This window comes from Peromyscus eremicus, chromosome 8b (assembly GCF_949786415.1).
Source record: "Peromyscus eremicus chromosome 8b, PerEre_H2_v1, whole genome shotgun sequence".
Lineage (NCBI taxonomy): Eukaryota > Metazoa > Chordata > Mammalia > Rodentia > Cricetidae > Peromyscus > Peromyscus eremicus.
In genome coordinates this window covers 6340992-6629349 of record NC_081424.1, presented here as the reverse complement: position 1 = coordinate 6629349, position 288358 = coordinate 6340992, and the positions used below count along the sequence as shown (strand labels likewise).

Sequence of the window (288358 nt, the reverse complement as noted above, 5' to 3'; positions counted from 1 at the left end):
GTGTGTGTGAGACAGACTGACAGACAGACTCGGGACTGGGTCATTCTGATACAATATCCAAACTTGACGTCATGACTGAGAACGTTCTTCTTACGTGAAAACTTCTGAGTTTGACCTTTTCTCTTCCTCCCTTTTGCTGTTTTTCCCACAATCTGAGCAGAAATAGACCCAGGACGGTGAGTCCTTACCATACTCTGCCTTCTTTCTTACTCACGGTGTTGAAGTTCTGTGAGTGAGAGGAGAATGCCAGATGTTAGCTAAGGTCACTCTGAACATCACACTGCCGAAAAGGATAATGACGTGGTCCTGCCCAAATCAGCTGACTACTGAAGTTTCCTCACAGCACACTCACTGCGTGTCGTAAAACCCCTGGACATGTGCTTGGTGAGCACGCTAATGGCCACGGTAAGAGTCTCTGTACCCCAAACTCCTTTCCAGCCAGGTTGTGGCATCCGTGGTAAAGTGTATTTATTCTACAGCAGAGCTTAAAGGAAGCACCAGTAAAGCCAAATGCGCAGTAAAGACCCACATGTTGTACAAACAAATGCCACTAATGCCAGGAATTTGTTTATTATAACCAAAAGGGCCCTTCGGGGTGACTTTCTAGTAACAGGGCTTGGCTTGGGTTGTCACCTCTCAGGTCACTCCCCAGAGAAGCGGTCCATACATGCTGCCTCCCTGCTGCCCTCAGTTCACAGACCTTTCCAGGGCTCTGAAGCGCTCTCAAAGCTCACCAGCAGGTGCTCTGCTGAGTCCAGTGTCCTTTCTTAGCTTATGCTCTGGGCTTTCTTCTTTGCTGGTATGGCACTCCAACCTCCACGTTCCACACACTTCCCTGGTCTTCCCAGTGTGCTTTTCTGATTCTTCTTCATTTACAAAACCCCGAGTCTGATCTTCAAAGTTATGCTTACATAAGCCATGTTTGTCAAAACATACAAAGCTGTAAGCTTTAGAAAGGATGAATATAGCTGTGTGGTTTATGTTTCTGTCAGCCTGAATAGGAAAAACAGGCTCACAGTACCCATATGCTGGGGCCTGGGGGGTGCCAGGTGAACATTTCTATCATCTGCTCAAGGACAGCACCCTCTTTTCCTTCCTGTCCTCTCTGTACTTTGTAAGCTCTGATCCTCTCCTAGCCCTTCAATCATTGACTCCATACCCTGCTCCAAATTTTGTATTTCTAGAGCTCCAATTCCACATCTGCGATTCCAACTGTTGACACCTCACTCATACACCTTTCTGTGCTCAGGTCACTCTTACACACCTCACTCACACTGAGACTGTGCTCAGCTCACTCATATACACCTCACCCACACACATCCCTGTGCTAAGGTCATTCTTACACACCTCATTCACACACCTCCCTGTGCCCAGGCTACTCTTACATACCTCACTCACACACATCCACATGCTCAGCTCACTCTTAACACACCTCATCCATTCACACTCATTCTATCCTCAGCCACTTTCTTACACACCACACTCACACACATCCCTGTGCTCCACTAACTCTTACACACTTCATGCATACACCTTCCTGTGCTCAGGTCACTCTTACACACCTCACTCACACACATCCTTGTGCTCAGGTCACTCTTACACACCACACTCACACACATCCTTGTGCTCTAGTAACTCTTACACACCTCACTCACACACCTCCCTGTGCTCTGGCAACTCTTAAACAATTCACTCACACACCTCCCAGTGCTCAGTCATTTTTTCACACACATCACTCACACAACTCCTTGTACTCAGGTCACTTTGGGAGTCATAATTTTTAGCTCCCTTCTCAACACCCACATCTCATCATTGCTAAATCCTGTTGATTCTACTGTTTAATAATCTCTCAAGCAACTCTAGGTCTTCATTTGCATTTCCCATGCCATTTCCCCAAACCACACTACTGCATCCCTTCTCTACACCATAGGGATAAATGCCTCTCCAGTCAAGTCCTTAGTTCTAAAATCCGTACCTCACTAACATGACACAGCACCAAACTACAGGTCTCCTTGACTCAGTCACTCACATTTTCTCATATAATAGGTGATCTTGATTTGTTGGGCTCTAAGGAATTGAGTTGAAATGTCTTCTTTCATTCTATTCCCTATAACATCTTTCTATACATACCAGACTCGGAAAACATTCTCAGTATCTTTGAAAGACCCGTACCCATCACGTGCATTCCTTCTCCCAGCTTGTGCTAACCCTCTCCCTAGAACAGTTTAAACAGACTTGGGCACTGTAGCTACTGTACAGGCCAATGCCTTCCAAGTAACTACTAAGATGGTATAGCATGACCCCTATTTCGTGTACCATCTGAGACTGCCTGCCCCCTTTCAGTAGCAAAAGGGTTCCTCATTTTACATCAGATTTAAGCCTATAATTCCTTTGTGAAAATAAAATGCATTTGCCTGAGATGTAATACTAAGGATTTGTCTATCTGCTGCCAATGCTATCGATATGTTTTTTAAATGTTAAGTGGAAAATAAAACTAATCTCAAAACTAACAAGGAATTTGATCAATCAGCAGAAATCTACTGAGCTCTGAGCTTTCTCTCCAAGGGTTAGCTTAGCAGTAATGAGGATGGTACAGATGGAATAAAGGACATTGATGTGCTCTTCCTTCCCGAGGCATGCAGAGCCCAAAGCTGAGCAAAAGGGCGAAACTATGTGTGAGGTTGACTGGAGAATGCCGTGGTCCTGGTAAGGAATTCCTGGAGCTGCTGGAGCAGCCTCACCCAGAGAGGGAGAGGCCACAGGTCAATGTCCTAGAAACTGTTCTAGAGGGTGCTCTACGTGGTTTTGGTCTTTGTTTCTTTCTTTCTTTTTTTAGAAAAGGGGTTCACTGAGGCAAAGTGGGATACAGTTCCCGTATTGCCATCGAAAAGTGGGCAGCTTACAGCAACAGACACTTAATCTCCACCAGGTCTAGAGACAAGGGGCATGTGACATGGAGCATCTGAATGGCTCTGACCCCACAGAGGCTGTAAAGGAAATCCTGTGAGTATTCTCTAGCTGCTGGTGGCCCTGGGGCATTACTTAGCTTGAGGCCACCTCATTCCAGTCTTGGTCTCCAAGGTCACATCGTCTCTTCCTCTTCTCTGTCTTCTCCTTTGCCTGTCTGACTCATAAAGATAAGTATGATTACAATTAGGGCTTATCTCAATAATCCGTGTAGGTGTCTTTGGGATCCCTGACTTAATCAGTCTTTGCCATGTAAGGTAATAATTATAAATTCTAAGGGTTAGCACACAGATATCTTGTGAGGCACCATTCCACCTTCTGTAGCCAAAAAGCAAACAAAAAAAAAAAAATGCTGGGCTCTGTATTCAAAAGCTAGAAAGTGATTAAAAAATAAAAAATAAAAGCATCTTTATTCCTTCTTTCCCGGTCCCTCTCAGATTTCCACGGTTGGGGGTGGGGTGCAGCCGTTTGGTTGGTCCTTTTGTCCGTTTGTCTGGGATTTGTTTGTTATTTTACACCATTTACATTTGTTTGGGATTAGTTTGTTATTTTACATCATTCTAAGAAAGGAAAACTTAGACTAGTCTTATGAGCTTTGTGTAAATTTTGCCAAGTATATTTATGTTGTCCAATATCAGTTTTATTTATTTGTTTGTATGATTTTGGCTTTTTGAGACTGGTTTTCTCTATGTAGCCTGGGCTGTCCTAGCACTGGCTCTGGAGACCAGGTTGGTCTCAAACTGGGTGATCCATCTGTCTCTGCCTCCCAAGTGCTGGGATTATAGGCGTGTGCCACCACACCCAGCTTCAATATCAGTTTTAAATGCAACCATAACTTGTAACTCATTTAGTGATACAGAATCACTAAGATTCTGCAATTTATGTCCCACAGTGATGCGTGTGTGTTGTTCATTCTCACAGAGCAATGACATTGCTGCCCCAAATCAAGCCACACATATTTTTATCCCATCTCCACGAGTATTCACGCTCTCTTTCTTCTTTCTTTTTCCTCCAGGGTCAAGTTCAGTGTAAGCGGTTGGCTAATCCAAGGAAGTGGGACAAGAGAGAAAGGACGTGACAAGGGCTCTGAGGGATGTCATTTCCTCGGGATGCCATTGCCTTCTTTCTTATTGGAAGTCTTGGCTCTGCTGCAAAGCATACCCTCTCCAGGCTGTCAGTGTTGTCTCTCAGAAAAACAGCAGGCTTTACCTTATACTTCGACTCCTACCGCATCCCCACACATTGAGACCTGCTAATAGGACGTCAGGAACATTATACGTGACTGGGAAGCAAAAGGTATCAATCAGTAAGGCCAATTGCATGCATGTCCACACTCATCTACACACCCCATTGTCCCATTCCTCTTCACTTCCACAGTGCAGCTGAAAGAGTAACATTATTAAGAATTACTAGATGATAGCTGGACATCATGGTATGTATCTGTAATTCCAGTATTTCAGGAGTTTGAGGCAGGAAGATTGGAAATTCCAAGTCAGCCTGGCTACAATAGCAAAAGCTCTACTCAAAAAAAAAAAAAATCTTAAAATGATATCAGGACATTCACCAAGTGTGATGCAGGATGCCTCAGTGACTCCGCAAAATGTGAAAGGCAGCCCTCCAACACACAACCGTGTGCCTGGGAGTCCGTTTGTGAGCTGTGATCCACTGCATGGGTGCTGTTAAATCAGTTTAAATGCGAAGTTTCACCAGTGTATCACATACACATACAATTCTAAAATAGCATTGTTTGGAAATAATGATAAGTATTATTTTGCAAACCTGTAATTCATATGTAAATATTGTGTATCAATGCCTTATGGGTCTTTATGATTCTCTTCCAAAGGCAAGCCTATGGGCCTGAGTCAAAAAAATGGCCCTTTTAATTCTCTTTCCATCTATTACTCTCACCACATTAAATGGTGTCACTTAAACTGTGTGTATGAGGTTCAAACTGGCCAATGAAAGAGCCACATAAACATGGGCTGTTAGGATAACCTGAATTGGGGATTGTGCAATGATTTTATCTAGATGGCTGAAAAAGTCACACCTGAACGAAAATTCTCAATCATGTCAGAAAAAATGGAATGAATGTGTGTTTAAGTTTTATTATTTGTCCTTCAGCATTTGACTGGTTGGTTGACTGATTAATTGATTGGAGACTGGGTCTCACCTTGGGGTCCCAGCTAGCCTGGAACTCCAATGTTCTCCCTGCTTCTGCTTCCTGAGTGCTGGGATCACAGGGCTGTTGCCACAATGTCCAACTTAACTTTCCTGTTAACAGTGTTGTTATTCTGTGGCTTCCTTAAGCACATCAAGTGGTAAAACTTTTTCTTTTGAAATAAATATGGTTGTACCAGGATTAGGAGTTTCTCCTCTAACCTCCCAAAGACAGGTTGTAGCTTAACATTCACATATGAAAACAAGCAGCTCCCACAAATTTCTGTGTCTCTCCACTATTCACAGTATGTAGAAAGGATGTGAAGTAGTATTCACAGTGTGTAGGATATGAAGTAGTAACACTGCTTTCTTCTCTTTCTAAGAACATATGCCTGCAAGAAAGTCCTCTAAAATGTCTAGAACAATATTTTGTAATTTACAGAGTCAAAAAGCTAGTCAAAGTGAAGTTGAGGGACCCATTTACTATCAATAAAATGGTACCGAGTCATTTTCTGGGTATGTTATTGTTTTGACTTACTGTGTTTTAATGGAAGGCGACTTTTGAGTATGAAAGAAATACTGTGCTGATTTGATTTTGTCAACTTGACATGAACTGGAGTCACCTGGGAAGTGAGAACCTCACCTGAGGAAATGTCTCCTTCAGATTGGCCTATGGGGCACTTTCTTGATTAATGATTGATACGTGGGGGCCCAGCCCACGGTGGACAGTGCCACTCGTGGGCAGGTGGTCCTGGGTTGTATAATAAAGCAGATTGGGTGATCATTGAGAAGTAAGCCAGTAAACAGTGTTCCTGCCCGGCCTCTGCTTCAGCTCCTGCCTCCAGGTTCCTGCTCTGGCTTCCCTCAAGGACGGATTGTGACCTGTGCGCCAATCAAGCCCTCTTCTTCTCAGGTTGGTTTTGCTCAGTGTTTTATCACGAAAGCAAACTAAGACAGACAGATACTAAACTGCAAGTGAGATCCAACAGCCTGGAATTGAAATAGAAAATTATTTCTGCAAATATTTGTAGCTTTCTTTGGAAAACTTTAGTCACTGCGACTGTGGTCTTCCATGTGATTTGAGAACAATATAATCAGGATATGGCTTTTTGAGAAATCGTCTCTGTCTGGAGGGGGAAGGTTGCTGATGGTGGTGTCATCTTATTTATTTCAGGAACACACAGTATTTTAGTTCATAAAAGGACATATTTTGAAGATGTATGTTTCAACATTGCCATATCCTTCTTTAAAAGGTAGATTTAAAAGGATGTTTTAATATAATAAAGCATCTGGGTTTGATACTAACTACGCTGTAATAAATTCAAAGCATTTTTTCAAACTTGAAAACTCTTGCTCTAAAAACTCTATGAGCTTTCCTTTGTATATTAGCTTGCTTTGTGTACTTCTCACAAAAGAGCAAAGATCTACCTCATTCATCAGACAAAGAGGACAAAGGCATGATTTCACTGATCACCAGAGGGCTTGTGGTTTCGACTGCAGACCATTTGGCAAAAAGAAAGTCTGGTCTCTGGGTGGGATGAGAACTGTGTGAGTGGGTCTAAAGGAAGAGTTGCCCTCCCATCCCCCAAAATGTGCACTCAGGAAACAGATCTCTACCATCCCTGTACCAGGTTGCAGATTTTATGAGCGAAGAGAAAGTGGGATTCCTAAGATCACAGAGGAAGTCAGACACGTCTTTGGATGCCAGAACACACTTCAGACGAAAAGGTGAAGCGCTTCACGAAAGCAGGCAGTGGGCTTCCCTGAGAACCAGATGTTGTCGTGCGAAGGCATCTTGTGCAGATTGTGTTCCAGACATCAAGGCATGCACTGAAACTTTGGGGAGGTGAGAGAAAAATAGGAATTAACAATTTCCAGATCCCAGGCTTCAGGGCACACCCTGGTCCACTGGCGATTACTCAGGCTTTGTTTCCTCCGCCTGTTCTGTGCTCATGTGAGATTATATTTGTAAGATTTGTTTAAAGCCCCTGCTTGTCCCTGTTGTTCTTTAGAGACCAGCTCCTTGCCTGCGGTGCTAAACGGAGCAATCTCCTCTGAAGTTGGACTGATTTGGGAGATAGCAATCGGAGGAGTGTTGTGTTGATTTTAGAGTCAACACTATAGAAATACTATGCTTAATGGTTCCAGTAAATACACACACAGGACAAAAATTTGCTCCCATCAGCCCTCACATGATTAAGTCATAATAAATAAGTAAAAAGAGGAAGATAATTACATTAGGATTTAATTAATTAATTAAGAATTCAATATGGCTCCCCTGGGTCAGTCTGACAGTGAAAATTGATTTTCAGTCATTAAGTCTTTTACTTTAGTTAACAGAACTCTTATCAGAAAATAGTCTCTCTCTCTTTTTTTTTTTTAACTTTTGAAACATGGTATCTCTGTGTAACAGTCCTAGCTGTACCAGAACTCGCTTTGTAGACCAGGCTGCCCTCAAACTCATAGAGATCCGCCTGCCTCTGCCTCCCAAGTGCTGGGATTAAAGGTGTACGCAACCACCACCTGGCTCAGATAATACTTTTACATCTTTATTTTTAGCGTTGTTGTGAGTAGGCTGCAGACCTTGTATATTTGAGTTTGTGTTTCAAATGACAGAAGATCTATAATTACTTATTATTGTTGTCCAACATGTTAAGAAAGGAAACTAAAATACCTAGCAAAAATACTCACAGACATATGTTAAGTGGCTAGTGTTATGGTCTTCAATCAGCTGAATGTTTTTAGACACAGCACATATTCCCCAATTTGTCAAAGGCCAACTATTACTTTCTTATTTCATGTTTTATGTTACCCTTCTTGCCAGTAAATGCATCTGAGTTTACCCCCCCCTACCCAAGCCATTAGGAGACTTAATAATAAGAATATGATTTTTATTACTATAAATGTGTGGGGATCCTGGTGGGACGCTCAATTAAAGGCTATTGGACAAAAAGCAGAGCTCATGCAAAGTGAGACAGATGAATGGGAGGTTTTATAACGAGAGAATCGGCACAAGATCCTTCACAAGGGCAACAAAACACCTTCATAGAAATGAAAACCCCATGTTCCACCTCTGCTCTGTCTACCCTCCTCCGGTGTGAGAGCCGAGGTGGTGGGGAACTACAAGGAGACAGTGTCTTCCGGACACAGCAGGACAGCTGCACATGTGGACTCACAGTAGTTGGGACATTATGCATAAGACCTGTGCAAACTCAAGCCAACCCAAATGCAACATGGAGGAGACACGTGGGCACAAAATCCCACCCCTCACTGAGGATCTCTTGGCAATTGATAGCAGCTAGTGTAATTAGCCAGCAAAAAAAGAAAAAAAAAAGAAAGAAAGAAAGAAAGAAAGAAAGAAAGAAAGAAAGAAAGAGAAAAAGAAAATATTCTAAAGAGACATTCTTATCTCTAAATCTCACTATAAAGCTGCTGAAGCAATGGACCACAAAGAAATAGGAATTTCCCCAGGAATCTCATGCTGTCATCCAGAGGAAGAATTGGTCTCCCAGAAAGAGATTTCACAGTTCTAACAACTTGACAGACCACCTATCTGGATAAGACTGAAGCCCAGACAATGGTGGGTCAGTGGTTGGTAGGACCACAGCTAAACAGGGACAGCTTAGATGTGCATATCCTTGGCACTCCGTCTGAACTTGAACTGAACTTCAGGACCCCAAAGACAGACTTCAGTTTGCTGCGTCTCTAGTCCTTTTTCCAATGTGGCCACACTGAACAAGTCTGGTTTTGTTTGTTTGCTTGTTGGTTGGTTTGGTTTTGTGTTTTCCCTTTTTAATTTTTATCTTTTAATTGGCATATTGATGGCTAGCAAGACTTGACTTGGGGCACTGGTTGTGACCACCCCTGAATTAGATAACACCAAGAAAGAGAGAATCAGTTTTCTTTAAGAGTACAGCCCCTTAGAGTCAGCCACACTCCAGTAGAAGACCAAGAATATACCGGTAGCACAAATTAGACTTGGTGGGTGTTGAACAACAACAACAAAAACCAAGACATGAAATTGGGTGGGCAGAGAAGGAGAAATGGACCTGGGGTGTATGGGGTGAATAGAATCAAAATTTATTGCACAAAATTCTAAGAACTAATAATCATTTTTTAAAATAATATTATTCTAGAAGTCTATGATCTGGGACTGAAGTAAATATGAATTAAGGTGACACACTAGAGATGCATAGGAATATCTTTTATAGTCATTCTTGGTCAGAATGTGCCTAATTAGACACTAGTACATAGTCAATGACATTTGCTTATTAGAAACATTTCTAAATATATTTTTAAATTTTATCTCAGTCATGTAATTTCATCCTGCTTTTCTGTATGTCTAGCACTCTTGTTAGTACCATTAAAGTGAAACCTCTTGAAGGTTTCAGTAAAATGCTGTTCACTCCTTCATAACCCAGATATGACTCTTCAGTTTTGATTACTATCTTTAATTCAAGTATAAATTATTTTATTTTTCAAATAGAAAAATTCAGACATTTAATTCTCAAGTGCATTTGGATGACCAGAACTATTGGAAATATGCAAACTGAGCACATAGTGATCACCTCTTCCACTAGAATAACAGTAGAGCAGTCCAATCCTTCTTGTGGAGGGGGCCCTCAGAGATAAGGAGGGGCTTTTACAAACTCTGAAAACTTAATTTTCAAGCTTTTTTGAAATATTTCACTCTCAAGTGTTTGTGTTCTCAAAGGAAATTTAAGAAGATATAATTTAGAAGAAATTCAAAATTGTATAAATAAGACAGATTTTTGTTTAGATTAATTTTTATTTGCTTGAAAAACTAGTAGAGAAAATAAAAAAGCTGAGCTAAATGCATTTTCAGAGCTGAAGAAAAGCAGTACTAAAATATTTTATATTCTGTTCTCAATTTAGATTTGAAAATTTTTTCAGTTACTATGTATTTGATTTCCAGAATGAAAACTAGCAAAAATACATACTAAATAGGGAGCAATCTGAAAGAGATAAAATAAACACTGAGAAAGGTAGCTGGTGGAATCTCTCTGGTGGCTTCAAGGGTTTCTAACTGCAGAAGGAAGAGAAGTAGTCTACACCTTCATGTTAAGAGGCCTCCACTAACAGAAACACCCAAGACGAAGCCAGCCTGCAGTTATGGAAGAACAAATGTATCCACTGTCTTCCAACTATCCCTGCTGGTTCCGCTGTTTGTTGTGTCCACGGCTATGATGAGAAGAAGACACAGCAGAACTGCTCTGAGAAAATTTTCTTCTTAAGCAGAATTTTTTTTTCAGTTTTTTAAAAACCATGATACATTTTTTTTCATATAAAACATTTGATTAGGGTTTCTCTTCCCCCAACTCTTCCCAAACTCTCCCCCACTTCCCCACCTACCCAAATCCATACTCTTTCTTCTTCTCTCTCTCTCATTAGAATACAGTCATCTAAAATAATAAAGATAATAATAAGATAAAATAAAACAAACAGAAAAAAAGAGCCAAAGAAACTGCACAAGAAACACATACAGACACACAGAAAATTCATAAAAACAAGATCAGAAACTGTAATAAGGCTTTTAAAAAAAAAAGTCCTAGACAAAGCATTGTGAAACAAAAAACCCTCCAAAAATACCACTGAGTTCATTTTGTATTGGTCATCTACTGCTGAGCATGGGACCTGTCTGAAGTGTGGTTTGTATATCCAGCAAGACTCTGTTGAAGAAAACTGATTTTTCTTCTGTGGGGATAGCTAATTGGAGAAAGCTTCTGAGTAGAGGACGGGGGCTCCCAGTGCTGGAACCTCATCTGGCTTAGACCTGTGCAGGCCTTGTGCATGCTGCCACAGTCTCTGTGAGTTCATGTGTACATCAGTGCTGTTGAGTCTGGAAGACACTGTTTCTTTGGTGCCCTCCATCTCCTCTGGCTCTCACAGTCTTTCTGCCTCCTTTTCTACAGAGTTCCTGGAGCCCTAAGAGAAGGGATTTGATGGGGACATCACATTTAGGACTGAGTGTTCCACGTTCTTTCACTCTGCAGACTGTCCCGTCGTGAGTCTCTGTATTTGTTCCTATCTACTGCAGAAGGAAGTATCTTTGATGATGGCTGAGCAAGACACTGATCTACAAGTCTAGCAGAATGTCGTTAGGAGTTATGTTATTGCTCTGTTCCTTTAGCAGAACAGTGCTATTTGATTTTCCCACAGGACCATGGCCTATCAAGTCTCAGGTTCACGGCCACCTAGGAAGTGTTGGACATGTGGTCTGTCTCACAGAGTGGGCCTTAATCCCAATCAGACAGTGATTGGTGACTGCAAACGTTTGTGCCATTGTTGCATCTCTATAGTTTCCTACAAGCAGGTCACCATTGTAGATCTCAGGGTCTGTAGCTGGGCTGGTGTTTATCTTTCTCCTCTGGTAGTACGTCAAGTTCTTTCCAGTACCATGAACATTAGTCGGTAGGGGTGAGGGCTCTAGGTCGGCACCAGCTTAACTTCTCCGTGTTTAGTAAGTTATGTATGTGTTGTATTCAGCCATAGGGCCTTACCGTTAGTTTCTCAAGAGCAACCAATAGCCTTGGCAATAGCCTGGGTTGTTTTGGAGTTTCCACGGAGCCTCTTTGGCTAATGACTTCGTTAGATATAACCTGTTCTCAATACTGGGAGTTTCACTTGGTGGTGAGAGATGTCTAGTTTGGGGCTCTGTCTCCCTGTTATTTGATGATTCCAATTTAGATTTTCCTTATATATGTCTATATTTTAATAAGCTCCTACTGCAGTAGATTTCAATATAACCCCTCAAATAGCCCTTAGTATTAGCTGTCCCTCCCCATACTCCCTCTGTTGCCACCCAACCTTTTAAAACTTAGTCAATTTCCCTGACCCTGCTTTCCTAACAGTCAAAACAGATTCAGTGTTTATATCCCCGACCCATGAATTCATTTGACATTTGCTGAACCTCCAACACCAGGTGCCTTGAGAACACTTCAATAAGTAAGATATCCTGTAATCTCCGAAGAGATGCAACTTTGAACAGAGGTGAGCATATAGAGATACATTGTCACAATGTCAAAACACTGTTAAAATGTACAAACTAACTTATTGTTAGGGAAGCTTATATCAAAGATATGGGCATTTCAGTGTAGTACAAAAGCATGTGGATCAGGATTGGACAAGAACTAATGAAGAAGTTTTATGCACTGTGCAGACACTTGGGTAGCTCAGCCTTTGCTGGTCCCCGTGACTACTGCCAGCAGAAGCCTCCTGGTTATGGTTTGTCTGAGGTGCCACCGTGCTCTGACCGCATATGAGAACCACAGAATACTATTTCTTTTCTTCTTTGTGCAAAGGAGATAGATGAGTTATCTTGAGTTACCAGCCTGCCATCTCTGATACTTTTCACTCATTCTTCATCAGAATCAGTTCCCCAAGTCTTTCCAAAACATGATACATAACTATGCCCCAGCTGCTGCGGAATAATGCTTTTGTACACTGGTTTAATTGATTGGCCAGTAGCCAAGCAGGAAGTATAGGTGGGATAAGCAGACAAGGAGAATTCTGGGAAGAGGAAGGCTGAGTCAGGAGACGCCAGCCCGCTGTCTAGGGAGCAGCATGTAATGGCACACAGGTAAAGCCACAGAACATGTGGTGACGTATAGATTAAGAGAAATGGTCTGAGTTTAAGTGTAAGAGCTAGTCAGTAGTAAACCTGAGCCAATGGCTGAGCAGTTATAATTAATATAAACCTCTGTGTGTTTACTTGGGGGACTAGAGTGGGAGAGGTTTGTCCTGACTGGCCGGGACACAAGAAAACTTCCAGCTATGCCCAGCCCTGTCTTGCTAGAATCCAGCGGGGCTGAAGTATGCATGGTGGTTTGAAGATTGCCACCTGTATCATACTGCCTTCAAATCTGGTTTCCCAGCAACTGGAGACTTTTTGTGTTGGAAGAGTATCCCTGAGTATCTCTGAGAATTTGGGGAGGAGAGAAAAGGGAGGAGCCAGACACTCACTCATGCTACCCAGATGTGCAGGAACTGGAACGTGGCAGTGACGTTGAAGAGCAGGGATAGCTGCAGGGACTGCGATGCCAGAGGTGACACCTAATAACATGGCTGCTGCGGTGTGAGCCAGAACTACTGCTGCGGTTTGACTTGCGTTCCGTCAAAAGACCTCTAACTTCCCTCAGTACCTGTAAATGTGACCTTATTTGGAAACGGGCTCTTTGGAGTTCACCAGATTAATATGAGGTCATTAGAGTAGGTCCCAACGCAATTATGACAGTATCCTTTCTTTTTAAAAAGCAGGGGTTGGGAATTGGACAAAGAACCAGATGTCTGTACAGGAAGAATGCCATGTGAACAAGAAGGCAGAGATTGGAGTAATGCATTCTCAAACCAAGGAGTGCCAAAGATTGTCTGAAAACCACCAGAAGCTAGGGAGAGGCCTGGAACAGATCCACCCACACAGTGCTCGGAGGACTAACCCTGCCAACACCTTGATCTCAGACTTTTCGTCTCCAGAACTGGGAGACAATGATTTCTGTTATTTAACCCCGGTTGTAGTGCTCTGGTGTGTCTGTCTTAGTAAGCTACCGCAGGCATTTTTACCCAAATTGCTTTTGTTGTTTATTTGTTTGGGGGCTGTTCGCTTGTTTTGTGTTGGAATATTTTGCTGTGCTATGCTGTGTCCCAGTAAGTTATTTTCCTTGACTAGAGTCAGCTCTTTGCCCCTGAGGACACTGATCAACACTTTCTTCAGTATTTATTATTCTCCCTTTCAGCCACTCCAACCATTGCAATTTCCATTTTAAGAGTCACATGGTTCTGGGGAAATGGCTTCTACACCCAAGACCCAAGGGAGTAGGACCCAGGGGAGAATCTGTAACATCAGCTTGGAGAATCAACACAGTGCTGTCCCAGAGTGAGAAAGTCTGTGACATCAAGTGCCAGCATGTGTCGTGGGAGACGAAGTATGAACATGTCACGGCATGTGCGTGGAGGCCAGATGGTAACTTTCAGGAGTGAATTCTCTCTGTCCACTGTGGGTCCCAGGGATCAAACTCAAGTCTTTCAGGCTTGCATGTTAAGTGCTTTTATCCTCTGAGGTCTCTCACAAGCCCCAAGTTCCTAACTTTTTGTAAGAATGATGAGGGAGTTTGTGGAGGCACAGAATTAGACATGCCTGTAGCCTAGAGATTCTGGCAAGCTTCCCTCTGAAAGAAGCTGACCACAGAAGACAAGAAATCTAAAGAGAAACCCAGTGTTTAGTGATACCTTTGTGCCTCTTTGTACCTGAAGTTGGATCCCCCTATCCAGATCTCATCTCTTGAGCCACTTAGGTCCCCTTGGTGTCAATGCTGATTGGAGACAGGCTTTCTGCTGTCTCCATCTGAAAGTATGTGCCCTAGAACACCCCGTTTACACTTTAAACATCACTCCTAGAAACTTGTTAAATATTTAAGATACCTGCCATTTAAAGGGGTATCCAGTTTTAGAGTATAGGCCTTTTAAAAGCAGTATCAATCTACCATGAGCAATTGGACAACATTTTAAGAACAGATGGAGAAGATACTATTGACCTTGAGGGAAAGAAGGATGCCAATGGTCGCTCTCACAGACCAGCTGTCCACTGCGTAGATATTTAAAGGAGAACTTCTGTAAAACAGAGCATTGGATCTGAGTTTTGAACAGTCATCAGAAGGTACCAGGCATTTAATGCATAAAAGCCTAGGCCACACTTCCTTCTTCCTCCATGGTGTTTTTACCTGCGTGCTTCTGAGTCATATGACAGAGGTTCACTTGGTCCTGTAACCATGGCCCTGCCCATTAACTGGAACAAAAGATATGAAATTTGGAACTCCATCTACCCTGAGGCAAAATTACCCTTTTCCCAGCAGGGTTTGCCATGCTCTGGCTACTCACTCTTACACTGAATCATAATTCTCTCGTCTTCTAGCACTTGTCTGGAGATGGGACTTGTATTCTGCGTATCAATTTGGACTCCTGTTTTTCAGTTGTGACTGAAACTCTTTGAACCTTTGGCCAATTGTCCCCTCAGCACAGAAAAAATTCCTGGAATTGAATGTGACTCTCACATGGCAGCAAAGAGTACAGCTCCCACCAGACACTCCTAGAGTCTTCCCTTTCCCACTCCCAACTTTAACATCTGGCTATGGAGCCTAGCCAACTCCATGCCACAGCATTGACGTCTGCTGGTCCCTCTTCCTGTGAGATAACCACGCTGTTGTCAGGTTGCTCTTCCAAGTCTTTGCTCCTTCAGTGTGTTTATCTTGTCCTCGTGGGACCACCATCAAATCACAGCCCAAGCCATATTAATTGGGACACTTCTTTCAACAACGGTATCTGGCAATTTTCTCTTATCCTGGGATCTGGATTTTATTTTCTTGAGTCTCCTCCATTTTTCTTAGAGTCACCTGCAATGCTACCACTAACCTGTACCTCCTGTTTCACAATCACCCCACAGTCATTTTTGCCCCACCTACCATGTAAGGGCCACAGTTCTTTTGTCCTAAGTTCACGGCAATCCAAATATTTATCACAGGATTAAGTGCTAAAGTCCTTGGGGAGCTGGAGCCAGACAACAGACCAGATGAAGGTGTGGGTGAAGCATGTAAAGGACATTCCCAAGAAAGTGACAGGAGAGGAACCAGAAATAACAAGACTCCTGATGTTGAGGGGTCAGATCCTAGAGTCATGTGAGAATCATTACCCATAAAATAACCTAGTTTATGTATGTGGATAAGCATCGGAAAGTTCAGACGCTAGAGATGTCATCCATATGTGTCAGAGAAGACTTGGCCCCTGGGATTATATAGAATTTAGACAACAGACTTGAAAACTGTGACAGAGTCCCACAGTGGCAGAGCAGGTTCCCTGCTTTTTGTGCTACTCTGGTTTACCCTCGCCTTTTTTTGTCTCTCTCTGTCTGCCTGCCACTAATCCATTCGGAAATAAAAAGACGTGTTCAAAAACATTCTCATCACCAGAGCTTATGAGCTCTGAGAAAACTAATAGTTATCACATTTGGCCAACTTTCAGTGTGTTCTTTTCTTGTTGTAAACATACAGAATAAAATAAATGTTTATCATTGACAGAGACCCATTTTCCTGGATTCACTTTTATAAACAACCATCTAACTTTTTTTTTATTTTGCATTTGAAAAATTGGAAAGTCCTTGTCTTTCTTCATTTCTATGTCAGTGGGGAAGTCATTCAGCTTATTACAAAACAGAGTGACATTTCCCAGAAAGACAGAAGACATTTTAGGCATTCCGAGTATTTCCACCTTAGGAAGATAACCTCATTCTGATTTTGCAATACCTGTGTCTGGACCAGGACTCAAATTCTAAGACCCCACACAGAAGAACACAGAAGACTTGCAGAATCTGGCTTTCCTTGTTCTGAATCAAGAAACAAAAATGTCACTTTTTGTGTAACGTGGCGTTTATCCTGTTCTCTTCTAACCAGACACACACACTTTGGAAAGACTCTTCTTTTCTAACAGCCGTGACTGAGAAGACAATGACTTGCTTAAATGTTATTAAGTGGAGAATATTGAGTCTATTGTGGGCATCCCTTGATGTGGTCCGACTTCCTGAGCAATGATCACTAACAAAAAAAGGTAGTTTATAATCCTGGGAAAGTTTATTGTTGAATACTTATTTAGGTTAATGGGAGCTTCCTCAGAAGCCAGTGTTCATATCATTATAGGTGGAGGAATTCTTGAAAACTTTGTCTTTGCTTCCTGACTTAGAAACAGAATCCCACTCTGTCAAGCCTTGTTTCCCATAGACACATGTGCCAACAATAATGGACACTAAACTCATCCCAGATTCACTCAGTACAATGCCTATGGCTGACCAAAAGATAATTTCAAAATTCAGAACTTTCAACAAGCTGTGTGTAAAAGCCAAGTTTAGACATATGAAATTATTTCATGATAACAATTTGGCCCTGTGTAATTCTATGACATTCTTTCTCAGTTTTGGCAAATAATTTCATCTTTAATATGTATAAAAAGAAGACTTCCTTCAGACTGAACAAGAATAGAAACAAAACATCCCAACATCCATAAAGCAAATATCCATTAAGAGTCCATTCTGGGGAAGGCTTAATGATAGAAATGTAGAGGTGTGGATCATGAGTTTCCTGTCCTGTGGAGCTCACACTGTGAGGAGGAGATAATCAACTAAATGAGCAGAAACAATGTAATGAATTAATTTCTGTTCATTTCATAAACAACACTACTTGGAACAACACTAATAATCAAGGCTGAAGAAAATCCTCATGTGATTTTTTTATGTGAAATGTTATGATTTGTCTTTCTTATTTTGATAAAAAGAAGTTAAGTTACAACTTTTTGTGCTGACTAGTAAAGGAAAATTTCAAAACAAGTTGTAACTAGGAACTACAACCTTCTAAAGGAGTTTGTGGATGGCTGTTGAAGGACAACATTTAAGTTTGTCTATTAGGGAGCAGACTGGGAAATAAGCTAAAATAAATTTTAATTTAATTTCTTTCTGTCAGAAGAAAAGTTAAAATTATATCATTTAATAATGTAAGGGTAGAAGAGAAAACAATGTATGCTTAAATCATGTGACAGTTTTGAAATCTCTTCTACAAGCAACTTATAATTTAAATTCAACTATTCAGTTTGCACGTTGAGCTTTGCTTTAATCATCACTGTAGTGAAGGGTCAGGCCTGTTCTCTACCAGCTCACTGTGGTACAGAAAACAAGAAGGTGGCGTTCTTAATACATCACACCAAGCTATGGGTCAAGGAGACTCACTACGGAGAACATTCATGAACAGTAGGAGAGGTGAGCATGGTCGGTTCTTCAGTTATTGCTGTTTTAAGACAGAGTCTCCACTGTATCGCAGGTGTGAAGAGCAGAGTCATACGATATCTGCCTTGCAAGATGCACCGTTCATTCAGGAACACAGTCCATACAATAACTATGCTATTTTGTAGATTATGGTAATCTCATGCCTTACAATACCATGCTATTATAAAAATTATGGTAGTCTCATGTACACAGACATCTCAAGTGGGGACTGGTGGGCAGGGGATGTTGCAAGCACTGGTGAATCCTGTCCAGTGATGGCACTTGGAAAGCACGTGTCCACCAGCAGGTCCTTCAGCTGTGGCAGGCCAGGGGGATGGCAGTGTCAGAAGTTCCAGAAGGTCCGTAAGAGCATCAGGCAGCAGCTAGCTAGCACTGACAAGCAGTTATGTGTGAACTCAGCAAGGGTGCCTAAGCCAAAGTCCCATGGTGGCTAGTCTCAGAATGCTCCTGCTTATGGGAATCAGTGCAGAGGCTTGAGATGCCACGTCTCAGGAGCACAGCAGTGTGATCACAGGGCAGCCTCCAAAGGCGCAGCTTTGTATAGTTCATCAGCTTTCTGCTATCAGGGCTCGCAGTTTAGGATTGGTTCAGGAACATATCAAAGCCTGCTTAGGCTTGGTTCAAGTTGAGCTGCCTTGTGGCTGACTCCTTAACACGTCTTGGAAGCATTACAAGTCACATAAAATGATCTCACTTACGTTTTCAGCAGGCTAGCCTGAAATTTACTATGTAGACCAGGCTATCCTGGAACTACGTCCTCCTGCCTCAGTTTCCCAAGGACTGGAACTATGGGTATACACCATCATATCAGCTACATTTGGGCAACTGTGATTTAAAACACAGTTTGGCAGAGTACATAGTGGGCATTGGAAGATAGAATAAATCAAAATCCAGGGTTTATATTTCAAGATGAGCTCAGTGGAGCCTTTTATAACTTGATTATGGGAGTAGTGACATTATTATATAATTTATTTTTATAAACATCATCTGGCAGCATGGTGAGAGCTAATAATAGAAATAAAAGTCTGGAATCACAAACGCAGCAAGCCTTCACAGTGACTCCAACAGAAGTGAGCACTAGGCTCAGAGTACAGCAGAGCCTGGTGATAAAAACATGATCCCAGATTGATGTGGATAATGGACAGACTGCATGGTGGAATAATTCCTGGAGACGCAAATTTCAGGAAGAGAAGTCAGGTTTTGGTGAAAGACCAAGAGTTGAATTTTGAACACCAGCCTTGAGATGCCGGTGGGAGGTGAACTGCAGAGGACAGCTGCAGACAGTGGCCTAGAGCATCTCAGAAGAGATCTAGACTTGAGATTACAAAGAACAAACAAGACAAAGACATGCCTGATGGAATTACCCCGTGTGCGCGAAAGGGAAAAAAGACAGCCTGCCAAAGGACATGGGTCTGGTAAATACACGCAGGTAAGGGCCGACACAGGATTCTAAAAGATGACCAGGAAGAAAGGGAATTGCAGAACAGGGAAGATTCCAATCACAGATTTTAGGGCAGAGAATTTTGAGAAGGGAATCTTCGGGAGGGGAACCAGGGTGACATCTATGGGGAATGAGCGGGATGTGTCCATCAGACAAGCCTTGGCAAGAGGAGTCTCAGCACTGGGGTAGAATCAGAAGTCGGTTTGCTAGACCCGCGAGGAGTAACTGGGGGGGGGGGGGGGGGGGGGACAAAGCAGAAGCAGGAAGTGAGACTAGCAAAGGAGACTTCCGAACCCCAAGGAATCCTGACGTTTGTTTCATGGTCCTAGTTTAAGAGCGGAAGAGTGGTGGGGACAATGTAAAATTCTAACAATATGCCTACACGTTCTTTTTTGTTGTTGTTGTTGGTTTTTCAAGACAGAGTTTCTCTGTGTAGTTTTGGTGCCTGTCCTGGATCTCACTCTGTAGACCAGGCCTCGAACTCAGAGATCCGCCTGGCTCTGCCTCCCAAGTGCTGGGATTAAAGGTGTGTGCCACAGCCCAGCCAACCTTCACTTTCAATATTTACTTCCTGGTTTCTCAGCCTGTCTTTTTCATCCTCCTTCCCTCCTTCCTTCCTTTTAATACCCCCCCAAAAGATAAATTGTCTCCAGTGAGAAAAAACAACAATAACAGAATAACATAAAATATTTAGGTATGCCAAGACAAACTGCATGTCTTCAGTGTAACGATCTTAATTGGCTTTGTTATGGATCCTAGAATCAAACACTCATTAGGCAAAGCAAGCACTCTAGCAGGCAGAGCAGGAGTCACTGAAATGGGGAGGCGGGGGTTGTGGAGAGATTGCACAAAACAAGAAGGAAAATCATAGCGGAAATTCCTTGCAAGGCCAGGGCTGGGAGACTGAATAACAGAAAAGTGACACCAGGCAATTCAAGTTACCTTTGTGCCAAGGATTAGGCCAAAGGAAACTTGGGTATTGCTGCAGTTGGAAGGAGTCTTTGGGGGGTGATTTGACTGGTCTAATCCTGATCACTGGGGGAGAATGGGGAGACCAGTGTCAGTGGAGTTTTCTAGAACTGTAATATGACTCCATTTTGACTTTTTTACCTGCTCCATGGGAGACAAATGAAGTTACTTAATCCAAAATAATGGCCCTAGGGAAAATTTTTCCTGACAGGCATAAGTACAAAGGTAGTTTTAGAGGCTAAGAACTCATCTCAAATCCATCTAGAGAACTACATTTAGAATTCCTATCTTTTATATGGGTACTTTTTACCAAAGCAGTAGAAATTTTTTATAGTTCTCTTCTGAAGGAAAGGTATGGAATTTGGAGTGACTAAGAATAATGAGAGAAAAAACACTCATTTCATAAGACCAAAAGTAAAAAAATTATCTTGAAAAATTATAATTTATGTTGATTTCCCAGCAAAGGAAGGAACTCTAGAATCCATTACCCTTTCACAAACTATGGCTCAAAGAGGCCAACTTGCCATTTCTCAAGTGCTCTCAGAGAAGCTGCTGTTTTTAGTAGATAGCAATTAGCACAGAGATCTACAGCTGTCATGGTGCACAGAATAAGAATGCAGAATGATGGGTCCCAAATGGGACATACACTATCATGTCCCCTCCTCCCAGGGCTCAGGGACCATGTGGAAGAGGGAGTGGGAAGAGTGTGAGAGCCAGAGGTGGTAGATTACTACAGGGAAACAGAGTCTTCCGGTCACAGCTGGACAGGTGCACATACACACTCACAGTAGTTGTGACAGCCTGCACAAGACCTGTGCAAACTAAACCAGCCCAATTCTCAACATGGAGAAAGCAGCTGGGCATGAGGAGCCACCCTTAGCTGTGGAGCTATTGGCTAATTATTATGGTGACGAGGAGAAGGAGAGTCGGTGGATGTTTGTTTGTTTGTTTGTTTGTTGTTTGTTGTTTTTTAAGAGTGTAGTCCCTGATGAGTAGACCATACTCCAGTGGACAGCCACACATGCAAGAATACATGGGCAGCACAGCTGGGACTGGATGGATATAAAAAGGGCGGGGGACAAAGAGAGAAGCGTGGGTGGATCTGGAAGGAATTGAGAGTAAAGGACGAAAGTACATTGTACATAATTCTCAAGAACTGGGAGAGAGAGAGAGAGAGAGAGAGAGAGAGAGAGAGAGAGAGAGAGAGAGAGAGAGAGAGAGAGAGAAAAGAAGAAGAAGAAGAAGAAGAAGAAGAAGAAGAAGAAGAAGAAGAAGAAGAAGGAGAAGAAGAAGAAGAAGAAGAAGAAGAAGAAGAAGAAGAAGAAGAAGAAGAAGAAGAAGAAGAAGAAGAAGAAGAAGAAGAAGAAAAGAGGACCAAGATAAAAACCTTTATTTCTTAACATCTATCCACTTACCTAATGTTTCTCTAAAAATTTCCTAAGGTAACACAGGTTGCTGTTGGTTATAAAAAGTAATGTAATAATTCTGCCCCTTTCCAGAGTTTTCTTACCGATAATGAAGAGGGCATTTGAAGCATATGGAACCATGGGAAAATAAACTATGCACTGGAGGACTTTCTTTCTTTTTTTTTTTTTTCCAGTTTTTCGAGACAGGGTTTCTCTGTGTAGCTTTGCACCTTTCCTGGAACTCACTTGGTAGCCCAGGCTGGCCTCGAACTCACAGAGATCCGCCTGGCTCTACCTCCCAAGTGCTGGGATTAAAGGCGTGCGACATCACCACCCGGCTACTGGAGGACTCTCTAAGTATTAACTCCATACCTTTGTGTTTATGTCTTCCTAGTTCCTTGGGTGCCATACATCTCTTTTCTAGCTTCCAATAGATACAGTCTTTAATTACACACACACACACACACACACACACACATACACACACACACACCATCACTTCTTTTTCTTCTAGACATGACCCTCTTTTCATAAAGTTGTTCTCATTCCTGCTGGCTGAATGTGTCCTACCTGGGCAGTGTCCATGTGGCCTTGTGTACCAACACCCAGATGGTCTGAGCATCTCTTAGAGGCAATCCCTGTCCCCAGGCCTTGTTCCCACAATTCAAACAAAGGCCATCCTCAAAGGACCACCATTTAAAGGTCTTCTGTAAGATTAAAAACAGGAGGTCTGCCACGTGTTTTCTGTACTGGTTGCGTTTCTGAGAGTCCCTTACACATGACATTAGAATTGGAGATGCTTAAGAGGGGGGAAAAAAGAGAAAGAGAAAAAGAACTCCCTTGAAGCTAATCCTGCTGTTGACAGAAAGCAGAATTAGACTTTGGAAACTGTCCATTCTCTAATATCACATATTGCTTTCATTTGTTATAAAATGATGCCTCTCACATCGTGCTTTGTCCAGCCACGCACTTAATCCCCTCAGAAAAAAAAAACAAAAAAACAAAAAAAAACAGACATGAATCAGTGCGGTGAAACTCTCGCCTCCCAAACGACTTCTTTCTCAAATTAGAAATGAGTAATTATTACAGGGGTAAACAGCAGTGGGTTTCTCAGAACAGATAAGTTTCCTAAGCCATAAGACACTCTCAGGATTCCCCCACCCTGAATCCTGGAAATGCTGGGCTGACACCCCCATTCTTGCGTTCAGGAACTGAGACATTTAAATGGGCCTGATTGGAAAAATCCACATTTGCTCACAGGATATGAATACAGCTTCCTTGCTTCAAGTGGCATCTTAATGGGAATTGTGCTTCACACTCTGATTCAAGAGGCCAGCCCTGGAGAAAGCCTCTAACTTTCAATAGCTCTGTAAAAATAGAGTCAGAGCGCAAGCAGTGTGCTTTCCCAGGCTGTCCTCCAAGGGCATCTCACCGCCAGAGAACGAGAAATGTCGCTCTTGTATCGCTTTGGTGGTTTCTGTCTTAAAAGCTGGTATTTTCTGTTGAGTCAAAAGAGTGTTGTAACAACAACCGCAGTGACAACGTTGATACTCACTGTCATTAAGCTAATCAATGGCAAATGGCAATTTAAAATATATACATATATTATAAAGCAGTTTGTGCCTTCTAGAAAAATAATTACTGTGTCTCTTATTCTTGTGAGATTCTGTTACATCTCTTCCAAACTTCAAGTGTCTCTGGTGGTTAGTCAATGCTTTGGAAATTAGGGGAAAAAATCAGTAAGCAGGCTAACATAAATAACGAGGTTCCTCAAGCTACGGTTACAATCCGCAATCCGTGACTGCATCTGTCTGCCTGCACTGTTCTCCTTGGTCCAGTCTTGATGAGTAAGAGGTTTGGCTGAGAAGCGCAGTCTCCAGGAACTTGAGTAACTGTGTCTAAACCAGCGTGTACACAGGGACAGTAAAGAGGGCCTCAGGGAACCCAGGATGTAGCAAAATCATGGGACTGGCCTCTCGTTAGCTTTCTAGTCCTATGTGGCACCCAAACTCACTTAGAAATGAACTGCAAACTCTCCGAATTAATTACCTTAAAATTTAAAGTTTGAAAAAGTCAGTGCTGCGCTGAACAATGCTTTGTGAGTACTGCTTCTCCAGTGTCACAGTGAGCTCAACTGACTCTAGAACCTATAAGCATGGGATGGCTCGGAGGCCCACTGTGGGTCTGTCACCACGGTGGGTACGAATTCGTCACCATCGGGGAAGTGATCTGCATCTCAGACTAACAGAACAAGCACTGTGCTCCTCCCCGCATGGAATCATTTGGCCTGGTTTAAGCTGTTTTGTCTCCAATGTTATGAGTCACTTTCTTCTATTTCTTCACTTTCTTCTCCTATTACGTCAGATTTTCATAAACAAATCTTTCTCCCCTGGCCCCTACACACATTTCAGGCAATTTTACAATTTTACATTCCTCTTCTGAACCTCTGCCTTTTAGGACCAAGGGTAATCTTCATTTCATTCATTTTGGTCATTTCACTACAACTATCTAAGAAACTTACCAATATCAGAATCTGAGAAGTAAAGCATGGATCCTCTCTGCCCGCTTTCGCTTAGATTGCGGCGGTTCTCAACCTGGGGCTCATGACCATGGGAAAACACATTTTTCTGATGGTCTTAGGAGCTGAGACATCACTCGGTAGCAAAACTACAGTTATGAAAGTAGCAAAACTACAGTTATGAAGTAGCAATGAAAATAATTTTATGGTTGAGGGTCAACACAACATGAGGAACTGTATTAAAGGGTCGCAGCATTAGGAAGGTTGAGAACCACTGGCTTTAGAGAATCTTTGTGGTGAACAGCGTGATTCTCTGGAAAGCAATGAAGCACACTGTTCTCGAGTATGAATTTCAGGATTGTGCTGTGCTTGAATCAATCACTCAAGGCAGAGTCAGCAGTTTATTTTTGAACCTTCTCAAATTATCAGTCCCCTTCCATTGTGCCTGGTTATTGCCACAGGTGAGCAGAATAGTCATTGAGGGATTGGGTTGTGGCAGGACATGTACTCTTCACATACATCATCTTCTTTTATCCTCAGCACACGTCTGAGGAATAGACATGATTGATGTATCTCCACTTATTAGCAATCTACTGTGGCTTACAGAAGGAATCAGAACCACCCAGCATCACTCAGCTGGGGTTAGGACTGGGATCCACACCTAAGACTGCCTGAGAGCCCAGCTGAGAAGCTGAACTCACTTTCTAGCCTACCCTCCACGGTTCCTTGTCCCGTTGGGATGAGCGTTGTCTTTTAAGATGTGAGTAGGTCATCTGTCTTCACAGTTCTTGGACCCTGGATGTGCCTTTCATTCATGGTAGTTTAAAAACACCTTTGCACAGAGGTGTGTACCCACGACATCTGTGTCCACAGCCTGCTTCACAGCTCCACTTGGAATTGGGATTATCACATACTCACTACCATTAATCCCATTTGAGTTCTTGTGAATAGCAGAACTGTTATTAATTAAAAATGTGGGATGCAACCGGCTTCCAATTTAGACAGTTGGAATTGTATGTGTGGCTATTTTTCACTTGTAAATTCAATCTTTTATCCCATGAAGTGTCTGAAATGAGAAAAATAAAAATACTGTTGCTAAATGTTTGGGAGGATTGCTTCATAAGCCAGTGAAAACAGGCTCTTACATTTGTTTTGCCAGTGGTGGGGAGGTTTTCTTTTTTCTTTTCCTGTGTATGTCCCCTGGTAATAAGTGTACATAACAAAAAATAATATTCCTTTATTTAAAAAAAAAACACTATTGGTTCCACATGATGACATCCATCTTCCTTTTCAGAAATGCCCTGAGAACTCCCCTGACAAACTTAATACAACTCAAAACCATAAGACACACTTGTTTTAACTTCTGTGCTAAAATCAAAGCAATACAGCTCTTAAAATAATACACATGGACAAAGTTGAAACTTCTTTTCTCCAAATCATAATATTTTAAAAACAGAACAAATCTCTCCAACACTTGGGCCTTCGATTGTGAAGGTGTGGCCTGTTGGGGCTCATGGGCCAAAGGGTGCTCCTCTCAGGGTTGTGGCAGCAAACTGTTAGGAAGAGAACTTGGGACTAGAGCGCAATTTTGAACTATTAAACATTTATTAGAACATCAATGCTCTTCGATAAACACAGGATAATTTCAGCACAAAAGCACATGATTCGTCATGCCTGACTTCTTGTAGTAAGTTTAGGAACTTACTCCACGTGCACGCTCCTTTTTTCTACATATCACATGCTGTCACATTCGAGACCTATCAGTCTATGATGGAGCTCTCTCATAGAGTGCCACACAGTGCTAATATTCTCTAGAACACACTTTTGAAAATTACTGATCATTAGGAGAAATGATGTAAGATCTAAGGAGGACATCTCATTTCTCTTTTTAAATTTTTATTTGAGATATGTATATTAGTTGTGTGTGTGAGCACAATGTATGCGTGACATAACATGCTTTTGGAGGTCAAGGGACAACCTGGGGGCTTGGTTCTTTCTCTCTGCCCCATGGATTCTAGGATCAAGGTAGAAAACACCCTTACCATCTGAACCATCTTGTCTGTTCGCCTTTTTCTTATAACTACCTCACAAAGTGTTAGGCTTCCATATGGGCTTTCATGTCACCTTTGTTTAGGTTAACTCTCTCTCCTCCAAGCCCTTGTCTACTCCACCCTCTCTCACTCCCAGTTTCTGCCTTGTGTCACTTGTATTCTTGTACTTCCCCTTCTGTGATGCATCCCCCACCCCAAATGGCCCCTTCCTATTTCTCTGGCTTCTACAATGTGCTCTGAGTTAAACACAAAAATCTAAAGATTCAAACTAGGATTTAAAAAAAAATGAGAAAAGAGATAGAAGGGGTGGTGCTCGCATAGCTAGACAGTGTTGTTCTAAAAGCCAAGGGTTACTCTACAAAAATCCAAGCTCCAGGTCTAAGGCCCTCCTTTGTGAGCTCTTGACCAGGGAAACTCCAGAGATCTCCTGAACAACGCAGGTTTCCAGCATTCCTCTTGGTTGTCCACCAGAACTGGTTAGTAAGACCCTCTTGCTGAAAACACCACACACCTCTGCTACAACCAATGAAGCTGGGACGGAGCTAGAATTTCTGCCTTCCTGGCTAGCTTTCATGGTCCTGGAAGGTGCGATAGGTGTGGCTTTCCTTGAGTTACCCATATTTCCTGAAAGCAAATGAATAGTAAATAAACAATAAAAACGGCTTGGCATAGCTCCCTTTTCTGGACACCCGCCATCACCAATTTCCAGCCTCAGATTGTTTGACTTTGAAAAGTCTTTTCAGTGTTTATACAGTGTTTTTAAATGATTTATGCTTCTGACATGCTGATCTGGTACCTTATTGACTTCAAGTTTTTAACAGTTTATAATCAGATGTGAGTGATTATTAACTGTGCATCATACACTGAAATCTAGAAGAAAAGATTTAAGGTATGTGCCTGAATTATCAAGTAATTAACAAGACAAATGAGCCAAAGTAAAATATTAATAAAAGTATTTGTTAAAGACATCCTGTATGTTAGCTACTACATGTGCTTTTAATTTTCACCCTTCAGAGGTAATTTTTTTCAACAATTTGCAGATAAATACTTAAAAAACTAGAAACTTAAGCATTTTATCAGTTTAAACCACTAGAAGATCTGGGATTTGAACCCAGAATTGATGCCACTAAGATTGAGTAATACCAAGTCTCCAGACTGCCGGTGACAGAAGTCTGACAATGTCAGACTTTTATGTTTTAAGGTTATCTTTTTCAAGGTTTCATTGTAAGAAAATAAATCAGCAGTTTTTCAGTATTTAGATTCAAGCCTAACCCAATAGGTAAAGTAGTTAAACTGCACAAACATCATCCAATCAAGCAATTTTTTGCATGACAAAATCCTTCTAGTTTATGAACTAATGTAACTGTCCAAAGCACACTTCCTTTTGGGTGTTTATAGCAAATCCCTCTTTTTCGAAGGATGTAAGTTCACCGTGTGTGTGTGTGTGTGTGTGTGTGTGTGTGTGTGTGTGTGTGTGTTATACATTCATACATACACATGTATGTATGCATGTGTATGTCTGATATATATATATATGTGTGTATATATATATATATATATATATATATATATATCAATCACATTATGTGCTCTTGAGAGATAGCTCAGCAATTAAGAGTATTTGTTGCTCCTCCAGAGGACTGGGTCTGGTCTCTAGCACCCATCTCAAGCAGCTCACAACTGCCTGTGACTCCAGCTCCAGGGGATCCAACAACTTTTCCTGGACTCCATGGGCACTCACATGCATGTAGCATTCACACACACACACACACACACACACACACACACACACACACACACATAAATTTTTAATTTAAATTTTAAAAATACGTTAAAACATATATGGGTAAGTTTTTGCCTTCTATGTTCATTTTCCAAGCTTTATAAAAATAAGATCACATGGTTTTTGTTACTCTTACCATTTCTGTATTCCATATTATTTTAAAGTTGCTAATTTTTAAAAATAGCCTTTTTATAAATGTTAACAACTATCCTTATGGCCCCCAGAACTAAACAGCCACATGTTGAGGTTCTCCTATGAATTGGGCTTGCTCTTGGGGAAGGCTTACAGCCTAAAGCAAAGCAAGCAGGTAGATGTAGCCACTGTGCAGACCGGATGGAATGCTGTGGTAGGGTGATAGGAAGGTGTGTGCACCAAGCTGGGGTACTGGGAAAGACTCACCCAAGTGTCCAGTGTCTAAGATGAGTCCTGAAAGAAGGATATCTGTAGGTTAGGTGTGTAGACAAATAAGACGCACAGGATAGATGGGAAAGTTCTGCTGACTAAAATATAATTCTGTCAGGTGAGACTGCTCAGTTGCAGATTTGAGGTTCAAACTTCAGTATTCAACTAGCCTCCATCAGTCTTTATGGCCTTTCCTAGGATAATAAGAATATGGTGGGTTTCATGGATCCAAGGAGTGTACCAAGATAGCTAAGCAGGTGATGTGATAGAATATTCCCTGGAACCAAATTCCTAAAGTGAGATTTACCGTATCAGCATGTACATGGTTTCAACAGTCTCACTGGTGTGTTCTGTATGACAGCTGTGGGGAGCTGCAGATTCTGAACCTTATTACATTCTTCTCACTCATGTTTGCGTACTATTTAATTTACCCATCCATTTTTCTACTGAAATCATACCCTTTCATCACTTGATTTTGAGGGAAAACATATGTTTTTGGCAATACTGCCATTTCAATAAGTTACAACAACAATGTCCAAATGTGATGGTTTAAGACTTCAGAATTGTGCTGGGGATACAGCTCAGTGGTAAAGTGCTTGCCTGGTATGTGTGAGGCTCAGGGTTCAATTCCCAGTGCGGAACAAATGTTCAAAGTCTTCAACAAGTATAACAGCACAATACTCTCTCTGCTCATTAACTCCTCCAATCTGCTCAAATTAGCTCAGACATCAAAACATCAACGATGTAGTACATAGTGCTGCTTCTTCTATGTAACATGACCAAAGGCAGAGCTGGTTGATTTTGCTCCAATGATCTAAGAGAAAATGTAATATGATGGAAAAGTGTTGATGGCTGTGTTTATTCCAAAAGTACGTTGCTGCTTAAAAAAAAAAAAAAAAGGTAGTGAAGAAAAAAGCCTGGGTGTGAAGCTCTTCAGAAGAACAAACAGTTCAGGTAATCCGCTTAAAGTCAGCTGTCTGGGAGCCAAACATTCTTACCTGGAAACCCTCTGACGGACATGTGTGCAAGTTGTGACCTGGTTTACTTCCTTTCACTTTAACTGGGACTAACTTTCCCAGGAAGAACGAATGGGCTTGCAATTCAACTGCCATGCCAAGAGCAGACTGGCTCATTCCAGTTCTTCAGAAGAGCCTTTGGGGTGGAATCTTTTTGAGAATTGGAATGATCACATCCTTGCTTTACTGCAGGCTAACCACGGACGTCACTATGGAGACAACACATTGCCGTCCACGCTACCTTGAAAGGTTATCTGCAAAGCATTTGGATGAGAGTCTGCTCCACTGGGTGTCTACACACGGGAACTCCCACCATTCCCACTTGGTGCTTTGGCCACCGTGGCCAGTGTGCAAAGTGGGCACAAGAAACTAAGCTCTAATGAAATGACTCAGCTTGTAATGTTAGTGCACAGCACAAAAGAAGAAAAACAGTTTTAGAGACTCAGAAACACAATGTTTCCACTTAAAGAACTGGGACATTTTTGTAGGCTAGGGATATGGCTCAGTGGTAGAGCAGTGGCCTAGTAGAGGCAAAGCCCTGGGTTTGATCAAGGCATCAAAAATAATTGTGGGATTAAATAATTTTGTGTTATTAATTCCAGTGTAAATGAATTAGTTATTCAAGATTTTGAATAACCAACTGTCAAAAGGGGGAAATGAGACATTGTTTTAGTTATAGTTCTTGTAGATATATTGTGGAGGATTCTTAGTTCAAAGAAACACTGGGTGGTGTTACCACAAGAGCCAAGTGGATGTCTATGATCCATGTTGCCACCAGGGCCATGAAGGTGTCTGCAGTCCATGCTGTAGCCAAGGGCTGTGCTGATGTCTGTGGGCCACCGTGTTACCACTGAAGACCGTGGGGATGTCCGTGGTCTGTGCTGCCACCTGAATCCATGTCCATGTTTGTGGTCCATGCTGCCAACCAGAGGCCTTGTGGACATCTGTAGTTTGTGCTCCTGCTGGAGGCCATGTTGATGTCTGTGGCCCATGCTGACATCAGAAACTGTGTGCAAGTTCGTGATCCGTGCTGCTGCTGACTGTGAAGGACATGGAAGCTTCTCCTGCTGTGGTGTCCATGACTTCAGACTCACAGTTGAGAAAGAGGCGTAGACAGCTTCCATGACGACCCGCAACCTCACCCTCCAAAAAGAAACAGTCTAGACAGGAAGTCATTGAAGAGAAGTCTTAAAAATTGAGACAGGGAAGCTGAAGTGTAAGGCTCCACAGCTGAGGGCTTCTGGTGGGGATGGGGTGGGGAAGGACTCGGTTTTCTTCAAGGGGCTGGCCACCAGGAGTTTGACCTGCTCCAGTGAGTATATGGGCAACACAAATTGGGCTAGCTTATTTTTTTCTTTTTTTCTTCTTTCTTCTTCTTTTGTTTTGGGGATGGTCTCAAGGGTTAGTGGTGGACCAGGAAGGACTGGGAAATGAGTGTGATCTGACTGCATTAGGTGAAATTTCCAAATAATCAATAAAAACATGTTAATAAGAAGAAAATAAAGATAGAAAAAAATTCTATGTGTGTGAATATGTGTGTGTTCTATATATTGTGTTGTATGCCCTGCATGTTATTGTTAGTGTGGGTGTTGGCATGTATGCACACAGGTACATGTGTGTGGAGGCCAGAGTTCAGGTCAGGTGTCTCTCCTCACTTGCTCTCTGCCTTTCCTTTCCTGCCTGTAACTCAGCCAGGCTGGTGCTTCAGAGGCCTGCCTGGCCCCATACACTCCCAGTTCTCACGTTATAGGTGTGTGCCCCACACCCAGCTTCTTGTGTGTGCTCTGGGGATCTGAACTCAGGTCTTCATACTCGCTCAGCAGACATTTTCCAGACTCAGCCAACTCCACGGGACAGGAGAGAGCTTTTGAGCTGGGTGCGGTAGTGCGCATATGTCCTCCCAGCGCTCAGGAGGGGGGGGGGAGGGAGAGAGGAGGGAAGGAGGGAGGGAGGGAGAGAGGGAGGAGGGAAGGTGAGACAAAGTGGTGAAAGAAGCAAGGAGGAAGGAGAGGAGGAGAGAAGAGAAGGAAAGGGGGTAGTGGGGGAGGGGAGAGAGGAAGAAGGGCGGGCGGGGAGAAGGAAGAGAAAGGAAGAAAGAGAGGATCTTTGTCATGATTAAACGCAAACAGAGAAAGTGAGCTAGTACCTGTCTACCTGAGCTACCCAAGAATAACGTCCACGAGCACCTGTGACACTTCAGCTCACTGTTGATGAAGCTGAGGAACTGAGCATTGAAATTGCCAGTTAAAGCTGGCAATTGATGCCAATGAGCCAAGGAACACTATTTTAACAGGCAGATTTTGATTCGCTCTACCTTAAAAAGCATTTGCTGGAAGTTGGTTTTCAAATATGAAAACATGATGAAAAAATTTACGATGATAACTGTAAATGCTATTTTATTGTTACACCTAATTGTATTCTCTAACAAATTCCATGTGATTTTATGAAAACATATATTCTATACCCATACCTTTATCTCTTTCTATACATGATATTAGAACAATGTGATCACAGAACAGTTGAGTGAATACAAACAATATTTACTCTTTAATTTTTATTTTTATCTAGTTCTGTTCATCCTCCTGGCCTAACACAGAAAAACTCACTAAGCTAGGTCAGGTACTTCAGAGGAAAAGCTGAGCCTGCCCTGGTGGTACTGTCTGAAATCCTCATTCTCAGGCGGCTGAGATGGAAGGATCACAAGCTAGCTGTCAGACAAGGCTCCAGAGTGAAAGCCTAACTCAAAAAAGTGAGCAAGTTGAAATGCCATAAGAACTTTAAAAATGCATATGAATATTTAAAATTAACATTATTGCAATAGAAAAGCTAAATATTGTTAAATGAAATATTGTTCAGATGACATTTGCAAAGTTTCTCTAACAACTGGAGGAAAGGCACGAGCTTCAGGAATAACCAATCATCTTAATGGAGAACAGTCCCCATGACAATACTTTTATCTAAACTGTCTTGGCTCTGCTAAGGAAGGGACAAAGAAAACTGCTGTGCTGTGCAATTAGAGACTTGACAAATACTAAAATTTAAATACTTTGTACTGGGCTGGAAATATGTCACCCAATATATTTCTGCAACATGATAATCCAGATGACCTCTTTTAGTGAACACTATGGGAATCATGGGATGGTCAACACGGTAAGAGGAAATTATAGGTAGTCATCACGTTGAGATAGAAATAGCTGCCTCACTATTTGTGTAAGACAAAGCCTATCCTAGTCAGAACCAATGATTCATAATAAAATGTGAAATTACCACATGCTTCCTGAAACTCCCTCCTTTCATGAAATATTCTACACTGATTAATTAAGAGACCGTTTCCCAAGCTAAACGAGCATTGTCATTTCCTTTAAATTCACTTTTCCTCTTAGCCTCTGTACTATGACATACTTTACGTGCAGTTACACAATCTAAGACCTGCTAACTACACAGAGACAGAAGGACAATCCCAGTGGGGCTGGTGGCCTCTTAGGCTGTGACTTTGTAAGAAAAAGAGAAAGAAAGAAAGAAAGAAAGAAAGAAAGAAAGAAAGAAAGAAAGAAAGAAAGAAAGAAAGAAAGAAAGAAAGAAGAGAGAGAAAGAGAGAGAGAAGGGAGGAGGGGGAGGAAGGAAGGAAGGAAGGAAGGAAGGAAGGAAGGAAGGAAGGAAGGGAAGGGAAGGGAAGGGAAGGGAAGGAAAGGAAAGGAAAGGAAAGGAAAGGAAAGGAAAGGAAAGGAAAGGAAAGGAAAGGAAGAAACCCTATTGCCTGCCTCTTCCTTTTGGCTTAGCCTTGTTTCACTCAGGGAGCACTCACATTCCAGAATGGTGCTGATGGTGGTGTGAGCATGACAATAATGTCTATGTAAAAGGATGTTGACGTTATTGCACATACCTGAAATCTGCTTTTGCTTGAAATCCTTAAATCCCAGGGAGGGTATGTCTTTAGATAAGGTTATGAACAGCTCTCTGTGACTCCTGAGGACTCCTACTTCCAAGACATCATATAACAGAATCATTTTCTTAATTCTATGAATCTGCTGTATAACTTTGGGCAAGCTATTTAACTATGGTGAAGTCTGAGTCCTTGATAAATCTTAAGAAGCTTAGAAAATCGACATAAGCCCAAGGAGCATCAATCAACTGGCAGAGAAATAAAACAATGTTTATAACATTTTTAATAAGGGTCCACGTGTGGTTAACCCTCAACAAATGGCATCTAGTGCTGTAAGAAATCTGTATTAAACTGTTACATGAGACTGTCTTCCACAAAATCTTCAAATAGTGACTAAATGTCTCCTTCAAGATTACATACCAATTATACATTACTCACTTCTGAATCTGTATTGCTAGCTCAAACTGCTTTTTATATGAAAACGCATGTCCACCTTCTGAGGAGACATCTCTGTTTGGATTTTCCATCCCATGCATGGAATGGATCTCAACATTTCCCTCTGCCTTTTTCACATCTCCTCTTTCCACTAAATTCCACCGTCTTCCCATCAGAAGCCTTAGAGTCCTTCCACTCATACATCTCATTCCCTTAATACAGTATCTAATACATCACAGAGCTCTGGTCATTCTGACTCCTGCAGACTCCTGAATCAATTCACATATCTATACAGTGCGTTTCTTCACGAATTCACAAGAAGTCTCCAGCATTGTATCTGACACTCAGTTTCAGTCCTTTTTTATTTTTTATTCTGGATTGCTTCTCAAGAAAAGCAGCTAAGATGCCCATCTGAGCATTTCACTCCCAGACTTCAGGATGGAGAGTCTGTTCCTGGCTGTGGGGCACCATCCTGGATTCGCTTTTCCACTTCCTGTCTTTCCTGTAAGCTTCAGGTGTCCAGAACCTCCCCAGGATTGTGTGCTCTCACACCTACAATTCTTTATGTGTGTTTTTTCTTCTTCACCTGCACACATGCCTTTCAAAGTTGCATGTACACAATCTTTTCAGGAGGTCTGTTTTACAAGCCATTAACCATCAAAACTGTGCTCTCCCCAGGACAAGCAGGCGCTTCCCAAGTGCTCACCTAATAACTCAACCAATACAGTAACAGCCTTTCTTTCTCTGGTTCTTCTCAAAGGAAATGGTTTGTTTCTTCTAAAGGGGTACCCAAGATGTTGGCAAGGCTATTATCTGTGCTTTGTCAATGGTTATTGTGACTTATGATTCATATGCAATTCTTTCCAACCATAAGGAGGTGGCACACACTCTTAGGAAGCAGAGGCAGGTGGATCTCCAGGTTTGAGGCCAGTCTGGTCTAAATCGTGAGTTCCAGGATAGCCAGGGCTACACAGAGAAACCCTGTCTCAAAAAACCAAAAAATTCCAATTATTTTATAAAAGAATCATTGTCTGTGCAAGCTTTGGGTTCCTAATTATCTTTATCCTGGAGAAAAGAATAGAAATGTTAGAACATGGCACCTGCATTGAAGGTCTAACCCTGCTATCTACTAGTGGGAAACTTGGAATGAATTACTTCAAACTTGCTTCATCATTGTGAAGACTAGATATAACCACAGACATAACCCTGGAAACAGGAAAGGACTAAAAATACCATGAACTATTGTTATTAGTAAAACACAGAGATGAAGTATAATGAAGTTTGAGACAAACCACGTCATAAAAAAACCATATTTTAATAATTGAGCCATGTACTTTGTGTCTCTGGATTAACATGTAACACAAATGTCTGTGCACAAACCTACACTCTGTTACTAGTTCTTATTGACTATGTGTGTTGCTGAAAGCATTGGACCTTAGTTTGCTCATTTGTGCAATAAAAATGGAATAAAACTCCTTGTAGGATTATTATGAAGATTAATATGTAAAGCAGAATCCCTGAACATTGTAAATTCTAAGAATGTTGTACCTTTACCATTAAAAGCCTTTATATCTCCTACAAACCCAGTGATGACTACTCTATTTATTTTTGTAAATTACATATTTATTTTATTGCTTGTTTTCTCCTGCTAAAATGTACTTTTCTTTTTTAAAAATGTATTTGTATTCTATCTTAATAATTAAAACATTATTATAATGAACTTATAACTTTAAAAAGTTATTGTTTTATTAGCCAGACTCAAAGTCTATACATTTCAATGAACTTTAAGACTTTCAAACACTGTATTTTGATCAGTCATTCTTCACTTCCTCATTCCTCCCATATCCACCCACACTTCCCTACCCACCAACCTTATGTGTTCTCTCTCTCTCTCTCTCTCTCTCTCTCTCTCTTTCTCTTTCTCTCTCTCTGACTCTCTCGTGTAGAGAGCCGTGCATGGCCGCGCCTCAAAGATGGCGCAGGTGTCCGGCTTCCGCCTTCCCGATGGCGGGTGTTCTCTGGGAAAAACAACTCCTTATTTGGCTTGGGCGTGGAATCTGGCTTGCTTGCGTATGTCTGACCCTATCGGCATTGTCCACGTGGCACTACGGGGTTGGTTGCCCAGTGGCTATAAAGGGCGTGGGCTGGCTTTCCCTGGAGTCAGAAGATGGCTTTCCCCGGGGTCAGAAGATTGTCTCAAGGTTCCTGAATAAACGGCAGAAAGAAGAGCTCGGTGTTGTGTCTTCCTTGCTGGTCGAGGTGGTCGCGACACTCTCGCTTGCTCTTGCTCTCTCTCCACATCAGGTCCAATTTGTTTGCTCATCCAGTCAGTACCTATATGATTTCTTCATGTTCCGTGGCTCAAGTATGTGGTATCTTCAGAAATGAGGTCCTACCATCAAGAGCAGGGGAGTAACCAAGAGCAGTGGCACTAACAGGATTGACCTGCCCAGAAGCAGCAAAGGAATGAAAAACAGACAGACACATGGACACACATACACACAGAAAACCTGGGATCAGGTGCACTGGGCTCTCTGACAAAGAAGCTCAATGTATCTATTATATTGAGTTGAACAGGGTGTGGGGTTATTGCACACAGTTGAGCAGGGAGGTGGGATTACTACATACAGACAAACAAGGAAGTAGGGTTATTATACACATCTGAACCAGGAGGCAGGTTTAGCTTATCTTAAGGAGCCAGCCATAATTATCCAGGTGTAGAAAGCTATGGAGGAGATTTTCTGCACACACTATCACCATCTGCACACAAAAGAGAGGAAAACTTTGTTGTCTCGCTGTCCCTGTGAGCTTCACATAGGGAAGACTTTGCCATTTCCCGTGGGGCTGAAGCTGTCATCCTTGACATGGCCAGTTCATGTCAACAACACACATTCATTCAGGACTTCACACACTGAGGGCTTCCTCTGCTCACCACAAATAGCCTGTAATGTCTGGTGATCCATGAGATCTCAATAACCAAAAGCTCAAAAATAAGTAACTCATCAATTATGTATTAGGGACTAATCTTTCTCATGTCTTTATTAATAATCCTATATTGAAGCTCATTTCAGTTAGTCCTTTTTAAATATGCAGTCTGTTTCCTTACTGGAAAATTCATGGATCCGCCAATACCTCACATTTTGATGGAAAGTATTAGGCATAAGAATCGTTCAATAAATATTGATCAACTTATTTATTAGGAAAGGAATATACATATGTATGTGTTGCCATAATAAACTTACAAATATGAATCTATATAGATGATTATCCTTCTTCTAAATTTGTCTTGTACGTCATTATGAACTCTGCCCAGAAGCCTTAATATCTGCTAAGTATTAAGTCATTCTAAATAAGTAACGTAGAGGAAATACTTTGAAATTTCCCACTTGACATTTTCTAAAAATTTCCTGAAAATTGCTTTCTTTTCCTTACAGATAACATAATGATATAGAGTGCTTGATGTACAGGCAATGTAGATTTCTAGATGGAGGCTCGTCTTTCACAGGACAAGGCAGGCAGCATTTGACCATGGGTCTGCTAGGTCAGTTGGGTTTTGTATTATGAACAAGGTAAGGATAATCATGACTCTGCTACAGTCTGATCATTAAGACCTGACAGGCCGATTAACAGAGCTTCCTGGTATCCTGAATGTTTGTGACGATGCTGCAACTCAGACACTAAAGGTAAGGACCACAATTCTAAAATTTGCCATTGAAAGTAAATGTATATAAGGAGAGTAAACTTCTCCTCTGTGGGCACCAGGAACGAAAGTGGTACAGACACACAAACATGCAAAATAAACACATGAAGCAAAAACTTTTATTTGTTTATTTATTTTAGACAGGATCTCTCTATATAGTTCTGGCTGTTCTAGAACTCTCTGTGTAGACCAGGCTGGCCTCAAACTCACAGAGATCCTCTGGATTCTGCCTTCTCCATGCTGTGACTAAAAGCATGCACCACCACACCTGACTAAAATAATTTTTAAAAGATCCAGTAAGCCATTGATACATTTAACAAGGCTCTGTTAAGTCTTTAGTATATGATCATCAAGGTAAATGTCACTGAGTGATCTTGAAGGAGGTTTTATTTCACTACAGTTGCTGGGTGTGTCTCTTCCTACTATTCTAAGATATTTGCCACTTGCCAACCCCATTAATGCATTGCCCAATCAATGTAGCCCTCTCTAAGATAGTATTAGAGAAAATGAGCATTCTCCTTTGCCCTTTCTTTTCACCAAACTGTGGATGATATTATTATTCTGTTTATATTTGTTGTTATGTGTTCCTTCCTTCTTTCCTTTCAAAATAATTTCTTAATGTACTATCTTTCCTAAGTTTGCAAAGTTGGCTGCAATGACTTGGAAAGGAAAGCATCTTCATGATTAACACACCCGCAAATCACGTTCAAAGGCTGGCCCATCCAGGAAGATTTCTTGCAGTGAGATAACTCTACTTGCAGAATGGCCAATGCTTAAAGATCTAAGTCCAAGAATGAACCTTCCATCTTCTGAATAATTCTAACTTAACTCATGGTGGAGAAAATGCAATCCACTTTATCTAGGGACCTGCACCATTCCTGCACTAGTCCAGTTGGGCTAGTATAAAATTCAGGCATTCCTAACCATAGCAGTGAGTCCCTCCTCTTAGCTTTCAGCATCATTATTTGCTACATCAGTCACAAACTCCATGTTTCACCCATTTTTTTTCTCCACTTGGAGTATGCATTCCTTCTTTTCAACCATCTCCTATTTGCTAATGCCTCCCAGTGTAAATTCTTTCCAACCTCTTTCCTTAAATTCATCTGCTTCCTGCCATCTTTACCCAGGTGACCCTTAATAATACTATGCCAAAATGAGATTAACTCTCCAAAGTATTCTTAATCTTCTTTTCCCTACTCTGGTTGGTGGCAATGCCAGGCATCCAAATGTCTAAAAACAAAACAAACAAACAAACAAAACCTCATTTGGTTCTCTCCTTTGAACTCCAGCAACCACATGGTGGTTCACATCAATCTATAACGAGACATAATGCCCTCTTCTGGCATGCAAGCACACATGCACACAAAATATACATAATAAATAAATAAATTTAAAAAAAATGGTGAATCAAGAACAAACCAAATCCAAAGCCAGGTAACATTGAGAAATAGTAAGAATCACAGCAGAAATCAACAAAAGAGAAACAAAGGAAACAATGAAAAGAATCAGCATCTAAGAGACAGTTCTCTGATAAGATAAACAAGATTGACAGATCCTCGGCTCAACTAACCAAATGAAAGAAGGCAAGGACCCAAATTAACAGAATCAGAAATGGACAGAGAAACATTACAACAGACACCAAAGAATTTCAGAATCTTAGAAGGGACTGTTTTTTAAAACCTGTACTCCATTAAGAAATTCGGAATCTTAGAAGGGATACTATACTATACTCCATTAAGCTGGAAAACCTAAAAGAAATGGTTGTATTTCTAGATTCAGCAAAATCACCAAAATTAAACCTAAGAGAAATCAAGAACCTAAATAGACCCATAACAAATAAAGAAATTGGCAGAATTAATATTGTGAAAATGATCATTTTACCAAAAACTACTGATTCAATGTGTTCCCAGTGAAAATCTCCACCTCATTTTTCAGAGAAATAGAAAAGAAAATAAACAAACAAAAACTATCTTAACATTCACGGGGAATCACAAAAGACCCCAGATAGACCAGACAAGCATGAACAAAAGGAACAGTGCTGTAGGGACTACCATTCCAGATCCTAAAATATATTACAAAGCTATCATAGTAATAAAAACAGTATGGTACTGGCACAAAAACAGACATGTAGACCAATGGAACAAAATCAAAGACACAAACATAAGTATATGTGACTTCAGCCACTTAATAGTTGACAAAGATGCCCAAAACATAAGCTAAAGAAAAGAAATCACCTTCAACAAATGGTGCTGGGGAAAGTGGACATCCATACATGGAAGAATGAAATTAGACTCATATCTATCACCTTGCACAGAAACTAACTCCAATTGGATCAAAGACCTAAACCTGAAACACTGAAACCACTAGAAGAAAGCATAGACAGTACCCTACATGACAGAGGCATAGGACTGTATTTGCCCAAGAATTAAGATCAAGAATTGATAAGTGGGACTTCATGAAACTAAAAAGTTTCTGAGCCACTAAAGAAAAAAATCGATTGAGTGAAGAGGAAACCCATAGAATGGGAGAGAATCTTTGCAAGCTATACATTTGGCAAAGGATTAATATCCAGTTACATAAATAATTCACAAAACAAAGAATGAAAAATTAGCCCATTCAAAAAATGAGCCTGGGACCTGACAGAGTTCTCAAAAGACAAAAAAAAAAAAAAAAAAAAAAAAAAAAAAAAAAAAAAAAAAAAAAACTTTTAAAAATGTCCACCGTCACTAGCAATTAGGGAAATGCAAATCAAAATCACTTTGAGATTTCATCTTACCCTATTTAGAATGGCAAAGATCAACAGAACAACTGATAGCAAGTGCAGAAGACACTGTGGGGGACTCATTCACTGTTGAGGGGATAGCCAACTGGTACAGTCACTATGAAAATCAATGCGGGGAATTCTCAAAAAGCTAAAGATAAATCTACCCTATGAACCAGGTATACCACTTCTTGGCATATGCCCAGAGGAATCTACATCCTACTCCATGAATTCTTGCACATCCATTGTCATTGCTGCTCTATTCACAGTAGCTAGTCAGTGGAAACAACCTAAATATCCTAAAAGCAACGAATGCGTAGTGAAAATGTGGTGTGTTTATGCTATGGGATATTGTTCAGCTATAAAGAAAAATGAAACAATGAGCCTTGAAGGTAAATGGGTAGAATTAGAAAAGATCATATTGAGTAAGGTGAACCAGGTTGAGAAAGACAAACATCACATGTTCGTTTATCAGAGGCTCTAGTTCCAAATCTTCACATGTGAGTAAATATCCTGGAGTAACTGCAGAAACTAGGAAAGTAAAAAGGGACCACTGCTATTGTATGGGGGCAAGGGAGAATTAGAGAGGGGAAGAGGAGGATGCTAGTGATCTGATTATGGAAACAGGAAAGGGGGTGGCTTTAATTAGGGAATGGGAATAGATAAATACAGAAGGAGGAGAGAAGTGGGTAAAATAACAATAAACGTCATATCTGAAAACGTCATAACTATTTACCTTAAAAACCATAGTACGTGTGAGTCTATGTATAAACATACATATGTAGTTTAAATATATTTTTTTTTCATCTGGGTTGACAATACTTCCTCTACGAGCCAAAGCCCACATAACAAAAACCTCAACGCTCAACATGAAAAGCCCACTTCTGGGTTGTTTGTCAGCATTGTTGAAGAGACTCCAAATATACAGGCTATTGTTCATGCCCTTGGTTGCCCCAACCCACCAAGAGGTGGAAGGTAAATCCTATTGCTAAAGATACCATGCACTTCAGAAACAGGGCCCAGAGACTTTTGATCTGGAGCTGACCTGAATGCCCCCTCCTCGAGGACTAGCTTTTATGGTACCAGAAGGCACCAAGCAACCTTCCAAAGGAGGGGAGCAACCAACAGTCCTACACAGCTATGATATCTATGAACTACAACAAAGACCAGCAGGGCAGGATAACTCTACAGATACAACAGTAGCAGCATACCTTGGTGGTAACTAACAGCTCTCTAATTGGATTTGTGACCTACTCAACAAGAGGGAAATCATGTCAATTACACAGTGCTAGTAAAGTCATGCATCTTGGCGGAGAGTTTATAGTCACCAATTTACTAAACCAGCATAATCCCAAACTACATTCTGAATGTTTGTCCTTATACCCACAGATAAGTGTGGTCCTGCCCCATCACCAAGGAATCTTCTCTTTTCAGCAGATAGAGATCATTAAAGAAGACCACAGCAATCAAAACGCAGAGTTGTGAAGCCCAGGACTAATTGAAACATCTGTAAAACAAGTCCTGCACCTAAGGCTCAGAGAACTGTGGGAAAGGGGGCCAAAAGAGTGTAAGAACCAAAACAATAGGGAGTTTTCTATGAGACTGTGTCTTCCATTGTTGAAATTATTAAGGCCACTCCACGTAGTTAAAAGGGAAATTTTTTTAGTGGCGTAACTTACAAATGAAGGGATAGGTAGGTTGCGGGTTCTGGGAAAGACTCAGCGCAGTCCAGTGGTGTTCTTGGAGAACTCTCCTTGGTCTACCTCTAGCGTCCAGGGTCCAGGAAACAAGAGAAGTGGCACAATCAGATCTCAGGTCCTCAGGATCATCTTTTGGCCCTGCCTTGTAGGCGTGACAGTTACCGAAGCCTCAATGGGAGTTGGAACTTGCAGATCAAAGCTGGAATGGCTATCCACTACATCTCCCCCTTTTGTCTAAATAAGAAGGTTCTAACCTAATACAATACTATATACAAAGAAATGGTTATCAAATATTGTCCAGGAGTAATGAAGGATAATGACTTAGATAAGATGGAACTACAACCAATGCAAACAATATCAAGCAAGAAACGCATACTAAAATCCAGAGAAGTCTAGAGCATAGGTAAATGGCATGTTACAAAGATCATTCCAAAAGGTGTCCTATCCTAAAGAACCTGAATCTAATACTTAATATGTTCTATCTAAGATATTAGAGCATGGGACTCTTAATCCCAGGGTCGTGGGATCACGCCCCACATTGGGCGCCAGATATTGGTGAAATTATTAAGGCCACTCCACGTAGTTAAAAGGGAGATTTATTTAGTGGCATAACTTACAAATGAAGGTATAGATAGGTTGCCTGTTCTGGGAAAGATGCAGTGCAGTCCGGCGGTGTTCTCTGGAGAACTCTCCTCGGTCTACCTCTAGCGTCCAGGGTCCAGGAAACAAGAGAAGCGGCACAACCAGCTCTCGGGTCTTCAGGGTCCTCTCTTGGCCCCGCCTTGTAGGTGCCCCCCATCCACTCCTCCTCCACAGTTTCTCCTCACATATGTCCAGGCCTCCCATGAGTATCAGCCAGCCATGGTATATCAAGTTGCAGTGAAGCCAGGCACCTCCTCTTCTATTAAGACTGGATGAGGCAATCGGATAGGAGGAAGAGGTCCCAAAAGCAGGCAACAGAGTCAGAGACACCCCTTGCTCTCACTGTTAAGAGCTTCACAGGAAGAGCAAGTGATGCAGTTGAAACTGAGGTGGCTGCCCCTCTTATTACAGGACTGACCCTAACAGTTCTTTTTCTTGTTGCTGTTTTCCTGGTGCCAGTTTGCTAAGGCCTCTGCCTCATATTACCCCACCAGCCTATGTTGACTCATGCCTGGCTTCAATCAGACCCTCAGGAAGTACGTCCAGTCTGGTGGCCAATCAGGGTCCTAATCAGCCACAAGCAGAAATTGTTCTTGCTATTTTCAGTCAAACAGACCCCTGACACTGCAGCCACAGTTGCTGACCAGATGTCATGAGCCAGTCATAAAATGACTCCTGTACAAGTAAGGGTCTATACCTAATCACTTCAAATTATACTTAACCACAGCTGGAATTCCCCTAGTTGTGCTTAAAAGGAGGCTGCAAGCTTCTCTTGGGGTCACCATCTTGCCATATGGCTGACCTCTGCATGCTGAAATTTTTACTCTTGATCAATAAATGTTCTTGTTGATTGTATACATGAATGGTGTCTTTTGTGAGATGACTCATGGACCCTAACAGTAATATATATGCAAAGGGCCTAGGTGGGTCCTATGCAGGCTCTCTGGTTGTTCGTTCAGTCTTTGTGAGGCTCTATGAACCCAGATTAGTTGATTCTGTAGGTTTTCTTATGGCGTCTTTGGCCCCTCTGACTTCCACAATCCTTCCTCCCCCTGTTCTGGAGGATTCTGTGAGCTCTGCCCAATACTTGGCTGCAGGTCTCTGCATCTGATTCCATAAGTTGCTGGGAGAAACCTTTCTAATGACAGTTGTGCTAGGCACCAATCTATGCATATAGCAAAGTATCAATAGAATCACTTCAGGGACTTTTTTTTTTTTTGCCAGTCATGTATGATTCTATCTTAGGTCTAGGGAGCATCCTGCCTCTTGGTCCTGGCCCTCAGGGGTGAGTTCCTACTCACAGCATGGGTCTACAGTGGGACCAGTCATTAGTTGGTCACTCCCATAATTTCTGTGCCATCTTTACCCCAACACATCCTGTAGGCAGGACAAATTTTGGATCAAAGTGTTTGTTGCTGGGTTGGTGCCCCACCTCTTCACTAGAAGTCTTGCCTGGCTACAGGAAATGGCCAGTTCAGACTCCATATTCCTCATTACTAGAAGTCTTAGCTAAGGTCACCTTCATATATTCCAGGGAGTGTCCCTTGCTCTAAGTTTCTAGTTCATCCCAGAGATGCCCCCAGATCCTAGTTGTCCCTCCTAGTACTCTCTCCCTCCATCCTTTCCCCACCTGATCCCTCCTGTTCCTATCCCCCATCCTCACCCACCATCCCCTCATACCCACCTCCCACCACTATTCACTGGAAATGTCCATTCTCCACCGTCTCCATTCCCTTGAGCCCTCCTTGTTACCTCACTTCTCTGGGTCTGTAGATTGTAACATGGTTCTCCTTTACTTGACCATTAATATTCACTTAGGAGTGAGTATATACCATGTTTGTCTTTGTGATGATCTTTTCTAGTTCCATCCATTTGCCTGTAGATTTCATGATATCATTGTTTTAACAGCCGAGTAATACTCCATTGTGTAAATAAACATTTAAGATATGAAAGTTTTTAAAGGCCTTTTCTATATTAATTCCTTGAGCCTGGGATTGAATTTCCAATCTCTAGAGTAGATTTGTGTTTACTTCTGCCAGTTACCTGGAAGTGCTTCCATTTGTAAATTATTTAAATTAATTTCTCAGTCTGAATGTGTTGATTCTAACCATGAATCGTTATAGGACAGCAATGTAACTGTGAGTTCTTAGTGAAGGTATTTTCCTCCTTTCCAGAATTAAAGGTTACCCAGCAAGTTACACTGTACATCTCCTTCTTAGGACTTGTCCTCTGGCAGAGGATGATGTCACTGAGATCCTTCTGACTTTATGCAAAGATTCCAACCCAGCCTTGGCAAAGCTCTGGAGTTTTCTTTCATTCCCAACATCCCAAGCAGTAGCTAGGGCAGAGTTCCAAGTCCCCAGGTTGTGGTAAAGCCTCCTAAGACATTTACTATCTCCTGATTTCTCCTGTATGTGTGTGGTAAATGCCTGGATTTTGTGTCAGCTCACTGAAGCATTTTTATTATGTCTCAAGATTTGTTTTAGTCAAGACTGTCTCTAGGGTATCTACTCCAGCATATTGAGGGAAATGCAACCTTTCTCTACCATAAATAAGAATAAACATTTACATAGCTGAGGTCTGGAATCCTGGGGACTTAGAACCAGACAAATCTGGGTTACTATCCCAGATCTGCAACCTACTCCAGCCTCAGAGAACTTTGCCTTTTTTGTTTGTTGTGTTTAGCTGTGTCCAGAGCTGACTTTCAGTAGGTCACAGTGAGAGGGCTCTCATGTGAGGTAGGAACACCCAACCCAGAGGCGAATAGATTGTCTCCAAGTGATTTAGTATGAAGTTTCCCACAATGTGTATCATGTGCCTCATGAAAGACATGCTGTTCCTGTCTGTGCATGAATTTACTAACCTCCACTTTCTTCATTTGTTCAATAACACCCTTAGTTCTAAGACTAATGACATCTAAAGATCAGGGAGACCATACTTAGAAAGTATTTAGAAGATTCTCTGCTATCATTCTTTGAGTAATGGTGACTTTGATTACTAGCCTTATTGCATGAATTTTCTCCATGCTCTTAAAATTTCAAAGGCATATGTTGTAATTGATCAACTAAGCATATATTTTCAAATGACCACTATGTTCAAGGTTTTAAATGTAAAATAATAAATAAGACTGAGTCACAAGAGCCCCAACACACTTTGATATTTATATTCCAATAAGAATGATAGTTAACAAACCAGTAGTGTGTGTGTGTGTGTGTATGTGAGTGTGAGTGTGTGTGTGCCTGTTAATAATTAATGCCACCTCAAAGCAAATAAATCGGATTAGGAGATACATATATATGTATATGTGTGTATATATTGATTGGTTGATTGGATACGGTACAGTGTTTAATATTTGAAATAATATGGCCAGATGAATCCTCCCTGAAGAGTGGAGCTGAGGAGCATCAGGTGAGGATAGTGGGAACAGAGTAGAAAGGAACATGAGGTTGCAGAGCTTGGGAGGGGTCAATGAGCCTCGTTTGCCACAGAAGAGAGTTTATTTTATTCTGGGTATGATGGAACGCCTTTGGATCATTTTGTATAGGAAAAGTCAGCATCCGGTTCATATTTTACTAAGAGTGCTCTGAGTAGCTATGTGAATAACAAGCAATGGGAAGCCATTAAGAAGCTCCTTGCCATCTCAATAAGAGATGATGAAGGTTTTGGCCATAGTATCCATTAGAGAGGTGCTAGAAAGGGGTATGTTTTAAGAATGATGTTCATAGACTTCAGCACTACATTTGGATGTGAAACAGTGCGAAGGAGCCCAACACACACACACACACACACACACACACACACACACACACACACACACTAAAATTTAGGTTGGGCAACAAGACATAACTGAGGTGAGGACAAGTGTGAGACGAGTGACCAGGTAAACCCTCCCTGATGTTCCCCAGCTGGCACTCTTCAGGGAGGGTTGATCTGACCATGTTATTTAATATGAACTCACCTGAACTACTTAAGTGAGGAAATTAGTTTTGGTTTTATGCACATTAAATTTGCATGTCAATTACTGAAAATGGTAGAGACCCTGTGTCTGGAGACTACAGAAGCTACAGGTAAAATCTAGGCCAGCTGTGAGCCGATGACGAGAACTATCATGGCAGGATGCAGCTACCTGCTGTAATAATTAGGCACACAGGCAGTGAGGTAAAGCATAAGTTCTGAATACTTTGACATTTAGATGTTTAGGAACTGAAGGTGAGTGTCTAGTCAGAGTAGAGAAAGACTGGAAATTGAGATATTTGAGAAACTAAACGGAGAGAAGAATTATAAAAGAATTTGCTAACAATTGTTTCAAACACTTGTAAGGATTCATTAAAATGAATGTCAACGCCAGACACGGGGGGGGGGGGGGGGTGGTTCACACTTGTAATCTCAGCACTCAGCTGATGGAGGAGGATCTTGAGTTTGAGACAGCCTGGACTACACATTGGAGACTCTGTCTCAAAAGGAAATACTTAACAAAATAGCCACAAACAAAGATAAAGGTTTAAAACTAACAATATTTAGGGACTGTGGAGATTTCTCAGTGGTTAAAAAACTTGCTGCTGATGCAGAGGGTCCTCGTTTGATTCCCAGCACCCACGTGGTGGTTCATAACTATGTGTAACTCTAGTCTCAAGGGATGTAACGCCCTCTTCTGGCATGTGTGGTATGCACACACATGGTGCACACACATTCATTCAGGCAAGACATTAATACACATAAAAATGAATAAATATTTCAGAAAAACCTCAAAGAGTAGAGTTTTTACTGGAATGGGTGAATTTAAAATAGTTGATCTTGACAACCCAGTGGGGAGTTTTATTATAAAGGAATGAAGTGGTAACTCAATGAGGTATGGAGTTGCGGAATTTTTTTTGCAAGATGGCATATATTATACTTTTGTATGTTGATGGTTAGGAGCCAATAAGGAAGGAGATACTGATAGATTGTGTAAAGGAGAATTAGGTGAAGACAATAGTTCTTGAGTCGGATAAGAAGGGGTTATCTATAACAAGAGATAAAGAGCTAGACTTACAAAGAAGTCCAAATAGTTCACCACCCCTCACTTTATTCAGATCTCTTCTCAGACCTAGTAAGAGATAGCCTGTAGCTAGAGTTTTCCTGCCTGGCCCACAGTCAGGACAAATCTCTGTCACCTGCCAGTCCCACAACCTCTCAGACCCAACCAAGTAAAAAGAGAGACTTACATTGGTTACAAACTGTATGATTGTGCCAGGCTTCTAGCTATCTAGATCTTACATCTTAAATTAATCCATTTCCATAAATCTATACCTTGCCATGTGGTTCGTGGCTTACCGGCATCTTTACATGCTGCTTATCCCGGCAGTGGCTGGCAGTGTCTCTCTGACTCAGCCTTCCACTTCCCAGAATTCTTCTCCTCCTTGTCCCGCCTATACTTCCTCCTGCCTGACTACTGGCCAATCAGTGTTTTATTTACTAACCAATCTGAGCAAAACATTTACCATACAGAACATCCCACAGCAATAGCCTCATGGAATATTCTCCCTAAAATTTTACTTCCTAATTGTAGACTATACTCACAACTTCCTTTTATCATTCATAATACATAGTTCATATACATACTATATAGTTCATATACATACATAATATATCATTCATATACATATATAGTGATACCATATTACACTAAACATGCACTTATTTATTTACTAGTTGTTTGTTTCTTACCCAAGGACATAATCACCAAAAGGGGAAGGGCTTTACTGATGTGCTGAAATGTATTCCATAGTCATTCAATAAACACTTGCTGTGAACTAAATGAGTGGGATGGGAAGGAAAAAACACATGCACAAATGCAAATGATTTTGTAGATTTGGTGGAAGAAAGGACAATTGAGTTTTTTCTCCTCTCAGTGCATCTGTTTTTCTCACTATGATGAAATGAAGAGTTACTAGGTAGAAGACTGAGAAAAGTATGACCCATTTGCACCATAAGATAGATGATGATTACACTATAAAATGTTGTGGAGTTGCCAGGAAACGCCAAGACAACATAACAAGGCTAAATTGTGAAGTAAGACCAGTTAGTGTACTTGTAAGTTTTCTTTCACCTAAAATCTGTCTTTGGGGGAAAGATGGGGGTGGTAATTTAATCAGTGTTGCAGCTTGAACGACATTGGAGCGATGCTGTTTGAAGTCTGCTGTACTCAATTAGTACAAAACAGGCAGTTGAAATAACAGAATTTTGTTCTCTCACAGTTCAGGAGACCAGAAACCTGAAACCAAGATTGGAAATATATCTTTTGCCCATGGAAGCTCTGGAGGACAAATATATCGTGCCTCTCTTCCAGCATGGTGTAGATTGTATCAACATAGCTCCATTCTCAGTCTCCATTTTCATATGACCTTGCTTATGTGCCCAGGTCTCTAAATGCTTTCTTTTTTCTCTTCTTTTAAGGGTACCAGTTATTGGATATAGCATTCACCCTAGTCTGTCACATCCCGCACAACATGTCAGAAAACCTGACTGGTATGTTGAGGGAATGAAAAAAGCATCAACACATGTACAGAAAAGCTGGAGTCAGGTAGTCTATGAACACTCTGATAGAGTGATACCAATGCACAGCAACCCGGAATGCCAACATTTTCTCATGTACAGCACTGTGGGAGGAATTACCCAGTCTTGGTAGGAGGTCTCTGTACATGAGCAGTCTCAGGCTCTGAGAAAAGGAAGCTGCAGTTGCTAGTTTTTGTACTCCTTGGTCGATCATTTGCAAACACTTGTACTTGGGCTAGAGGAAGCCGTTACCATTTCAAGATTAACCCAGGTAAAATACTCTGCCAATTTCCCATGAGTTTAAGGAACTGGCTCTTGACAAGGCTGTGCCCATGCTGACAATTCAAATTCACTTACAGGCTTTATCTGCTCTTGACACATTAACTCAAGGCTTCTTTGGCTTCCCACACTGACATGTTTGATTTCATTTTAATGGATTGTATATGCAAGACTCCATATTCAAATAAGGTCACATTCTGAGGTTCTGAATGGACATGAATTTTAGGGAAACATGATTCAAGCCATTATAAAAATGAAGAGCGTATGCAAGGAAGTAGCAGTAAGCTATAGAGTCCAGGAGGAAGAGAGATACAGACATGTAATAGAGTGGATGATGGAGCTGAAAAATGGTAGGTAGCCAACTCTGTGTGGTCAAAGACAAGGAGAAAGGGTACAATGGTGAGTGACTCATAAAAGCGGGAGATGATGGACAGAAAGTAGGAAGCTTGACAGCAAAACAATAGGAGAATAATGATTAATCATGTCAAACCCTGAAGTATGATCACCACACAAGGGGCTGGAGTCTCATAAAGGAAGAGAACCTGGGGAGTGAGAACAGAAACTTTGAGGCTATCGCATTAACTGAACCAACTGGAGTGGTGTTGAAGATCCAAGAAAGATGTCAACAAGGGTAGTAGATGAAAAGGCAATGAGCACCTGACAAAATCCTTCCTCTGTGAAGAAGAAATACCAGTTTGCCAGTAAATTATCTCAGTAAGGATAAATGTCAGATGGTCCTTCATGGCGTGTGAGCATCTAAAGAATGGAGTGGGGCTGGGGAGATGGCTCAGAGGTTAAGAGCCCTTGTTCTTCTTGCAAAGGATCTGAGTTTGGGTCCCAGCACCCACATGGTAGCTACAACCATCTTTAATTGCACTTCCTGGGATTCAGAAGCCCTCTTCTGACCTCAAAAGCACCAGACGCATGTGTGGGCAAAATATTCCAACACATACAATGAAAATAAGTAAATCTTATTTTAAAGGACTGGATAGTGTTGAAAGAAGAACAAGGTAGCTCTCATTCTCCTTCAGGTGCAGTGGGAGCTGGACTGGAGCTCACAGGAGACTTAGTGGGCTGAATGGTTCCTGGGCAGTATTCAGGCTTCAGCTACATCATCATTTAGACCATAAACTGACACCATAGAGATGTCTTCCTTTGGGCAACAGCGAGAGGGTTTGGGAAATGGGCCAAACTGGTCTAGACTACCTGACATGAGGCTGAGAGGTGGGGAAGATGGCTATCAGGGCAAACGCCGGTGGCAGCAGAAGGAAACAGGGAACCAACGCCTTCCATTTTGAAGACAGATTATAATTTAGTTAATTCTTTCCCCATTTTGAGGTATGCAATATTCCCTATATTGTTAGTAATTTGAATACACACACACACACACACATCACTCTAGAATTTGGTACTCTCCCCTATGAATTATGGCAACTGTATCTTCTCACTCAAGTGAGAGCCTGAGAGTGTTAAGTTTTGGATTCATGAATTGTCTGACTTCTTTATTCATAGCACTTTGCATGAGTTTCAGAGTGGTGACGTTAAATGTAATTATTTGAAATGTTAAAAACACAACAGTTTTCATTTCCATTCTCCCATGCTCCCTTTTGTCTTTCGGGGTGTGAGTAGGTGGAGTACGTTATGTGAAAAGATTATTCTACCCTTACAATAGTCTTTTAGCCTGTTTACTTGCTCAGGGCACATGTCACCATGTGACAGGACATTGTGCTCCAAAATGACAAAGTGCATGGACTCTAGCCAGCAAGGTCAAGAAAATACTTCATAAACAAAGCTGTAAATAACATCTGGCTGTTCAAATGCAAGAGGACCTGGTGGCTTTTCCTTTGGGTTGTTATTTTGTTTGGTCATGGCAATCTCCCTGTAGATCCAAATAAGACAGAGTCATAGTTACAGCTTAAAATTACTTCAGGCTAATTTGTGTTGCCTAGACTACATGGCAAGCTGTCAATGGGAAAATCAGACCCTGTGGAGTGAAAGGACAGGAAGCCAGTGCATCACAAGCATTGAAGAAAACCAAAATATCTGATTAATCAAGATAAAGGCTTTGAACCATGAGGGGGAAACAGTGCTGACAAACACTTCTTTTCCTCAGAGAACAAAACAGAATGAGATTAATGATCATTTAATTTGAAAGTAAAGTCTGCATCTAAGCACCTCAAGCCACAAGTTTCCATGTATTAGTCAATCTAGCTGCCAAGTACTCAATTAATTTTCTTTCTCCTGAAATCAACTCATGGACTATTATTTTTAAAGTCCTTTAGTACAAATGATGTCAAATAAAAGAGAAACACAACTTTTGTACCTTGAAGGAAGGTACCTTATAAGTTCATACTACAGAAAATTCTTTTCTCGGCTACAGGTGCATACTTCGTAACAACCTTTATTCTGCACACGAGTGTGACTTTTACAGCTATAATAAGCTGTTCAGAAGCAGTATTGTGAGGGCTCAACATATGGTTCAATGGGAAGAGGCAAGAGTGAGAACCTGAGTTGGAATCCCCAGAACCTCTATGTCACGGGGGTATCTGTAACCCCTGTGCTCCTGTGGAGATATGGGGCGTGAGAAAAGAGGGGCTCCTGTGCTCACAGACCAGATAGCATGCTGTGGGCAGGACCAAATCAAACAGCAAGGAGACCTTGTCTTAAATAAAGGAAGGAAGCAAGGACAACACCCACAGTTCTTTTCCGACGTATACATGTGTGCCTGCATTCATACACATGGATGTATGCTTGTATACACAAATTGTATACACACACACACACACACACACACACACACACACACACACACACAACAGGAATACAAGATCCTCTCAGGCAACTATTACAAATTTAAAGCAGCTTTGGGAGAGACTCAGTAGGACCTCCCATAGTGGCTTTGTCCTTTTCCTGTCTCATAGAATCTTTTGATAATGTCACACTGGACCACCACTCAGCAATTGATAGAATCACAGGATTGAGATGTAAAAAATATGGTGATGGCAGTCCTAGGTGGAGCTCTCGCCACCCGAGCTTTAGAAGCACCATTTTGTTTCTGATTCACTTCTGCCCAGCATATACTGAGTGATGAGCATGTTGATTGTAAGAGAACATGGAAATGACACCGACCTTATTCCGGCGATGTGAATTCAAAGCCAGATTCCATCACTTACTACCATTAACCTGGGCAAATGACTGATCTTATTTCAGCCTCTACACTTCTGAAATGGGTAACAGTGAAAAAGAGTTGGCTACCTCAAGTGGTAGACATGATGCTCACCCCTGGGAGGATTTTTACATGTACCCGGAAGTGACATGACCCCAGTCATGACATCATTGTTTTCAATCCAGATCTCAGTGGTACAAGAAAGAGTTTCCATGTTCAAAACCCTTTCATATGATCACTATGGAATACAATGCTAGCTTCATTCTGTCTCCACTCCATAAATGGTGCAATTTCGTGCACACCTGAGACATAAGCCCTCACAGACATCTCTAACTTTAGGGTTTGTGGGAAATAGGGAGGGAAATGAAAGGAACCTTTCCCCACAGCCTTCTCTTCCATTATATGATTTCAATCTCTCAAAAGCTCATGGAACACATTTTATGTTCTGCTTTCTTGCTCCTAATCACATCCTACTTTGGACTAGAAACTGTGTATAATTTTATCCTCTTTGTGGTTCACCGTGTATCTTTCAGAACTCTCAGTGCATAACGAGAACAAAAAACATTGGGATAATTGATTAATGTTCATCTTTTCTAACCCTAATAACTGCTGAGATCCAAAAAGCAAGGGATATTGGGTTGGAATGGCAAATGTACTGTGTCCTAAGATGTCCTAATCAAGAGCAAATAATTTTTAATTCATGATGCATCATTTCTGAAAAAAACAAACAAACAAACAAACAAACAAAAATGAACACTAAGACCTTGAAATGCCTGGCTCTCCACTACCAAAATTGTGAACACACCATATGAGACGCTATGGGTTGATGCACCAAAATATATGTAAAGAAAGAAAAGTAAGCAACAAAATGGGTTGTCCTCAAGTGACACTTGGGACCCTAAAACTCAGAGCAGCTGGGGTCTTGAGACCTTCAGCAGATAGTTGGGTGTGCCTGTCTCTCTCTTGCAATTCTGCCTGGTTAGGAACTTCAATAGTGGGCTGGAGAGATGTCTCAGTGGCTAAGAGCACTGACTGTTCTTCCAAAGGATCTGGGTTTAATTCCCAGCACCCATGTGGTGGCTCACAACCATCTGTAACTCCAGTCCCAGGGCATCTGGCACTCTCTTCTGGCCTCTATGGGCACCACACACAATATACTTTGAGGCAAAACACCCATTCACATAAAGTAATGATTTTTTTCAGTCTCATCCCCAGCTTTGTATCAGGAAATCCACTGTGGTCTCCCTTTCCTCTCTCACTCCATCCTCAATGGACAAAGATCTTTCCCCCTAAGCTTCCTTCCCCCAACTCATCCCATTATCCTAGCCTCCAACACCAGCAGGCATTCACTAAGCACGCAACAATAAGCGAAACAGGAAAAAACTAACCGAAGACCCTCGCCACTCCCTCCTCCCCTAGAAATCCAATTTCCCCGATCTGCAGCCAAGCACCAGCTGCAGCCTTCTCCACCCCCTGCTCCCACCTCCCGTGGATCCCACGGATGTCTCCCTTCTAACCTTCTTGCTCCCATAATTGCTTTGTCCCAGACTCCAACTCCAGCAGGCAGCCTCTGCTAACACTAGGGTCGTTCCTCCCAGGGTAACAAGTAGGCTGAAGGTGAACCCACACTTCTCCTACTGCTCCTGAGATCCACTCCCCCAGCTTCATCCCCAGCTCTGCAACAGGAAACCTGCTACAATCTTCCTTTCCTCTTTGACCACCTCCCCAACTGATCACAAAGACCTTCTCCCCCAAAGCTTCTTCCCCTAGCTCATGCCAGTATCCCAGCCTCCAGCAGCTGCAGGAATTCCCTGTGAACACACCAGCTGAGCAGGCCAGGAAAGCAGGCAACATATAGCCATCACACTCTCCAAAAATCCATAGAGGAAAACAAAAACGAAGGAAGAAAACACCCACTCAGCAAAGACAAATCCAGGAATCAGCACCAAGATTATAATCATCCCAAAACCAGATGCCTGAACACCAGCATGAAAAAAACAATCAGTAAGAGCCAGAGCAATATGTCTCCACCAGCTTTCCTACCACAGCAGGCCCTGAATATTCAAACATAGCTGAAATACAAGAAAAAGAACTTTAAACCAACTATATGAAGATGATAGAGGTCCGTAAAGAGGAAATGAAAAGACCCCTTACAGAAACCAAGGAAAACACAAACAGTAGGAGGAAATGAATAAAACTATTCAAGACCTGGAAATGGAAATAGAAACAATAAAGAAAATACAAACTGTGGGAATTCTGGAAATGAAAAGTCTAATAATTCGAACAGGAATACAAGAGAAGGAAAAGAGAATCCCAGGCATTAAAGATACAATAGAAGACATGGATACATCAGTCAAAGAAAATGTTAAACCAAAAAAAAAATTACACAAAATATCTAGGAAATCTGGGAAACTATGAAAAGACCAAGCCTAAAAATAATAAAAATAGAGGAAAGAGGAGAATTCCAGCTCAAAGACTCAAAAACCATTTTCAACAAAATCATAGAAGAAAAATCTAAAGAAGAAGATGCCTATAAAGTTACAGAAGTTTATAGAAGACTAAATAGATTGGACAAAAAAAAATCCCCTGGACACATAATGATCAAAACACTAAACATACAGAACAAAGAAAGAATATTAAAAGCTGTAAGGGAAAAAGACCAAGTAACATATAAATTAGAATTTCACCCAACTTCTCAAGGAGACTCTAAGCCAGTAGGGCCTGGATAGATGTGCTACAGACTTTAAAAGACCACAATTGCCACCCAGACTACTATACCCAGCAGAACCTTTGATCACCATAGATGGAGAAAATAAAGATATTCCATGATAAAGTCAAATTTAAACATTATCTACAAATCCAGCCCTACAGAAGGTGCTAGAATGAAAACTCCAACCTAAGGAGGTTAACTACACTCATGAAAACACAGAAAATAAATAATCTCACACTAGTAAAATAAAAAAAAGGACAAGAAACACATGCACACACTACAACCACCACCATTACCAGCAACAATAACAAAATAACAGAAATCAACAATCATTGATCATTGATATCTCTCAATATCAGTGGTCTCAATTCCCCAATAAAAAGACACAGAGTAACAGAATGAAAACAGGTTCTATCCTTCTTCATACAAAAAACACCTCAACATCAAGGATAGACATTACCTCAGAGTAAAGGGTTAGAAAAAGATATTTCAAACAAATGGACCTAAGAAGCAAGATGATGTAGCCATTTTAATATTCAAAAAATAGACTTTAAGCCAAAACTAATCAAAAGAGATAGGGAAGGACACCACATACTCATCAAAGAAAAGTCCGCCAAGATGACATTTCAATTCTTAACATCTTTGCCCCAAACACAAGGGCACCCAAGTTTGTAAAAGAAACACTACTACAATTCAGATCACATATTGATCCCCATATATTAATACTGGGAGACTTCAATATCCCACTCTTACCAATGGACAGTTCATACAGACAAAAACTAAACAGAGAAATACTGGAGCTAACAGATATTATAAAGCAAATGAACCTAACAGATATTTACAGAACGTTTTACCCAAACACAAAAGAATATACCTTCTTCTCAGCACCTCATAGAACCTTTTCCAAAACTGACCACATACTTGGACACAAAGCAAGTCCTAAAAGTTACAAGAAAATTAAATAACTCCCCAAATCTTATCAGACCACAGTGAATTAAAGCTAGATATCAACAACAATAGAAATAAGAGAAAGCTTACAAACTCATGGACACTGAAAAACTCTCTACTGAATGTAAAATGAGTCAAGACAAAAAGAAAGAAAGAAAGAAAGAAAGAAAGAAAGAAAGAAAGAAAGAAAGAAAGAAAGAAAGAAAGAAAGAAAGAGGGAGAAAGAAACTAAGACTTCCTAGAATTCAATGAAAATGAGTACACACATACCCTACCCAAACTTATGGGACACAAATGAAAGCAGTGCTAAGAGGAAAGTTCATAGCACTAAGTGCCTACATAAAAAATTTCAAGAGATCTCATACTAGCAACTTAACAGCACACCTCAAAGCTCTAGCAAGCTCACCCAAGAGGAGTTGATGGCAGGAAATAATCAAACTGAAGGCTGAAAGCAATAAAACAGAAACAAAGAGAAGAGTACAAAGAATCAATGAAACAAAGAGTTGGTTGTTTGAGAAAATCAACAAGATAGACAAACCTTCATCCAAACTAACCAAAAGTTGGAAGAGAGAATATCCAAATTAACAGATTCAGAAATGAAAAATTGAACATAATGAAAGATACCCCTACATCTGATAAACATGTAGGGCAAAGTAGCTGGATACAAGATTAACTTTAAAAAAAAAAAAGTAGCTTTCCTATATACAAATGACAAATGGACTGAGAAAGAAATCATGGAAACAACACATTTCACAATAGACCCAAATAATATAATATTTTTCTGGTGGTAACGCTAACCAAGCACATGAAAGACTTACATAACAAAAACTTCAAGTCTTTGAAGAAAGAAACTGAAGAAGATATCAGAAAATGGAAATATATCCCATGTTCATGGGTCGGTAGGATTAACATAGTAAAAATGGTCATCCTACAAAAAGCAATCTACAGATTCAATGCAATCCCCATCAAAATTCCAACACAATTCTTTACAGACCTTCACAGAATACCTCTCAACTTCATATGGAAAAGTAAAAAACCCAGGATAAATAAAACAGTCCTGAACAATAAGAAACTGCTGGAGGTCTTTCCATTCCCAATTTCAAGTTGTACTACAGAGCTATAGAAATAAAAATTGCATGGTATTGAGATCATTATAGACATATTGATCACTGGAATCAAATTAAAGTCCCAGACATAATAAATATATATAAATAAGTATATACATATACATAATTCTGCATACATATGGACACCTGATTTTTGATAAAGAAGCCAGAAATACACACTGGAAAAAAGACAGCATCTTCAACAAATGGTGTTGATCAAACTAGATGTCTGCATGTAGAAGAATATAAATAGATCCATACTTATGACCCTTCACAAAATTCAAGTTCAGGTGGATCAAAGACCTCAACACAAAACCTGATACATTGAACCTGATACCAGAGAAAGTGAGGATAGTCTTGAATGCATTGGCATAGGAGACTACTTCCTGAATAAAACACTGGTAGTTCAGGCACTAAGATCAACAATTAGTGAATAGTACCTCATGAAACTGAAAAGCTTCTGTAAGGCAACGGACACTGTCAATCAGACAAAGAGGTAGACTAGAGAATGGGAAAAGATTTTTACCAACTCCACATCTGATAGAGGACTAATATCCAAAATGTATAAAGATCTCAAGAAACTAGACATCAAGAAAACAATCCAATTTTTAAAATGGGGTACAAATCTAAACAGAATTTTCAATAGAGGAAACTCAAATGACTGAGAAACATTTAAAGTAATGTTCAACAACCTTGGCCATCAGGGAAATGCAAACCAAAACTACTTTGAGATTCCATCTTACACCTGTCAGAAAGGCTAAGATCAGTAACACAAGTGACAGGGTAAGCTGTTGAGGATGTAGATCAAGGGAAACCCTTCTCCATTGCTGGTAAGAGTGCAAACTTGTATAGCCATTATGGAAACCAATATGGTGGTTCTTTAAAAAGTTGGGAATTACCTACCTCAAGACCCAGCTATACCACTCTTGGGCATATGCCCAAAGGATCCTCCATCCTACCAGAAGGACACTTGCTCAACCATGTTCATTACAGCTTTATTCATAATAGCCAGAAACTGGAAACAATCTAGATGTCCCTCAACAGAAGAATAGTAAAGAAAATGTGGAACACTTACACAATGAGGTATTACTCAGTTGTTTTAAAAAGAGAATCATGAAATTTGCAGGCAAATGGATGGAACTAGAAAAAAATCATCCTGAATGAGGTAACCTGCTGCAAGCCACAATAATATGAAGTAGGATTTCAGCTGATTATGACAAGCTAATACCTGGAAGAAGAAGTCAAGTGCCTTCCAGAGGTCAACCTGAGGCTCAAGGAGTCTTGTTGATATTGGTTTTTGATTATTAGCCATTTCCTGCTATGAATTTCTTGTGTGCTATTGTAGCTTTTCCATAGTTCATTGGGCACCATTTCCCCTCCACTCAAGGAATATTTAGATAACCTTCTGTGTAGTAACGCAGCCAGGATCCCTAATTTCAGGCCTTTCTGTAATTATCATCATTAGCAGCATCCGGCCAGGACCACCCCCGGACAGATGAAAGTGTCTTATCAGAGATACCTCTGTACTTTCTAAGAACAGACTTAAGCATCCAGACTATCTGAGCAGGCCTGGCAGATGTGCTAATTAAACTTAACTTTCTCCTTTCCAAAGTCTTATCTCTAGTTTTAGATCCACCCTTAACAATTAACTCAGAACTAAAGGGTTCCTACTTACAGGTATATTATCTGTGACAGAAGTTGCTTAGCCAAGTTGCCTAGTGACTGAGCACACTTCCCCCACCCTGCCAGAAACAGCAGGAGCAGAGATAGCTTGGACAGATAAGGACCAAAGGGATAAAAAGCAGTTTTATTTTCAGAGCAAGGGCAGAGAAGGAAAAGAGAATGGAAGAACTAAATGAGTAAGAACTGGAGGGGAATGAACTGAGATGGGGAAGAACTAGATTGAAGGAGAACTAGATTGGAGGACTAGAGGAGAGACCTAGAAGGGTGAGATGGAAGATGAGGAAGAGCCAGATGGGGAAGAACAAGATGAGAAATAAGGAGATAGAAGAGGAGCTAAGATGGGGAAGAACTAGAAGGATGAGAACCTAGATGGGGCAGAATTAGATGAAGGAATTAAGATAGTGCATAGGGGGAACAGCATATAAATGTAGAGAGAAATCAGGCAAGAAAGAAGATAAGTAAGAGAGCAAAACAGAAGCCATGTAGAGAGAGAACTTACTCAGAAGAATGAAGTGTATGGACTAAAGAGTATCGTGTATGTAGATTTACTGGAGTATCCCTCAGATTTATTTGTTGCCAATAGCATCTCTTCTGGAACTCTGGGGAAAGCTATTGAGGGGCTGGACTCCAATAGTTTTCAGTAGTAACCCAGACCTAGAAAGACAAATATGGTATGTATTCACTTAAAAGTGGATATTAGTCATTAAGTAAATGATAATCAAGCTGCAATCTATAGACCCAGAGAGGCTGTGTAAAGAACAGGGGTCCAGGGGGAAAATGCATGGATCTCCCTGGGAAGGGAAAACATAGAATAGGTTTTATGGGTAGACTGTGGGCAAGAGGGATCAGGTTAGGGGGAGATGGGATGGAGGGAGAGAGTGCAGGGAGAGATGATTGGAAGTGGGGGGGGGGGCATTGAGGGATGATGTGGAAACATAGTGCAGTGGAAACTTCCTAGAATCTATGAATGTGATCCTATGAGGACTCCTAGTAGTGGGGGATATGGAGTTCTAACAGGCCGTCTCTTGTATCCAGGTGAGGCTTCCAGTAGCAGGACTGGATTGCATTCAATTGAGTTGTTGGCCAAGGGGATCCCCTGGAAATCCCCCAAACAACCCAGGCTGATGCTAAGACAAAGGGTTGCTCTCTGCAAACTGACAGTGGGGTCCCCATTGCCAAGGACAACATCCACATAACTCATTAAACATGGAAAATTTAGCTGGTACCTACATGGAGCTTTCACTCCTAGTTTCTAGTCTTTGGTACAAGAAGGTACTCTGTAGGCTACAGGAGGAGAAATGTGGACATCATCTCAGCCACAAAACTTTTGACCTACAGTCTGTCCTGTCTTCAAAATATGATAGGACAGGGTTAGAAAGATGGATCAGTGGTTAAGAGCACTGACTGCTCTTCCAGAGGACCCAGGTTCAATTCCCAGCACCTACATGGCAGCTCACAACTGTCTGTAACTCCAGTTTCAGGGAACCCAACACCCATGGCAAAATACCAATGTACATAAAGAAAAAATAAAAGATACAGTACAAAATATGCTAGGGTAATGATGGTACAGAACTTGTGGGGGTAGCCAACCGATGTCTGATTTGACACAGGCCCACTCCATGAGAGGGAATCCATGCCCAACGTGGTTACTCAACACTGCTTGAGTAACCAAGAACCAGAGACTAGAATGCTCAGAGATTTAGGGTAAAACCAAACATTACTGTCTAAAAAAAAGAAAAACAAAAACGAACAAACAAACAAAAAAGGTATCAATAAAATGACTCCTAATGATATTCTGCTATAGTCATATATCAGTGCCTTATCCAGTGATGACCAAAGAGGCTTCCTCCAGCAGCAGATGGGAACAGATGCAGAGACCCACAGCCAGACACTACACAGAGAGAGAGAGAGAGTCTAATGCGAGGTCTCCATCAAATCTCTCCCCTCAGAGCTCAGGAAACCTGGGCAGAAGAGGAGGCAGAAAGATTATAAAAGCCAGAGGACATGGAGAACACTAGAATGCAAGTCCCTCTGAATCAACTAAGAAAGGCACATACGAGCTCACAGAGACTAGAGCAGCAAGCACCAGGTCCTCTGTGTATCTATTATAGCTACTAGCTTGGTAATTTTATGGTATTCCTGACTGTGAGGACAAGTGGGTCTCTGACTCTTGTGCCTGCGCTTGGGACTCTTTTCCTCCTGTAGACTTGCTATGTCCAACTTCAGTATGATAGTTTTTGCTTCATCTTATTATATTTTATTTTGCCATGTTTGGTTGTCATCTCTTAGAAGTCTGCTCTTTTCTAATGAAAGACAGAGAGTGGATCCAGAGGGAAGGGGATGTAGGGAGGAACTGGGAAGCGTAGAGGGAGGAGAAGCGATAATCAAAATATATTGTATGAGGAGAGAATCTATTTTCAATAAAAGGAAAAAAAGAAAACTAAATTTTAAAAAAGAAATCATCTTTAATGTAAAGAACTCTAATAGACTGAAAAGCTGAGCTCATAAGGGACACATTTTTAAAACTAAGGAACTAATGAAATAAAACACTAATATGGAAGAATTGACAAACCAAGGGCTTGTTTCTCAAGCAGCATTTGAACACTTTCCACTGGTTGAGTTGCTTGTTTGGAGTGTTGGAGCCTTGTCAAAGACAGATACTGAAGTATAACCCGTAAACCCGTTGGTAGGACATCAGTTCCCTCCAGGCAATTGGTCAGATGGGTCAGTATCCCTTGGCAGAACATTTTCTTTGAGAAGCCAGGATGGAAGTGGGGTTTTGTGTGGTGAATATGAGGAGGTTAAGCTGTTAGATGTGAAGACCTTGAGCAACTCTACCCAGAACTTCAGATTTTAAGGTAGTAACCTCAATAGGAACAGGTAGCTGTCACTTAACTGGAGTGCTCACTGCATCTGCAGAATTACCTCCGAATTGAGTTAAGTGTAAGTGATCCCTCAGACCGGTCAGCATCACCTATGCAAACATGTATAGATTTACCTCATCCACTCTGAAGAGTCTGATTCAGAAGAACTGTGGTAAAACTCAAGAATTCTTTTAAATCCACATAAGTTCAAGGCCAGCCATGTCTGGACACCCCTGGAGTCTGTAACTTATGCTGTCCAAGTGTGGAGTGCCCTGCCACAGCTCTGCAGTGAGTTACCAACCAGGAAGGGTGTTCCCCTTCTTCAGTACATTCCAAACATTGAGAAATGCTCAGGTAGTGAGTTACGTTTTCTGGAAGTATGTGTGTGCTTTATGCAGCACATGTGCGCACACACGTGCTACAGAGAAAATCTAGATTTGAATCACCCAGTTACCAGCCGAATTCTTTCCATCCACTGAACTTCCTCAGAGTTCTTTGAAGTCAACAATTACTTTGTTCTCAGAGGACTCATTCTGTGGCAAAGAAAATGTGGAAAGTGTAGCAATGTATTAGGACTTTCCAAATCTGGATCATTTCAAAATATTTATCTTTGTGTTGTTTATCCTTTTTTGGTATTTAGATTTCTTTCTTCCTAATAACCAGAGGACACTCTATGGATATTAGTCACTTAAAGACAGTAAACTGCCAAAGCACTAGCAAAAGGCAGTCACCAAAAAAACGATTGCCTTCTTGTTCACTTTCCTTTTTCAGAAGCACAGAGCTCATGTTCATTACCTTCCTTCAGAAATTCATTACCAACCCCAGCTCTCCATCATTAGTGTTCTGATGCAGTATTTTATGCACACTCCATTCCTAACCTGCAGAATTGGTGCTCTCTGAGTTCCTATTTCATTCCGCATATGTTCTGACATTTATAGAGTGGGTAGCATCTCAATTGATAGTTGACATACTTGCCCCCCCCATCTCCCTCTCATGCTTACATTTTCTTTTACTTTCCCTGTCTACAGGAAGCCATAGTCCCTAATATCAGTTTCCTGCGTTGCTATAGAATCTCTCAACATGAAGCTTTTACTTTATAGTCCATCCTTTCCTTGCAGAAGTATGTCCTTGGCCCCCCACACTCTGTTCCCACATGTATATTGATTCCTGTCTCCAGATTCAGGTGCCCCTATACTTTACACTTTGAACTCCAGGCGGCATGCTCTCAGTCACAGCCTCTAACTACAAGGGGTATTGAACCTTGAATTACACCCAATCAGGTCCTATTCAGCATCACCCGATTTTTCACAATAATGGATTAAGTGTTGATATTTATAGTGGTTTGATCATTGATAACCCTCATGATAAGAGAGCTTTGGTGTCTTCCAAACCATTTATGTCCCTTCAGTGAATGCTTCCAATGGATTCCTCATCCCAGCACTTCATCAGTCATACTGTGCTCGTCACAGTGAAATTCACAAAGCCAGAGCATGTGCCGGTTTGAGACTAGAATAAACGGGCAAGTGACCAAGAAGCAACATTATAAATGTGTTTTGATTTTACTGTCCTTCCATCTCTATGCCCCCCAAACACACACAGACACAGACAGACAGACAGACAGACAGACACACACACACACACACACACACACACACACACACACACACAGCTTCTGTTTTTCCAAAAGCTTTTGAAATTTTGCTTTGCTTATACCCCTGAGGCCAGTGGACAGGAAATGGGAATTGGATAGGAAAGAAGCTGAAAACATCTCTTGCAAATTTTTGTTCTGTGGGGTATGACAATTTTCCATTTAAAATGTTGCAAAAATAGATTGGCTGGGAAATACTACTTTATATAGAAAGATTGTTGTCCTTTAGTGTGTGCCTGTAGCTAGTAAGACCACTAGTTAAGTCTAACCCCATCGTCAATATTCTTCTTGAATAATGACTTTTGATTGACTGCCTGAAAAAGCTTAGAACATACTTTTTAAATATTGTGTAAGTGTAAGTGCAAGCATGATATTCTAAAGGAAGTGTGCCCTTATGAAGGAACATGCTCCCTAGAATTACAGAATTCTCTCTTGTCTGTGTGTGGCTGTCTCTCCCTGTCTCTCTCTCCGTCCCTCCCTCCCTGCCTGCCTGCCTGCCCTTCTCTTTCTGTAGTAGAGTTTTAATGCACACTCACACATGCCATGCAGTGACCTCTTTCTGTAGTAGAGTTTTAATGCACACTCACACATGCCATGTAGTGACTGAGCTACACTCTCAGCCAAAACGTTTTAAGCCCTGAATCATTCATTCTTTTGCTTTACTTTAATTTTAAATAATTTTATCTAAAAACTCAAAGAAACTTCTTTAAGATTCTAACATTTCCTAGTTTTCTGTCTTCCTCATGATTTGTTTCATGATCTATACTAAAATGTAAAAATAAAGATAATATGGAGAAATTTCCTAAGAATCTTCTTAGTTTGAAAATATTCTCTATATACTACTTTGTTATTCAAATTTCTTCCATTCGTAAGATATAGACACAAGAAAGATTTTTGCTTATCAACCTCATTTGACAAAATAAAAGATTGACACCTTGACATTGTCCATCAGATTTTCTTTTGAAATCTTCCTTGTTAATGAAATACAGAAGTCCTGACCCCTTCCCTCCACTCTAGAATTCTGGAAAGAGAGAACACCAGTTGCCACAGAGCATAGTGGGACGCCTGGGAGACTTTGCTGCTCTGTAAGAAACAGATCAGGTGGCTGTCGCTGGTGTCCCTGAGGTCATAATCCTTCTGCAGATATTTCAAAAGGATGAGGTAATTAAGTTAATAATCCCTGTTGTTACAAACACTAGATGTGGTGTTGTTCATTTATTGCCTTCTACCATCCATGCTATCGATTTACACAAGAACAAGGAGGGAAGTTCTGGAACTGTAGACTCTGGGAAGGGAGCTAGGATCAAAGGCTCCGAGATTAAAGGGTTGATTTAGGATAGATGTTAAAAGACATCATGAGAACAGCACACTTATTACAAACAAGAAATCCCGGTCCTACCTACAGTTCCGTCTGCTGACAGGGATTCCAGTTCCTGTGAAAACAACAAAAATGGAAGTATAATTGAATGAAGTTAAATTGCTACTGGTGTAACTAAAATAAACATGCTTATATTTAGATACCTTTAATTTACATTTAAAATGCAGCTTCATAGATAATGTAGGCAGGGCCACACAGGAAGAAAAATTTGACCTCTAAATGTGTGCATGTGTAAATAATGTATACAATTACTGTGTATATGTTTTACAATCCTAACAAGTTCACTTATCTAGGTGTCTATTTCGAGATATAATACTTAGAGTCTCCATCTGGCCTCTTTTGAGAAACTCAGAAAGTATCATTTAAATTGCTAGATGGTTCCACTTCATCAGCCACAGACATCCAAATTATAATAGTTTCACAGACTCAACAATAGAGATAAATTAATATGTGGTTAAAGAGAAATTTTAACGAAACATGAAAATTCAATCTATAGCAACTGTGCAATGTGTTTTCAGAGGACTAGTTCTCAGTATCATCTTATGTGACAACTACTTTGGCAAAGGGCTGGTGGAAACTTGGAAAACTTAAACACTCGTGCAGAGTGGTAGAGGTTTTCATTTATCAACAGGGCTGACACAGGACTATAGCAGAACACTTGCTTTAACTCAGTTTCAATTTCTCCACTTAACACCCTTCTCTGGGCAACTCTCCAGGCTCACAACCACTTTCTAGAGGTCATGGGTGAATGTTTACATTCAGCAGCTGCTGTGGGAGTGGGATCTGTTGGCGTACCTCCGTGAACGTCCACTCTGCCCTCCAACGACGTGTGTGCTGTTTTTTTCCACATTTAACTTTTATCTTTGATTAATTAGCACATAACATTTTGTCTATAATAGAGGCTACAGACTGCAACCCACAGGCCAAATCCAATGAATCACTTGTTTTTGTAAATAAAGTTTTATTGGCCCACATGCATGGTCATTTATTTAGATACTGTCCTTCAGTGCTACAGCAACTGAAGCATTGTTGCAGAGATTGTATAGGCTGCTACCCTTAAAGTGTGTGTGTGTGTGTGTGTGTGTGTGTGTGTGTGTGTGTGTGTGTATGTGTGTGTGGGGGGGTGTAATTTCTGTCCTTCTCCAGAAAATGTTTGCTGACCTCTGATCTCCATAGAATAAAATAAATATGGGAGAAAGTCAGCCATCTACATAGACTTGGGTATTAACTTCTTCATAGAAATAACTCAAAAGAATTTTTTTATTTAACAAAATTGCCTTTTGGGGAAAATGCTCTGTGCAAAAGCAGATGTCTGGTCATATATTTTACTACCTGACGTTTCAAAGCTTGATTGTTGTATATTCATGTCTGTGAGGGAAGGGCTAGTGTATGGGACAAGTACGATCAGTGCTGAAACAAACCAGCCAGTGACTGCCCTGGAAGAAGCCGAACCTGCCCGCACTGTCTTCACAGCACCCCCTTGCTCCTGCTTCACTTCTGCCTGTCTTTTGTCCTTCCTGTCTGGTAGGTTGGGCCCAGTTCCCTCTTTCTTCCTGGTTAGCGCTCTGTCAATCACCGCTGAAGTTGGAGTGCATCCGATACTCGCTGTCACTCTTCCTGTGGTACTTCTATTTTAAAGGTGAATTTCTGAAGCTAAGGAACCATTACAAAATACAGCTTGCCAAACAGGGGGCTGGGAATATAGATTACCTTCATACCAAGATTTGGGTCTCTAGTAGGCAGCCAATTTTCTGTTGGTCAACAGCCACCTCCAAAGGCAAGAAACAGTTCCTTTTTCTTTCCTTTCCTCTTTTAAATAACAGCTTTTGAACCAGGCATGAAACATCGGAATTCTTTCTATGTAATGCATTCACCTCCAGAAATAAATTATTTTATGCTTGATTTACCTTGCAGATAATAAGACATGGGAAATCAACATTAACGACGACGACCACTTTATATTTCCTAGGAAGTTAGGCGATTGCTTCTAAGTCACTAGTTCCTAGATAAAGCTCCATGAAGGCTGGTGTTGTCATTTGAATGTCCCCTCTAAAGCACAGGTTGCAATCATGTGGCCATGGAGGGTGGACCTCTGCTCTTGTAAGTGGTTGAGCTATTATAGGAGTATAGAGTCAGCTCCAAATGACTTCATCACGAAAGCTTCTCCAGAGATGATCTCTTACCATAAGATGCTGCGCACCGTGTGATACACTGGAAGACAGCCTTAACACCGGACTTCCAGGATACAGAATTGTGAAACATAGATCTCTTCTTGGGCTGGGGATGCAGACTACTGGTAGAACCCTATGATGCCTGTCATATCCTTGCTTAATTCTCAGCACTACAAAAACAAAATTCATTTCTTTCTAAAATACCCAGTGTATGGCATTCTGTTATAGCAGAAGAATACAGAGAAAGGTAAGTAACTGTTGGTCACTTAAAGTCCTCAGTGAAGAACAAAATTGGATTTTGCTGATTAACTGATTACAATGTGTACACTTCCTCTAAGAATGCCAGGCAGACCTCCCTTTTCTTCCTTTGTTTCTGCGCAATCTCCCCCAGGCCTGGTTCCTCAGAAGGAGCTCAGTGATCTTTGTGCTGTCCCAGACTGCCGGACCTGCATAGTCATTCTTGTATGCTCACTGGCTACCAATGGGCATGCGCACTGGCTACCAATGGGCATGCGCACTGGCTGCCAATTTCAGAATCCCTTCTCCAGCCCAGTCTCCTGAAACAAAAGGTTTTAGAAAGTGTTGCTTGTTTATCAATTTGGGGATTTTACGTTTTTTTTCTTTCTTTCTTTTTGGTTTTGTTTTAATTCTTTTGTTTTCTTGAAAGAAGTTCTCATTATGTAGCCTACACTGGCTTCAAAGTCATGATCCTCCTGGCTCAATACCATGCCTGGCTCAAAAGCTGTTCTTAAAAAAAAAAAAAAAAAAAAATCCACGGGCAATTCAAATACACTACAGTTTGAGGAATGGCAGGTAGAAGGGAGACTAGAACTTCAGTAAAATCTGCCTGTGTCAGCTGCCACATGGAAAACATGAAACTCAGAATACATATTTCAAGAAAGATGAAAAATGAAGTGAGTATAATATACAATAGTGCTGTGGCTGAAAGTAAAAATTCGTAAGAGGAGAGCTCACTGCCTTCCAATCAGTGAGAATGTGGCTGGTCTTGTATACAACAAAGCAGACGACGGTCCTCATCTCCTTAAAATGCTGCAGAGGGATGAAACGCATGTCTACTGTGGTTTAGAATCCATTTCCCTGTGAGAAAATACTCATGTGGGGGACTCTAGGCTTAGAGCAAGAAACTCAGCAGGACACAAAAGGTTTCATGGGCTCTGTAGATATCCAAACTGGAGCCACTCCCAGAATAGAGCAAGCACCTAGAATTCTTGGGGTACATGATCATGGATTCCACGGGAAGGATGACTCTCGTGGTGGCCTTTAGATGCTTTCTGTCAGACTGCTCTGAAGAAATAATTTAAACAGTCACTGTCAAGCACAAATGGATGTGAAGTTGCCTGATAGTTTGGAGAACAGAGCCACATTAGCATGTCTGCAGACTAAGAGGTGTAATTCATCTTTTACTATACTTAAAAAGAAATATTTCTGGAGTCAGGCACCAGAGATAAACACTATATCGAGGAAACCTATATTCTGCTCTGTACTTTACATGAGTAAACCACTCATGTCTTTTAGACAACACAAGGAATATGCAAAGCCAATTATTTTGCCTCTGTGAAAAAATCCTGAGACATTCTCCTTTTAGAGGTGGGCCCTCAAGAGCAAAGGCAAAATCCAGATAAATGGAAAGAGCCAAGGTTGCCTGAGGCTGTAAGCACCCTGTAAAGAATAGACAGGACTGCAGTCATGTATGTGGACATTGCTAGAGTGGGTACTTGCACCCAAGTGAGTCCATGAAGTAAGAACTGGGTGGGTCTGGTTACAAAGGAGAGTAAAAGAGAAAAGTTGAGAGAAGATACCTCTGGAATCCATAGTCTACAAGCTCAAGCCAACATGCTACTGTAGTGGTCCTCAGTCAACCTTTTGACAGGGTACCAAAGGCACTTTGTGGCCTGCTCTTAGCCTCCCTGCCTAGCCTCAACATATTTCATATTCTTTGCCAGTTCAAGTCTTCACACCTACAGTGCTTCCCCGCCACTCAGGTTTTATACTGTTTCCTTACTATATGGTCTTTTGGTCTCTTCTTTATAACCTAGACACACCAGCATTGTACCCAAAGGGAAACCATGTCTTCCTTGTTCACGTCTTAGCTCTTAGCAATAAACTAAGACCATAGTAAGCAATTAGTATTTCTCAAATTTGAATGAAACCATCATTTCATTAGTAAATACTATTTAATCTCTCAGCCTGACTTTTTTTTAAATGGGGCGATACATCTATTATACAATCATTTTGGAAAATTCATTTTGAAAAGTATGAGATGCATTAATGACCCAAAGTCCTTCATCTTCCTTTGGTGGTTTGCTGACCATCCTGATATGTAAGACTCTCTACCTTTTCTACAGGGAAGTTAATGCCTAATAGAAACACCAAGGCTTAGAATCTATTACTGATAATTGATTGTTCCATATCTATAAATCTCTACTCCCCAGGTAGATTCCAGGTTTAGTCAATTCAAACAAATCTGAATCATATAACTGAACAATTAGTCCTTGCCTTAATATTACCTGTTTTAATTCCATCAACAAATATTTATTTACTTATACATTTAGTCACTGTGTTAAGAGAGATTACATTTCCTTTTAGGCCTCAATGTGTTAAGAAAACCACTACTGTTAAGCAAAAAGGCACAGGCAAATTGGCCAGACTGCAGTGAACGATGCTGGAGATGCTTGATGTTTCAGGCTCACTGTAAATTCATCTGCAGCAAGTTCACAGGAGAACGCCAGGTGTAGAAGCTCATGTCTGTAATCCAGCACCTAGGAGACTGAGGCAAGAGAATCACCATGAGCTCAAGGCCAGCCTGGAACAGACACTGAATTCAAAACTACCCTCAGCCATGTAGTGAGACTCTGTAATCAAATATAAATAGAAAAACAAACAAACAAAAAGCCACACTTCACATGAGATGTAGGCAAATTAAAGCATAAGGAGGCCCCATGCAGTGTCCATGTGCAGTCCATAGCATAGTCCACAGGCAGCAACAGGACCAGGACCCTTGCAACAAAACTCTGGTCTGAAGGAACACTGTGACCCAGTACTAGAATGGCTAGAAATCAATGAGAACTAGAACTTAGGAACTTTGACCAATTCACCAAACTCTCGTAATCCCTTTGAGCTACTCTTGATGACATAGAGGAGCAATAACTCATCTGTAGAATCCTGGAGTTCTTCCCTCCCAGGCTTCAAAGGAAGCCCAGAGCTCCAGAGTTAGAAACTGAGCTTCCGAGATCCAGGTCTGTGAAAGCAGAACTCAATTCTAAGTTGTCCCCAGAAGCTATTGACCCACTACCTTTCTGTCTGCCTTGGTTTGGGGTGGTAGTGTGACGTCCCCGGAAGGACTGAAGCTAACTGGGAAAAAGAAAGTGGGCACGACATGGGTAGTAGCCATAAAGACAAAGGGATCAGAAGGGGGAGTTTGGCCAGTAGATACTAGTGTTATTAGACTTATTACATTGTCAAAATTGTCTTTTTTACTTGTCCATTTATTCCAGTAGGCATTAAGCCAATCCTCCAAGGAAGGCAGAACCTGGGTTTTATTTTGTTTCCATTTTATTCTCAGAACAAAGCACAGTGCCTCTCAAGACATGTTACCTAATAAATGAAAGAGTAATTAATGCCAGGCACAGGGTCAAACAGAGTTAGTCCTGTAAAGAAAATTCAAAGTGCTTAAGCTGGGGATGTCCTGTGAATGAGACAAGCAAGAGTTCAAGTCTAGAGGGCAGATCGAAGCAACACAGTTCTCCCTGAGCTTTGGGGAAATCCCAGGCTTTACGTCCTGATTCTGACGGTGTTCACTTCTCTTTTGTGAGACTGGGAAAGTTGCTCAGTTGTTCCAGATCTCTAAAATAGTGGTTTATAATACCAGCCTCCCTAGCAGCTTCATGCATTTAAAAGGTCACCTCTGGCTGCCGGTACAACTCAGCAACAGGACGCATGCCTAAAATGCATAAAGCTCAATCCCCAGCACAGAAGGGTCAAATTGTTCTAGCTCCCACATTTAGCAAGTGACTGCTGTTGGAGAAAGGCAGGAAGAAGCAGATCCTATAATTCCAATAGCTAATAAGCATCATCCAAAGTTGGGGAGGTCCGAGCACAGAGATAAGAATCTAGTCTCCTCAACTAGCAAATAAATGATGATGGACTTGGGTGTAGACTAAAACACAAGAGGAAGGATTGAGGAGCCAAGGAGCAAGATCCAGGCAGAGGATCTGTTATGCCAGTCATGGAAGGATAAGAGGGAAGAGTATGGATTGAACCTGTTCCAACAGCTTTCAAAGGCTGGGGAGCCTTCTGCGCCTTAGAGCAGAGCTGCTCACACTGAGTGGGCAGGCATGAGCTCACATAACGCTAATAGGTAGACCTGGCAAGAGCGGGCTGAGTAGGGATGTGAAGTCAGACAGTTCATGACAGCCACAAATAAGCTGGTCAGTCAGTAGCTGCTGATAATTTACTTTCATCGTTAGAACCATTGTTCCAAGGCGGCGGCGGTGGGAGTGGGGGGAGCAGGAAGCCTTCATTTGACTAGGAAGCTCTTGCTAGGTAAGAGTTAGGCAAAATTAATCACTTTATTTGTTCAGTCTCATTCAGAAATCTTGGAGTAAAGGATGTTTCCTAAATGGTCCACCTTGTTTCATTTGGGGAATCTGGTTTCTCTCCTGGACTATGTCACTCAGCTACCTCCAGTCACATAGGAAGCAGCGTCTTTGACAGCCTGGCAGCAATATTCAGTGTCTGAAATGTGAGTCAGATTGAATGTTGCTGGTGTGAGTCTGGAGGCCTTCTCTCTCGGGCCACCCCCTCTTGCTAAGTTAGTATACTACTCACAGGGCGAGTGGTGATTCTGAAATTCTCCAGCTCCCACCAAGCCTTGTTCAAGCATGCAGCCCTTGCAAGCCAGTTGGGGCTGTTTTGTTTTGAGTTTCTTCCTTTTTTATTTTCTGAGTAACGAATCTGTTTCTGGGCAGAAGCAGAGCGAGCCTCATGCAGAATACGAAGTTTTCTTGTAAAAATGTCAGTTGCAATAAAGGGAATCTGGAGCCAGCCTGGCAGCCTGGGGGCTGTTACAGCGATGAAGTCAGAGCCTCAACTTGTGTCTACATGACACCAAACATCCAGTTAAAAAGTGAAAAACTCAAGCAGCCATCCAGATGTTTTGTCTGCTGGATGCCAAGCATCCTGATGTTTTCAACTATCCAGATGTTTGGCATCAGGCAGACCAATAATCAAAATCTGGAAACATGTAGGTGTTTGGTATCTTGTAGACACAGCCTTGAAGAGTAAAGCCAAGGCTAGGCTCTAGGACCTCATTTCTTCCCCTAACTGTTAATAGGAGCTAAGAATCTCTGAAGACCTCCTGAGACTGAATGAAGCTATTCTGTTTAAAAAGTGAATAGAGTTTGGAGTCGAGCACATAGGTAAGCAAGGCTGTTCTAGAGGAATAGACACAAAGAAAGGAAAAAGAAACAAAACCTACTTTAGTTCAAATGGCTTTGAAATCTCTCACTTGGCCAACATAAGGATGCCCATTCTCTAAATACTTAGGGCAGCGGGTGCCAGGGAGTCCTGATGTTAATTAAATCTGATTTGACTTCCAGAGAGTGAACCTGAGCTTTCAGAAGAACTGCAGACTTTCTCTCATGTTTTCAGGGCTGGTTGGGTCATGAGAAACTTTCTTAACTTTCAGGATATTTCTGGATAAGCCCTCTTAGTGTGAATGTCAGCGGGGACTGAATTGGCCTGTAATGTGCCAGAATAATCCATGACAAGTTTAATTCTCAGTTTTAGGTGGCATTCCTTACTTCACCCTTCTTTTCTGGAAAAATAACAAATGAGTGGGAGGGAGAGGGGGGACAGCATGTGCAGGGGAGTTTGAAAAACACCACAACATGAAAGGAACACTAAGAGCAGCATAATAAAGGATGAGGCAGAGTCATGCGACAGAGGAGAATCTGAACATCTGCACTTTTTCTTCTTTATAACTTCGTCAAGAAAACAGGAAAAACAGTGTGTAAAAACCACAAGTGGAAATTTTTTTCTGTTCCAATTTTGCTAGTAGATTCCAGTAGGAAGAAAGTGACCATTTTATTGTCTTCTATAGGCTTGCGATATACAATTCATCATTGTCTCATGCATCCTATGATTGTGAGCTAGTCGTTATTACTCATTGTGATGTGGGGGAATTCCTCTCCTACCACATCTGCAGTTTTGCCTTTGCGGCAGAGGCTGGGAATGGTGTCTCTCTGGCCCTGTACCACTTCTGGACTCCACAGACCCTCTTCTCTTTCAGGATGGCTCCTTCCTTATGGTTTTATTGTTGTCTTGTTACCAGTTGATTGAGTCAGACATTTTGAATTTTTATCATGACATAATGTCAGTGGTGGCAATCAGCTCAATGACTCTGTCAATAGCGTCTTTGCTGAATCAGTCTGGAGATTAGCAATGGCCAATGTACACATGATTTCTTCTCCTCGAAGGACACAGACATCTGCTTTCTGTGGCAGCAGCCTGCTTCCAGGCCCTTACTTGATACCATGTGCGTGCCTAACCCCTGTGCACAACAATGGCTTTTATCCTTGAGGCTTGGTTGTATAGTTAATTGATTCCTTTATCTTTTCATGAGAGATGCCAGCTCACATCAAAAAAAAAAAAAAAAAAAAAGGAAAAGGAAAAAAAAACCAAAAACACACTACAAACACTTGGCTTTATACTTCTGGAAATGGAGAAGCTCAAAGCTGGAGTCAGCATTAGAGAAAAATAAAGATTGCTTTCATCCACATTGCTGAGAACTATGCTTGGATCCTCTAATTTTTCCTGCCATTGTTGAGAATTAAATGACTATTTGAGCCTTAGTGTGCCTTTGAAAAATACAAGTGTCAGAACAGAGAAGGGCAAGATGTGTGTTTCCTGGAAAAGGAGGAAGAGTGGCCCAGACACTGTGGAAGAGACCATTTTCCAGTGTGTCAGGAGAGCCTGGAAACCATGCTCTGTCCAGAAACTGCAGGAAGTATACATTTCATACACTTGGAAATATGAGATCATATTTGTTTGCTTCTTTTGCCATTGTTATTCTGCAAATGAGGATACCTGCACACAGAACAAAGAATGACCATGAGGTTCACATCTTGCAGAAAATAAATTTTTCACTAAGCCATTGCAGAAGAAGTGTACAGGTATACAATGAAAATTACTGCCCTAAAATTGTGATGATTCATTATCCCCTCAAAAAGTATTTATTGGAAAAATAATATGGTAATGACAGGAAATTTTCCAGACTGGAAGCTGGATGATCAGGAGTCTGGTTCAGTTGAGTTGGGTAGATAAGTATGGGAAAGTATGAACGAAAGTAAAGGACAATACACAATTAAGTTCCTACACGGGCCCTGGCAAGATAAAATCTGTCTAAAGGGGAAAGAAAGCTTTACACTTCCAGGATGTGGGAAGAAATGTTTCTCAAACATGCCATCTTAATCATTTTCATATTACTCATTAACATTATCGTTACTGCTGCTTGCAGTGAAACCCCAAATCCGGATCTTTTTCCTACAAGAAGAAAACCAGTGGCAAGAATTTGTGGGCCTTTGTTTGGTTTTGTGTTTGGATATCCACTTCACTAGCAGCTTAAGCTGCGTTTCCTTTCCAATGCAACTGGTCTCTGGTGTATTTTATTTGTTTGACCTGCTTTTCTTATTATGACAAGCATATAAAAAAGACAAAATAGTGATAAGCTTTGACCTACATACGCTATGCCATCAAATTTTACTACCTTGGTTTATTTATTTCAGATCTTTTTGAAGGAAAATGAAAAACCAGACATCTATCTTCAGTTAAATCCCCTCACTCCTAATTCCATCTCCCTTCCCACATCCCTCCTCCTAGACTTAACCACTATGTTGAATGTGGTGGTATAGTCTTAACTTTATTATGTGTTGGTGTCTATATACTGCATGCTTTTCACTTTATTTAAAAGTATAATGTATTTTGGTCATGCAGTTTATAATTTCTGTGGACATTTTTGTTTTCAAGAACTACAGAGTACAAATTGGTAAAATTGGCTTTATTAGTCAATAAAATAGATAGTTCTCTCTCCTGCATCGACAGATACTCTTGAATAAACTTCTTTGTGCCCATGTGCTCGAGTTTCTCCAAGGTAGCATTGCTGGATCGGAAAACACACCCATCACCTGTCCTCCTTACTTTGTGTTCTCCAAGGCTGGGCCTGGGGGGTACAGCCTCTGTTTCTCCACTTTCTTGACGATGCTTGCCAGGGCAGGTGTGTGCATCTGAAAATTGTTTACTATGTTAGCTCAAAATGAAATAACAAAAATATTGTTCCACATAAAGATATAATTGATTCATTATTGAAAACAGCATACTGTACATTCTCATAGTTACCATAGAAGATCCTCCAGGTCCTTCAAGTGTTCTCAGTGGGGGGAAAGTAAACAATAGACAAAGACTCTTGGGCCCCCTAAGATCTTTCAGGATGTTCTTCCAAGTCATGATTATTTTTTTATAGCAGCAAGCATTTCAGAAATCAGTGTCCCCAAAAGCATCATCTATCTGCACATGGCAAACTGGAGTTCCACAATCATGAACATGGGTGTAGAGTTTTCCATTGATTTGGGAAAGCCTGTGTATCTTCATGGGTTTCCTCCATCATTGAAATCATGACCCTTTATTTAAAAACAAAAAACAAAAAGCTTCATGTGTATCAATGCATTGATGTTTTGCTTGCATATATGTCTGTACATCCACATGTATGTTTGGTTCCAATGGAGGCTAGAAGACTTGTTGCTTGTTTTGCAACCCCCTGTTCCATTATACAAATGGGAATCTCCGTTTTATGTGGCCAGCCCTTGGCACATAGAAGGACTTCAATTGACACTTACAAATTGTTGAATGAATGGATTGTGTTTCTGTTTTCAAAAAGATTCATAGACTATTAAAGCCTATAGAATCTTCTGAGACCTTGGAGTCTCAGACATAGTGGTGAATTTTTAGGGTCAGGAATGTGTTAAGAGTACACTCAGGAAACAAAAACACGGCACAATTCAGGTGCCAAGACTAAGAACTGTTGTGAGGTCTTAGACCTGAAGCAGAAACCCCAAAGAATTTGACCAAATTATTACAGATGCACTTTGCCGCTCAATCACTGGGCTTGTTCAATCCTTCCGGTTCTGATCAGCAGAGGATCTGATGGAAGCTTGGGACAGGGCATATGTATCCTATGTTCTGACCATTTGACAGAAGCAGAGCGCTCACCTATGGCTAAAAGCTCAACTATTGGGATACCAAGGAGTGGGGTGTGGGGGCATCCAAGCAGAAGGAACAGCAAGAGCAGCAAGAACCCCACAGAGCTGGGGATAGATAACTTTGCACTGAAAAAGTCAAAAGGACCCTACGGAGCACAAGGTGGGACATACAGCAATGAAGAGCGCTAGAAATGAGGACATTAAGCCAAACTGTGCAGGATCTTGATTTCAAAAAAAAATTAAAATTAATTTACTAGGAAATAGAAACTCATTGAATGTTCCCTTCTTGCTCTGATTTGCTCTAAGTAGGAAGTCATGTAGTCATTTGTAACACTTGGGACTTCCTTAGGTCAGAATTTGTGCCTGAGTCTTCAAAAACATGTCTCCAACTCAGAGTACTTTCTGGAACAAAATTACATTAATAATAATAATGATAATAATAATATTGTCAAAGGTGTTGAATCCCACCTTTAACCTAATATCTCTATTCAGGGCAGAACGCCTAAAAGTAGGAAGTCTTATTGGAAATTTAACCCAAAATCTGGCTTTGGAGAATTGGTTCATTGCTATAAATTGCTATTTGAAGTTGAGCAAAGAGACTTGATTGTTTGGTTGGGCCTAGAAATAGAGGTAAAGGACAATCCAGGAAAGATAGACGTGTAAGTTTATCCTGAGCTTTACAGTCTCGGTGACTGAATTACACATTATAGTTAGGGGGGGTCAGAGGGAAGAGCTGGTTGGGCGGGTCTGGAAGGCTTAATGTTGATATGTGGGGTGTGTGAAGACCTGAAATCAGCAGTAACACTTTACAAAGAAGACAAAAGCAAGACCTGGAAGAGAAACAGATATCAGCTTGCAAGCCACTGCCATTGCCTTTCAGAAACGGCCAACTGGGAATAGAAGCAATAGAGCTGAGACTGTAGAATCGGCTCGGAGGCTAAAGGCCAAACCTGGCGACATGAGCTTCCTCTCCAGAAGCCATATGGTGGAAGAAGAGAACCCAACTTCCTCAAGTTGTCCCGGGCTGACTGCCACACACATGTTGCAATGTGTGTGTGTGTGTGTGTGTGTGTGTGTGTACATGTACATGTGCACACACACACACACACATGAGCAAATTAAAAAAATATTTAGGAATAAATAACTTAAATGGATGCACTCACCTGGCTTGCCCATTACCAAAAAGCAGAATGAAAGGAATATTGATCTTTAAACCTAGAACAAACGAGGCTTCTTTGGACCCCAGATCAGTTCCCACTAGGTCTCCAACACCGGATATCCTTGAGTCTGTACAAGTCCTTATCTGAGGAGACAGTATTGCCAAGGGATTATCTGTATGGCACCAGATGAGGCTGCCAGAGTTGAAAGCCTGTGTCTGCCACTCACTAGGCTGAGCTTAGGCAGGAGGCTGAACCTCTGTATCTTTATCTGTGCAAGCACATCATCTTCTGAAGATCATCTACTCCTCAGAATATCACTGTGAAGACCAAATGCATGAAGTCCGTGTAGCACAGGGCCTGGTGTGTAGAAGACACTTAGGGGCTGTCCCCAAAACTTTGTACCGAGGGCTTGTTTTCATGTATGAACGGGGCTCACTTCCCCTGACTGTCCCTTAGTCCTTCGGCAATGCTCTGTACATTTTCAACAAAACTGAAAGGAATCCCTGTGGATGGATGCTGGACCTCCCCGAGTCTAATGTGAAAAGCCCTCGCAGGCATGCTGCCACTGCTGGAAGTCTAGCCTCTCAGGTGCACTGAATTCTCACCATTGAAAAAGTCCTGGGAGAATTTCAATGCATTGTTTTGGAGACTTCCTTTCACCGTGCTTTGAATTTGTACTGGTTCCAACTTTAAACAATAAATTAGAAGCCCTTAAAAGAGAGTCCCATTCACTATTGAGAAAAGGGAAAAGGATCCTGGAGCTGGCTGTCAGTTATCAGTCACTGACTTGGACAAAGTCTGAACTCTTCAACTTCATAAATTCCAAGCAACACCGCGTTGTTGGAAATTGTCTGTCTGTCTGTCCGAGCTTGTGTTTGTTTGTTTTGCTTGTTTGATTTATGGAGCTTTTTAACCAGAGGGTTTGTTCAGAAGGAGTCCACCCTTCTGTTTTGTCCGTATTGCCAGACCATCGTAGGCGAAGAAGCAGCGGGGGAGGCGGCTACCTGACCTGCTGCCCTTCTTACATCGTTGTCGTGGTGGTCGAGTGCTGGTGAAGCACAGCAGGAGCTTTGACAACCTCCCGGCAAACACCAGCCGGCCGGTAAATGTGTAACTGAAAACTGAACGTGTAGCAGGAAACCCTAATACCGGAACGTGTGGGATTGGAGAGCTGACTAGGCATGAAGCAGAAAGTAGGTGAGAGCCACCTAGAAGTGCAGTCTTGGCGGCTACCAGTCTTTAAGGATTTTCTTAATGAGAGAGCAGGCCTTTAATGTACTTTTGAATTACTTAAGCCATTCCTATCACTCTGAAGAGCACGTCCACACAGGAGTCTCCCCTAGTTGTAGAGAGTTTAGATTATCATATCTTACTGTTCTGTGCTACTAAATCACACTCAGGAGAAATAGCAAGATTGCCTGAGGCAGGTAAGTGTGGTAGGAGTGAACTTTTTCCCAGCCAAGGTCCTTTGCTCTCCACAGATGGGCAGAGGAACCCAGAGCCGGGTGTTGTGTGGTTAAGAAAGTAACGGAGAAAGTTCTGACGTTGGCTCGAAACTACCGACCGAGGTCCCCATGGAAACTCAGGGACACCATCTTCTTCTGTCAGAGAATCACAAAGTGGCCTTGAGTGTTCACGTGCCTCCTCTGTGTTAGGTTTCCCTCCTCGGAAATGGAGCGTTTCCATTCAATGGTCCCTAGTGGGACGTGGGCATTTGTCCGGAAGGCCACATCCTGGTGCTGGTCACACTGCCACCTTTCTCCCACACGGCGTGTTCTCCCAGACGTTGCTTCAGGCTACACTGAGACTCTCCCTACAAAATAGAGTGGGGGAATGCAGGCTGGACAAAGTCTGTAGCCTATAGAAATCTGCTACTCAAGCAGCTGCCTCTGCCCCCACTTGAGGCCGGCTGCAGCCAGAGTGTAGAGACAAAAGACAGAAACCATGGCTGCAGTCAGCAGCTCCCCCTGATCCTCCTTGAGCATCTCAAAGGCAGAGGGCACACTTAACAAAAACTTCCTAAGGATCGAACCAGTTGACCAACCAGGGAACACTCCTAAGCACTAGTGGGCGCTATCCAGGAATCTCAGCTCAAGGTACTCTTTGTAACAGCCGGTAGCTATCCAGAGATTGCTGTTGGAATCTGCTTGCTTCTACCCACATACAAATTTGAAATTTTAAAAGTGTAGCAATTATTTAAAAAAAAAAAATCTTTGTAAAATAGGAAACTGATGTATGTTTACATTTTGTTCACTGAAAAACAGCTTTGTGGCTATGAATTAAGAGGCCAATGAGACAGAAACGGGGCCTATAGAATGAAGCGTCTCAGCTCTGCCCACTCAGAGTGCCTTTCGCATGCGAGGGCAAATCTCTGAGGAGCAGCGATGCAGGTGAAGCTGTCTGTCAGAACACAGACCCACGTCTGGTGCTAGCACGCAGACCTGCTCAGATCTCCAGCGAAGCCAGGCCCTCACCAACTAAGCGGCCTCCTCAGCCGATGTAATTAGCTGTATTTTCGTTCTAGACTCAAACAACACTTCACTCCATAAAAGAGAAAAGAAAAAATGCTCCAAGAAAGGAGTTTTGTTTTATAGACAGAACAAAGCAGAAACACACTTTTCTTGTTTGGGTTTGTTTGTTTGTTTGTTTGTTTGTTTGTTTAAAGCCTGTGTGGTGGTCGTTTCAACGCTGCTTTCTTTAAGGCAAGAACAGAGAGAGACAGGACAGGAGAGGGACAGCTGGTTAATCTCAGCTGACTTAAGGCTTCTTTTTCTGTGAAGGATTAAGGCAGAGGAAACTTCATTTTGTCCTAAAACTGGCCTGTTCAGGAAATGTGTGTGTACTCATTTTAATTTTGATTTCAGTTTTGGTTTGATAACCTTAGCCCTGGTGACTCCATTTTGAATTTGACCTGGTCTGTTGAAGCAGACAGAAAGAGCTCAGTCCAAAACAGTGACTTTGAGGGAAATAAGCAGTTTTTACTTAATACTGTCCAAAATATGGTTCGATTTCACAAGCACTTGAGAGACATTGAACTTCGGCAAGAACCTATGTCAACGCATAAATTCAATCTTTAGAGACTCGTTCCTTCATGTTAAGTTTTTTTTTTCTCTTTTGTTATAATACTAACAGCCTTCAAACAATGCTGACATTTACAGCAACATCCAAGACACGGGAAATACCTGACTCTTTTGCCCAGAGCTAGGTGAGATTCCCGGGAGAGCAGGACCGAAGAAGAGCTACCTGCCCTAAGGAACCTCGGCAGAATGACTTGCTCCAAGACTGGCTAGAGCCAGGATGGCAGACGCCTTTCAAAAACAAAGATGATGTAAGCAGGGAAGTCAGAGTCCTTTAGCCTTAGAAACAAGAGTGAAGGAAAACAGGCCTGGGAGAGCACCCTGTCAATGAACCCCTCTCTTGCTGTGTTTCTCTGTTCTGTCCTTGTTTGTGGGCCCCAGGGATATCCCATTGCCTTGTAGCCATTCACTTGGGCCACTGACCACACCTGCGTTTTTCTTAAGACACCAAAACATTTACAGACAAGTGAGTTTCAGAGTAAAATCTCCAGATGAGTTTGTGACGACTCTAGATGATGAAGATGGTGAAAGTGAACATGAAAAGGACAAAACAGAGGCCCCAACCCCTGCCCCGGGAGCCCGGCCACCACAGAGGACGCCCGAGGCTTCATCTGGTTGAAGGTCTCCACCTGAGTGGCAGTTCTCATCAGCAGGGCGCAGACCGAGAGTTGACCTCAGGCTTCCTTGCAGAGCCGAAGGACCACGGCAAGGTCACCCAGTGTATTGCACATGGCTGTCTGTTGACCTTCTCCAGGCACCTGTGAGAGGCTCACAGTGGATTTTAAAGATGGGCAAACCAGGCTGTGTCCAGGAAAAGCCAGCCCCGGCGGGCTTATTGTTGTCGTTGTGGCCATTATTCTTCCGCCCACATCTTTCGTTGCCTCTCAGTGTTTCTGTGAGACAAAGAAGCCAGCTGAGACTTCCACAAAGAAGAATGCAGGGAAAGGGGGGTGAATACCTTGAGCAAGAATAGCTTGGAAGGAGCCAAAAGTGGAAAAGGAAGTCTAATTCTGGCCTGCTCCGGTGGGGAGAAAAAAGTTTTTTGAGAAATGTAAACAAATCAGGAAATCCTGGCTCTCACTGCAGTTCCGATCTGGGGAGACGGCTCAGGTCCTTTCCCGAGGAGTGAGCTGCTGTTTGTGAATGAAATCCAGATCAAATTATTCACTGAGCTCTGCCAGCCCCGAAGTTTCCAGCTTTCCTTTAGCCTATGGCATAGCTTAAACCTTAAAATAATAATAATAAAAAAACCATATGCATGTTATTAACGCTCCATATTCAAATGGAAATTTAAGGCTATCGTAAATCTCTTTTCTGATGTAAATTCCTCTCTGCGAGTGCTCGCTGCAGGAAAGCCATTGTATCTGAGTAATCTAAACTTGAAAGAGAATTTTTGTTAAACCAGTTATGATAGGGGAAACATGTTTTTCACTGAGTCGAAAGATTAAAGTTGGTTGTAAAAAGGGGTGGGGGACCGAGGGAGAATTATTGGTTGCCCAACTAATGATTAGATACAGAACTTCAAGGAGAAATTAAGAGACACAAAAGAAAGAGTCACGCAGATAAGTGAAAACAGCTCCAATGATATTAAATACAAGACGCAAGGTTTATCTTAGGTTGTAATCTCTCTTCCCATAGTCAGGTCGTGTAAGCCACCCTCTACCGCATCGTGCTTCCCCAAGCACAGTCTAGACCCTGCTGCACCACACAGCTGCAGGTTGGAATATCTAGTTTCTTTCTCTGTGTCTCTGTCTGTCTGTCTGTATGTATGTATGTCTCCACCCCCATCCTTCCTCTCCCCCACCCCCTCTTTCTCTCTTTCCTACCTCTTAGTATCACTCTACAGAGTTCTTGCCAAGAAGAATGTGGACCTGGGAGGAAAAAGAGGGATCGAACCCCTAAAAATAATACGTTATGACTCTGGTTTATTTTAAAGCACTTCTTTCTCAGTACCACATACCCTCATCTCAAGCTAACTCCACGAGTTTCTTTTGCTTCGTCCCCCGTCTGCCATCCTGCCCCCCTTTCTTTCTTTTCAGGCCTACACACATGTCAAAGTCATTCATTTCAATGATTATTCTCAGCAGGCAGCAACAAGGACATATTCCCCAGCTAAAGGTGTAGGTCTGTGGTATAGGATGTGCTTAATCGTGCACAAGGCTTTGGATTCCATTTCTACCACCATATAGACAGAAAAGAATATATCCATGCATCAAGAGCTATGGGAAACAGATTTAAAGTGTTTCCTCAAGCAGTGCTATCAGTAGAGGCTCGGATGGGAGACAAGTTTCCCTTGGGTGGGTGGATTAGAGATCTTGATTAGAGGTCTCTGTAGTTCAGAATTTGGCTCTCCAGGCATCTGACCTCAGCTCTGGCTGGCACTGCTGTGCTTGCATAGGAACATCAGAGAGGAGTTAGCTGGACAGGACTTTAGGTCTCAAGACAAAAGCTTTCTCAATTAAGTTTGAAGAACATGGTTAATAAATGCAGAGAAAAATCTCCCTCTGCATCAGTGTGAAGAATGAACTCTGCTCTAAAAGCATTTATTATGAAGAAGAAAAAATATTTAAATTGAAAATAAAAGATTCAGAGCAGGACAAGGACTGACTCTTACAGCCATATCACAAAGACTTTGAATACTTGCACATATCCCTGAAGTTAATGTGTTATTAGTATTTAGAACTGGACTATGCTTTAGAATAATTTTAGTACAAGAATACCAAACCACCTCCTCCAGCTGTGAGTCCAGTCTAGTCACGGCCCCACACACCAACATCACTCCGATCTCTTATTTAACATTCAACATTCAAGGTGGACAATTTAATGCTCTTTGTGGGTTGCTCAAAGATTTATGGTGCCTGTAGAGATGTTCATAAAACCTGAGCTATGCAAGGCTTTCGGTATCTCTCTCATTGTTATCAGAACCATAAAAATCATCACCCTCTTGTCCCTGGCCAGTCTTTTCTTTCTAGATAATATAACCCAGAAAAAAATAAAGTTAGATCTGGTGTCTGCTTTAAGTAGACTCTGTTGCAGAGGGCCGTGTGTGTGTGTGTGTGTGTGTGTGTGTGTGTGTGTGTGTGTACAAAATAGTGATGTTATGTCTGGAAAGGGAGAGAAAGAACATTGAATTGAACTATGTATGTGTGAGGATTTAAAGAGGCTCCCTATGAAACTGTTGCTAGTACAAGTCATTTGATGTGCCAGAGGATGCCGCCGCAGTGTGGGCATCGTTAGTTTTAACCTCTCACTGGCCTCTCCGATGCAGGAGCGATGAAGTGTACACAGAGAGGGGAAGCAGGTGCTACAACTCCCCAGCATCTGGTTTAAATGACCACAATACCAAGAGCACCTGCAGCCGGCACTTCAGCCAAGTCTGGCCTCCCATTGTACTCAACTGGTCTTTCTGCCTTAGGCAAGAAAAAGGCATTGTTTATCAGATTTGCCAAAGGATCTCTGGGGAGGTGGAGAAAGACAAGACAAACAAACCCAAAACAGAACGCAAGTGGAAGCGAAGCCTGGAGAGCCTGGATTGTTTGTAACTGTCCGCAGGGATCTTTCATCCTGGCCAAACGAAGACAGAGACAGAAGCAAACGTTAGCGTAAACCAAGACAGTTTCCTAACAGCAGTGTTCCCAGAAAACTGCTATCAGGAATCTTGTCCAAATGCTGTTCCTTACCCTGATGCGGAAATCCTCACGTCTGGGAGAAAGGAAAAAAAAAACCTCTCAAATCGAACATTTATTAAACATCTATCATGTGCAGTGTTTCGTGCTGCTAAGAGAGGGGTAGAGAAAATCTTCCTGAGGAGACGGACTTGCCTCAGTGTGCTAACTCTTCCCCCTGTGCGCTTTACAGTTTCATAGCTCGGAGTAACTATGCAGAGTTAAGTTGACTACCTGTAATCTGTGCCAAAAGGTAAGAAGAGCACATAAAACAGGCCCACCAATATAATAAAACCTGTGGTCGATGTGTTGGAACCAAAATAAACTTAGCAATCGCATTTTCAGGAACACAGAAAATAGTTTAAAGTCTTCTTGCATAGTGTGTTTGGTAGTAAATGATTCCACCCGGAGCCCCTTCGTTTTCTTTTCTTTGTGTAGAGCCCCAACTAGTGGGAGATTGGGAAACTGCACATAAAGAAATGCCATTTAAGCAGGAGATGACCGTTGAGCTTCCTTCTCCAGGCCTCCAGCCTAGGAGAGCTCATAGACAAGGCTGGTTTTCAGGTGTGAGACTGAGGACAAGCGCTGAACCGAGAGGGTTATGAAACTGGCTTATTCTTAACTTTCTGTGTGCTAAAGGGAGATCTGGGACTGATGACAGCACACGCACCCGCTTGCATGTGAAATGAGTCAGTGCCCAGCTAATTCGAGAAAGGAAAATAAATTCTGAGTTCAGAACTTATTCCTCTCAAAGATCTTTTTAAAAGAAAGGGGCAACATCCTGTGACCAAAACTGCACAGGCTGGAGGAAAAAGACCCAGTTTCACACGTTAAATGAGAATTCAGTGAGAAATATTTTCACCCCAGTGGTAGTCGCAGCTGAGAACAGATAAGAATGTGCTGCTGCGTTGGGGCAAGCAGGAGGGTAGAAGGCAGGCTGGAGGCCACAGGGCACCGTAGGCCAGAACTTCAGCGAAGAACAAAATAGAAAAGCCTGGAAAAGTGGGCTGTGCTGACCCTTTGCTAACGGGACTGAATCTCAGGAGTTGTTGGGATTTTTAAGTTTGTTTCTTCTTTCTTCCTTTTATGAAATCTCATTCAGCTGGATTTTTTTTTTAAGTTCCCCTTGCCAAAAAGTAGCAATAAAATGTAGACAGCCTGGAAAGGCTATTTTTTTAAAAAAAAAAATCCAAGATGGGTTCACCAATCAAAATATAGTCTGTATGTTGGACAGGAGTGGGGGTGTACAGGATTCAGGGTTTTGTGGGACTCTCTAACAAGCTGTAAAACTTGTGTGTGTGTGTGTCTGTCTGTCTGTCTGTCACTGAATTCTCTATCTTTAATCAGCTTCTCAAAGGGTCCTATAACAAAATCCAACTATACAAGAATCCGCACAGAGACGAAAACCATTCCCATTGTAACGGATGCCCCTCAGAGGGGCCTGACTTCACAGACTGTGCTTAGAAGAGCCCTGCAGAGCTCTCAAGCTGCCTGTCAGACCTCACAAAGCAGATGTTAGCCTTCAGGATTACAGAACTTATTTTCTATGCATTTTGTACTAGAATAAAGGTGTGGGAGTTCCCTGCTTATACTTTGAGGGAATGTGGGTACATGAGGTCACATCAGCTCTGGGGATAAAGAACTTCTTCCCAGCAGTTTTCCTCTAGTTTACAAACGATCACTTATGCTCAAAGGTTGGAGATAGTAGTAATCTTTTTTTTTTCTGACAGAGTACTGGTAAAAGTCAGAAATTAACAACAAAGATACCTTTAACTCCTAGGAGTCAAAAGCTTATGCATTGCATGCAGTTGTTATCAAAATATCAATTCATGGGAGTTTTCTGAGCCACTTAAACTTTGTGGTGATTATCAAATAAACTCCACAGACCTTTGTTTCATTTGAAAAGGGATTTGTTTAAATACTACTTATTTGAAGATCATTAAGTCTCTGGAGTTCAAGGATCCCGAGAGTAGTAACTGCCTCCCAATGCTATCTCACCTCTTTTATGATGTCAACTTTCCCAGGGATTGTGTTTAACAAATGACTTTGTTGTGAAGAAAAGCTGTCGTATTAATCTATCTGTCCTAGCCTTCACCTCCCAGCCATGCTGTAATCACATAAGAGAAATATGAGGGATAACTAGAGAACACACACCACGTATGAGCAATCTCTTGGTAGGGGCCGTGTGGTCCAATGTCACCACACTTTGCTCCTCAGCTGTGGACTCCCTGCTCTTTCCATCTCGGACAGACATGACCATGGCTGAAGTTCACAAAAGGCAAGATGTGGAGAAGGTCCGGGACAGCGGGCAAAGCTCACCTCTTCCCCTCTGTTTTCTGTTCGACATTCTCTCTTTCAGTCTGTAAGAAGCTTCCACAGCTGAGAAAGTACATCTTTGTGTCACTAGGACAAGGTGAAGGTCTTTAGGAAAGAAGATACTTGAAAATTAGTTTGACGGGTTAAAAAAAAAAAGTGTATTTCCCTTACTAAGACAGTTTTTAAAACCTCGCTCAAATATTACAACCACGAACTGTTCGTGCAGAAGAAAATGAAAGGAGACCACTTAGAGGGCTTTGGCTAAACTGAAGCAAATGTCTTGAGTTATTATTCTAAGCGTTGGGATTAACAGGCTGCTAAACGGTTGCTTTGAAATTAGGAAGGAGGCATTTTAAATATTACATCTGAAGGCATGGGCTTCCTCGAAGGGATGTGCAGAATGTGAGTTGCCGGTGTTTCTCTGCCTCTCCCCACCCTCTTAGGACCACACTGCCCTGCCTGAGCAGACTTGGCTCTGGACCAACACCTTTCAACGCCGCTTCATTAGGAGCCCCTGGCTGCGCAGTTTCAGTGTGAATTCTCCATCTCTTCTTCACAGACAGATAGGCAAGGGTAAGCAGTGGGGGTGTGTTTGACACCTCCATTTCAAAAAAGGAAGAGGAGGAGGAAAGCCTTCAAAACTATGTCTGTCAAAGTGAAAGTTGGTGAAAACGAGGCCAGTCACCTGACTTAGGGTTGCCAAAGAGTTAGTTCACGTACCTTTCAAGAAGTCCCAGATAAAAGTTAATTGGCTATTTGATTTTAACAGGACAGCCAGCCCCCAAATAAAGATTCCCAAGCTTTATGAGGAAAACAGGCGTACTGGAAATAAAAGACACTCACAAGTAACCCCCATAGTTTAATGGTTTAGGATTCTCTTTGGTGTCCTGGGACCCAGTTAGCCCAGAGAGGACTCGAGTGCATATGGTGATGTGGGGGGAGGGTGTTACAAACTGTTTTTCCATTAGTTGATGGCCACATTTTAAGCCCACTATAGGTTGAGACATGTAGGGAGAAATAATGTCAGCTCCTGAGCATGTTTTGGAGGCAAGCCATACCACCACCGAAGTAAGCCCTAAGCTGCACTTGATGGAGCAAGTCCACACCTTGTTAAGTAATATCAGCTCCTTGCCATCGTAGTCAATGATGTCAGTCAAAGACCAGAAGGGGCGGGATAATTTTGGACCTTTCCCTTGTTTCACGGAAGTACAAAAACAAGTGTGTGCTGGGCACAGCTGGGCACATGTGCACAGGCGGTTCTCAATTAGCTGCTATTATGTTCCCACCTCACACTGATAACCCACCGCTAATTTCTAATTGATTTTGGAAACATTTCAAATTACTCTGCCTTTTGGTATGCATTGTGCTTAATCTCTTTTCGCTATCTCTGTACACTGTTGGAACTGGAGGGCTACGTGATAATGAATGATAATAACAGCAGAGGAATCTGACCGGTTAAGGTAACAATGAAAATTTACAAAACAGAAGATCCAGACGAAGATAATAAGACTATGCAAGCATGATCTTTTTACCCTCTCCACTCTTAATTAATTCCTTCCTTCTGACAGTTAACCTCAGAGGCGTTTCCAAATAACTTTCCACCATGGTTTTTCACAATGATTTCCACCACGATAAAGAGAACTGAACACAATATTAAAGTAAGGAGAGTTATAACGTTTTATAATTGAAAATTTGTCCTTATAAACTAGAATCAAGCTGGCAATGGGTCTTTTTAAGATTTTTCACATATTCTAGGTTTCGTTAAGATTAATTATATATAATTATAAATATAATTAGATTTGAGGACAAATAGTTTTCTAAGGTAAATATAGTCAGATCAAACACTAAAAAATACAAACAGGAATAATATTAATACCACCCTTCATATATTTAAAAATGTATTCCGTATCCTGTTAGAACTAATGAGAAACGCTTACCCTCTCTCCCACAATTTGCACTGGATAAGGAAAGACAGAGACACATGACAAGTCCCACAGGCATGGACTGCATTTTAGCTGTAGGTCATTTCATCAATGAGTGACTTAGCAAATTAATTCAAGCAGAACAGAGAAAACAGAAGTTTGGTTTATGTTAGGTATGCAAGGTAACAAAGCCATATGCGACTCAGCCTTGGCAACTCTGTGCCACATTCATAACCAGTAGAGAAGACAGTCATGCAGCCCAGCATGGTGGCAGATGCCTAGAATCCCAGCTACTGGAGAATGCCACAGGAAGATCTTGAGTTCAGGGCTAGTCTGGGCTCACAAGCTCCTAACTGAGGAGCTCTTGAGAGTTGATGGCTTCTGGGGGTTAGCAGGGTTTTGTTGCTGTTGTGTTTTAAGGTTGTGGGTCCTGGTTATGGCAGCCAAGCACAAGAGGATGGACCCATAACCATGAGTATATGGCAGCATTATCAAAAAAAAGAATGATAATAACAATAATAAAAAAGAGGATGTGAAGTCAGAAGCGATTGGAGACATGGAAGGGTGAATCTGGGAGGAATTAGAGCCAGGAGTCAGGAGTAAAAAAAGATATTGTATTAAAAAGATCTAATTGAAGTATCAGATGAACTGGTTTAAAGTCTAAGGAGTATGGACAAGAAGCTACAATTCTAAAATTGATTTATACATTTATTATCATTATTATTAATTATCACTTTATTTGTGGACACAGTGACTTGCTGTGCAGCCCAGTCTGGTCTCGAACTACCTCCCCTCTGACAGTTTTTGGAAAGAACGCTCCTTGCCTCTTCCAGCTTGAGGTGGCATCCCACATTCTGGTCATGTTGCTGCCTTCTCCCTGTGTGTCTTCCTGTGGCCTTCCCTCTGTGCTTGTCTCGGGTCCAGACTTCCCCTTGCAAAGGAGGAGTGACAGTTACAGAGTAAGGCTCACACTAAGGCCCCTTTGTCTTGACTACCTATAAAGACCTTATTTTTAAATAAGGCCTCATTCTGAGACACTGAGGCTAGGTCTCCGACATCTCGGCCTGGGGAACCAGGCAGCCAGCTGTCAGCTGTTACTTGGAGCTGTGTGAGGAAGGTCACGGTGCAGACAGGAACAGGGTCCACCTCGAAGTACCACGGCAGAAAGAAGAGGCTGGAGTTGAAATTCAAAACTATGAAATCTCCTTTAAAATCCAATAACACCAAGTTTAGCTGTATGAAATTTCTTTTTAAAAAAAAAATCAAACTGTCTTTACTCTATAAAGATGCTGAACTCATATGTCCAAATTAATAAGTTAGTAAAATTAAAAAGAGGATAAAGTATCTAAGAGGCTGGGAGAAAAAAAGATAGAAAAGAAAGATATGTAGAAGCGAGAGGTAAATAGAAGCAATAAAATTTAATTCACTTTCCCTGTATACATCAGTGATTTTAATTTTTAGAATCCAATAAAAGATAGGGAAAGTCCAAATGATCTACCTGCCTATGCTTCACTTCAGGGCTGGATGTGTAACTAGCATCCCAGACCAAAGTTGAGAGGGTCGGTGGTGCAGACCAAGTGCAGCTTAGTCTTCTAAGCTTCTTGGCTCACCTCCCAAACAAGCTTGAGTTGACATTATTTTCACTTGAATGTTTGGTATATATAGAGATGATAGATAGATGAATAAAATCATTTTATCAGAGCACAATTAGGCCATTATTTGCTCTTCCTTGACTTTTAATTCATCTTCTCTAGGAGATTTGTTTGATTTAAGAACTCCTTTTTAAAAATGTCAACAGAGCCAGGCATGGTAACACATCGCCTTTAATCCCAGCACTCAGCGGGCAGAGTCAGAGGCTTGCTTGGTCTACATAGTAAGTTCCAGGACAGCCAGGGCTATGTAGATAAACCTTGTCAAAAAAAAAAAAAAAAGAAAGAAAGAAAAGAAAAGAGAAAGGAGAGAAAAGAAGGAATGAGAGAAAGAGAAGAATGCTTGCTGCAAAACTTGAGGCTCTGAGTTCAAATCCAGAGCCCACATAAAAGTTCAACAATCCCACTAGTTGTTTAAAGGATCATTGTCACTCACTCTTGGAAGGAAGGCAAAACAACCCTCTCAAGGACCAATTTCAAGGTTCCAATTCCAGGTTGATAAGAGGAGCTGAAGAGGGGGCGGGTGGAAAGAGCTCTGCCCAGGCATTGGGAGGAGTGGGAGTACTAGAGTGTCCATCACACACAAAGTGACCTACAGAAGGAGTGGGAGTACTAGAGTGTCCATCACACACAAATGACCTACAGAAGGAGTGGGAGTACTAGAGTGTCCATCACACACAAATGACCTACAGAAGGAGTGGGAGTACTAGAGTGTCCATCACACACAAAGTGACCTACAGAAGCGATTTGACTGTTATTAAAACCCCAAAGCCCTCCAATAAACAATGCTGAGAAAACTGGCTGTCTACACGCAGAAAGGATGAAATCCCCAACAGGGATGTGGAGAAATGCTTAACACCATCAGTAACAGAGGAAATGCAAACTAAAACCACAGTGAGATATCACATCTGTTTCATGACTTTTATAAAGAGAGAGAGAAATGCATTGAGATAAGAATTCGAAGAAAAAAGAACCCCTGTGCATTGCTATTAGATATGTAAGTTAATACAAACACTTTGGAAAACAGCATAGAGACTTATTAAAAACTAAAATTAAGGCCATCAAGATGGCACCTGTTGCCAAGCCTGATAACCCGAGTTCAATTCCCGGGACCCACATGATTGAAGGAAGGAACCAACTTCTCCAAGTCGTTCTTTGACCTCCATGTGTGCCCCCATAGTATGCACACACACCCACGTGTATATACACTCACGTGTATAAATAGATAAATGTAATAAAATATGTTTTTAAAAAAAACTAAAAATAAAAACTAAATCAGGATCCTCTGCAAGAGGAAGAAGTGTTCTTAGCATCTAAGCCATCCCTTCGTGCCCCTAAAAATTTATTTTTAACTGACAAATCTCACCCATACAATCCAGAAATACCCACTTTGAATATATATGCAAAGGGATTGAAATCACGGATGTAGAGGTGATGTCTGCCCTTGTGTACTTTACAGCATACTCACGGTAGGTAAGATAAAGGCAATTGAAGTTGCCATCAGTGAATGAATGAATGGAAATTCTGTTGTCTGTGATGTGAATGAATCTAAAAGACAAGATGATAAGTCAAATAAAACATGTCCAGGAAAACATATGTGGTATGGCCTCACTTGAGTCAAAAAGAGGGAAAGTCATAGAAATAGAGAGTAGAATATTGGAGACCAAGGATTGGGGATTGGGAAAGGCTAAAAAAGGAGCAGCATGAGCCAAAAACAGTTAAAACAGGAAGTACCAATGGGATCCAGCAAGAATTACCATGAATAATTTTTACTTGTTCATAATACAAACAAAGGATAAGCATGTGAGGTGAGGGATATGATACTTACCTTGATTGGATAACTACACAATGTATTTATATGCCTGAAAGCATCACAACGCCCCTCTCAAACATGTATACTTATCTCCAGGCCAGGTCCAAAGACCTGTAAGCCTAGCTAATGGGGCAGGTGTGCCGAGGAAGGGCGATTGCAAGTTCAATGCCTGTCTGGACTACACTTTGAGTTCAAGGCTAGCCTGGGCAACTTAGTGAGATTTGGGAGTTAAAAGTATTTGTTTTAGAGGCTGGAGAGATGGCTTAGAGGTTAAGAGCACTTATTGCTCTTGCAGACCCTGGCTTAATACCCAGCATCTATATGGTAACCTACAGACCTCTGTAACTCCATTTCCAGGCAACTAGACACTCTCTTCTGACTCCATAGGCAGCAGGAAAACAGGCAAAATATACAAACACATGGAATAAAATAAATACATCTTTTAAAATAATAAATAATATTAATAAATTGTTTTTAAAGAGCAAAAATGCATCTTTTCATATGGAAAGTAGCAAGGCAGATGGTCAATATGTTTGAAACAAACAGAGCTATCAGAGGACCCTCTGTCAGAATTTATGTTCAAATCACTTTGTTCATCTGTTCTAATAATAACTTCATCTTTGTTTTGACTTTGAAGATCATAGATGGAGTCAAAATCCAAATGAGAGGCTGGGGGGTAGCTCAGTGCTACAGCTCTTGCCTACCATGCACAGGACCCTGGGTTCAATCTCCAACACTGAAAGGGGCCAGGCCTGGAGGAGCGGGTGGGGAAGCTAAGGGCTTCATCTCAAACTTCAGCTGTTGCATAAACACAATTGCATCATGTCTCAGACACCACCTGAATGTGTAATTTGCATAGCCTTCTGGCACCTACAAATTACACAGGAAGAAGTTTCTGGAATGTGGGCCTTAGAAGGACCTATAAATGAAACCATTGATACAAATCTCTCAGGACTAAGTTCAACACCTTGAATTACATGGGAAACAAACAGGCAGCCAAGGGAACACAGGTGTGGTATGTCCAAAAGAACCCACACTTTTAAGTGTCCAGGCGGCCATGTTCTGCTCAAGCTGCATCCCCCCGGGTGGTCCAGCTAACAAAGCTTCCTGTCATAAAGCTATCGCTCAGTACAAGGCGAGTGCATTGTGAATGCCAGGTTCAAAGCAGTTCATTGAAAACTTCTTGGTAAGTAATTAAAGCAAGCTGGGGTTTGGGACGTTCTCCAGGAGGGAGCCCATTTTGAGAACAGCTTTCCAATTCACATGTTTCATAAGCCAAGGGTAGGCTTAGTTCAGAAGAATAAACACACACACACACACACACACACACACACACACACACACACACACACACCTACCTTACAAATTTTGAGATTAAAAAGCAGAGTCAAGGGCAGGGCCAGACCACAGCAGAAGAGTGTAGGCTTAAAGAAAATGAGATGTTTTGTCTCCAAAATTGTCCGTTTGTTGAGCTCTTCGGCATCATTGCAACTACTGTCTCCAGATCCAGATCTTTATAGAACTGTAGGTGCAGCTGCTGCCTGCCCACCAGCCACTCAGCTCAGCTCTGACTTTGATTTGGTTTGATTTGGTTCTATTTTATTCTGTTTCTTCTTTGAGCAAATCACAAAAAGATAAATTATGTATTTCAAGTGAATTAAAGGCAAGTAGAGTGTTCCGGCCATTCTGGAAAAAAAAAGAAAGAATGTAAAATTAATTAATTAATTAAAAATGGGACCACTGTTTCTATAGATCTTTTAAAACAGAAAGTAAAAACAAACACACTGCCCAGTCTCAGCTCAGATGATGACAAATAGAACTTTTCAGTGTGTCTACATCTTCCATTTTCAGGTTGGTACCAGTCTCTTAAAATTCCACTACACCAAAGTACTAAAGATTCACTGACTTAAAACAGTAATTGTTCCCTTAGGTTCTGGAGGTCTGAGAGCCACAATCACTTCACTAAGCAGTGTCTAGGTGTAAGCAAGGCTGCCCCTGTCCTCAGGATCTGAGGGAGAAGCCATCTCCTCAAATTCTTCAGCTTCTAGTAGCCATCTGGAGTGGTCTGTGTCTCCTACCCTTTTCTCCTCTGATTCCATGCTCACATGGCCTCCTCCTCTGATGCAACTCCTCTGGTGTCTCTCTTATGAAGGCTGGTCTGATAAAGATGACCTAGCAGTCATTTAAGGAAATGCTGATAAGGTCCAGGGATTAGGACATGAACTTATTTAAGATGCCATTTTTGTGCTTACCACAAATGTAGGCAGAAGTTTCTGTCCCTCAAGCCATTCTCAAGTAACTACATAGAGACTTAATATTAATTATAAATGCTCAGCCAATAGATCAGGCTTGTTACTAGCTAACTCTTATGTTTAAGTTGACCCATATTTCTTATCTATGCTTTGCCACGTGGCTTGGTACCTTTTCTCCGTATGGCATGCCCATCCTCCTTCTCTTTTCGTCTGCCTGCTACTCCTGACCCCTCCCTTCTTCTTCCCTGCATTTTCAGTTTGGCTCTGCCACCTAACCTTATCCCATCCAGCTATTGGCCAGTCAGCTTCTTTATTAAACCAATCACAGCAACATATATAAAGGAATATCCCACATTTCCCCCTTTTTGACTAACTAAAAAGGAAGATTTCAAGTTTAACACAGTAAAATTATATACAATAAATACAGTTATCAAGTAAGAATTACATTTACAATATTTATTCCATTTGTACTTGGCAAAATTAAAGAAAATACTCTATTATCTATTTTATTTTTGTGAGTCTAAAGTATTATACCTAATTTACCTTTTATCATGACTAAGGAAAACTTTAAGTCTAATTATTTAGTCTTTAAGGCCAACAATGTTATCTAATGACAGGGACATCTGGCAGCCTGGACAGTCACCCAAAGTTCTTCTGTAATGTTGGGCATCTTACTTTGGCCTATAGGCCTAGTACAGCTGACAGACATTTTTGAGAAGCAGGGAATCTTGAAGGACTATCCTACCTTGTCTTGGTAAAGTTTGGCAATCACTTTCTTTTGCATCCCATGGTCCAGTTTGTACAGTACACTGTCAGCAAATGAGGCAAGGGCAGTTTTTTGCCCATATGGCTAGAATTTGCCATAAAGAAAGTAAACTCTATACAGCGATTCCTGGATGCCCATCATCTTCTTTTGAAGTAGCTTGGTGCTTCCAGGAGCAGATGTGTTTTACTGTTATGAAAAGCCTTAGGTTATTAAACATATTAAATGTCATGTTTTGTAGGTCTTTTCAGTATTTGAAGACCATCTATCTATCTAAATATATCTGTGTATGACCTTGAAAATATACCTAACATGACTCTAAGTTTGATTATTATAGATAACTAATTACTAACTTGTATTTCTTAATTATATATTACATTTTTAAAATGAGTTACATAAGCATAATACCCCAAACAAGAGTAAAAGCATACATACAGTATAGCAAAAGTAACTTTAACTTTAAATTTGTATCAATAAACCAAAATCCATACCAATGTAAAATATTTTGTGATTAATAGTTGTTTTGGGATTTAAGTAGATTCAATAATCTACCCTTTTATCTCATCACTTTTATATTGTATCTCCCCTTTTTCCTTTAGAAAGAGGTCTTTGAATTTAACTCCTTGGTTTAGCTTTTTCCTTGACCATGACCAATAACAACTTATAACCAATCCCCACTGAAATGATGGTGAGCACCCATAATCCATCTTTTGGGAATGTGGGCATTGTTTTCTCTAGACTGCTTCCTATTGTCTGGGGGAGCTGGAATTTGGGGGGAACCTTGAGAAAACCAGGAAAATTGTTAGATCTTCACTGTTAGTTTGTGAGGCTGGACCATCTCAGCCAGCATCCTTGAAGCTGTTTTGGATGCAGAATTTTGAGAAGACTGTCACAGACATTTTGAGATGTTGGATCACCTAAGCCATCCATTTTCATTGGTGTCTGTTTTTTTTTCTTGCTCTGAAAATACATAAATTTTTAAGGGTATCATACATTTCTGTATTAATACAAATCTAGACTGTGTGTTGTATACAAGTTAGCCAAAGATGATTTCTTTTGTTGTATTTTTGAGCAGGTAAAATATACATTATGTGTTTTGTAGTTTTTCTAGGTTATTTTTCTTTATCTTTGTAGTCAGAATTTTCAGGAGTTCTTCCTGAACCAAACCTGATCGTATTTAACCTGGATTGAATCCACAGCCTCTCATTTCCTGTGGAAATAAAATCATAACCTCTCTCCAAAAGTAACATACCTTTTTACTTCCATTTTGAAGTCAAGACACTTTGAAAATATATAGGTTGGTTTAATCCAGCAATTTTTACAATCCAGTGTGTCTTAGCAGTTGTTGTTCCTTCATTAGCAATCAGAAAATCTAAAGACAACACAATAACATACAGAACCCAGACTCTGTGCATTTCCCATCTTTACATGGCTTATTATATTTTTATTACTCTATTGCCTTTTAAGTACTTTATTATTTTTAATTATTTCTTAATCTATGACTGTCTTTACCCTTTCTTTTTTCTCTCCCCAGCCTATGTGTATTTTCAAACACACAGTAACCTCTTTAGAGGCATTTTCTGTCTGGATCTGTTTTTACCGAGCATCTTTATTGGTTTTTGATTGTATGAGATGAATCTTAAACTGGTATGTTAGCTGCCACTGGTGTAGCTTAACTTAGTGCATGGCAGTAGTGCATGGCAGCTGGTTCTTTCCGCAGGCAGCCGCCAGAAGGCTCCTCTCTATACCGCCACCTGTATGAGAGACTGTGGGGACCCACCAAGTGGCTTAGCTCATGGCTAACTGGCAGGGCTCAGGCTGGTGGTTCAAGTCCACAGACAGTGACTGGGAGATGTATCTCTGCATAGCAGCTGGCATAAGAGACATGAGACTAGGATGCCACACCTGACTCCATTTTGTGTGCCCTTCCCAAGTTCTCTTGGGTTTTATGTGGATGTAGGTGCTGAATGTTTGGGTGTCATTTGTAGGTGGAAGTTTCTTTCCCTCAAGTTGCTCCCAGTAACCACACAGAGGCTTAATATTATTATTATAATTATAAATGCTTGGCCAATAGATCAGGCTTGTTACTTGCTAACTCTTACATTTAAATTAACCCATATTTCTTATCTACCATCTGCCACACTGCTCGGCACCTTTTCTCAATACAGCATACTCATTTTGCTTCTCTCTGCATCTGCTTGAGACTCTTGACCCTGCCCTTCTTCCCCACATCCTCAGTTTGGCTCTTCCACCTAATCTTGTCCTGTCCAGCTATTGGCCAGTCAGCTTCTTTATTAAACCAATCACAGCAACATATATTCACATCGTGTAAAGGAATATTCCACACAAGACTTCAGAAAATCGGATTGATGTCTATGACACTGTTCTTGGCTTTCAATTAAAAAACAAAAAGCAAAGCCTACAGGTGCTAAATACTCAGGGAACTTAATATCTCCAAAATAACGTTAACAAGTTTAGGCATTGGAGGAGTTTGACATCAAGTGGGAAGGACATTTGTGAGTAGATTGGAGAAGTATTAAATAGTAGCTGGGGTGATGGGTGCCAACACCACCTCTGTGAGTGGCTAACTGTGTAAGAAGATGAATGAGTTGCTACCTTGAGTTGATTAGCAGTCCAGAGAATCCAAAACAAGAGTGGGAAGAAAGTCTGTAGAAAAAGACTTACATTGTACATCCAGGTAACAGACTGGGGTTGCTTTGGATTGATAATAAGGGAAGGCAGTATGTTATATGCTTTGGATTGTCATAGTCCAAAACTGTAGAAGTTTCCAGTGCTTTGTGTCTCTGGAAAGATCATGTCACTTCTCTGTTTACTCAGCTTTCTGATTTTAAAGTCTGAATTTGCTGACTGCTTCTCAGAATTTTCCTTGCTGATTCTGTTTTTTTGTTGTCTTTCCAAATCAAATTTTATTTCACACTGATGGAAACAAAGAAAAGCACAGTTGTATTTTTCCACATTACAGAACAACATAGCAATAGAATTATTAAATAATATCTTATCATTTCCCATGACTTAAACAACAGTCTATGTTCTTCAATGTTAAGCAAAATGACTTAGCAAATGACCAAATATAAATGTCTAAGGGCTGGTGAGATGATTCAGTGAAAAAGGAACTTGACACCAAACCTGATAAATTGAGTTCAATCCCAGGAACCTACATGTAGAAGGCAACTCCTGCAAGTGTCTTCTGACCTCCACAGGTGCACTGTGGAAAGCCCACATCTGTGCACATGCATGTGCACACACACACACACACACACACACACACACACACACACACACACACCAAATAAATAAATGTACCAGATGTAAGTGTATGGCTTCATTGATATCCTACATAATCTCTTCCTACTTGTTTCCGTTATCAATTAGCACCAGTTTGTAAAGATACACTTTTACCATTGCTTTGCAGAACTGGAACAGACAAAGAAATTTATCCAATTCAGAAATCACAGGCACACATTTTTGCTACATATTAAGTTGTGTGAGAACTGAATACCTTTATTACTCATAAACCTGTTCTCAATAATCCCCCCAATAATCTGGGCATTTGGGCCACCTAAAATCAAACCTTTGCTATTTCTATGTTTATAAAAATACTGATTTCTGGTTCAGTGGGTTCAGTACTTGCTCAAGCATGGGGACTTGAGTTCAAACACCTACTACTCCAGTAAAAAGCCAGTGTGTTCACATATACCTGTAACTCAAGAGGGGGAGAGAAGAGGACAGCTGGGGCTCGCTGGCCAGGAGGCTGGCTTCAGACCCGGGGAGAGACGCTGTCAGGAAAGAAAGAAAGAAAGAAAGAAAGAAAGAAAGAAAGAAAGAAAGAAAGAAAGAAAGAAAGAAAGAAAGGAAGGAAGGAAGGAAGGAAGGAAGGAAGGAAGGAAAGAAGGAAGGAAGGAGGGAAGGAAATAAAGAAAGAAGAAAAAGGAAATAAAAGAAATAAAGAAAAACTAAAATTTCACATTTGTTCATTGACAGATGAAAATAAAGCATTTTTAGATAAATTCCTCTCCTACTGTAGTTGGTTTTAAGTATATTCACAGAAAAAGCAAACCTAATTATATGCTATATGGAGAGCCAATCATTTTGGAAACCAGGTTTTTTTAATGGTCTGAAATATTTCTAAACTTGCCAGAATATGATCTAACTGTTCTCCCAAATGTTTGCAAAATAAAAATAAAAAAATGAAGTCACAATATTATTATTGTTTTCTCAGTTCTAATAAATAATGCTCCAAGTTTGGATAAGGTTTTAATTGAAATACATAGCACAGGACATTTCAGTATACTGTCTTTCTTTTTCAAGTATACATAGGTTCTAAATACCATTTGCCTGAGATTCAGAATGTCAGATTCCAGTACATGCTGGCAGGTTTTGATGGCAGTGATGCAATATGAGGTCTGCTTTGAATGACCAAGAAATACAGAACATTTTTTTTTCTTGAGAAAGGAATATTAAATAGAAGTGATATCATGGAAAAAGAAAAGCCTGCTGCCCCAAATAAAAGGACCATTGGTTGACATTATTTGTACTCTTGGGAATAGTATAATACCATCTGATTCTTGTGTATTACACCACTTGCAGGCATATCAATTCATATTTGAAATACAGTCACTGTGTAGTGACTAAGAAATTGTGAAGCAAATCCACAGTCAAAACCACAGTGGTAACAATTTGTGTTTTAACTGCTCTTTATACATGAACAAAATTTCAGTAAGCATGCTGGTAATTTTAAAATGATGTAGCAAGAGCTCTGATTGCAGTGGTTTGTTATTTTACTGAACTGCATTTGAGAAAAAGAAGCTAACCTCTTGACCTATTTATTACTCATATATTCTGTATTATACTATGCAAATACATGTGTATCAGCTGAAAAGATCATACATTTCCCAGAAAGAAACACCATTTTGTCACTGGAAGTAGTGTGTAGCTGCAAAACAGTATTAAGTACAGGCATGGGCTAGGTCTATATGAATGATGCTGACCTAATTCCACACAAGGCACCTGAGTGACATCAATCCATTGGAGGTAGGAGTTTATCAATGAAGTGCTTGACAGCCATCATTTCCTGTTGACATGAACATTGTGCCTTTGTAGACTTTGTGGATTTTGAAGGTTACATTAGCTGGAGTTAGGAATGTTTTTAGTATTTCAGTAGTATTTTTAGAAGTTTTTTTGCCTTATAGTGCTTTGTCTGAGAATTTTTATTTTTTAATTTTTTTAACCTTACAGATCTATTGCTTATAAACTATGGTTTCCAATTTTGTGTTACGGAATTTTTATGTGTGCAAATTTGTGTGTCTCTGCATATGCATCTTTCTTGTGCTTTCTTTTGGGAGGGCTTTGATTTTTTCTCTGTTTGTATATTTTCTCCTAGTCTGTTTTGTTTATTTGTTTGTTTGTTTTTATCTTATTTAATTTTTGTTATTTTTTAAATGTCTATTTGTTTTCTGAGGAGGGTGAGAAAGAGAGTGTGAACTTGGGTGGGCAAGGAGGTGTGGAGAATCTGGGAGGAGTTAGAGGAGTGAAAACTGTACTCAGGATATATTGTATGGAAAAAAACTATTTTCAATTTAAAAAGGGGGGTGGAAACAAGGTTCAAGACTATTTAAAAAGGAAAAAATAAGCAAGAGAAAAACGTTACAATTTCAGGAGCTGGTGTGACAAACAGGAAGATTCATGACAAATGCACAGTTGTGGAAAGCTGCTATTGCCCACACACACAAGAACTCGCTTTTCCTGAGTGACCATCGTGTTTCCAGTGGGGCTTTGCTTGGCTGCCACAGTCATCCTCAGCATGGGGCTCGTCTGAAGTGGGTTCAGTACTCTGCCTCCTGAGCAATCTAAACAATTTAAGTAATCCGTTGTTTCCTGGAAAGAAACGTTAACTCCTACATAAAACTAGGATTTTCTGGCAGTAGGCAATATATCTTCTAAGACTGAAAGAGTGCCGATTAAAACATTCATGAAGAAAAACAACAATTTGATTTATATGTCTGTATCTATATAGATAGATACAGATATTTAAATGGTTTCTCAATAAAAGGGGCTGTGAAAACACAGATTAATCTGGTGCAGTGTTTCTCAACCTTAATGCTGCGGCCCTTTAATACAGTTCCTCATGTTGTGGTGACCCCCAACCATAAAATTACTTTTGTTGCTACTTCGTAACTGTAATTTTACTATTGCTACAAATCATAATGTAAGTATCTGATGTGCAGATGGTCTTTGGCAAACCCTGTAAAAGGTCATTTGATGCCTCGGGGGTCACAACCCACAGGTTGAGAACCGCTCACCTAGTGATATGCCTTAATTCCAAGTATCCAGGGATTCTTTTGCAATTCAACACTTCTGACTTTCCAATCACCCAACCCTGAAGTGTCCAGAGCCCTGTTCGTTCTCTGTGAACTGAACTGATTAGGAATGACTGGCAATGGACTGGCAGACACTCAGCCCTACCTGGGGGACTCCCGGAGCCCTGGCTAGCTCATGTCTTGGAGCTTCCAAGTTTGAAAACTTGCTGTTATTTGGTGGCATTAATGTTTTCCCAGGAGAAATAAACATCTTTCTGTCAAACCACTGAGATCTGTGCAATAGGGAGAGGGGTTGTTGGGCCTCAAGAATTAAAAAAAAAAAAAAAAAAAACAGGGAAGGATGACTGGCTTATTGGAGGGAAATGGTGTAACTTGTAAATGGTGTTTTCAGGAAGTTTCTGAGATGATCAACAGGAATTGTGCATTGATTTTGCTTTTTCCATGATTGTAGAGATAAAGATAGAACAGATCTGACTGGAAAATTAAGACAAATTAAATGGAAATGGTTGAGCTGAGAACAGTTGGATTTGTTTTGTCTTGCTTTTGCTTTTAGTGACATACAGACACAAAGAGGCACAGCTCCCAGTGTGAAGAGAGATGGAATATATACCTGTATAGTACGCTGTAGCCACCTGCTGAGGGGCAGGGTCACCTGCAGAAGCACAGGACACCTACAGAGGAGACAGGATACCTGCTGAGGACACAGGACACCTACAGGGGACACAAAATACCTCCAGAGGGGCAGAATCACCTACTGAGGGGCAGGGTCTCATGCTGAGGAATATGTAAATCCTGCTCCAAATCTGAGATAGGAAGCCTCAAGGTGAGGCCACCTTTTTTTTTTTATAGTATATTTGAGGTCTGTGGAAACATAATGCCTTAGAGGACAATAAATCTCACTGTTTTCCCTAGTGGGTTTATGCTTCAGAAGTTTTTTTTTTAAATATATTTTATTTATTTCTATTATTCCAGTGTGGCTCAGTATGAGTATGTAAATGTGAGTGCAGTGCACATGGAGGCCAGAAGAGGACATAAAGACTCTGAAGCTGGGGTTCCAGGCAGTTATGAACTGCCCACCACTGTGGGTTTGGGAATCAGGATTCCAATTCTCTGCAAAAGCAGCAAGTTACATTAACATCTGTGTAGCCTGTTCTGTTTTGTTTTGTTTTTCCACGAGAAACTCTGCACCACTCAAGTCAATGACACAGAACTACTGAGATTATTTTTTTTTTTAACTTACCATTCTACTTCATGAAAGTACATTTGTCAGGGGGAAAGCAGCATTTGAACAGTACAATGCACTGGATCTTTTGCAGCCCTGCTTTCATCTAATTGAGTTCTCACCTTGTCTCCAGAGCAATCAGCAGTCCTTGGTGGATTGTGATGATATTTAATTCAAGTGATATTTTCCAAAGTGTCCATGGAACTTTAATAACTGCTTGGAAATACTACCTTTTGCTGTGGAATGTCTTTCTGTATGCTGTGAATATGTGTTGCTCTGATTGGTTGATAAATAAAGCTGCATTGGCCTATGGCAAGGCAGCTTAGAGGCAGGCAGGAAGTCCAAGCAGATATACAGAGAAAAGAAAGGAGAAGAGGGAGAGATGCCAGCTGCCGCCAAAGGAGCAACAAGATGCCAGCAGACTAGTAACATCATGGACACATGGCAACATATAGATTAATAAGGTTGAGTTAAGTTATAAGAGCTAGCTAGCAAGAAGCTGAAGCTATAGGCCATACAGTTCATAAGTAATATAAGCCTCTGTATGTTTACTTGGGTCCAAGTGGATGAGGGACCGGGCAGGACGCAGGAAAACTTCCAACTATAACCTTTACATTCCAAACTTGTTTTCTTCCTTAGTCCATGGACTTGTCTTCAGGACTAAACAACAAGCTTCCCAATGACAGTTACCTTCTTTACAATAGATGACCAGAAAACTTGATACTGTCCTATTTATAAGCACTAAAAATACATTCATTTTATTTCAGTATCCTCATATGTATTCAATCTCAGTGCAAACAAAGGCCACAAAAGATTTTAAGCACAGCACCTTTGGTTATTTTTGCTTGTTACATTACAAAGTTCTACTTACACCAACCAGTATTGTTGATATATAAGTGCAATGAGGCATCCACTCTATGTGCTTATATAAATTTTATCATTTGTAAACACCTTTGTATTTATTGTAGCAACTTGGAGGTTGGAGAGGGAAAGTATAATTTTATCATTGGGAAAAGACACGGCTTAACTATGTTTCTGAAGGTTGTGCAATCAACCACTGGCAGGACCAGATCTCTGGCAGCAGGCTCTTACCTTCTGGTGTTTGCCTTCCAGTGTATGGCCCTCCCACTCCCTAGATGTGTTCAAATTCTCTCTTAAGGAAGACCTTCTGTGGCTACCTAAAAGAAGTCTCTCTGCGGGGAGGGAAGACAAGGGTGCTGTGCTCTCTCAGAATCCCCTCAGAAATAAAAAATGAACAAATAAATGGTTACCTGCTATGCTTTTATCTGTGCTGCATGTTGGGAAACTGAATAAACTTTTGTTTAAACAAAGAAAACTTATGGGAGAAAGAAAAAAGGAAATAGAAGACCAAGTATTATACCACCTTAAAGTGCCTGGAAAGGAGCTGGGACCATAATTTAGTGGTAGAGCCCTTGAGGTGGGGGCATGAGAACCTGGGTTTCATCCCTAACTATACAAAGAAGAAGAAGAAAAAAACCAAAGACAGCCTAGGAAAGGCCGGCGCGGTGGTGTTGGCTCAGTTGGACTCTCTTTCTAGTCCTAGTAACTGTTCTAGCTGCTTTGAGAGGAAAAGGCCAATTAGAACAGAATAAACAAAACCTCACCCACATTGTCCTTGCAAGTATTAAAAAAACCGGCCAGTTATCTATTAACACCACTTTAGATAAGTATTTTGTAATTATATTGGCACCTCCTGAAACCAAGTTATTGAGACCAGCGAAGCTACAGAGATGCATGCCGAGCTGTGCGAAATGCTGAATGGGGATGGTAGCAGGTTGGCCACTCAGCATCCAGGCCAGTCTGTGTCCCTTTAGGAATTTATATTCTAAAACCACGCGAAGGGTGTGCTTTGATTATTCCAGCACTGTGATAACAGCAAAACCAGTTGAAGATGAGATTTTCAGTTAGAACCATGGAGGAGGAAGGATTTGAGTCTGGGGTACCATCGTGCCTCTCTCTCCATCCTCCTACCACACACTACAGAGGTGACACTGGAGCCGAGCAGAGACGGGCCTGGCCTAAAAAGCTCCCCTCACTCAGTTCCAACACGGATGTTCTAAAAAGAACTCTAGTTTCTGCAGAGGTCCCGCCTGACCCTGGTCACCCAACAAAGTCACCCCCCTTTTCTTGCCCAAGCGAATTTGAATTAGTTTCCTATTACCTGAGGTAGAAAAAAAAATCATACTGATGCTCCAGGAGCTTAGAAGAGTGACCAGGGCAAAGGATTGAGAAACAAATGGCTCTGTATTTGAACCGTGGCCATTGCAGCCACGTGAGCACAGGCATTATTTCGTGGTTTCAGTTTCTACCATTAAGTGGCAATGTTAGTAAGACATCTGTCATAGAGCTATGGTGATGACTAAGTGAAATACGTGCCTGAAAGTCCAGCTGTGCATTCTCTGCTCTTTTCTGTAGTCAGCAATATTAATTTCCAAGACTCCCAATGTGTTAGTCATGCATGCATGCTTGAACTCAGCACTTATTTGTTCAGCCAAGTGCCAGCTATAGGCCTAACATTGCACCTGGTACTGAGCAGGAAAATAAATACAAAGAAGAATATTGGAGGTAAAGAGACCGCTCAATGGGTAGAGCACTGGCTGCTCATCCAGAAAACCCAGGCTTGATTCCCAAGACCTACATGGCTGCTAAGAACTATCTGTAACTCCAGTTCCAATGTTTTCTTCTGACTTCTTCAGGAAATCCATGCATATGGTACACAGACATACATGCAAGCAAAAACACACATGAAGGATAAAAATAAATAAATCTACAAAGAAAAAGGACATCAGGCCTCTGACCTCAGGAAGTGTGGTGCCCCTGAAAACACATGAACACTCACGGTGTCACAGATGGTTTTTGTGTAAGTACACATCAATAAAATGTGAATGAGTAGCCAGAGTAGGGCCCAGTGAATCACAGGAGATTTTTAGAGGAAGGAAAATTTGAGCCAATTAATAATAACTACAGTTTTGCCAGAGAGGCACTTTTAAAGTGAAATGCCCTTCCTTATCTGTCAGACCTTCAGATTCTTTGTCCCTCTGAATGAAAAGCCCAGTGTCTTTTCTGGGCTGTTTGACACAGAGTCATCCCAGTCCTTAGAGAGCCAGGTATGTTAACTATGCAGATCAAATTTATGTCCAAAGCCCTTTATATTTTTGTGTTCTATTTCTGTTGAGTGCCTTACTTTCTAAACCACACATAGATTCCTCTGAGTTATGAATCAAGAGATGCTAAAGTTTTTAAAAGTTTTGTTTTTTGTCTCTTCACTGTTTCTTCCAACAACACTTGTGAATGCTACCTTCTGTCTAACTGGACTCACAGCACATGAGGTTTGAACTAGTTTGTTACGTGATATTTATTGGCCAATTATAAAGCAAATTTTAACTTCATGTGAGAAATGAATCTATTTGCAATAAAAGGAGAAAAAAAAAAAAACAGGGAACATGCCCTCTCCGTATTGTGCTACAGAAACCAACAGGACTGTGTCTGGTGTGTAAGCAATTAATAGTAGTCCATCCATTCACAGAACTGATCATAACTATGGCTAATGAGGCTAGCAGAGAGACTACAGACACTGAAATCTTTGTCATAAACTTTACTACCCCTCCTCCTCCATGTTGTTGGAGGCAATGCCAAATGTTTATGGGAACATAACATGTAGGTATCTGAAACTGGGGAGCTGAGTCACCAGATTTTAAGGGTTCCAGCCTTCATATGTTACTTCCTAAAGTGAGTGCTAGCTGTCACGTCCACTCTCTCCAACCTAACCCCATTGTGTCCTAATAGTTGTCATTTATATGACCCCAAGGCAACGGAACATAACAATCTGAGTCATTCAGAAAGAGGGGGGAAAAAGGTGCCAATACAGAGCTGTGACCCAGAAACAAACTGCTCTGAGCACAGCAAACGCCCGTGTGCCCAGTGAGACTACGTGGCTGAGCTCCCAGCGGTGACAAATGCTCCTCTCTTTGTCCCTGCTTGTGCCCACCTGAATCTTATAAGAATGGCTACCGAATAATATCTGCTAACCAAAAGGAAGCACAGCTGTTCGCCTTTGACCACAGGAGGAAAACCGAGCACCCAGCTGCCAAGTTGATAAGGTGGGTGTGGTGAAGAAACATGAGTATACACTTAGACACTTATCTAAATAGGGAGATTTTCATCATTATTATTTAGAGTATAAGAGACTGAACTGTACAAAATTTGTCATTTCAAAGCCAGCTTTCCATTTCAATGTGCGGGAGGCCGCATGCATGAGGTACTCTCTCATCTAGAACAGTCTGGAAGATACGTTCCAGGCCAAAATCAGGGTGATCTTCTCCTAGCCATTTTCTTCAGTTTTACTCTAATAGCTACAAACATTGCCAATTGCAGAAGTTTCCAGAGCATAAAAGACACATGGAAGCTAAATATTTATCTCTTTCTCTGGTGAGGCAAAGAATATTTTGTTTGGTCTCACGTTTTCAGACTGTTTGTAGAGTTCTTAACATATGCCCAGACTTGGCAGCGTGCTGGTGTCTCTCGATAATAAGATTCAACAGCGAAGAAAGTGACTCGGAGCTGATGCTTCCTCACCTAATACACAAGGTACTTTGTCAACCTCCAGAGCTAAAACCAAACATCACAGGCATGTTCTTCTACATGAGCACTTGTGCAAGGCAGCACATGGCCATCTCTTGTCATCTATCTTTTTGACTATAGGCATTTGTAAAAGCTTTGGCTTTTCTTTGCTTTTGGTTTAACACACAGAACTGTTGAGGGGAGTGTGGGTGTTGGAACAAACTGGTAGTTTGCTCTCTGGTTCAATCATTTCAGTGATGGCCCTCAGTCCTTCTAGGAATTTTAAAGTATTATATGATTTTCTGCTTAAAAACACGTGAGATAGTTCTATTTTCAACTCTGAACCTGGGATAGTAATCAATTGTCAAAACAATGAATCCTAGGGATGGTCTTACACTGCATTACAAATGAAATTATTTTTCTAAGGGATTAAAAAAATACATGGAATTTGTTCTTCTGAATGCCTTAATTTTTCTAAATTTATACATTTTTATTGGAGTTTCTATTTTTTCCTATTTTCCTAATTATTGAAAAAATAGTAAAGAAACCTAAGTAACACAGATAAGAATTTCTTGGCATAAAATGAAATTTTACCATTGCCAAGGCTACTTATTGTTCTTCACAACCTGACAATGAGTCCTTATTATTGCTGAGGACACACTTACTTATGCCATCAAACATGGAGAAGCTGAGCCTCTAGCTAAAAGCTTCACCCCTACTGACTAGTGTTCATGGTGCTGGAAGGTACTAGGCATGATACCAGAGGAGAAAATTTATCATCAATATCACTTAACTACAAACCCTGTGACCTACAACAGTGACCTTACTGCGAGATATACTGATGCAATCATAGCACAAATGTTAAGAGAGTAACAGACTAGTTTTGACTGGGCTTAAGACTCACTGTGTGAAATGAAACTCATACAGGACACTGCCAAAGTGGCCAAGAACCTAAAACTGAATAGGTCATAGGCCCTAGTGACAAAGGCCATTAAAAATATACAGCAGATGACAACTGATATTCAACAAGTCGACCTACCAGATGAATAATTCTCTGGTAGGGAGCCCCCACATGGCAAAGACAGTGAGGGGGCCACTGACTCTGAATCTGTTTGTTTCTGTCTGTAATTTCTATCATGTGCCACTACATTTCTTCCCTAAAAACTGCTATGGGTGTTTTCCCACTGCTTGTGTGTTTATTTCATGTATATATTCCATCTCTTGGGCACATTTATAGCTGTGGATGGTCAGGAAAATGATTTCTGCTTAATCTGTACAATTCTGATAAATAGAAATAATACTAGGGTATTTTTCATAGCTGACAGGAAAGTAATAGTATTCTCTGTCCAAAGACAGCTAATTTTAGACTTCAAAACAGACTAGCTGCCCCTGCAGAGAATACACAAGGACAAGTTCCCAAGTGTTTGTTGAACCAAAATCAGGCACAAAACAACTTTAGTAGAAATAATTTTCTCAGCAATTGGCTTTCTACACATATTCCTAGGCTCAAGAGTCAGCCAACTAACTGTTTACTGCTTAGGTCCTGAATTGCAGTGTCACTTTCTGTGATGTCTCTCAGCCTGCATTCTCTTATTTATTTATTTATTTATTTATTTATTTATTTATTTATTTACGTTTGTTTGTTTGTTTGTTTTTTGAGACAAGGTTTCTCTGTGTAGCTTTGCACCTTTCCTGGAACTCACTCTGTAGCCTGGGCTGGCCTTAAACTCACAGAGATCTGCCTGCCTCTGCCTCCTGAGTGCTGGGATTAAAGGCATGCACCATAACTGCCCGGCTAGCCTACATTCTTAATAGTCAAACTTACAGTCATGTTAGTTAGGTTTTCTAGGCATACAGAATTATATTTTAGATAGATAGGTAATCTTCAAACACATAAAAGACCTCCAGAATATGGCATTTAAAATGTTTTAAGAATTTAAGCCTTTCTGAACAGTGAGACACATCTGCTCCTGGCAGCACCAATTACTTCAATGGGCATCTAAGAAACTCATTATGGAGTTTACAATGTGGAAAAGCCTAGCCATTTGGGAAAAAAAAAAAACCCTGCTCTTGCCTGGGCTGCTTGATAAACTGGACATGCAGGACCCATAGGAAGGTAACCAGTGAACTTTGCCAAAACAGGGAAAGATGGTACTTCAGGTTCTTGCTTCATAGAAGAAACTGCCAGACATTCTGCAGGACACAGAGAAAAGTGACTGATGAACTTTGCCAATAGGCAGAACAGTGCTTCAAATTTCCTGCTTCACTGAAAAGTATGCCAGAGACACTAGGCCTGTAGGTTGAAGACAGATGCCCCAACATTACAGAGGAACTTTGGGTGACTGTCCAAGCAGCCAGATGTCTCTATCATTTCTATAATTTTGAAAGTTGCTTGAAATTCACTTCCTGTTTACTCAGATAATATCTATCTGGAGTTGAAGACTAGATAGTTATAATTATAGTTTTCCTTGGTTATGATAAAAGGTAAATTAGATATGAAACTTTAGACTCACAAAAATAGAATAGATGATAGAGTGTTTTCTTTATTTTTGCCAAATACAAATGACTAAACATTGTAACTGTAATTCTTGCTTGATAACTGTTTTGTTATATGTAATTTTACTATGTTAAAGTTAAAATTAAACTTCCTATTTAATTAGACAAAAAAGGGGAAATGCTGTGAGATAATGCTCTTGTACACTGTAAAGATTTGTCACTTGAGTTGGTTTAATAAAATGCTGACTGGCCAGTAGCCAGGCAGAAAGTATAGTTGGGACAACCAGACTAGGAGAATTTTGGAAAGAGGAAAGACAGTGTCAGGGAGATGCTATCCTGCCACCCAAGGAGCAAGATGCCAGCAGACTGGTAATGCTATGGCTACATGGCAAAATATAGATTAAGAGAAATGGGTTAATGTAAGATGTAAGAGCTAGCTAGCAATAAGCATGAGCCATAGACCAAACAGTTGGTAATTAATAATAAGCTTCTGTGTGTTTATTTGAGACTGAGTGGCTACGGGACACAGGAAAACTTCTGACTACACTACATGCCTTCTGCCTGCTTACTAAGAAGCTTGGCTGATAGCTAAGTGTTGCCAGTCAGCATGACCTCCTAGCCTAAAAGAAACCATGTGATTCCTTACGTGTATCAGAATGGCTCTGTCTCTTATTGTTTACTCAAGAAATGCTTTGTGATCCTGAAAAATGTAACTTACAATTGTCCAGAGTTTGGCTGTTGAGGGGTGTGTGTGTGTGTGTGTGTGTGTGTGTGTGTGTGTGTGTGTATGTGAAAAGGGAGATGTAATTGAGTGTGTAGAGAGAGAATGTGTAGAGAGTGTGTGGAGATATGTGCTATGTAGAGACAGATGGAAGAGAGAGCTAGGTAAATGAGATGTATAGCTATTTAAAAGAAGTATATATGGCTGTGTGGAGAAGGTAACCATCTGGAATATAACTATGGAGAGACAGATTTTCAGAAAGAGATTAGAGATGTAGCTGAGTGGGTAGAGAGATACAGAAAGATGAAGCTGCATGGAAAAAAGATATAACTCTGTGTAGAGATGTATGGCTTCATAGAAGAAAGATGTATGTATGTAAAGAGAGATCTATAGCTGTATGTAAAGAATATAGCTGTCTAGAGATAGAGAGACTTTCAGAAAGAGATGTTTTAAGATGAAGTAAAAGAGAAAGTTACCATCAGAAAGTGTGTTTCCTTACTTACCCCTCAGGAAAGTTTAGCCTTCACCACATTCATTAATTTTTTTTTTGTATACCCTTGGCTGCTGGAGGCTGGCCCTCAGTTAGCAATACCCTAGGGGGAAACCTACTGCTATTATTCTGCTGAAGGACCACAATAATAAAATGGCTCTAGATGACCCACTATGCTGTACTGCTATCCCCGTAGATCAGTGCCTCACTCAATCCTCATCAAGAAGCTTCCTCTTGCGGTGGCTGGTAGTCAGCACAGAGACCCATAAGTGGACAATGTGCAGAAATGGAGAGATTTTGGAATACTCAATCCTAAATGGAATGTCTTTAACTAACCCCTTCTCTCGAGGCTCAAGGACCTATGTGGAAGAGAAAGCAGAAAAATTCTAAGAGCCAGAGGTAGTGGATGACACCAAGGAAATGTCATCTTCCAGACACAAAAAGGCTGATTTACAGATGAACTCACAGAAATGATAGCAGTATATACAAGTCCTGAACAAAGTTCAAAACAGACAAAATCCCAGCACAGAAAAGGGAAAGTGGACATAAAGTCCCACCCCTTATCATGAAGCTATTTGCAACTAATAGTTGCTAGGAAAGGGGTTTTCTCCAATGGAATGAGAATGGGTATGTATCAAACACACTTCAGAGCAGACCCTATGCCCAGGAGTAGTTGGCCAGCACAAAACAAACTCCATGTTTTTTAAGTTTTTTTTTAACATGCTTTTTGTTTTGTTTTTGTCTTATTGGTTTTGTTTGTTTGTTTGTTTTTAGTTTGTTTATTTTTATTCTTTGGGTTTTTTTATTTTGTTTTTTAAGAGAGAGAGAGAGAAAGAGAGAGAGAGAGAGAAAGAAAGAAAGAAAGAAAGAAAGAAAGAAAGAAAGAAAGAAAGAAAGAAAGAACATGAAGTTGGGTGGACAGAGAGGTAGGACAGAGAACTCTGGAAGGAGTTCGGAGAAGGGAAAGAATATAATCAAAATATATTTTATAAAACAAAATTTAAATAATTATTTTTTAAAAAGAAAAGAAACTCCTTTAATCCCAACACCCCTGAGGCAGAGGCAGGCAGATCTCTGTGAGTTTGAGGCCAACCTGTTCTACAAAGTGAGTTCCAGAGCAGTCAAGGTTGTTCCACAGAGAAACCCTATCTCAGAGAGAGAGAGAGAGAGAGAGAGAGAGAGAGAGAGAGAGAGAGAGAGAGAGAGAGAAGAAAAGTTAAATTGAAATTTCAGTTGGTGTGGTAGTATGTACCTACAGGGGGCTGAGGTGCTAGGATTATGTTTGGAGGGGTTCCCTGGGAACTTGTTAAGTTCAAGGACAGTCTAGAGTACATACAGCCTCTGGATTAGCAAGAAAAGTGAAGGGAAGAACATTTTTTTCCTTCTTGCTCATGTCCTATTTTCTTGAATAATAAATAATTCGAAAGGATAACGTGAATCACTGTGAGATCATGTTTGGCTCTTATTTGTAAATCCAATAGTGAATGTTATCTGAGAGTGCAGAAACTGCCTAGCTGTTACGTAGCCTTTCCTGTGGCACTTCTCTACTATTAGGCCAGTTTCAAATTTGAAAACGTTGGAACTCAGAGAACTGAAAACCACAGTCAAGAAAACACAGTGGGTGCCAAGCGAGGACTCAGATGGCACATGTTTTTATCCTAGACACCATATTTTCCTCTTTGTTTTACATTTTAGATCAGATCCAAAAGTTTTAGGCAGTATTTTATGGCTGTGTGTGTGTGTGTGTGTGTGTGTGTGTGTGTGTGTGTGTTTACATCCACACATAGCAAATGACACAGAACTCTCCATTCCAGTTATATAGGGTCAATAGTTTTGCATCCATGTTTTTACTGCAGCGAACTTATTATAATACCAGGAAATATTCAGTCTTGCTCATGTATGTGTGTGTGTGTGTGTGTGTGTATGTGTGTGTGTGTGTGTGTGTGTGTTATATGTGTATGTTCTCTGATTAACCTCTTAATTTCCATGGTCTTAATAAATACTAATCTACAGATTTGAAAATTGCAAAGAGGTTAAGATATATCAGGGCTGAATATTCCAATTCAGAACTATTCCAATTCTGTCTCTCTCTACTAAATTACACACACACACACACACACACACACACACACACACACACACACATTGTCGTTCACTTCTTTAATGCCAGCACGTAGGAAGTTGAAGTAAGTGAAGTTCTGTGAATTCAAGGCCAGCTGATTCATGTATTAAGTTCCAGGTCAGCCAGGGCTTTATAGTGAGAGTGTCAAAATAGATAGATAGATAGATAGATAGATAGATAGATAGATAGATAGATAGATAGACAGATAGATAGATGATAGATAGAAGATAGATAGATAGATAGATAGATAGATAGATAGATAGATAGATAGATAGACGGATAGATGGACGGATGGATTGATGGAGGATAGATAGGTGACAGAGCCACTTGAAGTTGATGCCCACCCTTGAAGTTCTCTTTATATTCCTTCTCCTATTTAAACTATCAATTTCAAGACTGGAAAGATGGCTCAGGAGGTAAGAGTGCTGGATGCACAAACTCAAGGATCTGAGTTCGAATCGAGAGCACCCACATGAAAGCTGTGCACCCTTGAAACCGCTGTACTGTGGGAAGCAGAGACAAGAAGATCGCTGGGGCTTCCAGCCAAGCTCCAGGTGCAGTGAGAGACCCTATCTCAGGGTAATAGAAGAGTGAAAGAACAGATATTGATATTCTCTGGCCTCCCCCAATGTGTGCACCCACGCACGTATATTCTCCACCACCACCCCCACACACCAAAAACAATATATCAGTTTCTTATTTTTCTTTGATTATCTGCCTTGCCCTTGATAATTGATCTTTTGTGTGGTGTGATACCAAAAGCCCTCTGAAATAATGCAGGTCCACTGTGCCGTAGGCACAGCTCAGATCCCTCCTGTGGTTCTGATTTAACAGCTGGTGCCACCCTAAGGTATTTGGACAACCTTCTACAAGACCTGTTGGTGCTTGTTTTTGTTTTTGTTGTACTGAGGCTTGAACACAGGACCTCACCAACACTAGGCAAGCTCTTCACCAAAGCACCAGCCCTTCCTGAATTTTGCTTTCCAGTCTCGGTGCCTCTGCAGGTTCACTAAGAGCGTGAAGAGGGACAAAGCTGCTGGAAGCAGAGCCAAGGATGGAGGTAGAGTGAGGCAGACTCTTAGAGGGGACGACCAACCGCAAAATAGTAATTCTCTTCTTTTTATGTCTCTTCTGTTCCTACAGAATTAACTGAAATAGAAGACCTTTGTGGAGCAGGAGAGCAGCCACGGTGACTCTGCTCTAACGTTTCAACTCAGTGCATGAGACTGGTTGAGGATCATTACAGATTAGAATGTTTCTCAGCATGCAGCATGTTCTACAGTGTCCGAGCCATCTACCAGTATCTACCAGTAGGGAATTTTCTCTAGGGGTGTCTTCTTTTCCTCTCTCATCCAGATTTGAACATGTGAAAAGGGGAGAAACTTCTATCAATATGTGAACTTCAGATTAGAAGCATGAAGGCCCAGGAGAGAGAGAGGAGTACACTGGGTGATGGAACACCAATCAGTCAAAAAGACCATGAGAGGAGCCAAGTACAGACCAGAAACAATGAGGTGAAATTATCGGGATTCTGGGAACACCCTGCATGGGGCACAGTAAGGCATCTGGAGAGGCTGAGAGACATAAGCACTTGCTAAGAGCCTTCCTGGGGCTGGGCCTTTTGCAGTGTAGCTCTGCTGGAATAATCCTACAGCGCACTGCACCTATAGTTCCACAGTAGAGTAAGCTAATGACAACAGGGTCTAGGTGGGAGACCACTTACATTTTAATTCATGTTAGAAGTGGGTATAAATACAAAATACAGTGTTTTGCTTTCTGCTGTGGTTTGCAATGCGTCCCAAAGGTCCGTGTGCTGTAGCACTTAGGGAGACAGTGGAGCTTTTAGGAGGTGGGGCCTCACGGAAGGAAGGTGAGTCACTGGGGGTAGCCCCTTGAAGGGACCCGGCTCCTTCCTCTTTTGCTTCTCAACACAGCTTTGATCCACATCTACTCTCTGCCATGAGGTCCTGCTTCACCAGAGGCCAAAAGCAACAGTCACCCAACCATGGACTGAAACCTCTGGTTATAAGCTAATAAACCTGTTTGCTTTACTAAATTCACTTCCTCAAGTATTTTGTCACAGTTACAGAAAACTGACTAATGACTTTCACATCATTGTAAAGTAAAAGTCTCACATCAAACCACGCTAAATTGAAAAGTGTCTGTACAATACCTAAGGCAGGGTGTAGAGGCAGAGGGGGGCGGGGAATACTAGTTTTCCACTGTTTACTAGCATACCTAATTACTAGCATACAAAAGAACAGATACGTCCTTTTGTCCATGTTGAAATGTTCCTAGAGTGCTACTCGATTTGGCCATTCCACATTGTTAATAATTTGAACACGCTCTGTGTGGCAATGACAGCCAAGTGTGAGGGTCACTCATGAGCTGATGCTGCTGGCCTTGCTCGACACTCTTCCATATATGGAAGGTATCAGAACAGCCTAGCCTGGAGGTGGCAAAATAATGGATGACTCTTACTTCAGGGGATGGCCTTGGCCATTTATAGCTGGAGGAATGTGCTAATGGCAACAGCTGTCCTCTTTTGGAGCAGAGTGCAGTGGTGGATCCAATTACCAGCTGCTTTAGTGAGAAGTAGTGATAATAAATAAGAGACAAGCCCGTGATTAATCATCACCGGTGACTTCCATCTTTTCATCGGGACAGCAATGCCCAAGTCCCCCATGCTTTTCTTAAAGAACCGAGGCTGCGTAAGTGAATAGCCTTTGTGAAGAACTCTGAACGGCTGGGCTCTACACGAGGCTTCTCTTTGCTCTTCAAGGCCATTGATTATATAGTGACTTCCGGGCCCGTCCCTAACATTTCCTGGCTTTAGGGGCAAGATTACAAATTGAGGACTGTGTCTCAAATGTCCAAATATTTGAATTATAAGTCAACAAACTGCCAAATAAAACAGATTCTGTCCTACTTTGATAAATTTACCACAAAGTGACCTGGGAGCCTGGTACGATTTTAGAACTTCAGATTCCTTGGAATTTTGTACCAGAACATTCTAACTGTACTCCACTGCCTTTATATATATATATATAATCTACTGCCCTTCTTTTCTATTCCCAGTACACACTGCAATATACAAAGAGTCCTGCCTTTTTGCATGAGGTTACTTTGTCCAGGAGTCCCCAAGCCACCCCTCAGGCTAGAGAGTTCATTTATGCTTGTGAGCAGCTTGGAGGGAGGTGTTTGTTCTGGCCCTTAGGATGCAGAACTCTGAGTTCTGAGCACCTGGACCTTGTAGCTCCCTAGGAAGGAGGTAAATAAAGTTCATGTGATCAAACAGATCTGGACAACTTAGAGCTTAACCCCACAACAAAGTCAACTCGGAATCCCTAGCCCTAACTAAACCAGGAGTTACCTCAACCAAGCGCAAAGGAAGTTGGGTATCCATGCAATTAAATACTCTTCCCTGGGGGTCTTGATTCCTTGGCACTCTTGCCCTGGTTGCAAGGGTAGAGTGGGCTCTGATGGTCATAGAGTCTCTAAGTAGCATCGCAGATACTGTCAGCCGGAAGTCTAGTTGACACGTAAGTAAACAGTGAGTGTCAGGGAATGTACACTAGACAGACTTCATTGACTACTGTCCATCCCGAACACTGCTCAAACCCACTGTGTTCTACATTAACTTTGCCACCTCCTGTTGCAGATTCTTCATGGTGATATTTTAAAAAATAATTTAAAAAATCATTGACTTATTAAACACACCTATAATCCACAACGCTGTAATTTACCCCATGCTGTTAGTGATACTCTTTCCTTCTCCATCACCCAGATCACTTCTGCAATCAGCCATACTTTCCCAATCAAGACTACTTGCCTGGTAGAATACCCTGGATCTTCAACACTGAGGAAACTGGGTGTCTGGTTTCCAATTCTTAGTGCAATAGCTCATGTGTGATCCGCAACCGTAACCAAGCTCCATAGCTACCAAAGCTAGTTGTCTCCTCCGTATATCAATGTCTTTTTTTACCTGATAGTCTACTGGTCCAAGAAGTTCAAAATGACCAATCTTATTTGGTGAGTGCAGCATGTGTCCCCCTCCTACCTTGGAGATAGAACCCCAAGTCCAGTACAGTAGAAGTTGCTGGGAAAAGAAACGTGAGAAAGACCAGAGTGCAGGGCAGAAGACAACCACTGCCTTCCCCCATTACAGGATCCAGGTATTCTACCTAGTGTCAGGACTGTACAGTGTCTGATGACTAAGTCTACGACTTCTCCTCGCCACCCCATCTGACACCATCTCAGGGAACAAAAGCATATAATCAACGGGTGGCCTCCCACTCTGTTCGTAGGAACCTTAGCAACTCAAGCAACAGTAACGACAAAATTATTAGGGAGTAACATGTGACTTTTTGGCAGGGCAAGACAGAAGGGCTGAGAAATGGCAGAGGCCAGAGCCCTCCCTAATTCAGACCAAGAGATCTGCCCAGATGCACACACTCAGGTTTACTTCACTGAAACCAGAACCAGGGCTACGCTCTCCCAAAATCACATGCCAAGGCAGCCTCTATATGCTCACCCTCAGGAAATGGGTCCTCAGGAGGCTCGGGGAAACCAGCTACTTACTGCCTTTACTCAGGTCGAACCAGGAGGCATGAAGTAGGAAAGTTTGAAAACTCGGGGAAGTTGTTTTAAAAATCCCAGTCAGCCAACAATGTGAAAATGTGTTTCATATCACCCAGAGGGCTTATTCCTGAGGCCTAACATCGAAACAATAATCTAGGTTGCTAAAAACTTTAGCCACTCTGATGAAATCCTTCTCCTTTTCTTAGTATTCTAACTCCTACCAAGCTTAAAATATTTAAACATACAAATAAAATCATATTTCAGGACAAATAAAATATCACCACAGAGTATAGTAAATCTACAGACCGATAATCTAGCCACTCATTGTCATCTCCACGTATCATGGCCTGTGTGGCATTGTGTGCACTATAGCTTTACATGCACAGCACGTTTGTTCTTGCCAGCATCACAACAGCATGCGAGCACACGTGGTGCCACAAGGCCATTGGGCAACGTGACATTTTCAGCTTCATTACAATTCTATGTTGTCAACAAAGATATGCAGTTCTTTGCTATTCAAAACATCGACATATGACTATAACGTGTTCAAACAATCAGAAGACAGCATATAGGTTTTTGTAGTTCTTGAAATCCTTGACACACTAGAGGCAGACCCCAAAGCTACAGGACTTTCAGTAACCTTCTCAAGTAACATGCAGCAAGACTCCTGCAGAAGGCTTCCATGAACTTCCGAACCTACTGGCTTGAATAGAATATTCATGCTGGCTAGTTCTCTGACCTTTATGGATATATAAATAAAGAAATTTTATTTGCGTTAGTCAGGATTTGGGATGTTTCAAAAATCTCTCCAAATGAAGGTCATCAAATTATCACAGCTAAGTTTCTTCTTAGATTTATCCAGACAGAAGAATTTAGCAAAATAGACTTGAATTTGATTCTCTATATTCCCAAAATATATAACCCTTCATATATATACAAAGGCCTGCTTTGTTTGTGTGTTTTTTTGCTTGGTTTGGTTTGGTTTGGTTTTGATACAGGGTTTCTCTGTGTTTTCTTGGTGCCTGTCTTGGATCTTGCTCTGTAGACCAGGCTGGCCTCAAACTCACAGAGATCTGCCTGGCTCTGTCTCCCGAGTCCTGGAATTAAAGGTGTGCACCACCACCTTCCAGCTCTGTATAGTGTTTTTAATATTATATTCACCCTGCAAGGAAACTGGGATAAATACAGGTAAACCCTTGAATAGAAAGTGCATTAGTAGACCTAGCCATGAAAGATTCTCTGTATAAACAAGCTGGCCTCTGCAATAAATCATTTATAGTTGCAGTCATAAGAGATGAACTAAATATTAAGTGACTGCAGTGCCATTAAGTGGAGTAGCCACGGTACAAGTCTACTCTGATAATCATTTTGGCAGATTCAGTAGAAACATTTGTTGGACAATCTACTTCTATATGTCAGAAAAATTGAGCTGTGAGTCAATGGCCCAGAAAATCAAAGTAATGCTGCCTACAGAAAAGAAAGCATCTTATATTGGTGGAAGCATCTTTTTCAAATTTATATTCTCTAAGGGAACTTAGGAAATGACATTGCTTCTTCTAGAAACTTTGTCCAAGGTATTTGATTTATCCTTTATGTTAGAATCACTCCCTCTCCCTTTCTGAAGAAAGATGCTTAAAACAGGGAAATTTCTTTTTCTTTTCTTTTTACCTGAGGCAAGAATGTCTTTGGGCTCAAGGTTAGATGAAAATACTCTGCAGAGGACATTGGGGCTTTGTGATAGTAACAGGGCAAGCCCGAGAAAAAAGAGAAGCTGCTGAAGGATGCATCCTGAGAGGGGAGACAGGGCTCTGGCGGGGGAGGGAAGGAAGGAGGCGAAGAATGGAAGAGATGAAGGTGACTTGGAAGTGACTATTATTTCAAGAGATGGCCCTGATAAGCTTATTGTACGGCACCGAGCTTGGTCAGTGACCTTTAACTGCACTCGGGTTACATTGCTGTCGCTAGTGAGTTGTCACAGAGATGGTCTCAGTCCTTTGAAAGACAAGAACAAAGTACAGCTCAGCTGCAGCTGGGGCCGTGAGACCACTGGGCTCTCCGTCTGGTCCGTGAAGCGTCCATAAGTATGGGAGACAACCAGGACCCCTAGATGCCTGCCACGGCTGAGCCAAGTGGGGTGCTGTGGCCCACACTAACGTGTTGGGGTGGCACTCAAATAGAAAGATAGGGGAGTTGTTGCAGGGCCTGGGATCACTATGAAGAAAACAGACAAGGAATCTGTATGGGGTGAATTTGATTTCATTAAGGCAATGTCTTAGAGACCTTATTATCTTCACATAAGTTTTCATAGTCATTCACGAATATGTATCCTTGAATCTTCTATTTTTAATAGATTCATTTTGTTTTCTATTCCCCAGAAAAGATAGTCTCTCCTTAAAAATTTTTAAAAAAAATTTTTTTAAACTTAGTTTTAAATACCATCAAGACCAAAACTATGTGACCTTAATAAAGAAAGAGGTTGACATGGTTCAGAACATCCACATTCTGAAAACTAAGCACGTTTCTTTGTCTCCTTGGTCAGTTTGGCAGCACCAAGTAACTTATCTGTGGTTGTTATTTGTCTCCATGATTTCCCTTCCTAGCAGGTCTCACAGCCTTTATACGCACAAAGCCTTTCCTTGTGTCTGTACTAAATCCTTTTGTGCTCCATTTTGAGGCCCGTGACTCTGTGCAGCCGCTCACTACTGTCTAATGAGCACACAGACACTGGGAGATTCCTCTGAAAACTTGCCGAGCCTTCCTTTGCTAAGGCGATCAGCCCCAACCTCCTGCCCTCCCTCCCTCGGTGGCACGTCGGTGCACTTGTGCAAACGCATTCATAAATAAAGTGGTCTGATAAATTGATTTAACATATTCCTTTGTTCTTGTATTCAAACGGCACTCACAGGTGCATTTAAAGCAATAGCTCCTTTAATCCTGATAATCATTCTGTGAGAAATTATTATTCTTTTTTCTTTTCCTTTTCTTTCCATGTGAGATCATTGAATCATGGGTCACAGTGCCAGAATTCCTCTAATTTTCACTCTCTTTTGTATAAACAAAAGCTACAGACGGTCTGGACCAGTGGCTCGGCAGTTCAGAGCACCTGCTGCTTTGCAGAGGACTTGGGTTTGGTTCCCAGCACCCACATGGCGGCTCACAACCATCCACATTTCTAGTTCCAAACCCAGGCCCTCTTATGACCTCCTTGCACACCAGGCACATATGTGGTACACATACATCCCTGCAGGCAAAACACTCATACACATAACAAACGAAAACAAAAGTCTGCAGAGTGGCTTGAGCGGATGAAGTGTTTATCCTCCTCTGCATGGAGGTGACTTCCAGGTTTCCCGCTGAGTGTTGTTAGTTTGATGAGGCTCCTCTCATCATATAAGAGACGTGGCTCGGTAGCAGGCTCAATCCCAAGCAGCACATACTCACACACATGCACACAGACACAACTACACAAAAAACATCTTACAAGATAAAAAAAATCTAATTGTTTCTTAATTAACCTGAACTACTGTCTATGTCTTAGAATTCAGGTTTCAGGTATATATTGTTCATAATTAATATTCTATTTCAATTCAAATTTGGCTGTGTCTATAAAACTTCATGTCTTATTTATGCCTCCAATTTTGAGTTATAAATAAAGGAATTCCTTTAAAGTCACAGGGGTGGGAGCTTAACCCGGGCAGCCTCAACAGAACATGGCATGATGGGAAAGCTTTCTGTCATTATACCCTGGAAAGGAGAAGACGGAGGTTACCATATAGGAGACCACAAGGTGGGACTGTGCTGGGAGGGCAGGAAAAGCGAGTATGTATCACTGCAAGTGATATGCAGTGGGTCAGTGGCCGAGGTAGAAGAGTTCCTCAGTCTTCATGGCATAGGGGAAGGCATATGTGTGCAAACTACTAAGTAATTATGGTCCAGATTTCCTTCCTCCAGAGGACAGTTTGGAGTCATGGAAGGAGTATCATTTGGAATTGCACAGCAGCTGTATATAAAAGTCAAGCATGGCTCTTCCTGGATTGACCTCCAGATGTTGGCAGAGCTTCATTCCTCTCTGGAGGTTCTGGAGGGGCATGGGAGCCACTGTTTGTGTTTTCCAGTTTCCAGAGAATCCCCCGTTCCTTCACTCCAAGTTACCTACCTCTCTCTGCAAATCTGGCAGTAGAAAATTAAATCATTCTCAGATCATGTTCCTCTGACCGGCCTTACAATCTGTCTTCCGGGTTTAAGGACTCTTGTGGTCACATTGGCCCTTCCTAGATAATCCAAGATAATCTGTTTTAAAGCTAGCAGATTATCAACCTTAATTCTCAGAGATTAGGACATGGAACATCTTTGTTTCCATTTGCAGGCTGAAATCTTGCCTACCTGAGTAGATAGTGGACATTTTCAAAAGCATTTGCACAGCACATCTATTAGTTTGTTGTGTTGTGATTACGTAAATCCCTATACAGATACCCACTGAAAATTGTTAAACCTGCCAGAAAGAGACACGTTGGTGTCAGCATTTATCTCAACAAGCTCTTGGGGAAGAAAAACAAAGTGAGTCATCGACATGTTGTACTTATCACGTGCCTTCTCCTTTCGTGTTCCTTGTCTTTAGCACAGACACGGTGATGCTCCCAACTCGGGAGGCCCATCAGCTCACATTCCAGGCATCTGCCGAAAGCTTCCTTACAAAGCTCTCCTGAGCCCTGTCCTGGCCATTTGCAATCTCTCTACTGTGGCCAGAGGGCTCCTAAGAATTTCAGGGTCAGCTCTTGTTGCCTTTCCCCTCTTTCTAGGTCTGAGCTTTGTTTGTAAAATGTCTTAGGAAAACTGAACTCATCTTCTCGCCTGATTTAAAGAGCTATATTTGAGTTACATTTTTTTCTCCTTGAGATTGTGTCTCACTATTCAACCCAGGCTAGCCTTGAACTTGGAATCCTCTTGCACCCAGTCTCCCAAGAGCTAGGAAGGGTTTGTGTGACAATCCCCGACTAAAACTAACCTGTAATGATGGGGTATTTTTTTCACTTTCCATTTTGTCCTGGTGGCAGGGATCTGACTGAGAACCCTGTGAATGCTAGGCAAGCGCTGGGGTGTGTTTCGGCTTTTTGAGAAGGGCTCTTGCTTTGTAAGCTGGCTTTCCCCGGGTATATGCTGTGTAGCTCTGGCTGGCCTCAAATTCCAGCAGTCTTTCCAAGGTAGCTCTTGAGTGCTGGGATTTCAAGAATACATCACCATAATCAGTCTTTAGTACGCTTTAAAACTCAGTTCATGGGGCCTGGAGGTGTGGCTCAGCAGCTAAGAGCACTGGTTGCTCTTACAGAGGATCTGAGTTCTATTCGCAGTACCCACATGGTGCCACAGAACTGTGTGTAATTCCAGGGGATCTGGTGCCCTGAATTGGCTTCAGTGGGCACCAGGCACTCACATGGTGCATTGACATGCATGCAGGCAAAACACCCACACACAAAAATAGGAAACTGCTCTTAAAAAACTTAAAATTCCATTATGACTGGGTCTTCACAGTTAAATTGGGATCATGAGACAGAAAGAGACCCCCAACCCCCACCAAACCCCATACATAGGTGTTCACATTCCAGTGATGCTTCAATTAGGTCATTTTATTTTGAACTGTAGCTTCAAATACTTTTTTAAAAACATAATTCTTTAGTGATTCTTTGGAAATTTCACACCATACACCACAAACCCACTCACTTTCCAGCCCCTCCATATCCCCCTCCTCACCCCTGCAGTATGCCCCCCCAAAAGTTAATTAAAACAAAACAAAACAAAGAGACAAACAGAAACCCACCTCCATCCTTCATCTTTCCAACACCTCTGCATTCATCCTCATGGCATCGGAAGCTGCATGCAGTGTGCCACACAGGGTACCCCTTTTGTCCAATCAGTGCCACCCACAAAATGTTCATGGCAATGAGTCATTGCTCTGGTTCAAGGCCTCAGGTTTCTGGTTCACCATCATCACTGGGTCCTCATCGAAACTCCTCTGGATATCCTGTTGTTGCCTGAGTCATGGAGATCCTGCTGTTATTGTTCCTCAGAACCAGTCCCTTGGCGCACTCCAGCAGTTCATAGGTGAGGCAGCTGTTGGGGTGGGCCAACCCAAGGCCCAGAATATAGGACTGGGTGGTAGCTTGGCTGGTTGGTCTGGGCCATTGGGACCACCCTCTTGGGTAAGGGAAAGAGCCAGCTCTCCTAGGCCCATGCCATCCAGGCCAGCTTTCCTAGGCCTGTGGTGATGGGTAGGGCCAGGTCTCCTGAGTCCTAGGGTCAGCTCTCCCATGGAGGGTGGTGCCAGATCTCATGCTACAGTGTCCATCGAGGGGCAGGGCTGTTAAGGTCCTGGAGAAGTCCCACAAAAGACTACCATCCACGTATGCAATCAACAAGAGCATTTATTATCTTGAGAGTAAAGGTACCAGCATGCTGGGGACACACATTCAACATAAAGACAAAATGGTGACCCCAAAAGAAGCTCATAGGCTCCTTTTAAGCACAGCTGAAGAAATTCCTAAGACAGTTAGGTCATTTTATCTAAGATTGACTTAAGCAAGTGGTGATTATATTAGTACATTCCTAAGTGGCTAGGGCTATCAGGGGCTGGCTAAGGCTATAGATTTTTCATTTTAGGGCAGGCCTGGACAAGTCCCAAGCTTTGTCCTTATTTTGGTTATTACCTTGATCTGCTGTCAGGGGTGTTGAAGACTGATTGTCCTTTGTGATTTCTTCTTAAATGGCCTGTTCAGTTTCAAGAAGCAAGAACTGAGGCCTAATTCTTAACTGAGTTATTTGGAGTCTGCCATGATATTTGCCTGGCCTTCTCAGTTGTAGTAGGGCCACAAACCAAGACATGGCCCTTTGTGGCAACCCTGGCCCAGACAACACCATGGCTCCAGTGGCAGCATGGCCCTCAGACACCAACATGGCCACAGGATGCAGCCTAGACCCCAGGCATCCATGTGGCCTTTAGTGGCATACAGGCCACAGACATCACAGACCACAACTACAGTAGGTTCATGAACCCAGACATGGTCCCAGGCAGCAGCCTGGGCTTAGATGTCACCATAGCCCTTGGTGGCAGTGTAGGCCACCCAGATCAGCATGGCTCCTGCAGCAGAGTGGTTCTCAGGCACCAACATGGCCCCAGATGGTGACCCAGATCCTTGGTATTGGCATTGGCATTGCCTTCAATGGTATTAGGAGCCACAAACATCAACATAGACCTTGGCTAAGGTAGAGCCACAGACCCAGACATGGCCCTCAGCTGCAGCCCAGGCCTGGATGTCACCATGGCACCTTGTGGCCGTGAAGGCCACTCAGATATGTATGAACCTTGCTGCAGCATAGCCCTCAGATCCCCACCTGGCCTCAGGTGACAGCCCAAGCTCCATGGATTTGCGTGACCTTCAGTGATATCAGGAGTCACAGATATCAACCCAGACCCTGGCTGTGGTAGGGCCATGAACCTAGACAGGGCCCCTCACCATAGACCAGGCTCCAATGTCACCATGGCCTTGGGCAGCAGCACAGGGCATCCAGATTAACATGGCCCTAGTGAAAGCATGGCCCTCGGAGACCAACATGGCCTCAGGTGTTTGACCATCCACACAGCCTTCATGGTTACTGAAGCCATGCACATCAGCACAGACCCTCCCTGGCTGATGCAGAGGCATGGACCCAGACATGGCCTCTGGAAGCAGTCCAGGCCTGAATGTCATCATTTGACCTGGTGGCAGCACAGACCACTCAGATCAACGTGGCCCCAGTGGAGGCCCTTGGGCACCAAAATGGCTCCAGGTCACCACCCACACTCTGGGCATTCCTGTGGCTTTGGTGGCAGCATGAGTCATGGATGTCAACATAAGTCATGGATGTCAACATAAACCCTGGTGCCAGGTGGGCATTTGGATGCTTCAGGCAGTCTGGACCATGAGGAACCAGGCTGCCCCATGGGTGTCTTTCCCTCACCTAAGCTTATTATACTTTTTAAAGTTCTGGGTGATCTTGAATTTCCGCCATTTATTTCACTTTTGTACAAAGGAAGCTAATCACTTACTTGTAGATGGACTTCTCTGTCCCATCAGCCTGCTCCGCAATAACCACAAAGAGGCTTAATATTAATTATAAATGCTTGGCCAATAGCCTAGGCTTGTTACTGGCTAACTCTTACAACTTAAATTAACTCATTTACATTGAACTACATTCTGCCACATGGCATTACCTCTCTTTCATCCTGCGCCTCCTGTTTCCTCTCTGTGTCTGGTTGTCGACTCCTCTGATTCCGCCCTTCTTCTTCCCAGTGTCCTTAGTCTGGTTCTCTTGACTAACCTTATCCTGTCCAGCTATTGGCAAATCAGCTTCTTTGTTAAACCAATCACAGTGACACAGTGTAAAGGAATATTCCACAATTACTATTATTTTCCTTTTAAAATCTTCACCTCATCAGAGATGAACTCCACAGATTTTCTTTTTTTAATATTCATTATTTCAGTGTGTGTGTGTGTGTGTGTGTGTGTGTGTGTGTGTGTGTGTGTGTGTAATGCATGAATGCATAGACCACCACATAGTGTGGAGACTTCATGGAGTTGCTTCCTCTCCTTCCACCTTTATATGGGTTCCAGGGATCAAATTCAGGTTTCCAGACTTGCATCATAGCACCTTAGCCACTTGGCCAATCCACATATTTTCTTTCTTTCCTTTTTTTAATTTTATAAACTTCATTATTAAAAAAAAAAACCTGACAAGTAAATAAAAAAAAATCACACACCAAAATTAACCAGACCCAAGTCTATACACCTCAAAGAACTTCCACAGATGATCTTGGCAGTGCTTGTGACGGAATGTATTCCTCATCTAACCTCATTTAAACCACTTGTTCTTTCTGTTCTTAGTGGAAGCATAGAGACTGTAGACACGTAATGACCTTGATCACTTTGCATTTTTGCTAGATTTGCCAAATTTAAATCTAAGAATGTGGTTATGTTTTGACAAATTTTGTACAAACATAAATGCCATATAGTGTCTAATCTAGACTCAAATACTAATGGGGGTTAGTAGTATATATGAAAGAATGTGTGTGTGTGTGTGTGTGTGTGTGTATGTGCTTTTTTTTTTTTTTTTTGAAACAGAATTTTGAGAAAATGACCTTCACCCAGTAGGGTATCTGGAAACTGCCAACTTCTCTTTTATTCTAATCAAATAATCCAAGTTTAATTTGACTTTTCTTCAAATATTCAGATTTATAAACATCAAAATGAGTCACCAGAGGAAGTAAGAACCACAGAGGTACACATATGAAGCTATGTATCTAAACTCCTTTGGATCTAGTTCAGTGATAACCACGGCAATAAAAGAATGAACTTCTGGGTCACTTTCTTCTATAATCATATGTACAAACAGATATTGAGGGTCCTGTGAACTGAAATCAGTCTTGGTTTTTGGAGCAAATGAGTATGTTTCTGACTAGCCTGAAAAGTGCCTGCACAGGACCTGTTCTGGGGAGCTCAGCATTAGGGAGCTACTGGCAATTTACTCAGAGTTCCTATTCACCTGTTTCCAAACTGGAAATTGCTCATTTTCCTCAAAAGAAGTCTAAAAAAAACACAGATGTGATCGACAAAAGATAGCCATCATTTAAAGCCAAGCTTCTTTGCCAGTATAGTACACTGCCTGAAGTGGAAATCAAATATTTTTTTATAAATCTTGTAATTTTTTATGAAAATCTCAATTGCACTGCATTGCTTTTATAGTAAAAGTATTAATTTGTTAGCCATGAACATCTAAAATATACTACAATTTTTATAGCTCTGTTAAAAAACTGAGAAGCAGCCTGAGGCCTCCTAGTCTCAGGGGTGGGGTAGGTGTGCTGGTATGTACAAATCCTTTCTTGGTTTCTGAGCTTTCTAGTATGAAGCCAGAAGCCACTATGTGCAGCTCTATGCCAGTGCCCTACAACTTTAGGGTCTGCTTTACTGTCCTAATGCTTTGATGGCCTTTGATCGGGGCATTGTACCCGAGAAGCCAAGACAGAAAGCGATGTGGCCTTTCCGTAACCTTCCTTTCTTGTGTGAGAGTGAGACAACTTAATTAGGCTTGACAGTGCAGATGACCCTTTCAAGTCAGGTAAAATGAGACTGCTGTGCTTATCACAGGCAGATAACCGCGAATATAGCTTGTACTGTCTATGGAGAGAAAGAAGTTGGTTCGTTGTAAATGATTTTTAAGGAAGGCCAAAAGATTCCCCAGAGGTTGCCCGGTCAACTCCATCTAAGAAGACAATGGTACCATTTGAAGAGTTTGAGGCACATGAAGGGTACAGAACACACTTGCATTGATGAGTTACTGTTGATAACCCCTCTTTGTCCTTTATTTCACAAAATTGTTAAAGTTCAGAGTTCAGGACCAGAATATTCACATGGAGTGTTTTTTCTTTCTTTCTCTCTCTCTCTCTCTCTCTTTTTTTTGAGAAGCTATATCTGAAAACAGAATCTTTTTATATCTCAGTGGCAATGAAATATCTCAGGCAATCTGAGCTGACAGTATATATACTTTATTCAGTAGCCTGCTTTTCTCACAGTATATTCTGAAGATGGTTTTCCTTTTGTGCTGATTTGGTTGTCTTTATGATTGACACCTGGGAATGTTCATGTACTTGCTGAGGGAGAGGCAACCCACAGTGGGATCTCCCCCATACAGAACTGGTTATCCTTCTTCGTAGAGAAAGCTGCCAGGGATGCAGAAAAGCAGCATCCCCTCTATCTATATAAGAACCAAAAACCTACATGTGGCTCTCAGGAAGTCAAAGCCCTTTGATGTGGTGTTACTTTGAAGCTCAATGCTCTGTTTCCACCACTGTTGGGCCTATTTCTGTTCTAGCAGGTCGGAGTCTAAAAAGATGGAGGAGGAGGAGGAGGAGGAGGAAGAGGAGAAAAAGAAGGAAGGTGGAAGGGAGGGGAGGAAGAAGAGGAGGAGATGAAGAAGAAAGGGAGAGAGAGAAGGCTAGGGAGGGAGGGAGGAAGGCATTGGATCTAGTCTCAGTGGAGACTCAGCAGCCTCTAGTGGGTTTCTGCTCCACACACACACAGCCCTGGCCTCAGCAGCAGCATCTATGGATTGATGTGTGTGCGCTGTGTTAGTATTGAGAGATTTCCAAATAATGGCAAGAGTTACAGAGCGCTGTCCTCTGTAGGGCCTTCCCTGTGGCAGAGCTGGCAGGGCTCCACTTCCCATCGTCTAGACTTCACCAACCTGGCAGCCTTTCTTTTGGAGAGCCACTTGGCAGCACACATCCAATACCAAACTGTATAACACTATTTTTGAAGCATATCTTAAGGGAATAATTCAAAAGCAGAAGAATACACTATTAGAAACATCTTGAAATAAAAAGATGTGCTGTCAGTGGCGTTATACTGTCTAAAGTTGGAAAAAGTCGAAATTTTCCACAATAAAGGCCAGATGAATAAGAAAGTATCAATGCCATGTAAAATTAGGCAACTGTGGGAGTAGATGTGATAGGTGATTATGGAAAAATACTTAGGAAACATCAAATAAAAAAATAAGGTAAAATTATGTGTGCAATCAAACTATACTCACAAAATAATTTCATATTAAAAGACCTATAAAACTGGAAGTAATTTTTTCAGTGCTGAAGATTGGACCCTGGGCTTTACATGTCTTTGGCAAGCACTGTGCCTGAGTTATGTTCCCAGCACAAGAGTTATTTACTTTTCTCTTTTAGAAATTCCTGATGTAATACTTCCAATTTGACTTAATTGTGACTAATTCACAATGAAATTAAGTCGTGTTTATTAAATGAATGATTGTTCCCAAGGATACGTTTTGTGCCATTAATACATGAGAGTATCTTGAGAAATCTGATTTAGGTACCAAACTTACTCAATTGTGTGTGTGTGTGTGTGTGTGTGTGTGTGTGTGTGTGTGTGCTCACACACCGCACACACCTGAGAATATTGGGATGCTAAATTTAGCATCTTCATTCTTGGCATGACCAAATGGATAATTTTTTTTTCTCATCATCTTGAAGAAAAGAAATCAGAAATTGCCTGGCAGTGGTGGCACAAGCCTTTAATCCCAGCACTTGGGAGGCAGAGCCAGGCAGATCTCTGTGAGTTCGAGGCCAGTCTGGGCTACCAAGTGAGTTCTAGGAAAAGGCGCAAAGCTACACAGAGAAACCCTGTCTCAAAAAACCAAAAAAAAAAAAAAAAAAAAAAAAAAAAAGAAAGAAAGAAAGAAAGAAAGAAAGAAACCAGACATTATAAGTACTCTCTCAGATGGTTGCCAGTGTGCCATATCATTAAACCATCAATTCACATTTGTTTTCAAAACCAGCTCTGAGCTTTTACTGTTGTTCCAAATTAAAATTAAATAAACTAATAGATATCTACTGCATAGGGCATAATATTACCTTTCTTTATTGAAATATCACTTTAGTTTTCACATTCTACGTAACAGAGGCAGAGGAGGCCCTTGTCTGCTTCCGCTGCTTGTAGAAGTGTCTCTTTCTGCACTGCCACTTTTAAGGACAGATCGTCTGCTTCCACCTCGCTCATACCCCACACACCTTTAACACCCAGCACATAACTGGCGTCTGCTTCCACCTCGCTCATACCCCACACACCTTTAACACCCAGCACATAACTGGTGCTCAATAAACATTCGTTCAAACAAGTAGTAAGTGGACAGACCAAATTTTAAGTACTTTGCTTCATTCAATTACTTTATACAATGTTCTATTAGAATATATTTAATAAAGCAATAGTACCTGAAGAAATCAGCACTTAGTAACAGAACAAATTCTACTGTAGACAGAGCAGGCCAGGACTTCCTATCCTCCCAGGGCCCCGGATCACAAGTGCTAGGCAAATACTCTAGGACTGAGCCATACTCCAGCTCAGTCAACTTATGCTATAGATCTCTCTGGATCATTGGAACTTTTATTACCAAAACAAAAACTGAAAAAACAAACAAACAAACAAAAAACCCATTGTTCCTATTCATTGTTATAAAATAAAGGCTGAAAATGTTCTGTTTGGGCATGAGCATTCACGATTTAGGAGTTTGTTGTTCCAACAACAACAACAAAAAAAACAACAAAATGTCGCAGGTGTTACAGCAGAAAACTGTTGAGTGTGAGTGCTAAAATCATGTGAGTAACTTGGGAAAACTTCTGTCTCCCATGCCACTAACACAGTTAAAAAGACTCAGGTCTCCTTCTAAAATAACACAGCACTCTTAGTGGACTTGGGGTGGACAGAGATGGGAGAATCATGTTATGTTGCCCGGTTTTTATGAGATAAGGCCTCACCATGGTCAAATGGCCAAAGCCAGCCCTGAACTTGCCATCCTCCTGCCTCAGCTTCCCCAGTGCCAGTATAACAAGCGTGGACCCACACCAGCCTCCACTTCCAGGCCTGCTGGAGTGAAAGTGTACCTTATAATATTTCTCAGGAGAAGAGTTGGGGTGGGGTCAGGAAGGGAAAATCTTTCTTTTCTTTTTCTTCAAATGTTTTTCTTTTCTTCCCAGTATTTTTATTTCTAGTCACTCAGAACTTAAAAGACTACCACCAAATTTATCTAATAACCTGAGAGCTACGGCTAAACACTGAGAGTATTTAAATCTGAAATTAGTTTCTTGTGACTTGGAAATGACATAAGTCTTTCCACATTTTTATTTTACATTTTAAAAAATTGGTTCTTTAAAAATTTGGAGTTTTTGGTGTTTTGTGATCATATTTCCAGGCCCCCAGCTCTTCCCAAATCTGTCCCCCTTTCCACACAAATGTGTTCTTTTTTAAAAGCACTTCATGATGCCCCAATATTATTTTGTTTATTTGTTTGCTTGTAGATTTTGTGAGAGGCCTCCGTACTAGCACTGGTTGCCTAGGAACTGACTGTATTTAGATACGTGGTCTACTCACAGAGATGAGTGCATCTCACAGTCCCCATCTGAGAAACTTCTGTTTGCAGTAGATGGTGATTAACACAGAGAACTACACATGGCCAAGGTATAGAGAACATGAGACTGCAGCATACTCATCCCTAAAGGGAACATACATACTAATTCATACTGGATGCGTGCATGCGCACAGGCACACACAGCTGAATGTTCGTTGCGGAAGAGGGGGTTGGAAGAGTGTAAGAGCCAGAGGCAATGGATAACAACAGGGAGACATCTGGACACATCATCAGGGCAGCTGCACACATGAGTTCACAGTGGTTGTGACAGCGTGCACAAAACCAAAGCAAGTCCAAGCCCGACCAAGACTCCTCACGGACAGGAGAGTTGGGCAAACAATCCCGTGCCCAGCTGTGGAGCAATCAGCAATTGTTATCTGCTGGGAAAGGAGGGTCAGTTTGCTCTAGGAGAGTAGTCCCTGGTAAGTAAACCACCTTGGTAAGGTTAACCATGTCTTGAGTGTGGGCTATGCAAAGCGGTTTTGTTCTAAAGACTTTAGAAAGGAGTGGGTAGACAAAAGGGAACTGGCCATCAGAGACACTTGACAACACTACCGTGGCCAGGAGATTAAAGTCAAGCACAAGAATCTAACAGCAGCAGGTGATGTGATGAGACAGGCATTTCATCTCTGTAGTCACTGTTCTCCAAAACACAACTGATGCCTTATCATGAGAAAATTGTCCAACAAATCCCAGTGGAGGTTTTCTGCAATATGCTTTGACGGGACACCACAAAACTGTCAAGGCCATCAAAAACATCGAGTCTGAGAAGCTCCTAAGGAGATATGACAGTCAAATGTCATGTCTGGGTAGGACACTGGATACGCTCTGTCCCGGAGCAAGAAAAAAATGGTTAGATATAAACTAAGTGAATGTGAACAAGGCGTGGGCCTTGACATGGGTACATTAACACTGGCTCATTTACAGACAAATGTACCACAGGAATATTAAGTGTCAATAACAGAAAAGCAGGTGCAAAGTGTACGGGCATTCCCAGTACCATCTCTGCAACTTTTCTATAAGTCCAAAACTATTCAAAGTTAAATTTTAAAAATTAAATGAAGTAGGCATAAGAGATAAGAAATTCATCTTCCAATTTTAGGGATTAAAGATGTCTTTAAGCCTGCAAGCTCTGGTGGTCTCACTGTAATCTTTTTATTACATATACGTACTTAATATAAACTTCAGTACATAAAAGGAGTTGTATCTGAGACCTAAAAGATGTGTAGTGCACTCATCTAACCCTTCAGTTTCTGAATGAGCTAGAAAGGCCTGATGGGCAGGGCCCTGTGGTGCCCTGGCCTGACCATCAAGAAAACCCAACCACAAGCAGGTGAGAGGACTCGGTAGGTGGAGAAAACCTGACTTCAACCCCTAACCCATGTAACAGTGGAAGGATGGAATGGACTCCACAGGTTTGTCCTCTGACCTCCCCACGAGAGTGGTGGCGTGTACATGCCCACACAGGTCATGCATACCCATGATAACATTAAAGTTCTTAAAAGTAACCCCAACCCCAAAGTTGAATGTTTTGAATCTACTAAGAGCCCTACCTCTGCTCATTACTGTACTCACTTTCAGTTTGCTAATTCCTAAGAAAAGATCAGATTCATAGCTAGAAATTTTATATCAATTTTTAAACTCTAAAGTGATCTAGTAGCATAGTTAGATAGAGGACTTTAAAAATCACGTTTCTTGGGTCTTTGCTTTTAAAGTGCTCTTTGGCCCTGGGGTGTCAGTGACATGTGCCTGGACATTTACTGGCTCACAGCAGGAGCAAGTTTGCAACTTCCAGGAACAGTGCCTTCCAGTCATGGATGCCCCCCTCGGTGACCCACCGGGGTGCTGGAGCCTAGCTTCATGGGAAGAGGATTCTTTTCCTCTTTCTCATTGCTTGTTGGAGTGACTCAGAATCTCTGATGAATGGTGAAACTAAAACATTTAACCGAGTCCACTGTATAGGAGAATTACTAGACAATTTTTAAACACCTTGCCTCTCAAGAGTCAAGAGACCCAACTCTAAAGACACAGACACTCAGGTGGGTCCTCTGGGTACTAAGTTGTAGCCACTTAGAATTGTTAGGATCCTTTTCATTTCTTACAAGCCCAGCATCCCTAATCCAAAAACCTCAAATGCCTCAATTTATGAAATGTGTTGAGTTCCAACATGAAGGTTCAGTGTACACAGACTTTATATCATGCGCACAATTGTTTAAAATGTTATAATAAATATCCTCTGCTAGCTTGCCCTTGCTGTGACAAAATACCTACAGTAACAACTTAAGAGTGGGAAAGATTTATGTTTATGGTTCCAGAAGTTTCGGCCCATTGTCACATGACTTCTAGCTAGGGCCTGTAGCAAGAAAGAACATCCTGATGGGAAGTCAAGCGAAGCTGCTGACTCATGGAAGCCGGGAAAGAGACATCAAGAGTGAGGAAGGGGTTGGGAACATACGCTTTCAGAGCATGTCCCCAGGGACTTACTTGTAGCTAGGCCCTGCGGCGTACAGCTGGCTCCCACCACCTGCCCATAGACCTTTAAGTTATGAACATATTAGAGAAATCAGTCGGTGAGGATAAAGCTCTTCTGATATAAACACTTCTAAAGGCCCCACTTTCAACACATGAGCCTTTAGGAGACTTTTAAGATCCAAACTATAGTTGTGTAAAAGACATACAAAAGAATTCCTTGAATTTACCTGGGTCCTATCCCTAAGCATATTTCAATATACGCTAATATAGGAAAAAGAAATACCCAAATCTGAAGTACTTCTGATCTGAAGCATATTAGATAAGGACTTTTTAAAAATAATGTATTTTCACTGAGAGTAAAATTAAGTGTTTTCACTGAAGGTAAAATACCGCCCTTAGTTGAACACATTTCTTCAATTCCAGGAGAACACACAGCTCCTTTGAACTGGCTGACTCACAGCAGATGTTGTAAAGTAGAAGAGGCAGTCACGTTCACAAGATTCACTCACAGATCAAGGAGCAGATATCACAGAACCTCTCTGATCGCAGTGTCTGTGCCTGGACTCCTTAAATGCAGCAGTTCAGACACTCAGAGACAAAATGGGTCAGGGGGTGGCCTATTGTGCTGTGGCCCATTTTCTACTCGATGGCACAACTACTCGGTAGTGACCCAGTGAGTGTAGCTTTTAGGTCCAATGACAGGAGTGAGCTCCTAGAGAGGAGGAAAAATTGCCACCACTTACCATAGTGACTAGGAGTCCACGGAGGTATTGCCTTTCAAAAGCAACATGCTGTCTGACTTATGATACACACTAGGCATTCAACAAAAACCAGCATCATCAGCTTTGATATACAAGAGAAATCACTGGTTGGGAAGAACAACTTGAAATCAAATACATCGTTTCCTTCCAATGTGCCTTTTAGATTCTTTCTAGTTGTAGATGTCCAAGCATTAAGTACAGAAAAGACTCCTGAGTAGGAAGGCAGGCGTAGTATTCCACCAGTATCAGCCAGTGGGGCTTTTTGTAGTGATATAAGGAAGTACATGGCGGCGGGGGTGGGGTGGGGGTGTGTGTGTGAAATACGGCTACTACAACGGAACGAACATTTATTTGTATTAATTTACATTTGAACAGTCATAAGTGGCTAGGAGGTACCTTACTGGACAAGGCGACTCTAGACAGTGGGTTCTGTCTTGTTTAAAAGCAGCAGAGACCCAGCCCAGGCTGAGGGTCACACTAGCAGCTATAAAATCCCAAACACAGGATGCAGCATCTGTGACTTGGTGCTCGTCATTTTACCATCCAATTTCTTCATCTGTAAAATAAGGATTTGTGACCTAGCTGAGAAAAAGGCTTTGGGATCATTTTTCAGACGTTTATACTCATCATACATTTCTAATCAGCCAGCACAGTTGTATCATTTATACTTTTTTCCCTCTGCCTCTTGGTTGCTCTTTAATCTTGGTGATCCATTTGATAATGGCTGGTTTAACCTAACGTACTTTTATGTAAAGAATTTAGTGAAGATTCAAGCACCGTTAATAAATAATACACCATTTCTAGATCAAGGGTCTTGATTATTTTAGCCACTAAACTCACATGATAAGAATAGGTTTGTTTTTGTCTGAACTAAGTCAGGTTAAGCAGGGAAGCCAAGAGACAGTTAAATATACAAACGGAATTCAAGGTGTTTTATTTTTATTTAATTCATCTCTAATTTTCAGAGTGGCGTTATCTTAATATTTACTATAAATTCCTTTGACAGACTCTTATTGAACGTAGTCACTATGTTCCAGAGAATTTTTTCATAGCATTTCATACCACTGAGCCATCCCTCCAGCTCCCAAGGGAGTGTTTAAATTAATGTTCTCACTGATTGCAGCAAAACATGAACAGTAATAATTTCAAAGTTACCAAAGCAGCTATTCATTTTAAATTGCTGAGATCAGGAACATTTTAATAAACAAGTTAGAATTTACGTTTTTCAAAAGGCTTTGAGAGTCATTTTCCCTAGCTATGGTAAAGTGTAAGCTGAAATCACGTAATGTTGCTATGTACATGAACTTCCACACACCTCACTTACTGTAATACTACACTTACACTGAAAAAGAGACTCTTAGTGTTTGTGTGTAGCTCATCTCAATGTCTCAGCTAAAACAGCAAAGGCATCAAACACAGACTCTGGACATCACCTTATATGGCAATTCCAGCGTCCAACTCACTCTTAACAGGACAAAACGACCGGAAGGAAAGGACTAAATCCAACCGTTTGCTAAATGGTGTTTTCATTTGTAAACTGTAAAGAAACTGACTCTTCACCTTCAAAGCCCGCCTTCCGATTCACTTCACAGTAGAGCTGGCCTGAATCCTCCCTCCCTCCGTCAGAAAGCCTTTAACTGTGGGGTTTTCCTCTTCAGGTTTAGAATGAATACAGTCAACTGAGATGAAGCTGAAATGTTGCTGCTGTGGCCTGGGGCTGCTCTCCATACACTAAAAGCTGGGGCTTTGCTGCCACCTGTTGACAGTAATCACAAATAATAAATCTTTTCCACAAATCACAAACATCATAGTTGAAAAAGCCCTTAGAACCCAGGCTTCTCTGTTGCCTTCATTTTTCAAGTGATAAAAGACCTAGTTTCTAGGTCCTAGAAGGAATACGAGACTTTCCCAAGATCACTGAAAGGGAGACAGACCTGGGGCTATAATGTAGGCTGGGCCCTGGGTATACTGTTTGTTTTCATTTACAAGTCAGTCTCCAAGTTGTGTAGGTGGCAGAGCACCTGAAATGCACAGTGTGCTTTACGTAACACCGGAAGCACTGATGTGTGCCAATCCACCAAACCAACCAGTCACATCCTCTGCCGTGGTTCAGAGAAACCGTTCCGCACCCCTCCAAAGTACTACCGTAAGTGTGGGTTCACTTGCAGTGACACTGAGAGAAGTTTTATCAAGTCTGGAAAACAAGGCAGGTGGGCCTCAGGGGTCTGACAGCACAGCTGTCTGAAGTAAGGGAGCTGAGGTCCACAGCTCTGAAGTGGAAGACCCTGGCGGCAGGTTCGCTTGCGACTGAAGTTGCAAGCTTGGGTATAAACAACAAAGAGCTAGGACGAGTCAATAAAAATCTTAAAGAATTCTTTACACTTTCGTGGGACTCGAGGTACTGGCTCTCTATGGGAGTAGAAACAGCTCTGGTGCCTGGCCTGGGCCCCATGTGCCAGCATCCTTCTGGGAGAAGAAAGCTCCAGCTTTAAGGGCTTAGTGAGAGCCAGGGCTTTGGGGAGGCAGAGCGAGGTCAGAAGCCTGATGGCACCTGGCTGACCACATTTATCAGCACACAGAAATACCACGGGTGATGCCTGGAGTTCCTTAGGGGAGGCTCAGAATGGGGTTTGGAGTCCTCTCAACTACTGTGATGTTGACAGAGCCAGAGAAATGCTGTTTTGTTACCATGACTCTAAGCACCAGGATTAGGCCACAAATTGGTGCTTGTTAATTTCACCATTACAAATACAGTCAACTGTTGGTATCCTCGTAAGACTGGATCCAGGCCTCCCCACCACTAACCAAGCAAAATCTGCCAGCGTTCAGTCCCTCACATGAAGTGACTGAATATTTGCACATAGTCTACGCTCTGTGTGTTAATCGTCTCTAAATACCTGACACTGTGTAGAAGCTTTAAACGAACATCTGCTGAATGTTCAGGGTCTGATGACGAGAGAAAACCTGGACATGTTCAGTACAACTGCAACTGTTTTGACAAGAAGTTTCAATCCATGGTTGGTAGAACCTACAGGTATAGAATCTGTGGCTACAGAACACCAAGTATACGATGTACAAAAGTGTACAGAACTTAAAAAAAAAAAAAGGAAGTAGCAATCATTATAATTTGAACTAAACTAAAGTTATTGGATCTTAACATTTTTTAATCTATAAAAGTTGGGGTTTATTATGTACAAAATGTATATTATGTATCTATAAAATCATTACCTACCCTTTCTTCCTCTCTGAGATGTGTAGGAATCTTTATTGGGAAATGTCTGAACGGAGGAAGTACTCGTACATTTAACCATTTTTATTGGTTTGCAGCTAGCAGTGGCCTTGCCTTTTCCTTTGGCCAAACTAACAAGGAACAAAAACAACATACATTTTAGATAGAAATTTCCAAGCCAGGTGGTGTTCTGCTGCTTCTCAAACTGGATGATCACAGCACAGGAACTAGGATGGAGCCCTGGATCGGGTCCTTGGTGGACTCAACAGGTACAAAGACCCTGTCTTACCCACACTGGACATGAAGCACAAGAGAGAAACACACTTTTGTTGACTTAAGCCACTGAGATTTGAGGTTTGTTAAACTCCACATTATGTGGCTTCTCCTGAATGTTCCAAGAACCCAGCCACATCTATATTACAAATATAATGTACTTAAAAATCATGCATCCAATTGAAGTAAATAAAAGGGGGATTTGTAGACAAATTTCTAAACAGTCTTATTAAATAAGAAACACAGAGCCAAACATAGGGGTGAAAGTCTTAGAGATCAGAAAAATAGTGATAGCCACCAACCTTACCTCTCTTGGAAGAAAAGTTTTAGGAAAATGTATTTTTTAAAAGACTAACAAAATAAACGATGGGCATAAAGAATAAAAGCACTGTTGTATTCACATAGATGGCTTAATTTGAAATTTGGCTAAGAATCAGATGTCAATGGTGATGCTTTTACATGATAGAAAAATACTAATCTCTCATGATTACAATGCTTACTACAAATCAGCATCAGGGAACATCTATTCCTTGCTTGGATTTCTAGGAGCTTGTATAGTACTTGAAGGCAAATGGAGAGCCTTAGCATTCAGATTATCTTAGAAGTGTTACCTATGAAACTATCTGCTTGTCACGACTGCAGAGGTCTTTATGAGTCATGACCATAGACATATGACCTTTAAACATCTGGATTTGGACACAAACACACAAAAAGAACTAGACTCACAGGCATACACAGCTAACTTCCTCATCAACACATTCCCTGTCCCTTCTTATCTCTGTCAGCATCAGCGTGGAGAGTTGAGGAGACCCATCTCCCGATCTGCCTTGGCCTCTTTCATCAGTGCCTTCACAGTGTTGTGGAAACCAACATGGAAGACGCTGAGTGAAAGGACGCCTCAGCAGGTGACACAAGCCAAAGGCAGAAGCAGCCGAACAATGAGGCCTTTGAAGGGGAGCTGTTTCCTCAGAGCAACAGGACTAATTAGTGCTTCTGAGAGCAGTCACCCCAACTCTCGTTTTAAAACACCCAGGCCTCTTTCTCCACCTCCTGGAGAGAAACCCTGAGGACAGCGGCCTGCTGCTCTCCAACCCAGACAGGTCAAACTTCTTTGTCCTTCCTGAGCACATCATGAAGAAAGCCGTGACACAAAGGGAATGCTTGTATTGGCAGTCAGTTCAGAGCGTGTTGACATCCCTGTTTTTAACAACCCACTGGTCAGCCTGGGTGTAGTCGCTCTTTTCAAAGTTGAGTCTTGAGGAAGTAGGTCACGAGAGCCAGTGTTGTTGGGTTCCCCTGAGCGTGACTGGATCCAGGCGTTCACTACGTGTGTGTGTGTGTGTGTGTGTGGCTTTAGAATGGGTGTCTTGCTGACAGAGAGTGCCACCTGCTGATTCACCAACCAGAATGTCTAGTTACTCCAGCTGACCAGCAAGGCTGGACTGCTTCCTCAAAGCAGGGCCAGCAGGGCAAACAAACAGCTTGGTGCTGACCAAAGTATAAAATTCATTGTGGAAGACTAGGGTTGGCAGAAATAACCCAAGAGGGCCACCATACCCCAATGTAATGGACTTAGAAATGGAACACGGACAAGGGACATGATAAAGGCAGAGGGAACAGATCAAAGGCTCTGCCAGGAGCTGAACAGGGGCTTCCCATCCTAACTGAGGCAGGGGCTTGCTAGTGTCCCTGAAATCCACATGGCCAGGCTCCAGTTTTCAGATTCCTCTATAGTTTGGTATAGCCGTGAGATTGGATCTGACTAATGGAACAGAAATGAAGCCATGTGTGCTACCTTCAGGCCTGACCAATAAAAACCACTGGCTCAGGACTCTCTTTCCCCCCTCAGTTGGGGAGTGGGTAACTCTAGAATCCATGCATTTAAGCTGGTTCAGCTTCAGTCAATCAGTCTGCAAGACACCAAGCCAGCTTTCCTTCCTCGCCTCTGCCTGCTGACTTGAAACCACGCAGTCCTAGGACTTGAGAAGGAAGTGAACTTTCTGTTCCCTGGGCTCCTGAACTCTTGTTATAGCAGCAAGGTCTATCCCCATTCACAGTTTTGATCACATCAATAACATTATCGGACTCATACACTGTAGAAGTGATTTACCATTAAGTAAGTTGCTCTATTCCCATTTTTACAAGGAATGCAGGAGGCTGTTTTCTCCTCCATCTTCTTCTCTCCTGGCTACTGCACTGCTCTGCACATATGCACAAACCAAACTGCTCTCACATTCCCTCAGTTGTATATCTTCCTCTTTGCTCCCACCATTACCACAGCATGTACCCTAAACATTCATCATCATCTCCCCACCTCCACCCTCCCTCCATATCTATAACTGTTTCACCCTTACACATTCTTGAGATTTCAGCTTAAATACTACTACCTTAGCACTGTGATATCTCTCCAAACCTCAGGAGACCACTGCTCCTACAGTACCATGTCATCAAGGCTGTAAAGCACTAAGTCATAGTTGCCTGACACTGTCCCTTCCTGAATCTAGGTTCCTTGAGAGCATGGACTGCATACGTCATGTTTATAGCTAGTTGTAGCATGGTGCCTGGAATGTGACAAGCATTGAATAGATATTATTAAGACTTACTCCCAAAGTAGCCATCAAAATCTTAAGACTAGTTATTGATAGTATGTGGGAACTAGATGATGTTTTCATATCTTTTGTATCTTTTTAACTCCATTGTTAAATTCTTTCCCTGGTACACAGATGTTATACGTGCCTATATGTTAAGTGACTATCTTCTTTGGAAAGAGCTTTTATTGCTAAAGGGAAAACAAGACGACGTTCTAAAGCTTGACCTGATATTTGCATTTAGAGTTGATGTGGCTCTTCTGTCCAGTTTTCAGGATGTACTCACATGTACATAAGAAAGATCATTTAATGGAAAAATCTATAAAGGCCAATGCAAATGAAAGGATTGACTAAGAATGGGGAATGGGGATCTTGGAAATCCTTCTGGAAAAAGACAGATCAACCTCAGAGTGGCGACTGAGATGTAACTCTGAGGAACAGTAGATTTTAATGTAATGTCAAATCATGTAGGCCAGCAAATAAGAGGTAAAACCAAGTATTCATGGATTTCTGAATATCCAAGTCTAGGAAGGTAAAGAAAGGCTGGAAAGCAAAGAAGACCCTGTTCTTACCACATTTTAAAAATACTATTGAGATATTCTGAGTTACCAGGTAAATTCTCAATAACACATCTCTGACTTACTCTGTTTTGTGATAATAAATTGATTTATTCATAGAAAATCTTTTAAAAGGTAGTTGTGACTTCTTCCTGGGGCAGCCTGGGAACACAGTCACCCTGAGGTATGCACAAGGGACAAGGTTCTTGTGGCAGACGACGGGGGAAAGCCTCAATTAGAACAGGCTGGATGCACTTGATGTCATAGGAAAAGCAAGGGATCCCGGGAAAATCTCCTTATATCCCCTTTAAGGCCCAGGTGGCAATATACTCTAGGACCAAGCCAGAGTCTGTGGCTTAAAAACTAGAAGAAACCTCAGACCTGGCCTTGGAAGAAAGCAGAGCTACAGGGATTGGGCCCTGAGTCGAGGGCCCCTTCAGAAGTGAAGCCCCACTTTTCAGGAGTCTTAGAAAACATTTGAGAGAAAAACCTAAGAGCATAGCATTTCCTAGGTTCTGTTCGCATTAAAAGTTCCACCCTGTAAGCAAAGCCAGCCAGAGGCAAACAGGTTGGTCAAGAAAATCAATTTAAGACAAAGCCACCATCTGGTACTACCAACAGGATCAAATCTAGACAAATCTGAGTCAGGCCGGCAGAGGGCAGTGCACTGAATTTTGAGACTCTAAAGAGCCGGTGCTTAAAGGGTTTAGCAGATGCCAGTGTGGCTTATTGGAGAAGAGGAGTGAGGGATTGCCTGTGAAATGGGCTATGTTGAAAAGATGAGGAATGATCTGAGAACCTACAATTCCTGATATACTCAAAGAACATGCTTTCAAAGTGTGAGGATTAGAACTGCAGGATGTCCTGGCCTGCTCCTCCATGGTGGGAATATGAAGGCATTTTTTTTTCCTTTATCCTCTGGACTCCAGTCACTTAGACACCCTCATTTTGAAAGGGTTGTGGGTGAGGTTTTGCTATTTCCCCATAGGTGGGAGAGAGCACAGTGAGCAAGCTTGACTAAATTATCTTTAAATCCAAATTGCTCCATCTAAACTGTAGAGAGTCAGGGGGAAAGCCAAGATTGCTGTCCCTTAAGCCAGTGAGCTATCAGTATCTATACGTGAATCCTAGAACTTAACATGCCCACTCACTTCCAACACCAGGAACCTCTCCCAGCAAACGGGGAGAAATGCTTTCGGATCACTTCCTGGGCTTCCAAGGACTGCTCTGGGAGGGAGCAAATGAGCATTCCCACTCGCAGCTGGGAATGTCTATCCTTTACGTGGCAGTCAGCATGACTACTGGTGCATGGGCCCTGAGCATTTCGGGGAATCACCATGCCTTGCCTCTTGCTTAAATAAATCACAAATGATAGCTGATTACGAACGCCACGAACTTCACGAGGCCATCAGGATGGCCCTCCTGTGCTTCTCTGCACCCTCTCTATTTTGCAAATTACACACAATGCAAGCTCTGATTCTTCCTGCCTCAAACTCTAGAATTTATACCCTGGCTTTGGTGTCTTCAAGTTTACAAAGCTTCAGAGCCCACCTGGGTTCTTGTCCCCTTGGTCCCATAGAACTGTTTGAAGCTTTGCCCTCAGCCTGAGGGGTGCCATTGCCTCAGAGTGGGGACTTTGTGTCTTCCATCTGCCACAGGAAACTGGCCAACGAGGCCCGAACCTGTTCTCTAGGACTCCCATCTTTTCCTTATTATCATATTTTGTGTTCTGAAACTCTCTCCACAATCCCCGCCGCCCCCTGGTCTCTGGTCTCTGGTCTCTGGTAAGCAACACTCTACTTTCCTTCGCTAGGATTGCCTGTTTGAGATTTCCATGTAAGTGAGATGGTAGTGTATGCAGCTCCCTGGGCCCATTCTTTGCAGCCTATATAATGTCCTCTAGGGTCATCTGTGTTGACACAAATGGCTGGATTTCCTTCTTTTTAAAGCTAAGAAGTATTCAGATGATGTCAGTGCTATTGCTGAGCAGTTAAAGGTTGATTTCCTATCTTGCTTTTTATGAAAAATGCAATGAGCATGAGAATGAGTGTAAATCTCTGACATACTGAGTTCATACCCATTGGATGCTACCCAGGAGTGGAATTGCTGGATTTTAGATCAATTGATATATTGATATATATTTAATATTTTGAGGATTCTTTGCACTGCTTACCAAAATGGCTGTGCTAATTTGGATCCCCATCAACAGTACATAAAGGTTCTTTTTTTTCATGTCCTTTTCAATTCCTGTCTTTCATTTTTTTAAAGATTTATTTATTTTTATTTTATGTGCATGAGTATTTTGCCTGCATGTATGTATGTGACTATGTGCATGCCTGGTGCCCTTGGAGGCCAGATAGGGTGCCTGAACCCTTGGAACTGGAGTTCCTGGTGGTTGTCAGGCTCGATGGGGTGCTGTGAGCCGAATCTGGGTCCTGGAAAGAACTTGAGTTGCTCTTCACTGCTGAGCCGCCTCTCCCACACCTTATCTCTCTTTTTCTTTTTTAACGAAAGCTCATACAGGTGGATATCTCACATGGCTTTAGTTTGAAGTTCCTTGATTATTGGTGTTAAGCATTTCCTTTGTCTTTGTTGGACATTTGTACATCTTGTGAGAAATTTCTGTTCAGGCCTTTGGCACATTTTAAAATCAGGTTATTTGTGGGTTTGTTTCTGTTTTCTTTTTATCTAATTGTTGGATGTTTTCTGTTTCTTGGATGCTGACTCTGTTTCTAAAGTGTGACTTACAATATTTCCTCCCACCTGTAACTTAGCTCTTCATTACGTTGTTTCCTTTGCTGTGCAAAAAAAAAAAAAAAAAAAAAAAAAAATCGGTTTGCTGCAATCCTATTTGTCTTCTTTTCTTTTTCTAGCTGTACCTCTGGATTATACCCCTGAAAATCAGCCCCATAAAGCTTCCATCCTATGAGTTTTCTATAGCTAAGCTTTGAATTTAAGACTTCAATTAGTTCTGAACTGATTCTTGTTTGAGGGGTGAGATCAGGGTCCCATTTCATTCTTTCTGCTTGTGGAGACCTGTTCTCCTAACATCTTTGTTGAAAAGACTACCCTTTCTCAGTTATGTGTTCTGACACCTTTGTCAAAGTTCTATTGGCCAGTAGGTACATGGCTTTATTCTAGGACTCTGCATCCCATTCTATTGACCATATTTTTGTTTTTGTTCCCATAATGTGCTGTTCTGCTTACCACAGCTTTGCAGTGTCTGTGAAAATCAAGCAGTGCAATGCCTCCAGGTCTGTTCTTTGATTTTGTGTTTTGCCACTTTAAAGAACTCATTTATCATTTCCAACAGTTTTTGTCATCCATCCTTAGGATTTTCATGCAATCAACCACCATCAGAGACAAGTTCACTTTTTCCTTGTTTATTTCGAAGTTATCTTTTTTTCACTTAGTATCCATCAGTATTATGACAGGATCCTGAAGATACGGCAATGAAGCATGATTCAAATGTTAGTTTGAATTGTTAGTTGATTGGCCATGGTGATTGGCTAAAGGGTGAGTTAATGGCCTAAGAGAAATTAGTCAGAGTAAATTTCACTGAAGGGGCTGTAGTCTGGCAATGCTGGGTCAAAGGTGTTCTTTCTTTTAGGTAGATTCAATCCTAGAAGGATGCTTTCTTTCTCAGCAGTTAACAGTATAGCTGTGTGCCATCACACCTGGCTGATTATCCACTTTTAAATCAGGTTATTTGTTTTCATGATATAGACTTGTTTGAATCCCTTATGGACTTTGGACATTAACCCTTTATTAAATGTGTGGTGTGTAAATATTTTCTCCCATTCTGTAGGCTTTCTCTTCACCTACTTGACTGTTCCTTTCTCTGTGCAGATGTGTCTGCCTAGGATGATCCTTTCCCCTTCTGCTTCTGTTGCCTGTGCTGTGGGAATCAAAAAAGTCATTGCCTAAACCAGCGACACAGGGGCCTTTCTTTGTCTTTTCTTGTACTCTTTGACACTTTCAGATGTTATGTTTAAGCCTTTAATAAATTTTAGTTGGTGTCTTACTATGGTGTGACATACCATTTAATTTAATTGTTCTTCTTATAGATATTCATAATTTTCTTCCCCCTCCTGTGTGTGCGTGTGTCGTGTGTGTGTGTGTGTGTGTGTGTGTGTGTGTGTGTGTGTGTGTGTGTAAGAGAAAGGGAAATGGGGGTTTCTATGTAGTCCAGGATGGTCTCACACTCTGGATGATCCTCTGCCTCAGTGCCTCAGCCTCTCAATGCACCACCACATCCAGCTTTTCTCTTACAGCCTTCATCAGATTTTACTCCATGGTAACCAGAACTTAATTCACCGCTCTGGGGTTTCCTCCCTCCTTGTCTACACTCAGGACTACCTAACCTGCCCCTAGGTTGCTTGATAGACTGGGAGATATTGTTTTATGGGTTTTCTGGTGGGGAAAAAACCTTTACTACTAATTTCTTGAATGGTATAGGCTAATTCAGTTTTTCTTTTGATTCCACTTTTCAAAATGTAGTGCTCTAAAAATTTGCCCATGTCATATACTTTTAAAATCTGTTTGCCTAAGTTATTTACAATATTCTCACATTAATCTGTATTATCCATAATATCATTTACTATTTACCTTAAATTTTCATTTAAATTTTTCTAAATTTCTTAAATTTTTATTTGAACATTTTCATACAATATAGTTGAATCATATTCCTTCCCTACTCCCAACTCTCACAGATCCTACTCACTTCCCTACCCACCAACTTCATGTTTTTTCTCTCTTTCTCAAAACAAAACGAAAAATTAAAATCAATAGAAACAAACTAAAACAAACAAAAATAAAACAAGACAGCAAAAAATACCAAGACAAAACAAAAGGTACACAAAAAGCCATGGAGTCCAGTTTGTGTTGGTCAACTACTCCTAGGCATGAGGCCTGCATTAGAATGTGGTTGATATACACAGTGACACTCCATTGGAGCAAATAGATTTTCTTTCTTTCTTCCTTCCTTCCTTCCTTCTTTCCTTCCTTCCTTCCTTCCTTCCTTCCCTTCTTCTTCTTCTTCTTCTTCTTCTTCTTCTTCTTCTTCTTCTTCTTCTTCTTCTTCTTTGCAAGTATCAATTGCAAATAGCTTCTTGACATGGGGCAGGAGTTTGTGCCACATTCTCTTTTCTGTTCTGGGATTTCGTCCGGTGTGAACCTGTGCAGGTCTTGTGCATGCTGTCTGTAGCTGGAGAATTTTTCTTCAGCTCCCACCACCAAGTCCCGCCAGTCCCGGAGCCCACTTATAAAATAAACACACAGACTCTTACATTATTTAAACTGCTTGGCCATTAGCTCAGGCCTATCATTGTCTAGCTCTCACTCTTATATTCAGTCCATTTCTATTAATCTTTACTTTGCCACGTGGCTTGTGGCTTACCGGTATTTTACATCGTCCTTGTCTTGGCAGTGGCTCCAGCTGGTCTCCCTTTTCTTCCTCCTTCCTCAATTCTCCTCTCTCCTTGTCCCGCCTATACTTCCTGCCTGGTCACTGGCCAATCAGTGCTTTATTTATATAGAGCGATATCCACAGCAGCTGTCACAGTCTCTGTGTGCTCACATGTGTGCCAGTCCTGCTGTGTCTGGATGATGCTCTTTCTTCGGACTTTTTCACTGCCTTTGGGTCTTATTATTTTTCTGCTCCTCTTCCACATAGATCCCTGAGACTTAAGGGGAGTAGTTTGATAAAGACATCCACTTAGGGCTGAGTGCTCTAAAGTCTCTCACTCTACACATTGTCCAATTGTGGGTCTGTATTAATTCCCATCTATTATAAGAAGAAGCTTCTCTGATGAGGGTTGAGCAGGGGGTTGAGCAATGTTTTTATCTATACATGCAATATGTCATAAGGAGTCACTTTAGTGCTATGTTCTTTTAGCAGAATAATAGGAGAAAGCTTTCCTCTAAGGCCCACGCTCTGGTTCTTATTTAGCATAATTAGGCATGGGGTCCATCTCACCAAGTGGGCCTTAAGTCCAATCAGAAATTGGTTGGTGACTCCCATAACATTTGTGCCATTATTGCACCAGTACATCTTGCAGGCAGATCAGTGTTGTAGGTTGCAGGGTTTGTAGCTGGGTAATATTGATGACTACTTTTCTCCTCCGATAGTGTGCAAAGTACCTTCCAACACCACAAACACTAGTCAATAAATGTCTTAGTTAGGGTTTCTATTGCTGGGAAGAGACACCATGACTATGGCAACTCCCATTTATTTATTTATTTATTTATTTATTTATTTATTTATTTATTTATTTATGGTTTTTCAAGACAGGATTTCTTCTGGCTGTCCTGGAACTCACTCTGTAGACCAAGCTGGCCTCGAATTCACTGAGATCCACCTTCTCTGCCTCTCAAGTGCTGGGATTAAAGATGTGCTCCACCACTGCCAGGCTGGCAACTCTTATAAAAGAAAACATTTAATTGGGGCTGACATACAGTTTCAGAGGTTTAGTCCATTGTTGTCATGGAAAGTGGCATGCAGGCAGACATGACGCTGGAGAAGGAGCTGATCCACAGGCATCAGAGAGAGACTACCCCACACTTAGCCCAGCTTGAGCATATAAAACCTCAAAGCCCACCACCGCAGTGACATAGTTCCTCCAACAAAGCTACACCTACTCCAACAAGGCCACACCTCCTAATAGTGCCGCTCCTTATGGGTCAAGAATTCAAACACATGAGTCTATGGGGACCATACCTATTCAAACCACCATATTCCACTCCCTGGCTTGTAGCCATAACATAATGCAAAATGCATTTAGTTCAACTTCAAAAGTCCCCATAGTCTATTACAGTCTCAACACTGTTTAAAAGTCCAAAGTTCTAAGATTCATGCAATCTCTTAACTATAATCCCCTATAAAATAAAAAAAATAACAACAACAAAACCCAGATCACATACTTCAAATGGATAATGGCACAGGATATACATTACTGTTCCAAAATGGAGGAAAAGGATGGTAGTGAGGAAATACTGGACCAAAGAAAGACTGAAAACCAGTTGGGAAAACTTCAAACTCTGCAGCTCCATGTCTGATCTCAAAAATGTTCTTCAGATTTCCAACTTCCTTTCAGCTTTATTGACTGCAACACACTTATTTTTCTTGGGCTGTTTCCACTCCCTGTTAGCAGCTTTCCTCAGCAAGTATCCCACAGCTTTGGAATCCCTAACATCTTGGATTCTCCGAGGCAATCCAGGCTTCAACTTCATAGCTTCACACAATGGACTTTCCAGGCCTTCGTGCAGGGACACCCCTGATACATGCCTGGCCTCAGCTTTCCTTGGTCACAGAGGGAGATTCCATAATCCCTTTTTTGTATCCTTGATTCTAAATCGAGAACCAAGTAGCTGAAGCTTCCAAGTTCTGCTACTTATTGGGGCTGGAACATGGTCACCTCATTCAGTTTACATCTTCACCAGCTTTCTGTTTTTGATGTTCACTGCCTAAGCATGGCTATTCTGGAACTTGTTCTGTAGACCAAACTGCCCTTGAACTCAGGGATCCCCTTGCCTCTGTCTCCTGAGTGCTGAGATTAAAGGCATGTACCAACATGCCTGGACCTAAGCTGTTCTTTAATCCCTTTTCACAAATTAGAAGCTTAACTGAGTGGGATTCCTGGTGGCCATGTCAGAGGAGGCAGATGGCAGTTGACTTCAGATTGTCAGCCCACCAGGAGTCAAATCCCTGATGGGTGAATGTCAAATAGGCAAGGCCCAGAGACCACAGACTCCAGAATGTCTTTTGCTTTTGCTGTATCTTCACATGTTTGCTGCTGCCATCTTTCCCTGGTGTGAATGGGTGTGGGGAGATCCCCACTGCCTATAATGTAGTGTGTTTTTCTCATGGATACATCCTATTCTACTAGGCATTTTTACCTGTAGATTATTATGAAGATGGTTTCTTCCTAAGCTGTATTGTCTATTGATAATTGATAATAATAATGTTAGTTTAAATGGAGTTTTGATGACAAAAAATAAAACAAGGAAGTGTTACACAGCTAGAACACATGAGTTTCTATTGAAGAACTTTATAGACTGTGGCTAAGTAAAGGGTTAAGAAAAACAATTGAGTCCCAGTTAGCCCAGCTGGCTTAAATTCTTTTAACCTTAATGTTGGGAGATGTGTTCATAGGTTTTGTGGCACATCACAGCTGAAACAAAGCTTTGAAAATAACTTAAAATTAAACTAAGATGTTTTTGTTAAATAGCTTTGAGGTGAAAAACCCAAGAAGACAATCTAAAGTTTTAGAAAGGCACATAGTTGAATGAGGAACTCATTAAGGTCAGGAAACAAGAACAAAGTAGCCCAATTATCATTATTTGATGTGCCTTTTTTTGTTAGGTTTGGTTGATGAGCAAAGATGATGATTAATTCCTTACAACCATTTCTGCCCTCAATCTCCTGATATAAGAAACTATTGATGAGTGGATATGCACCCTAAAGATTTACAGTATAGATGACTGATTCTTTTTCATATATAAAAGTTTGGATTTGTGATTCTTTTAAGATTCCTTGTAAGATTGTCTTTTGAGATAAGTTATAAAGTGATTGGTCTTTTGTTTGTAACCACAAAATGCAGCCTGCCACTAAAAGAATATCTTTTTTGCTTACACACTGTTAATCTATAACAAGTTTCTTGGGTATGAATGTATGTGGGTTCTTAGAACAATTTGCTTTTCACCTGTAATACATACACAATGTTCAATCATGTAAGGGGTATGGAAAACATGCTGTGTTTTACTCATATTCATTGTAATCATTCACTTGAAAAACAGGCTGTAACCACATTGCAATTTTTATACTGCCTGAAAGATATAAGCCGTAAGGAAAAGAACAAAGATAGAGTTCAAATGAATTAGAAGGAAAACATTGAGAATGAGAGAATTGGAAGAAAACCATCAAGAATGAGAGAAGGAGCCAGGTAGTGATGGCACATGCCTTTAATCCCAGCACTCAAGAGGCAGAGGCAGGTGGATCTTTGTAGGTTTGAGGCCAGCCTGGGCTACAAAATGTGTTCCAGGACAGCCAGGACTGTTTCACAGAGAAACCCTGTCTACAAAAAAAAAAAAAAAAAAAAAAAAAAAGAGAGAGAGAGAGAGAAGGAAATCACCAGGAAATAAAAGAATAGAGAATGCAAAAGAAGAATAAAGAAAAGTTCTGGAGGAAACCATCAACAGAGTGTGAGTGTCTTTTCCCCTAACCCTCTCAGATAAAAAAGTCATAGTATATGCAGACTCTGTGGATTTCTTTCAAGCCCCATGCTGCTGGAGGCTGGCCCCCAGGCAGCAGTATGGGATCTCTCCCCGAGGTCACCACTCCCTTTATTTCATTTAACTTCAGGTTTTCCTTTAATTTTTTTATCTCCTTGAACACAGGATTTAGCTCCATTCCACTTCCTGGTGCCCCTTTTCTTCTCAAATTGTACATTTTGTGTTTTTCCTTGCTCAGCTTGCTCCTTTTCATTATAAATCTTCATTAGATTGAACACTAATAACCCTATGACAATACTAGGCTATTTTGAGATTTCCTCTGCCAATGGAATTAATCCAAAACTCTTTACTTTAGCTGCTGGAAAACTTTTCAGACAAGGACCAAAAGCAGCCACATTCTTCACCAAAATATCACAAAACCTGTTTCTAGGCCACAGACTAACATTTTTCTCTTCTGAAACCTCTTGATCCAGACACCTACAGTTCAAATCACCCTCAGCATCACTGTCTTCCATGTTCCTAGCAGGATGGCCCATTAAACCCTACCTAAAGTGTTCAACTGCTTTTCTAATCCATAGTCCCAAAGTCCATATTTCTCCAAACAAAAACATGGTCCAGCCTATCACAACAATACCCCAGTCCCTGGTACCAAAAGAAGTAGGTACCAGGGACTTCTGTTGGTACCAGGGACTGGGGTATTTCCGTGATAGTGCCACTCCCTGTGGGCCAAGCATTCGAACACATGAGTCTATGGGCTCCATACCTATTCAAACTGCCACACTAAGGGTAAAGCTTCTAGTTGGCACTAGCTTGATTTTACCATGTTTGATGATGTATTTGTTTCTTTAGCAATAGGGCTTTACCATAATGTTATGGAGTGTAGCAATGACCTTGGCAATAGCCTGTAGTATTGGTGGTGGGGGCAGCATCAGTGATACCTCTTTGGCCAATGACTCAACAAGATGTAAGCCATTCCTGGCACTGGAGGTTTTACCTGGTAGCATAAGATGTCTACTTGGGGTATGGTCTCTCCCATTATATGACAACTTTATTTAAATTTCCTTCATATATAATCTCCATGTTTAACTTGTGAGTCAACTTGCCAAATTTTTCTCAAGTTTTTCTCAGACAGGATTTTGATTCCTTAAATGGTTTTGTATTTACTTCATTGTTGTTTTCAAGACAAATCTTGTTAGGTAGCCCAGATTGCAGTGGAACTCACAATCCTCCTGCCTCAGTACCAGCATGTGCAGCTTACAATGTGTGTGTGTGTGTGTGTGTGTGTGTGTGTGTGTGTGTATGTGTGTGGTTTTTCAAGACAGGGTTTCTTTGTGTAACAGTCCTGGCTGTCCTGGTATCTGCTTTGTAGAACATGCTGGCCTGAAACTCACAGAGATCTGCCTGCCTCTGCTTCCCAAGTGCTGGGATTAAAGGTGTGCGCCACCACTGCCAGGTACAATGTATTTTTTTATTTTGTTAATGTTTTCTCTATTATTATTCTGAGTTCATTTGTTGCTTATTTTGTTGTTCTCTTCAAGTTTTTCAATACAAGTGCATTGTTCATTAATATCCAGTCTTCTTTTACAATATAAGCATACTAGGCTTGTTGTATTGGGTTTTTACTTAATTACATATCACAAGTTTGGGGTTTCATTATTCTTTGTTTTTAATATTTTATGATTTTTATTATTTTTTTACCTGTATTTAGAAGTTGATTCTTAATTTCTAAAAATATTAGGCTCTTATAATTAAGAACTCTTTTATTTAGAGCTAGTGGGATGGCATCAAGCTTCTGCCACCAAGCTTGATGACTCAAGTCCAATCTCTGGGACCCATGCTGTAGAAAGAGAGAACCAACTTTAACAAGTTGTCCTCTGACATCCACAGGTGTGTGCATATGCATCACACACACATTGCCCATTTAATTACATACTAGAGCCAAATTATCATTACATTACTCTAAGTCTCTGAAGGATTTTGAGATTTAATTTTAGTTTCTAAACAAAATCACTCACTGTTGAACATTAACTTTATGATCAGTGTTTATGTTAAAGGTGTTTTTTACAATATTGTGTTCGTACTTAAAAACAATTGGTAGCAGTTAGATAAAAATAGGACATTGCCATGGTCCATGGCATATTACTGCAGATGGCAATTAATAATTCAGATGTCAACCCATCAGATGAATAATTCTCTGATGGAAGAACCCTGTTTCAAGCAAGGCTTGCCAGGCCACAGACTCTGGTTGCTTCTTTATGTAATTTCCCATGTGCAAACACAGCTGTGGAATCTCCCCATTACCATGCATTTTCATGTAATGTGTACATGTAATCTCATGATTACATCTCAATCTATGGGCATTTATTATGTGGACTGTCTAAAGATGATTTCTTCTTAAGTTGTATAATTTTGATGAATAAAAATAATACTAGGATATGCTGTGGGATGGTCTGTATGTCAAGTGTGTTGCTGATTGGTCAGTAAATAAATCACTGATTGGCCATTGGCTAGGCAGGAAGTATAGGCGGGACAAGGAAAAGAATTCTGGGAAGTGGAAGGCGGAGAGGGGGACACTGGCAGCCGCCATCAGGACAAGGAAGATGTAAAGTACCGGTAAGCCACAAGCCATGTGGCAAAGTAAAGATTAATAGAAATGGGCTAAATATAAGAGTAAGAGCTAGACAATGACAGGCCTGAGCTAATGGCCAAGCAGTTTAAATAATATAAGAGTTTGTGTGTTTATTTTATAAGTGGGCTCTGGGACTGGCGGGACTTGGTGGCGGGAGCTGGAGAGAAATTCTCCAGCTACAAATGGTGCCCAACGTGTTGGCAAGAGTTTCCACCTAAAACCTGAGTAAAAAGATTCTAAAACGGAGCTAAAAACAGCTCCTAGTTGTCTCTTTCAAGCTAGCGGCAGCCTGCGTGTTTGAGCTACTGGCGGGTTCCTAGTGTGCGCTCTCGACCTGCAGTATGGTGGGAATGAGGCCTCTGCAAGTAGCACATTAAACTGTGTGATGAATTTAGCCTTTGCTAGTACAAAACAAAAAAAGAGGTTTCTGGGCTACACGCTACTTTGGTAAAAGTGTAGACCCACTATTTCTGAGAGTTACGGCTCCCAGAGCTGGCAGAAAGCGGACCACCGCCATGTTGGGAAGCTGAAGTGGGCGGAGCCAGCAGCCACTGCGCCATTTCAGGCTTAGAAGGCTGCAGTTTAAAGCAATAGGCTCACGCTAATATAAAAAAATAAGCCACGTAAAGATGGCTACCACACAAAGAATCTGGATTATGTTCTCTTTGATATTCGTAACTGCAGAAAAACATTTGATTGTAAAAGCTGTTGAGTTATGCCAAAATGTATATTTTAAAGGTACCTTGACTTCAAAATTTGGATATAAGGATATGTTGCTTTGGAAAAGAGTCTCTGCTTTTGTTTCCACAGAAAGCCAGAGGCTATGGATTTGTTCCAGATTAAGATACATCAGGTTTGACCAGCCAAGACCCCCTGAAAGGTCTCCAATGACACCATGGCCCAGATGATTCAACATCCAGAATGGTTTCAAGTCAACTGGCTCAGATATACAGCCTCACGGACTACTCCATGATCCTAAAATTTTCTTTCTGTCTCCAGAAGATACAGCGCCCCCCTCCAGCAGGAAGTAGTAAGAGAAGCTACGCCCAAATTCCCAAATATACCAAGCTGGCTTTAGAGATGGAATTGGCTCACTCCCCCTCTAAACCCAGACATATTGCTCAAAAAAAAAAAAAATGGTTAAGAGATTCTTGTGTCCCAAATCAGAAGAGCCCTCTGGTGTGGGACAGAGAAAAAACAATATTTTTATTTAAATCAGGTTGATTATAAATACAATCTCTTTCTAAAACAAAAAGGGGGATAGTTTAGATATGATAGGATGAAAGGGTAGATTAATGAACCTACTTTTAAAGAGTAACAACTTGTTTAAAATGTTTTACATTGCTATAGATTTTAGTTTATTGATACAAATTTAAACTTAATTTTGTTATACTGTATATATATTTCTATTCTTGTTTGAGGTATTATGTTTATGTAACTCATTTAAAATTGTAATGGATAATTAAAAAATAGATTAATAGTTAGTCATCTATGATAATATTTGTAGCCATGTTAGTTAAGTCTTCTAGGTATACATAGATATATTTCAGATACATAGATAGTCTTCAAACACTTCAAAGACCTACAGAATATGGCATTTAAAATGTTTTAAAAGTTTAGACTTTTTGGACAGTGAGACATGTCTGCTCCTGACAGCACCGATTTACTTCAGAGAGGAGGATGGGCATCGAAGACACTCCATATGGAGTTTATCTTCACCTTGACAAAAATAGCCATTTGGGCAAGAAACTGTTCTTGCCTGGACTGCTTGATCAACTGGACATGCAGGACCCATAGAAAGGTGACCACTGAACTTTGCTTGACAAAACGGTCCTTCAGGTTCCTGCTTTGCAGAGAAAACTGCCAGACATTCTACAAGACACAGAAAAAAGTGAATAAGAGACTCTAGGCCTGTGGGCTGAAGACAGATGCTCCAACTTTACAAGAAAACTTTGCATGACTGTCCAGGCTGCCAGCTGTCTCTGTCTACCCTACAAGACTCCTAAAAGTTGCTTATATCCTTCTCCATTTCTCAGGTAGTAGTATATCCTTCTGAGGTCTTTGATGTGGTTAAAGACTAGATACTTACAATTTTCCTTAGTTATAATAAAAGATAAGTTAGATATAAAACCTTAAACTCACAAATATAAGATAGATAGGATCTCTTCTTTAATATTGTAACTGTAATTCTTGCTTGATAATTGTTTTGTTATATGTAATTTTACTATGTTAAAGTTAAAACCTTCCTTTTTAAGAAAAGAAAAGGGGAAGTGCTGTGGGATGGTCTGTATGTCAAGTGTGTTGCTGATTGGTCAGTAAATAAATCACTGATTGGCCATTGGCTAGGCAGGAAGTATAGGCGGGACAAGGAAAAGAATTCTGGGAAGTGGAAGGCGGAGAGGGGGACACTGGCAGCCGCCATCAGGACAAGGAAGATGTAAAGTACCGGTAAGCCACAAGCCATGTGGCAAAGTAAAGATTAATAGAAATGGGCTAAATATAAGAGTAAGAGCTAGACAATGACAGGCCTGAGCTAATGGCCAAGCAGTTTAAATAATATAAGAGTTTGTGTGTTTATTTTATAAGTGGGCTCTGGGACTGGCGGGACTTGGTGGCGGGAGCTGGAGAGAAATTCTCCAGCTACAAGGATATTTTTCATAGCTCAGGCTGACATAGAAAAGTAACAGTATTCTCAACTACAAAGACAGCTTTTTACACAATGAGCTGACTTAAGACCTCAGAGCAAATCAAAGTAGACTAGTTGTCCCTGAAAGTGAATCACACAAGGACAGATTGCCAGATGTCTGGTTGTTGAACAAAGGTCATGCATGAAGCAACTTTGGTGCCAGTTCCCTGCTTGATAAAAGTCAGGCTGATAACATCAAGACAACTCTCTACACAAAAACGCTACCTGCCTCCTGCCTGCTCACCAGGGAGCTTGGCTGACAGCCACTCCCAGCCATGCTGGCTGGAACATCAGGGGTTGGAGAGATGGCTCAGTGGTTAAGAGCACTGACTGCTCTTTCAGAGGACCTGGGTTCAACTTTCAGCACCCACATAGCAGCTCACAACTCTGTAACTCCAGTTCCAGGGGACTTGATACCAATGGCAAACACCAATGCACATGAAATATAAATAAATAAATAATAGGAATCAAACATTTTGTCTAAACTTTGCATATTTGGTTTTTTGTAATTTTGTATAACGTGTATGGGTACTTTGCCTGTATACATGTGTATTAACCACACATGTGCCTGAAGGGGCAGATCCCTGGGAATTGGAGTGACAGACAAATGTTCTTAACTGCTGAGCCATCTCTCTGGTCCCTTAATCTGGTGTGTGTGTGTGTGTGTGTGTGTATGTGTGTGTGTGTGTGTGTGTGTATGTGTGTGTGTGTGTAAAATTTATTTATTTATTTAATTTTTAACAACTTCTCTGTTTACTTCTGTCTTAGTTAGGGTTTCTATTGCTGTGAAGAGACACCATGACCATGACAACTCTTATAAGGGAAAGCATTTAATTGGGGTTGGCTTATGGTTTCAAAAGTTTAGTCCATTATTGTTATGGCGAGAAGTATGACAGAATGCAGGCAGACATGGTGCTGTAGAAGGAGCTGAGAGTTCTGCATCTTGATCTGCAGGCAGCAGTAGAATACTGTGTACCCCACTGTGCATAGCTTGAACTCATATGAGACCTAAAAGCCCACTCCCACAGTAACTCACTTCTTCCAACAAGGCCACACTTCCTCCAACAAGGCCATACCTCTTAAAAGTGCCACTCCATATGGGCCAAGCTTACACATGAGTCTATGGGAACCATTCCTATAGTTGAAAGATTTCCTGTGTCCTGCCCAGCCTGTGGTCGAGAGAAATCTCTCTCACCCACAGTCCCACAGCTGCTTATAAAATAATCACTCAGAAGCTTAATATTAATTACAAACTGTATGGCCTATGGCTAAGAATTCTTGCTAGATGGCTCTTTCATCTTAAATTAACCAATTTCTATTAATCTATGTATTGCCATGTAGCAGTGGCATTACCAGTCTGCTGGCATGTTGCTCCTTGGGTGACAATCTGGCATCTCCTCTCCTCTGCCTTTTTTCTTTCTGTCTCTCTCTTGGATTTCCTTCCTGGCTATAACCTGACTCACTATAGGCCAGAGCATCTTCTTTATTAACCGATCACAGCAACACATAGTCACAGCATACAGAAAGACATCCCACAGCACATTCCTACTCAAGCCACAACCTTTTAACACTGAGAAATTTGTGTTTAATTTAATCCCAGCACTTGAGAGCCAGAGGCAGGTAGATCTTTGAGTTCAATGCCAGCCTGTTCTACAGAATGAGTTCTAGGATAGCCAAGGTTACACAGAGAAAACATGTCTTGAAAACAAAAAAAAAAAGAAAAAGAAAAAAAAGAAAGAAAGAAAAGAAAACCAAACAAAACCACTGAGAAATTTAAAGCTTTCATTTTGATGGTGTATTTGCTCCTAATGATTGTTCCACTTAATATTTGCTTTACCTTTTAAGATATGATAAAGTGTTATCTTATGTGGTTGTAGCAATTCATGTTCCCAATTCAGCATCGTGTAAAATTTGCATCTTTGGTAATTGATACTTCTTTTTTCCTATGTCCGAAATAGGTAGAAAATAAACTTTATTGTGGTCGTAATTTGTTTTTTTCCCAGTTCTCTCCTACTTTTTCTTCTCTTCCCAACCCCAGCCCCCTGTGCAGCCCTGGATGGCCTCCCACTCACAGAGACTGGCCTGCCTCTGCCTCCTAAGTGGTTGGATTAAAAGTGTGTACCACCATGTCTAGCTTTCCCGGTTCTTAATGTGACCGTTTTTCTCTGAGCGTTTGTTGACTGGGTTCCTGTTACTATAAATAGCCTGTTGGTCTCTTTTGTCTATTTTCTTTTTGGGTTGTTTTTCCATGTTTCAGCTGAAGAGCAACTGTTTTGTGTAGCAAATATTTTTCTCAGTACCTGTCCTGCCTTTCCGCTTCTCCTTAAAGGCCATTTTTTCTCTTAACCCACGGAAATATTTATTTATTTTATTTAAGAATTTTTTAATTCATTTTATATATCAACCACAGATCCCTCTCTTATCCCTCCTCCCACTCCCCCCACCAGTCCACTTCCCCTCCTCCAAAAGGGTAAGGGCTCCCATGGGGAGTCAGCAAAGCCTGGTATGTTTAGTTGAGACAAGACCAAGCCCCTCCCCCCTGCATCAAGGCTGTGAAAGGTGTCCCCCCCACTACCACCATAGGTAATGGGCTCCAAAAAGCCAGCTCATGCACCAGGGAGAGGTCCAGATCCCACTGCCAGGGGCCCCTCAAACACACCAAGCTACACAACCATTTCCTGTATGCAGAGGGCTTAGTCCCATCCCAGGTTCCATAGCTGTCAGTCTAAAGTTCGTGAGTTCCTATGAGCTTGGGTCAGTTGTCTCTGTAAATTTCCCCATCATGATATTGACCACCCTTGCTCATATGGTCCCTCTTCCCTCTCTTCAACTGGACTCCTGGAGTTTGATCGGGTGCTTGTCTGTGGCTCTCTGCATCTGCTTCCATCAGTTACTGGATGAAGGCTCTATGGTGACAGTTAGGTATTCACCAATCCGGTTAATGGGATAGGCCAGTTCAGGCACCCTCTCTACTATTGCTAGTAGTCTAATTTGGAGTCATCTTTGTGGATTCCTGGGAAATTCTCTAGCACTAGGTTTTTTTTCCTAACCCCACAATGACTCCCTCTATCAAGATATCTCTTTCATTGCTCTCCCACTCCATCCCTCCCCTAGCTCAACCATCCTGTTCCCTCATGTTCTTATTTCCCATCCTCTCCCCTCAATTGCCCCTCCTCATCCCTAGTTTACTCATGGAGATCTCATCTATTTCCCTTTCCCAGGGACCCTCTTAGGGTCCTCCTTGTTTCCTAGCTTTTCTGGAGCTGTGAGTTGTAGTCTGGTTATCCTTTGCTTTACATCTAGTGTCCACTTATGAATGAGTACATACCATGTTTGTGTTTCTAAGTCTGGGTTATCTCACTCAGGATAATATTTTTTAGTTCCATCCACTTGCTTACAAATTGCATGATGTCATTTTTTTTACAGTTGAATAATATACTTCATTGTGTATATACACGACATTTTCTTTATTCATTTTTCAATTGAGGGGAATCCAGGTTGTTTCCAGGTTCAGGTTATTATGAATAATGCTGCTATGAACAGGGTTGAGCAAGTGTACTTGTGGTATGATTGAGCATCCTTTGGGTATATGCCCAAGAGAGGTATCATTGGGTCTTGAGGTAGATTGATTCCCAATTTTCTGAGAAGTCGCCACACTGATTTCCAGAGTGGCTGTACAAATTTGCATTCCCTCAGCACACAGAAATGTTTAAATGTTGTCTTCACTTCAATATTTCATGGCTCCCTTTCTTCCCCACTTGCTTGCTTGTCTTGCCTGTGTTATTATAGAGTTTGCTTCCAGTTTACTAATTCTTTTTTTAACTTCTAGTTACATATTCAACCTATCCATGACTTTTTATCTTACCAATTTATTTTCCACTTCTAAAACTAAGATTTTTGTTTCCAAACCTAGCTAGTCATATTTGTTGTATTCCTTGCAACTTACTGTTTGGGTCTCTCTCTCTCTCTCTCTCTCTCTCTCTCTCTCTCTCTCTCTCTCTCTCTCTCTCATTTTTCTTTATTAAGAATGTTTCTACTCACCCCACATACCATCCACAGATCCCCCCTCCTCCCTCTTCCCACCCCCAGCCCTCTTTTCTCTCTTTCTCTTGAAACGTTTAATATCTAGCCATTCACATTCTAGTTTTTATTTTTCAAATATATTAAATCCTCAGGCAGCCTATGTATGCTTTTTGTCATTTTTATTTCTTATATCCATGGTAAAGGATGTTAAGGAGGATAAACATGAACTAGACTAGATGTTTCAAACAGGCAGAATTGACTAGAATACATTTATTACTGCTGCTACAGTTCGGGTCCATGACAAGTCCCATAAAAGACCACCAGACATGGATGCAAACATTAAGAGAGTTTAATAAAAAAATTCCAGCATGCAGGGGTCAAACATCTGACACAGTGGCAAATGATGACCCCGGGCGAAGCTTGAAGGCTTCTTTCTTTTAAGCAGGATTAGAGGAATTCCAGCTGTGGTTAAGTGTACTTTGAAGTAATTAGGTATAGACCCTTACTTGTACAGGAGTCATTTTATGACTGGCTCATGACATCTGGTCAGCAACTGAGGCTGAAGTGTCAGGGGTCTGTTTGACTGAAAATAGCAAGAACAGTTCCTGGTTGTGGCCAGGTAGGATCCCGATTGGCCACCAGACTGGAGGTACTTCCCAAAGGTCTGATTGATGCCAGACATGACTCAACATAGGATGGTGGGGTAACATGGGGCAGAGGTCTTACAAACTGGCCCCTGGAAAAAACCAAACCAAAACAAAAAAAACAACTGGCCCTATTAGGGTCAGTCCTGTTATAACAGGGATGACTGCTTCACTACTATATAGGAAAACCAAAGTCCACACTCTCACTGATTCTGCAAGAGCCTGGCAATCTTCCATCCCTTTGAAATTGCTCAGTTAACTCCAGGTGCTTCTGGGGCGTTCCCACCTTACTGACCCACCCAGACCACTTTGGCACCAGAGAACAGCGATCTGCAGGTTCATACCCTTGGCAGACCTCACAAAGAAAGAAGTGTCTCTCCATCCTCCCTCCTCTAATCTATTTTCTTCCTTCGATAGAACCTGGCAAGAAACAAGCTAACAAGGGAACTTAGGAAAGTTAATTTCCAGGCATTAGCTCCTTGCAATACAGAGGCCAGAAGTGTGAAAACATTGCTGAAGGATAACAAACCCAAACCAGCACAGATCCCTTGTTTGAGAGTTGATTGAGTTATGTTATGGTTGATTTAATCACAGAAGACCTCTAAGATGCTTTCCTTCAAAGACGGCCCGTTGTGACACACAACTCTGATACAATCATTGTTTGCAGGGCGATGTCTCAGGAGTGCACACAGCGGAACCACTTAGCAAAGTGTGCCTAGCTTTGAGTTTGTCTGCATGTTTTCATATGGTGTGTGTGTGTGTGTGTGTGTGTGTGTGTGTGTGTGTGTTTCTGTTAACCTTTCCTGACATTAGGAAACCAGTGATTTTTTTTTTTTAAATTTTTCGAGACAGGGTTTCTCCGTGTAACAGTCCTTGCTGTCCTGGAACTCACTTTGTAGATCAGGCTAGCCTCGAACTCACAGAGATCCACCTGGCTCTGCCTCCTGAGTGCTGAGATCAAAGGCATGGACCACCACACCCGGCCAGTGATGGTTTCTTATAGCTTCCTTATCTCATTTTCTTTCTTCTGCTGTTCGTTTCTATTCTCCTATAGCTCTACCTTGTAGCCAGTAATTTTGACCTGATAGTTTTCTATTGTTGTAAGTTCTCAGTTCTTAATTTAAGACAGCAGATGAATAGATATCATTGTTCTCTATAAATAAGCCAAGTTCATTTTACATGTGGAACCATACCTGAATTCTCTCTAATAACAACAAGGAAAAGACTCTTCCCTTCCAATCACAAACACTTCTATCTTTGGAACTTCGTTAGAAATGCCATAAAGTTCCATAATCTGCTTCCTCTGCCCATATTTATTATCTAGATTGGATTCAACCCTATGCTCTCCTTCAGTGTTTAATTGAGCGGGCACAGAGTGAGGTGCAGACCTAGACATCCATGTATTGCTCATATCCTTCAAAGACAGTTGAGACTGCCTCAGAACTTTACAGTTCATAGAACGGTCAGGCTAGGGAGTCAGCATGGCCGACAGGCTTCACTTGGCCTCTGTGCCCATGAGGGTTTGAAAACAAAGAAAACTATGGAAATCCTTTCATTGCATCACTCCATGATCACTCCATCTGTCTATGGGCAGCATTCCTCGGGGAAATTTCACTAACTCACAGTCCGTGGTGAGGATCCTACACTCTGCAAGTTCACACAAAGGGCAGCTCTCACCTAGAAATATTGTTCTTAAATTTATGAAACCACTGGATCCAAAATTTTTCAGATCTGTATATGCAAATACTGACTCAAAGAAAGTGAGGGAGCTGTTAGTGGTTCAGTGTGGAAGAGGACCTCAGTCTTTCTAGAACCACTTTATACTCCCAATAACTTTCAGAGTTAGATACACAAAACCACATGTGAATTTTCAATAATAGCTACACTGGGAAATGTCTTACACGTACCTTCACATGAAGGTAGCTTGGATGGACTGAACAACAGTGGCTAGGTTAACTTCCTTCCTGGAAACCATGGTCAAATGAAAGAGTAGATGATCCAAACAGTATCTGCAGCATCATTTCTAAAGGATATTAAGGGAAATCAGAAAAAATGTCTTTTCTCCTGACAGAAACGGGCCTTTGAAAATACAGACACGCCCTGTTCCAGGTGAACACAGCCAGGCCCGTTGGGGTGTGGTAAGTGGTGGGCTGGATTTTAGTGCTCTCCCCACCCTCTCCCTCTTTCACAAACCACAGTGCGTTGGTGGGAGGGGCACTTTGATAAGCAAAGTGGTGCTGAGCAGCAAAGAAGTACAGGATCACTAGCCTGCCGCATAGGGACAATGTGTGAGGTAGTGCTAGAAGATGCTGCTGAAGGCTGCCCCGGGGTCCTCCTGTGTCTTTACCCATCCCCATGGTAACAGAGGCACGCCAGTGTTCATTCTGGAGACAGCACCTCCTCTTCTAGAATGGTTCAAATACTTCATTGTTGATGGGCAAGGTGGACTTTAGGACCCACTGAAGAATGTAAACCTTGGGTGGCTTAGTATTTAAAGCAGCGGGGGATTCCTTTTCTGCATCTGTTAAACGGACTTTGTAACAGGATTAAAAGGGACAAGAGGATCTAGAACTTGGAAAACATGAGGGGTGTGCACATTTTCAGTTTTCAAGGCGGGAGGAGCCTTGACTGAAAGGAAAGAAAGTGAATGATGTCTGAGGCTGCCTTCTTCCTTGGGCGTGGTGATAGCTAATCTTAGTTGTCAGCTTGACACACCTGGGAAGAAGGAACAATGGAAGAGCTGTTTCTATCAGATTGGCAGGTAGGCACGTCTGCGGGGCATTTTCTTGATTCCTATTTGATGTTGGAGGGCCTAGCCCTCTGTGGGAAGTACCATCCCTGAGGCTTGGGCTATCTAACAAAGATAGCAGGTAGGCAAGCCCGTGAGTCAGGTTGTCACCTCTAAGCAGAAGTAAACCCTTTCCTCCCCGTGTTGATTCTGGTCAGTGTTTTATCACAGCAACAGGGTCCAAAAACTAGGGCTGCTACTGCGGTTCCTAGGCTTTCTACCATAAGTCGTCAAACTCAAGTGTCTGCTGCTAAGGGGTGCCCTTGTAAACTACACAGACTGCATCTCTATTTGCCTTTTGAGGGGGAAGGCATCAGACAGTTGGAAATGAATGTTAGCACCAGAGACTGAATCCTGGCTCTCTCTCTTACACCCCACTATTTGTGAAACTCTGAACAAAGGACAGCCCCAGTTTATCTCAACTGTAAAACTGGGACAATAACGTATTCATCTCAAAGTTTAATGAGGTATCAACTGTTATCTGGGGCTTTCTAGGTCGAGTGTCCTTGGGATAATCTTTAAGCTCTCATAGATGGCAGGAGCTGGCCTGTCCGGCACCCCCTGCCGACTGGGCTCAGTAGTGCTCACCTGCCGAGAGAGTCTGGACTGTTGGAAACCAACAGCTCGAGTTCTCCCACAGCGCAGGCTTTTTCTGATGGCCCCTTTCCTCCCCACGTCTGGTAGCAAGGCAGGGACACACTAAGCACACGCAATACTAGGAGGACCCGGGCTAACAGGCCTCTGCTGGATGGTCCACAAACCGAGGCCAGAACACAAACCATCGTGAGCCCAGGGGTAAAGAAGTACAGTTATTAAATCTTCATGGGTTTGAGGTCGGGCTGGTTATCTTGTCTCTTTCCAACACAGGAACAGTGGAGCTCAAAATACAAAACCTGGAGCAGAAGGGAGGAGCCAGGCAGGGCAAGCAGAGAACCCTAGATACCCAGCAGTCCTCCCACCGCACTCCCTAGCAGTCCGTACATCGCCAACACGCGCACATTCATTGTCCCGGCAACACCTCCAAACAACCTCCGCAGCCTGGAGGCCGTGCTCCCGGTGTCCCCGGTGCTCCCGGCTGGGGTGGAGGACAGTGTGCTTCCTTCACGGTTACCGTGAAGCGTATCTGTCCCCGGGTCCACAGTGGCAGGCGAGGGAAAGCAGTCCACGGCCAGCGAAGAGGCAAAGTTTCCCTCCCCGGCGCGGAGGGAGGGAAGGCGGGGTACGCGGGGCTGCGGGAGGCCGGTCGCCGAGCGGCGTGGCGCGGCGGCGGCGGCGTGCCCTTCCGTGCGCTCGGGCGGCGCGGGCGCGGCCGGCGATCCTGCAGAGGGAGCTGTGCGCCCGCTCTGGCGCCCGCGCGGCGACTCCTCTCCCTCTTGCCGGCGCTTGGGCCCGCCCGCCGGGGAGGGGCTCCGGGCCTCGCCGACAGCGTCTTCCTGCTTGGCGCACAACCCCGCCGCGAGTCCTCCCGTGCGCGCCGGCCGCCAGCTGCCCGCCCGCCCGCCCGCCGTCCTCCGCCGCAGTCCGCGCCCAGCCTCGCCCGCGGCCCCCGCAGCCCGCGCCCGGCCCCGGCCATGCTGTCCTTCCAGTACCCCGACGTGTACCGGGACGAGACCGCCGTGAGTACCCCGCTCGCGCCGCGCCGCCGGGCCCACGCCTCCCGCAGCTCGGCTCCCGCAGCCCCGCGCCCCTGCGCCCCGCGCGGCTCCCCGGCCTTTGTTTGCCGAGCCGGCCGGGGTCGCGGGGCTCCTCCCGGCGCGGGACCGGCGGGCAGCCGCGGCCCACGTGCCCGAGCCTGTGGTCAGCGCCGCCCGGCCCCTAGGGCAGACGCCCGGCAGGCGTGGGCTCCTGGGGCCGGTGGGGACACGGAATGTACCCGTGTCTCTAAGTCGAGGAGCCTTCTGGCTTAAATATGGTGGTAGGGGAAAGTGTGTGCTGGTGTGTGTGCGTGGGAAATGATGTAAGATTTTAAAACAAAAGCAAACTTTGAGAACTTGGAATTTGCAAGTCCTTAAGAGTGGGAGCTCATTCATTCCGCTTTCAGGCTGCCCTGCCCCGAGTCGGGGGCTGGGCGTTGGTTGCTGGAGTTGCAAATGAGGAGACAGAGTGGTGGGAAAGGAGCAGGGGCCCCGGTGAGCTGAGGCCATCCAAGTTTGCTTAATAAAGGAAGTTAAGTCAGGTGAGGCCTTTTACAAAGTAAGTTTTGCCCAGTGGGAGTAACTGTTTACCTAAGCTGCAGGTGAACTTCAGACACAGTGAAATTCAGAATTCTGGGCAAACGTACGTGTGTGTGTGTGTGTGTGTGTGTGTGTGTGTGTGTGTGTGTGTAAGTGTGTAAAAATTAGTTTGGCATTGAAGAGGTGGATTAAATCCAAACATGATGGCCCTGATTTCTGGGCTCATAGGCCAATTTGTCAGGTTACCTAAAATAGAATCATAGTAAAAATATTTTTGTATAGTACAGTTGTCTTTTTTTTTTTCTGTTTACATTTATCCGCTTTATGCCGTGTACTCTGAAGCACACTGAGGTGAAGGTTTGTGTGATAGTCCATCTTCTTTTCAAATGAACTTCAAATATCTGCCGCAATGTTTCTTTTACCAGTGACCATCTGGTAACCATGTTTCTCGGCCTGTTCAGCTGCTTGCTTATTGAGTTTGTCCTAACCATTCTCCAAACCCTCTTCCCACAGGGAAGGGCTGCTTGTGTTGTGTACAGGAGTGGAATGATCCTGCTGGAATGAGGAAGGGGAATGTTGTTCTGGTGGTGTCCCTCACTTCTGAACAAATCTCTTACCTGTTACAGGCCTCCTTTCTCCCACATGGACTTAAGACTTGCCATTCAGATGGCCTAGCTCTGCAGTGGGTCACGGAGGAAGATGGGGAACTGTGTTGACTGAATCTTGAGAGCCCTTTGGTTTTCAAATTAGCATTATATACATCTAATACATTATCATTAATATGCATTACATGTGTATATAGCCACTACCATTTTGTGACTGATAAATACAGTCTTAGGGTTTTTCTTGGTTTTTTTTTTTTTGAACCTTGGAGTGGATTAAGGGTAGTGTTGGTTCTTGCTTAATGTTTCCCTACTCCAGTCTGTACCAATCTTGTCGTTTATCTAAGTTTAACAGTTCCTGCAAGGGCCAAGTAGGGATTGTATGAGATATTCTAAGGGTTTATACACAACTGTAAAGAGGTCATTTAGAATACGCTCTAGAACCTTCTCACCAAGGCCTTGGTGCAGGAGTGGCAGCCAGGGGCAGCCTGTGGCTTTCATGGCTTAGTCATGTTGGCCTGGTAACCTCCATGGGTGGCATTTCCCTGCAGCGGGGTTGTAACACCAACTCCTACGCTTAACTTCATGCGTTTGCTCCAGTGTAGCATTTGGAGGGTGGGTTTGGTCTCTAGAACACATGCTGGAGACTTCTGTAGTTCTCTCACTTGAGCGTATCTCAGCCATGCTTGATAGTTCCCCGTAAATGTGGAGTTGGAGCAGGAAGCCCATGTGTGGACTTGGCCCTTCTCCTGGAACACCATCATCCCTTCTGTGCCATTGCTGCTTATCTAACAGGTCAGGACCTGCAGGGTTACTGCAGGGCTCCCACAGGACACCCGAGCCCTGTAGAGGGTGTTGGGTGAGTGGAGAACACAGAGAGGGACAGGGCTAAAAGGAAATCATTTTCAAATTGAACCTGAGAGTTGACTGGCTAAGGGAGAAAGGACATAGTGGACCCGAGATTAAAGTAAAGCCATAGTTGTGCAAGTCTGAACAGCTGTGAAATTGCGTTTACCTGGAGGTCAGCAGGGAGACCCTCATGACCACACCATCCATGGAAAGTCAGGCTTGGGGGCAGCTGGACAGAGAAGCAGACCCAGTGCAGTGACAAACAGCATCAAGCAGTGCAGTGTCTTATCAGGGCTCTCACAGCCCCTTGGGGAGGTGAAGGATGGTTTCCAGGCTTAGATCATGATGAATTTGGTGTATGTAACTTCTGTACAAGGGATGTGGCTGTGAGACCACTCTGTAGGGCATGGTCTTACAGAGGGGTGCGGGCAACAATGAAGAGGATGTTGTGGACTGTGGCTCCTGGGGATTGACAGTAGAGCGTACTGGAGAATCGTTTCTTGGCTTGGTGGTAACTCACATCAGAAGACAGTGCTGGATCTGGAAAGACATATTTACTTCTTGTAGAGGACCATTTGCTAGGCAGTCAGGCATGTGATGCTCTGGGTCCTGAGGTGGAGCTCAGCCATGTATTTGTTGGGGTACACCTGGTCAGGCTTCCTAGCTAAGGACATAGCAGAGTGTTAGACCCCCAGGCTTTGGGGTCAATAGGCTGCACCCCACTTGTTAGCTCTTTCTAGCTTTTGTTTCCTCACCCCACAGCAAGGGTTGGATAGATTAATGTGGAAGAAATCCATGGTGTATTATGAACTCAGTCTCCTGGCTGCACATGGTAAACCGTTTGACCTTTCTTCTTATTAACCTCTCTGAAATGTGTTTTGCAATCTGTAACCTGGAATTATCAACAACTTTTTGTATAGTAAATCGGCCCCTTTTTGTGTAGCAAAGTCGTGAATGGTCAATGAATGCTCAGTAAATACCACAGCAACGCTTTGCCTCAGTGTGGACTGCTATGACTACGCTACTAACTTTTCTACTTTCTTATGAAAAGCAAATTGGGTGTGTGTGTGGGGGGGGTATGCCCAACGACATTTTTAAAGTGGTCTGTGCTCCAGGCTGGCCGACTGGTTTGGTCACAGCCCTGACTGAATGTGGATGGCTGTAGGCATGTTGCTCAATCCTGTGCCTGCCAGAGCACCTCAGAGGACTTTAAAACTATGATTTCTGTATTGACAACAGAGAGAAAGTCTTTACTATAAGCCTATTATATAACCACTCAAGGTGTCAAGTGCGAAAGGTTTGTAGATGGGAAGAGATCTTAAAATGCTTTCATTGAGTGGCGTTCAGCCAAAATTGAGAGTGATAAAGGTGGAAAATCGGTTTTTATGAAGACCCATGAGGAGCGGGTTTAGTCTGTTTTTAGGTCCGTTGTGTGTAATGAAACTCCTTCCAGACCTTCCTCCTGCTCACCCAGCCTTTCTGTCCATCCTCCATTTCTCTCAGGGATAGGGAGAAATGCCGACAGGCAGGGGCGTGTGTAGGCAGGAGACACTGGGCTTGGAGGAGCACTGGAAAGAACATTCAGGGGCTCTTTCCGGGAGAGTTTGCCTTCCTTGGGGAGTAGCCCCAGTCTTCTGGTTTTGTGGTGGAAAGCAAGGAGACAAGTTACAAATTCATCATGGTAGAGGTGACAGTCCCACACAGCCCAGTGCAAGAAGCCTTACCCAGAGTGTTAGGGTTACCCACAGACCAGACTGGAGAAACTGATGGTAGGCTTTAGTAATAGGATTCATCTTGACCCTTTGAGGTGGAGAAATTGTGTCTTCAGGCATGATCACGTGGAGAGTGGTAAGGAGCAAGCCTGTTTATGTCTTCCAGCCCCTTCCCTGGTCCTTGGGGCCAGGCCTTGGACTTTGTGCTGTTAGAAGCATCTTAGTTGGGAGTTCCAGAGGCTCCCCCCACCCTAGGCTCCGTCAACATGGAACAGTTTCATTTCTTCAAGTGTCTAAGTGGTGATGGCATTTGTGCCGTGTGTGTGTGTGTGTGTGTGTGTGTGTGTGTGTGTGTGTGTGTGATGGCATTTGTGCTGTGTGTAAGTGACAAAAGATGATCTCATAACAGTCCAAAAGAGGCTGTGGTTTGAGTGTGCCCCATGGAGTGTAGGCCAGCTTCTGTAGCTGGCAGCAGAACCAGGGTATGAATTAGAAACTTGCTTTTAGTAGTTCAGACCCAAAGCAAAACTGATCATATGCCATGTTGTAGGGAGCTGATTTCATTAGCCAGGGTCAGTGTGAACAGGAGCCGAAGTGCATGTGTGCTGGCGTGTGTGCTGACTCCCAGGTGTGTCCTCCAAGTTGTGCCCACGGCATTGTGTCCTGTGCTTCACCCCAGCAACACAGTTGTGATTTTCTCTAGCCCAGCAGCCCGCCATGTTGTTCGATGGAGCCACTTCCTATTCAGACCTTTCGTCTTTCTTTCCTGCTAAAACATTCTTTTCACGAAGAGTGGCTTGACACCTTTGAGAACCTGCCAACTTTGGTTCGTGTGGTAATTTGGGCAGACATGTTGCCATTGAGCCAGTCAGTGTCCTTGTCTGGCCCTTTCGCATTTCTCCACATGCAGAATATATATTTTTTAACTGGGCTTGGGCACTGCTTACTCAAGACCTCTCATTTGTCTTTTGCAGGTACAGGATTATCATGGACATAAAATCTGTGATCCTTATGCTTGGCTTGAAGACCCAGACAGCGAGCAGACAAAGGTAATTTTGGCTCACAGTAGGAGATAAGCCACCTTAGTGACCAGCACTCACCTGCAGATGTCTGTAGCCAGAGCTTTCCCGTTCTGTGTCTCCTTGGGTTTCTGCCTTGGGTCAGGGTGTGTACCTGTGGGCACCCCCGTTTTTTGTCACATGTTTTGTGAAGGGGAAGAAGGAGAAAACACGTTCAGTCCCCGGAGTGAATAAATGTTAAGTAAATGTGGCTTGTCCTGACACCTGGTGCATAATGTATTTGGAGTGGAAATATTGAAAGGGGGCTGGAGAGATGGCTCAGGGGTGGAGAGCACCGGCTGCCCTTCCAGAGGTCCTGAGTTCAATTCCCAGCAACCACATGGCGGCTCACAACCATCTGTAATGCGATCTGGCGCCCTCTTCTGGCCTGCAGGCATACATGCAGGCAGAACACTGTATACATAATAAATACATCTTTAAAAAAAAAAGAAAATATTAAAAGGAAGGGAAGAAAACAGATTGTACTAGAGAAAATAATGGTATGAAGGAAAAATGGCTTAACCTACCTTGGGGTAGGGCAAAGAAATAAAGATCCTACATATTAGACAAACACTAGTTTTGATAATTCAGTGCTGGTTTTAACACAACAAAGAAAAAAACTTAAACTGTAAATAGAAGAGTATTGTTAGGTTTTGTTAAGTCAGGGCAGAGGGAAAACTATAAGAACATAAAACTCTGTTTTGGAGAAACATTTCAAGGGTTCAGTTGAAGTCTCGTTTCGTTAATGAAGTTCTGATGCTGTGAGCTGTGGAGATTGCTTCTTTGCACTGTGGAACTTGTCAGGGGTGTGTGTGTGTGTGTGTGTGTGTGTGTGTGTGTGTGCTACATGGTTAGGTTTCCTTGGGAGGGACTACTGTGTCTCAATTTCACCTTTTTGTTTTTGAGACAGGGTTTCTCTTTGTAGCCCTGGTTCTTGAACTCGTTCTGTAGACCAGGCTGGCCTTGAACTTAGGGATCCTCCTGTCTCCTCCAGAGCACTGGGATTAAAGGTGTGTGCTACCCCACCTGGCTCTCAAATTCATCTTAAGTTCCTCACCTCTTTGAGGTGTAGCCACACATTCTACTTTGTATATGAGAACATGTGTTCTGGGGCTGGGGAAATGGCTCAGAAATAAAGTGTTTGCCACACAAGTCCAAGGACCTGAGTTCAGATCACCCACACTCAAAGAAAGTTGGGTGTACCCTGTAATGCCAGAGCTGGGGAGGTAGAGACATGAGGATCCTGGGGTTTGCTGGTCAGCCAGTCCAACAGAATCAGTAGATTTCTGGCCTCCATATGCACCCAACACCCATCTGCATATATAGAAACACCTGTACAGAACACGAAGAACACACATGCATGTACTGTGTCTAGTATGCTCCTTGTCCTGGCTAGTCTTTGTCAACTTGACATACGCTAGTCACTGGGAAGAGGGAACCTCAGCTAGGGCATTGCCTCCATGAGACTGGCCCATGGGCAAGTCTGTGGGGGCATTTTTCTGGACTGTTGGTAATATGGGAGGGTCAGCCTGCCGTGGTTGGTACCATCCTTAAGTAGGTGGGCCTGGGCTGTACAAGAAAGATGGTGGAGCAAGCCAGTAATCAGTGTCCTGCACGGTGTGAGCTGCAGTTCCTGCCTCCAGGTTCCTGGCTGCAGCTCCTGCCTCTGCTTCCTGCCGTGATGGTCCGAACAACCTGCAAGCCAGATTAAATCCCTCCTTCCCCAAGCTGCTTTTCGTCATAGTGTTTATCTCAGCAACAAGAAGCCAGCTAGGAAATAATCACCATTTCACAAATTTGAGTGCTTTTAGAATCCTAGCACATATTTCCCCCTTAGAAAAACATTTTTAAAAATTTTTAATTAGAAAGAAAAAAAAAAAAGTCACATGCTGTCCAGGTCGTTTCCAGGCTGGTCTCCATATCCTGTATCTGTGTCTCCTGGGCCCTCAGCACCGTGACATCAGTGTTCCCTGGAGAACTGAATCCAGATTTGCAAATCTGCTTACATTCTCTGGAAAGCACCAGCTAGTGGGATTGGGCTCTCCCTGCTCCAGCAGGGAAGAGCTGGAGTAGACTCCTAGGACGTGAGACATGGAGGAGGAGGAGGAGATGGCTCTGGCTGGAGTTCATGTCGCCTGTGTCTTCTTCCTTCCATCCCACAAATGGCATGCTTGCTCCATTTGGCTCGGCCAGCTTCACCGTCCCGTGAGACCAGAGCCGCCTTTTCTGTTCACCTTGGTTCTTTCAACTTCCCGTCCTTCGTGCCTGAAGTCCACACTCCTCCATCCTGAGGTTTTCTAGCCTGCAATCCTCCATTTGCTTCCCAGCTCCCCTCAAGGAAGACAGAATTCTCCCACTTGTGGAGGAGAGACTCTGGACCATAACGTTTCTCCTAAGGGTTTCTGGCACATCTCTGGAAAACTGCCCCCGTGAAGTGAGGATTCCTTTGCCTGACGCATCTGGTCTAACCTGGGTTTCTCCAGGCTCTGATGCTGGTTGTCCAAGTCACTTAGCAATTTCAGACGACCAGATGCACCCAGTGTGTTTGCTTGGCTGTTCCTCTGTTCCTAATGACTAGTCCTGTGGATAATAAGCCACTTATTAGAAGGTGCCAAGCTTCCAGTTAATAGATGAAATTTCGATAATTAGTGATGCAGGCAGCCTTTGATGGATGCTAATAACGCATTATTGTTTTCATGGTTAAGATTTATTGTATGCTTACTGTGTGTCAGACAGTTTACTGAGAGCTTTGCCTACCCTAGCATGTTTGATTTTTGGACTCTGAAATAGATCTTTCCCACCATATTTTACAGAAATTGAAGTACTAAGTGTGAATTAAGTAACCTGCCAAGGTCACCTTCTGGTGTATTTCCAGGAGTGGAACCCAGCAGCAGAGTTGATTATCAAAAATTAAAATAAAAATAAAAGTGGAAGCCAGGTGGTGGCTCATACCTTTTAATCCCAGCACACGGGAGGCAGAGGCAGGAGGATCTCTGTGAGTTCAAGTCCAGCCTGGTCTACAGAATGAGTTCCAGGATAGCCAGGGCTACACAGAGAAACCCCGTCTTGAAAAACAAAAACTAAAATAAACAAACAAGTATCAATAAATAAAAGACCCCACCACGCCGTTGGGTTGCGTGAGCCTCAGGGATGCTGGCGGTAGGACCGTGTCTGAAAGCGCCTGCCAGCCTCCACGCTCACGGTCTGCTCACACGGCAGCTGCAGTGATGCCTGCTTGCCGTTAAATTTTTGTTTTCAGATTAAAAGGAAAACCACAATAGAGTATGTTTTCTTTCTTTGGGTAAGTGGGAGGGGTTATAGGAGATGGGTCACAGGGTCGTGTGTGTGTGTGTGTGTGTCTGTCTGTCTGTCTCACTGAATCTAATATTTACTGGTTTGGTTAGATTGCTTGGCCAGCACGCCCCAGGGATCCTCCTCTCTCTGCCTCCTTAGCACCGGGATTTGGGATGACAGAGCACGCCACCTCACCCAACCTCAGAGCTGGGGATCTGAACTCAGACACTCATGCTTGTGCGGCAAGTACTTTACGCACTGAGCCTTCTCCCCAGCCCTCAAAACCCGGGTCCCTTGTCCACCAAGCAGATGGTGAGCCACCACGCTGCTGTGTTCTCAGCCCCTCTGTGCGTTCTAGAAAAGCAGCAGGAGTGTTTTCCGCTCGCGGTCACCGGCAGTTCCACGGAGGTGTGTCAGCCACACTCAGTGGCGAGAGGAGAGTGTTCACACAGCTGGTACAGAACAGCAGCGAGAACCGACTCGTTACATTTTTACCACTCGGAAACGAGAAAGGCTTGCAGCTGTTTCGTACTGGGTTCTGAGATAGTCTGCCATTCAACCACATGTTTAGTACAGGTTGTCTGACTCCGACGGTGCTGGCCACTTAGGCTGTGCCTTTATAAAAGAGTGTCAGCAGACATATATATATAAAACTTGGAAAACTCTCCAGCAGGGATGGGTGACACCTTTCAAGGTGTCACTGTTGAGGACCCCTTTTACAGCAGACGCTCCCGACTGTAGATCACGCACAACTCAGTGCACAGTCTGAAGCAGAGCCTGGGAGGGAGACCTGCCTGGGCTTCTGGGAGTCCCCGAGTGGCCTGCCAACCGTGAGCCATCCTGATCTGAGGGCAGGTGGCCCTGGAGAGGAGACAGGCTAACATTACAACCTTGGTTGTAATGTTAGCAGGTCTGAGACTGTGGGGCCCGGCACGAATCAGCTACGTCTTGGCGGAGAGGGCCGTGGGACCCCAAGGGAAAGGCGCACTGCGTAGTTGAGGACTGTTTAATAATCCAGCTGAACGGACTTTGCATCTGAGGGGTGAAGGCTTCCGTGTAGTCTGATGTTTGTTCGTGTTAATGCTCCGCAAGTACTGAAAACAAAAGACACTTTAAAAAATTGGCTTCACACATTGTCTTGGAAAGTGCAGCGTTCTGTTCCTCTAGCTTCAGTTTCTAGATGTTTCTTGAGAAGCAGCTACATGACACTGTTTGGCTTGCCCTGCTTGCTGGCTTCTGTGACTGCCCTGCACCTCTGCCCTCCCTCCACGTCCCGAGTCCCTTGGCTTCTGGAGGGAGCTCGGCCATTCCCCTGGCCTGCTTTTGTTTGTGGGTGTTCCTGCCCTGGGAGAAAGAGAGGATCTGTTGAGCTCTGTTAGGATGGAAGCGTTCTTTCTGTACACAGTAAATCTCTTGGTGTAAATGAGATGTCAGGTGCCTGGATCCTGGGGAGGTTTGCAATCCTTCCCTGTGATTTGAAAAAAAAAAAAAAATCAGTCTATGCTTCGTAGTCATTCTGTGCTGGTCCACAAGCAACTCTCCATGTTCCCGGATGTGCCTGCCTTTCCCCTCCATCTCCTGCCCCAGACACAGCTGATGAGGACTTAATGACTTCCCAGCACTACCTAGGGAAAGCAGTATGCATCAAGTGGCAGCAGTAGTTGGGGTTTCGAATGTATCTTTTCCTCAGCTGGTGATGGAGTGTGGTGCTCGCTGGCCATAGCAGCAGCTGTGGCACCCAGGTGCCCAGCCACAGGAGTGACAGTCAGCCATCGAGAGTTTACAGTGCATCCTGGTGCTGATGCTGTGCTTTGGTAAGTTGGGCCTAGTAAATGCAGTTTCGACTTACTTTGTTTTAAACTTCTGGTACGTTCATCAGGATATAACTTCAGTTGAGGAGCTTCTGTAAACCACTGTCTTAAAGGTCAGTGGTAGCCTGGCTGACAAGGCCAGTACCTTTCAGAAATCAGTATGCCTTGTATAGGGGGCGCTCTGGTCCCCTGTATAGCCCATAAGGGGATCTCCTCCCCTTGGCTCTGCCTGGCCCCTTGGGACTTTGGAGATGGCGTCCCTTGCTTTTGTCATCTGGGTCACTGCAGGAGTAGTGAACTGTGTGTGTTCTCCTGGGAGCTGGCAATAATCCACAGGGCCCCTCCCCGCCCCCATAGTGATAATTGAGATCATTTCTTCCCACTCCCTAGGCTTGGCTTTGTAGACCTCAGGTCTAGATTGAAGTGGCGTCTGTAATCACGTTCTCTTTATCCTGTGCATCTTAGGTATCTTCACCCCTTTAACTGACTTCCTGGAGTTGGTACTGCGTGGCTGAAGGAGATGTGCACAGAGAAAGGAAGCATTTACACCTTTCAAGGGCTAGCTGTTTAAATTCTGATTGTGAAGTCAGTCTCTGACTTCATCAGAACTCCTCGGGATCGGGGCACTCGAGGAACCAAATGTATAGTCAGCTAAATATCTCCAATGACTTTTTTTTTTTTCTCTTGGGAGCTTCTCCTGGCAAAGAAAGACTATCAGCTCTATTTCCCTTCTGTTTCTTTAGAGAATTCTTATAGCAACCAGAAAAATCAATGCAAAACATTGTGTGTATAGGTATCCTTTCTAAACAAATAAGATGAACCGCCATTTGTTTTAGAGACTGTGTAGTGTGTGTGTCCTTTCCTAGAGCGTCTCGTACCTTCTCTTCCCAGTCTCCTGTTGACCGGGTTGTTTATGGTAACCACATTACACCTGCTGGCAAGGGGCTAAAAAGTAGGACCAACCGCCTTCCGTCTTGGGGACGAGAAGCTTGGAAGTGTCTTATCGTCTTCCTCTGTTTCATTGCTTCTCCTTTCCTTGTCTGGGACATTTAAATAATCCAATAGTTTCTACGAGATCAGTGACCTCCATGGGCAGACAGCCGAGGACGGATTTTAGGAGCAAAGCGCCTGCTTTCTTGGGCTCCATTCCTGCATCGGCTGAGACCGGTTTTCCACATGCTTGTTTTGTTTTAGTTTTGCTCTCTAGTGTTAAACCAGGCGTTGCTGTTTGTATTAGTCTGGCCTAGGGCTGCGTGGAGCAGGAGCTTTTCCTAGTGTGGTGCAGAGCCAGATGAACGGGGATCTCTCTGACTGCATTGTCCCACCGGGCAGGTTGCAGGAAAGCCAGTGGAGTGGAAGCTTGCTCAGAGGAATTTCAGTGCCGTGAAGTGCTGGTGAAGTAGCCGTGAGCACTGGCTGGGGGAGCTGAGGCACACGGGAAGTCAGCTGGAGGTGGGTTTGGGTTACTGTGTTCTTTGAAGACGATGTTTGCTCTGTTCCTCCAGTCTAGGTGACGCTCTTCTGTGGTGGAATGGAATGTTTGTCAGGTGACCTAGAAGTCAGAGGGCACAAGTGAGCCCTTAGTTTTATTTGCACGTCTGTGACGAAAGGCAGCCTTTTAGTTTCGTTTCCTTTCTAAGAACAAGTGAGTGGGCCCTGGGGAGACAGCCGGGGGTAGAGTGCTTGTACACACGTGAGGACTGCAGTGCAGATCCCCCGTGTAAAAGCCGAGCGGATGTGGTGGCTCACCGTCATCCCAGTGCACAGGAGGCAGAGGCGGGGAAGTCCTGGAACAGTGGTTCTCGCCTTCCTAATGCTGTGACTCTAATCCAGCTCCTCGTGTTGTGGTGACCTCCAACATGAGATTATTTCTGTTGCTACTTCATAACTGTAACTTTCCTACTGTTATGAGTCATAATGTGAATATCTGTGTTTTCTGATGGTCTTAGGCGACCCTCTGAACGGGTTGTTGACTCCTATGTTGAGCACTGCTGCCCTAGAGCAAGCTGGTTAACTGGACTGCTTGAATCAGTGAGCTCTGGGTTCGGCCAGAGATCCTGCTCCAGTATATAGGGACCAATCAAGGAATACAACACCTGACACCAACCTTTGCCCAACATACACACGTGCACCTTCATGCACAGGTGTGCCCACACGTGTGAACATGTATATATGTGTGCATGTGCACACACACACACATAGAATAGAGGAAAATTTTATGTATTCATGTAGCTGTGAGGTTATGACACCCATGTGAGCATATGTGCTATGTATGTGAAACTCCATTTAACATACGCAGTGAGTAAACCAAGATGGTGGTGGATGGGCACTACAGTACAGTGTCCCATCCTCCCAGCCTGCTTTCCTAGTCAGCTCCTCAGTGTTGAGCTTTAAAGACCCTTCACCTCATCCACAAACTTAGCCAGATTTCCCTTTTGAGTCGTAGATTTTTCACAAAAAAGATACACTCTTAGTCTCGATGGCCACCCCACTTGAAAACTTGATTTCTGCGTTTTACAGTGTGATGGTTAAACTGGGCCAGTGGTCACCTCCGAGCTGTTTGGTGCCTCCCTTTTAATTGGCACATGGTGAACCCCACTGGCAAAGTAGGCCTGTGAAATGCCCTTCTACCCATTCATTAAAGTCTCATGTCGGGACCTGGATGGAGAATTACACTCTGTGTTACCTTATCAAGTGGAGACAGAAAATGCTTGAAGTAAACATACTGCCACACGTTATTGCAGTCTCCAGGACTTCCGTCTCAAATGTCTCATTACCTACCTTTCCTGTGGGAATGTGTAGCCCAAGTTCCGTTTGTAAACATTCTTTACCTAAATCCACACTTGAGATTATGTATTTAGGGTACAAATTCCTTTTGCTCTCTCGCTGACATAGTTGTCAGAAGCATGAGGAAGTTGCTGCTGCCCAGTGACTCCTCTTGAGCGCTGCCCGCTCTGTTGGCTTTCTTTCTTCTTGTCTCGCCCTGTCCCAGGGTTTTTGAGCTGTTTGATTTTGTTTATTGTTAATGCATGTGTGCATGTGTGTTTTGGGTATCAAACCCGGGTCATCAGGACTGTATGTGCCATCTCACTGGCCTTGTTCCAGAGTTTTTGACGTAAGCAGTAGAAACTGATTCTGGCCAAGTTAGGTAAACGAGGAATTCACATCAAGGCTTGGAGGGCCGCTGCAGGGATGTGCTGAGGGCCGCTGCGGGGATGATGTGCTGAGGGCCACACTTGGAGCAGGCAGCGCTCAGTGCTCAGTGTAGGAACTCACGCTACCTTGAACACTGCAAAGGCTGTTTGCAGTGATGGAGCCCTCTCCTCTTGTTCCGTAACTGTGCCCAGGGGGTGGGGAAGTTGGGGGGGCGCTTGTCAGCCAACCTCCACACAAGTGCTTATCTCTTGTCTCTCCTGTGGGAACAGAACAAGGTGTGGGGGGGGGGCGCTTGTCAGCCAACCTCCACACAAGTGCTTATCTCTTGTCTCTCCTGTGGGAACAGAACAAGGTGTGGTGGGAACCCAGGATTCTGGTTCCTGCAGTGGCAGCACCGATACCTAGAATTTCTGTTCACTAGGAAGGAAGGGAAGTAGATGGCCGCTGCCCCCAGAGTCTCATCTTTCTCTGAACTTGTTCCCTCCCCTTCTGTTCCTCTGTCTCAACTCCCGTACCAACTCTTAGGTTACATGTGCTGTGGTGTGCAGTGTGCCACTGTGGAATGTCCGGGCTAACGCGGGCCGGAGAACCTGCCTTTGAGCTTAGAGGGCAGTGCCGAAGAGACACTGAATTGCATCTTGAGTCCCATTTGATTGCTGTTTGAGAAAACGCCACGGTAGAAAAGCTGACCCCAAGGCGCTGGCGAGATGCTTAAAGGCATTGGCACAGAGCATGTCTGTTTTCCCTGTAGGCATCGACTCAGGTCTGTGGTTCTTCTCTGAGATGCTGGCGTCAGGTGACAACTGTGGCCAGATATGTGCAGCTTAGTGGTTAGTGTGGAGGGACCGACCACTGCGTCTCCCAACCTCTTTTATTCTTCTCCACATTTAGCTTCTCTTAGTCCATTTGCCATGTTTGTGGGGAACAGCCCTCACTCATGGAAGACACCAGAGACCCCTCTGCAAGGCACGATGCTTCACTTCTGGAGCGTCTGGCTGTGGTTGAAATCCCAGTTCCCATCCCTGGTTTTTAAGATCTAGGAGGCCTGGGAAGACTGTCTCTGAGGACGCTAAGATGTGATTAGAGGAAGTAATGTAGGCTTACGTAGGGCCCGCTTGTCAGGCCCTGCAGCCCCACTCCTTGTCTATATATAGCATCTTTGTAAATCACAGTGTGTGTAGGAGAGTGGGGTGTGTGTAGGGTTCCGGGGGTGGGGTGGGATGTGTGTCTAGTTTTTCTCACTGGGGAAGCCCAGGTATCAAAACCCGTGGACTTGTGTGTGACCTGAGCATTTGGACCTGGGCAGTTCAGTCCCCGTGAGCCTCTGGCACTCAGCTGTGCCTCCCCACACTTGCCCCTTCTCTTTCTTCTCACCCATGCTCACCATAGGCTGGTTGTGCACCTAGGTGCTTATATCAGCTCCTTATTTGCTCTTCCTTCTTCCAGAGTTTTCTTCCTCCCCCATTCCCTCCAGCAACTCAAGAGAACCCTTACAGACTTGGAATCTGGTGATTTGGTGGTACTGTGTAGTCATTAAATGAACAACTTTAGAAGTAAAAATAGGGTTGGATTCCAGCTCCACAATTTTAGTAGTCCTGTGGTGATGTTTTTACCCTGTCTAAGCTTCAATTTTCTTACCTTGTAATTTGAAGAAAACCACCTCACATAGTTGTGAAAATTAAATGATTAAATGGTTTCGAGCCACTTATCAGAGTTGCAGGAAGCGCTGGTCACTGCACCCCTAGTGGACAGATTACATAGCACGGGAGTTCCCTGCTTCTTGAGGATTTCAAGACCTCCTCTGTGGAGCGGTGTGGGACAAGTCCAAATATTAAGATTAACTTTTGAGCCTTTCCCAGGTTTTCCATCACTCTGTTCAGGACTTTTTTGGATCAGTTTTTTTTTTTTTTTTTTGGTTTTTCGAGACAGGGTTTCTCTGTGTAGCTTTGCACTTTTCCTGGAACTCACTTGGTAGCCCAGGCTGGCCTCGAACTCACAGAGATCCGCCTGGCTCTGCCTCCCGAGTGCTGAGATTAAAGGTGTGCGCCACCACTGCCAGCTTTTGGATCAGTTTTAATCATCCGTATTTCCAAGGGACTGTCCCTTTTACCAAGGTGTTTAGTTTGCTAGGGTGAGGTTGGGCATTATACTCCATGATCTCACTGAAGCTGTATTTCTGTGTCCCTTCTGATTTTGAATATCCATCTCCTCACTCCCCGTTAGTTTGACTAGAGCTGTGGCTGAATGTATTTTTTCTTTTAAACGAAAAAGTAGTTCTTTGACTTACAAATTATGCTTTTTAAAATTTCTACTCATAAGTTTTTATTTACTTTTTTAAAAAATTTAATATAAATGCTTGGGGCTGGAGAAATGACTTAGAGGTTAATAAGAACAGTGGCTGTTCTTCCAGAGGTCCTGAGTTCAATTCCTAGCAACCACGTCGGTCGTGGCTCACAACCATCTATAAGATGTGGCGCCCTCTTCTGGAGGTGCAGGCATATATGCAGACAGAACACTATATACATAATAAATAAATAAAATGTTCCAGGTTCCCTTAAAAAAAAAATGAATGCTTAGTTTCCCTTGATGATAAGTTTCTTGGTATAGACATTCTTTTCGGACTTCCCAGTCGGCCCTGGGACAAGCTTCCGTCAGCCTGTCCTGGTTCTGGGTGACCACTCTAACCTTGTTCAGCAAACTGGGCTCTTAGAACTGCCTGTCAGGCCCCATGATTGGCATGTCTGAAACCCAAGGAAAGTGGCTTGTAGCAGAGTGTTGCTTCATGGAGTCCAGGGGGTGTGTGTTTTCAGGTTCCATCTGATCTGGGATTGCGTGTGGTGTTTCCCGGAACCTGGCTCTTGGTCCTTTGGGGTCTTTGCCTGTTTCCCAGCTGGCTGCTCTGTGGTAGCAAAAGAAGGCCATGTTCCTTTAGGTTCCACAGTCCTAAGATGCTTCCTAAGATGAGGTAATCTATCTACCAGTGCTTACCTCTGATCTCAAGCAAGCATCTATCTGTAGCCTGGCCTTGTAGACAAGAATTGGTGGAAACTGCCATTAAGATGAGCAGGATTTACTTAGAGAAGAATGTAGAGGACACATAGCACAGACTGGAGACTGCATGGAGCTGTAATGCCGATCCCACTGAGGTGCCAGCTCTGGGACCCGGGATCCTAAGGAAGAATGAGCAGTTGCAAATGATGAGGCCTCATGAGGCAGGAGTTGACCTTAGAGTCTAAGGCTGAGGGCAGAACTGTTTGCTGCTTTCCAGCTTGGCGTTTCCTGTGAGTACAGAGTGCTCACCCGAAGCAGATGCTTGTCATTAGGCACAGGGAGATCTCTGCTCTCAGTGCTCAGCATATCCAGGTGTGCACTCAGCCCCACGCCCTTGTCCTAAGCAGCTCGGTGAAATACTGTGGACTAGACCTCTGCCAGTGCCTGCGAGAGTCTTGAAGGTAAACCTTCCCCTAGCTGCAGCCTGTGGATGTTGCGCTGGCCTTGGTTGGATCTGAGGAGTTGATACTCTGGTTGGCCAGCAGGGGTCAGGCTTTCTTTCCCAAAGGTACCTAGAAGAAATGCTGGGCACATCTCACGAACTTCAACTTCTAATAGTTTCTCTCTCTCTCTCTCTCTCTCTCTCTCTCTCTCTCTCTCTCTCTCTCTCTCTCACACACACACACACACACACACACACACACACACACAACGTGCGCACACACACACGCACACACACGCACACACACTTTCTGGCCACTTCTCATGTACTTTAATTTAGAATTAGCTGTCTGTCTCTGTCTTTCTCTCTCCCTGTCTCTCTTCCTCTCTCCCTCTCCCTCTCCCTCTCCCTCTCCCTCTCCCTCTCCCTCTCCCTCTCCCTCTCCCTCTCCCTCTCCCTCTCCCTCTCCCTCTCCCTCTCCCTCTCCCTCTCCCTCTCTCTCTCTCTCTCTCTCTCTCTCTCTCTCTCTCTCTCGCTCTCTCTCTCTTGCTCTCTCTCTCTCGCTCTCTCTCTCTCGCTCTCTCTCGCTCTCTCGCTCTTGCTCTCTCTCTAGAGAGAGCGCGCAGATAATGTTTCCATGTAGGTTGGTTTGTATGCTTGTAAATGTGGAAGCCAGAAGTTGTCTCCCCCCATTTTTGAGACACCCTCTTACTCAGTCTGCAGCTCACCGGTTCACCCAGCCCCAGCCAGCCCTGGTCCTCCAGCTTGCACAGCACAGCACTCACTTCCTGGAGCCATAACCCCTGTTCCATGTCTGGTTTTATTTTCCAAATACACTTACTGTGTGTTGGATTTGCTTATTGATTATTCAGGCGAGGCTGTGTCTTCTGTTGTAATTTTTTAATAATTAGGTATTTAGGATTGAACTGTACATTTCTTTCCCAGACTTTTGGTCAGTAGAGCCTCAGACCCAAGTCAAAGGTCTCTCTTTCCTCTTCCCTTGTAGACAGTAACTAGCCCCAGTGAGAAACAAACTGATTCAGGGACAAGCAGCACCCAGGAGGGAGACCTGGCTGGGCTTCTAGGGGGCCTCACGTGGCCTGCTGACCGCAGCCCCTGCAGGTCCTGGGTCTCTTGGCCGTGGGCAGGGGAGCTCTGCCACCCATTGTCCTGCTTTTGTCTGAGAGAGTCCCTGCCCTGGAAGAGGAGCTGCTGAGCTCTGCTGAGTGGAGGGGGTCCATGTGTGTCCCCACTGGCTTTCGGAACACTCAGCTTTGCACTTTGGCTGGGTTATAGTTTCCTGCCAGGCCTCACTGGGCACCAGCCACTTCCTCCAGAAGCTGGTTTACTTGCTAATTATGTTAATCACAGGGCATCTGCAGGGGATTGAGTCCAAGACCTTCCGTGAGCACCAGAACCTTCGGATGCTCAGGCTCCTAGTGTAAAGTGATTTGCGACTGCACGTTATCTGAGCACTCAAACCATCCCCACATTACCCACAAGACCTAGCACAGAACTTTGTAAATGCTTGTCGTATTTCTACAGAATAATGACAAGGGGAGGAAAACTTGTGTGTGTCTAGTGCAGATACAGTTGTTTTTTCCAGATTCTTTTGATTGATGATTGAGTCCGAGTGAGGGTGTGCAGGGCCAATTGTTTATGCAGCAGGAATTACTCCAGTCTGTGGCATGTATGAGCACCATCCTTACTTGATGGTGGCATTTGAAAAAGCAGGATTGTGGAGGGCCAGTCCCCAGTACCCCCTGGTCACTGAATGGCCATACCCTGCTGTGGAGGTGGCTTCTCCTTCCTGTGCTCATCTGTAGCCTGTGTCCTGTCCCTAATTGATCTCTCTGTTGCACATCATGTTATGTGGAGACGTTTAGTTACCAAGTCACTGTGGGCATCATGTTTATTATTCATATATATAAGAATTGAAGAACATGAGTATGTCTTATTTTAGTGAACTGCATTTTGGTTTATATAGCAGATAATCCACAGATAGTGATAAGGGAACTATTTATTTAGATATTATATTGGGGAGAACAACTCACTGAACAGGACAGACAAAATCATCGCAAGGTCCTGGAAGGCTGACGTCCTGTCCCACGCGGTTCCTGCCGCCTGAGTCAGTTCACACCATCCAAGCCCACGAGGGGAGAGGCGGCCATATGAATGTGCCCCTCAGCTTAAACTAGCCCTGAGGCCACGCCCTAGTGGCGGTACTTCACAGTCATAGGTAGAACAGGTACCCACTACAGGTTTATACCTTACCTTAGAAGGGCAAAGTTAGAATGCACATGTTCATGTAAGGCAATCAATAATGGATCTGCATCTATACTCCCTAAATATATATGTATTTTTAGTTGATAGGGTAAAAGTTGCTTGCGTTTGTAGTTTTCAATATATTTTCATGTATTTAAAGATTGCAAGATGTCTAAATCAAGCTATGTAACGTATTACCTCACATACTTACTGTTTTTGTGGTGAAAACACTTAAAGTCTACTCTAAGCGGTTTTCCGGTGTACAGCATTATCACTAACTCTGTCCCCATGATGCACAGTAGATTTGTTGACTTTCTCCTCCTGGCCGAACTTTTGTGTCCTTTGACCATCTCCCCAGGAACACCCACTGTCCACCACCCTGACCTCTGACCCCCATAACCTCTGTTTTACTCCTTGTCACTGAAGAGTGACCTCTTTAGATTCCGTGGTGACGTGAGATGGTGACTTGTTTGTCTCTGCCTGGCTCTTACCTGGCCTTGATAATTTTGTTTTTGAAAGTACAAAGTGTCGGAGACAACAGCACTCCCCTCGAAGGCAGCATGGGTCATAGAGTCTTCAGCTCCCAAACACAGCCACTCTTATCTATCTGTTAGCTGTGTTGAGAATGTGAATCACAAGCTCCGTCTACCTCAGGCAAGGGTGTACGTGCCTGAAGAGTACTGATGTAGTCACACTGTGTGCAGCAGATCTCTGACGTAGTCACAGTGTGCGCTGCAGATCTCTAACGTAGTCACAGTGTGCGTTCTCTAATGTAGTCACAGTGTGCGCGGCAGATCTCTAACGTAGTCACAGTGTGCTCAGAGATCTCTAGATAACCATCTTGTGCAGCTCAAGCTCCCCCACTCCTCACTTCCTGTCACCCATCTCTTCCGTGGGGTCTCATTGTATAGGCCAGGCCAGCCTTAATTCGTGACTTGCCTGCCTCTGCTTCCCAAGCACTGGCATTACAGGTGTGGCCACTGCTCACAGCCTCTGCTTTGTTTTAAATGTTATAATAACAAAGCAAGTAAGATGTGAGGAGAACTTGTTGGTTTTGAGCAAACAAGTGTGTTCATCTGCAGATTCAAGGAAAAACCCCGTGTTTCTACCCCCTCAGAGGCCCACCTGCATGTGCTATGTTGAGGGACTGTGTCTCACTGACCTTAGTACATTCTGCTTGTTCCTGTGGTGGCTGAAGCCCCTTGAGAAGCAGGGTTTGAACTCCCTTCCTCCGTCCTATTTTCCCAAACAATCCTCTCCTTACCCTCACCCCTGACCTCTCCCAAACATGTTGTTATTCTTAGATCAAGAAGCCAGAACTATTATGTATGTATGATATCTAATATATGTAATTAAGAGCAAAACAGTCGGACATCCCAGGAAAGCCAAGTTAAAACGCTCCACAGGAAACCCTCGTCACCCCCTTCTCTGTGAAGGGCTCACCAAGTTATGAAGGGGTGACGAAGAACTTGGCTTTAGCATGTGAACACTGTTAGGTTTTGCATCTCAGCATTTGACTTGGAAGACGTCAGTCTTTAAATATTGCTCTATTTAAAGTAATCGACTACCATTTGTGGGTGGGAGCTGACAAAGCTGGACTGAATTTAAAATCCCTTGAGCGTGATTCTGCCTGGGGTAACAGTTGCACGGCACTTTGGTGTGGGAAAGCCAGGGTGTGCTCACAGTGGGGAGCGTCTGTTGTGGTCGTGGGGTGTAGGGCAGGTCAAAGAAGCAAAGGGAAACACTTAAGATCACAGTCTGTTCAACAGTCACTCCCAGGCCCTCTTGAGGCAAGAGTGCAGCCTGATGCCAGGCTGGATGCCCAGAGTGGAGCGCCCCTGGTGGGAAGGGGAGCATCAGCCAGATCCTCAGCTTGCTGGGAGCCCCACTTACAGTTCAGACTGTTTTCTTTCTTAGAATATCTCAGCAAGGCCGTCTAGAAAGTTGCCATTAACACTGCAGACTAATGTACACTGTGCCCATTCCTCTCAGAGGCCAGCTGTCCACTTGACTTGGAGTCTCACCTGGACCGTTGCCTCAGTCTCCTGACTGGCTGTCTCTCTCCACTTTTGCAGTCCCAGAGTGTGTTCTCTACCAAAGTAGGGTCATCTTTTAAAAAAGATGAGCACATTTCCTGTGTCCTGGCCCACTCATGGCTCATTTGCATTTGGATGAAAGGCTAAACCTTTATATTTGCTTCCTGGACGCCAGGTCCTCCAGCCTCAGTCGGTGCCTCCTCTCCTGCTCGTTCCCAGACTGCTGGCCTTGCTCTGCCTCATTCCCGTCAAGCTCTTCTGTTGCCAAGGCCACTCACTTGCTGTTGGCTTTGTCACACCTCGGCCCTGCCTTGCCTGGCCACTCTCCCAAGCCCTCAGACCTCAGTTGAGGACATTCCCTCCTTCACCAAGAGCTTCCGGGCCTGGCCACCTGACAGAGTAAACGCCTTCTCTCTGTGTCTTCAAGTTTGTATGGTTCCAAAGCAGGGTTGGTGGTTGTAAAGTATGACAGAGACGTCACAGTGTGTCAGATGGTTACAAAGATTTCAGCATTTTCAGTTTCAGCCCTTGTCTTATAGTGGGCCTGCTAGTGGAGGGACTAGCCCTGGTCTGTAGCTGGGCCTTGAGCAGCAGCCCTGGTCTGTAGCTGGGCCTTTGAGCAGCAGCCCTGGTCTGTAGCTGGGCCTTGAGCAGCAGCCCTGGTCTGTAGCTGGGCCTTGAGCAGCAGCCCTGGTCTGTAGCTGGGCCTTTGAGCAGCCCTGGTCTGTAGCTGGGCCTTGAGCAGCAGCCCTGGGCTGTAGCTGGGCCTTGAGCAACAGTCCTGGTCTGTAGCTGGGCCTTGAGCAGCAGCCCTGGTCTGTAGCTGGGCCTTGAGCAGCAGCCCTGGTCTGTAGCTGGGCCTTGAGCAGCAGCCCTGGTCTGTAGCTGGGCCTTTGAGCAGCCCTGGTCTATAGCTGGGCCTTGAGCAGCAGCCCTGGGCTGTAGCTGGGCCTTGAGCAACAGTCCTGGTCTGTAGCTGGGCCTTGAGCAGCAGCCCTGGTCTGTAGCTGGGCCTTGAGCAGCAGCCCTGGTCTGTAGCTGGGCCTTGAGCAGCAGCCCTGGTCTGTAGCTGGGCCTTGAGCAGCAGCCCTGGTCTGTAGCTGGGCCTTGAGCAGCAGCCCTGGTCTGTAGCTGGGCCTTGAGCATCCCTGGTCTATAGCTGGGCCTTGAGCAGCAGCCCTGGTCTGTAGCTGGGCCTTGAGCAGCAGCCCTGGTCTGTAGCTGGGCCTTTGAGCAGCCCTGGTCTGTAGCTGGGCCTTGAGCAGCAGCCCTGGTCTGTAGTAGCTGGGCCTTGAGCAGCAGCCCTGGTCTGTAGCTGGGCCTTGAGCAACAGTCCTGGTCTGTAGCTGGGCCTTGAGCAGCAGCCCTGGTCTGTAGCTGGGCCTTGAACAGCAGCCCTGGTCTGTAGCTGGGCCTTTGAGCAGCCCTGGTCTGTAGCTGGGCCTTTGAGCAGCAGCCCTGGTCTGTAGCTGGGCCTTGAGCAGCAGCCCTGGTCTGTAGCTGGGCCTTTGAGCATCCCTGGTCTGTAGCTGGGCCTTGAGCAGCAGCCCTGGTCTGTAGCTGGGCCTTGAGCAGCAGCCCTGGTCTGTAGCTGGGCCTTGAGCAGCAGCCCTGGTCTGTAGCTGGGCCTTGAGCAGCAGCCCTGGTCTGTAGCTGGGCCTTGAGCAGCAGCCTGGTCTGTAGCTGGGCCTTGAGCAGCAGCCCTGGTCTGTAGCTGGGCCTTGAGCAGCCGCCCTGGTCTATAGCTGGGCCTTGAGCAGCAGCCCTGGTCTGTAGCTGGGCCTTGAGCAGCAGCCCTGGTCTGTAGCTGGGCCTTGAGCAGCAGCCCTGGTCTGTAGCTGGGCCTTGAGCAGCAGCCCTGGTCTGTAGTAGCTGGGCCTTGAGCAGCAGCCCTGGTCTGTAGCTGGGCCTTGAGCAGCAGCCCTGGTCTGTAGCTGGGCCTTGAACAGCAGCCCTGGTCTGTAGCTGGGCCTTGAGCAGCAGCCCTGGTCTGTAGCTGGGCCTTGAGCAGCAGCCCTGGTCTGTAGTAGCTGGGCCTTGAGCAGCAGCCCTGGTCTGTAGCTGGGCCTTGAGCAGCAGCCCTGGTCTGTAGCTGGGCCTTGAACAGCAGCCCTGGTCTGTAGCTGGGCCTTGAGCAGCAGCCCTGGTCTGTAGCTGGGCCTTGAGCAGCAGCCCTGGTCTGTAGCTGGGCCTTGAGCAGCCGCCCTGGTCTATAGCTGGGCCTTGAGCAGCAGCCCTGGTCTGTAGCTGGGCCTTGAGCAGCAGCCCTGGTCTGTAGTAGCTGGGCCTTGAGCAGCAGCCCTGGTCTGTAGCTGGGCCTTGAGCAGCCCTGGTCTGTAGCTGGGCCTTGAGCAGCAGCCCTGGTCTGTAGTAGCTGGGCCTTGAGCAGCAGCCCTGGTCTGTAGCTGGGCCTTGAGCAGCAGCCCTGGTCTGTAGCTGGGCCTTTGAGCAGCCCTGGTCTGTAGCTGGGCCTTGAGCAGCAGCCCTGGGCTGTAGCTGGGCCTTGAGCAACAGTCCTGGTCTGTAGCTGGGCCTTGAGCAGCAGCCCTGGTCTGTAGCTGGGCCTTGAGCAGCAGCCCTGGTCTGTAGCTGGGCCTTGAGCAGCAGCCCTGGTCTGTAGCTGGGCCTTTGAGCAGCCCTGGTCTATAGCTGGGCCTTGAGCAGCAGCCCTGGGCTGTAGCTGGGCCTTGAGCAACAGTCCTGGTCTGTAGCTGGGCCTTGAGCAGCAGCCCTGGTCTGTAGCTGGGCCTTGAGCAGCAGCCCTGGTCTGTAGCTGGGCCTTGAGCAGCAGCCCTGGTCTGTAGCTGGGCCTTGAGCAGCAGCCCTGGTCTGTAGCTGGGCCTTGAGCAGCAGCCCTGGTCTGTAGCTGGGCCTTGAGCAGCAGCCCTGGTCTGTAGCTGGGCCTTGAGCAGCAGCCCTGGTCTGTAGCTGGGCCTTGAGCAGCCCTGGTCTGTAGCTGGGCCTTGAGCAGCAGCCCTGGTCTGTAGCTGGGCCTTGAGCAGCAGCCCTGGTCTGTAGCTGGGCCTTTGAGCAGCCCTGGTCTGTAGCTGGGCCTTGAGCAGCAGCCCTGGTCTGTAGTAGCTGGGCCTTGAGCAGCAGCCCTGGTCTGTAGCTGGGCCTTGAGCAACAGTCCTGGTCTGTAGCTGGGCCTTGAGCAGCAGCCCTGGTCTGTAGCTGGGCCTTGAGCAGCAGCCCTGGTCTGTAGCTGGGCCTTTGAGCAGCCCTGGTCTGTAGCTGGGCCTTTGAGCAGCAGCCCTGGTCTGTAACTGGGCCTTGAGCAGCAGCCCTGGTCTGTAGCTGGGCCTTGAGCAGCAGCCCTGGTCTGTAGCTGGGCCTTTGAGCATCCCTGGTCTGTAGCTGGGCCTTGAGCAGCAGCCCTGGTCTGTAGCTGGGCCTTGAGCAGCAGCCCTGGTCTGTAGCTGGGCCTTGAGCAGCAGCCTTCCTTCACTGAGCACCCTCTGGGAGTTTTTGGAGCTGAACACCACACAACTCTAGGGCTTGTTTTGTGTCTATTCCCAGTAGAAGTGTGCCCTGCGATGGCAGAGATTTTGCCTCAGTTCCATCACCTTTGCCTTCACAACGCCAAGATCTATGTTAGTATAGGCTAGACCCCAAGGAAAGCTACATGGATGGCAGAAAATCTCACAGGGGGCTCAGGCCACTCATCCCTTTTCCTTCATCTCTCCATCTGGTGTGTGCCACTTTCTGTTGTTAGTATAAAGCAATCCAGTCTCAACTATATTGCTAATATAGTCAGTATATAATACGTATCACGTATATACTATAAATTCATTATAATATAGTCAAGAATAATAAACTGCTGAGTCAACTTGATGCAAGACTTTACAGGTGTCTGTAACACAACTCTTCTGTCTCGGTCTTTGAAGCAGGCATGGTGTTCCATAATGAAATTAGGTCATACTCTTGGGCGCTCATCTCCAAACTGCTGCTGCTGTGTGGATTATACAAAAACAACAAACAGTTTCCTCCTTCACACTCTTTAGTGAGACCAGCTGGGGTCAGCAAGCTGCAGTACCACATAGTAATGTTTTAGTCACCACAGTCCCCATCTCCAGGTCACTCTTTCCTTCCCTCGTGCCTTTCCTCCCCTTCCCTTTCTTCTCCTTCCCCTTCCCTCTCCTCCTTTTTTCTTTCCTTGAAGACCCAGGGTCTCGAATGCTAGGCAAGTGCTCTTCCAGTGAGCCACGCCCTCCTAACCCTCTACCCCAACCCTTTAAAAACATCGAGGCTCTAGGAACTGGGCAGCTGCCCAGTGGGTAAAGTCTTCCCACACAACCATGAGTTCAGGTTTCCAGCACCTGTATAAAAAGCCAGGCATAGCAGTACACCCCAGGAATCCCAGCGCTGGTGAGGCAGAGGCAGGAGGATCCCTGGGGCTTGTCGGCCAGGTGGTCTAGCTGATTGCCAAGCTCCGAGTTCAGTGTGAGACTCTGTCTTCAAAAAATGAGGTGGCAAACAATTGAGAAAGACCTCTGACCTCTACACACACATGGTTGTGTGCCAGAGCTTTTCCTGGGAAGATGCAGCATTCATGTCTACCCCCAACAGACCAGGGTATGGACACCACCAAAGTCCAACCTGGTGAACCACGAGTTTTATTGGGGTCACTTACAGGAGCAGAAATGACCCAAAGACGGCTGCATCACCAAAGCCTAGCCCAGCATAGGTGACAGTTCACAAACTGGGAACCTGGAGCACACTGCACAGCCTGCAGAAAGCTCGGCAGGTTAGAGAATGTCTTTTCCAGGTGCCCCAGTTGAGCTCAGCCTCTTCCAAGCAGCTGGGCTGGTTTCTGCTTCTTTCGGGCAGCTGGTCTGGCCTAGGAATCTCTGCAGGCCAGCTTGTCCTGAGTCTTGGCAGCTGGGTTCCTCTGAGATTCTTCTTTGCAGCTTGGCCCTGCTTACTCTGGAAGGGAGGGGTTTAGTGAACCTGGTCAGTTTCAGGGACTTCCTGAAGAGTTTTTGAGTTCATCTTCTTGCTTAAAAAGCTTTCCTGAAAGTTGGAATGTTTTAATGTAGGAGGAAACTGTTATACATCACATAGAGATGTAATACATGTTTTTACACACACACACACACACATACTTTTTTTAGCTGAACTTCCAAAAGCAGAGCAGGGCAAAACTAGTCTTTTTTGAACAGGATCTGATTGTGTAGCCCAGAGTTTGCCATCCATAGCAATAAACAACTGAGAGTCATATTTTGAGGGACTCAGTTTTACTTTGTTTGAATTAGGTTTCTTAAATTATAAAAACCTTGTTAATCTCTGTATTCATATGCAGCGTTCTTCTCCTTTGAAGTCATAAACATTAATCGGTTTTGGCACTGCTTCTCCCAGCACGGGATCTCAGTAGGGAGAACCCAGACTTACCTCTCCACTTAGAATAGCACTTGGTGCCTGGATGGGCCCCGTTTGCTTAAGCTGCATCCAGAAATGGGTTGGAGGGGATGCTGTATTGTGCTATCTAGCACATCACATGCTCGATTATTTCCTGGCCTCCCCCTGGCTGCTTATCTATCTGTAGACATCTGATGAAACCCACTGAATATAGTTCCAGTGCAGTTACACCTGCTTCATTTCTAACACGCAGACATAAGATTTTCACAGTGTTCTAAACCACCTAGAGAAATGAAGACAGGAGAGGGTAATGGGGGTCAGCGACTAGCTCAGGGTGCATTATGTGCAGTTTTGAAGAAGCCACGGTGAAACCCACTGTTCTGTACAATCAGTGTATGCTAGCTAAGGTCTGTAACTGCATTATAGGATAAACTGAGAGCAGGAACAAGGCCGTTCTCCTGCCTTCAGCCCGGGGTCTCCTGACTTCTCGTGGGCCCCTTCCTTCCTTTATAAACCATGATTGTTGACATGATTACTCAGTGCCACTTCCATTTTTCTAAATATCTAAATACTTTCCAGCTGCACATTTTAGTGACGTTCTCTGATTGGAGCTGACATGGTGGTAGGTTTTAGATAATATGAGAAAGCAAAGTCATTGAAATAGTGCCTGGGTATTGTCTCCCGACTTCGACCTGGGGGCTTGAAGCTGGGCCCCTGGGACTTTATAAGTAAATACATGTTATTCATAGGATATGAGAGCTGTATGATACAGTGTTTTTGTTAAGAGCGTAGATTCAGAAGCCAGCTCCACTCCCTAGCTGTATAATGTTGGATAGCTTTTAAACCACTTCAAGACTCAGCTTTCTTATATTATGTAAAGTTGGCCTCATGAAAGAATCTTCTTGGGCTGGAGACATGGCTCAGTAGGCTGAAGTGCTTGTCTCCAAGCCTAGTGCCCCGCGTTCCATCCCTGGGACGCACATGACACAAAAACATCTTCTACGGTTGTCCTCTGACCCTCGTACAGATGCTGTGGGATGAATACCACAGGCGGGGTGGGAGGGGGAAGGATGGGGTGGGGGAGGATAGGGTAAAGGAATCTTCTCTAAAGAGAGACTCTAATGAGGTAATACTTGCCCTGTAAGCATTTGAGTTGGTACTATGTAAGAGTCGGTTGTTAATTATCAATGGAAAGTTATATTTTGTTTTGGTTTTTGTAGCCCATGCCAGTCTGGAAATACCAATATAGCACAGTGCGCGCGCGCACACACACACACACACACTCTCTCTCTCTCTCTCTCTCTCTCTCCCTCTCTCTCTCTCATCACTGGTCCTCCTGCCTCAGCCTCCTGACTGAGTTATAGGCATAGCCATCACACCTTCGTAACTGTGCTTCTGCTGACATAGGCCCTTTGTCCTTTTTGCTTCACTGCAGGCTTTCGTGGAGGCCCAGAACAAGATCACAGTGCCGTTTCTCGAGCAGTGTCCGATCAGAGGCTTATACAAGGAGAGGATGACTGAGCTGTACGACTACCCCAAGTACAGCTGCCACTTCAAGAAGGGAAAGCGGTATGTGAGCTTGCCTGCGCTCACTTTCTTTGCGCTCTCCAGCTTGATGTTTTCGTTTTAAAAAGTGTGTGTGTGTGTGTGTGTGTGTGTGTGTGTGTGTGTTGTATGTGTATACATTTGTGTGTGTGTGTGTGTGTGTGTTGTATGTGTATACATTTGTGTGTGTGTGTGTGTGTTGTATGTGTATACATTTGTGTGTGTGTGTGTGTTGTATGTGTATACATTTGTGTGTGTGTGTGTGTTGTATGTGTATACATTTGTGTGTGTGTGTGTTGTATGTGTATACATTTGTGTGTGTGTGTGTGTGTGTTGTATGTGTATACATTTGTGTGTGTGTGTGTGTGTTGTATGTGTATACATTTGTGTGTGTGTGTGTGTGTGTGTGTGTGTGTGTGTGTGTGTTGTATGTGAATACATTTGTGTGTGTGGGCGGGGGTGTGCATACACCAGAGATTGACATTAGGTTTCTTCCTCTCTTGCTTTTCATCCTTCTTCTTTTTTTTTTTCCCATCGAGACAGGGTCTATCTACATAGCTCTGACTGTCCTGGAATTCACTGTGTTGACAAAACTCACAGAGAACTGTCTGCCTCTGCATCCTGAGTGCTGGTGGTAAAGGCGTTCACCACAACTCCCTGCGTCTACCCTACTTTTGGAGACAGGGCCCTTCCGAGAACCTGGAGCTTACTGGTGTTGGGTTATGACGTGAACCACGGTGCCTGGACTTTTATATCAGTGTTGATTCCAGCCTAGGTCTTCATGCAATAAGTGCTTTACCTGCTGAGCCATCCCTACGGCTCCCGAGTACTTAAATGGTCAAGTACAGGTCAGGTCTGGTGGCGCACATCTTTAATCCCAGCACTTGGGAGACAGAGGCCAGTGGATCTCTGTGAGTTCCAGGCCAGCCATGGCTACAGAGTGAGACCATGTCTCAAACAAATGAAGTACACATTTGAACTAACTTACCAGTGTATAAAAGGAAGCGATTGTTGTGTTTGAGCATGAGAGTAATTTTCATACTGCTAAGTACTGTTCGTATTTATAAAATAGCAGTTAAGACGTTTGGCAATGATGCAGCCTGTGAAAGTAGATTATGGGACTCTTCATTCCCGTGGTTAGTTGGTGAGCCTGTGATTCACAAATAACAGGGTAGATTTGTTTCCACTATTATCTTTGGCTTGCAGTACTTGAGAACATTTTATTATGTGCACTTTTTTCTCTCCAAGAATAGGGCCAGAAAGTGGAGCCTATGAATTTAGCCCTCTTGTTCATCTCTTTCTTGCATCCACTTGATATAATCTATTGTTCATTGGATGTGCCCTCACACATTTACTCTGGAATTTCTCAGGCCCTCCCCACCTCACACAGATACCAGCAAAGTAGAGTCAGTGTGCCAAACCCTGCCTACCACCTGTTTTCCTAAGTCTAACTGGAGCACAGTCCTGCCATTTGTTTGGCTGTTTGGTGAGCGTGGTGACTTCGTGGCCCACGGAGCCTGAATGCACACGCTCCTCTCTTTGCAGAAGCACCATGACCTTCACACCTGGCAGCCAGCCAGGCTGTGGAAGCAGACCAGAACTTTACAGTAGAAAGTCTGCTTTCTTCCCCATTTAGAAGCAATAGTCACTGCTTTATTTAACTGTCAGTGTTATTTTTGGCACATTGGTCTTTATTTGTCTCTGGCTGACACACCAAAGTACAATAAATTATTTGCACACAGAAAGAAAGCAGTTCAAGTAACACACTGTCAAGCAGGATGCCGGAGGGACTTCCATCTCCTCCTCCTGTCCCTGTTGATGGCAGGTTTTTCTTGGTTGCAGCTGTTCCTTTCTGTGTGTGGTCTTGTGAAATTTGCTTCTTCGTGTGTTTGATTCTTCTCCACAAATAGAAAATACCACAGCTAAATACAGGGAATTTCTGTCCCCAGGTATTTTTATTTTTACAATACAGGTTTGCAGAACCAGCGTGTATTGTATGTGCAAGACTCCCTAGAGGGGGAAGCCAGGGTGTTCCTCGACCCCAACACTCTGTCGGATGATGGCACAGTAGCACTACGAGGTAAGTGCTGCACGCCAGGCCCTTGGGAGGCCTTGCAGCGTCACTGGGAGCGCTGAAGTCTTGAGATTCCAAGCAGAGTGTGGGTCATATTGTAGAACAGATGCACACACAGTATTAGGAAAGCTAACTTTGCATACTATATTTAGAACACATGAATACACATTCATCTTTCTCACTCTGGTGGCATGAAACAGAACTGGGGAATAAGTCACACTAGACCCAAATTGACTTCTGGGATGTTGAAGTGTCATAACATCCCATAACATCTGAGATGCATCTGACTACAACCACTTAAACCCTCTTGCAAGATTCTTCAGCTGTGCAAGGAGTGCTCCAGCTGTAAATGGGGGAGACTGATCAGAGTATTAAAACCTAGGCACTTGATAGTTTGTTAGAATTAAAAGCAAAAACTCTCAGTCTTGTGGAATTGAATCACTTTGGTATCCTGACCTGGAGATGCTGCTGTACGGCCTAAGTGCATCCTTGGTGCTCCTCTGCATTAACTGCTTCCAGTGTGCCCTCCGTAGGCCACTGAGAAGATAAACCTCGGTTGTGCTATGAGCAGAGTTTTAGGATGAGGTTATTCTCGAGTTCTGTGGTTTAGTAATTACGTGGTTAAATTACCTCTTAACGTGTTCCTAATGAAGGGGGCTCAGCATCTCTCCTGTACTGTCCGTTGGTCTATGCTAAAGCACAGTGCAGTTTGGCTCTCTAGAGCTGTGAATTGGAACAGTGATGTCTGCTGCTCAGTAGAAGGGGAATGACAGATCCATTTCCATGGACCCATACAAAGACTTTTGTGCAGGCATTTCTTGCCATTTCTAGCTGTGCCTGGGATACTTGGTGGTCCTCTTCTCTACTCCCAAATAGGCTCAGTGTTTAAGTGTTTTGGAAGTCAGATACTAGCTATCTTAATAAGAGTATAATAGTATTTCCATGAGTTAGCCTGCGGTTTAGAATTAATTTAATGCTGTGGTTCCAAAGTAGTCATGTATCCTGTATAAGAATTCATGTAGTTTTCACCAAGGTCTGTCTTGCATCCCATCCAGGAGGGCTGTGTCCTAATACCATTCACCCCAGTGATGTGGTGTGGTGATTTCTTTAGGTGTCCTAATACCACTCACTCCAGTGGTACAGTGTGGTGATTTCTTTAGGTGTCCACTGAAAACAAGGTGAATTAAGCCTGAGACCTGGCATATGATTCCTTACATATACTTTTAAGCAAAATAATTTCCTTTTTAAATTTTTTCCTGAAAAATTTCAGTAAGCATGTTAGCAGATTTTAAAGTAATTTCCTACTAATTGAAGTTGAATGGTAATAATTGAGCCTCCTATAAATTTTAGATCCCCCATACAATTTAGCACGCTTCCTAGGAAATCACTGGTATCTGAATCTTACTCTACTAGGATAGCTTGATAACATAACTATAACAACCAACATAAAACATGGCTGTTTATCAAGAAACTTTCACAGGATGGGAGCATTGTTGGGTCCCCAAGGACTTGGACATGACATGGGAATCCGCAGACGGGTGCGTTTTGTTTCTTTTGGAATGTGCACACCATGATCCTTCCTTGCAAATCCTCAGGCTGTCTTTACCTGGGCATGTGATGTCATGGTGTGGATATTAATCTTCTAGTGCCAGTAATTTTCCTGAAAATGAGGCTGTAAGGAGTGATCTCAAATGCTTTGGAGTTCATCCCAAAAGTTACTTAATGGCTACAGTTTAATTCTATTGCTTGCTGTGTATCATAATTCAGTCATTACTATAAAAGCAGATTTCCCCCTACTTACTCCCTTTAGAGTATGAATAAAATATGCTGTGTGTCCCAGGTGAGCTCTGCTTTAACCGAGCTACCCATTGAATTATAAACATTTCAGAATGAGAGCATCTTAATGGGCATATAATCCAAGGCTTCATTTTGTCAAGGAAGGAAGTATGACCTCAGGAGGTTAAGGGACCTTGTCATCATAATCGTACTTCCTTCACGACCTCAGTTGAGCCTAGGTTTGCTCACGACTAACTCCCTGTTTCCTCCATTGCCACGTTTGGTCTCCCTGCTGTTTCAGGCAGCATTGACAGTGGGTGACGAGAGTGAACAAGGTGAAGAGTGGTGTGCCACACGTGGCTGGGGCCACACGTGGCTGGGGCCACACGTGACTGGCGCCACACGTGACTGGCGCCACACGTGACTGGTGCCACACGTGACTGTCTCCTGTGTCCTTAGGTTATGCCTTCAGTGAAGACGGTGAATATTTTGCCTATGGGCTGAGTGCCAGTGGCTCAGACTGGGTGACAATCAAGTTCATGAAAGTCGATGGTGCCAAGGAGCTTCCCGACGTGCTGGAGAGAGTCAAGTTCACCTGCATGGCCTGGACCCACGATGGGAAGGGGATGTTCTACAACTCATACCCACAGCAGGACGGGAAGAGCGATGGTATGTGAGCACTTCAGCGAAACAGTATACAAGACTGGGACTTCTGGGATGGAAGAGGAGTTGATTGACACTGCTTGGTGTGCTGGACACAGCCAACCTTTTCACATTGCAGCACAGTGTTGCTGCCCACAAATGCATGCACTCCAGTTATCACACATTTTTAAAAAATCTCACAATGTTCACTGTTTTATATTTGGCTCCATTCGTCGACTGCATGTGGCCCACGGGTAGTCAGTGGCAGCCTTAAGGCTGCAGGTGGGTTAGTCATTGTGATTGGTTTAAGAAGGCCCTTGTTTCCCAGCTGTAATTTCCTAGGTTTGTTTGTTTATTTATTTGGTGCAGTGTGTAAAAGCCTCTCAGACTAAGATGGAGGGCTTTATGATTGACAATAGCAGTTCATATTATGCTTCCTACCAGCATTCCCTAAAAAGTGAGTGTCCTTAGGGATTATAAAGTGTGTTTTACATTTTGGTGTGATTGTTTACTGCCCTGATAGCTTAGTACATTTTCACAGTGAGAAAATAAAGTTTAATCTCATAGTATTCAAAAATCAGCAAATATATGTGAATTGCTGATGCCTAACATTTTAAAATAATAAGCATTAGTTCACAGCAGAATTAAAAGGTGCACACATGTATCCTTGGTGTCTTCACCAGAGGGAGGGATAATTAGCACCTTATAATTAACTAATCTGCAGTAACACATCATCACTCATCACCCAGAGTCTGTAGTTTACATTTCTTTTTTTCGTTTTTCAAACAGTCTTCTCTCTGTGTAGCCCTGGCTGTCCTCGAACTCGATACAGTCTGTAGACCAGGCAGGCCTCAAACTCACAGAGATCCCCCTGCCTCTGCCTCCCAAGTGCTGGGATTAAAGGCGTGCACCACGCCCGGCTTAGGTTTCCTCCTGATGTTGTACACCCTGCACTTGGACTAACAGTTCTGACACGTCCCCATTGCAGAGTCATGGAGGTGATTTTCATTGCCTTGAAAGTATTTTGTGCTCCACCTAGTCCCCTCCCTTCCTTGGTGTCTGGTGGCCCCCGACCCTTTTTCCTTCTCTTCAGACAGGGTCTCACTATGTTACCCAAATTGGCCTTGAACTTTCTGTCTTAGTGTCTCAGGTACAGGGGACAGGCACCACTGGCCTTTTCTGTCTGTTTTAGTTCTGTAGGTGATGCTGTATAGAATGCAGCCTCTTCAGATTGGCTCCTGTTGTTATATTTCATGGCTTGCTTTCTTTCTTTCTTTCTTTCTTTCTTTCTTTCTTTCTTTCTTTCTTTCTTTCTTTCTTTCTTTTTTTTTTTGTTTTTTTTTTTTTGTTTTTTGAAACAGGGTTACACTGTGTAGCCCTGGCTGTCCTGAAACTCAGTCTGGCCTCGAACTCAGAGATATGCCTGCCTCTCGAATGCTGGGACTAAAGGCATATGTACGCCACCATGCCCAGCTGGCTCTTTCCTTTTTAGCGAGAATAACATCCTATTGTTTGTCGTATTTATCCATTCAGTAACTGAAGGGAACAGGGTGTTTCCTTGTTTTAGCAGTTACGTACTAAGTTGCTATCATGGGTAGATTTCCATGTGGACGTTGGTGACCCTTGTGATGAATTCTAAGCAGTACAGTTGCCAGATCTTAGGGTGAGAAACCCCCAGAACCATCCTCCAATGCATTCCCAAAGAATGAGAGTTCCTGGCTGCCCGCCAGTGTCTGAGTGCTCAGGGTCGGGAGCTCTTCAGTAGTTACCTTTTGTTACGGTTTGTTTCAGGGCGACATGATGTAGAGCCCTTATTAGCAGCTTATTGACTGTCTGTCTCTGACTTATTATTTGATTGGCTTTAGTTTTCTCATTTCTGAGCCTTACTAGTCCTTTGCATGCTTTAGTTAACAGCCCTCTGCCATACTGGTATTTTGCAGAGATTTTGTCCCACTCTCTGACTTTTCACTCTTCCAGTAGAATTTTGGCCAAGTTAAGCTTTTAATTTTAATGGTCAAGTTTATCAATGACCTTTATTGTTACATCTAAAAAGTGACTCCTACTTCAAGGCCACCTACGTGTCTCCTACTTTATCTTACAGGAGTTTTATAGTTCAGGGTTTTATATTTTGGTCTATGATCTTCTTTGAGTTAATTTTTGTGAGGAATCTAAAGTTTATATCCAGGTTTGCTTTTTCCCCCTAGTACCATTTGGTGAAAAGTTGGTCTTTATCACACTATATTTCTTTTGATTGTTTATTAAAGATCAACAGATTGTATTTATGTGGGTCTACTTCTGGGCTGTGAATTCTGTTGCTAAACTTTTTGTTTGCCACATATCAAGAGTCCTGTAGCATTTTTTCATTATTAGTTTTTAGGTTATAATTCAAAGTAATGGTGTCATCATGGCGCTTTCATATGTTTTTGTTGTTATACTTTGCTCTTACTCCCCCCACTCCCTTTTGCCCTCTCCTCCTCTCCAGCTAATCCCTTCTTCCTCCATTTAGTTTCCTTTTCTGTTTTCTGCTAGGGTATTCCGCTGCCCTCTACCCCCCCCCCCCCCAAGTCTTTTATTTTAAAACAAAGCCTTGCTGTGCAGACCTGGCTGAACTTCAGGCTAGCTCTAGTGGCTCTGCCCTGGGGTGCTGAGATGTCAAGTCCCCAGCCCATCCCAGATGGCAGCATTGACGTTAGACAGCATCGGTCCTCCACCTTCGTCCTTGGCCTTCAGTGTTCCCAGTTATTTTGACTCCTTATGATCTTCCACGAAAACTTGAGAATCTGTGTTCATGTCTCAGTTTGGGTTCTGTTGCTGTGATAAAGACCATGACCAAAAGCAATCTGGGGAGGAAAGGGTTTATTTCCTCTTACATTTCCAAGTAGTACTCCATCACTGAGGGAAGTCAGGGCAGGAACTCAAGGCGGGAACTGAAGCAGAGACCATGAAGTGCTGCTTACTGACTTGCTCCTCATGACTTGCTCAGTTTGCTTTCTTGTATGCCCCAGGACCACCTACCTACCCAGGGGTGGCACTGCCCACAGTGGGCTGGGCTTTCCCACATCAATCATCAATCAAGAAAATACCTTCATCGCATGGCCTGTAGGCATTTTTGCAATTGAGATTCCTTTCCCCAGATAACTCTAGATTGTGTCAAGTTGAACAAAAAACAAACAAAACCACCAGGAGAGTCCCGATCCACAAATTAACGTACTGGAATCCTGGCATTGTCTCTATGGGTCAGGTCGAGAGGATCTGACGTGTTGGTGACACTGAGCCTTCCTCTCCATGAGTGTGGAGTATCTCTGTGCATTAGTTATTTTATTTCTTTGGGGTGGTTCATAATTTTCCTTATATAGACCTTGTGTATACTTCGTTGGATTTACAGTGAGTTCTTTCATTTTGCTGGTCGATAGGTAACAACAGTCCCACATTTTTGTTGCTGGTGTGTAGGAACATGACTGACTTGTTTGTTAATCTTTCGTCCTTCAACCATATACTCAACCTTTGAAATGTTCTTAGCATTGTGTGATGGACGTAGTGGAGATTGTCTTAAAACTGCCAATTGCATTTCAGTAAACATGTTTTATTCTTCAGGGACAGAGACTTCCACTAATCTCCACCAGAAGCTCTGCTACCACGTCTTGGGGACAGATCAGTCCGAAGATATTTTGTGTGCTGAGTTCCCTGATGAGCCCAAATGGATGGGGGGAGCCGAGGTATTGTATACTGTGAAAGTCCATCCTCAAAGATCTTGTCTCATGGTGCACGAGTAAATATTCCTTCTATATGGTAGTAGATATCCCATAGATGGTAGATGTACAAGAATGAGTGTTTTTAAAATACTGCTATTCAAATTGATTAATAATGAAGATGGTAAATCTTCTGTTAATTTCAACATTAAAATCTTTTATTATTATTATTTTATTCTTCTTACATATATTAAGTTTCCAACTAGAGTTTCCATCCCTCCTCCCCACCTCTGTCTCCCCTCAGAAAAGAGCAGGTTTCCCAGGGCATCAACCAAACATGGCATAATGTGCTACAATAATACCAGGCGCATACATACCATCATATCAAGGCTGGATGAGGCGACCCAGTAGGAGGAAAAGGGTCCTACAAACAGGCAAAAGAGTCAGAGACACCCCCACTTCCGTTGTTAGGAATTCCACAAGAACAAGAAGTTACTCAGCCATAACATACATGCAGAGGACCTAGGTCAGAACCGTACAGGCTCCCTGATCTCTGTGAGCCCCTATGAGCCCCTATGAGTCCCAGTCAGTTGATTCTGTAGGCTGTGTTCTCTTGGTGTCCCTGACCCCTCTGGTTCCTCTGATCCTTCCTCGCCCACCTCTGTAGGACTCCTTGAACTCTGCCCAGTGTTTGGCTGTGGGACTCTGCATCTGCTCCCATTAGTTGCTGGATAAAGTCTCCCTGGTCTCTTTGATGACAATTCCGCTAGGCTCTGGTTCCAGAACACTCTGCAGGCAGGACATACTGTAGGGCGAAGGTTTTGTGGCTGGGTTGGTGTTCCAGTCCCTCCACTGGAGGCCTTGCCTGGTGACAGAAAGTGGCTGGTTCAGGCTCCGTGTTCCCCCATTGCGAGGGGTCTTTGCCAGGGCTACTCTTGTAGATTCTATGGTTTCCATTGCACTAGGTTTCCACCTTGCCCCACCAAGTGCACCCCAATTTTAGTCATTTCTCTCAGTTACCCCCCCCCCACTTGACCCCTTATGTTCCCAACTCCACCTGCCCCCAGGCCACCCTTGAAATCTGTTTCCCCTTCCCAGGGAGATCCGTCTGTCCTCCCTTGAGCCCTCCTTGTTACTTAGCTTCTTTGGATCTGTAGATTCTGGCATGATTATCCTTTATTTTATGGCTAATATTCACCTATAAGTGATTATATACCATGTTATTCTTTCTGGGTCTGGGTTACCTCACTCAGGATGATCTTTTCTAGTTCCATCTATTTGCCAGCTAATTTCATGATGTCATTGATTGTAACAGCTGAGTAATACTCCATTGTGTATATGCACATTTTCTTTATCCATTCCTCGGTTGAGGGGCATCTAGGCTGTTTCCAGTTTCTGGCTATTACAAATAATGCTGCTATGAGCATAGTTAAGCATGTGTCCTTGTGGTATGGTAGAGAGTCCTTTGGGTATATGCCCAGGAATGGTATAGCTGGGTCTTGAGGTAGGTCGATTCCCAGTTTTCTGAGAAACCACCATTTTGATTTCCAAAGTGGCTGTACAAGTTTATACTCCCATCGTCAATGGAGGAGTGTTCCCCTTGCTCCACATCCTCTCCAACATAAGCTGTCACTTGTGTTTTTGACCATAGCCATTCTGATAGGTGTAAGATGGGCTCTCAAATTCATTTTTATTTGCATTTCCCTGATGGCTAAGGATCAACATAAAAATCTTAATAGAAGCACATAATGCTTATGGTTATATGTGTAAAAGTAGATGATGATGTGGGGAACAGCGTGAACATTCCGGAGGTCAGCATCATAGACTTCTAAATTGTTTCCTGCTGCCTCAGGCGAGAATGTGAGAGTCTCTTCTGTATGCTTTCTTCATTCATATTATGTTTTCTCATTAGGCATCTTTTAGACATTTTCCCACTTTATAAATATTCATACATTCCTTGCAGGGGGCGGGGGAGGGGGGGACATCCTAACAGTAATTTCTGAGGTGCTGTGCTCTTGAAATAGGTAGCCATGTTGTATTCTGTGCCTCGAGAGTGTTCTGTGAAGAAACTTAGGAGTCTGTAAACTAAGGAAAGTTTGTTGTTAAAGGAAGGGGAACTCCTCGTGTCCTATTGAGGGTGGGATGTAACATCCCACTGTGCGTAAGAACCCACCAGAGACATGTTAGCACACCGAGGAACTTCTCTTATCTGAAAGGCAAGTAGGACTTCAGCTGGAAAGGAACGTCTTAAATTTAAAACTGCTGTTTCCAAGTCTGCTTCAAGGACAGAAGACAGTGATGGTGTCTTGTCCCTGTGTCTTTATGTGTAGTGTTTTCAGTTGGTCTTATTATCTAGATCAAGAGTCAGCACATCACTGCCCCTGGGCCGAATGCAGCCTGCTTTTGTAGCGATTTTCCCAGAGCCCAGTCATGCTCAACAGCGTTAACATGCATTTTTCTTGTGCTTTTTTCTGCCCTCACTCCTCACCACACCAGCTTTTCCTGTGGTTCCTGCTGTCATTTTTCTTCCAGGTTTGCGTTTATCTCCCATCTCAGTAGACTTTCTGGTTAGCTTCCTGCTGCATGGTGCCCTGGGTGCTTATTTACAAATAGTACACATTTTCACCTTTAGCTGAGTAAAATCAGTTGGGAGATTATGTTATCAAAAGTTAAAATGTTAAGTCTTACGTATTTCTCTTTACCTTTTTGGACAGGAGTATTAATGAGGGAAACTTAAAATTGTATATTTAATATTCAAATTTTATTCCCTCTGGCTTTTTCATAAAATAGAAAACTTGGTCTCCTAGAGAGCTTGTAAATGTTGGAAGTAATAATTTCATTGCAGCAGAACATTTTTGCTTTTGCTTTTTGTTTTGGGATGGTCTTGTGTAGCCCAGGCTAGCCTTGAACTCACTTTATAGCTGAGGTTGAATCTAACTTTATGAGCTTGCTGGTTCTCACTCCAGAGTGCTTGGTAGATAGGTGTATGCCTCCACGCCAGGCTTCTGTGGTGTTTGAGATTAAACCCAGGGCTTCGTGCATGCATCTGTGTTCCTCTATGGCTGCTCCTCCACTTCCTGTGTGTGTGTGTGACTGACTGTTCTGTGTTCCTCTGTGGCTGCTCCTCCACTTCCTGTGTGTGTGTGTGACTGTTCTGTGTTCCTCTATGGCTGCTCCTCCACTTCCTATGTGTGTGTGACTGTTCTGTGTTCCTCTGTGGCTGCTCCTCCACTTCCTGTCTCTCTGTGTGTGTGACTGTTCTGTGTTCTTCTATGGCTGCTCCTCCACTTCCTGTGTGTGTGTGTGACTGTTCTGTGTTCCTCTGTGGCTGCTCCTCCACTTCCTGTGTGTATGTGACTGTTCTGTGTTCCTCTGTGACTGCTCCTCCACTTCCTATGTGTGTGTGTGACTGTTCTGTGTTCCTCTGTGGCTGCTCCTCTACTTCCTATGCGTGTGTGTGACTGTTCTGTGTTCCTCTGTGGCTGCTCCTCCACTTCCTGTCTCTGTGTATGTGATTGTACTGTGTTCCTCTGTGGCTGCTCCTCCACTTCCCGTGTGTGTGTGTGTGTGTGTGTGTGTGTGTGTGTGTGTGTGTGTGTGTGTGACTGTTCTGTGTTCCTCTGTGGCTGCTCCTCCACTTCCTGTCTCTGTAAATGTGACTGTTCTATGTTCCTCTGTGTCCTTTTGTGATTAGCATGTGACACTCACCTGGACCTCGAGGTTCGTGCATATTGAAGACTTTTATTTTGTTTTGAAGCTGAATAAGAATTCACTGTATGTACATTTTTCTTTATTCATCCAGGGACACCTGGGGGGGCTTCCTGTAGTATTACCATGTTGCTGCTGTGAGCAACTAACATTTACAAATACGAAGAATCTCATGTATACATTTAGCTAAGCAAACAAAAAGAAAGGCAATTTCAAGTACTTGAGGGAATCCTGTCATTTTTCAGTCAACTGACTATGTTAATCCAGTGTTTAACCCGGTGTGGACCACAGTGTTGAGGAGGAGGTGGCTGCTTCGTGCATAGACAGCATCAAGTACTGCACAGGTACATACGCAGACCATGGCTAGAACTCCTGCTCACTGGGTGGATGAAGTCCTCAGCTATTTACATCCTTAGGAGCACCGTGCAGCTTGCCCCTCTCATCAGAAAGAAAGAGGCCACACAAAAATAATAGCAAAGACCACTTAAAGAATGGCAATAAATGACAGGTGCTTGTCTGCTGCATAGAAGTAATAACCTGAAATAAGTCAATAAACAAAAGGACAATCAGAGTCCTCTCTTTCCTGTCCCAAGGCTCTGAGAACCTGTGGGTGCAGGGTTTACCAGTGTCTCCGTGGTCTGGGGAGCTTGTTGGCTGAGAAGACGGCTTCTGGGTGTGCGAGAAGTGGGGGTACGGCGTTCATGCTTGGGGGTGAGGTTGGAGAAATGCTGTAGGGCAGGCTGGAGGTGCCTCCATCCTCCTCCCTGTGGTCTGCTGTAGGAGAGTGTGACTTAGCCTTCCGTCCTGTTCTGAGGCCTCTGACCTTTCTGCTTGGACAGGTCCTTCTTGCGTCAGACTTAACAGAAGTTCACTTTATAGTCTAGGTTCGACTCCATGAATGACCACCTTCCTTCACTGGTTCTGCCTTGGCCTCTCTGTACGGGTCTTTTTCACCTTGAGCGGGAAGAATTAGTGGATTCTAGGCAAGGAGTACCTTTGAGCGTCTGGCTGCGGCGTTTGGGTGGTGGTTACTAAAGTCCGTTGTGGTCCAAGCTGGAACCTGATTTCTGTGCTGTCTTCCTGTCCCGGCTCCCCTGGGTGTCAGGCGGGCCTGGGAAGGTGTGCCTCTCCTCTGGTTTCTCCAGTAGCCACAGAGGAGGGAATCAGAGAAGAGGATAAGATGTGCCATGTCCAGAGCCATTTGCTGGGTTGGTTTGTCTTGGCTGCTCAGCTGTGACATGTGTCCAGGTGCCAGCTTCCCAGTGGCACCCTTCTGTCACTAGGTGCCCTTGGTTCTGGGGCCTCTGTGCTGTTGTCTGTGGCTAACCATTGCACTCTCCAGCCAAGCTTCTGTTTCTTCCTGGGGTATTTTTGTGAGGTTCACACCTCCATCCCTTTCAGCAGGGAGTCTTTCAAGATGACTGAGATCTGCAGTGCCTCCCGGCCCACCCCTGTGGATCACCCTGTCCCTCAGGCTGTGATCACCACTGCCTCCTCACCTGCCTTCCAGGGACCCTCCTGTGCATCTCACACTGCAGTGCTTGGGGATCCTTCCTGGGCCCCTGGGGCGCAGCACAAGAAAACAGCTGTCATGTGACTAGATGGGAAGAGGTCAGCTCTTAGTGTACATGATGAAGTGTATGTGAAGGGACACAGTGGAGGAGAAGTTGTTATGTTTTAGGTTAGCTCGGACCTCCTCACCAAAAACATTATTATTTTGAAGTCATTTGTGAGCATTTCAGGTTGAGACAACAACCAAAACCCAAATAAACAAAAATTCCCAAGAACTCAAATGTGCTGAGGCGCTGTGCCCAGCAGAGGGTGCTGCAGAGCCAAGATTGCGGAAATGCACAGTGAGATGCTGAGTCCTAACTCTGTTGCACCTTATTCTTGAAAGATTTTTTTGGGGGGCAATCCTAAATCTTAATATTTATCACGTATAGCCATCAGCTATTTTTATATATTGGCTTGTGATCCCTAATAATTAAAAAATGCACACTTGTACACACAGTTATACATGTTACACATATATTCGCATGGGAAATTCACATTCACACGAAACATGGAGTCTGCTTTGTGTTGGCCAACTACTCCTGGGCATGTAGCCTGCCCTGGAGTGTGGTTGGTATACTTATGGTGGTGATCTGAATGATACTGCCCCCCCCCCCCCCCCGTAGGCTTATATATTTTAATGCTTGGTCCCCAGTTAGTGGAACTATTTGAGAAGGGTTAGGAGATGTGGCCTTGTTAGAGAGGGTGTGTCACTGGGGGTGACACCAGACCAGTGGCTCTCGGCCACGCTTGTGGATCTGATGTAAGCTCTCGGCTACTGCTCCAGTGCCGTGCCCGCCTGCCTGCCTGCTGTCACTCTTTCCCATGATGGGTTACAGACTCACCCTCTGACACTGTAAGCAAGCCCTTAATTAAAGGCTTTCTTTTATCAATTGCTTTGGTCCTGGTGTCTCTTCACAGCAATAGACAGTATGTAAGACATCCAGTGTCGCTCCAATAGAGAAGCTGGTTTTCCCGTCCCCAGCAGGTATCAATTGCAATAGCTGCTCGGTGGGACTTATGTCCGCTGCCCCTTCTTCATGCTAGGGTCGTTTTAATCCGTGCAGGTCTTGTGTGCTGCCACGGTCTGTGCGAGTTCACGTGTGCATCAGCCTGCTGTGTCGTTCACCAACTCGGGCTCGAACAATCTTTCCACCTTTTCCTTTTCTTTTCTTTCCTCTTCTTTTGAGAGAGATCAAGGACATGAAGTTGGTGGGTTGGGAGGTGGGTGGAAGGACCTAGAGGAGTTGTGGGGGAAGGGGAAGAATATGATCAAAGTATATTGAATGGAAAAAGTTTGAATAAAAATAGTTAATTTTTAAATTAATTTTGAGAATTTTAGCATGCATATAATATATTTTGGTCATATCTACCTACTGCTTATTCGCACATCTTTCCCCCACTTGCCATCCCCGTCCCAACTGCATGTCCTTTGCTTTCTTTTTTTAAATAGCTCACTGATTAGATTTGTATCGCCCACCCATTCATGGGTGTGGCACCCACTGTCCACCCGAGTGTGGTCAGCCCGCTAGGGATACACCCTGAAGGAAAAGTGACTTTCTGTCCCTTGGAAGCTACCTGTGTCCGTAGCTCCTCAGGTAGGGATGGCGGCTTGATTCTGTGCAGGTCCTGTGCTGCCGTGAGTGGTTGGGCACCTCAGTCCTGCTGTGTCCAGAAGGCACTGTTTGGTTCCCATCCACCACTACCCTCTTCTGCAGCAGTCCCTGAGCCTCAGGGAGGGCTGTGATGTAGACGTTCATTTGTGTCTGTGCACTCCACTGAACTTAGGCTTTGGATTTTGATTGTTGACTTTTTGCATTAAACCATCATCCACGGCACAGAAAACAAAACAAACAAACAAAAGCCTGTCTCCGATGAGGTCTGAGAGCTGCACTAATCTGTATAGAGATAGGCAGTTTGACTATGTCCATTTACCAAGGTAGCAGTTGTAGGCTCTCTTGTGGGTCCTCTGAGTTCCCCAACCCTTGGTTCTTAAGAGTGTCAGGCATGCATTTCCTTCTGAGGAGTGAACCTTAAATTCAGTCAGAAAGCAGGAGGTTACCCATAGCATTCTTCGTACTCTTGCAGCCGTGGGCACATCTTGCCATCTTGTTAACATAGCCCAGGGTGCATCGGGTAATGTAGCTGGGTAAGATTGTCGATGGCTTCTTCACCCAGCATCCCCCTTCACTGCACAGCACCTCCCAGTCACCATTCTGATTACAACAAGGAGAAATCTCTGCAGGGCGACTGGGAAGACAGAAGGGCTCACACACCAAACTAGAGATTTATATGTGGGCAAGCTAGAGGGCCGTGCTGTCCCTTACAGAGCAGCTGCTGCTGGAAATGCCGTTCCCTAGTGGAGGTTAAGTCCCCTTTCTGAAGTGCTCGGGCTGATGTCCCAGATGTAATATCTGTATATACTTAATGAAACACTTCGGCAATGGGACCCGGTCTGGTTTGCCTTTCTGCTGCTATAATAAACACCAGGACCCAGACCAACCTGGGGAAGGAAAGGGTGTGTTTCCTCTCCTTAGTTATAGTCATCAAAAGGGCAGAAACTCAAGCAGGAACCTGGGGCACAAACCTTGGAGAAACAGCTTACTGGCTGCTCTCAGGCTCACATTCAGCTCCCTTTCTCCACAGCTCAGTCCCACCTGCTCTGGGATGGTACCACCACAGTAGGCGGGGCTCTCATACATCAGTTAGCAGTCAAGAAAATGGCCCACAGTTTGCCCACAGGCCAGGCTGATAGAGGCAGTTTACTTAGGTTCCCTTTCCGAAGTGTGTCAAGTTGATAGCCAGGACGAGACCTCACAGGACCCAAGTTGACAGTGTTTTGTAGCACACGCAGAGCTGAAAGTCAGTGTGCCTGTAAGCTGACTGCAGACTGTCCCTGCAGCTCAGGTGGGGAATTTTTCTATTTGTGGTGTCGTAACATCAACATCCCAACATCCATTTGCCACAGTACATGGGTGGAGGTCGAGAACAACTATCAGGAGTTAGTTCATGTTGTCCATTATGGCCGTGGTTCTCAACCTTGCTAATGCTGCGGCCCTTTAGTACAGTTCCTCATGTTGTGCTGACCCCCAGCCATACAATTATTTCGTTGCTACTACATAACTGTAATTTTGCTACTGTTATGAATCATAATGTAAATATCTGATATGCAGGGTATCTGATGGGTCACAACCCACATGTTGAGAACCACTGCATTATGGGTGCTGGGGACCAAACTTAGGTTGTCAGGCTGGCTCATCCAGCATCTTCATCTAGGGAGCCATCTTGCCAGCTCAGATTTTGGATTTTTAAACTAGAGATGATCGACCTGTATAGCTACTGGAGGGCTGGTTGACCACTTTCTCCAGTTCGTGTTACCACTCAGGGAGGGGGGAAGGAAAACAATGGTAGATTCTTGAATAACCGAGCTTGTCTACCAGGAAAGGAAAAAATAGACGGATTAGAACGAAGTGGCTACACAGTCAAGAGCTGCATTCTTTTATCTTGAATAGTGTGTGTTTGTTTATCGACATTCCCCTCCCCCACTCTAGCTTGTCAGAGAAATCAAACGGTGTTTGCATAGACTCAGGCTTTCCTCGGTGTAGTATTGTACTGTCTGGGGAAGCTGGCGAGTCTGACGGGATTGCCTGTTAGGAATGTGTAGGTTAGTCACACACACCTGCGTGCGTGGCTGCTTATCCGCCTACACTGCCTCTCACACCATCCATGAATCCTACCCGGAAAGCTGATCATTTGCATGTAGTTTGGCATTTAAACGTTTTCCTTAATTAAGTGTTGGAAACATACTCAATATCAAAGTGGTGTTATGATTCAAAGCTGTTATAAAAGGAATCCAATAAATGTGGTAAAGATTGCTGCTCTGAGAGGCACATAACAACTCAGAAAGCTGTTCAGATCCATTTCCTTCCTCCTGTTAGCTTCCAGTTTTAGGTGTCAGAGCTCTCCTCACACCTTATACACACACAGGTCTCCTGTGACAGACGGAAGAAAATAACTGTCGTTACCTTGAAAAAATGCCCGTAGACACGAATTAAATGCCGTCTTTTCTAAGTAGATAAAAGTGAGATTTTATGTCCGTGTTTGGGTGCCAACACAGCCTGTGTGAGTCCAGAAACTACACAGTAGCTGGAGTTCTACTCTGATTAATGTGTGATGAATGTTACATTGTGTGTCCAGAAGTGGGATTTTTGTCCCGTTGTATGATGGTAATGTAGATTTTTTTTTTTAGATAAATGATCATGAGTTTAAAATGATAACCATTTTTCTGTTAATTTCCCCCTTTACTGTGAGTTGCATGAGGAAAAGCTTGCTCATTTAGGTCATTTGGGAAACCCAGCTGTCCTGACTGTGACCCCATTGAGACCGATGATAGCTAAATTCATCTGCTTTAGATTTTCTTGATGCTAGTGGTCAAATTCATGCAGATTTATTTTTAAAAACACACGAATGCCCCATCGTCCAGACAGAGCATGTTAGTAGTGATTGATGTCTCTATCATCTCTATTTCACAGTCAAATGATCTTACATCAGGGCTGCTGTTCTCTGAACAGGAACGGCTTGACTGAGTCTCTTGGTTTGAGTGAATGACCTTCCTCACCTCCATGAGGCATTAATTGAAAACGTTTATAAAGCTGTTTGTCAGTAGATGCCTCTGGTAGATGCTGATGTCTTTTAGTGCAGTTTGTTCTCAGTTTGGGAGTTCACTGGGGCCATTGTATGTGCTAGGCTGCTTCACTCTGTGTGTGTGTATTGGACCAATTTTCGGCAACCTAACAAAATAAATTATGAGAGACAAGCTGTAATTGTCTGAACAGTGTGTATCATAGGTTGTCTAGGTAACCTTCGCTAGCTACACTCTAGTGTGATACCACAGTGTGCACAATTAAGTTGTTAATAGGCTGTTGTGGTTTTTAATGGCACTATAACTCCAGACCTTCTGCCCTGGTTTTTGATGAACATAAACAAATTTGGCAGTGGTAGCAGCCACTTGTGAAGGTTTCTCTGGCGAGCGTAAAGCATGCCAAAGTAGGAAACCACAAAGCATGGAGGGAGGAGCTTTTCCACACTCTGTTGAGCCCTGTTCTGAGGAATGTTTGACTGTGGTATCCTGATGGCTGGACATGAGAGGTTGGGAGCTTGTGACTCAGCAGACTCACGTTTAGTCACCTTGAGTGTGTACTTTATTAGCAACAGAGCTGACATCTTAGTTCTCTACCTGTTGCCTCTTGTTTCCAGAACCCAGGAAAAGTGACTATTCTATTTGGATGCCTGGGCATAAGACCTGTGGCCATGGGCTTTCCTGTTACGCATATTCTATTTTTAGGGTGCTGTCCATGTCTGGCATGCTGCCAGATATTAGATCCTGGAGAATCAAACTGACGTAGAAACTTGTGTCCTGGAAGTTTAGTGGGCATGCTTTCTAACCCTCTGCTGTGCTGGGGGGTGGTGACAGCGGGGGAAGCGAGCTTTGGAAGCACCAACAGGTCATAACCGCCCATTCAGAGAGCTCTCCACCAGGCTAGCCCCTCAGCCTCGCTCTAACTGGGGAAGAGGAGTCGGTGTCAAGACCTTTATAACCTGCACTAGCAGGTAGTCTATGGGGACGAACCCGACAGGATGCACGGCCTTGATGGGGCCGACTTTCTTTGTCTTGAGGGTGAGTCCTGGAGATGTGATCCAACAGATCCAGCATCCAGCACAGAACAGGCTGAGTGCTTTATCCTAGAGGGTGGTGTCTGCCTGCCCTGAGATGGACACTGAGAACGAGCACATCGCGTACAGCCTGAGTGCACACGAGACAGCTCTCTGGTGATGGTCCCTGATGCTTAGACTAGCATAAGCAGTTGTAAGGATGGAAAGTTTCAACCAATTGACTCCTTCTTAGGAATCAGGGACATCTTTTCCCAAAGCATTCTGGGAGCTACCCTTTTCACGGCTTCCTCCATTAGTCGCTTCTCTCTGGCTGTCATACTTTATACATCATGTTGCTCTTGTTCAACAGTGTGGATCAGTCTTATTTGTGTCTGTCCACCGCTCTGTCCATCTCAAGCATTGTGAGCTCTCAAAAGTCCTGTCCTGGTTTTCTGTGTATTCTAAGATTGAGTTCAGTGGCAGCCACTGGATAGCCCCTCAGTAGTATTGATGGAGTAAACAAACACATCCTCAGCCCCGCCTCCCCTGAGTGGCTGACTGTCTGGTGGTGTGTCCTTGGGAGAGAAAATGGAAAGCTGGCTAAAACCTGGACGATCCTACTGAAATCGGCCTGTCTATCCTCATCCACTCTGAGAAAGGAATATACTTTATTATCAGAAGGTTTGGTTTGTGAATCTCACTGTGGCACCTCACTCCAGGATCCTCATTTTGTTGGTAATATATCCAGGTAACTAGAACCAAAGCAAGCCAAGCCTTTTCTCCTTTGCTGAGGACTGTAGTGCTAATCCATCTCAGGGTACTGTACAACTGAGAAAACCCCGACCAGAGAAAGGAGCCAGGAAACAGGGAGTTCCCTAAGCCTGGAGAAGAGCTCTGCTCCTTCTACCCCAAGGAGACAGGAGCAAAGTGGGTGACTGTGTAGACTCTGTGTTTGTTTCTCAGATATCCTGGTTGAGGATAATGAACAGCTGTTTAACCAGTAGATCACTGAATGTTTTTTAGCTCATCTGTAGAACCCCGTGTTCTTTGTTCAGCTAGACATTGGCCTTTGTCCAGGTATTTTTATATACAGATACCAGCAGTTTTTTTTTATTCCTTAGTTATTTTCTAGTTGGACTAAATCAGCACTCTAAATGTAAGCCAGATGACATCACAGACCTAAGCTATCAGCATGCTGACATACTAAACTTTATAGTAGTAAGAATGGTGACTTCCAGCTTTGATCCCTACTGGTAGCATCAGGGAAGTAAGTAGCTCCAATATCAGCACACAACTCCATCTCATTTACAATGATTCTTGGAGTTTTGCTTGTATTAATGTTTTATCAAGAAAAAAAAAGTGACCATGACTTTAAGGAAATTTTGCTTAAAATGTTGTAAAATAAAAGATGTGAAAACCAGAAAGTTGGGAATTCCATACTTCATAATTGGTCAGATCAGTGTTACCGTCTGTCTTTTGGGCAGTGTTTTTAGTGGGTTGCTTACAGATAGTGGTTCCTATAGCCACTGTCGTACATTGAAACAATGATACTTGGTGGCCGAGGACCTGGGCTGTCTTAAGGAGCCATGGCCTGGTTCTCTTACACCTTGGTTTTCTTTTCTCTGGCTTTTGGGAAAAGCAGCTTATCCATTAGAGTCAGAAAGACCTCCATGTTAGCAGAACGTTTGTCTTCCCAGTAATCTCTTAAAAAAAAAAAAAAAAAAACTTTTAAAATTGCCTTAAAATACTCTAAGAGGCTAAGCAACTGTTGTTACTGATTAATTTTTAGTGAAGAAAGGTTTTTTCCTAATCTGTACATTCTGAGGAAAACAACTTATGGTGATTTTGGGGTTGCCAGCTTGAGCATTGAAAATGTAGAGGTGTTTCCGGTTAAGCAGATTTCTGTGGCTCTGAGCATCTCTGCATTGTGGTGATCCAGGAGGAAGCCTGACTGACTTCACTGCATTGTGGCAGCAGGGTACCCAGGGACTTCTGCCTTAGAGTAAACATGAACTGTTGTGACTGTTAGTCGAGGAGAGCTCCTGGGATGCTCTAGAAGCAGCTGCTGGCCCAGGTCTGGTGCTCCAGCAGGAGAGTTGCCAGCTGTCTTTCAGGTGACTGAGGCGCTCCAGCTGAGGTGGATGCCATTTGTGATTGGTGTGGCATGGCTCTAAGCTGCCGACTGCGCAGGTTCTGTCTGTATTCAAAGGACAGGAGAGCAAGTGTGAAGCAATGTTCCTGAGATTGCTTTGGATGATAGTTAATAAAGTTATAATTGTGAATTACTGATACTTTCAATATAGGACATTCTAAAAAGGTGGGACTAAAAATCTGAGCATTAGTTTGCAAGCTTTCTTAATTTGAAACTGAAAAGAAATAAAATGTGTAACTTTCAGATCAATCTGAAATGAAAGAGAAAGGTTCACAAAGAAGTTGATTGTGAGTTGTCGTAAGTATGTAATCCTAGCACTCCGTAAGTGGAGACATGAGTTGTTATAATGGTATATGTGTGTAATCTTAGCACTGCGTAAGCGGAGATAATAGTACATGTGTATATTCCTAGCACTCAGTAAGTAGAGACAGGAGGATCGGGAAGCAATTGAAGGCCACCTGTGGTCTCATAGTGAGTTCAAGGCCAGCCTGAGCTACATGAGGCACTGTCTCAAAAATATGTATTTTTCAATGGAGGGCTGGGGTTGGAGCTAAGTGGTGGCACATGTTTAGTGTGTGTGAAGCCCCAGAACAAGAGCAAAGAAAATGAAAAAGCAAGATGAATAGAACACTGGGAAAGAATTGCTTACTCTGGTTCGTAAAACTTGAGATTCTCGGATTGGATATTGAAAACCAAATTGTGTTTCGTTCATTTCCAGCAGGCCCACTAGACGGTGGGGTGTTCTTCACTGGCCACGCTGGTGTGTATGGTTCTAGCCTCAGCTCCTGCCCCACACAGCTGGAGAGCGGAACGGGGGAGATTGAACAGCAGTTTGCAGAACTTGGTCAGCAGATAGTTGGGAGTGATGTCTGAGAGGTTACTCCTGCAGTCGCCCCAGCCTTCTGCCTCCAGGGGTTTTAGGGACCCCAGCACGAGGATGAAGACCTGAACACTTCATTCTCATTGAACTAAAGATTGAAAGAGACTGAAGCTACTAGAGCTGTGGAACCGGGGACTGAAGGTGGGAACATCCCACTTTAGGTTCCCTGTGGCTTCAGCTGTCTATCAAGAGGTGTGTGCATTGAATGATGCTCCCTAATTCAGGCTCAGCACAACACCCAGGAGCTGTAAACTGACAGCTGCTGAAGTCTGGTCACCGTGTTCTGACCCAGGTGACAAAGCCTTTTGAGCATCCAGGGGTGTGGTGGTGCCTGGAGAGGCCGCACGTTCACAGTCAGGCTGGAGACCCTCGCCAGCAAGGCTGCAGACCCTCGCCGGCAAGGCTGCAGACCCTCACCGGCAAGGCTGCAGAGCAAGCCTGAATGCAGCCAGATGGTTTGCCAGGAAATTAATTGACTCAAAACATTTTATAGGCAGATTAGAAAGGAAAAAAAAATCCAGACAATGTTCCAAATGCCCAGAATCTAATTCAGAAGTCAATACATGTTTAATGAAGCAGAATAATGTGACCTCAAGCCAGAAAAAAGCCTTCATCATAGGAATAGACTCAGGAATGGCCATTGAGTTAGCAAAGATTTTTAAAAATTGTAGGAATCATTTTCAAAGGCTCTTAGAAAATGTTAGGCAGGGCTGGCTGAAGCACAGTGTCTGTTTGAAATGCCAGGATAGAGACAAGGCTGTTCTTAAAATGTAAACAAGGTGAAAAAAGAAAAAGAAACCTGTTACGTTTGATAAAGTACACAAACTCACAGATCCGAGAAACGCAGTGAATCCCAGTACACCGTTACAGCCAAGACTGTTGAGATTGACTTGCAAATAAATGAAAGGAGCAAGAAAATAGTAAAAGCCTCCAGATGATAAAACACACATTACATGTAGATAAACAGGGACACAAAATGACAGCTCTGAAGCAGTGACTGCCCATGAGCAATGCCAAGTCACCTCCCTGTGAGGCTTGCCCTGGCGCTCTTCTTAAAGCTACAGACCTTCGCCACATGTCCTGCCTCCTCTACTAAGATCTCTTCCTGCTACTTGTGACATTTGTCCATGAGGAACGTGTGGCATAATCCCATATTTATGTGTTTGTCTCCTCTGTTAGTTGTGTCATTTCCCTGAGTTGTTCACTGATACATCCTTAATCTTGAGAAACAAAACAGACATGAGCTTGTATATAGCTCCATAGACTGTGTCTATGGAATGACCAAATAAAAGAGTAATAGTTGGAAACTCTAACAGGGTTCTCTAGGGAACAAGAACCAACAGTGTGTGTGTGTATGTGTGTTAAGTGTGTGTGTGTGCGCATGAGTTTTCATAAAGACAAAAGAATTTTAAGAAATCACCTCGTTACTGTGGAGGCTTGCCAGTTCTTGAAATAGCCAAGTGAACTAACAGGTTGGAAACTCTGGGAAGAGTGGTACTTAAGTCCTGAACAGTCTTCTTCCTGTTCTATTAAGACCCTTGGCTGGTTGCACAAGGTGCACCACATGGAGGAAAGTATGCTTTGCTCCATGTCCATTCCTTTAAACACAACTTTATCCAAGAGCTGCTGCCACAGAACCATCTAGATCAATTCTCAACCAAATATCTGGGCACTATGGCTCAGCCAAGTTGACATAAGTAAACAATCATATGTTGGAGTTTGGAGTGAAGACATTGACTTTGAAGTTACTTTTTCCCTTAGCATTTGTTAAAATTGGATGTAAAGTGTCCTCCACGGCCTCTTGAACATTTGGTCCCCAGCTGCTGGTTTTGTTTTGAGAGGTTGTAGGTCCTTGAAGGGGTGTGGTCCTGGAGGAAGTACGTCATTGTGGGGTGGGCCTTGAGGTTTGTAGCCCAGCCTGGCTTCCTGTCTGTCTGTTTCCTGACCTATGGGATATGAACAAGTTTCTGCTGCATGCTGTCCCTGTCATGGCAGAGGGTAGCCCCTTCAGATTAGTCCTTTCTCCTGGAGAAGCTTCTTGTCACTGTTTGGTCACGTTGATGGGAACAGTAGTAATACCTGCTCCACAGGCTGCTGAGAGCAAGTCCTCTGACTCGGCTTACACACTGTTGTCTCTCTGCAGCTGTCTGATGACGGGCGCTACGTCTTGTTGTCCATCTGGGAGGGATGCGATCCGGTAAACCGACTGTGGTACTGTGACCTCCAGCAGGAATCCAACGGTATCACTGGTAAGTTATTTAAGTCTTACGTAACTACCCTAGGATACCCCGTTAAAAAGGTGGTATGTCAGCCTTGCAGTTGACTCTCAGTCAGCCATCTTTCTTCCTACCATGTCATCTCAGTTCATAGAAATTGTTGTGCTCTTGCATGTGATGGAAACAGGGAGATGAAGCTGGCTGCTTGCATTTTCCCTGCAGATCGAGGTTAAGATGTCTTCTGCACCTGCTTGTGATGAGGTCCTGTGTGGTAGGGAGAAGCTGGGGTATTGGCCTGTAGCGGTTTATAGTCATAGAGTTGTTAGGATGCGAACTGCCCCAGGCATGTGGTTAGTACAAAGGTGGGTATTTACCAGATTAACAGGTTTTTGTATGATGGCCCCTCCTGAGTCGTGCACACGGTGGCAGCCAGCTTTTGCTTTCTGAAGTCACATTATCACCATAGTGAGCACAGAACCAGCCTATTGAGAATTGAGGGCAGTCACTGGGCAGATGGTACACACCTTCAACTCCAGCACCGGGGAGGCAGAGGCAGGTGAATCTGTGTGTCTGAGGCCAGCAGGGGCTGATGATGATTTGAAAGGTGATCTCTTATACTAAGGTCAGGCATTAAAGCTTTCGGCTCCATAATTTACCAGCCCTGAATATCTGTCACATAGCTGATTACCAGATGAGGATGCCTAACAAATTAGTGTAAAATAGTGATTATTTCAGAGACCCTTCACATGGAATTCCAAAATACACAATTCTAAATACATTTCTGAATAATTTATTTGCCTTGTTAATAGTATCAAACATTCTGATATGAAGATATTTCCTTTAGATTGGGTATTACTTCATTTAAACTGCTGAGCCTTTCTGGCCATCACCGAACACACATAGCCATGCAGCAGGATGGTCAGTAATTTATTATAACATTGCTACAGCCACCACATCAGTGTTCACATTCTCCGTAAGGAGCAAGACACTACCCAGTTTTCCACTGGGTCTCTGCAGAGCTGAGCAAACCTCTTGAGATTGAGCCCGAATGAAACATGGTTCCTGTCCTTGCCCACAGCCTGTGTTTCTTAGGGAGTAGAGAGGATTTGGGCTTCCCCTGGCTTATTAAAAACCCCAATTAACACTGTTCCTTCTCAAGAGAGAGCTGTTTGCATTTTCTGTTTACAACTTCATCATGTCTTTAAATTATTAAGTAGGATTATGCTATTAAAGGATACAAGCTAACAAATTAAAAAACACAAATTGCTTAACTTCAGAGAGGTAAGGAAGTTCCGTCCACATGTTTGTACTGAGCTGCAGTTGCTAGCTCCCCGTGAATAACAGGTAGAGTGTTATGTTTGTGAGGTAGGTGGTTCCTGCGTGGTTTGTGGCTGTGTGTCGGAGGGAAGCAGAGGTGGGGTGGGGGAGACAATGACTATGAAGGAGCACTGCTGCAGGGAGTTGCCTTACGTGATTGTGGGAACCATTCAGGCAAGTGGAGCTCTGTAGGCCGGTTGTCAGGAAGGTCAGGCAGGCTCATGCTGTCGTCCCTAAGTGGACTCTCTTCTCTAGGGAAGCCACGTGGCTAACCTTTTGACTTTGCAGTTGTTGAGCAAGGCTTATACGTTGTTAAGAGCAATACCCTGTGCTTTACTTTAATAACATCTGCAAAACACCCTGGCAGAAACACCTAAGTTAGTATGTTAGGTTAACTAGAGACGTTAGGCTGGCCAGGCCCATAACCACTGCCACGAGCTCATGGGAATCCACATGGAGAGCATAGAGCAAAAGACTCGCACGACACTGTCCTGAGTTCACTGTTTCCATGAGGTTACTAACTGGACAGTTTGGAGGTCACTGAACGCATGTCATCATCGTCTGTCCTACGCACAGAAGCAAGCTGACTTTTGAGTAACACTCAGGGTGGGCAGAGCCAAAGCTGTGAGCTGCTGAAGGATGCGCCTTCTGCAGTGAGAGCTGCAGGTTCCTGGGTAGTGCAGGGCCTGTCATCTTTTATTTATTACATTCTTAAAAGATTCATTTGTCCCTATATATGTATGGGTATTTTGCCTGTGTGTATGTCTGTACCAGTTGAGGATGTTGGGTCCCCAGAACTGGAGTTTTGGACAGTTGTGAACCACCGTGTAGGTGCTGGGAATCAAACTGGAGTTCTCAGGTAAAAAGACGGTGCTGTTTACCGCTGAGCCTTCTCACCAGCCTCTTTCTGTAGCCACTGCTTCACTGGCCTTACATCTGTGGATGACAGAAGCCACAGTGGTTGGGATTGACCTACTGGGCCGCGTACTCAGTTTCATACGTAGGTTCAAAAAGTCACTTGCCTGGGACAGTAGTAGAGGCATCTTGTTTGTGATTTTCATACTCATCACTGGTTCAGTGTGCATCAGTCACATGATCACAGCTCTTTGAAGAAGCAATACAGTTGTTCCTTGATGACTGTATGTCATGGATTCCAGGACTCCCAGCAGACATCGGAATCCACCAGTCTGTTCCATAAATTGTCATAGTGTTCTCATGGGACCTCCCACACCTCTCTGTGTTTCACTTCATCTCTGGATGATTAGTAAGAGCCAAGACAGTATGAATGCTATGTAAGCAGTTGCTGTTCTGCATCAGAGGGGTAGTGACCAGTCTAATGTACAGTGTGGATGTGGTTCTCTTGAGTGTCTGTTCAGTCTGGCTGGTTGGATCGGGCTGTGAATCCCACAGCAGTTAAGTGCTGTACCACGTGTGCTTAGCTCCTGAAGAGATTAAGTCAGTGTAGTCTCTAAAAAGGAGACCGCAGATGGGAATGGTGATTGTTAAGTTACTTACATGTTCACTTTAATTACAGCTGAGTATCTTGATTTGAAGGTTGTTTGTCCCTTTCAGATATCCATGTCTGCAAATGGAAGAATAACACCTGTTTTACAGGGAATTGTAATAGTGAAGATGCAGAGGAAAGGGCTGACCAGGGTTTGGGTTCCTGGCATGCAGAGGCCTCTGTCCTTCCCTCCTGCTTGTCCTTGACAGAAGTGGGTTTTTGGAATCTCCACACGTTCGCTTTAGATGACAGAATAGTAGGTTAAGGACATATTTGGAAATTTTTTTCTGTTTTTAACTCCTAATCACCAAAGTTACTCTAAATACAGGTTTTGGTTATGAATTTGTTTACTGCGGCACAGATTCCTAATGAGAAGCGTTCTCTGTGTGTGCCTCTGTGGGCAGCTGGTGGGAAGGGTCTCATTGTGCAGGCTGATGGGCAGAGTTTGTGTCTGATTGGTAGAGTGGATACCTCGCTCCTGCTCCTTATCTGCTCCCCACTCTTGTCGGACTGTTAGGAGGAAGGATAGCCGCAGAACTTAAATGTCCCGTTTACCTTAAATGGTGGTGAACTAAAAATTACACGGAATGTTAAAAAAAAAAAAAAAAACGTACCTCTACCTCTGTATCACCGAAACCTGAGTGTTCCTTTTGATAACTCTGAAGCCTGTTCGCTCCTCAAGGGCAGAAAACAACTGTCAGCATTTCTCAAGTAAATTCTTCGTTATACGTTACAGAGTTGTCTTCCTTAAGAAGTGAGTAATTTCACTTCACCGAGCTGCGTGAGCCTAGACCTCACAGTCTTTCACCCTCGAGTTTGCGTGCGTGCGTGCGTGCGTGTGTGCGTGCGTGCGTGCGCGTGCGCACGGTACTTGATGGTCTCCTGAGAGCTGCACCAGCTTGTGGCAGATAACTAGTTAACTAGTTAAGGTCCCTTTAGAGACCCTTGTCCAGATACTCAGCTTGTAAGCCTTCCTCCTTCTGTACCAATAATAAAATTCATATTTATGCTGTTTTTTTTTAACTTTCGAACCCCTTATATTAGGTATATCATAAAAATTGTGCATTAATGCGTATAACCCAGTGGTTTGGGGAAGTCATCATTTTAAAATTATTGATTATAACGACTTTTCTTAGGAAAATGGCAGTATGTCACAGTAGAGGAAAATTAGATTTTAAAAGATGACTGTTAGCAATCATTCTGTTCAGAGGCATCACATTCCATTTTCATCACTTGAATGCTGGGGTAACTGGGGTATTAGATGCTGCATTTGTAATGTTTCCTGGGACCAGGTTCAGAGCTATACATTAGTCTCCCCAGCCCCTCTCCCCTGAGTACCTCGCTGGACTTACTCTCCCCAAGGGGGTTGCAGGCCACATTGCTTCATAGCACCCTTTAAAGACACAGATGTATACGAAGGAAGAAGGTTGGAAGAAGGATAAATAACACTAAGCATATTTTTAAAAACTGAGGAAGCCGTGTTATTTTATGTCATCAAAAGTTGCTCTGTGTGTGTGTGTGTGTGTGTGTGTGTGTGTGTGTGTGTGTGTGTAGTTTAAATGAAATTACACCCACGGGGTGGTAATGCCAACCCCTGCCCCAGAGCCATGGATTATCCAGTACAACTCCTAATAACAGCCATAAAAAACCCCCTTTTGAGTGGTTGGTCAGGGAAGTCCAAGAGAGTCCCACAACAGTATGGCTGCTGTTGCCCTTGGCGGCCTCCCAAAACTTGAAGGACTTGAGCCTGACCTGACCCAGAAGCCGCCTCCCTGAGGACTAGCTCTCATAGTCCTGGAAGATGCTCTGCAGGGTGCCGAGGGAGAGAGTAATAAGTAGTCCTACCCAGCTGTGACACCTGTGAGCCCCAACAGTATGGGAAGATATCCCCGAAGGTGCAGTAGTGGGACTTCCATCTCGGCAGTAGCCAGCGCCATCTAATTGGTTGGGTCTGTGAGTTGGGCCGTTCAATAGGAGGGAATTCCCGCCATCGACTGTAAACGTAGCCAACTGCACACGGCTACTGAGGCCATGGACCGTGGAGGAGAGCCCGCCACTGCCACTTTATCAATCCAATGTAATGTCTGCCCTACATTCAGAGACCAGTGTGGCTCTCACACCTCGTTAAAGAAACTTATTTTTGCAGCAGACAGACCAGTACAGAAAAACCACACTGGTCAAAATGCAGAGAGCTGCTTACTGTGGAGTGCCTAGCTCCAACTGATACATCTACAACACAGCCCCTGTACCTGAGGCTCAGGAACATCGTCAGAGAGTGGGAAAGCTGGATGAGCCAGAGGACAGGACACTTGCCTCGCGGTTGTGTCTGTGTATGATAGAGAAGGTGCACCCAGGAAGTCTCAGCACTGTAGTCTCTTAAATGGTGCCTCAACATTGACAGTGATTGACGTGTCAGTGTGGATGGGGGGAATCTCAGGACCCCTAGATGATTGTTTGGGGGAGCGGTCAGTCTTCCCAGGGGTGAGCCCCTACGTGGTTGCACAGTACCAAATGTAAGTCTTGAGAAGATACCCATGCACATGACACTAAAGAGACTCGGCAGGTCATATTTATGTGTGTGTATAACAATACTAATTAAAAAGAGGCCGTGAATGGGGGGTGTGCTGCAAGAGTTGGTGGGGGGCGGGGTATAAATGCAACAGACATAAAATTAAACAAAGGTGTAGCTGCAGGCCTGCATAAGGAAATCCTCCACACCCAGGCGGTCAGAGACTTCTCCCTGATTAGGCTCAGCCTATGATAGCACCTTGATTCTGTTATCCTTGGGATGTGGCAATCCTGTATAGTTCTTGTAAAGTATAAAAGCATCTTAATTCTGTTATTAGAGACCTTCACACATTTCCCCACAAGGTGTCGTTAATATCATTAATCATTTTCAAAGAAAGATGGAAGAGTCTTTGCTCTAGCAAAACCATAAGAGGATTTATTTTAAGTTAATCTCCATCCAGTAAACAAATCAGTCCCCAGTGAGAAGCAGGCTTAACAAAAAGCCACGTTAACTTTATGGTGGAGAGGTTTGGGAATTGAGTTCTGTTGGCCTCAGAATGAATAAATGGCGTACAGACAATGAGCAAACCCCGAAAGGGTTAAGGAATTAAGACGTGTCTCTTGTAAAAGTAATTTTCATGTTGTTCATTTAAATCAACAGGATTCTCACTTGTAAATAGCAAAAATGAAAGAGCCCCCATGGTGTAGCCAAAATACCTTTTTTAATTATTTTTTTAATATTTTTTTTTGCTCATTGCTTCTTATTTTTCCATCAAAAGACTAGAGCAAGATTCCAGAGCACAAAGGGATTCCACAGGCTTCCTTTTGAAATGTCCTGCCCAGTGAGGGCCTGGCCCTGGAACTGGTTTTTCAGCACTCTGCCATAGCAATATTTGCAACCCAGATTTATTGCTGTTTTTGTTATTGTTTTCACTGTAGCAAAGGACAGGAAGCAACCTAGATGTCTAACAACAAAGGAGTGGGTCATGAAAATGATCTGTGGATCAAATGGAATACTAGTCAGCTCTAAAGGAAAATATAGTCACAAATTGTGCAGGAAAATGGATGGACTTAGAATGCATAATATTCAGTGAGGTGTAGCTGGAGAGTTTTCTCTCCGGGTCCCGCCAAGCCCCGGCAGTCTGACAGCCCACTTATAAAATAAACACACAGACGCTTATATTATTTAAACTGTTTGGCCTAATGGCTCAGGCTTCTTGCTAACTGTTCTTATATCTTAAATTAACCCATTTCTATAAATCTGTACCTTGTCACGTGGCTCGGGGCTTACCGGCATCTTCACATGCTGCTTGTCATGGCGGCGGCTGGCAGTGTCTCTGACTCAGTCTTCCCCTTCCCAGAATTCTCTCCTCTACTTGTCCCGCCTATACTTCCTGCCTGGCTACTGGCCAATCAGCATTTTATTTATACAGAGCGATATCCACAGCAGTGAGGTCACACAATCTCAGTAAGGAAAAATACACAATTTCCCTCATGGGGAACCTAGCCTATTGTGTGTGTGTGTGTGTGTGTGTGTGTGTGTGTGTGTGTGTGTGTGTGTGTTTGTTTAAATATATATGTGAATATATTTTTATTTGTGTAAACAAATATATTCATATATATTTAAACAAAGGTATACATGGGTGCAGTATAACATAGAACAGAGAATAAGAAAGGCTAAACGTTAGGGGGTGTTGTAATGAACACAAGTTAGAGGATATAAAGCTAATTATTTTTCTAGTTCCGACTATCACTCCTTCATGGATTTTTCAGTTTTGGTGGTAGTAAAGTTTGTAAGACATATTTGTGAGTGTGAAATCCAGTGTGAAATTCCACAGCTATTGTGTGTCTGTCCTTACTATGTAGAAGTCCATTGAGATGCATATGTAGACTTTGGGTCTGGTTAATTCTGTGTGTGATGCTTTTGAATTCCAAGGTTTTTTTGTTTTTTTTTTTAAATAATGAAGTTAATTTAAATGAAAACATTTTAAATTTTACAGCTGTTTTTATACAAATATAGCCGCAGCTGGATTCTGATGTGCCAGACTCACAGTGTCCCTTTACAGCTAGTCAGCTCTTGAGAATTAGTGACATGCCCACAGGCTTGTCTGAGGTGTTGGTGTTCAGCAGAAGCTGAGTGCGTGAGGAGCTTGGCCTGTGTGCACACTCACCTGTGTGCACCACAGAGCCAGAGGTCCATACTCAGTGGCTTCGGGTGGGTTGGGATCGTGATAAATGCCATTGTCTCCGTGACCTTTTCAAGCAGAAACCATAAGAAGGTTATGTTGTGAAATAAATGTTCACATCAAGAAATGCTTTATTGGTGGGGGGATAGTTAAAGAATCTGACATTTCACTGGATCAGGATTTGGTGTCCACAATTGTCATAGTCCAAAAAATAGAGTTTTATCGTTTTTGCTAGAAACAAATGAAGCTTTCTGATTATCTTCACATATTTGATTGGCAGCTAATGACTTACACTGTTGTTGCTCTAAGACATGAGGGACGGTGTGTGTGTGTGTGTGTGTGTGTGTGTGTGTGTGTGTGTGTGTGTGTGTAAAGCCTTGTTTTACATGAACAAGTTTACTGAGTACTCGTTTGAGGGGAGCAATTTGCCCCGTAAAAAGTTAAAAAGTATATTTGTGCCTCATATGCAGCGTTTAACCTCACACGGAGCATAATTGTAAGGTCTGGTCTGGGAGCTTGTCTGAGTGTGCACTCTGAGTAGCCTTTGGGCTGCAACAAAGTACTGTCAACACTTCTGCAGGGATCTCCAGATACACTGTTGTTGGCAGAAAGGGACCAGAAGTCATAGAGAACAGCAATGGGGTGAAAGCAGGCGCCCAGGGGCAGAGATGGGCCGGTCTCAAATGTTTCTGCCGGGGAAGGGGATGGACAGTGAAAGCTGTGTGCTTTGCCACTGTTGAGGGCAAATGCTGGGGTGATTGATAGGTGAAACATCCAGTCGGGGAAGGTCTGAGATGTGTACTAAGGAAGGTCTACCTTGGCATTAGTGATGGAGCCATAGACGAGATAAGTATTTTCCCAAGATGCATGAGAGACACTGACCTTCACATGGAGGCCACAGCGATGCCTCTGAGGTCTGGAACTCTACATGCCAAGAATTTAAAGTGTTCCTATGTTGGCTATATTTGAAGAGGCAAGCAAAAGGAAATACAGACCTTCCCTGGAAGATTGGCCCTTTAACCCAGGCCCCAAGGGGTCCCACAAAGAAGGTTCCAAAGGATAAGATCAGCATCACACAGTCAGAATCTTCACACAGAGACATTTGCTGTCATGAGAAGTGGAGTCAGTAGACACACTAGAGTGGGATTATGAGAAGTGGAGTCAGTAGACACACTAGAGTGGGATTATCAGATCCCTAGTGTAAAGTGTGTTAAACACACTTTAAAAGATAAACCATCTGCATAATGCTGCTGTTAAAAAACAGAACAAAAACCTTAGAAGCATAAGCAAGAAATAAAGACTGTGAATGACCATCAGATTAGAAAATTACTAATACTTTTAGTAGAGCACATGGCCATTATCATTATGAATACAGCTATTAAAGAGGAGATTAAACATAGCAAAGGAGAGATTTAGTGAGAGAGAATATAAATATAAAGAAATCCTAAAGTGCAGCCCACCAAATGTGGAAAAACTTGAGTTATTAAACTTCTCTACAAATGATAAACTACAGATTGGGAACAGCCGTTCTGCAGAGGACAGCTTAGTGGGGGTAACGGGGTGAAGAATGACTGGTCTGAGAAAATGCCGTAAGAATGACGTGGCTATCTCAATAAATACCAGAGTATACGTTACAACAGAACATACTACTAGAGATAAAGCTTCATGACCTCCCGTGAGTTTTGTTTAAGTCTGATAATTCTGGGGTAGTAGCTAGCAGTCTGACCTCTAAGTCTAGGGAGCACGTGAACACAGACAAGTTAAAATGGCCCCACAACTGTCACACACGATTATTTGGCCTTTTTGTGGCAGATAGAATGAGTGGCATAATCCCATCGGATGCATAGAACTGAGCGAGCGGTGTGAACAGGGAATGGTCCCAGGATTATTTGACACATCGTTCCCAGTGACTTCAGCGTGTTCTTCAGTTATGTATAGAACATAGTTTGAAGTCAGAAGGCCGTTAGTAAGTTGAAAAGGATCCTGTGAAAGATGTGAGGTGCAGAGGGAGCGCTTGCGTGCAGATGTGAGGTGCAGAGGAGCGCTTGCGTGCAGATGTGAGGTGCAGAGGAGCGCTTGTGTGCAGATGTGCGGTGCAGAGGAGTGCTTGTGTGCAGATGTGTGATGCAGAGGAGCGCTTGTGTGCAGATGTGTGATGCAGAGGAGCGCTTGTGTGCAGATGTGAGGTGCAGAGGAGCGCTTGTGTGAAGATGTGTGATGCAGTGAAGCGCTTGGGTGCAGATGTGTGATGCAGAGGAGCGCTTGTGTGCAGATGTGTGATGCAGAGGAGTGCTTGTGTGGGGACAGTGAAGCACAGCCTTTAAAGGAGGCAGAGCTACAGTGCTGTGAAGGTGCTCGAGGGACAGTTGGGTCGGTTGGTGTCACGTCACAGAAGCCCCTGCATTGTCGTCCTCGTGCTTTCTTTTTCCAGCCAAGTTTCAGAATGACGTCACATTCTCTGCCGACCTTCCTGGGCTACGTTTCTCTATTTCCAGTGGATTCCTTGTCTCTGAAATATTATTCTTCACACTTAGGGCAATGGTGTGTTTTTATTTTAATGTTTCCTTAGAAAAAGCTCAACGGTTTTGTTGTTTTTGTATAGACCCCGCATTTCGTGCTAGGTACATTCCTGGGTGTTCCAAGCTTGCCTCTTCTGTAAATGAAGACCCTCTCTCTGTTTTCAGCAGGTTATTGCCAACATTTAGGGAGGCTTAAATTTTTATTTTTACTGCTTTTTTTTTTTTTAGTCTTAATTCAAATTACTTTTAAAAAATAATTTCACTGAATTTTTATTGTGGACTAGTTACTAACAGTCACTTTAAAAATGATTTTTCATGTTTCCTTTGACTCTTAGTTGATGGTTGAGGAAATAACGCTAAACAGAATGAAAAGATCATTCAAGATCCTGAAGCTAAACAGTGGGAGAGCTGGGATTTTGATCCAAATATGTCTGGCCACAGGACTGGGTCTCCTGTGCTGGAATTACACTTTCCCTGAGATGTTTAATTCAACAACACATTATGGAAAGGTATTCTGTGGGTACAAATAAGACACAGGTGTAAAATGTAAATAGTTACTGAAGACACTGGGATAGAAGTGAATTGTCCAAATTAAAATAGAAGTTTGCTGTGGAATTGAAGTCAGGAGATGTTTGGAGAATATCTAACGTTGTAGAGTTCTTTGATGTATACATTTTCTAAGATGTTCACTGAGCCTGTGTGTCAGGTACATCGTGAAACAGGTGTCTTCCAGTGAGCTTCTGATCCTTAAAGGGGGTACAGAGCCAGGATGATAGCAAATGTAGTTAAGATGTTCAGTGATGACCACTCCATACCAGGTCTTAGGAAGAAAGGACTGGTAAGTGTCCCAGCTTCATTGAATACACCTTTTATTTGTGTCTTCAAAGTGCCTGAAGCTGAGTATGAAGTAGCAAGTAAAACCCACAAGGAATCAGCTGTTAAATCAGCTCTATCTTGAGAGAAATGTCACCAAGCGTGTGCCTGTTAGAAGTGCCCAGCCTTTTGAGAGTGTGTCAGGCAGAGGACACAGCCTGTGGCATGCCTGATTAGCACTGTGCCTGAGTACCACTGTGCCCGAGTACCGCTGTGCCCGAGTACCGCTGTGCCCGAGTACCACTGTGCCCAAGTACCGCTGTGCCCGAGTACCGCTGTGCCCGAGTACCACTGTGCCCGAGTACCGCTATGCCCGAGTACCACTGTGCCTGAGTACCACTGTGCCCGAGTACCGCTGTGCCCGAGTACCGCTGTGCCCGAGTACCGCTATGCCCGAGTACCACTATGCCTGAGTACCACTAGCGCTCAGGAGGTGGGTGAGGCAAGTGTTGGAAAGTGCCCAAGTTGGCTTAGGTCTGAAAAGTCTGTTGTGTGTGGACTTTATTCAGAGTGTGATGGGAAAGGCGCCACTGTGGACCAGGTTAGGGTGTTAAGACATTGTGCTGTCTGGAATAGAGTAAATCAAGAGTGGCCGTGGGACAGCCGGGCAGAAAGCTAACACTATAGGCCAGAGCGCAGACTTGGCCCTGCTGGTGTTCCTCACGGCCTGACCTGTGCTCTAGCATGTTTAGCAGCATCTCTGATCTCCGCCACTAGATGGCAGTAGCAGTCCTCACCTGCTAAGTCACAGCAACCAAAATTATCTGTAGACTTCAAATGCTGCTTGGAAGAGGTGTGTCTGTTGTCCTGGTTGAGGACCACTGCGGTAGAACAGGTGGTGGCTGATGAGGACACTGTGGGGTGGCAGGAAAGGCAGGCTTTGATTTGAGACTTGCTCGGCAGAGGATTGAGCAGGTGTGTGGAATGGTAGGGCAGGAGACAAGGTCTTGCAGTCTCCCCTTAGCACCAGCGTTTTCAAGCACTCCGTGGTGTCCACTCACAGCTAGCCCTTGCTCATTCCTGCGTGTTGGAACTTCCAGTACCATATGTGTCTTGAGCTTTATAGAAAGGAAAGAGTCCCTCACCTCCCTACGTAGAAACCTGCATCATTTCTTACAATATCAGAGGTGACAGGAGTGCCTTGTCTCTTCCCAGGAATCCTGAACTGGGTAAAATTGATAGACAACTTTGAAGGAGAATATGACTACGTCACCAACGAGGGGACAGTGTTCACATTCAAGACGAACCGCAATTCTCCTAATTATCGTCTGATCAACATCGACTTCACGGACCCTGACGAGTCTAAGTGGAAAGTGCTTGTTCCAGAGCACGAGAAAGATGTCTTAGGTAAGAACAGTGGCTGCTTGGAAAGTGTGCCTGTGAGAACATTGACAGGTCGGTCCACTTCACGGTCTGGTGACCAGTTCGTCAGGGCAGAACCTTTGGCTTGCGATTATTAGGAATGTCGTGCTTAAATAGCACATATTGTCTGATAAGAAGAGGGACCCTTCTTAACTGAAAGCTTTTATATCACCTTTGGCTGTTTGTTTCTACCTCTTGTAAATATGAGGGTGGATTTCTAGCCATCTTGCTAGAAAAGACAATAGACTGCCCCTATATTTAATTGAAAGCTACCATAGGCACTTACTCATTTGATCGAAAATGATACGCTGACTTATTATAAATAAGTGCATGAAAACTGAATTTATCTAGATGACTCACTAGTCTGGAGAGAGGTTTTTACACAAAAGAGTTCAGTCTTTCAATGTACTTCACTGAAGAGTTTGCTTGTGGGAAGTGAGCATCTACAGTAAGTTGACTGAGGAACTCTAAGGCCATTTAGAAGTACATCATATGTAGTGAAGAGTCACGCCCAGGCTGTAGAACAGCCCCTTCTCAGCCAGAGCACGCCTGCAATGTGTTGTCCAGTGCATTACATGTGTGTGCAGCCATGAAGACCCAGGTTCACATCTAGACCTGTGAGAAACTCCTCCCTGTCCACCAAGTTTGGCCGAAATTTCTGATAATGCTGGAGTGGACAGTGGAGAGCTGACCTCAGGATCACAGGTTCCCATGGCATTTCTCACTGTGTCTTTTTCTACAGTCTCTGTGGTTCTTGAGGAAGCCCAGTTTGCTTGGGCTTCTCCCCAGCCTTGGGCATTGGGCTACCCCTCCACCCTCTGGTGATAATATCCCTACCTTTAACCCCCAAGCCAGTGTCAGACACACCCCAAGACAGCCCCACCTGCTCTTCCCTGCAAAATCCACACCTGCAGCTCGAGAGCCGCAGCTCAGCCCAGGTTTTCCATGAAGGTAGCAGCTGGGCATGCCTCCCTGATCCTGCCACAGTGTAGACATGCCAGGCGGTAGTCAGGGTAGTGTTTTGTCTCTCCCAAGCTTCAGTAAATAGAAGAGACTAACCCTGCCACTCAGCATGGGGAGAGACACTTATAGCATACCAGGAGTACCTTCCTGTCTTCTTCAAAAGCATCTACTCTGACCTTCTTCTATATTTGGATGCTGCGTTGGTCACAAGCTGTAGAGCAGGTGCTGGACCATTTCATTCCCTCGAGCATCCTCAGGCCAAAACCCTTTCAATGTTACTTTGAGACCTGGATGACTTCTGTCTGTACTGAGGCAGAACTATCCACACGGGGTGGGTATAGCCAGGAGCACTACCGAAGAACCATGCTTGGCCCTACTCTGTGGTTGACCGCATATGTGGGTGAGTCTAAAGGATCCTGTGGATGCCTAAGGCTTTGTGTAGGTGCCCTGGTAATTTTTTAGGCACAACTTAGGTTGGAGTGATAATTCTTGTAGAAGGAGTCTTCATGGATGCTGTCCGTGTTTCCTAGCCATCTGAATTTTCTACCGTTGTGTTAAAACACATCCTTTCTCATTTATAAATTGAATGAAGTGCAGGTAGTGGCTGGAGATTGGGGGTGACAGATTTCCTTCTGTGGGCTCTTTAGGCCAGGAGGGGAAGCCTGGAATATTCTCTGCACTCATCACTTCTATAGGAGCAAAGTTGTCAGTACACCATCAGCGCAGAATGCCCGATTGAGAAGACGGTCTAGAGCAGACTCAGAGGACAGCTACAAAGTCAGAGCTTTTATTTATGACACTCTACAAATCTCCTGTCCTTTTCCTACTCACTTGGTCTGTTGTATAACTTGGATGTTCTCGTGGTTAGCACAGCTTGATTATTCTCTGACGGCTGTAATTTACTCCATTTCCCCCCATGCTGCTTTCTTTAGAGCAGTAAGTCACATGAGCACATGAGCTGTGCTGCAGAACCGATCCACTCCTAAGCAAGCTACTTTTGGATATGTGAATTCTTAGTTAGCTTTGGCTTCGGAAAAGTTTGTGCAGTAATCAAAGCTCCCCAAGATCGATGCCCTGATGGTCCTCCCTGTGGCCAGTGTCTTGATGTTCTCAAGAATAAGTACTCACATTCTCAGTGTGAATTACCAGTTTCTTGGGTTACGAAAATAAGCAATGTCGAGAACCGCACCATGAAACCCAAGGAAACCTTGACCTTTCGGTATATCTGATCCGTGGCTTTCTGCCCTGTGACTTCATCCCTGGCTGTGGATGGCATGTCCCTGCTTCCGGCTGGCTTCTGTGTCTGCCATTCTGCCCCTTCCTTGCCCTTCTCATGCTGTCCGTATAGCTCTGCTGCTGAGCACTGAGCTCTTCCTGCCTGGGCCGTGGGAGGAGCTGACATCTTTCCCTCGCTCTCCACATCCCTGTGTCCACTTGACACTCTTGGAAAGAGAGAACCTAAATTGAGGAACTGTTCCCGCTGGCATGTGGGCTTGTCAATGGGACATTTTCTTGATTGCTGGTTGATAGAGGAAGGTCAAAAGCCCACTGTGGATGGTGCCAATTCTAGACAGGTTCCTGCCCTTGGTTTCCTGCAATAACAGACTGTAACCTGCAGGCCATGGAAAGCCTTTCCTCCCTAAGGTGGTCTTGGTCATGGTGTTTTTCACAGAAACTGAAACCAAGCGAGGAGGCCGTGTAACGTGGAGTCTGTATCTTCACTTGGCTTCCGGCTTTGTCCCCGAGGTTCTTCCTGACGTATCACAATAATGTTCCTCTTATTTCCCTCCAGCCTTCTGCAGGCGTCCTTTGTTGTGCATTTACCTGTCAGCTGCATCATCCTGTACTGTCCTTACCTGGGCCTTCCTCACAGCTGCCTCCTCACCAGTGGCTAACCAAGCTCCCACTTCCCCACAGCTCACCAAATGCCTCAAGACAGACCACCAGCACATCACCATCCTCAGAAACTAAATGTCTTTTCTGAGTCTTCAAAGTGGATTGCCTGTCTTTACGGGGTTCCCGTCTGCCTCTCCCGATCCTCACTCCTTCAGGCTTGCATAGAGTCCTCCGCTGCCTTCACTCTGGCCTTGTGCCCCCAGAAGTCCTCCCACCCCACCCCTGCACTCCAGACAAAACTCATTCCTTGCTGAAGAGCTCGTACTTGTCTTGGGTCCTCAGCCAGTAGCATTTACGTCCACATTTTTCTGTTGTGTGGTCACGGGTGTGTCTGTGCCAGAGTGATCTCTGTCCCCTACTTGTGTCTCCAGGACCTTTCAGGGTTTCTGATGACACACTGAGGGCTTAGTACATGTCTGTACTAAGTACAGAATTATAGTACACTCTTACATACATGGAATATGATTTGACTTTGTTCTTTCCCTCTCTTTATCCCTTATAGCATGATATCAAATATAAGATACGTATGTAGGTATTTTCATTTCTTCCTGTTCTTTTGACTGAGCCAATCACCTTATATGAGGGAAAGCCTTGTTCTGACTCAGAGTTGTAGAGGTTCCTGTCTGTGGCAGATTTGCTCTGTTGCTTCTGGTGAGCCATAGTGGGAATTCTAACTTAAGCTTCACACCATCAGAAGTAAACCAGGAGGAGGAGGGAAGGCGGGGGGGGGGGGGGGGGACGGACTCACATCTTCCAGGACACAGTCCCATATAACTAACTTCCTTCCACTTTGGAAGGTTCTACCTTCTCCCCCGGCCCCATGGGCTGAGGACCACGCCTTCACACATGGGCCTTCAGAATACCCTGCTGCTCTGGTTTGCAGCGGGGATATTTACAGCCACGTGTCTAGTGTCCGGTCCGCAGGACTCATGTAGCCGTGGGTAGCCATGAGTGCAACCTAAACGCTCCACAGTTCTCAAGACTGAGCTTTGTTTTGTTGTGTGTTGTGTTGTCACAGTGAGTGCCAAAGGTGGATGTGGCAGCTGTCACCATGCCGAAGACTGGGGGCGGGGTTAAAACAGATCCTAAATGACTTGGGAAGTGTCCTGATGGCGCACACCGGAGGGCTTCAGCGCTGCTATCCAGTTAAATGAGTGACATGTTCTCTGATTTTCAAAGTGGCATCTGGTTTTCTCTCTGTGGCATTTCAGAGTGGGTGGCTTGCGTCAGGTCCAACTTCCTGGTCTTGTGCTACCTCCATGATGTGAAGAACATTCTGCAGCTCCACGACCTGACCACAGGTGCTCTCCTCAAGACCTTCCCACTGGACGTGGGCAGCGTGGTGGGGTACAGCGGGCGCAAAAAGGACTCCGAGATCTTCTACCAGTTCACGTCCTTTCTGTCTCCAGGTGAGAGGTTCTTGACTGGGGGTGAGGTGGAGTCTTCTGGGAAATGGCAGTACGATGATGTTTGTACCTAACACAGGTTAGACTGTAGACAGAGCCACTTAGAGCAAATCAGGTTTTCAGAACAAAGGAAAAGAAAAACTGTGTTCCCACTAACTCCGGCTGGGGTGGAAACAGTTTTTATTTCTTGTTCTCAGTGCCAAAAATGCAACTAACCCTTAGTCCAGGCCTTGTTCTGCACAAAGACTCACAGTGTAGGTAACAGCGACAAACCCCATGAGCAGCCATACCCAGCTTACAGAATGCCTCCCAGAATAAGCTGTAGTTCTGAAGGTGCATGGAAAGAACGTGTGTTATCTTGGATCTGATGGGAAAAGAAGATGCTTCAAAGATGAGATTTTACACTTCCTGGTATGAGTTCATTTTTCCCAAAGTAAAGTAATTCTGTCTTACGCTCTCTGTGAGGCCGGTCACATTCATCTTGCTTTGTGTGGACTTTTTCTCTCCTCCACCGGATAGAGTTGTAGCCACACGTACATCGTGTTTTTCCCCGGGAGTCTGCTCAGTTGGCAGTTTGTAGCTGACCAGGCAAACCCTGTCTTTAAAGCAGTCTGGCTGAAGAAGCTCCCACACTTGTTGTGTTCATTTGCCAGGCTCCTCGGGAGCACTTCCTGCCTCTGTGATCTGTCACCATTGTGTGCTGCTGGGGAGAACCGGCAGGTGATGATGAAGTGACCGTCCTCCTTGGGATGTGACCAGATTGCAGTGATGCCTCATCCGGATGCAATTCTCTTTGAGCCTCTGAGTCCATAAGAAATCTTAGCGTCGTGACAGGCTGGTGACAGGGCTATTAAAGCTGAGAGAGTGATGTCCGTCAGTAGGTTGGGGTGCGTCAGGCTTTACTGCCCAGTACCTTCCAGGGGATTGAGAAGAGCTAGGACAGGAGCCCAGGAGTGTAGAAGCAGGCCCAGAGCTGGAAGTCAGGAGCCCTGACCTTTCCCCCTGCATCCCCAGAACCTGGAGCTCAGCAGTAACCAGTGAGCAGAGGCAGACGGAATCCCCATCCCTGGTGTCATGGGACCCACTTTTTATTCTCAGGCTTTCACTGGTTCTAGACATTTTACTTTCGACTCTCATGTCTCCCATCGTTTAAATGAATGAAGGACAGAGAGGAACACAGACAAGGGGTGACTCATCTGCTCTCAATAAAATTCAGGGTCTCGGGGCCCGTAACCACCTCCAGTGACCCCACGTGACCGTTTATTTCAGGAACAGGATCATCATATCAGAGGGAGGGGGCTTGTTGTCCCTGTGGGAAGTGATGTTTCTGTGCCAAGTGATGAAGTGCTGCCTGTGGCGGTGGCTGTGAAGGTCGGAGAGAAAAGTGTGCTCCTAGTTGCGTGCTACTGGCTGCTTCCAAGGAAGCTTTAATTTGTTACTGTAATGCTCCGTTTGTCTCCCTGCCTCCTCTCGCCCATTTCCCCCATTCTTCCCTTTTCTCTGAATGTAATTGATACCTAAAACCCGAGAGTGGAGTTTCCAGACTCGGGCCTTCTAAAGCCAAGTGCAAAGCAGCCATCAGGTAATTAAAGAAGTTCTTGGGAAAGCAAGAACCCTGTGAATATACACATCCAGACACAGATGGTATTCGAAAGATGGCCTGTGCCGGTCTGTAGATTAGCTGCTCACTACTGCAGTCAGTAGCTGAGGCCTGAGATGATAAGTACAGCCCCAGCTTCCCACTGTGAGCATGTGTTACATCTAGCAAGGACATCAGCTGACGTCATATCCCATGGTGGTACGTGGTAAGGACACATCTTGAGCTGAGACCATTTGTGACTTTTGCACCGCAGGTCCAGCTTGGGAAGAAACAGGCAGTCAGGACAGTCTGGAACAGGATACAGTGACTCCCTGTGACACAGACTGCTTAGTACTTGAACTGATTAATTTTGTACTTGTGGAAGCGTAGGGGTTGCCTGGGGTTGCCTTCAGCCAGATTTGAGCTACAAAGGACAGATTTGAGTACACCAGGTCAGCAGCTTCTAGGCCAGCTCTGGGAGGCAGAGAAGAAAAAGACTTTCACATGTTTTGGAAAGACAGAAAAACCTTTTAAGAGCCTTGGCTTTCATGTTTTGTTTTTACTCCCTTTTTATAGCATTAAATCCAGCCATGTCATATAGCAGATAAGATACCTACCTGAGTGAAGGAACCCCGTTGCCTTCTCTTCATGTGGACAATGTTGGAGATCCCTCTGGCCCTTTTTCCCCAGCTCTTCCCAGTGCTCTCTTCCCTAACTCCCTCTTCTCCCTTCTCAGCCCACACCAGCTGCTCTCCCTGTCTCCATCCTCAGCCCACATCGGCTGCTCTCCCTGTCTCCATCCTCAGCCCACACCAGCTGCTCTCCCTGTCTCCGTCCATCCTCGGCCCACACCAGCTGCTCTCCTTGTCTCTGTCCATCCTCAGCCCACACCAGCTACTCTCCTGTCTCTGTCTATCCTCAGCCCACACCAGCTGCTCTCCTTGTCTCTGTCCATCCTCAGCCCACACCAGCTGCTCTCCTTGTCTCTGTCCATCCTCAGCCCACACCAGCTGCTCTCCTTGTCTCTGTCCATCCTCAGCCCACACCAGCTGCTCTCCTTGTCTCTGTCCATCCTCAGCCCACACCAGCTGCTCTCCTGTCTCCATCTTACTGTGGGAATGACATCACTTTCATCAGGGAACATCTTAAGGCCAGACACTCCTTCCGTAATGGAGTTCTTCTTTCAATCTTGAATTCACTTTTTAGACAGCTTTCTGCTGTTTGTGGTCTAGAATGTTTTCTTCAAGGCCACTTCCCTGTCCTTTCCCTACATGATCAGGTGGGACATGATGTATCAGTAGGTTACAGTAGTTCACTTTATAATATTAAGAATGTGCAGTAGACTAACCTGGGCTAACCCAGATGACTATACACAGGGAATATTGATAACATACATTTATCAAAGAAACCATCAAGCTTATGCCTCCCTCCTTCATGGAACCATTTGTGTGCATTTATACAGAATGGAGGGAAGTATGGGTCACTCCTTTTAATGATAACCAGCCTCTAGTTGTGTAGTCATTTCATTCTGCTTTTAGAATTGTATCTCAGCTTATCTGAATAAACAACAATGTAGAATCTGCCTGCTCCTCTCCGTCTTTCATTAGGGAATTCAATTCCAGTTCCTGGTGGCTTGTCTGAGCTCTTAATTCTAGCCCCTAAATCCTTCATATTTGTGGTGACATCAAGGTGAATCAGGTGATCACGTGGCACGTGCTTGCTCTTTATTCCGTCTTGTTTTTGTTGCAATATTTGGAGCATCTTTTTCTCCCTGATGCAGGGGTGTGTGTGTGTGTGTGTGGTAGGTACCCTGTACTGATTTAAACGGCGTCACTCACTGTCATACAGTTACATACATACGTACAGAATATTGTTTCTCAGCTGCTAGAGAAATACCTACACAGAGGGGTTGAGAGGAAAGACAGCTGCCATTTTAATCCATGAGCAGTTGGTTTCACTGTGTCCCGTGGGATCCCAGCAAGCACTGGGGTCCCAGGACCAATATTTCTCACACTTGACAGTTATGTTTAAAGTACAGGAGGTACCGTTTCCATACCAGCCTCTCTGGCTCACTCTCTCAACCACAGCACTGTGTTGTCTAATTGTTTCTTCGATGTAATTCTTAAATATTAAGAGGGTAGTATTAAATTCAGGAAGTAGAATTTTCATTAGTGGTTTAATATGCTGGAATTCTTGGTATATATTAGTTATTTTATATCGTGCACAATTACTGGGACAGGGTTGGAAATTTGATTCTGAAATGACATGTGATGGATCACCTTTGGTTCCTGGTTGCTGCCTACGTCTGTGTCCTTGGCTGGGTGTGTGTCAGGTGGCACAGCCCCAGAGGGACTGGTCAAGAGACCCCTGAGTGGCTGTAGACCTTGAGTAGATCATGGGGGTGACTGCAGATGAGTTTATCATTTTAGGGGGCCTGAGGGGATGGCATTCCCTCTGACCTGACTTGGTTGAAAAGCTGTTGAGGTCAGTTCGGTATTCTACCTTTTCTTAGATCCCCAAAGTGCGCCAGCCTTCTGCAGTGAGTGCTCAGGTTGCTGTTGGTGTTGGTTACTTTCTGGTTACTGTGACACAATGCTGGACGGAAAACTCACAGTTTAGTGTGTGTGATCCATCATGGTGGATGTGGTGGTTTGAATGAGAACGGCCCCCATAGGCTCCTTTATTTGAATACTTGGTCCCCAGTTGGTGGAACTATTTGGGAAGGATCAGGAGGTGTGGCCTTGTGGGAGGAGGTGGGTCCCTGGGGTGGGCTTTGAGGCCTCACACTGGTGGGATTCCCAGTCTCTCTCTGCCTCATGGTTGTAGATCAAGATGTGAGCTCTGGAGTGTTCCATCACTCTGCCATCATGAGCGCTAACCCTCTGAAGCTTTGAGCCAGATTAAACCTGTTTGTAAGTCGCCTTGGTCGTGGTGTTTTATTCCAGCAATCTAAAAGTAACTGAGACAGTGGGGAAGTCCTGAGAGTTGGCTCCTCGCTCACACGAGGGCAGATCAGGTAGCAGAGAGAACTGAACAGTGGTGCTCAGCTGCCTTCCTCCTCCCCCCCTATATTCAGTCCAGGACCCCAGTCCAAGGGATGGCACCACCCACAGTTGTGGGGAGTCTTCCTTCCCCAGTGAAACCTCTGGAAATGCTCTCCAGGAACTCCCAGGGCGTGGCTCCTAGGTGACTGCAAATGCAATCCCGTTAACAGTGAACAGTGAGGTCACAGTGTTGGAGAGGGGAGGCAGTAGGCGGTGGTGCAGATGAGGAGACCCCCGCTCCTCCAGGGTACCGCTCATGTCAGACTCTCCTCGTCTGCTTGGCACACCTACTAGGGTGCTGATGGGCTAGGGCCCTGCCTGGTAGCCTCGGGTAGTACCTAGCATCCTTGTGGCCCTTGCGTTCCATGAGACTTGGAGGCTAACCTGAGACTTCCTCTCCTTCTAGGTGTCATTTACCACTGTGATCTTACCAAAGAGGAACTGGAACCCATAGTTTTCCGAGAGGTGACGGTGAAGGGAATCGATGCTTCCGATTACCAGACAATCCAGGTATGGAGAAATTGATGTCTTTAGCAGGACAGTTGGGGAATGTGACTCTCGGGCTGCTGCTCACATTCCACCTTGTCAGAAGGCCTGGAGCTAACCTATGGTAATACATAAGACAAATATCTTTGGAGTTCCTCCTGTTTCCAGGCATTGAACCAGGTGCTTAGGGCTCTGCAGGAGGCCCTGGAGTTACTGCCCTCATAGCCTTTGGGTTCTGCTCCCGTGACTGTTCTTGACAGGAAACGAGCACCGTTTGTCTGTGTCTGTCTGCCTACTTGAAGTAGAGATTGCCAAGCTCAGGTTGTCAAGAGATTTGCTCCGTGTAAAGTATCTCCCTCTTTATTCTGAAGTCTGTATGTTTCTGCTCAGTAGAGCAGACACTTGCAGCACCCCTGAATGAATGGATGAGCGAAAAAATTGTTCAGACACCTCACCTCAGTCCCCGGTCGCTGTCTTTCCAGGGCGAGGCTCTCCTTTTGGCTTGTTTATCTCCCTGAGGGTGTTGAGTTTTCCAGAAAAATGAATTGGTGTTTGATTGACGTGATGGAAAACGTCCGTTCCTTTGCAGTGAGAGATTGCCCAGAGTGCTGGGTGTTTCAGGAGGCACTCCCATTCCAGAAACAACAAGACTGATGCACATAAAAACTCACAGAGACTGAGGCAGCATGCATGAGACCCGCACAGGTCCCAGACACACAGTCCCACCCCAACGAAGAAAGCTGTCTGTAGTTGGCGCATGCTGGCACAGGAAAAAACCAGTTTTTGCCAGTGGAATCTCACTGGGTATATTAGCCACACTTCCAGGTAGCCCCCATGCCCAAGAGTAGTTGGCCAGCTGCAAACAAACTCAGTGGTGTCTTGTGTAGGCATTTTGCCTCATTTTGTTTTGTTTGGGATTTTTGTTTGTTTGTATGTCATATTGGTCTTTTGTTTGTTTGTTTTGATTTCTTTGTGTGTGTGTGTGTTTGTGGAGTTTTGTTTTTGTTTATTAGTGTGTTTTTTGTTTTGCTTTTGTTTTAAAGAAAGAGAAAAAGCATAAAATTGGGTGGGTAGGGAGGTGGGGAGGAACGGGTGCAGGGAGGGACAATCAAAATTACATTGTGCAAAAAAATTCAATAAACATTTCAAAGAAGCTTAAAATAAAAGGCACTCACTCCCACTTGGAGGGCTGAATCACCCAGGCTACAGATCAGGAACCAGAGCATTGACAAGACGGCAGTAGATCTTGGACTCAAGGATCTTGAAAGCTCCCAAGGGCGTTCCCATGACATCTGACATCAGTCACTGTGATGGGTGAATTGCCTCAGTTGTCTAGAACTAGCCTCGTTGATGGCTAGATAGAGACTGTAAGTAAAACTTCATTTACCAGAACAGGTGGAAGCTGGGTTTGGTACAGGACTGTGGTTCACCAACTTGTCCTATATGAACTGTTAGCAAGCTGGCCTTCTGTGTGATTGGAGAGCAGCAATACCCATGTGCTTATGCACTGTCTGACTGCTGGGTATTTTAACTGAATGGCTGCACCACAGATTGCATGACCCATTTTACATGTCCTAATTTATTTAGTATGGTAGGACCCTTAAGAGAGTTTGCTGGATTGTGATCTGTGTGAATAGTGTTTAAAGTCAGAGACACTTTCAGACAGGCCTCACTTTGCCTTACACATATTGAGCAGCATGAGGTAAGTCACATAGCCTTCCTGCCACTGTGTTTCCATTGTAAGTAGTTTTCAGTATCCCTTCGGGGTTATTAGAAGGTTGTGGGAGCCTTTTTTCAGGTTACTCGTGGCTTTACCCAGCAGGTCCGCATAGGACCACGGGCCTGATTGTCTGAGATGGTCTGCACTTGGCTGTGCTGGGGGGGAGGTCTTTTGCGCCACCCCTTGGCGTCTGTATAAATACCCTGGAGCAGAGACAGTCGGGGCCTGTTGGAAAAGGTTCCAGGCCCTCTCGAGGCTATCCTTTATTTTCTGTTTATCTCTACAATCTAAATTCTTCTATCTAATATTTCCTGCTTCTCGCACTCAAGGAAACTCTGGGAAGCTGTGGGGTTGGTGGGTAAACGCCCCACAGAAGGTAATATGTATTATGAAGTAACATAGATTGAGCACAATCTATTTAGTTCAGTAGAAATAATTAGTGTTCGTGTAATTTTCTACGTCAGTGTTTGACCCCCAGCTTCATTGGACACTTGGGCATCTAGGAGGGCTTCTGTGTGGGTCGCTGCCCCACATGCTGGTAACGTGGCTCCTCAGAAATATCCATGTCAGCTGTTGCATTTGACTCCCATAAGGCCTTCTTCTGGTCCTTGCCTGGGCGTCCCCAGGGAGGATGGTATATGTGCTCTTTTCAGTTCCAGACGGGAGGATAATGCTGTGGTGCTCAGCAAGTGCTTGTGTGGAATATAAACCCCTTAGCCGTGATCACAGCAGCTGAATTTCCAGGAGACCGTGCTCTTGGTTGCACAGGGCCTGTGTCATGGCACAGTGTCTGTCCCTGACACTCCATGACGCAAAGCTGGACCTTCTCACATAGTTAGAGCTGCTTCTCTGGGGGAAGAAGATTTGTGGTGAATATAAAACATTTCTCTTTCCCTTTTGGGCTCTGCTATGCTGGACAAGTGCTCACAGCCCTGAGCCATGCCTAGCCCCTGTGGTGAATGTTTAGGGAGCCGGGCGGGGCTTGCAGAGGGGAACGTGCTGCTGCTGCCCCTTGTGGTCTGTGCCTGTCACAGCATCACACAGATCATGTCACCACTCTGGGAGCTCTGTTGTTTCAGGCCTGTTTGCAGGGGTCTGGGTTTATGTTTCTGCAGCAAGAGAGTGGATGGACACAGGTGTGCTCACAGTTTGATGGCGCCCTTGGCAGTCACTTCCTGCCGTCAATCACAGGCTCTAGGGAGGGATTTGCACACGAATGAAAAGCATCCTCACAGTGTGGAATAAAACGATAAGTAAAGGCAGCAGTTTGGAAAAACTCATTTTATTTTCAGTTATTCTGGGTATTGGCCCTTTCAGTCCCACGTGACTTGTGTTTATAGCTGTTCCATGTGTGATGTGAACAGACCTCTCGGGCTGCTCTCTTCTGCCGTCTGTAAGGTGTGTGACTACAGAAGCTTGGAGTAGCCTGCAGGCCTGGCAGCCGCTAACAGTGTCCACGACCTCCTACATCCTAGAGCTGCCTTCTTCCTAGAGGCGCAGCAGGCCAAAGGGCCAAACCCGGGGGCGGGGGCAAGGAAGCACATGGCTGAAGCCCCCTGGGGGGTGTCTGTTGGGCAGTCTGTATTTCAGAAGACAAGGTGAACAGCCTGATGCTGAGTTTCATCAGCAGACAGAGCAAAGCCATTGTCTACAGTTTTCCTCCATCCTGGTGGCCGTTCTGGGAAAAGCAAGTGCATCAGAAACACCTTTTCTACTAATTGTCTAAGTTACTGTTCAAAGCAACCCAAGAAACAAGTCTCAAGAAATTTGTCATCTCTCTCCTCATCTGAGTTTTAGGTGGGTTGATTAAATCCCTCCTTGATTAGCATTTCCTCTGCTTCTTACTGTGAGACAATCATATTCTGTTGATTAGAACATGTCTGCCCAAGTCTTTTCAAAAGAAGCTAAGATCATTAGCAGCACCATCTTAGGAAACAGATTTGTGAACTTGCCTGAAAAAGCTATCTACACGTATCACCAGCAATCTGTTTCTTTTTAACAAAGTGAAAGAATAGGAAAGTTTAGTCCATCAATGGATACTATACCTATAACACGGCCAGGGACTTTGTGAATGCAGCCATTCCATATGTGGGAACTGTTCCTAGGAAATGTAGTCAGGTCTGAGAGTTGAACACAAAGATCTGAAGAGAGCTGAGGATGCTAATGCCGTGGTCCAGGGAAAGATGCTGTTGTATGTGGAGATGTTCCTGGCTGGGGCGAAGAGCAGTCAGGAGACGGGGAGGGGTGTGGGGTGTGAGTATTTTTATAATCACTGACCGTTTACCGCCCCCATCCTCCAGAGCATGCGTCTGCTCTTTCATTGCTGTGAGATTCCATAATTTCACAGTCAATTCAAGAAGCTAAGCCTCTAGTCCCCACTATTCTGCGGTGCCTCTGGCCCATGTCATCGGTAGATGGAATTGTGTGCTGTGGCTGAGCAGGGCATAACAAAGAAATGGAGCGTAGCCAGAATACACTTTCTGGCTTCTCACAGTCTCATTGTGGTTCAGCCAGCTGAGAGATTGGTTTTTTTTCCCCTCAGACTAAAATGAAAGGAAAAAAAAAATCATAGACCTGAAAATGGACCAGTAGCTGAATATACTCCAACAACTCTGTTCTCTACAGTTTCACATTTTATAAAAGACAAGATAAATCAGAAGAACCCAAGTATCCGTGTTTCGTAAGCAGGTGCAGACTTGCTTGGGATGGGACAGTCGTAAGGGTTGTAAGCATCTGGCCATGGTGTACTGCCTGTATACTCCTCCTTTACACTTAGTGGGACACTTCCTCAGGATGGCCTCCTGTACTGCTCCAAGCTCACAGCGTATGTAGCATCAAGAGCACCGGCCCAGCCATGTCCTTGTGAGCTGACTATGGCTCTGTGGACAATATTGTTCTGTAGCACTGGGTTCGTGGAATTGGGCCTTGGTTAGAAATGGAAGGGCGGTGGCACGATGGCACAGCCAGTCAAGGTGCATGCTGCCAAGCCTGGTAGCCTGAGTTTGCCCTCTGAGACCCACGCGGTGGAAGGAGAGAGCCAATTCCCACAAGTTGTGTTCTGACCCCAGTGTGTGTTCCTCGGCACGTCAACACACACACACTCACACACACACACACACACACACACACACACACACAGTGAGAGAGAGATTTAACATTTTTGAAGGTTGCTTGAGGCGGGTGAAGGCATTGTTTGGGGGAGCTCTGAGGTCTCACTGGTTCTGGACTCGCTGTGAAATACTCTTCACCTGAAATGCCATCCGTTCTCGGTTTGTTGCCTCAGTGTCTGCGTTGTCCATCTTGTACGGTGACATAATCCCGTGTAAACAGATTTGTGGAGTGCGTCAGCATTCCGGAGCAAGGTGTGATGCTCCTGTGCAGAGTGCACGTCTGTCCTTTTCTCTGAAGATCGGCCATGGTACAATGGCTTCACTGAGGAGGATGGCAAGGGTCTGTTTCCTTACTGTAGAGAAGCACGCTCTGTGCCCTGGCTCTGTGGTTGGTGCCGTCTGCGGTGTTGTGCACACTTTCTCCTCCATGTCTAAAACACAGCATCACTTTGTGTCAGCCTGGGAACAGCCATGATGTGTAAATACCAAGGTAGCCTTGAGAATTTAGCTAGCCCTCTTGGGTAACCGTATAAAATCTGGATCATGAAAGGCCATAAAATGGAATACTCCTCAGCTCTAAGGGAAAATGAAGTTAAAACATTTGCAGGAGAATAGATGGACTTAGAATGTGCAATATTAAGAAAGGTCACATAATCTCAGAAAAGAAAAAGAAAGCACATGTTCTTTTATATGCGGAATCTGGCCCATAATAAGTCTGTATATGTAAACAAATTACACGTGGGTACAGTATAACATGAAGGAAAGAGAACACAAAGGCTAAACATAGGGGACGGGGAAGGGCTGAGTGCAGTGATTGTTCTTCTAGTTCTGATTCCAACATGCATTTTTGTTTGGTTGGTTTTGGTGGTGGATTAGTACATAAAATACATCCAGTACTAAAAGTGTAAAATGTAATGTTAATCCACAGCCTTTGTTCTAGATGCCTATTCTAACTGTATAGAAGTTCACTGAGTTATGTGGACTTTAGAGCTGGTTAGTTTTGGTATGCGGTGCTTTTATTTATGATAAAGTTTATGACATTAAAAGATGAAAATAAAAAATAAAATCTGCATCATGAAATGTTCTGGTCTGTGTTTCCTCTGGGTTTCTCTGAACTTGGTTCTAGGGAAATAGTCCTGTTTTAGATTATGAGTGTGATCTGAATTGACATTGGTCGAGGAAATCAGCAACTTGTGCCTGATGCCTTAGAATAAGGGAGGGCACCAGGTACAGAAACCAACTGGTTCTCCCGGAAGATAGGAATTTTGCTTTACTGAGTTGTTAATAATGAGTCAAACAGCTACTGATTTAATATCGATGGCTTAGACCCTGTTTATTGCTCAGTAGTACATATTTCACATTAGATGCTGCAACTGTTGTGAATCACACTGAACACAACCTTAGTACCGGAAGTGACAGTTGTTCTTGCTGTAGATTTCTTCACCCTTACTTAACGTGTATAAATTTTTTAGTATTTCAGATACCTGCATATATTACTGAATTTTCTGTTATTTGTGATAAGGCCACTTACACAGGTTTAATATTTCCCTAAGAGTTATGGATCTTGAGAGATGTAAAGGCTTCTGCTGGTGAATTCTGCTGATGCTGAGGCAGGTACACTTCAGGCTCCACCTTGCTGTCTTAGAAAACAGAGGCATGGTGTCTTTATTCTGGAACATAGTAGAAAACATCAGGGGCATAGTGTACCTGTCACTAATACTTGTTCCTAGCCATTTTAATAATTATTTTTTTAAAAATGAGATCAGTCTGGATGTGATTTCAGCTCTCAGACAAGAGGATCTTAAGTTCGAGGCCAGCCTTCATCCTTAAACAGCCGAAACAAACAAACCAGACGCGTCTCTGAAAACCAGGGAGAGTAAATCAAAACGTTCATGGCTTGAAGGTCATCGAGTACACAGGGCCTAGCTAGTCAAGGATCCCCCACCTCTTCTGTTGCTTAGCCACACAGAACTCCCATTCCCAGCATGACTCATGGTCTCATGGCTGCTGGGGGTTTGGCCATATTATATCCATTCTTCAGCCCACACCAGCTCTGGCTGTGTACTAGAAAGTGGCATATGTCACAGCTGCTGGCATGTTATGGGTAACGAGTAAGGCCTAGTTGCAAGGAGGTTTGAAATGTAGTGTAAATCCTAGGGGGAGGTATGTGCCCAGCAAAAACGTAGAGCTTATTATCAAAGCATATTGAGTGGGTTTGGGGGACAACTAGCAGCTTTCCACACAGGACAGAATAGAAGCCAACTAGGTATTTGGAATGTGCCCTGAAACCAGAGGATGCCACACCCCCTGGTGGCCAGGTACCTAAATCTCACTCTTAGAGTTGGGAAACAGTGAAAACTTAGACTTTTGGAATTGTGTTGATCTCTTCTTGGACCCATTCGTCGTTCAGTAATTATTGTTTATTTAGCACTGAGTCTGTGCTTACTAGAACTTGATTTTCTGTTGTTCTAAACTTTGCTGTGTTGTGGTCAGATAGGATGCACAGTTATTTCACTTTTTCTGAATGTAAGATTGTTTTGTGTCCCGGGATGTGACCTGCTTCAGAGAAGCTTCGGCTTGCTGCTGTGTAGAGCGTGTATCCCTTGGTGTTTGGGTGGAATTTTCCGTAGATATCTACGAGATCCGTTGATGTGTGGTGATGATTCAACAGTGATGTTTCTCTGGTTTTGTCCGGATGACCTGCCTATTGGGAAAAGTGGGGTACTGGAATCACTTACTGCTGCTGAACTGGGGTTGGTCTGTGTCTTTAATTCTGGTAGCATGCTTTTTTCATGTAGGTAGGAACCAGCGTTTGGTGCAGATGTGTTTAGGACTGCAGTGTCTTCTTGGTTAACTGTTCCCTTGATCAGAGTGAGTTGTCCTTTCTCTTTTCTGATTAGTTTTGGTTCACAGTCTAGTTTGTTACAGTAGCAGTGCCTGCTTTCTTCCTGGTTCCATTTGGAATGCTTTCTCCACCCCTTCGCCTTCTTGTTTTAACATTAGTGATCATACACTACAAAGACAAAAGCACCGTGTGTGTGTGTGTGTGTGTGTGTGTGTGTGTGTGTGTGTGTTGTATGTATATGTTCATGTTTGTGTGGATATGTGCATGTATGTGCATGCTGAGGCCAGAATTCGACATTGTGCATCTTTGTTCATCACTTTACACTTTGGCCTTGAACCTAGAGCTCATTGGTTTAGCTAGACGAGCCGGCCAGTGTGTCTCATGGATCCACTTCTCTGCTGCCCCAACCCCTTCCCAGTGCTGGAGTTACAGACACACTACCGGGTCTGGCTTTTAGGAGGATGTTGGGAGTGGAAACTGAGGTCCTCATGCATGTATAGGAGGCACTTTACCATCTGAGTCGTCTCCCCTGTCCCCACACAAACACTGACCAGGACATGCTTCTCCAATAAAGGGATGAGTTGGTGGCTTAAGGATACAGGAGTATTTGAGGAATAGGAGTATCTGAGTTCTGAAGGGTTGGTTGTCTGGGTCAGTGAGGAAGCAAGGGAAGCCAGTGTCCGCATGACTCTTTGGGCATTTGACTTGGTGCCAGAACCTAAAATAACCAACCAACTGATGTTTTCCGTCTAGCCTGTGAAGGATGTGGACATGGTCCCTCCTTGGGGGCCTACTGTGAGAAACGGAGGCGTGATGCAGGGATGCAGGTGAGCCTGCAGCCTGAGGACGGGCCACTGGCCTCATAGCTCCTTCTTTCCTTTTCCTGCATAGCGTGTGTGCCCCGTCGTGGGGCCTGGCCCTGGGGACAGAGCTGTGGCTTCCTAGGTTTGAGTGTGGTTGATGGTGTCCTTGAAGAGGTCACACATAGGGAGGGTCTCTACAATGGCTGTGCTGGGAGGAGGAGGACCTCGCTGAGGCCTTAGACGGGCGGACGCTGCCTGCTCTTGGAAGGGATTGAGGTAGCTCTCCCGACAGCTGCCGGGAGCTCAGCACCTGACCCTGAACCTGCCTTCCTGTATCAGGGTTCGAGGCCTTCCTCCCACGCCTGTGCTTGTCACGGCCATGTGTGCTTGTCACGGTCACGTGTCTGCCATAGATAGCTGAAGCGAGGACGCTGGGGCTTCAGCCTCTGAAACCAAGGTCATCAGGCATCTTACTTAATGCCTCAGTATTTTGTAATAGGGAAAGACAAACTAAAGCAGATCTTTCTAGTGACCGGTATGTAGAGTTGTGATGGAGCCCTCTCACTCTAGGAGACTGAAGTACAGGCTAGGTGAGCACTTTAACAGAGGTGATGGCTTCCTAAGTTCAGATCCCGGCCAGGGCTTGGGATTTAAACCTGTGGGGATCCTTCTGAGTTAGTTGTTCTCTGAAAGAGTTAAGGGCGTGCCTTTGGTGTTCGTTTTCTTCACCTCTATAATAATTCGGAGGGAAAAAAGACTAATGGGCTTTAGATTTCCTAAATGCTCGCTCTTGCCTCTCAAACTTTCTACACTCAGTGTCTGGTAAATAAGTACTTTGTAAATTCTTGTGGAACTTATTAAATAATAGAAATACTCTCCGTGTAAAGGGGGTAAAACCTCACAAATTTATATTTTGTAAATACATTATTTCTGACAAACTATTTTAAGGGACAGATGTTTTGTGGTATTTTCGTGTTCACCCGTTTGTGTTGATGGAGACTTCAGTGGCTTGCCATTTGCATATTTGTTGCATATGCCACACAGCACACTCACACTTCTGTGTGACTGTATTTACATTTTTAAATCCTGATCACCACACCTGGAAACATGAGCCCATTTAAAATGTATTCAGAATCGAAAGGAAACTGTGCATGCTTTTATCCTTGTCATTTCTCTCGAGGCTTGGATTATGGAAACCAACCGAAGACCTCGACGCCCTGTGCACCAGGTGTGGGTAGCAGCGTTTGCAGCCAGGCAGGGGGCTGGCTTTCCTGCTCCGCCTCACAGACGTGCATCCACTCCAGTGTCCGTCCACACAGCTCTGCCTTCTAATAAGTGACGTTGGGCAGAGAATTAAGGGGCTAGAACAGGATCTGACTGACAGAACCTATGTCTTCTCCTCAGACTGGTCGGGAGGCAGTGGGGGTGCCCTGCCTGCTTTTCTGTTAGTGGTTCCCAGGAGGACACTGTGGTGGCCCCCTCTACACCTGTTTTTGGCTTCCTGCTCTGCTCTGTCTTTGGGGGTAAATGAGTCTAATGTGGGCTCCTTCCTGACCTGCTCTTCGGTTTCTTACCCCCACCCTTCCTCTCTGCTTTGCCTGGATTACATGGATGGGCGTGGATGGATGACAGGGTGGGTATAAATATCCCCAGGGTTGGGGATATTCCATTACCTCCCTGGAGGAAAAGTCAAATGACGTGCGTAACTGACATTGGACTGTGAAGAGAGATGAAAAATTTTCCATTTCCACCATGTAATCCCTTGATTGTGTTATGAATTCCCTGGCCTGTGCTTTGAAGGGTGGACTGGCTCATTCCAGCTCATGCCTGGTGTTGAGCAAATGTATACTACAACACGGGTGTGCTGTCCTGGTTATACACAGGGAAGGCCATGTAAGAGTCCATGCTGGACACTCCGGGTCCTGATCATCGTACATGGGTTTACATTTGGTCTAAGAGACTTGGCTTTTGATATTCATAAACGAAGGAGTATGAGCTGTGTACTCAGTGCCTGCCTTGACTCAGCGCTGCCCGGTGCCGCCTTCCTGCCGGGGTCCAGGTTCGGTTTCAGCCGAGCCACATGACTACCATTCTTGTTCTCGTCTTTGTTCCATTTCCCAAACTCTGTAAAGCTGTCTTATTGTTCCTGCCCTTGGGAGGTCAGTCTTGAGCGAAAGACAGGCAGAGAGCAGCAGCTGTCATTTGGCAGTAGATGGTGGATGTTGCCCACTGTATGCCAGGCTCTGCCCATGGACTCTGCGTACTGCCTCATTTCTTGAGAGGAGCGCTTGAGTTGTGCTGAGAAGCCGTGCTGGCTCCTCTTGGCAGACACTCACAGCCCGGGCTTGGTGCCTTGCCTAGTTCTTTCAGATGCTCGTGTAGAGGTTGATGTAAAACACTGGGGCTTTCCTGAGACCCTAGAGACAGTTTCTTCACTCACCTCAGTTGATATAGCAAAAGAAAGACTCATAAATCATCTACTGCAGTGGTAAGCATGTCCGTGTTAACTCTGAAACACTGAAGATCATCTCTATGAGGGTCTGCTAAGTTACACCACAGATGACACTGAGTCCTCCCCACCTCGGCTCTGTGTGTGTTGGAGTGTATATGTGTGTACTTGCAAGCGTGTTTTTAAACAGGATATGAGCTTTGATCCCAGTTCAAGTAATAGATGATTCTGGAGTTGTACTTTTAAAAGAAAGTCATTTAGGATACAAGTGAAAAGATCATTATATACATGCATGCTGCATATAGACCCTTAACTTTTCTGTGTTTTATATAAGCTGTATCTATCCATTCAGAAGTTTGAATGTATATCTAGCTAATTTAAGTATTTGGGAAAGCCTGAGATAGTGCACATATAATCTGGATGGTGGGTGGCATGGCCTTTGAGAACCTGTGGGTTTGGTTGTGTTGGGGGTGCTGGCTCTGACACTTGCTCAGAAGCCGCAAAGGTAAGAGCAATGGCAGGGTGTTGGGGGCGTTGATGGAGCTGCCTCTGCTCTTCCTTCTGGTCACACCCCTCACTCCAGTCCACAGACACCTGTCTGTGGTTCTCCACCTCCATCAGAGAATCTGTCAGCGTTGACTGGTGGGGATAGGATGGAGGAGAACCATTCGTCCATCCTGCTGGTTGTTTTCCACTAATAATTTACCACATGTCAAGCAGTGTTCTAAACATTGGAAGACAGCGGTGGGCTTGGGAGGTGTGCCTTCGCCCTGATGAGGTAGGAAACAGAGAAAATGAACATCCACGGTGCACATGTGAGCAAGGCTCTGAGTACTGTAAAGAAGGACTGCAACCAAGGATGGCTGAGGGGCCACTCACTCCACTCTGGAGGTCTCTCAAGTGGAAAACAGGGCTAAGAAGGACTCAACCATGTGAAAATGGGGAGACAGACAGCTTAGAATGCTAAAGCAAAGACTTTGGAAATCAAGTAGTTGCCTACAAAGGGAACCTGAGGTAAGACTGGGTCCAGTAAGGGAGCAGGAACTAGATAATGGATGTAGGCATTGTATTCAGATTTCACATTTATTCCAAGTATAGTAGGAGTCACTTTGAAGTCTTATACTTGAGAGTGGCATGGTTCTGATGAAAGGAAGTCCTTTTCCATTTTGTGGAAAACAAATTAATGGTGCTGATGCGGAAACAGACATCTACAGCAGTAGGCTTGCTAATAGAGGAGACTGCCTGGGGGAGAGTGCAGACTGTGGACACTGGAACGGTGAGGGAAGGGGCATAGCAAAGATGACTCTGATTCCACGTCTGAGAAGCTGGTACCGTTTATCAACGTGTAGGCAGTAGGTTGGATAGGATGGCTTTGGAAGGAACATTATTTTCAGTATGTTGTTTTGGAACATTATCAACTGTCATAAAGTGATTATATATATATATATATATATATATATCTATGTAGATAGATATATATATAGATATATTGAGTGCTTTGAATCTTACACTCACAAGAAAGATCTGAATTAGAGTTTAAAATGTGGGGATTTTCGTTGTGTTATTTAAATATAGGGACAAGACACAATCACATGGTAGAGAAGATTGTAAGGCACACCGAAGCCTCAGGACTGAGCCCTAAGGAGGATGGATACCTATGGCAGTTTGAATGAGAATGGGCCCCATAGGCTCATACATATTTGGAAAGCTTGGTCCTCACAGTTGGTGGACCTGTTTGGGAGGGATTAGGGGTGTGGCATTGTTGGAGGAGGTGTGTCCCCAAGGATAGGCTTTGAGGTTTCAAAAGTTCACGCCATTCCCACTTAACTCTCTGCCTCGTGGTTGTTGTGCAGCTTCTGCTCCAGCACCATGCCTGCCTGCTGCCGTGCTCCCCACTGTGGTGGTCGCGAACGTTAACCCTCTGCAACCATGAGCCCCGAATTAAGCAGTTTCTTTTATGTTGCCTTAGTCATGGTGTTTTGTCAGGGCAATAGAAAAGTAACTAAGACACTCTTCTGAGGGTTGGTTGGACAAGGAAAAGCCAAAGAAGGAGAGAAATGAGTAAGGAAGGGAAGGAAAATGCAGATGTGGTGGATGAAGAGGCAGAAGAAAGATGGCAGACTGTGCTGTGTGCTGTTGGCTGATGGATAAGGAGGAAGATGGCAGATGGCGCTCTGTGCTGATGGAGTAAGGAGGAAAGAAGCATTTCTAGATTTGATCGTAGCAAGAGCAGCTCTCGACAGTGTGGGTGTCATGCTGCAGAAAGAGAGGAGGATTTAGTGGAGCTTGCAGCATTGGCTCCCGATGGGTGGGTGGTCCTATGATCCTGCAAGAGGAAACGCTTAATGGTTTTAAAGAAAAACTCCCTTGGGGGTTTATTGAACGCATCTGACTTTGACCAGCCGTGGCCTGCAGCAGCTTCCTGGTTGTCATACTCTCTTACTTCTCCGGATTATCTTCAAATTTGCCATTTGTTCCTGAAGAATAATGTGCGTAGATATGCCAAGAAAAATTATCAATAAGATAAGTTTTTTCTTCTTATAAAACTTACTTTACAGGTGAGATTTCCAGTACCTGGTGGTCTGAGCTCAGAGTTAAGGAAAGTTAGATTCCAACCAAAACTACTTATTCATTGCTAATTAACAAGCCACTCCAGAATGTCAGGGCCTTAAAGCCAGAGATCAATTATTTACTTAATTACTTACTTACTTATTTTGTCAGCGCTGGGCATTGAACCCGGGGCCTTGTGTATCTTAAGCAAGTACACTTGGCTAAGGACCCACACTTGCTCGAGTGTGTGCATCCTTTTATCAGCTATCGTCTTAGGCTCTGTTCTACAAGCCTCACACTAGCACCTGTCTGCAGAGCCTTCCCACCCAAGCACTGCTTCTCCCCGTGGCACAGGATTTGGCCTCCACAGTGGCTTTCAGTTCTTTTGTCTAGAAGTGACATCAGCCACATGTCACATCCAGCATACCACCATATCATAGGGCAGACCTTGAGAATAGGCAGGGTGTGAGAGCTGGTCCTTTGCTGGGCAGAGTGGGGTGGAGCCCAGGAATCAAGACACCTTCAGTAGGATGTGGGGGTCACCTCAGAACTCTTTCATTCTTTTACCTAAAATCCTATCAAGAAAAAAATCCATTTTGTTATTATATGTTTTGATGGGTGATGTCGTTCTATATGCTGTGAATGTGTTGCTCTGATTGGTTGATAAATAAAGCTGTTTGGCCAATGGTGAGGCAGAATAAGGTTAGGAGAGACATTCTAACTGGGGAGAGAGGAGAGAAGAAAAGAGCAGAGAGACGCCAGCCGCCACCAGAGGAACAACATGCCAGCATACTGGTAAGCCATGGCCACGTAGCAACTTATAGATTTATAGAAATGGGTTAATTTAAGATATAAGAGCCAGCTAGAAAGAAGACTGCCATGGCCATAGTTTAAAAATAATGTAAGCTTGTGTGTGTTTATTTGGGTCCGAGTGGCTGCGGGACCGGCGGGTGAGAGAGATTTGTCCTGACCGAGGACCAGGCGGGACACAGGAAAACTTCCAACTACAATGTGTTCATTTTCCAAGCACTTTCTTTAAAAATATCTTTTTTAGCTGGGCGGTGGTGGCGCACGCCTTTAATCCCAGCACTCAGGAGGCAGAGCCAGGCGGATCTCTGTGAGTTCGAGGCCAGCCTGGGCTACCAAGTGAGTTCCAGGAGAGGCACAAAGCTACACAGAGAAACCCTGTCTTGAAAAACCAAAAAAAAAAATAAAACAAAAAAAACAAAAAAACAAAAAAAACTTTTTTAAAGAAGTATTTTTTTTTTTCCTTTTTTTCTCTGTGGACCTTATTTCTTACTTTCTCTGACACACTCCAAATCATGGGTTTGTGTGACCTAAGCACACTGCACACTCCAAATCATGGGTTTGTATGACCTAAGCACACTGCACATTCCAAATCATGGGTTTGTGTGACCTAAGCACACTGCACACTCCAAATCATGGGTTTGTGTGACCTAAGCACACTGCACACTCCAAATCATGGGTTTGTATGACCTAAGCACACTGCACACTCCAAATCATGGGTTTGTGTGACCTAAGCACACTGCACACTCCAAATCATGGGTTTGTGTGACCTAAGCACACTGTTTTTACTAAGGAGTGTTTCCTACCTCATGTGGTTTCCTACGGGCATGCTTCCTGGGGCTCTTTGTCTGCCAGCATTTGTCTCTGGACCTTGTGGATCCTGGAACCCTAGGTTGGGCCCAGCGTTGGGTCTGTGAGAGGAGGGCAGACTGAGGAGCAGGGGCAGACAGGAGACACAGTGACTGGTCCTGTCCCTCTGGCTCCCTGGCCCTCCTCCCCCCTCTCCCTGCTCCTTGTCTCTCCCGCCTTTGGGGTCTTTCTGAAGAGCAGTGGCACTCACAATGACCACTGTGTCCTCCACAGCCACTGGATCTTCCCAGCTGCAAGGCTGAGAGCCGAGTTAATTTATACCAGGGCGGGCTATTTCAACAACTAGACTGCCTTAAACATGTTCTTTATCAGTTGGAAGAACATGAGCCATCTGGCTGGCTCTGTCCTTAGGGTGACATGGGTGGACTGCAGCCTCTTGTGAACATTTTGCCCCATAGGATTGAGAACTTTTATTGGGCTGCATAGGTGGGTAATTAATGGTATCTTTGATCCTGTAGCAAGCTGTCTTCACTGCCGGCCTTGGTACCCACAGACAGGGCAACCCATGCTGAGCTCACGGGTGAAGAGAAAATGACTTTGCCATTGTTTCATAGGATGCTGGGACTTCTTAACCACCAGCCTGTCTTTTACAGTTGTGTTCATCTGCCAGTTGTCTGGCTTTGGGTAGTGCTCACAGGTCCCACAGCCTGACTCTGGTCCTCTCTGTGCCTCATCTCCCACGGCTCTCCCTCCTGCCCATTAGAGTACAGCCGTACTGACCACCTTGTTTTGCTTATACACACATGCCACCCCCACGTCACCCTCGCCTGACATTCATCCACTTTGTCGGTATATGGGAGACACCTTCGCGTACCACAGAGCCCTCCCTAGCCCTCCCTCCCTCCCTGTGTCAGCTTTTATTGTTTCTTTCCTCTCACCGTGAGCTGACTTCACATTTTCACATTTCTTTCTTCCCAGCGGAATGCAGTTTTGCCCACTGCTGTGTGCTCAGAGCACAGAACAGATGCGCATAAATGTTTGACTGAATGGGAACAGCCGTGACAGGTGATGGTCTGTGAAATGCGCTTATCGCTTGAAACCTAGAAGCACAAGGCCGTCCCTTTCTGCAGCCTTTCTGTTAAGCCATCTCTCTGTTCTCCTGGTCTTGCCCACTCAGAACAGACTAGAAACAAAACAAACATTTGCTACAGTTTTACTCTAGAATTGTTTTTGTAAGGTCTAGACTTTAGAAATTATTTTTGTCATACTTTTAGCACCAAAGCAGGAAAAGTACTGCAAGATTTTCTTTATGATTCTCAGCAGCATTTGTGTTTCTTGCAAAATTCCCTCTTTCCTGGCTTTGGTTTAAATGAGATCCCAAAGTCACCACATACAGGGGTGCTACCAATAGTGGTGGCTATCCTGGCACCCTGCTGTAAGTAATCCGGAATTGCAGAATGAGAGTGAGTGGGCGGGAACGGAGGAGCAGGGAAGGATTGCTGAAACATAATTCTTTTAAGCACTGTGCCTTTTATCTGGCAGTGTGGGTCAATCCGAGGCTACAGGAGAGATGGAGTTTACTAGGGAAAATGGGAAAATAAACATGTCTGGCAGTGTAATGTGGGGTGGTTGTTAGTTCCTAAGGAAGCCAGAGGAGGAGCATCTAGGACCACTCTGGAAGGCGGTACCTAGGAAGTTGTTCCAAAGGAGAGCAGCCCACACAGCAGTGAAGCAAGAATACAGCCAGAACCACTGATAGGAAAGCAGCCCACGGCCAGACCCCGTGGGCTGGCCAGACCCCGTGGGCTGGGTCTGTCCTGGCAAAGCAGCAAGACTTGAAAGGGCCTGTGTGGGATACATGTCGGGGCATCTACCTGCCAGGGGCTCAGAGAGCTGCAAGGACCTGCAGGCTGGCATGGCCACAGCTGAAAACTCCAGTAGTATTTAAGGAGGAAAAAGAGGACAGTCTCAAAGGACACCAATATGAAGGATACCAGGAACATGCATCGTGGAAGCCGGGAGAAGGGTTCAAGGGGGTGGTCTGATGTAGCAGATGCTGTGCAGCGGAACAGTGATGGGGACCCCAGTTACTCCTCTCCCGGCCAGCCTGGAGCAGGGGGGATGAAAGCAGCACTGTGGGTAGGGTTGGGGAGCCCACTTGCTTCCAGTGGAGAGCCCAGGCTTTGTGTGCTGTTAGGAATGTTCTGTGATGTTCAGTGGGGATTTTGTACAGTGTGTGCTGGCTCTGCGGGCAGCTTTCCTGCACACCCTGGCGGTTTATCTATCATCAGTGCAGCGTCCCATGTTCTATTCAAGACTCCCATGAATACGATTCCATTATTCATCTTTGGCTTTTCGCTTTCTCGATCACCACTGATGATAAAAAAGGCTGAGTGTGATTTAAAAGTATATTTATCTGTGTTTAGGAACATTTCAAAGCAATACGCAAAACCTTTTCTGTCATGCTAGCTCTCAGGGTGAGGATACAGTTTCACCCGTGAGATCTCCATGCACAGATACAAAGGAACACTTTGCACAGCCCAGTTAGAATAAGTCAGAAAGAACTTGTTTTTGTATTCTCCAGCAGGAATTCTGAACTTGGTGATTTGCCCTCCTCCTCGGCAACAACCCCTTTTCCTTTTCCTGGTGCGTTTCCTCCTTGAAGCTGCAATGAACTCTGGACTGTCCCTCCTAATTGACTGCTGTCCTGCAGCCTGCCACTGCCAGCATGCATCCAAACCCAGCCCCTCGGCCGGCCTGCTCACGGTTCTCAGTTGGGGGCTGCAGAGCCCTGTGGTGCCCTTGGGCTCCTAAGGATTGTTCCTTAAGTAACTTGAAACTATCCCTCGTAGCCATAGACCCCTTTCTTCTGACTCAGAGGATCATAGTGTTTCCAACACCAGATTCACACCCTGGACCCCTTTCTTCTGACTCACCTGGAGGGTCTGTTTTGGTGGTTTGCGTCATCCAGGAGATGCAGGTCAGAGGATCATAGTGTTTCCAACACCAGATTCACACCCTGAACCCCTTTCTTCTGACTCACCTGGAGGGTCTGTTTTGGTGGTTTGCGTCATCCAGGAGATGCAGGTCAGAGGATCATAGTGTTTCCAACACCAGATTCACACCCTTCAGATTCTGTTTTGTACACAGCGGCTCCTCACTGTCTCACAGACAGTATGAATTTTATGTTGAATGTGCACATAAAATAGTGGTCGTTGGACTAACGTTGTGCTGGGGTTGTGTTTCTAGAACGTTTGGCAGACCTGTCCATTCATGTAGTCCTATTTAATCCTCCCATGCTGCTGTGGACTGCACAGACCTCGTTCCCTTTTCTCCTCACTAACATCTGACTCTCTTTAGTAGTTTGCCCTCTTAAGGAGTGAATAACTAACTCCCGGCCACAAAAAGTTCCCTTCTGTTCTGTAATTGAATATTCTAGTCAGAGCATTTTGGTTATTTATTGTTTTTTCCCAATACAATAAATAAGTGTTCTGCTATAGTTTTCAGTTAATGAGGATTTGAAATGAATTTCAGTATCCTTGTTGGCTTTATGATGCAGGTGCAGTCTCTTGCAATAAATTACCAGAGCTAAACAGTTTAAGATCCATAAAGCTCTCTGCCCTGGCATTGCTAAATTAATAGGTTAACAGCTAAACATAAGGAAAATGTCAGATGTTAAACGTTTTTATTAGTTATAAGCTGGGAACTGGTGACCTTAAAGGGCTTATATAATCTTTACAACCCTCAGCCAAAGCTAATTTTATTATTTTCCAGCCTGCAAAGCATTTTGTGGCCAGGCTGTAGGCTACTGTATTTGTGTGGATTTTTAATGAAAGGCCATTTAAAATACTTATGTTGCTTAATTGAATGTAGGGCCGAGTTGGGATATGCATCTCTGCATTGTCTAGCCTTTGGGTTTTTTTTTGTTGTTTTTTGTTTTTCAAGACAGGGTTTCTCTGTGTAGCTTTGAGCCTTTCCTGGAACTCACTCTGTAGCCCAAGCTGGCCTCAAACTCACAGAGATCCGCCTGGTTCTGCCTCCCAAGTGCTGGGATTAAAGGCGTGCGCCGCCGCCGCCGCCGCCGCCGCCGCCGCCGCCGCCGCCGCCACCACCACCACCCAGCTCTAGCCTATGGGTTCTAAGCACAGACTCTTCTAAATACCATGCTAAATGCAGAGGCAAAGAGACACACATATTTGGGAAAGGCATCGAAGGAACCCCATAGAGGTCTCAGGAGCACCCCTGAAGGAGGGGCCAGGGATTGGCTGATTCCTTGTTTATAGTAGCTGAAGAACATGGAGTCTGGGGCCAGAGCCTACTTAGACCTCGGCCACATCATTTAAGGACATGTGGCTTGGGCGGGTTAATCTTCTTACCTGTTTTCTTTTGCTTTTCTCTTGTATTTCCTTCCTTGTTCTTTGAAACAGAACCTCACTGTGTAGCTCAGGCTGGTCTTAAACTGATGATCTTCCTCTCTGAGCTGGGATTACAGTGTTATACCCAGATCTCAGGGACCCCCAAAAGACTACCACGGAGACTGAATCTCGTATGTAAAATCAAAGAGCCTTTATTTTCAAGCTCAGAGCTTAGACTCTGTCTGATGGAGCGTTGAGAGCAGAGAGTCTGGAGTCCAGGCAGGGTGGGGTTTTTATCATAGCAGAGGTTGGGGTAATGGATTCAGGGTTCAGGACTCTGATTGTCTGACATTTGTCTAGGGGTATAGAGAATGTTTGGAATGTCAGGTACTTCCCCTTAGATGCAGGCCTCCCTGGTAAGCACTACAAGGGTGTTGTTCCACAAGTCCAAGTATGCCAGAGTGCATTTTAACCAAATTACAAATGAAGGAAACCCTGTTGTGGAACGTGTAGAGCCCAGCTGGCAGGCAGTTTAGTGTTGGCTTTTGTTTTGTGGTGTATATGGGGAGTAGGGGGGTGACAGAACAGCTTGCTGGAGTTGTTTCACTCCCTCCTTGACATGCGTCTTAGTTAAGGTTTCTCTTGCTGTGATGAGACACCATGACCAAAAGGAAGTTGGGGAGGAAAGGGTTTATTCGACTTACACTTCCACGTTGCTGTTCATCATCGAAGGAAGTCAGGACAGGAACGCAAACAGGGCAGGAACTAGGTACTCAGTCCTGGGTCTGGCTGGGCTGGGTACTCAGTCCTGGGTCTGGATAAACTAGGTACTCAGTCCTGGGTCTGGCTGAGCTGGGTACTCAGTCCTGGGTCTGGCTGGGCTGGGTACTCAGTCCTGGGTTTGGATAAACTAGGTACTCAGTCCCAGGTCTGGCTGGGCTGGGTACTCAGTCCTGGATCTGGCTGGGCTGGGTACTCAGTCCTGGGTCTGGCTGGGCTGGGTACTCAGTCCTGGGTCTGGCTGGGCTGGGTACTCAGTCCTGGGTCTGGGCTGGGTACTCCGTCCCGGGTCTGCCTGGGCTGGGTACTCAGTCCTGGGTCTGGCTGGGCTGGGTGGTCACAGGAGATACATTCAACTGCTCATTGATGATGAGCACTTACAGCAGGCAAGCTTTACATAGACTCGCTGTCCTGCGCATTGTCAGAGTCCTGAGCCTTTCTAAAGAGAAGCCCTGCCTTTTGTCTGCTTCTTCACACTAACAAGGGGAAGAGCCCTCTCCTCCAGCCCCTTGGGGTTTCAAGTAATTAAATTTTGAAGGGAAAAAAATTAAGGAAAAAGGGCTTTCTTACTGCTTAGCTTTGCATTGCTATGGCATTGTTTGCTGTTTGCAATATCTTTGATGAAGGCTCAGGTCTAAAATTGCTTTCTCGATATCTAACCGAGCTTCAAAATGACATCTGAGCCCATAGACTCTTGGGTGGGGCTTATAATCCACTCAAGTCAAAGATGTACCCATCACAGGCTCCTCATAAAAGTGAGCCCGTTGGATGGCCCATTCGCGCTGCCCTCGCAGGAAGATGGAAGCAGTGTCGTCAGCCACATGAAGAGCCGTTAGTCTCGGAGGACAGGCTCTTCCTGCCTCTTAAGTGGGCACCTGCGAGCTCCACATAAACACTTGGTTTTCCTGTCCACTCAAAGGTTTCCGAAAGAGCATTATCATCCCATTACAGGGCAGTGCCCGCAGTAGACACCCTGAACGGACAGGTGCAGGGGAAGGAGAGATGTTTTGTATATGCAGGCATGTTTCCAGGCTTATGGGAAAGGATATAGCCGTGAATGGAGGTTGTGTAGAAGGCCGAGGGGAAAGACCAAAGCCCTCATCGGTGACTTTTGAAAGAGCTGGGAGAGACAGAACAGAGGAATACAGGAGGCAGGAGACGAGTAAGCTGTGAATATAGATCACACTTAGGAGTGAATTCAGCTTGAAGAGCAGGCCGGGTCAGACAGGCTTTGTTGGAGACACGTAAGTCTGTTTACATGCCCTGGAGAGGGAGAAAGTTCCAAAGCTTAACTGGTGGTTGGAAGAGGGCAGCAGTGGAGGAGAAGGTAAGGAACACCACCAGGACCTGGTGATTCTTCTTGCCACCCGGCTGCAGAGGTCAAGTGGGGTTGGAGAACGTCTTTTGTGAACTCCAAACAGATGGCCTCTGAAAAGATGGGTCAGATACAAAAGGAAGTAGGGGTGCCAGTGTGGGGAGATGGGAAAGAGAGAAAGTGAACCAGTTGGAAGCAGTTACTCTAGAATCAACTTGGACGGTGCTAGGTAGGGGTGGGTGTGAGGAGCCATTCAGGGAAGACATAGGGAAAGAAATGCAAGGAATGCACGTGGAGACAGCCTCAGTGCAGTTTCAGGGCCCGGGTAAGCTCAGGGGCTGCTAATCTGTGATAAAGTGACGGTCATTCCCTGGGTGTCCGGCTACTGGAGAAAAGAAGCCAATGGATTGAGATTAGAGTTACAGGGTTTCAGGAATTCATGACCGTCACGGGACTGACCAGGAATCCTGAACTGGACAAAAAAGAGCAAGGGAAGCAGACCGCTAAAGACACACAAAGGAGTGAATGTCTAAGAGCTTTAAAGTGACAGGTGGCCTAGGCGAGTATCCAGAAAGTGTACTAAGTCTGCCCGTCTAGGAGCTCCACGCCCCTGGAAACATAAAATGGCTCTTCATAGATGCTTAGACCCAAGAAAGGAGGAAAATAACCCCGGCATAGACTTAATGCAGAGCATTTGCTGGTGTTTGTGAAGTAAGGAGTCGGTGGCTTTTCCTAATCTAGCAAAGTGGCCTTGGAAAGAAGCCTGGACCGCTCTTCCTTCCTTCCCTCCCTCCCTTCCTCCCTCCTTCCCTCTGTTCTTGTGAGTGTGTGTGTGTGTGTGTGTGTGTGTGTGTGTGTGTGTGTGTTAGTTTTTATTGTATGTGCTTTACTTGCATGTATGTCTCTGTACCTTGTGTGTGCGTGGTGCCCTCAGAGGCCAGAAGAGGTTGTCAGGTGCCCTGGAACTGGCCATGTGGGTGCCGGGAATTGAACCCAGGTTCTCTGAAGGAGCAGCCAGTGCTCTTAACCACTGAGCCATCTCTCCAGCCCTGACTACTTTTAATGACAGTTTCCAGAATGCTCACATGGTGGATCAGGCTTTAGTGTAGGCTCAGTGATTGGTAGAAGAGGAGCAGTGTGCGTATTTTAAGGTTGAAATTGCCTTTTTACGGGGTGGTTTCTTGCCCTATGTTTTTTAGACAGCTTAAAATACCGTCATTGTAACATCAGAACCACGCCAACTTAAATCATGGTTCAGTGTCTTCACTTCATAACACCTTAGAAGCACGCTTGGTCCTGGAGCCACGTGACATGGGGGTGGCAGGCCAACCCTAGGCAATGGCAGTATGGAGCAGGAAAGGAGGTGGGAGAGTTGAAATGTCACACAGCGGGGAGCACATGAGGGTCTGAAGAGAGGAGCCTCTGTCCACCTGCCTGAGTGACAGCCAAGAGCTTGAGGGAGGGAAGCTGAGCGGGCCGGGACAGACAGTTCATGCAGTTGTGCGTGGCTGGAGGGAACACCAAGGCTTGCAGATGTTTCCACTGTGATGTGACACAGCCCCTCCTCTGTTCCTTAGACGCCATTGCTTCTCAGGTGTTTCCTCCTCTGTGTTCACTGTCCTGCCACACAGTTAGGCACCACTAGTGGCTTCCAGCCACTGCATACAGTGTGGCTTTACACAAAACTGTCCCCTCTGAGCAATTTGAAATCTGCAGAGCATTATCCTATGCCTCAGCAGTATTTCTTTCCACAGTCAGAAACAAAAGTTTTTTTATTGACAAGTTAAAAGTTTTTTTTTAAACCTGATGAGTGCTTGCCACTTTCCTGGCTGCTTTCTGTTGCTGTGCTAAAGACGCCATGACCAAAAGCAGCTTGGGAGTGGAAGAGTTTATCTGGCCTCCACAGAGTTTATCAGTGAGAGCAGCCAGCGTGGGAGCTCAGGACAGGAGCAAAGCAGAACCATGGAGGAGGGCCGCCTACCAGCTTGCTCCATGTGGCTCCTCGTGGCTCACTCAGCCTTTCTTAGACCACCCAGAACTACCTGCCCAGCAGTGGCATCCCCCACAGTGAGCTGGGCCCTCCCACACCATCATTAATCAAGAAAATGCCCTATAGACTTGCCTAAGGGCAGTCTGATGGAGGTGGGGTTTTGTTTTGTTTGTTTCAACAGAGGTTCCTCTTCCCAGATGACCCTAACTTATGTCAATTCATTCTCATTCTCATTCTCTCTCTCTCTCTCTCTCTCTCTCTCTCTCTCTCTCTCTCTCTCTCTCTCTCTCTCTCTCTCTCTCTCTCTCTCTCTCTCTCTCTCTCTCTCTCTCTCTCTCTCTCTCTCTCACACAGACACACACACACACACACACACACACACACACACACACACACACACACACACACGTGCGCGAAGCACCATCCTGCCCACTCCCCTCTCCCTGCTCCCTCTGTTTCCAAGGACTTTGGGGCAGCTTTCTGTTGCAGAGCTATACCCCAAAAAGCTGCTGATGCGGTAACTCTAAAACAAAAGCGTAGGTGATCTGGTTCTCAGCCTTCCTAGTGCTGCGACCCTTGAGGACAGTTCCTCATCTTGTGCTGATCTCCAACCGTAAAATTATTTCTGTGCTACTTCATGACTGTGATTGTGCTACTCTTACGGTGATGTAAACATCTGACATGCAGACTCTCTGATACGCAGCCCCCAAAGAGGTCAAGAGCCACAGGTTGAGAACCACTAGATGCTCAGTGCCCCCCAGGGTGACCCAGGTCAGCCGGATTTTTCCAGCCTAGCTGAGCCAGGCTTCTTCCCAATGTCAGCTGGGGTAAAAATACCATGTTTGCTCAAAGAAAAAGCTATTTACAGCGTTCCTGTTTATCTGCTGCCTGTAGCTTATCACTTCGTCTGTGGCTTATCGCTTGAGTAGCATTTAATGTTCCCTTCCTTATCCTTTTCTTTTAATCCTTTATCCCAAAAGTAATGAATATGGAAATGTTGACTGAACTTGCCCTAGATGGACCAGATTTAGAAAAGGTTTATGAGACTTAATTACCAACACTGAGAAAATGGCTTTGTTTAGCCAGGAATAATAGGATTCCATGATGTCCCTGTCAGCTCTCTAAGCTAATCCTTTTTGTTCTCACTAACGTTTGTTCAATCGTTGAACATAGAAAAATGAAGACATATTGAGTGTCTTGACCTTTCGAGAGGAAGTTGAACGTGAAATTTGTCTTCAAGACAAGAAGTCTCCTTAGATTAAATTGATTGGCAGAGTCTGGCTTTCCAGGGCCGAGTGGGTGAGCAGCAGAGGACTGAATGCCCCTTCTCTTTTGTGGCTCCATGAAGGCCTGAGGTGGGCACTATGGACACAGTGGATGATTAAAAACAGGCTAAGGGAAGGTGAGCAGCCTTCCCAAGAGCATCTCGCTAGCAATGGGTTGAGAGGCCAGACCCCCCTCCCAGCTTCCAGATCCATGCTTCCTGTGCTCACCTATCTCTGTGAAATGAAAATGGTCTCACTCTCACGGGATCCATTTGGTAGAGTGTACTAGATTTTCACCATGCTGCTGTACACGTTAAACAGAGGATTCAATAACTGTTTTCTCTTTCACCTTTAAAGTCCTGCATGTATTTTCCACAGCATGCTGTAACTAAGGCTTCTGCTTTCCTTTGTTATAGGTTTTCTACCCTAGCAAGGATGGCACAAAGATTCCAATGTTTATTGTGCATAAAAAGGGCATAAAGTTGGATGGCTCACATCCTGCTTTCTTATATGGTTACGGTGGCTTCAACATCTCCATCACACCCAACTACAGGTGAGCGTGGCACTCTCAGCATGTACACGATCCTCTGCACAGAGTGGGGGTCTGCTAGATCACGCAGTTCTTGCTTGTTTCTTAGAGGGGCAGAGAACTTTTAAATAACTTATTGAATTTTTGCTTAGGAACCATAGGACCTTTACAAGCCAATCATCATTATTATTGTTGTTGTTATTTGATGCCCTGGTTGGATAGATTGTTCAAGAATAGCTGTGGAGTTTACAGCCGCCTGGCTGTGAAAGATTACCATCACTTGAGGTCTTAAGAAGACATCCTGTCCCCAGGGCGTGCTGCTGGCCAGCATGTCACTACCCTCTGCTTCTCTTCAGAGGAATGCCTTCCTAGCTAATGATTGTATTTTCTCAGCAGAGGCCTAAAATACTTTGTGTTGATATTTAGCCATAAATACATTTTATGAGTACTCTAATGGCTCATCCATTTTAAACGATTCTGTGATTATTTCTCAGATAACGAGTGCTTATATCTACATATGTCCATTGCTATTATTTGTTTAAATAGCAGGGGTTTTTTGTTGTTGTTGTTTTGTTTTGTTTTTACAACTTCAGTATCCCATTCCTAGTATGAAGTGGAATTTGCTTTGAGTATTTTTAATAAAAGAAGTTCACACTTGAAGCAGCAGTGTGAGAATAGTGCCTCATTTGAAATCTGGTTCCCAGATTCACCCAGGATCCTTTCTATTTGGGAGGAGATTTGTGGGCTAATGATGACTGGGACACACTTATCTCCTACCCATCAGCCATCTGTCCTAAACGTGATATACGAAACCTTTGCCTTGGTTTGGACATTCAGTAACTGAAACTGCTCATTATTTTAGATGTAATGAAGTTGAAAGATGGCCTGTGCCCTCAGAATCCTTTAAATGAGACTGGACTACACTGAGGAGTTGGCTGTTTGCTTCGGTTGGCAGAACAAGGCAGCGCTGTGTAAAATCATGATACAGAGCAGTATTCATGATGGGGTTCCAGTGGAGTGTCACCGTGGTGGCACTCCCAAGGGCACAGCCTAAAGTCAGGCTGAAAGGTGGCAGTCTCACTGCTGGTGACCCTTTGGGCTGCCATTTCCTGCCTCAGCCATATCTCAGCGGTTCAGGCACAGGCCACGTTGATTCTGAGACAGTTGTCTGGAAACTCAAGCTAGTTAGTATCTATTATGTTAGCCTAAATATGGCATGGTTTGCCACTCTTTATATATAGTTTCCAGTGAGTACTGTTTATATCAGGGATGGTGACACATGATTCGTCCAGGGAATAACAGGGCACACGCACACTGTTCCACATTCCCTTCATTCCAGTGGTCCCTGAGTGGATCTACTGTGTTCAAAGCTAGTAGTCTATCATTTGTACAGTGAGTTCTTTTTAGACCTCTAGGGATCTGGAGAGGATCCTCAGATCATTTCATCCCTGTAGTGGATGTCATAGTTTCAAGAGAGACCATCAGAGATGCCTGAAAACATACGGGACCAAATCCTTAAGTCATTTTGGCTAATTGGTCATGGCTAGTCTAATTGTATCTACCTCACTCTGACTCCCTTTCATCTCCTCAGTGACCCCACCCTCATCTCTCACAAAAGGAAGAAGGATAGCGTCAGAAATTGTATTCAAAGCAAAATAATTTTAACAGAAAGATATCACTGCACACTTTTGGGTCAGTAAAAAGAAAAAAGGAAACAAAACCCAGGGTTTCCAAGAGGCATGGTATTTTTTTTTCTGGACACTCCGTGCTATAGTGTCCTTTATTTCTAGAACATCCAGCCTCTAGGCTCGTTCCTTCCAGTCTGTGATCTCCCATCCTTCACATCCTGGATTGTCTAATTACCATCTGAATTTCCTAAGAAGTGGAGAAGTGCAGTTCAAGTCACTCCTTGAGAGGAGCTTGCTTTATCCAAGTCAAGCAGTTTAGACAGGGTGTTCCCTGTGGGTGGGTCGACTGTCAGGAGGGCCTGGGAGCCCAGCATCACCCCGCCTGGCCCGATGCTTCTGTTTGCCCTGATAGTCGTTATAAAGGTAGATCAGTGTGAAATGGGGGCCTCTGGTTATTTCTGTATAACGTCAGCATTATGAATTGCACAGTGGATTTTTACCCATGCAGAAAAGTGAAATGTTCTGTTTATGAACATGTATGAGCTTTGCAGGTGAACAGTAATCAAAAGTTATACGTTTTTTATTTTAATCAAGTAATATAAAATATTGGGCTTCTATTTGGATGCTGTGCTGCATGGATTGTTCTTAGAATACAATTTTGCTTTGAGGTGGAGGGAGGAGTCATGCTGGGTGGTTACTGGAAGATTAAACTGTCGTCACTGTTTCTCAGCGTTTCTAGGCTCATTTTTGTGAGACACATGGGCGGCGTCCTCGCAGTGGCTAACATCAGAGGCGGCGGTGAATATGGAGAAACGTGGCATAAAGGTGGGGTGTTTTCTCTGCAGAACCAAGAGTCTGGCCTGACTCCAACTCGGGTCATGCTGATCTTCCTGTCTGAAAGAGCTGGGCCAGAGAGAGCTGAGAGCTTTTTGGCAGGACCAGAGCCCTTTCAGACTCATTGCCCGCACCACTCCAAGTAAAAACAGCTCTCTTCTTCATATGTTATTTTCCTTTGTAGTCTAGAATAATGAAGCACCATTTTTTCAGACATAATGATGGAATGTTTGTTTGTTTTTTTTTCAGCAACACCTGAGGTGCTAGAGGAGTAGTCTGTGGGGGTTCTGGTATCTAGTTCGCCTCCTGATGGCCTTGCTTTTCAGTCTGGCATTCTCTGGCTATCTCAAAAGAGTGTTCAAAGCAGGTCAATTTCTGTGACTTCCCTGCTCCCAGTGTGCGCCTGTCCTGGCTGCTAGCATTTGGAGACAGCATGTCCCACCTAGCACTGTGCTGGGAAGGCTGAGTAACTTTTAGATACCAGAATTTAGCCCCTTTTCTTTCCTGATTTTTCTGCATCTGTTTCCTGGCCTCGTGGAGCACATGTAAGAGAGTTTCAGTTTCATTCCCAGGCTTGGATCTTTGTTGATAGTCATTCACTTAAGGCTCCATCTCTTCGTTCTTTCTCTCTGGAGCCTCCCACACCTTGTCCAGACTGTCGTGCAGCCAGAATTGTTCCTCTCTTGCTCTGGTCTGTTTCCCTGTGGAGGAGAACATAGACACCTCTTCCTCCAGCCCACACTTCCCAAACTCTGCCATCATTTACAACATGGCCGAGTGGTCATTAGAGCTAGGAATTGTCATCAGCACCAGCCGACAGGCATCTTCTCTCACTGCGGGAACATCTGAGATCATTCTCCACCCTCTGGTTTCTCACATCAGTTAGTAACAACAATGAACCTATTAAAAAGATTTTTCTAGGTGCTTAGTAGGTACTGAGATGCTGACCCTGGTGTCCAGCACATCTTCATGGGCTCCCTGACATCATCCAAACTGCAGGAGCATCAGCAGAACTGAGTGCTCCTAACATACCAAGTTGTCACCTTACTTGAAACAACATAAAAGTGTGTGATTTTTGACTTGATAGTAGATGGATCTCAGTTACACTAAATACATACTGTGATAGGAAAAGATGGTTGAAACAAGGGAAAAATGTGTACATAGAGTAAATTTGACTTGCAGGCCGAGGCTAGCCCCTTCCACTCATCCAATTTTGTGTGTACACATACATATCCTGGCCATGACCTGATACATACCCTGATTCTCCCTCTGGATGATTGGACCCTGTGGTGTAAGAGGCCCTGGTCTGCTTCTACACTCATTCACTAATGAGACCAACCATTGTCCAAAGCCTTGGGAGTAGGCAAGTCGGAGCTTGACCAAAGCTAAGTTACTTTTGATGGCTTCAAAGGTAATGAAAGGACCAGAAGGGGACCTGTTCCAGTTAGAGCCTGGTGTACAGAACATCGGTGTCTAGTTCTCATTCTGTTCAGTGGGCTTCAAATGTAATGCACTTTTAAAAATAGACATACACACCAAATGGTATTGTTCCTGGAAACTAAGTAATCCTAGCTGTTTTAATTCACCAGTAATTGCTTATTAAAATCTTAATAACATTTGTTTTGATGTGAAAAAATTCTTTTAGTAGCACTGCTTCATGTTTAATTGAATTTCTGCACAAGTGGTTAATCTTGAATATCTAATTAGATCTGAATCTGTTCCTTGTTCATTCTGAGGCAGTTACTTCAGACATCTGCTCCTTCGAGGCCTTCACCTTCGCCTCCCTCTGAGTGGTGTCTTTGGTGTCCTACATAGGAAGGGGCTACCTCCGGGTGATAGGTAATGGTGCTCAGATGCGTCCCTGGGGAGACATGTGACGACAGTCAGAAGTTCCCAGTCTGCAGCAGTACCACCTGATCCCAGCTTTCCCTTTAAATCAGCGACTGAGCACAGTGGGCGGTTTTCTGTAAAACTGCACAGAGGAAGGTGAGGTCTCCAGGGCAGGAAGCATGCACAGTCCTTGCCAGCAGCTCTGGCGGTGGGCACTAGGTGGAGCTCAGAGGGCTGGTGGCCACAGAGTCCTTAGTCCGTTTCTCATTCAGCTTCTCAGAGTAGCGATTCTTTTTATGTCCTGTTTCTCTCGCAGAACAGATCATCTTTTTCTCTTTGGGGCTCTTACCTTAGAAGTTGTACTAATTTACCATATGAGTTTGCAGTTGTGGTACTGCTGAGATTTCCATAGTCCATAAAACTTAAATTGAGTCATTTCTGTCAGTGTGGCTTAAGCAGCCTTTGTTGACATTGATCAGCAGTGGAAACCTCCCTGTAACTCAGACTTGCTGTTTTATGCTGTTTTTAATTGTCTTTCACTTTATAGGTGGTATCTTGGCCAACAAACAAAACTGCTTTGATGACTTCCAGTGTGCTGCCGAGTATCTCATCAAAGAAGGCTACACATCCCCCAAGAGGCTTACCATCAACGGAGGCTCCAATGGAGGCCTCTTAGTGGGTGAGAGCTGCATTTATTCATTCAGTCACTAGCTGACCCACTCAGGGATTTCACACAGCTCCATTTTACTCTGGGGTTCACAGGTGGGGGTAATGCAGAGAGAGCAAAACTCAGTGCATTTGAGCATCTGAACCTACATCATGCTGAGTAAACTCAGCCTGCCCTGACCGCTTTGCTCTCTACGAACTAAAGCCACAGCTTGGCAGCCTTGGGCCACCACCGGACTGAACCTGACCACCCCCTGATGGTGCCACTCAGACCTAGTAAGATGTGAGCCCTGTGGAACATTGCTGTGTGGTGCTAAATGTTGTGGGCGTAGAGAGGGGTACACAAGAGGAACCCATACTTTGGTAGTAATGCAGAAGGGAAGGGAGTGGTTGGTATGAATACTTCACACTTGCTGGGCACCTTGGGAGGTGGATGGACTGTCACTGTCCAGACTTGAAGAGCACTGAGGATTGGATTGCTCCTCCTGTCACGTAACAGAATAGTGATACTGGGTTAAGCCTGTCACTTTGCTAATGTTGCCGGTTAGTGAGATTTTACTCTTTGCTCCCTCGGTGGCACTTGGCCTACTCATGAACATGTACATGGCAGGCTAAGTCCTTCCTCATCCAGTGTCCTTAAGGTTGTTTCCTGGTACATGTGTAAACAGCATAAATACACTACAATTTTCAGTCCACTGTTCCTGGGAGTTCAGAGGTGACTGTTCATTTGAAACATATGGAGCATGTCAAAACATGGATTTCTGTGCTTAACCTTTTCCCCATAGAACATGGTCTTTAGCTAGATGCTTTGTAGACCAGTGATAGTAAGTGCTTGCCTGACATGCCTGAGGACCGGGGTAAATCTTGAGCCCTGCTAAATACGTGTGAAGCTAGCTCATGAAGGTAAAACTACAGTTGTCCAAAGTTACTTGTTTAAACGTGGAAGGGTGGGCTGAGGGAGGTGACTCGGCTGTTAAGAGTACTTCCTGGTCTTCTCGAGGGCCCAAGTTGGATTCTTAGGACTCACCTTGGGCAGCTTACAAATTTTATTAGACTTCAAGAAATGTCAAGCGTGTCTTCGGGGGTTAGGCATAGATGTGTCAGCAAAGCAGATGTCGCTACCTTCATGGAGCTTTACGTCTGTTCAGAAGAGTCAGACATAAACCAAGGCCCTCAGGCTAACACGGAGGCTCATGTCCTCATGGAGCCAGGTAGGTGTCCCAAGGCCACACGAGAAAGGACAACCTTTGAATGCGTCCTGAGCAGATGGGCAGCTGAGAGGCCTCTCCGGCTTGGACTAAGCTCTGGCTCTGGAAGTAATAAATAGTCAGAGTCCGGATATATTCTGAACTACAAGTAAGTGGTTCAACAGAACTATGAGGGAGTCCAAGGCTTGCTAGGAAAGAACGTTGCAAATACCATGTGATCTGTGTCATACTCTACTGGTTCACCCACTAACTCTGCTGTGGGTTCGGTTTATCCCTCTTAAGCCAAGGCCTTTGCGAAACCCACAAAGACAGAGCTGCATCAAAATGCTGGCATGCTCATTCTAGGCATGCACATTCCTAACCCTCCAAGAGAGTCAGGGTTCTGAGGGAGTGGTTCAGACTTCTGTACTATTTATTAACATGTGATGGAATCAGAACAAGGTGTGAACTGCGGTTTTTGCCAGAGGCAGGAGTAGTCTAGATCTTTTGACTGACTCCTAGTCATGCAGCTTTGATGGGCCCCCAACCCGCCTCCTTGGCTGTTGTTTAGGGGACTAGGGCACCTGCTCCACTCCATGGCATCTGACCCTCTTTAGCAGCAGTGATAGTCATGCTTTGTTTTAATGGCTCATTCAGTTCTCTTGCCCAGCAAATTTGGTTTTATTTACTGGGAAATATTACTTGGCAAATATTCAGTAGATTATCTGTTAAAAAGCAACAACAAAACATGTTAAAAACAGGATAGTCTAGCGTTGGCTAGAGCTGCATTTCAGCCGTCTTCTGCACTGAACTGGTTCTGAGATCTGAACAAGTTCATTCAAATCTCCATCACCTGGGAAAGAAAGTCGGGTAGGAGAAGGGCATCAAATAACCTCACAGGTCATCCCCCACCAATGTTCACACTGGGGAGTAAGTGTTCCTTTACTGGTGAGACCCCTGCCTTCTCCCTTGGGCTGGTTGGAAACTCGTGCCTGAATCATTTCTGAAAACTGCCTGTGTCCAAGGCTGAAACAACCAGCGTCCTGAAGATATAAAGTGCCGGGTTCATCTAGATGTGTAATTACAAACCTTCCCTTTTTTCTCTCTCTTGGTTTTTAGCTGCTTGTGCGAATCAGCGTCCAGACCTCTTCGGGTGTGTTATTGCCCAGGTTGGAGTGATGGACATGTTAAAGTTCCATAAGTTTACCATTGGTCATGCCTGGACCACCGACTATGGGTGCTCGGACAGCAAACAACACTTTGAATGGCTTCTCAAGTATGTTTTCCTCAATGTTTACCTGTATGCTATTCAGAATCTGGTATCTTAATAGTGACCATTGTCAGCAGGATTAGTGTTTGGTGTTTCGGCTGCATATAATCAGCAGAATCACAGAGACGGTAGCACCCTCCTGCCTTCCTTGGGTTTTGTTTACCTGCAGTGCTGGGGATTGAATCCAGGACTTTGCACGTGCTAGACAAGTGCTCTACCACAGCCCAACCCCCAAGATGTACTGCTTTCCATAAAGATGTCTGTCTAAGATTCCTGTCAGACACTCATGTAGGTCATGCTGTGGAGGGACTTTTCAGGTGGTAAAAGGGTCCTCTGGAACCTGAGACCCACTATGAATCGTAACCATGAAGAAATGGAGACCTCAACCCCGTAGCTATGTGAGGCTGAATTCTGCTCAGAACCGGAGGCTGTAATTCTTGCCCCGAGTTCCCAGGAGAAGTGCTGACCGCTCACACCTTGACGGCCTTGAGACACTTGGAGCAGAGGGCTGACTGAGGCAGTCCAGACTGCCGTGACACGAGAGTGACCTGAGTCTGGTTCTGTGCTAGTTGTCATTTGTTACTGCAGGAACCAGGAAGTCATGTAAAATGGTATAAAGCTGTACATCAGTAGAGACAGTTGCCTTTCTTAAAAGGGAACACAGAACACAGTTGAAACATTTTTATTTGTAATTAGATTCGTTAGTTTATACACTTCTTTTATTCATAACCCCCAACAGCTTTAGGGATAGCAGTGAGTAATGAGACATTTTCCTTCTCTTTGGCTCTTCACATCCCACACGTAGTATTTGCAGATTATTTATCAGCTGTATTTAGGAATTCCCTCAGGCTGATACAAGAAACTCATTTCTCATTGCAGTCTTCTCAGAAAAATCATAAATTTGATTCAAAACATTTTTTAATTTGTCGTTTTTGTTTTTTGTAGCTAACTTCCCTCTGAACTTCACCTAAAGTGTCTAATTAAGTGTTTTGAAACAACTACGTTTTATTGTCAGAGGGAAAAAGCTAACTGAATACTGTGGTTACTCACTGGTGTAACTGTGTCCAAAGAAGTCACAATTAAGATTAACTGGATGTGCACCTGGAGGCCGAGACCTGTCACATGATGACGTTTGAATTGTACGTCAAAGACGTCACAATGTTCCACAGCGTGTGGTGCTTCCTGAGTAGTTATAAAGGGAGGAAAGGTTTGAGAAGAGTTTAGGCACTCCCACTTCAGATTCCCGTGTTCTGATGCTGCTCATTCAGGACTGAGCCTTCCTTTTACCTGTGAGTGAGCGTAGAGCTCAACCCTGCACATCAGCTGGAGAGGGTCGTGCAGGGACTCCTGGGTGTGTCCCTGTAGCATCCCGAGAATTGTTCTCCCCACAAACGTCTTTAAGTTTTAGTAGGCAGGGTTTCCACACTGCAGAGAACTAACGTGTGTGTGTGCGTGGGCAGTTAGCCAGATCTGCTGCTGCCCAACACCGAACAGTGGGAAACTGAGCCTCAGCCTGCTTGGATTTCACGGGATAAACTGAGCAGAATTGATGCTGTTTTCATACTTCTCACTTTGAGTCTGTACTGAAACAAATTATTATATCCATTAGTGCAACACTCGGAAAATAATGGGCAAATGTAAAGTAATGTTGTCAGTCATTCTTTAACTCAGTTCTTTTCTTCTTAAACTCCGTCTTAATCAACTCACCAGTTAAACTTACCTTCTGCTTCAAAAGCGTCCGGGGCTGGACTGAGAACCACGCCTCCTCAGTGTGCAGATTAGCAGCCAATCCCAGAGCATAGGTGTGTCCGTTTATCCTGAGATACGAGTGTGAGCGTTGTTAAAGGACAGACACAAGTCCTTCAACAAGAAATAAACGCCTGTGTATAGATAATACAGGAACGTTAAACTCAAAGCGGTCAGTTATTTCAGCAGCCCTGAAACTTCCTTTCTTATATAGCCTTCAAGGTTAACGACCCAGCTCCCCAGTTTCCAGTAGCCCTCGTCTGTCATGGCCTAAACCATAGCAGCACAGGCTGCTGTGGCCCTCACCTGCTGGTAGCGACAGTTCTCCTCGGTAGTGGTCAGGCCGGTAAAGCACGTGGGTCCTGGAACAGCTCTGCCCTCTTGTTTTCTGTAGTAGCTCTGCTCTTGGTATCATACCATCCTCATGGAAGTACCTCTGCCTTGTAGATACTCACCACTGCACAACGTGAAGCTTCCAGAGGCAGATGACATCCAGTACCCTTCCATGCTTCTCCTCACTGCTGACCATGATGACCGAGTGGTCCCGCTGCACTCCCTGAAGTTCATTGCCACGCTTCAATACATTGTGGGCCGCAGCCGGAAGCAGAGCAACCCCTTGCTCATCCACGTGGACACCAAGGCTGGCCACGGGGCCGGGAAACCCACCGCCAAAGTGATAGAAGAAGTTTCAGATATGTTTGCGTTCATAGCACGGTGCCTGAACATCGAGTGGATTCAGTAAATGGGATTTCCAGCTCCTCCCAACAGTCACAGAAAACCTCAAGGGCTTTCACACCATCTTCACCAAGAAACCACTGGGCAGGGTGCTGCCCGCGTGAGCACAGTGCCTCGGCTCACAGACAGCAACCGAGCAGAACTGCCATGGGGATTTTATCTTTTCTAGGCTTCTCCTTTGTAGCAAGCCCTTGATGTTTTGTTTTTTATTTTTTTCCCCTCTCTCTCAAGGCACATATTTTAAAAGGGGGAAAAGGGGGCATGTTTGGATAAGAAACTAAATGACAGTGAACATGATGTGAATAATATTAGATCCTTGGATTGAGGAAGGGTCATAGTTGGGCATACTCATATATAATAACTCAATGAAGTTGCTTCTCTAACCATAACATATACCCTTAAATACATGGGAGACCTCAAGGGAGACTCCACTGCATACTAATAAATGCTATTTAAGAGTGGAGGCGTTAGTTTTGGTTCCTTTGCAACGAGAGGCAGCCTGCAAAATGCAGGTGACTATCAGAATGAAGACTGTAGCCTTCATGCAACAGGTTAGATTCCAAACAGTTAGAACATTGGGACCACCAAAGGAGGCTGATCATCCACCTCATCTCACTTCGAGGGATGAAACTGTGGGAGACGGTTCGTCTTCTCCACTGTTAGCTACTCAGGTAAAGATCTGATTGAGATCTTATGGTTTGAATGCTTCTGTTTTTAAAACTCCCTGGACTGAGGTTGGGTAGATGGCTCTGTAGGCAAGGGTGCTTGCTCTGAAAGCCTGAGGACCTGCTGAGTGTGAATAACAGCACCCATATAAAATGCTGGGCAAGGGTACATGTGCCTGTAACCCCAGCAGTGGGGGCAGCAATAGGCAGGTCCTGAACATCCAGTGGCCGACCAGGTTAGCCAAATGGTGAGCTTCTGGTTCATGGAGAGACTGTGTGGTGACAGGCAGGAAGGAAGTGGTCATCCTCAGGCCTCCGAGTGCACGTGCATAGATGTGCACACCTGCACACTCACATGCTTGCACCACACACAAAGACTACATAATCACACCAAAACTGTGGACTGCAAAATTAAGATTATTCACCTGTTTGCCCACGTGTTGGCTTGGTTACAGAGTATTTGTGGATATCAGACAACAGAAGTGAATTGCCCAAATAGAGTCATTTACCCAGTCTCCCCCTAGACTGGAACCTATGACATTTCCCAAGCCCCTTCTCCCTCGCAGACTACTTTCCAGATGCAGTTACACTGTAAAGATGAGATGTTTCCATTTGCTCTGCCCCACTCCGGTAATTTTTGAGGGAACCATACAGATTCCTCAAACTTAGGCTTTGGGAAGAATATTCTGGGTGTGTTTTAACATCTCACAAAGTACTGTTCCTTGTCTTTGAGTTTGGGAATGCTGATTGGGTTTATAAGAAAGAGGGTCTTTGTGTTACTTTATCAAATGTGATTAAAAGAGAGATCTTAACTTTACACAAAGTCACCCCCAACACCAATTGTCCCAGTGACTGTGTCCAGATCACGAATCACATATATATGCCCTTTAAGCATTGTTACTCCTTGAAGTTTTTCAAATTGTAATCAAAGGTTAGATACAGCATTTTCTTTCATGCCTGATATTACACACCAAACAAACACAACTAAAGAACAGGACTAGGTTTGTATTCTCTCTTCTAGAATCATGCTGTCCACTCATTTGCTTCCCGGAGCACCATGCGCAGTGTGCCTGGTATTGAACATCAGACTCTAACACTTCTGGAGAAAGCACATGCCACCAGCCTGCAGATCACAAAGGCTGAAGGCAGCATTCATCCAGAGAGATGTTAACTAGTCAACAGCGCAGCCTCTGGCCAGCGTGGCAGAGAACAAGAAGTACATTTGCTGGGCTGCAGAAGTCGGGGAGGTAGCTGAGCTGTCCGCACACAGGGCGTCTTCCGGGTCACACAGAATCCAGCAGAACCTCCCCCACTGAGGTCCGGATAGCTGAAAGTGGAAGTGTGGCATGGGGGGCCTGTGGCAGTGGCCTGTGTTCAAAGCCCAGCTCTCACTGAGTGGTGGCCGTGATGGGGAATAAACAGAGCCAACCTACATCACTTCTCTTTTCCAATCTAATTTTATATCTGCATTTTAGACAGGCACTGCTCCCACACACTGAAAAGTACCTTTCTATTTTTCTTAAGCTTTAAACATAGGAAATAAAGCGAGAGTGTCTCAGTGGGTAAAAGCACTTGCCACTAAGCTTCACAACTAGAGTTCAAACCCTGGGACCGCCACGGTGGAAGGAGGGAACTGACTCCTGCAACCTGTCTTCTGGCTTGTCCATGTACACACAGGAAATAAACGTCCAGGCAGTTTTAATTAGCGTGAATTAAGACTGGAGGTCAGGTCTTTCCGGAGCTATCAGGCAGTGGTGCCCACTCATTGCCACCTCTCTCTGTCCGTGCGCTGCCCATCGCCTGTCTTACATTGCCTGTGGCATTTGGGCGGTGTGGAGGGGCGCCTGCCACGCACACAGTCTAACTTCCTGCTCTGGAGTCCTGCTGAGCCTGCTTGGAGCATCTTATCCTCACTGACATTTATGATGTTGAGTGTTCATCCATGGGATGTTGTGAAGCCCTGCAAATAATCACTAGGCGACTGCATGCAAATGGTGGGGCTGGTTTGCAAAGGAAGCTGACGACCGTCTGTCCACAGTCTGGTGACAGTTTGAGCAACCGTGGGGAGCTTTCCAGGGAAGACCACAGAACTGATTCTCAGAACGGTGCAGACATCCAAGGGTGGGCTGGAAAGCTGGGGGGAGGGGGGAGCTAGGAAGAAGGCAAGAAAACATCGTCAGGATGTTCAGTCAAGTGGAACGAGGACCAAGGCTGGTGGAGCAGGGCCACATTCCAGGGTCTGTAGGTACAGAGAGAGAGCCCTTCCCTCATCGAGTAGATCCTCCCAGGAAGAAAACATATAATAACATTTTAGATGTTTTCCCTGACCTGCTCTGCACTAACCACCATGCGTAGAGAGAGCCCTTCCCTCATCGAGTTGATCCTCCCAGGAAGAAAACATAACATTTTATGTGTTTTCCCTGACCTGTTCTGCACTAACCACCGTGTGTCTGAATGTCCTCATGCAGTGCTGTGAAGCCTGTGCTATACCCTTACTCCATTTATTTAGGAAAGACCCAAGGTTTCCCAGCCAGGAGGTACACAGAACCATAATCCTAGCAGTTGGGCCTTGGGGACTGTTAGGATCGTTATGATGCTTGAAATCTCAGGTCTCAAAGTGGTGGAATTAGGCAAGGCCTCTGGGTGATTGGGAATTGGTGAATGGGATTGGTGCCTTTCTGAAAGTCGGAGTCTCATCCACCCTATCTGGGCACAGCAGCAAAGGTGCCATCTGTGGACTAGGAAGATGGCCCTCTCCACCTCGATCTTGGGCTTTTGAACCTACAGAGCTGTCATTTCTGTGTGTGAGCCATCCAGTGTGTGGTGTTTTGTTACAACAGCCCAAACAGGAAGACACTTGCCCCTTCTGTTAAGAAGTCAATATACTGGGGCTGGAGAGATGGCTCAGTGGTTAAGAGCACTGGCTGCTCTTCCAGAGGACCCGGGTTCAATTCCCAGCACCCACATGACAGCTCACAACTGTCTGCAACTCCAGTTCCAAGGGATCTGGCATCCTCACAGACATGCAGGCAAAACATCAATGCACATAAAAAATAAAAAAGGTCAATATACAAGAAACAACAATTTCAGGAACTAAGAGCTTTGAAGAGACAATGCAGGACAGATGTATAGTCCGTGACAAGAAAGGCTATTTCAGTCAATGTAAAGAGGTTACATTTCAACAAAGCCTTGGACAGACTGAGGGGACAAACTGAGCAATGGTGTGAGGGCAGGAATCAGGGCAGAGCTGCAAGCGGGAAACAACCAAGTTTCCAGAGAAGAGCAGAGAGCAGGCAGAGTTGGGCGGCAGGCTGGAAAGAGTAGAATCAACCCAGGAGAAGCCACCGGGGTGGCACTGAGAAGTGATCCCAGAAGAGTTTGAATGAAGCAAGAAGGCTGCTTGGATCAGATGGCCCTAACACCTTGAGGGAGTTTGCGGCTAAAAGCAGCAGGAACTCACAAATTACTGGGATGGTCCATCATAGAAGACCCTCACAGACATTCTAAGTAAAGAAGCCAGGCTCAAACAAGCAACCATTTCGGTGAAATGGCAGTTCAGTGGGTGCATGGGGTAGAAATAGAGGCTCACTGCTTAGGGATAAAGGGCCATATTAAGGTGGAAATTGCCCAGCCCAGTAAACTTGTGACATCATTGAATCACACTTCATGAGCGTGCATTTCATGCTCTGGAAATTGTGCTTCAGTGAAGATGTCAAACTTTGGTGGTGAAAGAGAAAAAGCAGCAATAAGTCTTTCTGGATGGGTGTCGTCCAGGAATAGCCTGGGTGTACTGCAATGTCAGGTAAGAAAAGCAGGTGACAGGGAGCAGTGGAGATAAAAGCTTGCATATCAGTCGTGTGCTAAGAGGGTAGGGACAGTCTAAGTAGGAGTCCTTACATCAGAGTTACATGTCAGGGCACAGCTGTTCAGCTTCCTCCACTGAGATGGCTCCTTAGCCCAAAAGTCAGCTGCTGATCCTCACATTGGCTCCTGGCTGCCCGGCCGAGGCAGCCAGGAGGCCCGGGGCAGGGCAGGCCCACTCCTGACTGTCTCCATTAAGGCTTAGTAAATGTCCAGGCTCGTATTTTATCTTTGGAGCAGGGGGATAATGGGTGGCCATTTTTAGAAATTATCAGTATCAACCTTGGAATTGTAAACAAATACCTCAATGGTAGCAAGTGACTTAGGGAATTGTTCACGAGTTGGCAAATGAAAACAAAACTGTGTTCTAGTTCCTAAGTGCTAAAGGCTTTAGTAAATAACAAGAGGAAGCCCCTAGTCACTGTAACGAGATGAACTAAGGTTAGTTAACCTGAAGACAAGGTCAGCATCGAGCATAAGTGTAACCAACCACCCAAGTAGATTCCATGAGAAAGGCTAAAGGCAGGTCAACAGCAGGACATGGGGATAGGAACTGGCTTAGCACGTGCTATTTTCCACAGATCCTTGCAAACTGCTTCCCCAAAGTGCAGGACACAGAACACATGGCTTCCCCAAGCCAGATCTGTCGCTGCTCTTTCCCGCTGCAGTGAGAAATTCCCTGTGATCCATCAAGGCCTGCTAAACTCTAATAGCTTTTGAAAGTATAATGGCTGAGGACATCGCCGTCTGGTGCCCCCTGTACCTTTGAGTTGCCTTTTGCTATTCTTTGTGAATAGCAGGGTGGTGAGGAGTCACAGCACTTGGGTAAAGCTCACTTAAGGTTGACTTGGTAAAGGAACAAACAGCAGTGTAGGGAGAGAGGTATGGATTCCACAACAGTCATTATGAAATAGATACATGTAAGTTGGCCTATCTCCTACACTTGATTTTTTTTTTGTCTTTTTTTCTTTTCTTTTTTTAAAGATTTATTTATTTATTGTGTAGCGTTCTGACTGCATGTATGTCTGCATGCCAGAAGAAGGTACTACATCTCATGATACATCATTGTGAGCCACCATGTGGTTGCTGGGAATTGAACTCAGAACCTCTGGGAGAACAGCCAGTGCTCACAGCCTCTGAGCCATCTCTCCAGCCCTGTCCTCCTGATCTCAATGTCCGACAGGAGCGATTTTGTCAATCTCTAATGGACAGAGTCCATCTCTAATGGACTCAGAACAGAGTCAAGAGCCCCATGTTGCAGCCTGAGCCAGAAGTGTGGAGGTGGAATTCCAGGTGCCTTGGCCAGGCCACACACACAGTGTCACAGCACTCACACACAGTGTCACAGCACTCTCTCACACACACAGTGTCACAGCACACACACACAGTGTCACAGCACTCACACACACAGTGTCACAGCACACACACACTGTATCACAGCACTCGCACAGTGTCACAGCACTCACACAGTGTCACACACACACACACAGCATCACAGCACACACACAGTGTCACAGCACTCACACAGTGTCACACACACACAGCATCACAGCACACACACAGTGTCACAGCACTCACACACACACACAGTGTCACAGCACACACACACACACAGTGTCACAACACTCACATTAAGTCTCAGAAGCCCCACTGTTTATTACATTGCCGTAAGTGAATGTTGTTTGTATTTTTTTAAGAACGAGAAATTTGCTTTATAAGTCCAGAGTACATCAGACCTCCACCTACATCTCCCTCTTGTGGACATATCCACAGTCACCAGACTATATAACCCCATTAGATTATCCCTTTGTTTACACTAGAATCTTCTGCCCCAAGAGCCTGTTTTGTACTTAGTTGCCATGGCTCCTTAGCCTCCAATCAGGGACTATGAGCCTCTTTCTTTTTTTTTTAAATGACAAGACCTTTGAAGACTGTCCCTTACTTATCTGTTAGATAGAAGATAGACGTGAGTGATGGAACTGTGAAGGGAATCTTATAGATAGCCTGAGTCCTGTTTCTTGTTAAGTAGCTTGCCAGTCTGTTGTAAAACTCTGGCCCTTGCCTTTAGTATAAAACATCAATTTAAATACTAACACAGTGTCTTAACCAACAGATGGTCAGTCATGAACTGTGAGTATTCTCAAAATGGTGTTAGATAAGGAATAACCAGGAAGTAGCTATGTCTCCCACTAATCAAACTGCCCCAAGTGCTTAACTGTCCTCAATACTGTAGATATGTTATTCCAGATGTATTAAAAACTAAAGTACCAGGATATTTTCCTATACATGTGCACTAGCAAGGGTCTGCATTTTCCCTCAGCCTCTGCCTCAGCCCTCCACCTTTTGGGTGTTTCTAGAACATGAGAAGAAAAATACACTAAAAGGATTAACTGGTTCACCATGACTTAGAAGGGAAGAGGGTCACATTATCTCACAAATATGCCACCAACCCCAAAAATACTCATTTGCTGTTTAATTTAGTTCCCTAGTGCCACAGTATAATCCTTTTGGAGATCATGATACTGTGGGGGCCATTTCCCACCCCCACATTTCTCCAGAGTACTCTTGAGTAGGAGCAGCAGGAAATATTAGTTAGAAGGATAGAGGGGAGAGAAACAGATAGAAAATACAGGATAGCCTTAGGAGGGTCTGGATCCTAATCTGTAGGTTCCTGACTGTCTCTGCCCTAGGGTATTTAAAGGAATGCCAAGGGGTGGAGCAAAAGACATCCCCCAGCACAGCCAAGTGCAGACCATCTCAGACACCTGTACTCAGGCCTGTGGTCCAATCATCCTCTTTATGCAGACCTCCTGGGAAAAGCCACTAGGAATCTGAAAATGGGCTCCAACAGGTCCCCCTTCTTAATATATAAGAAAAACCTCCACATTAAGACCTCACAGCAATCTCCATAGCTGTCACACCTCCCAGTATAGGAGTAGAGGATGATAAAGATGGCATTTCTTTTTTGGAATGGGTCTGAGGTGACTTTATCAGTCTTAGTTGCATCAAGCCCTTTCTAAATCAAAAACTCTTGATGCAACTGCATCAAACTTAAAAACTCCCTTGGCTTCATCATTAACATCAACAGGTTAACATAATTCTAACATAAATATTGACATACCTAGTTACAATTCTCTCAATCTTACATCTTAAAGCAAACTCTTAATAGAACCATTTGAATTTCTTGCTAACAAAACATAGGATAAACTTCTGATGTATTCACAAGTAACTTAAATACTTCCTTAACTTCACCAAATCATGATGCATCAATAGCAATAGGTTAACATAATAATTCTAACATAAACATTACTATGTACAATTATAATTCCTACAAACTTACTCTCAATATGACCATTAACACTTACAAACCTACATTCAAAAACAATTTCTTAATAGAACTATTCAATACTAACATTAATTCACTCAAGTAACACTAAAATATTTTTTAAATTAAATAGACTGAGGAATATTAGCACTACCACTTTTCTTTAAAATTTTTTAGAAAAAAAGCCCAAACCTCTATTTAAACAGTTCCATTTTTAAGCAGTTCCATTTTTACATAAACAGTTCCATAAATCATCAGCATTGATAGATTCTATATACATAAGTCCCATTACAAACTGTAGTTTTTTTGTCCCCTTACCTGCCTTGCTGATGGTCCAGCATTCAGCACTCCAGGTCCTAGAATCCTCCAGAGCATTCAGCAGTTTCCACAGTCTTGGTCTGGCTGTTCAGCCTGGAGCACTCAGCAGTTCCTGCATGTCTCAGCTGCTAGACCGGTGACACCACTTTTCTGCTCCTGGAAGCAGTCTGATTTCTGCAGTCTCTACTGCTCACCAGTTCTCGATGTTCGCCTTTCCTGCAGTGATGCAAACTGCTGGGCTCTCCAAGCCACTGTCTGCCATTCACCTTTCTTGCAGTATAGTGTCTCAGCTGGGCTTTCTAAGCTGCTGCCTGCCATTAGCCTTTCTCTTAGCTTAGCATGTCTACTTCTCACCATGGCTTCTTCATGGCAGAAAGCTTGCAGACCCTGCCACTAGTGCTGGCTCTGCTTTCACTGGCTCTTGGTGTCTGCTGCTTGGAAGCTATGATGCTCCATGGGTCTCAGCCATGAACACCTGGCTGCTGCTTTCTGAAGCTGTTTTTTGTTGTTATTGGTGGCTTTTGAACTGCCTAGTCTGCTAGGGATGCTACTTCCTGCATCCCAGGTTCCTACTCTATTCTAAATGACTTTATTAAGCCTTCACCATATAATCCCTCTATTAAACCTCTGACTTACTTTATTTATATTTCTTATTTACAAATAGCATGGCCATAAGCATTTAGACTCACATTCAACATATATTTATTTATACTTCTTACTTATTTATCTTACAAGCTTATATTCTTTTTTTTTTTTTTTTTTTTTTTTTGGTTTTTCGAGACAGGGTTTCTCTGTGCAGCTTTGCGCCTTTTCCTGGAACTCACTTGGTAGCCCAGGCTGGCCTCGAACTCACAGAGATCCACCTGGCTCTGCCTCCCAAGTGCTGGGATTAAAGGCGTGCGCCACCACCGCCCGGCACAAGCTTATATTCTTAAGGAAACTCTACAGGACTACCTTAGCAAACATACTTTTATATTCATACAAGCTTATATTCTTAAAGAAATTCTGTAGGACCACAATATAAGCTTATATTCTTAAAGAAATTCTATAGGATTACTTTAGCAAAGATACTTCTTACTCTTAACTAACTTACACTAGGAAGAATCTCTTAGCAAACTCTCTATAGAGCTACCATTAGCACATATCTAAATAACCAAACACCTAAAAGAGATTTCTTAATTTTCTACTTCTTAATCTTAACAGAACTAACTTATACTTGGAAGAATCTCTTAATTATTATTACTTTCCATATCACCTATCTCTTAGAAAATATTTTAGAAGCACTATTTACTAAACTTATTAACAAGACAGGAAGTACACAAATCATTTCTAAAGTTCAGAGTTTATAGTGAAGTTCAATGTTTATATTCAGCTTTGATATTATTCTAAAAGTTCTCCCAACAATTGGAAACAAGAACCTAATTTGTCAATGGCTCTTTCAATGCTGGGAGTTAGTGAGTTCTGTAACACTTGTTGCTAGGGGGGCTGTAACACTCTTAGGGCAATGCCACTTCTCAAAGAAACAGCTTCCCTATGCCAAAATTCAGACAAACATTTCTGCTATAGCAGAAAAGCTACTGAAAAGCCTTGTCTTAGACTGAGTAAAATTCCCGTATTGAACTGCTATAAAGCTCTTAGCAAAAATTTCTTGTACAGCTATTAGGCAATATAAGGCATTTTCTCAAAGGAGCCTGTAAAGCCAAAAGCGGCACAGCTCCAAACTCTGTTTCCTTACAGTTTTTCATTGGGGCTGACATTCAGCAAACTCTCAGACAATTTTCCTCCTTCTTAATTTTTTAAAAGCTTTATTTTAAGTTTACTATGAGTGTCTTTTAATGCTATTAGTGTTTCTCTGGAATCTTAAACACAATTCAATATCATATGCTTTTTTTTTTTCTTTTTAATTGTCTCCTGTGAGGCAAGCTGTTTGTTTGCTCTAAACTTTTGGGGAAGTTTATCTCAGTTTCATTTCTAGCAATGCTTAGGAAAGAAACTTCATTTCAAGTTGAAAGAACAGTTTTTCCTGGGAATGCCACCATCTTTAGCAGAAAAACTATCCTTCCTAGAATGCATCTTTTCACAAAGTCTGCTGTTATGAGCTACATTTTAGACTCCATTTTCCACAAATTTGGGGGGGGTCTGGGAGTCAACTTCTGGTTCCCTTTTACCGGGCTTGCTTTCATAATGAAAAGTTAAGAGTAAACAAACTTTTTTCTTCACTACAGGAGGTTTCTTGAGTCAAAAGATTTCTCCTCTCCCTGAGCTGGCCTTAGTAGGTGTTTTTCTTTCATCTCATCCTGGCCCCAGATCAGAATCTCACCTGCCTCATTAGTGCACATAGAGGTGGGCATCCCTGATACCAAAATTCTCTTGGGGCTTGTTCGTTTGCCCCAGCCAGTCAATGAAAAGAAACAAAAGCATTTTCCTACAGCTCTTCCGAGAGACTTTCACTGAAGTTTCTTTATCTCAACCTGCTTGTTTCTTCCTCCCAGATGCAGAGCTGCAGATGCCTCAGGCTACAGCTCTGTTCCTCTGCTAGCTGCCCCTGGAGAGCTTATCTCCCTGAATCTGCCTCAACCTCTAGCAGCTTTCCCCAGGTCCTGCACCTTACTGGGAGGAATCTGTCCCTTCTCCATTTCTGTTTTCAGTGTCTGTGTGGTTTGCATTCATACAGAAATCAATCTTCAGCTTTTTCATTAAGGGAGGTTTTTGTTATCCCTAAGCTTGCATTAGCCAGATGTATTTGCCTAATCAGACCTTTCACCTGACCCAGTCCCCTCAGACAGAGCTTATCATCTCTCACTCACTCCTTCTCCTCACCAGGAGTCCAGGGGGAAAACTGAAAGTTCTTGAAACAAAGCTTTTCTCAGAAAGTTCCTTTCTCTGATAGAAAAGAGCTTTTCTCAGAGAGATTTCTTTTTGCGGCCATGGATGCTGCATAGCCTCACCTACCACCTCCGGGCTTGCAGTCAGGTGGGTAACTGCTGGCTTTGGCTTTGCTTGTATGCTAGCAGTTTTTCCCCCAGGTCCTGTACCTTTTTGCCTCAACTCCACACTTGAGGAAGCTATTGAAAACTGCAGAAACCCTGGTATCCCCGGAATGAACTCAAACAGAAGTGCTGGCTAATTGCTTCTCAGGTGTTGGTTAGAAGTGAAGATACAGTGCTAACAGAGAGGGTTTGCATTGCTTCAGGGGATCTTTGTGCTAGAGTGATTATGAGAGACCTTTTCATTCTGATAGATGCCCACCCAGAAACAAAGCCCCTGATGTCTCAGCTGCAGCCACAGCTGAGAGACTTGGCTTTTACTGCTTCTATCATGCCAGCAGTTTCCTGTCCCATTGGGCTCTCTATGGCTCCCCACTTGTACTTTCCTGAGTTCTATGGCTAGATTCTAGCTGCAGGAGAATTCTGGCTAGGGTCTGAAGTAATTGCTGTTTTTTCTGGCTTGAAAGGGAGACAGAACTTAGAGAGGTTTACCCTATTCTAAGTGGTTTCTTATTTTTTCTTAGAGCGAACCATGGGTGAATTCCTGCACTCTTCAAGGTGAGTCTAATTTTGCTGAGAAAGAAAGTTCTGAAAGGCTTTTTAGTTTTTTAGAGAGAGATTAAGTTTTTTAAGAACAGTTTTAGTTTTTTAGAGAAAAAGAGACCATTCAGTTTTCCCAAAACTTTTGTCCTCTAAACTTTTTGACTTCATGGCCAGGATGGAACTAATTCTGAGGGTAAGGTGTTATACAAGTTTTCTCAGGCACTGCTGATGGAGCAGAGAATTTTTGTTTCTGTCTGAACACACTGCAGGGGAAATCTCTTTCCTCTGCTGCTTGGACTTAGCATTTTAACTGTCCCCATGCTAAAAGCTTCTTTAGGAATCTTTTTTCTACCTAATAAGCTCAAAGAGGATAGATTTTTCCCAGCTTGTGTTCATGGCCCCAAAGTTAGAAAATTAAAGACCGAGTTTCTCTGTCTTGTATCTTAACATGTTCTGTTTCTTTTATGCTATTTTCCTTCATTCCTACTCTACTTTGTTCTTCTAAGTTTTTCCTCCACTATATATCTATTGCCTTCTTGCCTTTTTTCCATAGATAGAAATTAAGAGAGAGACAGAAAGAGAGAAGTCATGATAGAGAAGATTCTACACTGTAGCCTTATATTCAGACATCCTTTCAGTCCATTTATTCTTTTTCTCTTGAAGATAAAACCCCCTGCTCCATTTAACTTTTTTTCAATACAAAACCACACTGGTCCCTCTTCTTTAACTGGCAGGACCTCACTCTTACTTTTGCCAAGTACTCTGGAGATATATATATATATATATATATATATATATATATATATATATATATATATATATATATAATTCTTGAATAGGAGCAGCAGGAAATATTAGTTAGAAGGATAGAGGGGAGAGAAAAAGATAGAAATACAGGAAAGCCTCAAGAGAGTCTGGATCCTAATCCATTGGGCCCCGACTGTCTCTACCCTAGGATATTTAAAGGAATGCCAAGGGGTGGAGTAAAAGACCTCCCCCCAGCACAGCCAAGTGCAGACCATCTCAGACACCATTACTCAGGCCTGTGGTCCAATCATCCTCTTTATGCAGACCTGCTGGGCAAAGCCACTAGGAAAAATGGGCTCCAACATGATACAAGGTCCTGTTGTCTTATTGTAAAGATCGTAATCACTACAGAGTTGTTTACTAGGCTCTGAGTGTGGTGGTGGGGCTGTGTGCATCATAGTGATTCCCAAGGCTTGAAGACAAATGAAGCCCATCTATTGATACATGGCTTTTTTACACATTTTCAAATAGAAATTAAAAAGCAATTTATAAAATCTAAGCAAGTAGTTTTTATATCAAGTTCACTATTTGTTTTTTTACAGGAGTAAGGTTTTCTGTGTCAGACTTATGAAAACCTCAGCATAATTTTGCACAGTGGCCCTTAAATCTGTTATCTCTACCCATCAAGCCTGCCCCCACCCCTAGGTTATTTCATTAGATTTTTTTGTTATGTATCCCAGTGTGTCCTTGAACTTGCAATGCCCTGCCTCAGTCCCCCAAGTTCCAAAGGTGCTGGGATTACAAGCATGCACCACTGCATCAGGCTCCTATAACTTCATTTCTAAGGCAGCTTGTGGATGAGGTTAAAGTGCACTCCTTGTCCAGCATGTAGTAAGCCTTGGGTTCAATCCCTAGCACTTATTCTTGGAGAGAAGAAGAATCTTAGTTCTCACTGATCACCCTGCATGGCATAATAGGCAAGCTCTGAGCCAGTGAGAGACCCTGTCTCAAGAAAATGTGGGCAATAGGGGCTGGAGAGATGGCTCAGTGGGCAAGAATGCTTGCATCTCTTCCAGAGGACCCAAGTTCATTCTCAGTACTCATATTGGGCAGTTGACAACCACATATCATTCCAGCCCGATGGAGCCCAACACTCTCCTCCCACCTCCTCAGGCATGCACATTGGCATGCACATACATACACATAAATTTAAGAACATAAATAAGTCTTTTAGAGGTGTATAATGTTTGAGAAATGACACCCAAGGTTGACCTCTGAGCTCATTGCAAATAAGCACATATGTGTGTCCATGTTCATGCACATACAAACATTTATGTACACATATGTACACACACATGGGGGGAGAGAGAGAGAGAGAGAGAGAGAGAGAGAGAGAGAGAGTTGGAAAGGCCAAACAAAACACAAACACTCAAGTAGACTGATCAAGAAAAAAAGAGGAAAGACAAACAGAATCAAAGATGAAAAAGTAGACATTTACGGTCAATGCCAGAGAAACCCAAAAGACCATCAGTAGCTGCTAGGAATGATTTTATGCCAAACCTGAAATATATAGAATAAATGGACAAATTCCCAATCACATACAAACTGACAACATTGAAGCAAGAAGAAATAGAAAATCTAAGCAGAAAAATAAAGAGTAATGAGATCAAAGCAGTAATTAAGTCTAAAAAAATGTCCAGGACCTAATGGCTTCACCAATAAAGTCTATCAACATTTAAAGAACTAACTGGAGCTCTTCTTAAAATATTTTAAAATCTCCAATTGAAGGAAATCTGTACAACTCTTTTAACAGAGATCAAAATCACCCTGATGACAAGAGAAACAAAAACAAACAAGAAAAAAACTACAGACTCATGACCCTGACTCATGCCAAAGTTACCAATATAACACACTGAACCCAACTGTACATCAAA

At 43.8% G+C, this 288358-nt stretch overlaps 1 protein-coding gene and 1 long non-coding RNA gene across 2 annotated transcripts; one reads left to right on the top strand and one right to left on the bottom strand.

Annotated features, from left to right (window-relative positions):
* Nucleotides 1-24665: 24665 nt before the first annotated feature.
* LOC131918723 (uncharacterized) lies at nt 24666-35779 on the bottom strand. The gene is made up of 2 exons (XR_009381075.1): nt 35738-35779; nt 24666-25362 (listed from the first exon to the last, which is right to left on the bottom strand). It is a non-coding gene; the product is annotated as an uncharacterized LOC131918723 (long non-coding RNA).
* Nucleotides 35780-164991: 129212 nt separating this feature from the next.
* Prep (prolyl endopeptidase) lies at nt 164992-274441 on the top strand. The gene is made up of 15 exons (XM_059272440.1): nt 164992-165094; nt 169790-169864; nt 192662-192795; nt 194721-194851; nt 197081-197290; nt 200858-200979; nt 217039-217144; nt 229174-229365; nt 233451-233648; nt 238675-238778; nt 263970-264106; nt 266441-266535; nt 268922-269053; nt 271347-271503; nt 273691-274441. The coding sequence occupies exons 1-15, from the start codon at nt 165050-165052 to the stop codon at nt 273983-273985; spliced, it is 2133 nt and encodes a 710-aa protein (XP_059128423.1). The 5' UTR covers nt 164992-165049; the 3' UTR covers nt 273986-274441.
* The last annotated feature ends 13917 nt before the right edge of the window (nt 274442-288358 follow it).

Bases quoted from the DNA above. Each gene is read 5' to 3' on its own strand.
- Prep (XM_059272440.1), top strand. From the start codon at position 165,050: ATGCTGTCCTTCCAGTACCCCGACGTGTACCGGGACGAGACCGCC. The intron at 197,291-200,857 runs GTATGTGAGCAC...TTTATTCTTCAG, and splicing joins GCAGGACGGGAAGAGCGATG to GGACAGAGACTTCCACTAAT. The intron at 266,536-268,921 runs GTGGGGTGTTTT...TTCACTTTATAG, and splicing joins TGGAGAAACGTGGCATAAAG to GTGGTATCTTGGCCAACAAA.